The sequence below is a fragment of the Sciurus carolinensis genome, chromosome 9 (assembly GCF_902686445.1).
Source record: "Sciurus carolinensis chromosome 9, mSciCar1.2, whole genome shotgun sequence".
Lineage (NCBI taxonomy): Eukaryota > Metazoa > Chordata > Mammalia > Rodentia > Sciuridae > Sciurus > Sciurus carolinensis.
Window position 1 is genome coordinate 133693583 of NC_062221.1, and position 288358 is coordinate 133981940.

A 288358-nucleotide genomic window follows, 5' to 3' on the forward strand; every position below is an offset into this window, starting at 1 on the left:
GTTTTAGGAGAGGAAAATAGAAATCCGCGCGAAGCGGGAAGGTGCCCACGCCCGGGTTCGGGGCAGCCGCGCGCGCGCCCAGGCCTGGCTGGAGGGCGCCTGCCCAGCCCGCCCGCCTGCCCCCGGCCTTTCCGTATTTTTTTTTTTTTTTTTTTTTTTAACATCAACTGGGAATGAATTTGTTTAGAACAGGGAAGAAATTCCTCACCAGTAGCTTTGTTTTGCAAGCAGATCCATTATGCTAATTAAACAAACGAGTTTGTGTCTTTAAAGAACTGGAACAGCCCTATAATGTGGTCAGCCCCATGTGAAAGTTAGCCTGTTACTACTGTGTACTGGAAAAAAAATAAGCCCATCATGTTCGTACTTTCTTTGATGTGCAGAAATATTTATCTCAGGTGGATAGGTTTATTCTGGTTCTTAAAAGTTGTCTTTTGGGGTGTTTTTGTTTTTGTTTTTTTGTTTTGCTTTTGGTTGGTGTTTTTTAAGGGCTGTTTCGGCGACGTCCGTAACGAACTAATCGGTTTTCAGATTTCCAGGCGGTGTGTAATTGATGTAACCACTGAGGACTTTCAGTAAACACCAGACTAAGAGTCCTCCAGCTCAGGGGTTTCCAGAAGCGACCTCCAGCTTCCTGAAAGCCGGGGAGATTGTTTCTAGACGAACGTAGGGCTTTGCTGGAGAGCAGATGGGCTGCCTCTCCCTGACCCGGGATTTCGTTTAAGGTAACCTGGACCAATAACGGTCTGGGAGAAAGCAGTGGGTCGTGGGCGGTTGCGGGGGACCTCTGCTCTGCCCTCTCTCCACTCGGAAAGGCCCGGCTCTGAGCGCAGTTCTGAGAGTTGGGAGCAGCCAGTGCCCCAAAGAGAGCCTGTCCTTTCCGGTGTTCACGAGACGTCTGTGCGCGTCGGGAGCGGAGCGCAGACGGCCCCCGCACCTTCTCCGTTACCGGGCAGAAAGTAGAACCCAGCGTGGGACGGAAAATGCAGAGGAAAGACCTCACCCTTAATCTCCAGTAAAATAAAAGGGTGCTGTGGCTGCCTTTCCCCCAAACCTGGCGGGGCTTCTCCCTCTCCCTGTGGTCTTCTCTCAGGAACTTTTCTAATAGCTATAATAAATTACCAGTCACAACAACTGTTTTAGTTCCCCTCAATACACCACCTTAAGAGAGGTTGAGGCCCCTCGATGCTCCCTATCCCAGAATCAGTAGTAATCCTGGACAACCAAGTCCAAGGAGAAGGACTTTTCCTCCCAGAATCCCAGAGAGCTGAGTTCATTTCAACATCCCAGCTCCCACAGGCCCCCCGGGGGGTGGGATTAATCCCCCTGCTCTCCAGGCCTATTGCCCTTTTCCCTTCCCTCTCCTGCAGGGCGGAACTGCTGTCCCAGTTTGGTGCTCCAGAGCCACCAAATCCCTGGACCCCGTGCAGGAAAGAGGATCTGCACCCGATTACTGTGATGGAGTCAGATTTTCAGTTACCCCGACCAACCTAAAACCAAACACTTTCTCCAAAGGAGTAATTTCCAGTAAAAGAAATTACTGTATTAAAAACCAAAAGTAAAAAGAGAAACTTCTGCCCCTCAAATACTTTGGAAGGAGTAAGCAGAGCAAGTTACTGTCTTGACCTCTAGAGGAATAAATGATTAGGTAATGGCTCTGGCTGCCTGTAATTAATTTTAAATGATGTGTATAGTAATATTGTAATGGTCCTGTGCTCCTTTCTGGGAGTAGCAATGACCCCAAAGGACGCTGGTGATGCCTTCGTGGGGTTTACACATGGACAGCAGTGAAAACTTAGGTATTCTTTTAGATAGCTCAGACTTGATAGACTACCAGAGGTGAAAGTCATACAGGTGATGAGGACCACAATTGAGTTTTCTGAAGTAACCACAGTGTACTAATTGCCTGTGTAGACAACAGCTTATAAATCAAATAGGGTCGAATCTCTATAGTCCTGGATTTCCTGTTGCCTCTGCTTGCTCTGGCGGCTAAATTCTTTTTATACTACTTTAGTAGAGGTTTGAAATCCAGCGCTTGTAATGGGAGGGTTTACTACCTCTCCCCCCACCCCTTAGTGACCAGGTCTCTGATCTGCCACTGCAGCAGCCTCTTTGGAGCCCATTCGGGGTGGAACATCTGCATGTCCCCCTTGATCTCATGCGACAGTCGGTTTCCGATGGAGACGGGCCTCAGGTAGGCGCGGGGCGCCGCCTGGGGAAGAACAGTTGCGGAGCATCTGAAGCGGAAAATCCAAACAGATGTGGGGCGGCCTGGGACCGCCTCTTTCCCCTTGGGGCCTGAATTTCATCCGGATCAGTTTCCTAGTGGAAAATTTCTAAGAGATGGGGTACGCAGGGCATACTCCCGCGCACAGAAGATCGGGGTGTGGTGCCTTGCAAACAGGCAGCTCCCGGGGAGCCCTGGATGAGTTTGTCGGGACCCCTCCTAGTCCTTTCTTGCCAGTAGGCCAAGAGCAGGTTCTGGATGATGCTCTGGGCTCAGCGGGTGGTTCGCTGCATCTGTGCCTCTCCTGGGGCCCGGAGACTGATCAAATGCATGGAATAGGAGTCCCTCACCACTCCAGGAGGGAGGGACACATAGCAGGTGTTCAACTTATGGTCACCTCCGATGTTCCTAATTACTCCAATTAGCACTTGTTCAGTGCTATACCGGTTTAAACAAAGCTCCTAACTTCGTACTGTCTCACATCTAGTTGTCTTAAATGTTCTGATCTGAGGGCCCCAGGCTTTAACTCAGGTAGGGAGAGCCATGAGACAACCCCAACCAGAGGTGGTGATTTTTCCTTCACTGTTCCACGTAAATATCACTATCCTATCTGCCTGGGAAACCTCGGGACCCCCAGTCAAGTACTTGTGGTACTTTCATTGGTGCTGTCAGGGGACCCTAGGCCCATAGCCAGTTGTGTGTGTATGTGTGCCGTGAAGGAATGGGGACGAGGTTTATACGATGCCTGCTTGGCCGTCTGCTGAGGCAGGCGTTGGGACTGCTATCTTAGAGTCTTCGAACACCCCATTTTGCTGCCTCTCAAAGCACGCGATTTGATTCTGTCTTGAAGATGCCTATACAGCGGCTGACGCTCTAACAACCCGGTCTAGAGAGCTCAAGTGCGCTTTCTGGTGAAATCTGGGAAATTTGGTTTGAGCAAAGTTTTCGTTCTTGTTACTTGTCGGGTTTCTCCCACTTCCACTTAGCTATGTTTCTGCGATCTAGGTAATCCCCTTCAAGCCGGGGAGGAATTCTCCGGAGTCCATAATTGAGGGTCGCAAATCGTGGGGGTGAGAGAAGCGTTAAATCCTCCCGAAGCCTGGAGGTGCTAGAGTACGCTTGAGAGGGAGGCCTGCAGAAGCCCTGGCGGGGCCGGTCCGCAGCCCCTGCTCTTGGAGCCCCTTCTCTGCGAGGCCCCAGGCCGTCAACAGCCGGGCGCCGCAGGAGAATCTGGGCGCAGAAGTGGGCCGTGGACTCCTGGTTTGGGAACCTGCGAACCTGCGCCGCTGGCGCGCAGTTCCGACTCTCCACGCGCACTGGGGAAACCGGAGAGCGCGCCTAGATCCGGAATACCAAAAGAAAGTGCGGGTTCCTTGCGCTCCAGGCTCACGCAGCTTCGCGATTTCCCAGCACCATTCCTAGGAATATTGGCCACAGTGGGTTTAGCAGGGCGCAAGAGACAGGCTGATGCGGAGACCGGGTTTATGCTATCAAGCCCAGGGAGGGAACCCGTATCGCCTCGAAGGCCTTCAAACTTCGGACCTTCAAAGAGGTCCGGGAAAAGGTCAGGAGCGTCTGCTGCAGGCATGGTGGCCAGAAGCTCGGACCTCCTTGAGCTAGAGAGGAAAACGGGTACGTGGTCATTGTCTGACGTGAGCAAGCAGGTTCATCCCGGGCCGGAGGAAGGGCAGCGACACCGAGAAGGAGAACCCCTGTCCCCGCCCCTTCCCAGGTCCCATCTTCTACACGGTGCCCACCTCGAGGTCAGGTGCCCTACTACCCCATAAACCTACAGCTTTCAGCACAGTGCCAAGAGATCCCTCAGGGCCCCGACACCCAGTAGAAACTGCCCCGGGCCCTTTGCGCTTGTCCCTGAACTGGTGAAGCAGGGAAGCTGGTGACTGAACCACCTCGGGGGCGTTCAGACTCTTGGAAGGAGTGGGAATTTCGGAGACAGCAGTGGCGGGGATGTGCGGAGGACCTAGGACCACAGTACCCATCTCTCACTGCAGGAGCCAGAAGGATCGGAGGGGGGGAGGAGAGGTGGAACAAGACTATTTAGGTCTAGGGTGGCCCTGAGGGAGAGCGCGGGTACTCCCAGTACCCGCGTCTTCAACTGCGCCTCCCCTCTCCAACTGCCTTCTACCCGATCACCATGGGCCCCACCAACGACTCCCAGTAGCCCTAGCTCGGTGACACTCGCCTTGAAACGTCCGCCCAAAGCACTTCCCCGAAATTTCGGCTGCATTTGATCGGGCTGCGAGACTGCTCTGGGCTGCTGGAGCCAGAGAAGTTGGGCCCTGTTCCCGCCAGCGCCCCGGAGAGGCCTCGCGGCTGGGCTGGGCTCCACGACCCTTCCCTTCCTGCGGCTCGGGTGCCCCGGCGGTCTCCCGCTCCTATCAGGAAAAGTGTCAATCTCCTTTCGCTCCGGTGTTTCAAGGAGAGAAAGGGCCGAAGGGTCACTTCGGAGCCCTTAGTGCCGTTTCCTTGTGTGTAGGGTGGGGGCTCTTCCCTCTGGGCACCCCCTTTCCGCACGCGGAACTGAGACCAGGGGAGGGCGTGGAACCAGCGCGGACTCGGAGGCCTGGATCCTCCCCACAGGGCACCTCTCGGCCGCGCCCGCCGGTGACTTGCCTGGGAACCACAGAGGACGCCACCGCACCACTCCCTCGTTACTCCTTCGCCCCACCCCGCAGCCCATCTTCACGCCCAGGTCCCGCGACTCGCTCTCAAGAGCGGGTCTCCGCGCCGCGCAGCGTCCACTCACCACGATTTCCCCGAGCCCGGGAGCGCGCTCGTCTTTCTCGGGAGAGTCCCTGGAGGTAGCGACGCGGAGGCGCGCCCGTGCCTCCGGGGCCGCGGCGGGGTCGGAAGCGAGGATCTGCACCCCCGCCCCCGCCGCGGTCCCTCCCCCTGCTGCCCCCCCTCCCGGCCCAGGCGGCCCAGCGCTCCGCCCGAAGGCGGGTCCGCCATAAACAAACGCTGCTCGGTCGCACGTGGACTGCGGAGCAGCTGCGCCTCGCAGCAGATCGCGGGCTCCGGCGCGGGTCTCCAGGCACCGGGAACAGCCTGAGAGGGCAGGAGAGCGCGCCCAGGCCCGGGTCGGGCTCCAGCCGCCTCGGTCTCGCTCCCCTCGTCTCCGATTCCTCTCCATGGCTCCGCGGCCGCCGCCGCCCATGCCGCCCTCCACTTTGGAGGGGCCTCGCGGCAGCGGGTGCCAACAGCCGGTTAAGGACTAAACAGCAGCACCGCAGCCTCTTCGCTGGACCCCTGCACCCTAAGAAAAGCTGAGGCAGGGGAGACAGGAGGCAGGAAGAGTGAACAGGAAGCCGGGCTCTGATCGCCGCGGAACAGTCCAGCCCCGAGCCGCGGGCGGAGCGCGGGGCGGCGCAGCTGGTTTGCTCTGAGCTCAGGGCTGGCAACTGCGGAGAGGCTTCTCAGTGCCCCAGGCCGGTCCCGCGCACCTGTCCGCGGCCGACACCCGGATTCACCTGGCCCCCAGCTCCTCTTTCCCCGTCCCAGCTGCTGCAGCCTGAACGGGACTCCGCGGGCCTGGAGCACGGCCGGGTCTAATATGCCCAGAGCCGAGGCGCGATGAAGGAGAAGTCCAAGAATGCGGCCAAAACCAGGAGAGAGAAGGAAAATGGCGAGTTTTATGAGCTGGCCAAGCTGCTCCCACTGCCATCGGCCATCACTTCGCAGCTGGACAAAGCGTCCATCATACGACTCACCACGAGCTACCTGAAGATGCGCGCGGTCTTCCCTGAAGGTGAGGCCGCAGGTGGGCGGCCGGGAACTCTGGGGAGTTAGGCAGCCTCAGCCCGAGCAGGAGCCGGCCCGGAGGGGCGGCCGATGTCCCCCAGTCAGTACTAGGGTGTTTGGGGAGGGCCGAGCCGGGGACTTCAGCTGGGACGCAGAAGAGAGAGGGGCCAGGGCTACCACGGCCCAGGCGACCAAACCCTCTCTTGGCGCAGGGCGGAGGCAAACCAAGGATTGTACCAGGGACAGGCGATCCCAAGTTGGCACTGGCATGCTGGCCCATTCAGGTTTTGTGCTTTCTTTCTTCCTTCTTCCCTCCCTTCTCCTTTCCTTCCTCCCTCCCATTCTTTCTTTTCTTTCCTCTTAATGCCAGTCCATTCTGGTTCTGTTTGTTTCTTTTCCTCTCTTCTTCCTCCTCCTCCTTTCCTTTTTTATTTTTTCTTCTTCTCCATCTCCTTCTCTCCTCCTCCTTCTGCCCTTTCTCTCCCCCATCCCTTTGCCAGTCTGCTCTGGTTCGGTGTGGTTTTGTTTCCTTATAATTTTCTCTGTTCCTTTGCTTTCTTCCTTCTTATTTACCTTCCTTCTTTCCCCACTTCCTCTTTCTTTCTCCAGCTCTCGTTTTCTCTTTCATCCCTTCATCCCTCCTCTTTTCTCCATGCTGCACCCCCTAGGAACAAGCCTGCAGCTTGGTGAGGCCCGGGCACAGCAGGCCAAGGCCACCGAGTGCTTGTGGGAGTCAGGCCCTCACGCAGTCTCTCGGGCTACCCTTTTCCGACCTGCCTCCCTTTCCTCTGGGGCCGAGGTCGTTGTAGGCGAGATCTGGGGTTGGTGAGCTGAAACACCGGCGAAGAGAAAGGCAATTATTTCGAAAATGGCGGGCTGAGCGTAGCAGTTCTTTTAGAATTGAAAATATACTACTGGTGGAAGAGGGTCGCTGGGACCCACGGTCAGGCAGAGATCGTAAGAAATGGTGGCGTGCTGGATGGTGTCTCCCAGCATGCACACGCAGGCCTCCGCCGGTGATTGTGGCCACTGGGCCAGATCTCCAAACGGCAGGTCCGGGATCTCTCCCCCAGGGACCCTGACACTGCGGGGAAGTGCACTGTTCAGGGTTCTGACGGGCACCCCAGGATCTCCAGGCCCTGGAGCCACCCGAGAGGACTTCGTGGTAAAAAGATCACTTCCGCAGCAGGGCACTGGAGGGTCTCTGCAGTGCGGGCGACAGGTGTCCTTCGGCCACAGGGCGCCTCCATGAATATCATCCGCGGCCCGGCACTCGACCCGGTAAGCTCCTTTTGCGTTCGCCGCCTCCAAACCTGTTGTTTGCCATGGTTTCTGGGGCTGCAGCTGCGTTTTCCACCGTCTTCCTCGTGGAGCGCAGCGGGCCTGTCGGCAATTGCGGCCTGCAGGCCGGCGGCTGGCGGGGCCAGGGAGCAAGCGCCGGAGCAGCCCCGAGCACCAGGGAGCTGAGCGGCCGGAAGCAGTGACCGGGCCTCTCGGGAGCCTCCCAGCCCGGCCTCGCGGTCGAAGGGCGCTTTCCTCCCGGGCGCTGCGGCCCTGAACTTGCTGGACTGGGCCCAGCGCACGTATCTCCACTCGGATCCGTGGAGATACCTCTTCCCGAGTCCCTTGGGCTGGGAAGTTGTTCGCAGCGATGTTCCCTACTTGTCCACCCAAGGATGAATCCTTGGCTACAGAAGTAGAAATGATTCCTTTCCAGCTGAAGTTTCAATGGACATTAAAAGCCAATTAGGTTTTATAAGGGTCGAGTCTCCTTTCCACCCGGGGAGTAACGTTAGCTGATTTGCTGGGATGCATCTTATCCGCTTGCTACAAAACAGACAGGGCAACTGCGCTCCTATCCTCTCCCCTCAGTTCCTACCTTTTTCTTTTTTCTTTTTCTTTTTCTTTTTTTCTTTTTCTTTCTGGTGGGGGGAGAAAGAAGAAATTATCTGAAGAGTACATTGTTTGTTGCCAAAGATTTGTAATAAACCTGAAATTAGCTGGTAGGGGAGGTCTGCGAAAGAGGGCTTATTTAAGCCATTTGTTCTTTTAGGGATTTCCAGGGAAAGATGCTAAAATGTTGGAAAGTGGCAGGTGTACCGCCACAGCAGAGGTTTAAAGGTCTGTGGGGTGTAATCAAGGAAGCACATCTCCAGGCCTTTGGGTCCAGAATCCCTGAAGCTTTTGCCCCTTGCTGGGGTTGATATCCTGAGCAAGTGCTGTCAGTGCTGTGTTTGGGAGCTGCCCACTTGAGAGACCACCTGCATCTGGGGCGGGGGTGCCATCTTGGAGCTTGGCTCTAGATTTTGTAAATGGTCCCGAATCTGTAGAGTATAACTTGGGGAAGCCGTGGCAGTGGGGCAGTGGCTTTATCCCTTCCTCCTCCACTTCCTGAAATCAGGCACTGCCCCACTGCTCATGGCTGGGACCTGAAGTTTGGGGCTGCAACACCTACTCCCCTCAAGTACTGTCTAAGGAGTAGTGAAGCTGGGGGCATAGGGCAAAGAGAGAAGGTGCATTCAGGAAGAACTCCACTGTGCAAAATTATTCCCTTGCCCCTCTAGCACCTCTGAAGCCTCCCCCGCCCCAGTGGGCCTTGATTGATTTAACCTGGGCTCCAAGTCCCCTTGGCCCTGCTGAGTTGCTGGGATCAGGACAATGGTACTAGGGAGGTCTTAGAGTCAGAGCAAGGCTGAGTGCCAACACGAGCTCTGAGATGGCCCACAGCTCTTGGCTGCAAGTAGAAGACAGAGTGGAACCCATTTGCCTGAAACAGGTGGGGTCCCTGGATAAAGAAAAACCGTTGAGACCAATTTAGTACTTTGGGATTCAGAAAATGAATAGCATAGTCTTAAGGAACCGCAGGAATCATCACAGGAACCCTTTATACGGGGGTGGGGATTGAGGCCAGGGAGGGAACAGCCCTTCCCTGAGGTCCCACAGCAGGGCAGGAGTAAGACAGTAACTGCCATGGCAGCCACTTGCTCTGTCCTCCTGCCTCTCCATGAAGAGGCCACCAGAGAGAGGAACTCAGGGAGGTCCCCACACCAGGGCAGAGGGAGGCACCAGAAGCCAAGGCAGACCCCTGCTTGCAGGCCGATCCCTCAGGCTTGGGGAATTCTTTCAATTTTTGCATTTGGGTCAGAGGCTCTGTCACCCTGTACTGCTGACCTCAGTCTTTTTGTCTGTAAAGTGGGCCCATTACCGTCTCTGCACCCAGACAGGTTTGTTGTGATCAAGTATGAGGGTGACAGAGGAACCTTGCGGTGTAGGTGGCAGTCTACTCCGGTTACCCGTCGCTCTGGACTCGGGGTGTTTCCTGGACTAGGCTAGGCTTAAATGGCAGGGCCGGGAAAGCAGGGCCTGAGACTAAGGATCTGCCACCTTGTGGGCCGCCACCTTTTCTCCCCTTCAACATAGAACTAAGAAGTGGGAGATAGAGCGGATAAGGGCAAAAGAGAGCCAGGCCGGCTTTGGAACGTGGACTGGAAATTGAAAACTTGGGTGAGTTTTCGCGGGTGGTGGAAAGCCGGTAAACACGGGGTTACGGCAGCGATGGAGTGCAAAGGCCGCCTGCGCCCCTCAGCCTTGAGGCCCTGGGTTTCGGAGAGGAGGCTCCCTGGAAACCGCAGGCGACCCCTGGGTGCTTCCTGGCCATCACTGCACTGTGAACACACCCGCCCGCCGGGACCTAGGGTAGTTTCCGTGGGTCCGATGACTGTCACGGGTTGGCTGCAGCAAGCTGCAGGGCGACGGTCAACCTGGGGGGGTTCGACTTCCCGCCAGGAGTCCCGATTCCGGACGGCGGTGGGGAAAGGGTGGCGTTCCCTCCGGGACCTTGCACACCGGTGGCTAGCTAGCGCGAAGGACTGGCCTCAGGTCCCGGTTCAGGAATGAAGTTGGAAGCTGAAGGCTGCATCTCCTTATCTCCCCTTTTCCCAGATCTGAAAGACCCAGAGCCGGGGTGTGATGGGGGTGGAGGGGTCGGGGATTCAAGGCCGGAACTGTCCTGGTGACTGAGTTGAATTCAGTTGCAGGCAGCGGCTAACCCGCACCCACACACCTAGCGCCGCAGGGAGGCAGCGCGCAGCCTGGAATTGTTTCCTGGATCCAAACGATTTGATTCCAAGGGTTTGGTGAGGGAATAGTCACCCTGTGCGGACAGGGCCTTAGAGATCTTCCTCGACCGCAGCCTGGAATCACGTGGGTCACTTTTAATGGACTCGTTTTTAGAGTAATGAAGATTTTCCAGCCCTCTCCGCATCTCCACTTTGAAGATGAGGCAAAGCTCACGGTCGTGGAGTGGGGCGCTGGGGACCGCGATGGTGTGGCCGCGCGCAGCTCAGGCCTTGGCCTTGGAGCGAGGAACTGGAGAGCGCGTGCAGATCCGCCCCAGACCCCGACCCCGACCCTGGAGCTCCGCGGCGCGCCCAGGGAGCCTCGCCCGGGAAGCGCGGGGCGGCTCTGGGCGCGGCTCGCTGCTAGTGCCGCGGTCGCTGGGACCACATCCCGCCCTTGCAAGGACCTACGCGTTCCGCCCTGGGGTCGCGGGGGCCTTTAGTCGGTGGTCAGTGCACGTCCCACGCTCGTTCCCCGCGGATCGGCCAGGCCTGAAGCCTTCTCCCCTCCCTTCCCCCGTCGGCCGGGAAGGAGACTTTCGTGGGGGCGTCCCTACCTACCAGCCTGTCACACCCGGTCTCCGATTGATTTAAACAGGGACTCACTCGGGCGAATTTTCCAGGGACCTCGAAGGGAACAGATAGATTCTAGGACTGGAGAAAAACGAATGTGCGCTAGAGAAGCCCGCGACTCTCCACCATGTACGTGGATCCTGGGGTCCAGAGAGGAGGCTTATGAGACGTGCAAGCCATGGGTTCTCCTGGATCAGCAAAGCGGGGACCCGGCCCCAGACTCCTCCCAGCACAAGCAGACGGGACCTGTTAACCCTGTGAGGGCTGTCCCGCCGGGTCTGGGGTTGGAAACGCTGTTGGGGTGACCGGCTTGGACGGGGCCTCGGTTGCGTGCGCCAGTTCCAGTGTGTGCCTGAGCGGAGGAGCGAGAGGATCAAGCAATAGTTCCTCACCCCCCCTCCCCCCGCACACCTGCTAGACTTGGGAGTGGCTTGCAATCCGAATGTGTGACCTTGCATCCTCAGATCTGGCCCTCGAAGGGCAAGAGGTCGTGCTCCCCCAGAGACACACCCTCACACCCCTCTCCCTGGGGAGGGGTTATAATTGGGGAAGGGGAGGTTGGAGGCCGGGAAGGGGTAGCTGGACAAAGGTGAGGGCAGTAGGCACAGACACTGAGGCCTCACACTAGCCCGGCTCACTTAATCCCCAAACAATCCCATTTTAGAGGTGAGAAATAAAGGTTAGAGGTCGGGGCTCTGGCTGGAGATGAGGCCCTGCCGCCTGGCCAAGTCTTAAACTACGGAGGGTGGGTCCTAGAAGGTGAGAGACCCAGCGACTCCCCAGCTGTCTGTCCTAGATTTTTTCATATCCTTATCCAGTGTTGCTGTGCAGGATGCGGCAGGGACAGCGGCCTTCCTGTTATTAGCCTTTCAATTTTCACAAGTCCTGGAGAAGTCTTCTGTCCCTGCTTTTTAGTTACCCAAGATTGTCCTGTGGGGAAGCAAGAGTATTCTTACCAGAGTCCAGACCCTAACTCTTCTGTGTCCACACCCACCGTCATGATCACAGAGTCCTTCTGGCTGGTCCAGAGAAAGGATGGAAACCCGGGTGTCCTCTCACCTGAGCAAGGCCACCAACCTTGCAGCGGGAAAGCAATCTCCTTTTCTCTCCTTTGTGGCCCCATGTTTATGGTCTGTGGCCTGCATCTGGATGTACCCCTAGAGTCTGACTGAAGCCCCATAGGACAGTTGCTAATGAGCTGTTCGCTGACTAACCAGGGAAAAGAAATCATATTTAGGTGGCTTCTATAGAGGGCAAGTCTGTGGGGGTTAAACAAGAGAACAGACAGCAGGCAAAAGCAGGTTCTGTACCCACAAACCCTGGGAGCAAGCAGGAAAAGGGGTACCTCAAGATTAACAGGTAAAAGTGGGCATGTGGGCTTGGTTCCCTTTTGCCCTGACCTAGCTGTCCCAGTTTCTCCCTGTGGGTCCTCTAGAGCCTGGCCATCCTTGACCTCTGGCTACTGGCAAACCAAATGGAGGCAGGCAGCATGGGAGGAATCCAACGTGGGGGCTGAGAAACAAGAGTCTCAGCCTCTGCAAGCAGTTGATACCCACTAATAAATAGCCCACCAACTTCAGCCCTGCAGGAGCTTACCCCAGACTTTAACTCCACCCACCCCCACTTTTCAAATAAATAAGCCAGTCCCTTTCTTAGGTCCAGATAAGGGCCACATGCCTAAAGCTTCACTTTTTCGGGAGTGCATATGGCTTTCCAGTACCAAGAGGATGCTTTTCATTACAAACCTTACTTTATTCAGTCTCTGCTTCAGCCCAAAGTAGATTTTTATGGGCTGAGGGAAAAGACCTCATCTACTGTGGTTCTTAATGGAAGAGCTGGCAGCCACTGCCTGGGGTGAGGTGGCCCCCAGGCGGGCAGTGCTTGGGGCAACCATTTGGTGATGCCCAGCTACTTCCAGCCGGATCCTAAAGTCGATGCAAATCTCTGCCAGCTCAATGTAGGCATGGGAACTTGTAGAAAAATTTTAGTGATATAGGAGGATAAGGTCTCTCAGAGTATCTGAATATTTGAATAATATGAAAAAAATCTATGCCTACATCAGCACACTTCCTCATGGAAAGCCAGAGCCTTCAGCAGGCTTTGAAACATTTCTGCCAGTGGAGTCCAGTCTGGAGGCCATTCCCACAAACCAAAAGTTTACACCAAGCCTTTGGGCCACCGACTCTGCAAGAAACTAAAGACAGGGAGGCCCCACTCACCTTGGGCACTGTGTTGGGGCAAGGGCGCCTTCACCTCCAGGGACCCAGAAGGACCCTGAGCCAGGGGAGAGGAGGACAGATACAAGACACATCTGTTCATTTTTGGAAATCAGATTTCCTAGGTTCTTAAGTAAAGTCTTTCTTCACTGCCCCCACTGCTTTTAAATTTTGGTTCTTTCTATTACTGTTTAAATGGGGACAAACACGGTCCCTACCAGGCTTCCCGCCTGGATGCGGGCAGGAAGGACCTGAGAGTGAGCTCAAGGGATGCGCTGGTAGGATCGGGGTGGTGATGCTTCGGGGTGGAAGCAGTCTCCTGGGGTTAGAGAGCCACCTGCGTTCACACAGTGGTGTCTTAGGGTCCAAGAATAGAAAGCTGCGAGCGACTATTTGCCTGGGGGCGTCGGGCAAGTGGAAGTTGACCACTCCCTTATTAGACCGAGATAAAGCCCGATTCTTAGAGCACAGGAAGAGAAAATAAAGGTCACCCCCCTTCTAGCTGCTGAACTGTTTCCAAGAGGAATCTACAAAGCCACTGTCCTGGGCCTCGAGGTCCGTTTTCTGCCTCCTGGGGTGGAGGCCTCTAGAAGCCACGATGCCCTAGCAACTCGCAGGGACGGAGAGGACCCAGGACGCCAGCGCGGCGACTCTTCGGGAATCCATGCGAGGATTACCGCGGCTGACCAGGTTTCTAGCCCGGCGCGTCCCGCCTTGTCCGACCCGCCGCCGACCGAAGGTCCCGCACTCCTGGCACGGTCTGGGGCTGGTCTTCAGTTCCCGGGAGGAAGCGCAAACCCCTAAGGGCTCGCGGCCGAAATGGGAGCTCCCGGAGCAGGAAGCGAGCCCGAGGGCATGTTCTCCTCGGGGGGAGGTTATGGAGGCTAGGGCGCTAGCGGAGATGGCAGTCACCGGCCTTTGTCTCCTGGGCTGGAGGCCGAGGTGCGAACCCAGGGTCCCCAGAGGAAGGATTCTGGGGAATTTAAAGGTTCTTCTATGCCGGCTGGTGTCGCCCCCTCGGGAGCCTTCTGGATGTGTGTGGAGTGAGTAGAGGCCGAGGTCCCCCAGGTCACAGCAGCTGGCCTGAGAGCGCAGGGGAAGGGGGACTCGGAAGCGCGGGGCCCTCATTCCCCGGGTGCATTTTCCGCAACACTGGTGACCTTGGGGAGGTGGGGGGGAAGAGCAGGAGGGGCTAGGGATGGGGCGGTGAGGAGGCGCCGGGGCCGGGGGGACCCCGACTGTGTGGGACTGGACACTTCTCATTCGCCGTCGAGCCTACGCGAGGCTCTCGCCGTTTGGCGCCCACCCCGCGCCCACCACCGGGATTTGGAGCCTGAAGGCCCCAGGTAGCCCTCCCTGGGCATGGAACTCTGAGTCTGGAGCGGGGACCGCCCAGCCGGGGAGTCTGGGAGGGCTGAGATGGTGGAGGGGAGAAGTTGTTTTTTTTTTTTTTTTTTTTTTTTTTTTTAATGCGGGAAAAGCTGTCCCCGGACGGCGGGGTCTCTCCATCTGAGCTCTCTGTTTGGGAAAGAGCAGAGCTGCGGACGACACCTGGGAAGGGAGGGAGAGGTCCTTAGGGAAATATTTACGGGTCAAATCGATATCCCCGTTCGGCCCCGAGGATGGCCAATTTCAAAGCAGATTAGATTACTTTGTGGCATTTCAAATAAAACGGCAATTTCAGAGCCCTGAGCACGTGGGCGACCCGCAGGAGCGGTCCGCCTGCTCGGCTCAGCGAGCGCCAGAGCATGGGCGGGAGACCTCGAGGGAATTCCTCCTCAGGTCTGTTTCTTTTAAACCGAGGGCAAAGGGGCAACCGCGAGGGCACAGGCGGCGGCCTGCTGGGCAGAGGAGGCGGCAGGGGCAGGCCCCGGGTTCGAGGAGCTCAGGGTGCGGGGGCTCTGCGCGCCCTGCGCGGCGCCACGGCCTCTTGCTGAACGCGGCCGTTTACTGGTTGTTTCATTTCCCTGTCCAGGTTTAGGAGATGCATGGGGACAGCCGAGTCGCACCGGGCCCCTGGACAGTGTCGCCAAGGAGCTGGGATCGCACTTGCTGCAGGTAGAACCACCGCGCCGGGGGAGGAGCGCCGCCGCCGCCAATCGCCCTGGCAGATGCCCGGGCGGGGGCTCCCTTCCGACCCTGCCACCCGAGTCTCGAGGTGCGCGGCACAAATCCACAGGCCGCTCCCAAGCTGAAGTAGTCCCGGGGGCGGGGGTGGCTCCCACCCGGGAGGGACAAAACCCAAGCGTGGATGCTTGGCCTGTGGGGCGCAACCTCAGCCTCATCCCCAACCTGCATCTCTGCCGCTCCCAGCACCCCGGAGTCTCTAGCTCACTCCAGACCTAGGCTGACAGGCGCCCCTGAGCGTGGTTAAGCCCTTGCCAACCTTACTTCGCTTCGTACCAGACACCGGGCCAGGCTCTGGAGCCAGAGGAGTGATCAGGAAACTTGGAGCCAGAACGCAGCCGCGTTTAGCAACTAGTGTGTGTGTGTGTGTCCGCGCCCAGGAATGCGTTGATGGAGAGACAGCATCAATAATGGAGTATCAACATTTGGCATGTATTGAGAGCTTATTACAGACCAGGTTTCTTTTCAAAGGGTTACTTTAGCATCTAGTGTCACCACCCATCTTGGTAGCTTGGTTTGGGGTCAGGCATTTTGCCCTTCCAGTCCCTGGCCTTTCCCGCCCAGGCTGCTACGCTGCTGCCCCGACCCCAGCTTTCTATCTCTGCAATGTAGGACCGTGGCAGTTTGGGCTGGGTAACCCTGGGCACCAGCATCCACTTCCAGGTCAGCAGCTGGCGCTAGCAGAGTACAGCAATGTTCTTTACAGAGCCTCATCAACGACCTGATTCATCCCCAGCCCCCATCATTTGTCTCTCCATAGAAAAATGCCCACCAAGAGCTATTTTGCATTTCCTCTATTTTGTGTTTCCTTAAAGGGGAGCGGGATGTTGGCTGCAGCCGTTGTGACAGGTCTCTGCATTTTGAAAACCAGATCTTTTCAAAACTTTTGCCCCAAATGCCTGGGCGTGATTTGTTTTTGAAAATGCATGTGCTGGGGAGAGGGAATGGGGGAATATTTGAAACCTGGAGCTTTTACAACATAAAGAGAACGGCGTAGCTCCCGGAGGGGTAACGCCCTCTGGGAGCCTGGCCCGGGCCCCTTCCGCTGGGCTTCGCTCCCTTCCAGCTTTGCGCTGGGTGTTTTCCATGTTTCATACTCTCCACGTTATAGGTGACACTAATATCAGGGACAACTAAGTGCGTGCGGGAGAACTTCAGAGAAAATCTGGTGGGCAAAGTCAACACCTCCAGACGTCTCAGCTGTACATTTAATTAATTCCTGAGTGGTGTGTGCATGGTCGTCTTTGCAGTTATAATACATGCAAGCGAATTAGGTCATTGAAGCTAGGAAGGCACACTTCATGTTGTCCATTAAGAATATTTTTTTTTTAAGCTACCGCTGGCAACGTTTAGAATTTAATTATGATAATTTCTTGACTTTTGTTTTCCTAGATGTTGCAAAATATCTATTTAGTTAAATGTATCTCTAATAGTTTTGGAGTTCAGCAACCATGCAAAATTTGCCAAAGTGTTTATAACTTTAGAAATTGCTTTATATTTCTGAAATATCCTAGGTTATGTTGAGAAACGTGTTGTAGCTGAGTTAGAAACCTGAAAGTAAGACTTATAATCAAGTTGCTGGTCTCAACCTAGCACAGGGAAAGACACTGATAATTTAGTTGGCCAAGAATTTTTGCAGCAAACGGTATTTGAGACAGCAGAATGTAAGGATATCTTTCAAGTTTCATTTCTACTATGTTCTTTATAGCCCCCCTCCAAAGTGGGGGTTGAGAACCCAAAGGTAATCTGGTTTCAATTACATGCTGTAAAAATAGAATTTGTGGCCAGAAATTAATTTGGAATATTTTTTATGGGAGTAGCACTGTGGATTGTATGGGTCTTTCACGAACTTTATTGCTTTTCTTTGGTTCTGGATCTAAAATATGAATGAGTAAATAAAATACAGTTTCCTTTTTTCAAAAAGTTAGTCTTTTTATCCTTGACAGAAATATAATTATTACCTTTTCATTTGTCTTAATTACCTCTTATAGTTTTACTTTATTTTCAGAGTGCTTAGGCAAAGATCAGAATTTCATTTGGGTAGTTATAATTTTTCAGAAGTTGATACTTTTTTCCTTGAATTAGGCAAAGGTTATTTGATCTCTTACAAAGTTGAAATAGTTAATTCTGTAGACTTTGTCTGGTAAAATAATCGGGTATTTTGTTTTATTTTCGGGGGAGTGGCAGTGGTCGGAATTTATTATTGAAATGGTACTTATGGGTAACTAGAATATTGTGGCAAATAAAGAGTATGTCCTAGTGGTATAAATGACTGCCAATTATGACTTAAATGGTCTATATAGTGGTGGATGTTCCCCTAAGAACCATAGAACTCCGGATTTGTGCTAAGTGCTAAAATAACTCCAAACAATAAAGCTACTACATTTAAACTGAGCATGATAGGAATTCTCAACTGTTTCTCATGATTTTTGTGATGTGGATGTAAGATTGTTTTTAAAGTGCTTTAAAAGCATTTGAGAGCCTGGCTTGGGAAATAAACCTTGAGTGTTGTCACCTGTGGTCCTCATGGCCCTGGCTCCTTTTTTTGCATTTAACAAATATGTGTTGATTTCTCCGCCACCCCCCCGACCCCCAGTGCTGGGTCTCATGGATACTGGTAGACACTGCACCACGGAACTTTTATACCTTCCCCACACTTCACCTCCAGCCCAGTGATAGCGAAATTTCTAGATTTAATGCTGGTGTAGAACTAACATCTTTACCTGATACCTTTTCTTTTTCAGACTTTGGATGGATTTGTTTTTGTGGTAGCATCTGATGGCAAAATCATGTATATATCCGAGACGGCTTCTGTACATTTAGGTTTGTCCCAGGTAGGTGTGGCCAAATTTTATGTATAATCAAAATATTCAGTTAAGTGGTAGCAGATTGTGACGACCTTGCCTAGCCTGAAAATGAATCTAAGTGTCTGCATTTGTGTATGAACACTATTCATAACTCCAAAATCCCTCTCCCCACCCAGTGCTGGGGATCAAACAAGCTCCACCACTGAGCTCTACCCCCAGCCCCCAAATTCTCTTCTTCCATGCCCATAGTGGTTTGCTTTGGTTTTCTTTTCTCTTTTCCTTTCCCTCCCTCCCTCTTTCTTTTTTATAATTTTTACATTTTTACCTTTTCACTTTCTCCCCCCTTTGGGACTAATGACCAGTGTGTCTTTACCTTGTTCTAAGGTTCTGTCCTATATGCTGCACTGTCTGCTCACCTAGTGATGTTAGATGGAACAGAAAAGCGCTTCCCCAGGGGGACTTCAGTCAGTCCACACGTGCTGGTCTGCACATGGTGTCGTACCTTGCTGTGAAGTGAGAGGAAGCTGATGTAGAACATGGATTTTATGCAGCATATGCTTTGGGGAGACAGAAAGGGAAGGGGTAGATTTATGAGTGTTCACATGGAATTCAGGGTCATTTTTCCTGAGTTTTTCCACTTCAGTGGTTGTTTCAGTAAAGCATTTTATATGCTTGTGATAGAAACTCATAAAATTCAGTTTACTACTGTTTTGCACTGCAAGGTCCTGGTTTCTTTAGAACATTTAAATATTACCCATTTCTCTGGAAAAGTGAAACCATCTTCTAAAAAGGGGGTTCCTCCCCTAGAAGGAAGAGGTGGCCTCAACTTGTCAACCCCCAACCAGATGAGGGTTGGGTGGAGGGTTTGGCTGCGGTCTGGGCCCATGAATGCACAGGGAGAAGCTGACTGTGATTCCCTTCACTTCTCGGGTCTAATGAGCATGGAGCAGAGAGATAAAAGGCACATTTTTTATACATGTTAGGACTAAATGTTCCTTTACATTGTGAGCTCTCAGCGTGACTTTTCATCACAAGTGAGGACACACTACATGAATGACAGAGACAGAACCAGGGCTCCAGAGAGGCGCGTGAGTGACCTGTCCTGCCCAGCCTCCTTCTGCAGTTAAGCCCAAAGGGAACATGCCCATTAATGTCACTGGAGTTTTCTCATTGAAAAACAAAATTACCAAATTTGGGAAACTGCATTTGGTGTATTCATTTTCTTTTTCTGCCAGTACATTTTTTAAAAAACTCGCCATTGCTTTACAACCTTCTTTTCCAATGTATGCATATCCTTCTCCATGTCCAAGTGGGTTTGTGTGTTTCCTATACAAAGTCCTTTAAAGGGAATTGCATATTAAAACTGTTGAGAAGGTTGTTTCTTTCTCTCTTTCTCTTCCTCTTCTCTTCTTTTATGGGACCAGCTATCCCAAATACAGTTCACCAAGTCTTGACTCTTGCACCTATGTGCACCATGGGACTAATATGTGTATAGATGGAAAATATTTTGAGAAGACCAAATTTACTGTTTCTATGGGATTGAAGTGTAGCAGCTCAGTGGTAGAGAATTTGCTTAACTGCATGAGGTCCTGACCCCCAAACAAAAACAACAACAACAAAAAAAAAAAGGAAAGGAAAAAATGTATTATTTTATTTTTTTTGGATTAATCAGAACCCCTTTACTTGCACCTAGAGTGGTTTCTACTTCTGACCTAATCTGTGGATTATTTACTTTTTTAAATTATAATTTGTAAAACTTTTGATTATCTTAACAATATAAGGTAAAACATTTCACATACTTTTAAGATGACTGATCAAAACAATTTTAGTAGATAAACCCATTATTATCAAATATTAAATTTAGATCTGAGCTCCCCTAGTAGTCAAAAGAAAAATGGAACTGTTATATGATTTTCATTGTCTGACTGGGCAGGTACTTAGTGTCCTGGATTATATTTTAAGTAATATAACAATAAATAAATAAATAAGTAAATACAAAAAAATATATATAATAATGCCTGCTGTGACCCTCTTTCGGGATCATGGTGGGAAACAGATCAGAATAACCATTTTATGGGATTTGAAAAGTATAGGGAGCTATCCAAAGCCACACAGTCCCTCTTTCATTAAGACACAGTCCGCATGTATCCTCCTTTGGTGGCCATCTCTTCGGGTTGCTCAGCCACTTGGAATTTGTGGGCACATCATTAGGTTCAGTGCACATCCTTAAGCAATCCGGGTCACCCAGGTAGGCAGCTCAGTCTACCATCTATTCCCCTCTGCCCTTCTCTTTTTATGTGGGAAAGAGATTCTGTTGATCATGAACACAATAATTAAGAATGACCAACACATTGGAAAGGTAATGACCAAGCCTCCTGTTGTGATTAACTCCACACGAGGAAACAGAGGCAGCATAAAAGTATTGTTTTCTTTTCATCATATGCAGAAATACAAGTTTGTATCATTGTTTTGAAAGGGGAGAGAGACCAGGTACTACGTTTCTTTAAGAAAGTTGTAGAGATTCCTTTAGTCTCTTTAGTCCAGGAGAAAGGACAATTTGAAAACAAGTTGATTATGTAGGGCCACTGATTGTTTTCTGATTTCTCTGCAGGGCTGTGTTAGCCTCAGTCTGCAGCTACAAAAACACTTTAATGCCAGTGTGAGCCCCTTGTCAGTGTCTGGGGAGTGTTCCATGGTGAACTGTTTAAATAAGCAACAACAAACTTTTCTCTCAGATCTGCCTCCTGTTCATGATTAACTCTGCAGAAGGAAATCTAGGCAGAGTTGCAATGTGTATTTTTTTCTGTCTTCTTTACTTAAACAGTAAAATTAAGTATTGAATAGGATGTCAAATACGCAACTACTCTTTTAAAAAATATTTTGCACCTTTTAGATTATTTTCATTATTAGCAAAGAATCAGGCAAATATAACAAACTCAAAAACCTTATTAAAATAGGCTTATGGACTGGGGATTGAACTGGGTAGTAGAGTTCTTGCCTAGCATACCCCAGGCCCTGGATTCAATCCCCAGAACACACACAAAAATATTAGTAAAATTTTACCCAGTTTGCAGGGTAATGCTTTAAAAGGTTTTCTGGTGAATAGCAATTGTAGTAATAGCTTATATTTACATCATGCTCCTCTGTGTTCCTAGAACTTTCAATTACTCTCAGTGGCATTATCTCATTAAGTGAGGTTCATGTTAAGTCAAGGTTAAACTCCTTGGTAGAGGGTCATAGGATCATACCCCCAACCAAGTCCTCCATAATCCCAGTTAGACAATGAAAAATTCACAGAAGGGAATTGTTCTGTCTTGTCCTTCTTTTGCTCTGAACTATCTAAATATCTGAACTATCCATTTGAGGATGTAAAAATGATTCTTTATATGCTTCAAACTCAAACATCCCCCCTCTTTTAAAATGCTGGGGATGGAACTCAGGGCCTCTTCCATATTAGGCAAGCGCTCTACCTTGAGTTACACCCGCAGCCCGTTTTAATTTTATTTTGAGGCAAGTCTTGCCGAGTTGCACAGCCTGGCCTTGAACTTGCCTGATTCTCCCAAGTAGCTGGGGTTGTAGGTATGTGCACCAGGCTAAAAAAGCCTTCATTAAACTTTTTTAAATACCAGTATTAGAATTTAAAAAGTCAACTTCCTATGAGTTTATTAGCTTTTTTTTTTTTACCTTAAACTAGTAAACAAAAGATCATTGTTATCAAACTTCAGTATTAAAAAATGGCAGAGATAAGCAGGAAGTACAGGTTGTCCACCCAGTCCAGAGACCGAGCTTTAGAAAACAGCACTAGAAAACAGATGCATCCAACTTGGGGATTCTGGTGCATTTGCACACACAGAAACATACAGACACATTTCAATATGTTTGGATAAGATAGCGCTGGGAAGCCCTCTTATCCATGAACATTCCCTGAACATTCATCAACTGATTTGATTCCTTTTTTATTCTTGTTATTGCAATTATTTTACTTAAATTTGGGCAAGTGTGAAACAAACCCTGTATAGCTGCTATATACAGTTTTAAGTATCCTTGCGTTTCAGATTTCCTTACCAAAGTTTCATGTTACATAACATCTAGGTTACTAGCATACATTTTCAAAGAAATATAAAATATAGCTGTTTATGAGTCACATAAAGAAAAATGTAATATTTGAGATGGATACCAGAAACAAAATCATACAAATAGCAGTGGTGTAGTTTAGCGGCACAAGATCTAATTCTTTCACTTTGGAAATAAAGAGAAAGGATGACGTTTTATGTTTGTTGATATAACTTGAACTCTGAAACCCAAACCATCTTATTTTTAAATGCTCAATTTACCATACTCAGCAAAACACCCAAATGTGCATTTTCCCAATGCCGAGTGACTCTGCCCTTCCCCATAGAATATATCCTTTTAGTGTTGTATTTATCATAGGCAGCTTTCTTGGCAGGAAGAAAAGCTATTCAGCAAAACATAAAAAAGCTCTTAGTAGAAAAGTCATTCATTTTGTAGTTAGCAGGGTTCTACAAATACTAACAGATCACATCAAAGTTCTGTTTTAATAAGGCTGATGTATGAGACTGGGGAGTTTTATAACAACAACTCTCTCTCTTCTCTAGACACTCATGTGTGCACACACACACACGTGTGCACACACACACTTTTTTTTTTTCCAAGGTAGTCACATTTCTTCTGGCATTCAAAAGCATGAGTAGATAAATAAATACAGGAAACACATGTCAACCATAATTTTGAGTTAAGGTCAGCACTGTTTTATTATTCCAAAATTTGTTCTGTAAAAACACTTCCTTTATTTGAAGGCTGTTTTACTTCCTAGATAGTCTTAGTGTTTTCCTGTCCATTTTATAATGGACCCAAGAATTCAGAAAATCAAGCCCTCCATCCCTGCCTCTTGACTCTCCTGATTCTCCAACCTCTCCTGAGAACAGGAACTTTGAAAACAGATGAAAAGACTTTGGGATTAAAACACAAATCCCATCCCTAATCAGCAGAGATGCAAGTTTCTCTCAAGTCCCTGAAGGTGTTTCTCAACACAGACATCAGTGAAGTACTGTTTTTCTCTCAAAAAGAATTTCAAGCAAACCAGAATGATCATTTTTTTCCCCTTAAAACATGGATAAAGGAGAAATGACAGGCCAATACCAAGAAATTTTTTTTTTTCATTTTTAAAAAATAAGCTGGGCCTCAATGATAGAGTACTTATCTAGAGTGTATGATGTCCTGGGTTCAGTCTCCAGCACCCCAAAATAAATATATAAGCAAATACATAATACACATATACACAATCAGCTATTAAAATAAGGACATAAAAAAAATCCAACTCCCTTAGTTTTTAGTTGGAAACTCCCATTTTGATAGCACTCTGTAAAGTACCCCATAGCTGCTATCTGGCTTAAATGTTGCCAGTTTATTTAAAATCTTAAGGGTAACAGGAATGACTTGAAAGAAGAATGTTTCTTTTCCTTTTTCTTTTTTTTTTTTTTTTTTTGGACAAAATGATGTTATAGTTTTTCACCTGAGCAGATCTCCACTGGGGTCGATCACAGCCCAGATTTGGGAGGTGGGTGTTAAGTAGGTGGCAGGGGATGTCTGTAATAGGATTCTCTCTGCTGCTCTGCTTGCTTAAGATTGGAAGGAGTCAGTCCTGAGCAGTGCAGAAAATAGAGCCATGCAAGCCATTTGGGGGGATGAAATTACTTAGCAGACCAGAAACATAATTTATTCTGAATAAAGAAGGCAATTTGCCACATCTTGACAAATTAGAAGAACTGGCTGGAGCAGTGGGATAAATTACTTCACTTCTCCATGGCCCTCTGGTCCCAGTGAAGAGCTGAGGGCTCCATGCTAACTTTGGAGCAGAGGCTCTTGGGAGATCTTCTCCCTAAGCCGCCCGGCTGGGCTTGTGTGCCGTGGGAGGTGGTACCTGCAGGCTGCCCCTCTGCAGATGGCCCTCCAACTGACAGCAGCAAGTCTCCAAATGTGTGGCTGTGTTGGAATTACTCTCATTCTCCCTGATGCTCCCCCAAACAATACTGGGATCCACTAACTGTCCTTGTCTGTCACCCCCAACTGCACTGATGGTAGCCTCGAAAACAGGACTGCTCCCCAGTGCTCAGAGGCTGTCCCAGTGGCAGTTTCTGAAGCTTTCTGTGCCATCGTCCATCTGTGAAGGGGCACAGGTCTTGAGGACTCAGTCGCACATCCTCAGGTGGCACTCAGGCTTGGGAGAACATTTGAACGGTTCTCGCGGTCAGGAACTGGACCACCAGGGCCCTCTGGGCAAACCTCCTAATTGTGGGTTTTTTCTGGAGCCACCCATTCCTGCAAAGCCAGATCCAGCCTGACAGACAAGGCTGGAAGCCTGCTGTGGGGCCCCCATTGGGCACGTCTGGAGTAGGTGTTACCCAGGTGTTGAGGTACCAACCCCAGGAAATAACCCGCGCGTCACGTGGCTGGCTGGAGTGGGCCCAAGCCCTCCTGCAGGTCACGCAAAGACCCAGCCGCACCTCTGGGCCAGAGCTGTAGAATTTGCACAGTCATCTTGGACCAGGAAGGCCAGAGACACATTTCTGGCAATGTGAGAAAGGCCTGGCAGTGCCTGAGGGACACGGTTCAGAACTGATGAAGAAAGGGACTTTGTCAGAGCGGAGCCTCCCGGGGCCCTCTTGGTCAGCCACGGAGAGACTCTGAGTGGACGAGGCCTTGGGAGGGAGCACAGTAGGGCTGTAGGCTGTCTCCGGCAGACCGGGCCCCTCAGGCAGCATGTGAGTGTGGGCGCAGGACCGAGGCTCAGTGAGTGCAAGTTCGTTTTGAGCTGCCTTCTGTCTGAAGGCCATTGCCCAGGCTCCTCCAAGGCCCCTCCAAGGCCTTCCTTCCTGCTGGGGCCTCCCTGGACTCTGAGCTCAGGCCCCCTCTGGCCCTCTGGGGCATGGCAGACAGAGCTGTGCCGTGGGATGGGAAACAGTCCACGTTTGATGAAGGTGTGGGTCACTCTGACGGCAGCAGGGTGTGAACATGTGGCACACCCCGCCCCCATGCCAACCCTGAAGAGACGGTGACATTTCTGCCCCTCCCCTCCCTGCAGGTGGAGCTCACGGGCAACAGTATTTATGAGTACATCCATCCATCCGATCACGACGAGATGACAGCGGTCCTCGCTGCTCACCCACCTCTTCACCATCACCTGCTCCAAGGTACTTCTTCCAGATGAAAGGACACAGACCACATTCTTAACTGTGACCCCTGGGCTTGGTTTACCACACCTGCCAAGGCCTGGGCGTGACCAGGGCAACCCTTGGCACCACCCAGTGGGAAGTGCATTTTGACCTCTGCCTTTTAATCCAGATTATTTAAACCAGCCCCCATTACTGCCAGAGACGGTTCAGTGCTGCCGGGACAAAGGTGGTCAAAGGCTGTCTCCAAACAGCGCCTGGTTGAGAATTCCAGGTTGCAGCCTCACAGGTCTGGACCTGGGCTGCAGCTACTGAGGACACGGGCCAGGTGACTTTAAAACTGCCTGGGGAAAACTCTACCTGCATTTCCTCTGGGTGACAGTTTTCAGTTCCTTTGCTTATGACCACAGACTGTAAGCCATTCTGGGTGCATGGGGACTGTGGCTTTGCTATTTCATGTTACCTTGTGACCGTGGTGGACATTTAAACATATCATTTACGCTCATGGCTACTTCAAAATTCTGGAAGTTATGAGACCCGCTACTGAGTCTTGTTATTTAATGAAGGAACAAAACAGCACATTTACATCCATACCACCGTGGGTTTAAGTGCTTTGATAACTACTTTCCTACATAGTTAGTTCCTTTCGTAATTATATGCATTTTATTTTATGCATTTAAGAGTGTTACTCGGAGCAGGGATCTAGGTTTTTTGCGATAGCCCAAATCAATTAGGAAGCCCTGGGCATCACAGAATTATAATTACAATGAATGCTGGGAGATTCAGAAGCATTCCAGGGACCCTGGCCTCTTAACTCCCTGGACAGCCCAATAAAGCCAGCAGGCTAAGGGGTCTCATTTATGCCTTGGACTACAGTACCCAATGGGGTACAGATTCTCCAGTGGAACAAAACGCAAAAGGAGAAACTTCAAAGTGATGAGAATATTCAGCCATGCCGGCAGGGGTGGGGGAGATGTGGCTTTCATTCTATGGCTCCCTCCTGGGAAAGGTTATCCTCAGGCTAGGAGGAGGGACCACAGAAGCACATGCTCAGTTATCAAACCCTTTGCAGAGGTGGCTCCGGGCCCCCCAGGTTCTAGCTCCAGCACAGTCGACCTCGCTGTCCCTCTCCAAGGAGAGGCTGGAGGGTCAGCTTCTGAGAGGAGATGGGGCCTAGCTGGTGCTACGGTCTGTGATGGTTGCTGGGCTGGGTTGGTGTCTAAGTAAACATGAAAAATGACTCTGAAGCAGTCACTTCCAACACAATGGCTCTAACTCTTTCACTGTGGGGTTTTTAAAAAGCTGGGCACAGACCACAGGAGTCCTAGAGGATCCCTCAGAGTGTTGCTCAAAACCTCTCGCAGGGCGCCCACGGCTGGGAGTGGCTTTCTGCCATTGCCCCTGGTTTCACGATCCCCCTCCTGTGTTGGAGCCTCTGAAAAGGGTTTAAAGAATGAAAGTAGATGCGTCTCGGGATAAAACGAGGCTCTCCTACTCCCTGTTCCTGTGGGGTTCAAGGCTGAGCCGCAGTTCTCGAGGAGAAGCAGCAGGCTGGGAGCCTCCGGTCGGTGCCGACTCCCTGCAGCGCCAGCCCAGGGGCGCAGGCCTGGGTTCCCGGGCACTCGGTGTTTTCCTGAACGTCTCATTCACAGAACTGATTTTCTGTCTGAACTAAATCCCATCGTTTTATGAAGTGGGCCCTCCCGGCAAAATGAGTCAGAGAAGGTGATGCTTTCTAGACCTGAGTTCCACACCTCGGCGCACAGCTGCCTGGTTCAGACAGAACCACGTTAGAGGGAAACCTAACACCTCAGATCCAGCCCAGGGGGATTATGGGTAAAGCACATAGCCTCTCCATCTGCGGGAAGGAAGGGGACCCCTGAGGTGATTCCCAGACCTCACAGGGCACTGCCCTCAGAGAGGGTGGAGAACCTGCTGCCACTCCTACCAGTAACCCTTCTTTAATGATGAATTTATCAGCAGGCATGATGGTGCACGCCTGTAATCTCAGCCTCTCAGGAGGTTGAGGCAGGAGGATCACAAGTTCAAGACCAGCCTCAGCAACTTAGTGAGACCCTGTTTCGAAATGAAAAAGGGTCGGGAATGTAGCATAGGGTTAGAGCACTTGCCTAGGGTGTGTGTGACTGGCCCCCCTGCCAGGGAAAGGGGCCACAGTGACTGAGACTTAGCATCTGCCCCCTGAGGGGAGTCAGGCTCTTCTGGGCCTTGCTGGTATCTCAGGCACCCACCCCAGGAGTGCCAGGCAGTTCTCCTGGTGCCAAGCCACTCCATGGCCCCCAGGAGGGGACGGTGGCAGGTGGAGCTGGGCCAGGCCCAGCCTGGACTCCACACTGGCCTTTCTGAGGTTCTTGCTGTGGCTGAGATTTGGGCTGCTCTCTTTTGGAGCCTGTGGAAGCCACACCAGGACAGGGCCAGTCTCTCCCCTCCCCGCCCAGACCTCAGACACAGACGCAAGGTCTCTGGGCCAGCGTCAGGGCACAGAGGAGCAGGCCTCTGATGGTGGCTGCGGGCCTGGGAATTTCTTGATGCTGTGTGGGAGGAAGACGGGAGGCAGGTGGGACCGCTGCCCATGAACCCTCGCTCCTGCTTGCAGAGTACGAGATAGAGAGGTCCTTCTTCCTTCGAATGAAGTGCGTCCTGGCAAAGAGAAACGCAGGCCTGACGTGCAGTGGATACAAGGTATGAAGGGCCCCGGAGGGGACGGGAGCAGCTAGCTGAGGTTCTGCACTGGGCGTTTCACACCCTGCCTCGTGCTCGAGGCCGAGCACAGAAGGGAAGGCTCGGGAACCCCACGTGTCACCCCCACCAGGGCAAAAGTCTCCAGTGACTGGCTCACAGCTGCTCCTGAGGTTATGGAAGGTCTGGTGCTTTAAAGGGACAGTCCAGCCTGGCTGGCTTTCTTCACATGAGGCCAGCAGTGGCTGTGGCTCAGGACAGACCTGGGCTCTGGCGCCCACAAGTTCCACTTTGCATGCAGGACAGTCCCACAGTAGCAGCTGCCCCTGGAGTTTGTTGAGAATCCACGTTCTGGGGCAGGTCCCAGGGCCATGGTGAGTACTGAGCGCAGAGACGCCGCCCTTGCCCTGCAGAGTTCCGTCATCCAGGGTTGGCGATGGTGTGCATGACAGCGACCTGTTCTCAGGTGCCAAGTCGAGCTTTCCTCTGGGGTAACACACCTGGTTAGTACAGTCACCCAGCCCTTTGAAGCGAAGGTCGCTGTCCTCATTGTGTCCTCAAGGATGGGAGCAGAGCGGGAGCAGGGATGGCAGCCATGAGGAGCTGGGACCTCCACGCCCAGCCCTTGCTCCTCCCTGGCCTCTCCTCCCTTGGAGACGTGTCTTGCTCTGGCTAATTCCAGCATCTGGGAGCAGGTCGCCGGTAAGAGCCAGCTGGCAGCGTTGGTCCTCACTATCACTTAGCTGGGGGTGGACTGGAGGACGTCGGCTGAGCACCGGGCAGCCGGTTCCGCCCTTTGCGCCTCTGGCTGAGCTCCCTGCCTCCTCCGGGGTCTTCTCCACTATCCTTCCCGAGAGGGCGCAGCCATCAAGTCATTCTGCAGTTGGAGGCAGCTAGGGGTCTTTTCTAGAAACATTGGCTCCTTTGAAAAGGAGGGAGGAAGGAGGGGAGGAGGTTCCTGGGTGCATCTGCGCCTTTGCCCTCTCTTTCTGGGATACCCCTCCAAGCCCCCAGCCCAGGGCCTGCCTCCCCACAGCTCTCCCAGTGTCCCCCTTCCAGCCATCCCTCCCCCTTGGGTCCTCCTCGGTCGCCTCCCTTTGAACCCCACTTGGAGCTCCTCCCTTGGACCTTGACCTCCTCATTTATTCTGTTTTCATTTTATTTTTGCCATACCAGGGCTGGAACCCCGGGCCTGCCACAAGACAGGCAAATGCTGAGCCCCCGAGCTCACCCCCAGCCCTGCTCCCGAACCCCCAGCACAACCCTGCCCTGCTCCCAAACCCCCAGCCCACCCCAGCCCTGCTCCCGAACCCCCAGCACACCCCAGCCCTGCTCCCAAAGCCCCAGCACACCCCAGCCCTGCTCCCGAACCCCCAGCACACCCCCAGCCCTGCTCCCGAACCCCCAGCACACCCCAGCCCTGCTCCCAAAGCCCCAGCACACCCCAGCCCTGCTCCCAATGCCCCCCCAGCACACCCCAGCCCTGCTCCCGAACCCCCAGCACACCCTTGCCCCTGCTCCCGAACCCCCAGCACATCCCAGCCCTGCTCCCGAACCCCCAGCACACCCCAGCCCTGCTCCCGAACCCCCAGCACACCCCAGCCCTGCTCCCGAACCCCCAGCACACCCCAGCCCTGCTCCCGAACCCCCAGCACACCCCTGCCCCTGCTCCCGAACCCCCAGCACACCCCAGCCCTGCTCCCTGCTTCGTGTTCATTTGTCCCTGAGCCTCTTTGGACCAGGATGGGAGCCACCACCCAGCCTCCCCCTTAGATATTCTTCAGGAGACTTGGGTCTTAACTTGTTTCTGCTGCTTATTAACTGTTCTGCTGTCTGATCTTGAGAGAAACATCACCTATCTTGTCCTCATTTGCCTGGTCAGCGAAATGGGAGAGTAGACTACTCTCCTGAAGAAAGGGTTTTTGGATGGAGAACTTGAAGGCTATGATTTTAGTCTGCACCACTGCAATTATTATGATCGTGGTCCTAGCAAGATTTTACTTACTTTATATGCTTTTCATCACCCTGAGGAGGGAACCCAGGCCCTCGTGCAGGACAGGCAAGCTCTACCCCAGCCTGTTACTGACTTTAAGTGGTATAAATGCTTCTTCTCATGAGGCTCGGGCAGTGCAAAGGTTCCTGTTTGAACTTGGTGCATTCTCTCCTGTATGATCTTTGGCTCTAACTGGAAGGCTTCTAGATAGTCACTCTGTCTTATTGATTGTTAAGACCTTGAATCAAAGTACATAGAATTAAAATACATAAAAATGAAGACTTTCAAAAAATCTACTTTTGAAAGGATTCTTAATTTACTGGAGTGTAGGAGCATATCAAGTGATATGGAGGTCAAGTTCTGCCCTGAGGGAAGGTGGGAAGCATTTTAATTACTGAAGTGAGCGCTAATGGACCAAATGGCTGGTCCCTGAGATGCTCTGCTGTGTTCTCCAAGCACAACTCGGCAGTGCGTTAATCGCATACGAGCTCCTCCTATGTCAGAGAGCCCTAATTTGTGACATTCCTTGCTCATGGTCGATGGGATAAGATAAAGTCCAGTAGGACTTTAAAACCGATGGTGACTCTGTTTACTAAGAAAGAAGCGCAGCTTCATTTTGCTAAGGCATCTGTCAGCACATTGGTCGCACACTCGGTAGAACCTGGGTCGGGGATGTTCCAGCGCCTTAAGAAAAGAGCCAGGGGAATGGGTGCCAGCCTCAGCCCTGGCCACTGCCAGCTGACCTGCCTTCTGCTTCCCCAGGTCATCCACTGCAGCGGCTACTTGAAGATCAGGCAGTATATGCTGGACATGTCCCTGTACGACTCCTGTTACCAGATCGTCGGGCTGGTGGCTGTGGGCCAGTCGCTGCCTCCCAGTGCCATCACGGAGATCAAGCTGCACAGTAACATGTTCATGTTCAGGGCCAGCCTCGACCTGAAGCTGATATTCCTGGATTCCAGGTGAGCGTGGCACCTGCCACCATCACTGCTGTGACATTCTAGAAGATACCGATGATAGAAATTGGCCCCAGAGAGCTCTGGGATGTTAAGCCAAACTATAACAAGGAACAAGTCCCACTAAGAATGTGGATTAGAAAGGGATTTAGTGGAATCTAGTCATGAATGGAAAGAATTAATTCAGCTTTGGACTCTGGGTCTTGTTTTAATTAATTAATTAAGTTACATTTGAATCATTTCAGTGGAGTTTGGAATGGGAATATGTGTTGTGGGCACAAGTTAGCCTTTTCTGAAGACCCACGACATCAGGATTATGTCTCGTCCCTCTGCCAAGCTGGTAGGATTTGTAAACCAACGGGTTTCCCTGCTAGGCACTGTGTGAAGCCCTTAGAGCCACCAAAGCCACGCAGGTTGCCTTCCCTGGGGGTACACTGGACCACAAGCCCAGCCGGCACCCTGCCTGTGTCTGGGCTGGGGGAAGGGAGTGTGAATGAGGCAGAGGCACATCATTGTCCCCAGAGGGGTACGGGATCCTCTTCCAGGGCAGGCTGCGGGCCTCGAAGTCTTTTTACTTTTTATTATATTTTAACTAAAATTTATTTTTGCAACTAATAACTATTTTTGTGGGGCATAATGAGATGTTTTTGCTGCATGTGTGGTCCTGAGGCTTTGGCTTGTGGGGCCTCTTCCATTTTCTTACCTGCAAAATGACAGACCTGTCCATGCACTCGCTACCCACAAGTCTAGAGAAGGATGACATTAGATGATAGATGTGAAGCATTTGAAAACTCAGAGCCTCAGTTATCCCCAAGGCCACCTTGTCTTTTGTCCTGTGGGTTCCTGAACTACACAGGCAGGAACAAGCTGTCAAGAGATCCTTCTCCTGACTTGGCCTATGTGGCTGAGGTTTCTGGGAGAAAGAACATATCCATTTCGTTTCCCGTATATCCCAAAGTCAGTATTTATTGATTTAATTCCCCTATTTTGTTGAAACAGTGTCTTCCTATGTCGTTCAGACTGGCCTTGAACTCCTGGGTTCAAGAGATCCTCCTGCCTCAGCCTTCTGAGTAGTTGGGATTATCGGTGTCCACCACTGTGCCTGGCTACTGGTGTCCCCACTGTTATTCTCACTATTTTACTTAAAGACAAATCTAGGTAGGTGTGGGAGGTGGAGACAGGTATTAGTTGAGTTCATCATGAATGCATCTCAGAACATCCAAGACAGGAGCAACAAGAGTCACCATTATCTTCCCAGAAACTGCAAGCCAAGAGCAACTAGAAATCTTTGGGGGAGCCTGCTGGCACCTTTGGGGGTGACCCAAGGGTGACAAATGCTCTTCCTGCCTTGCAGAAGGAGACCCTGTGGAGAAGAGGCTGGACCAGCTGCCTCAGAGCTGGGCTGTGCAGTGATAAGGGACTTCTTTCCAAACTTAGGGACCACTTCTGAAAGTAGCCTGGAAGTTAGCCGTCCAAGGCCATTACGGAGGGAACTAGGGAGGATCCAACTGCTTCCTCCTTTGTTTTGCCTCCTAATATTGCTCAGTCAATTCAAAAACAAAAGAACCTGAGACCCAGTGAATTCTCCAGAGGAGGAAAGAAGGAGGTATCCCAGAGGAAAAATGTGGGGGTCTTTGGAAGTTGCTCAGCCCACACACACAACTTTGAAACACGGAGGGTCTTTCCAGCAAAGGGTGCAGGCAGTGAGCTTGGAAGGCAGGCTGCTCCTGCTGGGTGCCTTAGACGTGGCCTGTGGGGCACCCGTGGGGGCCTGTGAACCTCACCTATAAGGGCTGCACCCCTGAAGAAATGAGAACAAAAGGATGGAGACCTCAAAGGAGACTTCCTGCCCCACCTAAACCCTGCAGTATTTCCTGCTAAGTACCAGGAATCTTCTAGCAAAGCCGTGAGGCTGAATTCCTTCATGGAAGAGGGGCTTCAGGGGCCAAAATGTGCTGGCGCATCCCTCACGGTCATTGTGGTCTTTCTTTGGTTGCAGTTCCTGTGGTTTTTGAAAAGCCCCTCTGCCAGGGGACAGTGGCCTGGGCTGTCCCAGCACTGGGAGGACAGCAGAGGCCAGGCTGGGTGGAGCTGTCAGCTTCTGGTCCAAACCCTGGGAGCCACAGCAAGGACTTGGCCAGAGGCCCAGCAGCTTCCAGTCACAGGAGCAAGGGTGGTGGGCTTCAAGGGTCCTCTGGCCTGCTACCCAGCATGGTCCCAGGCAGAACTGAACTCAGAATGACCTGACATTTGGTACCCAGAGGTTTGTGGTACATCATTTTGAAATTGTAGCTGGTGCTTTTGCTAAGGATGGGTGAACCCAGTGATGTTTGGGGTTTGGCAGAGCCCTGTGACAGGTCTTCAGACACGAGAGGTTTGGAAAAAACCAGGAGGGCATCTTGCCAAGCCCTTCCCCTTCCCTTTAATTTTTAAAGCCAGTGTGTACTTTGATGAGAAACTCAATCCATGTGTTTGTGATTCATTTACACTTTCAGGGCCCTTGTTCTATAATTTGACGTCGAGGAGGCTGCGAAGCCTCTTTCATCCCCCGCCGTGGAGATGTCTGTTTTTCTTTCTGGGGGAAGCCAGACGTCTCAATTTCCGGCCATGCAGAGTTTGACTCCGATGGGGCTTGAAGTTCTAGGTGGCCCTTAGACAGTCCCTCGAGCACTGAATGACTGGACTGGGGGCAGTAAAGTCTCCTTTCTCTCCCTCAAGCCCCGTCCCTTTCCTGCCTTGTCGGAGCATCACGGATGTGCACGCCAAATAGGAAGCCACTCCTGGGAACCTGGAGGCTTCCAGAAATCTACCACCCAAACCCCCAGCAGAACTCAAGGAGGGGAAGAGGGCTCAAGAATGGTTGTGAGGTCGTTTCCCGGTTTAATGTGCAGCTAATATTTCACACCCTGGCTAGCAGGTCCCTAGCCCAGGCCGCATGGGTGCCCTGGCCTTCCTGGGTGTCCCCTGCTCACTGCTGTCCCCTAGGACTGATTCTCACTGTAGCCTCACCACCTTTGGAATCTCTTCTTGTCCCCCTCTCTCATCTGTCTCTGAATATCTGTCACCACATTGTGGCTTAGGGCCACCTCCTCTAAAGGCACAGCTACCGCCCAGGAATCTACACCCCTGCGCACGCACTTTCACCTACAGACGGCGCGGCCCCAGGGCCAGTCAGTGCGGAGGTGGTCTTGGATGCTGACAGCTACTTTTCTTCAAAGAGCCGGAATGGGAAAATAATCTGCCCAGGGCTTGACAGAATAGAGGGGTGGAGTCCCCCAAGCCCTGGGTAAAGGCTCCTGTTTCTGTGGAGAGCTTAAGGCCTGCCCTTTAGTCACAATATCTTCAGATGTTCGCTGCTTTCCGGGGGGCTCGAAATAATCTTCTGCTGATATGAGGCTTAGACATCTGCAGTTTTCCGTAATTCCCATTAGTAGGAATCACCCAACCGCAGGGTCTGGAGATCAACTGAGCCCATTAGGAGTGTCCAGTGCAGAGTGGAGATTGAAACGCTGTGGAAGCAACGCACACGTGCCCGTCCACAAAATGCCGAACGTGGTCTCTGCACGCAGCAGAGCATGGCTCTCATCATGGCTGCTTTCTCCCCGAGTCAGTATCAAAGTTCACCCCTACATGCCCTCAGATAAGCTCACCCTTGAAAAAGCCTGCAGTCCTAAGCCATCCCAAATGTGCTTTCAACCAGGGGTTCAGGGGAACATTCCTGCTCAGAAATAGTGCCACATCCTGCACTGGGCGAGTTCAAAGACTTGCTTCTTGTGACAAAGATCACTCTCAGTTTCCAAAATCAACATTTCCCCCTGAGCCTTTTAGCACTTGATTAGTTGGCAAAACCAATATTAGTTTAAACGAAAGGCAATCTGCAGAGTGGTGTGACTCATGGAGCCGCCGTCCTCCCCCAGGGTGACCGAGCTGACAGGCTACGAGCCGCAGGACCTGATCGAGAAGACACTGTACCATCACGTGCACGGCTGTGACACGTTCCACCTCCGCTACGCACACCACCTCCGTGAGTAGTGCCACCCGGGCCTGGGGTGCAGCTGGCAGGGGGAGGCCCTGTGCACAGGGCAGGTTAGGGGCATCCCTTGCTGGAGCAGCGTACGGAGGGGCCCGAAGCCTCAGCGTGGCTTCCTCACCTGTGATGTGTACTGCCCTCTCCCGCCATTGCCAGTTTGCAAGCATCCTGTCCAGAACCTTCTCAGTGAAGCCGGCAGGGCAGGGTGTTTTGGGAACCGCCTGGATTCTAGATTGTGGATGTGGAATCCCAGCTTCTCTGTGAACTCTGGGTACCAGTTGTGAAGTAACACTGGAGCACTTAACTGAGGTCAGGAACCGGTTTAAGGGATTAAATAGATTACAAACCCAGTGAAGGCGAGTCTTGTGTGCATACTCCTCCTTTTACTGCTGGGGATGATGAGGTCCAGCAAAGTAGAGCCACTTGCCTGTGGTCACACAGCAGGGAGGTGGCAGAGCTGGGAGCCAAACCTAAGCAGAGTCCAGTTGCTGAACCCCGACTCTGCTGGGGATGCTCAGGGGAGGCTCCACGTTCCATGATAAAAATCAGCTTGGAATGAGTGAAGAGGACAGTATTTGATGGGCCAATGGAGCCATTGGGAACATCTGAATTTCAGATGGGATTCTCCAGTCACCCAAGTGTCACTCTCAAGTGTCACACCAAAGTGACACTCAGAGAGTCCAGATGGCAGCAAAGAATAATTTGGATGGAGTGGGACACCGCATCCTCCTGCTGCTGTGTAGTGGGTACACACAGATGGTCAGAGGAGCCAAGTCTTCTGCAGAGGGACCCAGAGGACTCACCTTAGCCCTTGCTCTACTGGGTTAGCTGAGAGATGTTAGAGGGCAAGTCGCTGATATCTTGTTGGAGGTGGACGGTGGGTCCTGGGTCTGCTCCATCCACAGTCACATTGTCCTCCTGTCTGCACTGTGGACTGGTGACCAGCAAGCACGGCGTCACTTGGTGTGGCTGCTGTCTTCTCCCTGTGTCGCCACAGGCAGAGACCCGCAACAACCAGGACGTTTGGCTGGACAGACTCGTTGCTCCCTTGTGCACAAGGAGATTCGGAGTTCTCAGTCCTTTCATTTGTTTTTTTTATGACCAAATCACAACCTCACGAGCATCCCTGTCACTCCTGAGACCAAGTTCGGCAGGGAAGCAAGGGCTTAGTGTCTGGATGGAATCTGCAGGGCAGCGCGGCTCGCGAGGGAGCGGGAAGCGTTTCCCATGCAACAGGGGGCAGTCACCTCACAGGCCGCTGGGGGCAGGAGATGCCAGGGAGCTTCTGCTGCAGGAGGGAGTTGAAACAGCCCTGAACTATGGGAGAGAGCTGCTCAGAGCGAGGCTGGAAGGCTGAGGCCTCTGAGCCTGGAGAAGGAGAACCGGTGGCATTGAAAGTTCTCACTTTTTAATTTTATTTTAGGTGCTGGGGATGGAACCCAGGGCCTTGCACACTCTCGGCAGGGGTCCTATCACTGAGCCACACCCCAACCCAAAAGTCTCCATGGACAATGCCATTTCTTTTATCTCAGACTGCCTGGCCCAGGGCGGGAGCAGGCTTTCCTCTCCCTGAGGGAAGGACATAGAATTGGTGCTTTGGAAAAATCATGAAGGCCTCAGTGATGCTAGTCATGTGGCCCCTGTGACCCTGGCCTGGGCCAGAATTGGCAAATTGAAGAAAACAGAAAATGGCAGTAGTGGCAATGATTGCTACTGTTGTGTGGCTCTGACCAGGGCGGAGGCTGAGAAGCTCTCACAGGGACAAGGGGACAGCACCTCATCCCAGTCTAGGGAGGTCGAGTGTGGTGGGATCCAGCGTGAGCCCCTGTGTCTGCCCAGCCTCCCTCGGCCAGGGCTTCCTGTGCGCACTAGAGGGGCTGGCAGTGAGCAAGTCTCAGATGATGCCAAGTTCTCGGTCAAGGCCCTCACCCAAGCACAGTGCGGGGGGCTAGATCCCAAGCTCGCTCCCCAGTTCCAGCGTGGACACAGGCTCTGTACATGAGCAGCCCCTCAGAACAGCCAGGACACAACCTGGAACTTTACTCTTGGTGTTGGTCATCTTTCTGTCACGGTGACCAAATACCTGACAAGGACAACTTAGAGGAGGAAAGATTTATTCTGGCTCATGGTTTGAGAAGAGGCAGTTCATGGTCAGCTGACTTTGAGGCAGAAATAGCATGGTGGAAAGACATGGCGGGGGAAAGCTGTCCACTCGTGGCAGCTAGAGAGCAGCAGAGAAAGGAGGAGAGGCAGGGGCTGGGGAAAGAGTGAACCCTTTCCCCACGCGACCTGCTTCCTCCACCTGGCTTCCACCTCCCAGTAGTCCTTTCAGCTATGAGTGGATTGATCCACCAATGGATTGATCCACCGATGAGGTCAGAGTCCCCGTGACCACTCACAGCCTAAAGCCCCACCTCTGAACCTTGCTGTATTGGGAGCCATGCTTTCAACTTTGGGGGACATTCCAGATCCAAACCACGACACCCTTCTGTCCAAAACCAGAACTGTCAGATGAAGGGGAGAGAGCCAGCAGCCATGGCGCCGGGAGTCAGGGTCTTCATGATGTGACACTTGGGCAGTTCCAGAACCTCTTCAGGGAGTGATCCCAGAGGCTTCCCTTGCCTTCCCCCGTGCAGAACTGGGGCCAGAGAGGCCAACTCCAGGCCTCCTGTCCCCAGCTCTCTAGCCCTGGGGCCAGCGGGCACTTGTTATATTTCCTTAAACTGCAGCTCTCGACCCTGAGCCAGGAGTTCAGGTGCAATTATTTAGTTGCACTGAGACACGGCAGGGAAAGGGAAATGAGCCAGGGAGGGAGTCCTCCATCCACGGGCTACTGCCAGGGGCGGCTAGTGCCCAGTCCCCTGGGGACCCTGGAGCCTGGGCGGGGCCCCTGCTCAGAGTTATGGGGCCCCCCGGGGAGAGCGAGCCGAGGCAGTTACTCCAGCCCCCGTCAGCCATGGCCTGAGGGCTCATCTCGGGCAAGGCCTCAGGAGGGAGAGCAGGTTAGCAGCTGGCATGGCCACTGCCTCCCCGGCCACCATCTGGGGCTGTGAGAGGCAGTCCCTGCACAGCCCTCCACAGCGCCCCTCCCCTGCCAGCCGGCTCTTGTCTTTGTATGGCAGGACCACACGTCTCTCCGGGGCACCATCACCCCCTCTGCCTTCCGAGCCCGGGGCCAGTTGGCCGGCTGGAATGTCCTCCCAGCCCAGCTCCTGCCTGAGGGCTGAGGGGAGCTGAGTGCCCACACCGTCCAGTTCTCTGCACTCCTGGCTTGGTGCCAGTGGCTGCCACCTTCCACGTGGGGCAGTGTGTCCAGCTGCTGCTTGGCCCCATAGTGCCCACCCCAGGGACCCAAGTCTTGTTTCTTCATCTCCTGATGGGGACTGGGTGACTTTGCCAGGGCGGCTTCAGCAACGACCCTTGCTTTTTCACCATTCTTAGACTAAAAGTCCGAGGTCACGGCATGGGCAGGGTTGGTTTCCTCTGGGGCCTCTCTCCTTGGCTTGTGAGTGGTGTCTGGTCCCTGTGCCCTCCCGTGCTCATCCCTGTGTGCGCCTGTGTCCTCATCTCCTCTTCCTGTACATACGCCAGTCTCATGAGCTGGGCACAGCGATGTGACCCCACGCCTCTGTAGTCACCCTCTGAGGGTCCCAGCTCCAGACCCAGTCACGTCCTGAGGTAGCACAACTGAGGCCTTCCTCGTGTGATTTCGTCGTACACAGTCCAGCCCACAGCGGGTGTTCTTTTTAACATCCCTGCGTCCTCACCCAAGTGTGGCAGGGCCATTTTTTTGTTCTGGACAGCCAGGTGGCTTGGGGAGACAGGTGAGAGGTCTGAAAAAGCTGACAGCACAGTTTTGCAACGTGGCTTTTCAGTCTCGTCATGGTGCTAGGGCTCAGGGGCCTGGCCTGAGGGGAGGCACCCACGAGGGCTTCTTATCTAGCCTCCTGGCCTCCCACACTCCACCCGGATCTGAACCATGGCTGCTGCTGACCTGGGGCTTGAGTCCTTTGATCTGATCTCCTAGAACTGGCCTGCTAGGAACACGGGATGTTGGTGGCTTCTGCTGTTCCTCCTCCGTCCTTCGCAGGCGGCTGTCCCACACGCCTGGGTTCCTCAGGACTTCATGGTGAGAGGCACAGATGTGTCCATCCTGGCAGTTGGTGAGGTCACACGCTGAACGCAGGACAGAGCAAGCAGCCGCCACCATGCAGGTCTGGAGCGAGGTCCCTGGGTTTCCAGGTGGTTCCGGAGCCCTGCTACATCCCTAACAGAGCCCTCCCTACACGGCTCAGAGTACCCTCCTGACACCTCGGAGAGGCCCAAACTGCTGATCTCAAGCGCAGTCCCAACTGTCCTCAGAGAGACGTCCCAAGGAAACCTACACGCTGGTGTGCACAAGCTAGGGCTCTCTGGGGACAGGGACTAACTGGACACAAGGGCCATAGTTAGCTGGCTTTCACACATTTTTCAAAACATTATCTTTACTGGGAACGAGAGTTCGTGGGGTCTGGAGAATTGGAGTCCCCCAGAAAAAACAGCTCCAGAAAGCCTTCCAGAAAGCCAAGCTCATGAGGAAAAGCAGGGCCGGGCAGTGGGGTCGGGAGGGCTCTGGAGTCAGCACGAGTAGGCTCCTCAGCCCCGAGGAGGCTTATGTGGGCCTCGGGGCAGGGTGCCCTGGGGTCCCCAGGAACGCTCTCTAAGAGAGGCTGCGCCAGGTCTCCCCCAGAATCTTCCTTGAGAAAAGCGAAGACAGGACCTCACGGGGTGACTGTGGTCTTTCCATCCCATCCCTGACCCAGCTCCTGAGGGGCAGAGGAGGTGGGTCACTGAGGACCCCAGCACGGGCACAGCAGTATGGCCTCAGACGCAGAGAAGCCAGGCTCCTCCAGCTGCTCTCTCTGCTAGGTGTTTGGGGGTCTCCTTCATGGAGGTGGGGGGAGTTGGCAGGTCCTAGGGGTGAGCAGAGGACAACACAGGTGGGGAGGGCTCAGTATCTGCACCTGACGATGTGTGGGAGGGACACCTGGTGGGCTTCTGTGTCCACGGTTCTGAAGGATCATGACTTCCACGTGGTTACCTCTGCGAGCTGACTGAGAGTTTCACGTGACTCTTTGGGTAGGCCTCTGCCCAGAGTGGGCCAAGCCAAAATCACAGAAGAGAAACAAGCCCTGCCCCACCATCAAAATTCAATATCCCAGAAAGGCTGTGAGACCTGAATATGTGGTTTACAAAGCTTTAAGCAGAACTGTTATGGCAAAATTATAGGAATTAGAGTAACTAGTATAGAGCCGAGAAGAACTCTCTGAAGGACACAATAGTCATAAGTTCAGATGCTTAGGGGGCCAGGCATGTAGCATGAATGGGCAAGTGCAGGGCGATAGGGAGTGGCAGAGCCTGTGGCTAACTGGAGAACACATGACCCACCCTGTCTTAATCCATTTTCTGTTCTATAACTAAATACCACAGAGGGGGTAATTTATAAAGATCACAGGTTTATGAAACCCATGGTTCTGAAGACTGAGAAGGGCAAGATCCAGAGGATGCTGTGGCAAGAACCTTCTTGCTCTTCCCCAGGAGACTCCTCTCTCCCCATGGCTTTGCATGTCTTCTTACTGGTCCACCTACCTTCTACCCAGCAGTGTTGCAGGTGGGGGAGGGGAGGGTGCACTGGGAAATGTAAGTGTGTGGAGACCCAGTCCCAAAAGGCTGTGCGACTTGGTTTCAGTGTCACCAACTACATTCCCTCTGAAGTCCCACCTGGCAGAGGAGAACCTTGGGGGCACAGGGAAGACATGGACCATTTTTTCCCGTCAGGGTGAGGGATTCATTTCCTGCAGCTGCTGTAACAAATCACCACAAACTGGAGAGCTTAAAACAACAGAAGGTTATTGTCTCTCAGTTCCAGAGGCTAAAAGTCTGAAAGCAAAGAACCCCAGAGCCATGCTCCCCCACAAGGCTCCAGGGAGAAGCCTTTCCTCTTCCTCAGTTGTTGGTGGCCTCACATGTCCCTTGACTGGTGGTCGTATCACTCTAGTTGACCACTCTTCACATGGTATCTCCTCTGTGTGTCTTAAAGGACACATGCTGTTGGACGGAGGGTCCAGCTGGGTGGTCCAGGATGACCTTTTCGAGATCTGTCAGGTGCTCACCTCTGTAAAGACGCTTTTGAACACCGGGGATTGTGAGGATTAGAATTCGATGTGCATCTCTTTGGGGGGAGACACTATTCATTCGATCCATGACAGGCATTTTTGGCCTCCTTTTCTACTCTTAAAATGTAAAACAGAGTTGGTGGGCGGGTGTTGTGGCTCGGTGGTGGAACGCTTGCCTAGCAGGTGTGAGGCACCGGGTTCCATCCTCAGCACCACATAAAAATATTAATTAAATAAGTTTTATGTCCATCGATAACTAAATACATCTATATGAACAGTTGGTGTGGTGGTGCAGACTGTAACCCCAGCTCCCTGGGAGACTGAGGCAGGAGGATGGTAAATTCATGGGCAACCTGTCAATACCTTGTCTCAAAATAAAAAACACAAAGGGCCAGGCTTAGAGCTCAGCTGTGGAACACGCCTGGGTCCAGGCCCCGGTACTGGGAGGCAGGGAGCAGTAGCAGAAAACCACATCCAAAGGGGAACAGGAGCATGCCCGCTGCCTTTTCAGAGGTCAGTGGGCTCCCGGACGAGGCCAGGCCTGTGGAGGGGTTCTAGAAGAAGCAGGCAGGCTGCCTATTTCTCTGGACAGTGTATTTGTGGAACTAGAATTTCTATCTCTGAGTGGCCTGGAAAGACCCGGACTAGTGACTTCCAGGACCGTCCTGGACGCCGGGTTGGAGACGCCACGCAGAGGGACAGTGCGGGCTTCCGCCCTCAGAGCTCAGGGTCGAGGGGACACCTTCGACCACCACCACCGGACGAAGGGCTTTGCTTTATAGTCCTGTAGCCTGGGATCATTTCAGGCAGCTAATCGAGGACGACAGACTGGAGGGAGGATTGATGCCGACCAAGGAATGTTGTGACTAAGTGTCTAGGATTTCGATTTTGATTGATATGTTGACTATTGCCATGGGTCATGGGGAAGCAAGAAAAAAGAATGACATGTATCTGTCTGTTTCTGCATCTAAGCCTAATTACAGCAGAGCCAGGGAATTAATAAAAACGAAGGTCGGAAAGGTCAGAGATAATAAGATCTCAGCAATTTCTGCAATTTGATTCTTAAAATATGTGGGAGAAACTGGCTGCATTTTATCCAGCTTGAGATGATTACGAATAGGTTTTTGGAGTGTTGTAAGAAATTAGAGGAAGTAAAGTACAAGCTCAGAAGAAAGCAAAGCACAGGTCATGTTCCCATGAGGCTTTCCGGACACTGCTAGGCATAGATTTTTTTATTTTTATTTTGGTACCAGGGATGGAGCCCAGGGTCGCTTAGTCACCGAACCCCATCCTCAGCTCTTTTATATTTTATTTAGAGACAGGGTCTCACTGAGTTGCTTAAGGCCTCGCTAAATTCCTAAATCACTCCCTAAATCGAGATCCTCCTGCTTCAGCCCCCTGAGCCACCGGGATTACAGGCGGGTGGCACCGTGTCCAGCCTAGAATCTTTTTTCTTTGATGTTATGATGTGTGTGAGTGTGTGTGTGTGTGTGTGTGTGTGTGTGTGAGAGAGAGAGAGAGAGAGAGCGAGCAGGCATTGAAGTCGGGGCCTCATACCTGCTCGGTACTCTAACCCTGAGCTACATCCCCAGCGCCTTTTCTTTTTCTTTGGAGACGGGTTCTCTCTGACTCTCTCCAGTTTGTGATCCTCCTGCCGCAGAGGCAGGACTTACCGGCATGTGCCACCATGCCCAACCTGACGTTAGGAAACTTATTGAGAATGTGTGTTAGTTCCTAATTCTGACACTTATGAGGCCCTTAGAATTTATAACTTCATGTCTCCTTTCAGTCTTGGGAGTTGCACGTCAGGGCTTGTCGAGATCATTTCTGCTCAAGCGTTTCGGGTCCTCCCTTGGAGGATCTCCTGTCTGTCAGCGCTTTGGCCTCCTCGCGTGGCGCTCTGGGTCTCTCATCTTCTAGCCCATCATCCCCTTTTATTCATAAGCAATCTTTGTTATGCTCAGGAATACTTTCTCTATATTTCAATCTTCTTTATTTTTTAAAAATGCATTTTCTTTAAAACTTTAAAATCTCACACTTCAGAGCTTCCTAATCTGCTCACAGCATCCTATTTTCATGGTGGAAACACAAGTGAGCGTTCCTGCATCAGTAAGTGGAGGTCTGACCTCTCTCCTCTCTTTCCTGGACTCTTTCCTCTTGGTGGCAGTTTTCTTCTTCTCTTTGTTATTTTTATGGCCGATGCTTCCCCGAGGGTGAGGCAGTGTGGAGTGGGGCGGGCTCTGTGGATGTCGGCAGGCCTCCCCCAGGGGACACGTCCTTTTTGCCAGAGGGAGCAGGCAGCTGGTTTTGTGACAAGGGCTCCACCAAATGCCCCCTGGCCTTGGGTTCTCAGCCCACTCCCACCCTCCTCCGTGATCCCTCTCTTAGAATGTCGCCCGAGTCTGCCTGTTGTCAGCTCTCTCAGCTGCCGACCCTGTTAGTACTCCAGGCTCACACTCCTGCTGTGCCTCCCACCACCCCAACTTCTTAAAAAAGATATGGGTGCCTCTCTCTCTCTCTCTCTCTGGTACTGGAGACTGAACCCAGGGTGCTCTACTGCTGAGCTACAACCTCGGCCCTTTTTATTTTTTTCTTTTGAGACTGGTTCTGGCTGAGTTGCTGAGGCTGGCCTTGAACTTGTGATTCTCCTGGTTCAATCTCCAGAGTCACTGGAACTCCAGGTGTGCCACCACCCCCAGTCCACCACCCTGATTTACAAATGCCGTTTCACCAGGCAGAGTGGTGCACAGCTACAATCCCAGCTGCTTGGGAGCCTGAGGTAGGAGGCTGGCAAGTTCAAGGCCAGCCTGAGCAACATAGCAAGACCCTGTCTCAAAATAAAAATAAAAAGGGCCGGGGTGCAGCTCGGTGGCAGAGTGGACCTAGCACACGGGAGGCCGACTCCCTTCCATCGGCACACGAAAATGCCCTCCCAAGAGACTAGCCAGCATTGCCTGTTGCAGTTGCATTTTTTTCTTAAATAAAACTCACCTTTTTAACCATTTTCAGTGGTTTTTAGTGAGTGCTGTGCTTCTATCACTTTTTTCTAATTCTGGAACATTTTCAAGGTCTCCAGAAGGTGCCTAGTCCTAGTTGCTATTCTTTACCACTCAGCCCCTGGCATCTGCTCATCCACTGACTCTCTGGACTTGCCTCTTCTGGTCACTTAGCATACACTGTGTGCTGCCTTGATGGATGGGAGTTTGGTGAATCAGCCTGGGGAGTGGAGCATGTGTTCGTTACTTCACCCTTTGTGTTTCTTCTTTGGTGAATTGTTTGTTCATGTCTTTTCCCTGTATTGCTTTTAGGGTCTTAGTGTTGTTATTAATTGGTATTGACTCTTTATATATTAAGGCTAATAACCCCTTGACTATCATATTTGTAGCATTTTTTCCCTCTGCACCAAAATATTTTGATGCGAGTGTTAAAGTGGATGGTAAAGAACTGTTAGGAAAGTGGAAAGAGAGCACAAAGGGCAGGGAGAGCCCAGGGAATGTTCAGGTGGGGAGTCAGGGGGCTTCATCTTGTTGATACAACGTAAGAGCTGAATTTGTGTTGTGTGGGTCTGGCGGGGTTGTGACATCCAGTGCAGTCACAGACTTAGCCCCTTTGGCCTCCACCTCAGATCTCTACTCAGGCAACTGCTAGTTGAGAGGCTGATGCTAGCCTTACCTTGAGAAGCAAGACTGTTCTAGAGCTGGGGGTGGACAGCTGGGGCAGGGCTTTACTCAGCTTTCCTCTTTCCACTCCCCACACACAGCTTCTGGCACCTGCCTCCCCTGCAGGCCTCCTCCATGTGCCTCCTGAGGGCTGTGAGGGGGAGTCACGGTTTGTGGGTCCACCAAGGCTCGGGGTGAGCTGCTCAGCACTGAGGTTTGCACCCATGCATAGAAGATGGGCCCAGAGGCCTGATTTTCAGGAACTATGTCACCAAGCAGAGGACTTTGCTACATGAGCAAGGCAGATGAATTGGCCCCAGGAAAATGGGTAATTGGGAGGAAGATTTTAATGGCAATAGAGAAACAGTGATTTCACTGTGAATACAGAGCAACTGGGTATCAGCAACAGGGAGGCTCCTGGCCCAGCACCCTGCAGTTACTAATTTGCTTGAATAACTACATCACTCATCCCCTCTGTCCATCAAAGACCAGGGGGATTAAAATGTAATGGTGTTGGATCCTAAAAAAGCAGATCGGTATTCCTGCCCCACCAGGTACCAAGCTGTTGGCGGCTGTTTCCTGCAAGGGAAGCAGTGCTCTGCACTTGGGGGTCTTGGTGGGCTCCCTGAGGTTGCAGGCCGCATCTGGGAGTGCGCGCGTGTGAGCGTGCCCGACTCCTCCATCAAGTCCTGAGGCACCCAAAGGCCCGGAATCAGGGATGCAGGTCCGCGGTGGGGTGGCACCCCAGAGCCGCGGCCGGTGCACTCATGTGGCCTTGTGCTTGCAGTGCTGGTGAAGGGCCAGGTCACCACCAAGTACTACCGGCTGCTGTCCAAGCTGGGCGGCTGGGTGTGGGTGCAGAGCTACGCCACCGTCGTGCACAACAGCCGCTCCTCCAGGCCCCACTGCATCGTGAGTGTCAATTATGTCCTCACGTAAGTCAGCCCTCTTGTTCCTCCCTTGCTCCTCCTGTCCTCCCGTGGCTCCCAAGGCGCCCTTGCTCTCTCGCTCCAACACCCTGCATTTGTCTCCTGTGCGGTTTCGGTTTGAACCACCCAGTTTTTTGGGAAGGTCCAAACAACCCTATGCTTGGCAGAGAGGAGTGAGCACTGGGGGGGGGCCCAGGTGGGGGTGGGGAGCCCCACCTCGAGCAGGGTGCAGAGCGGGTGCACGCCTGGGTCAGGACTTCAGGCTCACACCGTCCATGTCCACAGACCTGGATCATCTTCAAGGCTCCTACGATGTGGGATGGAGGAAATCCCCATCTTCCTAGACAGCCTGCTGCAAATGACAGTGAATAGCTGGCCTCCTAAAAACTCTGGAAGGTCAAGTTCAGTTGCAGATACTTTTAAGGTCATTGGAAGCAACCGAACATGAGTCTACAGGAAGGGGCATCACTCTGCCCACCAGAGCTATTGCATGCTAGTCACCTGCCCTGGGCTCTGCTCCCGTGCTCGGTTCCCCCAGCCCCACCCTCCAGAGTCCTGTGTTCTAAATGCCGCGATGGCAAGCACCTGCCCAGCATGCACAAGCCTGGGGTTCCGATCCCCCAAAATGGAAAGGAAAACAAAAAGGCAGTGGGGACTTAGGTTCTGGGTTCTCCACAGAACAGTCGCTGGGTCTCCACGTTTTCGATGTACAGTGATTTTGGCAAAACTGTAAGGGAGAAAATGATTTGGCCCCTTAATTATTATTCTAGAGCAACCAGGTGTTGGCTCGTACTGGGGGGGCCACCTCTCCTTCCGGGAACATGGCGGCTGAGCTGGCTCTTCAGGGGACACGGCCAGGTTCCAGGCTCCTGGCTTCCAGGGTGCTCCACAGGGAAGCAGCTGAGTCACAGATGTGCCCCCCCCAGATGAGGGCAGGAGTGGTTACTGGCATTTCTGCCCTTTCCTTTTTGCCTTAACAGCCTTAATGGCCCATGATGTCCCCAGGAATGGTGCTTGGGGCTGTAAGGGATTGGAGAGGGCTGTTCTGACCTCCCTCGATTCCTACAAAGTAGCATGAGTCTTGCCCAGCATTCCTGGGTCACCCTCCTGGGGCTGCAGGCAGCTTTTATAAGGAGAGCGAGCTGTCCTGTCCTCAAATGCCACCCACACCCAACCTCAGTGAGAGGGTTAGAGGAACTTGGAGAATGAATTTGCTCAGGGAAGTCACTCCTCCTCCACTGCTTCCCCCACGTGACGTCCGCTCTCGCTTTCCAGGGATATTGAATACAAGGAACTTCAGTTGTCACTGGACCAGGTATCCACTTCCAAGTCCCAGGACTCCTGGAGAACCACCTTGTCTACCTCACAAGAAACTAGGAAATTAGCTAAACCCAAAAACACAAAGATGAAGACAAAGCTGAGGACACACCCTTACCCCCCACAGGTAAGGCACACAGGGTCCGGGTGCGGCTGACATCCGTTCCAGGGGCTTGGCACACCTGGGCATGCTAAGGGGTGGTGACCCTCTGAACACATAGCAGGGTATCCCTGTAGAGTGAAGCGGGTCCCCAAGGATGTCCTGCCACACAGTAGTGACACAGCCTGGGGAAGACTGACACCAGGTGGACTTGTCAAGAATTAGGAAATAGAAGACAATCGGGAGGGCCCGTGAGCCTGTCGGAATCCATGCAGATAAGAGTTAGAACCATGTTTTCGTAGTATTTTTTTTTTAATGAACCCCCTTGTTTATTGATTTGGCCCCTGGGATTGAACTCAGGGGCACTGTACCCCTGAGCTGCATCTCCAGCCCTTTTTATATCGAGATAGGATCTCATTAAGTTGCTGAGGCTGGTCTCAAACTTGTAATCCTCCTGCCTCAGCCTCCCAAGTAGCTGGGATTACAGTGTGCTCCCTCCCCCCAATTTTAAAGCATCTGGGATACTGTCAGAAAGAGCAAGTGTCCATGTGCATTGGGTGTGTTTTAGTTTGGGGTGGGGGCTCTGGTCCCTGGGGTAGGTCCCCCTTAGCATGGGGCAGGAGCGTAGCTTACCCACAGCCCCTGGGCTGGCCCTGCATCCGTCTTCTTTCCCGGCAGCAATACAGCTCCTTCCAAATGGACAAACTGGAATGCGGCCAGCTGGGAAGCTGGAGAGCCAGTCCCCCCGCAAATGCTCTGGCTCCCCCAGAACAGCAGCTCCATTCAGAAGGCAGCGACCTTTTGTACACGCCGTCCTACAGCCTGCCCTTCTCCTACCATTACGGACACTTCCCTCTGGACTCGAATGTCTTCAGCAGTAAAAAGCCAATGTTGCCAGCCAAGTTCGGGCAGCCCCAGGGATCCCCGTGTGAGGTGGCACGCTTTTTCCTGAGCACGCTGCCAGCCAGTGGTGAATGCCAGTGGCATTATGCCAACCCCCTAGTGCCTAGCAGCCCGTCTCCAGCTAAAACCCTTTCCGAACCGCCCACGAACGCTGCCCGGCACAGCCTGGTGCCAAGCTACGAAGGTGGGTCCTGTTTGCAGGTGGGGACACGGCGGGGAGGTCTGGGGACGGCGGGGTGCTGTGGTGGGAGGTGGTGGTAGGCGGCAGATGGACACGGCACCTCAGATGGGGGCAAACCGTGCCCTTTTCTGCTCTCTGTGCTTCACGAGAGTGAGAAGGGACGGGTGACCGTCGTGGGCCTCTTAGACACTGGAGGCAATATGAGCGGCAAAGGGCTACTGAGCCTTCAGATGCCGCGTGAACCCTGGCGTCCCTCACGCCACAGGGAGACGATGCGGTTTGCAAAACCGCCTCCTGTGGTTTCGAGAATTCCCAGGTCCAGTTATTTATTTATCTATCTATTCTTTTTTTGGCAGTGCTGGGGATTGATAAGTCCACTGTTCTACACAATTACTTTCCACTTTACCCAAAAATGATTATGAGAGACAAACAGCCTACCAATTTTCTTCTCATGCTGCTTTCAAAGTGCAGAAAACATTAATGGAAATCCATGGGCTCAGGACAAAAACAAAAAATGCCACTCACAAGCTCTAGGACAAATAAACTCTCTAGGCCTCGGTCTCTCCATGGGTGACACAGGACCATAAGCTGTGACGAGACTACCTTGACATGCTAGTTAAACCACAATGTTTTAGCCTTGTCCCTCTGGTGGCAGGTAAGCAGTCCTTAGTGGAGTGCCACCAGCTGCCCAACACATATGCTAATTCCTGTTGACTTACTGGGCCAACCCCAAGAAGAGGGTGAAAGGTGGGGACTGAGGGTCAGCTGCAGGAGACATATACCTGATCCACCCAGACCTGACTGTTGCTCAGTCTAAACACCAAGATAGTGTGAATGTCCTGTGGGTGTTACTAGAATGAGGGTCAATGTTACATCAAGATGATGTGCCCAGGAGGCTGAGATACTTACATACAAACCTAAGATTTCATGGGAGAAATCTAACCTTGACAATCGTGAGGATGTTTTTCAAAAGTAGACGATTTAAAAAGGACCACATCAGCCACCAGGGCCTACCACCCTGTCTTGGCCCTGGCCCTGTGCCAGAAGCCAGATATTGCTCAGATTTGGATTCCCAGTACCCACTGGTGCACTGGGTCCCTTACAAAGCCAAGAAAGGGATTATTCTGAACAGCCAAGGAAAGAAAAACAAAGTGAAGTGGTTTGACAACAGTTAAAAATATTTTTTCACTTGAAATGGACTTAAGAATTTTTTCTTCGGGGGTTGGCTAATGATATGATACATAGAATTTGATTTATTGATTATTTAAAAGTGAAAGAAGTCAATAACTACCTGCATATCATAAGCGTGGTGGAAGGGGGGGACATAAAGGTGTTAATTTGAGCAATTTGTGATCAATTTCCTAATCGTTTTGGTATTAAAGGTCCTCATAAAGTAAAAAGCCCAGGTTGCTAATTGATGTCAGGCGTGTAATTGAGAGGGCTGGTTTAATTATGATCCTGCTAACAGGGCAGGGCAGTTAGCCCCTCTCCAGGGATAAGCAAAACCCAGAGTAGACTGGAGGGTCCCTGGTGGCCTCTAGACTCCTGCTGCCCACTAAGGTGGCCTTGGCCGGCAGGCTATCTGTGGACACAGAAAAGCAGCTAGTGCAGCGGAAGGGGTCCACTGCGCTTCCAAGAGCGCGCCCTGCTCCCCACCCAAGAATAAAGGGGTTTCACTGCCGGCTCCGCGGCGCTGCCCAGGTCTGCAATCAGCGGTTCCTTCCACCTGCTCCTCTCTTTTAACCCGGCTGCCGGGATATCTGCAGTTGCCCTTGGCGATGGCGCGATGGCACAACGCGGGCCTGGAATGCTGGGCGCGGGTGGCCGAGGGTGGCATGGCTGGGGGCAGGCCCTTCCTCCCGGATGCCAGCGTCTAACGTGTCGCCTGTCCCCGCAGCGCCCGCCGCCGCCGCCGCGCGCAGGTTCGGCGAGGACACCGCGGCCCCGCCGCCGCCGAGCTTCCCGAGCTGCGGCCACTACCGCGAGGAGCCCGCGCTGGGCCCGGCCAAGGCCGCCCGCCAGGCCGCCCGCGACGGGGCGCGGCTGGCGCTGACCCGCGCGGCGCCCGAGTGCTGCGCGCCGCCGGCCCCCGAGCCCCCGGGCGCGCCCGCGCAGTTGCCCTTCGTGCTGCTCAACTACCACCGCGTGCTGGCCCGGCGCGGGCCGCTGGGGGGCGCCGCGCCCGCCGCACCCGGCCTGGCCTGCGGCCCCCGCGCCCCCGAGGCGGCGGCCGGCGCGCTGCGGCCCCGGCACGCGGGCCCCGGCGCCGCCCCGCCGCCCGGCGCGCCCCGGCCGCACTACCTGGGCGCCTCGGTCATCATCACCAACGGCAGGTGACCGCCGCGCCGGCCCCGCCCAGGGCGGCCGCAGGGAGAAGCCATAGGCCGGGCCTTCCGGGCTCCGAGCCGAGTCCCGCGGAGGAGGGCGGGCTGTGCGGGCACCGCGGAGGCGACTTACAGAGACCACGGTTAACGGAATGCAGCCTCCCAGACTCGGACCCAGCGCGGAGGACCCGGGCGCGGCGAGGCTGGGCGACGGCCGCCCGTCCTTGCTCCAAGGGCCCGTCTTCGGGCAGAGCCCAAGGTCGCGACATCCACCGGGTGACCTCAAGCGAGCGCTCTGCAGGGTCCTGGTCTCTCACCCCGTGCCCGGTGTCGTGCCCCATAACCGGAGCGGTCAGGCAGGGCAGCGCATGAACACCGAGGAGGGAAGCCCACCTGGCGCCACGCCTGCGGGTGGCACACGCAGGAGGACGCCCAGGGTTCCCAGGCCCTTTCGATTCTTAGGTACAGGAAGAACGTGATCACTGTAAGTCCCATGAATAGACAACAACTCCACAGTCTTTAAAAGTCATTCATGATGTTTTTTTAAAAAATCAAACCTTTCTTCAATACAAAACAAGCCAAGACCAACCAAGGGGGTGAACATGCAAGCCCATCGCGGGTGTGGCCATGGGTGTGCTTCACAAGCACACTGTCAAGCTCTTACTCCCCCCTTCCCGTTCCTTATAACTCTTGGTAACACCAGGAATAGCACCTTCAGAATATATTGAATAGGCATTAAATGCAAAAAAGTATATATAGCCAGATATTTTATGAGAATGACCTTGTCAAGCTTAATTCCATGGAAAAGTCCCTCTGTCCAACACAGATCTATAATTCACTAGGCTCGTGTTTGCTACAAGTAGTGCTAATGAAGTTAGTTCAATCGCATGTGCAATATGGAAAGCTGTCAATGGAACTGCACCTTGCAGAAGAGAAACTTGCTTCAAGGGTGTAATGAAAATGATGTACACATTTTAAGCATTTTCTGCATTTTATACATAGTAAGAGAGCTTCTTATGAATGTGTCATGTGTGTAACCGGTGAACAGAGACCCTTTTATAAAGCACCACCAGTGTTTTCAAAATAAACTTCCATTACTTTTGGTTTCATTTTTATGAATTTTTTTTTTCTCTTAAAGATGTCACCATTGAAAAGAACCTATCATGGATCTGACCTGGGTGGATGCATTGAACTACCACCTTTCAATTGCTCCACACTAGCAACAACTGCATCCCTTTGCTGCTTTTTCAAAACTTGTTAGGAAATTTTTCCACCCTTCTGAATGGAAAGGTTTTCACATGCTTTAAATTCATCCTTCTAGAATCAAAGTGTAAATGCATAAAGTGCTCTCTCAATGTGAACTGATCTTTTGCCAACCCCGTGTCAGTGAGGACCCTATGTAATCTCTACAGGGTATCAGTTGGCCTTATGGTATGGAAGTTAAAATTTGCAAATTTAGGAACATGTGTCATGCATGAGGCGAGTGGATCACAGATGGATGCACACACTCTCTCCTGCACTAGCTGCACCTCACTAGCTGCTCTGATGGGAGTGTGTGCACACAAAATAAGCCAAGGGTATTCTTTTTTATGCTTGCAAGTCTCATAGTTAAACCATGATTCTTGGAAGGTTTAGATTTGATTAATGGGAGACATCAACGTTTTTCCATAAAGTACCACAAAATGTTTTAATGTCTACTTGGATATTAACCATTGGGGCTGTATTTAGTAAACACAAACCATGAAGCCTTCTGGAGTAGGTTAATAGTAAAGGTTACCCGTGAGGAAAATAGCCCTGCTGTAGATTTACAAATGACAGTGTGAACAGGCTTAACCAAGAGTGTGCACTTACAGGTAAAAATGTGTGCTCGTGGAAAATTCCTCGTCTGAACAAATATCACAGTTTTCACAGCCTAGAACAGGAAGGAGGATTCCTCCCAAAGCCCCTTTCAAGACGGCAGGGGCTCAGGGCAAAGTTAGCAGGCAGTTACCACGGCAACCTAATATTGTTACTTCCATCTTCAGGAGTCTGCACACTGAAGCCGGCACGGTTCCCCGACTTCAGCGAGGCTCCAGCAGGGGAAGAGGAAGCATTTTAATAAATATGCCTCCCTTTCACAAAAAAAGAAGAAAAATCGTAGTGGGCCCTAACATGTACCATGTTGACAAAAATACCAGATCAAATGGATTTGAGACATAAGCCCAATTCAAGACTGGCCTGGCCCTCCACGGGGCCTCCCAGGGAAAGGAATTCCTTTATATTCTTGGAAGCCCTTTTCTAGAAAAGCCATTCCATTCATACCTCTGCAGGGATGTGAGCGGGTGTGAAGGGCCCTGAGGAAATCTGTAAGAGCCTATGGCCCCCACCCCCACCCCTTTCATCCCTTTAAGTCCTGTCAGCCGCCTCCCTCCCTCCCACCTAAGGCGGGGAGATTTCCAGCAGTCCATACATAAAATTTATTGGAACTGTACACTGAAGTAGACTGTGGGGGCTGCTTCTGATAAAATGGAAGCCAAAGACCATTTTCAGATAAATGCCATAAAATTACAGTAGCTTGAAATTTTGGTGAGTCATAGCCCTTTGGTTATCTAAAATGCATGGTTCAATGTGTTCCTAAACTTAGGTATGCTACATAAGGTTAAAATCTTGGAGGGAAAGCTTTTGACCAAAGTTGAACAGTTTTCACAGAACAGTAAGGAAAGTTCTAAAAGAACAGAATCTGGAAGTTGTTACATTAGATTTATTTCTCATCTCCATTAAAGTTTGTCTTTTTTTAACTTTCTGGTTTTGCTAATTTTTTTCTTCGGAATAATAAGATTGCTCTTTTGTCAAAAATACATAAAAACAAAAACCATCAAGCCTCTTAATACTTAGAAATACATCCATATTCCTTATTATGTAAAACATTTTATTTATTTTGTAAAAAAATCTTTTAAATATAAATAAAAAATACTGTAACTAAAAGCAAGTGCCTGTTTTTAAAAAATGAAATGTGTAGTAGAAATACGAACAAACTCGAAACAGAGAAAGTCTTAGAGTTTATTTGGTAGACTTGCTTTTTATAGGCATTGGTTTAAAGTGATTCTTTTCACAGATGATTCTTTGAAAAGCTTAAAAAAAAAAAAAAAGCAAAGGTTTACATTTCCTTTCATTTTAAAGATGCATAGTAATGACCTGGGAATAAGGACTCTGCCTTTCCTGTCCTGTCTGTGACAGCCAGTAGATGGAGAGAAGGGAAGCCCCCAAGTCCTCCCTCTTGGCCCCCTCTGGAGTCCCCCTTGCACTCGGTGAGGCTGGCTTCTCTCCCTGCTCCCAGACACTAGAGTGAGGGGCCATCACCCTGTATGTTGGAGGTCGGGGCCACCAGAGGCTGCAGTCCCTTGGCTTTCCTGGACCTGTGCATCCACCCCTCACCCAGGCCAGATGGGCCACTTGCTCCACGTCAAGTTCTGTGGCGAAACCCACTGGAACCAGACCCTTCCTCCTTCCTCCACGTCCCTGCCAGCACACCCACCTTGCTTCAGGGGGCTCTGGGTCCTGCTGGGTCCTGTTTTGGAGCATTCCCTCGCCAATCCAGAAGGGGGGAAATCTTGCCTTTTTTAACAAAACATGGTAGAGGCTCAACGTGCCACCTTTAAACTGGGGGATGTTCCAGTGTTCTACAGTTTAGTGGCTATGGTTTAAAAGTCATGAGAAGACACAAAGTTTCCATTAGGACTTTAAAGCTCCTTGAGATGGCAGATTGCTGAACACAGAAATCCCCCAGTTGTAGAGTGTGGCGTAGCCTGTGGACAGACTTCTCCAACTCTACCGGAAGACGCCTTCATTCTCTGCACACGGCAGAAATTCCAAGTCTTTGGTTTATATGAGGCAAAACCAGGTTTATGGAAAACACAGCATCTGCTTCAAGTCTATTTTGTCTCCCTCAAGACAACTGGATGTCCTGCACCAGCAACACCCTTAAAAAGCACAACTACCGAGGCCAAGCAGCGTGCCCAGAACATCTCCGGCTGCTTTGACATGGCCACACTTCATTAGTTTTAATTTACAGAAAGGAAATTAAATGATAACATTTTCCCCAAAGCAGAACTATCCAGAATAGGCCTTCACTTAAAACAAAACATAGCATGTTTTTCATTAAATAATCCCCCAAAGAAATTCAAAATGTAATGATGGCAGCTCTGAGAGATGACTTGCCTTATATTACAAAGTTTGAGAAATGAAACTTGCAACATTTGCTTGGAGATCTTTGTCCTTGATGATATTCTGCAGACTCCCTCTCAAGGGTAGTCCATTTTCCAATTTTGGGGTGGTGTGACTTTTATTTAAACTCATCACTAATTCCAAAAGAAGACCTGGGCATTTAGGAGAAAGTGTTTTTTTTGTTTTTTTTTTTTTTTTTTTTTTTTTGGAGAAAAATAATTCTAATCATAGCCTGATTTGCAAAAATTACTTTCAAAGTTCTTTTTAAGTTACATTCCAAAAGACACATATTGGGTTGGTGTATTTAATGAAACATGTTATCTTTTTCCTCCTATGGGGCTGTCTGCGTCTGACTAAAGGTAGACAGATTTTATACTGAAAACCACAAGTTTCTGGAATTAGCCTGACTGCGTAAGACCTGGATAAAGACCGTGCTAGTTCACAGTGAGGAGATTTTGTTCAAAGCTGAGGGCTCCATCAAGTTTTCTTTCCACTAACTTCCAATTGGGACTGGCAGGAAAAGAGAAGAGGGGACAAAGATCAGCTCTTTAAGGCTGAAAAGTAATGGGTCTGATTCATACGTTCAACAGAGATAGAAGCTGCGTGGAGAAAAGTGTGGGTGCATCTGGAAATGGCCAAGGTACAAAGGCTTCCTTCCCTTTGTTCTTCCGCGGAGACTTTTAGCACATTGGATTTTGAGTGTTTTCTTTTAAAGCCACACACACACACACACACACACACACACACACACACACACACACACTTACTCCAAACTGATGGTATTTGGTATTGACATCATTTTCTTTCTTGGCAATATAAGGAATACAGGGCAAACCATTTTACAAATGCAAGGCCATGGATTGGCTCCTCTGTGCACTGTGTGATCTTGCAGGAATGCTGTACATTTTGAAATAAGCCTGAAATTGGTGTGGCATGAGAGTGAACCTTCATCTCTAGCTGTTGGGGCCAAAGCATCTACTCCTGCCTCTAAGCAATGCCCCATGGATGCTTCAAAGATCTTGAACTTGATCAAATCTCTTCAGAATATGCAGTAAACTTGAACTTGGGAAGCAGAGCACATAAAATAATGTTGAAGTAATTGACTGATTTCCGCTACAAGTCACTGCGACCATGCCAGCTGGATGTGTCTCCAAGCACACAGACACTGGGCCACCACCGTGGAGAGCAACTCTTGGAAGCCTGCCTCTTCTTTTTTACCAACAAAAAATGTAAAACAACAATTAAGTGCCACTGTATGTTCTAGTGGGAAAATCTCTCCCTGGGTGTTTAGGCACAGTGATTGGATCTCTCTACCCCACCACTGGCCTGGGCCAGCATGTTCGATTTGCTTTTTAATAGCCTAGTGGTAAAGGCCTCCTCTACCAGGAGAGTATCTGGATCAGGCCATTGCTGTTTCCAAAGAACATTTTCCCCTCGTCAAACACAAACTCAAGCCCAAAGGGGGAGAGTAATTTCACACCTACGGAAGGGCTTTACCTACACTAAGTCTTCCACCCGTCAACCCTCTATCTGGAAGCACCCTCAAATTCCTAATAAAATGACAATGACAAAAGGAACCACAAAAGCCCAGAAAATTAGAAAACAATAATGAATTATGAAATGACTTGGAAGGAGAACGAATTCACCTATAATGCTACATTAGCTTTGCAGCTCCCCTGGTGAGGAATGGTGGCCGCCATGCCCGCAGGATGCCTGTGCAGCTCTGTGCTGGGTCCCTGCCATCTGCAGGCCCGAGCCACCTGCACTCCCACTACCGCCGCTTGGGCAGGATGAGGTTCCTCAGCATGTCGAAGGAGTTGCCGTCCGGATGCACAGTCACGACCTCGCCGCCCTCCTGATGGACCTGCAGGAACCCAGAGTCATCCAGGCCCACGATGGACACCTTCGGCCCCTCGGCGCTTCCCAGACAGACTTGCTGACCACTGGAAAGGAAGAAGAGCAGGTCACTGGGAACCCAACCCGAAGGCTGCAGACAAGTAGCTGAGTGATTACGCACCAGCAAAGGTGGGGTCCTCAGAGAGGCTGAGGCTGGCTGCTCACCTTCTCTGGTCCCATGAGACTGGCTAACAGCTACTCAAATGACCAGGGTGGCTGGTGGGTTGGGACTCTCTGAAGTCACTGACACTTCTCATTCTGACCGTCATGCTGATTCCCTTTACTCTCACCCCCTCCCCTAAAGACAATGGGGCCACTTCTCTGGGTTGTTGGGCTGAGACCGGGGCAGGAAGGCTAAGTCAGAAGAAAAGACTCATCGTACAAAATAAAGCTGAGCAACATCAGTTACAAGAGAAATTCATTCTGATCCTGCTTCTTTGGAATATCTTCCAGATGTACCTAGTAAGTCACATCCTTGTTAATCACTTTCAAAATAGGGAATTCCCTTATTCCCTAATTTAAAATTTTGTATCATTAATATTTTTATTTATTTATTTTTAATGGTGCTGGGGACCAAACCCTTACGCATGCTAGGTATGCTCTCTACCACTGAGTTTCATCCCCAGCCCCCCAAATTTTTATTCTGAGGAATTCCAAACCTATAAAAAAGTTGAAATAGTCCAACAAACCTCATATTCCCTTCATTTATATTCATACCAAATAAGAGCATTTTCTATATTTGCTTTCTCTCCTCACACACACAAATACACACAATTATTTTTTTCTGCATCATTTAAAATAAGTTTCAGGCATCATGACACTTTATGCTTAAATACTTAGCATTTGTCTCCTGTGAACAAGAACAATCTCCTATAAAACCATAACAACATTATCACCCTCAAGAAATGCAGTCTTGATACACTAATGTTATCTAATGTCCATTATATATATTAGATGCATGCTGATATATGTCTAGCTGGTCCATGTTCAAATTTCCCCATGCCCATGGAGATCCCCTGCACTCAGGATCAAATTATCAATATACAACACGCTGAACTATCACACCTCTTAGTCTTCTTTAATCTCCAGCAAGTCTCTCCCTTCTCTTTGCTTGCCTGTTTGAAGACACTGACATTTCAAAGGGTTGAGGCTTGTCATTACATATCAGAGGTCCTCAAATGTTAGCTGTAGGAGAATCCCCAGAGCATCTGTCAGCACAGAGTGTGTACCAGGATCTGGTAGGTCCTGGGTGTGAATTTGCCTTTCTAAGGTTTCCAGATGAGGCTGCCGCTGTTGCCTGGAGATCTCACTTTGAGAACCGTTGTTCTAGAACATTCCGCCACTTAGATGGGTTTGATTGTTTCTTCTCAGATCAAACTGAACTGATTTAAAATGCTTTCGACATGGTGTCCTTCTCTCCACATCCGACCAGGAGGCACGAGATGCCTGTGCACCCAACTCCTGGCAAAGTTGACTTGGTCACGGTGGTGCCCACTGGGTTTCTCCATCACAAAGTGAAAACTAATGATTCAGACCCGGATTCAGGGCCTCGTTTTAAGACACTATGGACTTAATAAAGGACTTTTAAAAGAATGGAGACAAATGAGCACTGACCTGTGTATCCAGTATTTGTAATAGAGGGGAAGAACGCCGTTGGGCCCTTTGTCCTGGAACGTGTGGATCAGTGTCTCCAGCACTGTCACTGTCCTGGCAATGAGGCAGTCAGCTCGCAGGGGCTTCAGTGCCGTCTTGTGTTGTTTATTGTACTCTGTGACGAGATCATTGATGCAGATGGTAGGATTACTGTTGGTCACATTGAACCCACAGCCTGGGCAAAAACAAAGAGTTGAAGAAATGAGCTCAACATCTTGATGGCGTCACACATTCCTCTCCACCACCTGGAAAAAAAGTTGGTGATTGTTTTGTGGTTGTTACTGCGGTTCTGGGATCGACCCCAGGGCCTTGTGCACGTCAGGAAGCGCTCTACGCAGAGCTGCGCCCTAGCCCTACGATAGCAGTTCTACTTCCTTAGCCTCGTTTCCTATCTACTGCCTCTGGCTGCTTAGAGACTGCCTTGTATCTTTGAGACCATCTTCCTTTTTGTCCTTCCTATTCAAGTAAAGACCATCTCAACTTTAAGAAGTTAGGGGAAATTAAACAGAAGCTACTACTGGGGCAGAACTTAGTGTTATTTCTGAAATAATGATCCCTCATGTGGTCTAGCCAGGAACTCTAGTTCTGCATCCAGCCCACTATGAAGTATTCATTTCTTTTCCTGCTTGAATAGAGGGAACAGGTGCTTGAAGATAGAGAATTTTATTCAGGGCTTAAGGAGTAAACTCTGGATTCACAGATTTCAAACCTTTGCCAGATACATCCCTAGAACACATCTACTATTTTATCGCTGGAAGCCTCCGGGGCCGCGGTCCCACTGTCGGTGAGGAGCTGACCCACGTCAGCTGCTTCTTCTACGGGCTCCTAAACGCAGGCAGCTGGAGAGCGAGATCCCAGGGTGGTGTCTGAACTCGCTGGTCTGTGCTTACCGCTACCGTCCTCTCGGGGAGTGTGACTTCAGAGGGGACCAACCTCAGCCTGCAGCAGGTCCCCGGGTCAACCCAAGAGGTCTTCAGCAGGAAAGCAAGACTGCAGGAGCCAAGCCAAGGCCATCACGTGGCCAGTGCCTCTCAGAAAAAAGTCCCCACAACGTTCGCTTCTGGGGCAAGGACACCCCTAGAGTGACAGAACTCTTCAGGAAATGCTTGGCCATTTTCACTGTAAAGGGAAGGTGGGCTGGCCTGTGCTTTTAAAAAGCATATCTCAGTTATTAAAACACAGAGCAAAGTGAACTGCATCTGAAAAAACAAGCAATTATGGTCACGGGCAGAATCTGCAGCTGTTGACGTGCTCGCTCGGCTATCTGAAGCACCTATTGAAAGTCAAGCATTAAACTGAGAGCTATATAATGCTGAAAATCTCCCCTGCATTCAAAAACTGGGAAGTCTTAGGGAGATTAGGGACATTAACTACTGTCAACTTAGGCTCTGTCCTTCCAAGGACCAAAGAACACCCCTGCTGACAACTCTGAATCTTCCCCAGATTGCCCCCAGACTCCAGTGGCCTTGAGAATTTAGTAAAGCTATGGATTCATTCCCCCATGTAGACAGATTCTTTAGCTCCAAAACTAAATTAAATTCTTTAATTCCAAAGCCATCCACGGGCCTCTTTGATATCTGTGGATACCACTCAGAAATTTCTGTGTCTACCTCAAAATTCATTTAAAGATAGGCAACGGAGCCGTCAGCTATGAAGCAGTGTGCCCAGAATAATCCGCCAGCTGGTAGCAGAGCTGGAAACACAAGCCTTGTGTTCGTTGGCTGGCACTTCAAGCCATGGTCACATGTTTTCTGTCCATTACTGACTTCTGAATACCAATTAAATTCTACTGGTTATCAGGGGATGTCAGCAGCTATATGAACAGGGACCGAAGAACTTCTGAAACTGCCTCTGAATCATTCTTCTTGCCTGATCTGAATGTGCTTAGGTGAAATGGGAATTCCTGGCCCATCATGACCAGCCTGTGAATTCTTTCAAAAGTTAAAAAGAAGGCAACTCTTTCATGGCTGGGAAGGTCAAGTTAAGAACGTAAGGTCAGCAGAAGTCTTAGAAATCAGCCTTCTCTTCTTATCACGGAATGGTACATTCAGGGTTATTTTCATTTCAGATTCAGTGATGAGCAGGAGTGTGCAAGGGATGAGACAACACCTGTTTGATGTGATACCAATCTGGTGGTTTCCACAGCCTCAGACTCCTGGAAGTACTTTCAACCACCCTGGCCCCTCTGCCCATTACCATGCTCTAGAAGATTCAGAAAAGTTATCCCATGTGACAATCTGCTCTTCCCACGGCAGGCATGCATGAGCCGTTTTAATTTTTGTTGTTTTATTTATCCAAAAAATGTAAAGGGGAAAGGTTTTAGAAACCTACCAATAAGTATATAGAATGTTTCTCCCATAAGGGTTGAGTTAACCAGAACTCCACCGATCTTCATGAGGTCACTGTAATAAATATCGTTGGGCCACTTCACTCGTAAGTTGATATCCTAAAGGAAAATCCGCACGTTAATTAAGCAATCACAGGACACAGAGGGACCAGATGGAATCATCGAGCTAGAAGATGAGCAGAATACTCCCGAAATGACTGGAACAGGGGCCCGTCCTTCTCCTTTTTCAAACAACTCATCACTTCTTGGGGACAATTCAATATTAAAGCAGCTCTTGGGGCCAGAAGGGGAGAGACCCAGAGAACGTATCAGCATGCGCCCCGCCCTTCCCCCACACCCCACGGCTTCTCATACTGCCTCGGCATCACCAGCCTGCCCCAGTGTGCCCCTCGTGCTAGGGGCGGGGGCAGGAAGAGAGCAACACGCTCAGGGGTCTTCCCCCTTGAGAAACTCATGTTCCATAAACAGCATGGCTCTGAATTAACCTGCACCCTAAATGTTGATTCCGGGCCACGCTGTTGAGACAAAATGTCTTGAGCAGAATGCTATGAAGACACGGAGAAGAGACTTGTTTTACTGAGTCAACAAGTTGCTCTGCTCCTCCACCTTGAAGTGTGGCCCAGGGATCTGCTTGTGCCCTGGTCACAGGAGAACCAACCAAGAGTAGACGCTGCCTTGAGCGAGGCCACCCAGGCCTTCACCACCCTGTGAGCACAGACGGGATTGGACCAAGTGGACGTCACAGCCAGCAGGCCTCAGACCTGAGCCTGGCAGCTGGGTCTGGCCATGTGTGGGTAAGGAAGCTCCTCTGGGATGTGAAGCTGGGAAAGAGACACTGGGCACAATGAAGCCCGGAGACCAGAGAGCAGCTGGTGGTCTCCAGGTCCCATGGGGCTCGTCATCCTGCACTGTGTCCCAGGCACAGGACCAAGTGCCTTCTTAGCACGAAGCCGCCTGCTGGGACTGGCCTCGTCTGTATGGAAGAGGTTACGTGGCTGGCTGAGGTTCCAGTACTCGGAAGGGCAGAGCTGGGATTCAAGCCAGCCTTTCTGACAGCCAGTCCTGGGGTCGACACTGAGCTGTGGCCTCCTGTCTCACGACAGCTCTTCCGAGGCTCCGCTGTTCCAGCACAGCAGTCTGGGCTGAGAGCAGGACAGGAACAGCCTGAAGCATGGACAGGACATGGGCACTCACAACGACCCTTCAATGACAAGGAACTTTATGTCTCTTTTCTGTCTAGAATCTGGGTTCTCAACTGGGGGGGCATCTGGCATCCTGGTCGTCATGGCCTGAGACAGTCCAGTGGCACCCAGTGGGCAGAGGCCAGGGCTGCTGCTGCACATCCTCTCAGGTCAGCACTGCCCGACGGCAAAGATGCCAGCAGACTATCAGCAGAATAAGGTTGAGAGACGCATCTAGAAAGTCTGTAAGCTGGAGGCTTTAGCCTCTGTCACTCTCCCAATTCTCAAAGGGACTTCTTTCTCTTCTTTACCTGCCACCTGTTTCCCCCACAGTGGTGAGGTCAGGGCTCTGCCTCCACAGGAGGACACGAGAGTTCCCAGGGCTCAGACATGGTTCCTCTGCCTGAGTCTTCATGAGGGCGAACAGGAACATCTGTCCCTCGATGAAGAGGAAGGCCATGTTCTTAGTTTTCCCTTTCTCAATCATTTATTCAAACAGCTGCTGTGATTCTCCCATGGCTAAAGCAATGTGCCCAGGACTGTGGGGACCCAAGTAAAAGGAATCCTGCCCTCAAAGAGCTGGAACTTTCTGTGAGACAGAAGAGGGACCCACGGGACTCTGCTTCAAAGCAAGGTTATAAAAGTGGTTGGGACATTCGAGGTGCCAGCGAGTTGTGGAAGGAGTGATGGCTGAGAGGTTCAGGGAAGGCACCTCCCTGAGCAGGGTCTTCAAGGATGAGCAGAAGCTCAAGAAGCAGAGGAGAGGGGGCGCAGGGGCATCGGAATTGATGGGCAAAAGATCCCAGCCGGATGCCACAGAGAGAAGCAGCAGAGGGAGCTGGAGCCGGCCTCCCACAGAGGCTCTGGAAGGAGGCGGCGTTCTGTGCCACTGCCTGCTCTGGCCTTGATTCTCGCGCTGATGTGACGTCTAACCGGGGCAAGCTGAAGCCCTAGTGAAGGGTACAAGAAAAGTGAACCCTGCACAGCTGGGGCCATTTCAACCAGCTAACAGGGCTCCGTGTAGGCTGATGAGGCTACATCAAAAATAAATCCAATTCAAATTCAGAGTCGCATCACGGTGGGGCTGAGATGTGTGGAAACGGGTTTCTTAGGGGGTACCATGGAAGGCAAGCCTCTCCACCCCACAGCCTGCTGCCTCCAGAACTTGGAACAGCCCCTGCATACAGCAGGAGCTCACGAATGCTGCTAGGTTAACCAGTGAGGCTATATGGTCAAAGCACTGAAAAAGGTAAACAGACTCATATTTGACTTACTTCCCTAAGACTCACTACCTGTTGCTAGGGTGGAAAACGCCTGCTTCCACGGTGGAACTTTACATTCTAGTGCTTCCTCTGAGCAGTGTGCTGCTCAGGTGCTGCAGACCTGGCTCCTGAAGGTCTGGGACAGTCTGATGAGCCCCCAGCTCCTCAGTCAGCCGGACACCAAGTGCCTGGTAATACACACGTCAGCGTACCGTGGGGAACACAGACTTGAGTAACCTACCACCGGGGAGAGCAGACGCATGTGCAGTGGACCATGCAGCCGTGGCCACGCGGGGTGGGGTGCAAGAGGCAGGGAAGATGACCGTTTTCCTTTAAATACCAGTGGAGGACCTCAGTCTCCTCTGAGTCCTGCTCCTAATGTGCTGCTCCAGGAACGAGCATGGGAGTTGTAGGTGGAGAGAGGCGGGAGGCCTCCTCTTTACATCCATGTGAAATTCTTGCAGGAGCATTTGGGGCACGTGGGGAGGCATGGAAGAAAAGGCTCCAGTTACGATCATCCGCTTTTCCTTGTCTTTTTAATAACTGCCACCAAAGCATCCCTCAGTCACAGTGATGTGGGCACAGCTGTCCTTACCATGGGGAAGGCGGTGACTGACAACCCCAGAGACTGAACTCAGCCAACCACAGACAAATGGTAGCTCGCTGAGGAGAGACATGGTAAATGCAGGTGGGAAACCAGAAGGTTTTTAGGTCCATAAAGTAAGACTTTAACAGAAAACACAGACAAGTAGTTCCCATCAGTTTAACAATCAGTCCCATCCTGTGCTTCCGTGGGGGGGGGGGGGAAGCAAGCAAGAAACCTGACAAACAGGATGGACAGAGCATTCTGGGGAACATGGGCGCTCTGGCGGGGCTGCTGGCCAGAACACCTGGTGGTACTTGTAAAACTCCAAATACTCTGCAGCCAGCAAAGGGCAGGAGGAGGTTCAGTCCAGCCGCCCATGATGGGAACGTATGCTACAAACGGAACAGGCGAGCTCTGCATGCTTGGTAAGAGGTAAGAGGGACTTAAACCACACCTACCTGATACTCAGGAATGGACCGTACTGCCTCCACAGCGGCGAGGGACATCAGGTGCTGCACAAACGGAATCCTCTGTCCCAGCTGCGACCGCAGGGGGATGGAGACCAGCACGGTAGAAAGGGCGCAGCCCACAGGGCTCAACCAGGCGTTCGGTCCCCGCCCTGGAACACAGGCCATCGGGAATCTACTGCTGCTCAGCTGGGGGCGCCCCACTGGAATCAAAGCACTTGTAAAGGCCCGTGCATTCTGGGGGAACTCAGTGAAAGGAGGGCACCGTGGACCTTGAAGCCCTGTTGCTGAAAGGGGCTCTGATAATGGGCATTGTGCTCTGGTCCCTGACATCTCATTTATGCTTCAGTGACTGCATCTTACAGTGTCCGCACGTTGGCCTGCTTCGTTCTCACAGACGGTCACAGGGGTGAAAACAGATGCCGGGAAACTGGGGCAGAGCTACCCTGACCCCCGCGAGAAGTTCTGCAAGCCACTTTTCCAAAGTGAACCTGTTGTGGGGTTTCCCACACAACCCAGTGAACATCGCTAAACACTAGAGCAGTTTGCTTCAACTGGGGGCACTGTATGCCACGTGCGTGTTATCTCAGGAAAGTAGTTTTTTTAAAAAAAATGACCCCTAAGCCAGGCGTGGTGGCACACACCTGTAATCCCAGAGGCTCAGGAGGCTGAGACAGGAGGATCACAGAAGATGGAGAGTTCAAAGCCAGCCTTAGCAACAGTGAGGTGCTAAGCAACTCAGTGAAACCCTGTCTCTAAATAAAATACAAAATAGGGCTGGGGATGTGGCTCAGTGGTCAAGTGCCCCTGAGTTCAATAAAAAAATAAATAAATAAATAACACCTAATATTAACTCTCTGAGTTGTTACTTTTCTTCAAATTGATGTTAGGAAAGTAAAATAATCAGAATGAGAGGTATGGTTAATCGAAGTTCTTCTAGAATGCCTTTTTAAAAATCCACAATATTGAGTCCCACGGCTTTGAATAATTTTTTTCTTATTGAGCTATGTTCAAGAGGAGGAAGTGAAAAATAGCAGATTATTTCTCTGCTGCTTCTGAGAAAGCTACATGAGCCTCTGAGGGAAAAGTGTGCTCTGGTTGGGGGCTGGCCGGGCAGGGCAGTCATCCTGCGGAGCCTGCTGCTGTGTCTGACAGACACTGGGCAGGGAACCTGGGGCCAGACTCAGGGAGGATGCATGCTCTTCTTCCAGGACCAGCAGGTGGAGGAGGCCCCGAGCAGCACCCTGCTTCTTTGTGGTCACTTGGTGAAAGGTCATTGATCTAGTGTCCAGTACCTAAAAATGCCAGTGCTGGCCCCCCTGCGTGACACTTAGAGATATAGAAGGCCCCTCAGGAGGATCTTTAGGAAAATTAAAGCATCTAACATGGTCATTATTTACAAATGCAAAGACCAGAACACATCAGAGAGAAGAATTTACAAAGTATAAGCCAGTGTTGTTAAAGCCATCAGAAGCAAATGTCAAGTGGCTGCCCGACACACAGTGTGAGGGTATTTTAATTCTGCTGGGGCTAAACCTTCCCATCACCGCTTCTTTCCCTCTTGCCCCACTTCAGAGAGGTATGAAAACAGGAAAGACTCCAACTCAAGTCATCTCAGTGATCAGCACACAGAATCAGTGGGCTCTCTGGCCAAGAGAATCAGTTTTTAGCAAAGAAAAACAACAACAAAAGATGACTGACCTTTGCCCTGGGTTTGCCGGACTGCAATGGCAATTAAGCCCATTTCCTGTGGCATCTCAAACATCAACCTGCAAACGGTGGGAAAAACTGGTCAGCTGGAACAGGGACACATGCAGAAGGACCCACAGTTCCTACAGAAAGGGACAGGGTTTGTGTTCGCCCGTGTGCATGTGGCCGAGGAAGCAGAGACACACAGCTGGAAGGGCTGCTGCCCGCCTTCACAGCCTCTGTCGAGAGAATGACCGCAAGGGCAGAAGACATGCCCAAGGGCACCAAGAGTGCAGAGGAGGGACAGAGGGAACTGCCCGAGCTGTCATCTGGTTTCCTTGAAACTGGGTCAGGTGATAAGATTTCTTAGGAACATTCTATCAAATTTTCTTCCCCCTCTGGCACATGCACTTTCCCCAAGTGACAACTAGCGATTGCTGACATTTGTTTCCAGTTACGGTGAGTTTCTGTTTGAACACCAGTACACAATCACAACAGCAGTTTCTGATTATTCAGAAAACCAATATGGTGGCAATAAAGACGTTTAAAAGATACACCATCCCCTGAGAACTAATTATGCTTTAACTATAGTAAATAAATCTACACCTTCTGAGAACCTGGGAGAACCCTGGATCATTTTAGGCTTCAGTTCTGCTTTTAAAATAGTTTCATTTAAAAGAACACAAACTTCCCTTTGGGGGATCAGGAAGAAAGTACACCACATCTCCACTGAAGGAGTCAACATGCTTTTTTCCAGAAAAGAAAACACACATACACAAAACCCCTCACCCTGAGAATTTCCTCCAAACTACGCTCTACATATTTTAACTGTCTTCCCTGTAGCTGCCAATCTGGTACTGAGCACACAGAGCTCCCAGCAAGAGTCAGGTCTGCCCAGTTGCCAGTGCAGCTGGGAGGGACGCTCTGGAATATTTTCTTCTGAGGCAGGAGAGCGGCAGGGTGGGGAGGAGGGAGAGCTGGTATTTTTGTGTTAACATCAAGTTCCACGGTACCCCTGAGAGGCAGAGGGGTCTGAAGAAAGCCCGTGCCTTCAGCAGCTCTCTGACCTGTCCCCTGGGCTAAAGAAATTGCATGGAACTTCACGAATGGCTGAGCTTAAGAACACTTAAAACCAGAGCAAAGCAACAGTGTCCCAGTGACCCGAGGGCTCACAGAGCTCCACCTGCTGCTGTGCGGTACCAGCACCACTCAGGGTTCAGAGGGGCCCCGAGGACCTTTCCCTTGTTAAGGAGATCCAGGTCACCCAGACAGGGCGGACCCGTGCTCCCCTCTGCTGCTGGAGCGGGCACTGGACACGCCGGGCCAGCCATCCAGGTGCCCGTCCCACTTCCACCTCTCATGGAACACAGCCCCACTAGTGTTTCTCTTGGACACCATGAATGACCCATTGAGACTGGTGTGCCTGTGCACTTCTGGGCTCCAGAAGAGAGTGTCCTTTTCTTGTTGGACTGGCAGAAAATCCCAAGAGGGAGTCTCTGACTGCGTGGGGACTATACATCGTCTTCCAGGAACCTCTGCTTTCTAGAGGGTCCCAGCGACCCTTTGCCTGGGTTCCTTCGGGCCCAGGGTGATTTAGCACATTGTGAGCAGATTGCAGAGGCTCTCTGGATTGCAACAATCTAGGATGCTCTTTAAATAAACACACAGCCGGGACGGTCAACTGCTAGCGCTATCAGTTGATGATGGTGGAAGTGGGTGGTTCACAAACCAACAGACTTCCAGAACAAGGAGGAATGATGAAGGAACACATGCACTAAACTGCTAGAGGTTTGGCAGCACTTAACAGGGCATATTAATGAGAGGAGCGAGCCTGTGTGCTCAAGGCCCAGAGGAAATTCTGCAAGGAGGGAGACAACCGGGAAGGAGCTAATGCTCAGTCTGAGACAACTGGAGGCCGCCAGATTTATTTGTGCTATCTGAGATAACTCTGGGGGCCAAACCACACGGCTCAGTCAACAAAGAAGCATTTATGAACTTTGTCAATTTTGCATTTCTGAAAACAAAGCTGCCGCAGTTTGCTTTAGCCAAAAAAAGAAACCCTAAATGCATTTCCATCCTTCATAGTTGATGTCCTTACAAAAGGAGGGAAAAAAGTTCGAGGTTACATAATGAGGGCCTCCCCGCCGCTGTGTGTTTTCTTTCCTGGCTGGCGAAGGTTCCTGTGAGTGGTGACTGTGTGCATTCACCGTCGTACCAAAGGGGCACCCAAGAAAAGCGCTGTCTGCATCCTCGAGTGCAGCCAGAACCTTCCAAAGCCCCCGAGCACTGTGGCTACTGAGCGAGTCGCGGTGTCCACCGGGGCTCTGCCACAGGAAAGACCCGATTTCCGCCTGGGCATTAAGACGTTTTGATACTTAAGAGTCATCCAGAAAGCCAGGAAGAATTAGGAAAAACTCTGAATGAACAAAAGTTTAAATTCAGACCTAGTCCATCCACTTGGCGGATCTGAGCCGAAGGAAAGAGCCCACATTCACCACAGTGTGAGGAAAGGAAAAGTTTGGAAATGGCTTAACGGTTCACTGGGGGAATGGCTAACTGAATTATGGTATCTGAAGCTGATGGAACAATTTAGAAATGTTATGAAGACCATATAGCAGCATGGAAACCAGGCCTGCAACAGAATGTTACAACAAGCAAGATTTATACTTTTATTCCTTCTATGTAAAATTCCTAGAAAAGGGAGGGAGAGTTGGTAAAAAGGTAATGATGATTATATTGGATGATTTTTTTTTCTTTTAAAAAAACTGTACTTTAATATGCTAGGTTATCTTTTAATTTAAGAATTATTTTTAATTGGGGGGGAGTTAAAAACCATGGTTTTTAGGTTTAGATGTAATGTCAGTGATTAACTATTCATAAATATTTCTGGGAATAAGACCAAAAGATCTGTTTTAAAAATAAGTCAGACAGTCAACAACGGTTAATCTGCAGCACTTGTTTACCACAGCTAACAAGTCAGAGCCTGTTTGATGGTAACCAGTGAGCAGAAATCCCCAAGCCAGTCTGTCCACACGATCGGCAGCCTGCAAGTCTCGCACTCTCTGAGCCCGTGACTGTACTTCGAGAACTGACTCCTGTGGAGTATGCAGACGGGAAAACACGCAGAACTATTCATATGGCAGCGTTCCTGATACACTTTGAAAACCATCTAAACGGCCCACGACAGTGGGAGGAAAGCACCCGGCACCCACGTGACACAGGACACTGCAGCCCTGTGCCGTGGGCGATGCCACTGCCTTCAATCAGGGCACAAACCCCCCCACACCATGGTGCCGCTGGTGTTTGAAAATACACTTTTAAACGCTGTGAGAAACACCACGTTAAAACGTTCAGTGGTTATCTTAAGGAGTGGTGGCATTATTTGAAAAAAATTGAAAAGTGGAAAGAAGAAAATAAGACACCCAGGTAAGTCCCTCTTCTCTTTTAAAGTGTACACTCTAGAATTTTCCTCCTTTAAAAAAGTACACAGACATGTCTTACAAAATAAGTTTCTGAGGACTGGAAAACTCTTATTTTGGAGCTATTAAAATGATGCTTCAGATGTGTAGTTATGGGAATTATCATCATCATCATCATCATTATTTTAAAGGAAGGCTTAAAACTGTGATCACAGCTTGAGTTCCTTTATATAAAGTGAGTATTTATAGAAGGAAACAGGACACATGTCAACAGTAGTTATCTCTCGAGTGTAGAGGTAGAGTTATATGATGCTTTAGATTTCTTCTTTATGTGATCTCAGGGTGTTAAGATTCCAAGAGACTTTTATTTCCTTTCCCCCACACTTTTTCTGAAATTTCCAGTATTCCTACAATTGGACTGCAGTTATTTTACAAGCAGGAAAAACACTATTTGAAAAAAGGTGTATTTAAACCCAACTTGTAAGCAGGGTAAGCCTCGCCCACCAGTCCACTGCTGGTGAGATGCCTCCTCCTCTCCAGAGAGATCACGTGAGGACAGGCGTGGGGCTCTCCCAGGCCCCCCTGAAACGGGTGGCCATGCCTGTCCTTCACTCATTCCCCATGCAATGGCAGCCGGCCAAGGCCCAGTTGCGGTGTGTGCTCTACCCGGGGGCGGGGACAGCTGCCTCCTGAAGCCACGCTGCCACTTCGTTCTCTGGAAGAAGGACCCCAGGCTCGCTCCGGGCGAGCGCTCCCGGGCAGTCCCTGGGGTCTCCATCCGGTGCAGGGAGCCTCCCGGCTCCTGCGCCCCCGCTCGGGGGCGCCTGGACTGAGATGTGACGTTGCTCCTCCCGCACGTTTGGTCCGTGGTCTTGGTTCTGGCTCCTGCTCTCAGCGTCCAGAGGGACACACGTTCCCAGACTGCCCCAGGTCTTCCACGTGTGGAGAGCCCGGGTAAAGGCGTGGGGACGAGGAGCGGGCAAGGGGACCGGCTGTCCAAAGGCTGGCGACTCACTTTGGTCTTTGACGGCTGCTAGAGGATGAATTCCCCGGATCACAGCCTGTGGGCGTCGGTGCAGTTTGAAGGAAAGAGTGCGAACCCTCAAATCAAAACTATTCTTTTTAAATGTTTCCCATTGTGAAAATCAAACATTATATTTGGGTAGCACTTTTTTTACAAGTTAAAAAACTAAAATATCAAAGATATTTTATTTTTTTAAAAAGTTTTCACTTGAACAGTACAATTGATTATTTTTTTTTTTTAATTGCTTTCTAGGCAGGAGTGCACCATATTGTTTTTTGAAGAAAATGAATAGTGGTTTCTGCTCAAAATACCCCCACTTACAAGGCAGGAGGCGGCGGGAGGCTGCACAGGGTGGGGACCTGGCCTGGCCTGGCCCTGGCCTGCCTTCTGACTGGGCACTGCTGACCTGGAGGCTGAGTGCATGGGCAGGTTACTGGCCCTAGGGAGCATGTGCTTCCCAGGGACACTGGGGCTGTCCCTCCTGGCATCCAAGGAAAGGTTCCCAAGGAAACATGGAGGGAGAGTGGAGACTCAGGGATCAGACGGATCTGGACAGTGCTGATTGAACTCCATCTAAATCCCCTCAGTCACCTACAAATGAACCCACTGTGCAGCTCTGGTTAAATAAACTACAATGGAATACACGGAGTGGTCTTTGACGGGTACACCTTAGAACTTCTCACTGCCAGGAGAAGAGAAGGCCTCCTTTGACTTCTTCCTCAAGGGACGCAGAGGGTGCATGAGGTGGGAAAGGAGACAGTGGGACTTGGGTGTGTTTTAGAACTCTTCAAAAATGCCAAGGTGCTGCCTCTCTCTCTAGCCATCCCCTGATGTCTCTGACCTACACACCCACACAAGCGGCTGGGAACCAAATCCACTTCCAATTCCAGGGCCTCCAAACCTACTTAGTAAACCTATAAGCAGCTGGTTGAACGAGCTCCTTGGTGGACTTTCTTTAGGCTGTCCCCTAGGAACAATGTGGGTCAGCAACGCACTCGGGTTGGTGGACAGTCTGTTAATGACTCTTCTGCCAGGTTCTGGATTTGACATTTAAAGTCACACAGCCCTGCACCAATCCTCCTTTCTGGAAAGCCTCAGCTCTAATCCCCTTTCCTCTCTTGGTGTCCAACAGGAGTACTTTGCTGCGGTTAAATGGGGATCTACTGTGACAGCTAAGCCATCACTTTCCTCCCCATGACGCACCCCCGGCAGGGGCTCCAGCTGCTGAAGGACACTGTTAGGGCCGTTTGATTTCCATATCCCCTAGCATTCTGACCATCCACAGCTTTTGCGTGGTTTTGTTTTGTTTATCTTCCTCATCTCCAACATCATAACAGCATCCACCTCCTGCCGAACCATTCCATGGTTTGGAGGATGCAGTCCTTTGGGTCTGGCTTTCAGAATAAGGCGCCCTTCTAGTAAGCCAAGCATTTATTAACATTGGTCTGCATTATTCAACCAAGACGGACACAAATCATTGTCTCTTACTCTGACACTTAACATTAATACCAGATATCTGGGATCAGCGGCCTTCCACCTTTGACTGGTGCCTTTATTGAACCCACACACAGGCAAGGAAGCGTGTGTGGACTGGAATACTCATGGTGCCACCACCACCAGCTGTCTCTTGGTCACCCCTCCATGATGGTGCTGATCCCAGGTTTCGCCTCTGACGGTGAGCCTTAACTATACCCTGCACACTGGAACTCAGACCATGTCCCGTCTCCTTCCCTAGGAGTCTCCAGACCACAGGATGTTCTCAACCCATCTTCAGGCTGATCAGAGCTCATGAATACACCTGCCATCTTCAACTCAGTGTGAACCAGCTCCCAGCGAAGAGCACCCACAAACATCAACACGAGTCATCTGCCCCGCAACAGCGCCTGCTACTGGGAAATGCTGCAACTGTTTCAGAAGACGGACCCTGACTCATCTTGACCTCAAGGCAAGCAGACGTCCTGGAACTGTTTACCTGCAGGCATGGGAGTTCGACTGGTCAGCTGGGATCACTGCTGATATTTTTTGCACTGCAAGGAGTGCTTCATGAATATTATCTCACCTAAGCCCCACAAAGCTGAACAGGAGCTTCCTTTACAGACAAGGACACAGTCTCAGAAAGGCAAAACCACTTCTATAAGCCTGCAGAGGAGATCAGGATGCCAATCTGATCTGTTGAGAGGCTCATGCTATTTTTTATTTGATTGGTTTTAATCTTTTACTACGAAATATCAGACTTGTAAAAAAGTTACAAGAATAATACGAAGAATTCCTATACAGCCTTAACCTAATATCCAACATTTCCCAAATTTAAAATTTTTCCCATTTATACTTTCTCTATTTGTCTATCAGTAATTTTTTCTGGACCATTTAAGAATAATTCACAGCCATAATGTCCCTTTATCATGTACTCAATGTGTCTTTCCTAAAAATTCAGGGTATCACCTTAGAGAACCACAGCATCATTGTCAAAATTAGAAACTTATAGCACAAGAAATAAAAGCAAGAATTAATAACTGGGATAGATTCAAACTAAAAAAAGAGAAAATTAGAAACTTAACATGGATACAATACTGATCTAATCCAAGGGCCAGCACACTTCCTATGAAAAAGGTCAGATAGTTAATATTTTAGACTTTGCAGGTCACATGGTTTAGGTTGCAACAACTAGATCCCATTGTCCGAGTGCAAAGCCTCTGTTTCAAAAAAACTTATTTGTGGATAGACATAAAAATCTGAATCGCATGTAGTGTTCCTGTGGCACCATATACATTTTTTTCTTAAACTCTATTTTCTAGAGCAAACTCAGGTTTACAGAAAAAGTGCAGAAGGTACGGAGTTTCTCACAGGCCACCCCCACTGTGGCTAACACCCTGCATTGGTGTCACACTGTGTTATAATTTCTAAGTCAATGCTGAGAACATTATTAACACATTATTAATCACAGTTTACGCCAGGGTTTACTCTTCGGGCTGTGCATGTCATGTGTTGATATGTGCGTAACGTCACGTACCCCATTTTACAAGTGGACAGAAGAGTCCCACTGCCATCAACCCCGTGGCCCACTCACTCATCGCTCCCTCTCTCTGAACCCTTGGCAACCACCGATCTTCCTACCTTTTCCAGAATGTCATATAGAGTTTACTCCTTTCAATGTTTGCCCAATCTTTTAAAAATGTAAACACTCGTAGCTCTCCAGTAGCACAGACCTGGGAGCAGGCCAGACTCGGCCAAGGGCTGTGGTCTGCTGACTCCCCACCCAACCCGTAGTGTGTGTTCAGATTTCCTCCTCCTAGTGAAGGGGGTCATTTCATTCTCCTAGTGACGCTCTTCAGAGCAGAGCACAGTCTTTTTATCTGGACTAGGGTCTAATCCAGGGTCATTCCTCCACGATCTCCTTCACCCTGGTTCAGTTATTGGTCTTGTCTTTCAGGATTGAGACAATTTTTGAAGAGTGGGGATGGTTATTTTATAAGATGTCCTTCTGTTTAGATGATCGGAAGTCCCTCAGGATGAGACTCGGGTCTGCGATTTTAGCAGGAATGCAGAGGGGCAGTGCTGGGCCCTTCTAGGAATAGGTAGGAGGAGACACGCGGTGCTGGCTTCTCCTACTGCTGGTGATGCTGGCTGGGGGCTCGACTCAGTGGCAGAGGCTGGCCCAGCATGCCCGAGGCCCTGGGTCCCATCCCCAGCACCGTGACAAATGAATAAACAAAAGGGATCATGGTGCCTTGACCCTCAATAGTAGCATGTGCCCAGGTTCCCTGCGGCTTATCCTCTGTCATCAGTAAACACTGGGGAAGATGATGTTTCCCACAAAAGTAGACCCCACTGATTTTGACCTCCATGGATGAGTCTTGCTTACATTTATTTATTTAAATTTTTTTTTTTAGTTGTTGATGGACCTTTATTTTTTTTAATTGATTGGTCTATATGTGGTGCTGAGAATTGAACCCAGTGCCTCACGCATGCCAGGCAAGCACTCTGCCACTGAGCCACAACCCCAGCCCCTATAGTTGTTTATTTGATGGGCATCAAATGGCAACTTCTCCAGTATCTCTTCCTTACCCACTTGTTGAGGTTCTACTGTAAAGAATTTTTCTTTGCCCCTGATTATCTTTTCATTTATTTATATCACAATGGACTTATGGGTTCTTATGGATTCTTATTCGATAGGTCTTCCCTTCCTGTCATCACTTATCGGGAACTTGAACAGCCCCAAGCTTGGCCAGCAGATGCTCCTTTAAGTGGGCTCTACGAATGTGTCCTTGTCATCTCTCCATGTTCCCCACTTTCAGGCCTAAGAAGTGCCAGCCTCGTCTTGAATGTTCAGTCCCAGCCCTGGAATCAGCTGTTTCTCCAAGGGGCTCTGGTTCCTCCAGTGCAGAATGGTATATAAAGGAATTGGTGCTAGAAAAGGGAGAGGGGACTCCTCTCTTGTCCTTCCTTTCCCTCCTCCTTCCCCTTCCTTTCCCTCCTGCTTCCTCCTATACAGTGAATTATCTGTTTGCGTCTTTTGTCTACTTAAAAAGTTCCTTGTGTCTTAGGAAATGCTATGTTACATGTTGCAAATATTTTCTCCCTACGTGTATAACTTGTCTTCTGATTTTGCTTATGGGTGTTTTCTGTTTTCTGATTTTTTAACCTCTCTAGAATCAAATGTGTCAATCTTTTCTTTTACCGTGGCCTATTTTTCTACCATGGAGAGAGCCCTTTCCTGCACCCAGGTCATACAGGGATGCATCCACTTGTTTCTAGTACTTAAAGGGTTTCATTTTCAAGAGTCCTGATCCTTTTGGAGTTTATTCTTAAGTAGGTAGTACAATATGGGTCAGATGCCCCCTGCTCCAGATCTGTCACGCTGTCCTAGGAGCATTGTCAGGAATTCTTTGGTTGTTAGACTTTCCACCCTGCACCGAGGGGTCTCTTTCTGCTGGTCTGTCTGTCCATCTGTGTGCCCATGCTGCGCAGTTGTAACTACAGAGGCTTCTTGGCGTGTTTTAAAATCTAGCAAGCTGGTGACCACTGTTGCTCTTCTTTTTCACTAATTCTTTGGCCATTCTGTGCATTTCCTTTTCCAGGTGAACTACAGCATCTACTTATTCAGCTCCACTGAGGAAAAGTTTGAGGCTATTTTTTTTTTTTTTTCGGTGCTAGGGAGTGAACCCAGGGCCTTGTGCACGCGAGGTAGGCACTCTACCAACTGAGTTATATCCCCAGCCCTCGAGGCTATTTTTTGTATAAATGCATTAAATTTACAAATTAACTTGAAAGAACTAGCATCTTCATGAAGTTGAGCTGTCCTATATATGTCTTACATTTGTGTCTTTCAGATATGTTTTAAAGTCATCTCATGTAGATTTCACATACTTAAGTTTGTTCTTAGGTATATTATCTTATTTGTTGCTATTGTAAATGCATGTAATAACATTGCTTAACTAGTTAATGTTTTGTGCATATAAAGACTTGATTTCTACATATTATTAATTTTATATCCTGCTCTCTTAGAAGTACTCTATTGCTTAAGTTAGAGAACCATTGATTCTCTAAGATTTCTGGTGTAAACTATGATTTCATTTGCAAATGGAGTTAATTTTACTTCTTTTCCACTTACTTAATTATTTCATTTGTCCATCTGGGTGGGCCAATACCTTTAGTAAGGTGTGGAGGCAGGGGCCTGCTTGCCATGTTCTTAGTGGGAATTTTTTAGGGTTTGCTCATTTAAAAAGATTCTATTTATAGTGCACGTGCCTGCGCACACACCCACACCCACAAGCGTACACACACTCTGACTGCTACCTCAACATGACAGGCTTCCAACAGCAAGTACACCAGCCAATACAGCACCATTTTTCCACTCAACGTTAAGATTTCTCCAAGGTCTTGCAAAGAAAGGAACTAACAAGCCACTGGGAAGGGGTATCTTAGCTATGGGTAGAGAGTGGGCTCTCTGGCTCTTTGGAAGTATTTCCAGGTTTTGGACCGGGTATGACTCAACAGTATCTGGGACTGGGCAACCAGTCAGGCCTGAGCCTGGGAATGAAAGCCTCTTAGTTAACATCCCAGTGACCCTACTGGTGGTTACAGTCACTCTGCCACTGAAGAATCCTGCTTTTATCAAAACAAAATCCAAAGACAGGAATACGGACAGTCTCTTAAAATGCATCTGTGTAAGTTTAACAGTCTTGGGAAGTTAACAATTTTTTTTTTTCTGGAAAGTTCTAGAAACTCCCAAACTTGAAAAGGGATCCTGGCTTTTTTTTTTTTTTTTTTTAAATAACTGAAACAGAGTCATCTTAATTTTCAAATATTAAATACCATCAGATTCAGATTTATGGCAAGTTCATTTGCTCTGCCTTACATGTCTGAGTAGACGTTTTCCTGCTCTGTAGGCATTCTGTTTCAAACATGCCAATTTTTCTCACCAAATTTATGTAAAATAATGTAATAAGAAGTTTCCTTACCTCCAGAGCCAAGGGGCCTGCCAAGCCCCTGGCAGACAAGACAACTGAAAGGCAATGGCTTTCTCCTCTATAAGGGGAAAGCACAGGGCTCCGTCCTCATGGGGCCCTTGGGTGGTGACCAGGGGGAATCCTCTGCCCTGTTTCTCCCACTCCCCTGCTGCCCTGCTGGTCACCCTTCCTGCTTCCCTCCCGGCCTCCACCTCTCTCTAGGGCCTCCCTTGGGTTCCACCCTGACAGAGAGCAACCAACATGCCAGCTCTTGTGACCAGGAAGCCTAACACCAGCTTCCCTCCTCCCTCCGTGGGACAAGGGGCCTCTTTCTTCGATGCAGGGTCTGCTCCACAATATCCTGGGTTTAGGGCCCCGTGAACTAAAGCTGGTTCGGAATCTGTGCTACAACAGATTTTCCTTCAAATGGTTATTTTCCACCCTTCCTGCCAATTCAATCTTCACTCATCTCTCCCACTTCTGTGCCTAGGGGGCCAACCCCACGAAGCTGCTTTGGTGTTAGTGGGGTATTTATATCCTCCCCCTAAACCCTTCTACAGTCTGGTTCTGTTTCATGGGTCACCGAGCTTTCTCAGGTACAGTCACATCATCTGCAAACAGGGGGGGCTGTATTTGTTCTGAGTCCAGCCAACTTCCTTTGTCCCTTCGGACTGGCTAATGCCACGTGGGCAGCATCAAGGTGAAGTGGATGGGGTGTCCTGGCTTTGCCTCCAGCCTTCATGGAAATGCTCACAGGCTCCCCGATACCAGCCAGCTTGAGGACTCGGTGGGGGCTTCCCTGCCCCTCCCCACTCTGGGTCTCTGGGAAGTCCTCCCCCAGCCACGCCCCGGTAGCAGAGCTTCCCTCTGAGGTGCTCCCGGGAGACACTGCCACCCTGCCTAGGGTCCCCTCTGCCTGCCCTTGCCTCTGCCGGGTTCCCTTCCTCTGAGTAGGAGTCAGAGTCCATCTGGGGCCTGGGTTGGGGTGCTGACCTGGCTCAGCACATGGGAGGGGCTCTTCCCTCCTGTGCTCCAGTGGGGACACTCCTGCCAGGACAGGGGAATCCGTGGAGACAGGCGTCCTTCCCCGGGGGCTCCCTGAGATACTTCCCTCCTGGTCTCTGTCTTCATCCTCTCTTCCTGCCCTTCAGAGAAAACCTGCTTCATTTCTAAAAGCAAGTGCTGGCCTTTTATTTTGCTTGACATCTAGAATCAGCCTTCTGTGTATGTTTGTATACGCTTTTCTATTTAAACTTTTTCTTTCTTTTTTTTTTTTTTTTAAATCTAAAAAACACAGGACCATACCGCCAAAGGTGTCAGGAAACACGCTCAAATAAGGAAGGCTCCAGAGGCTGCTCTGCCAACAAAGTGCCAGTAAAATCTGAAAGCCGGGTTCAGACACACTGGGAACGTTCCAAAACCTAAAACTTAAAGAACTTCTTTATTCCAGTAAATCAGCTTCCCTGTGAATACCATCAAAATCCTATGCTTTAATGAGTGAGGGAATATCAGAGGAAGGGGTGGAGAAGGAAAGGATTTGGACCAGTATGAAATTTAATTTAAAAACTATTATGAGAAGTTTAATTTCCCCCTCCCCCAACCAAACGCATAAATCTCTCTGGGCATTTTCTTTGTTTCATTTTTCCTTAAAAAATAAGAGGAAAAGGCATCCTGAACCATCCACAGTGACGAAGTGAGTGGGGTGGGGTTTTAAGAGCAAATATTTATCTGCTAGATTTCTATTAATTAAAATACTGTATTGGCTTTACAGGAGAATCCCAAGAAATCAGAAGCAAAGTTGCATTCTCAGTAAACAATCGGCCAGGGAGCAAAGGCCTCTATAGGAAGAATAATGAATGACACGCGGTCACCAGGGCCACTCAAGAAGTAGGGACCATACAGGTGTCGGCGTCCAAGGGTAGGCAGCGGGTGGCCAAGGCTTAGCAAACCCTGAGCTGCCCCTCAAGATGTGAGCGTGCCCGGAAAATCAAGCTCGCCTTTGCAGTTCATGACTCCACCTTCGCCAGGCGCTGCGCTGGCCAAGCAGGAACTTGCCGGAGCCAAGCAGCACCGAGTGACCCACAACAGGGACCTCTCGGATTTTTCAGCGGGCTGTGCGTGACGTGCTCGCGAGCGTGACACGTGTGTGCTGGCGTGCCCAGGCACTGCCGCCTCCACTGTGAAGGCTGCCGCTACAGTATGGAGGCTTTGGAGGGTTCTCCCAGGAGAGGCCCCCAGGGCCAAAGAGGAGGCACCAGGAAGTGGGCAGGGAGGTGCCATCCTCTGGGGAGTGCTGGGCAGGTCAGCAGGCACGCCTTCCCGCCTACGGTTCAGGGCTCCCCGGCCACAGCCGGGGTCACAGAAAACCCAGTGCGGGAACTTTAGCGGGGGCGCCCATGGAGGCCGCCTGCCCATGCTGAGCACGTCTCCCTCTACGTGGAACCTCGAGGGGACAAAGTGGTTCCCTGCATGGAGCTCCAGGAGAGCGTGTGGCACACCCTGGGCCCTTGGCCAAGGCGGGTCCTTGTCCCTGGAATTGGGCAGCGTGGAAGGTTCCCTGATGGCACCTCCTAAAAAGGGAGGTAACAGCTCGCACACTCCAAATAAGACACTTTATCGGGGGCCCACCTCCCTCTGCCCCGAGGTGCTCCTGCATGAGCTTATTCAGGAAGAGAGACCTCAACTCTCCTTCTGCCAAAGGGCTCTAAGGAAGATTGAGAGCGGATGGAAAGCCCAGTGAAGACACCTGCTAAAGCCATCAAGTGCGGAGGAGATCCTGGTTGTTATTGTCCCTGGCTGAAAAGATGCCCAGCTACCTGTGCTGATGGCCAGGTCAGAAAAGGCCCCTATCAGGGGCCCATCCAGCAGAAGGGCTTCTGGGATTCCTTGGGGACACAGAGCTGCCTGCTCCTTTTTTCCTCTGCTTCTTGTCCTCCCAGCTGGCTCAAGTTTGAACTTAGGCTTAAACTATCGCCATCTGCAAGATCCACACAGCTCTTGTGCCACTGCTCCCCATGGAAGAGGCACTTCCTAGAGATGGCCATGACTTCCTGAAGCCATACTGTGCCAGGTCCTCTTGGCTCCCCTGCTGGATGTTTGGTGAGGTGTCCTGCAGAATGTCCCAAAGGAACCCATGCACCTGGCAGAACTAACGGGACACACCCACTCCCACACACGGTGCGCTGGATTGGGGCAACAGGGCTGGGTGTGCCCAGGAGTGGAGCAAACGCTGGCTTGGCCCAGTGACCCTTGGTCAATGGAGGGGACTCAGTGAACTCTCTGTCGGGACTTGGGTGCTGACATACCTCCAGACCTCCTGTTCCACACTGGCCCACCAAATGACCCTCATAAAGCCAAGGACAGTAAACGAAGCTTAACATCCTAACAAAATCAAGATTTCTGGGTGTACTTTCACAAAATGAAACTGCCTGGAACTTCTCAGAATGCTTTTTACGATAAGCATTAAAATGCAAAGAGGAAGATTAAAGTTCCTGCTCCAGACCAAGTCTGTGCCCAGGGAGGGAGGAGGCTGTGGCAGGGTCTGGAAGCGGGGCTTGTGTGCTACGTTATAGTTGGATATTATTATGTAGACTGAGTGTGTTATTAAAAGGATCCTGAAGTTGTAAAAACTCAAAGGAACTTTCAGTGAGGATGAATAACTTCTTTAGGTAAGAGGAATAACTCCTACTTCCTACAGATGTGGGGGGCCGTCACGTGCCAGGGAGTTGGATTTTGTTGTTTTTGTAGGGCACCCTGTTGGGGGATGGTCAGAAACATTCTTGGATTAGGAAAGCTCTACCAGGCATGAGAGAGCCCCTCTCCCTAGCCACCACGCACCTTGATCATCCTATTAGAAAAAGGCAATGAAAACCCCCCTCCCCCCAGCCACAGGGGCCCGGAGCCACTGCAATGGCCTCTTGCGCTTCTTCCCCAGCACACACCACCTCACCCACCACTGCCTCTCGCAGCCTAGAGCCAGCCAGAACACAGGGTCTGAAAAAGCAGTCCTACTGCAGTCCTACTCCTTTCAAATACATTTAATTAGCTAAAATTATACCCGAGTATGGATTCTGGCTTGATCTATGTCTGTAATTTTGTTTGCACCCATAAACTAGGACATTTCAGCTAACCTGTGTTGATGCAATCGTGCATTCTAAATTAGTGAAGACCGAGTCGATGTTTTCCTGCACCGTGGCCAGAACCGTGTAGGACATTTCACTTACTCATTGCTGAAGCTACGAGAGTAGCCACAGTCAGTCTGAGAGACAGAAAAGATCTCACCGCCCATTCTTACATTCTTTCTCTATCTCTGTGTGTATTGTTGGTTCTTTTTTCAAAGGCGTGTTTTAAGAGTGTAATCTATTAACCACAAGTTTAGCCTGCTTTTTATGCTAATTAAGCTGCATATTTCTATTATCTTGTTATAATCTGTCAATGGACAATATTCCACCAAATGACTGTATATGATGAACTTAAGTATAAATCTTCTTAAGTGTGGAGTTTTCCATATATCTTATTATTTCCTACGGGTAGGTTACTAGAAGTGGGATTATTGGGTCAAGGATTTGAACTTATCCTGACTCCTGATACCTCCTACCAAATTGCTTTTTAAAAAGGTGGTTCTGATTTGTACTCCCACCAGAGTTTGAACGAGGTCTACAAATGCCTGTTTCATTACAGCCTTGCCCGTCATGGGTATTAGCATTAAAAATATTTGTTTGTTTGCTCACTAATTTAGTGGCTCATGCATGTGAAGAATTATGAAATGGGGTCTCACGGTGTTATCTGGGCTCCTGTATTCAGATTCCAGAAACAAAACTATCTCAAAGACATTTTCTGTTTGGCCACCTCCCCAGGGTCTTCCGTTTCTGCTCATCCACAGAGAAAGACGCGGAAGGCAGCAAGAGCTCCAATCTGCTCTGTGGTGACTGTCACAGAGGGGCTGTCCCTTCGGGAAGCAGGTCATAAGACCCAGCTGTGCAGCCGTTCCCAAGGGCAGGGCTTCCTTCGGTCTGCACGGCACCCGATTCCTGGCAGCAGGAGACCACAGGTTTTTGGTGTTCTCCTCATTTCAAAAAATTATGAGCTCAGCAGAATTTTCTTGAGCCTGTTCCTTCACCATGGCTGCCTGTCTCTGTTGATCTGGCACTGGTGTGGCCTCCTGATTCTTCTTAAAGCAAAGAATTCAGGTGGGGTGTTGGACAGTGTGCTTTGCCAACAGAATGAATGAAATAATAAATGGAGTTGTGCCTTAGTTTAAGCTGGCTCGTATTTACAGTGTGCTAAATAGGACTAATCAAGATCTTCTGGGACGTGCATGGATCATAAGAGTAATGAAAAAAGATAGCGACGTATAGGCTTGTTCAAAACAAAGTCGACACCCGCCCGCTGTGCCCCTGACTACAGAACGTTCACATAAATGCCAAGAAGCACAGGCATCTCCCATATGTGCTACCAGCGTCAACAAGCACCGGGCCCCACAGCCATCTGGGAAGAAGGGTCCCCAGTCCTGACCAGCTGAGGAACTCTCTGCCCACACATCTAGTCCTCAGAGGGGCCTGGCCCCCAGCGAGGCGGCTTTGAGCATTTGCGAGAAGCAGCCCAACTGACTGCCAGATTCCTGCTGGGCCAGCCAAGAGGTATGAACCCAAAATGAAAAAAACATGAAGGGTTTGTTTTTTAAAAGTAATACATCAAACATAAAAAGAGCTCTTTTGTATGACTTCTTGGTGTGGGAGCCAGGGAGGAGAAAATCGTTCTCCCTCCTGGGAGGAAGCAGTTTGACCTCACCTGCGACTTCTCTCTTACCGTGTGGATTTTTCTCACCCCATTAAATGTAACCTACTCGAGGTGGGTTTTACCATATGAGAGAAATAGAGGGTGATGGGGAATATGGCCGACAGCCATGAGCACCCTGGGAGGTGGCCGTCCCTAACCAGCCACGTGAGTGAGTGCCACAGGCTCCGTGGAAAGTGACTATTGCGAGGGCGTGCTCGCTAGACACAAGCTCCAGGTGGCCACAGCTTAAGAAACCTGGCCACCGGAGCTCTCTTCACAAAGGGGAAGAAAAACAGGTTAGAATGGGGCGTCTTCCTACCACTGAGAAGAACGGCCAGCAGGGGTGGACACAGCAGGCTTCACTCCGGAGCCCACGGGAAAAGCAAAGAAATAAAGCCAGTGCTTTGGTATGGCATGGTGTGTGCAGCCAGAGACGGGGCAGGTGTGCCTTAAAACCCACAGGCGAACGGGCTACCTGGCAGGGGGCTGGGATTCTGCTCTGAGTGATAATGAAAAGCAATCCCAGCACTAGCGTCCTAAGTCCCCTTTCCATTAACCCACTGCACTCTGCAGGATCCTGTGCTAAGCCCAGGGGACAAGCAGCCTTTCTCCTGTCACATGCAGGAGAGTGAGCTCACTTTGGCACCTGTATGATGAGGGACAGTTATGAATCATTCACTGTAGCAGTGGCCACAACAGAAGGAGCAGGTGAAAACATCTCAATTACTAACATTTGATGGTCTGGGTCTTGCAAAGATAGCATTTTTCAATCCTGAGCAGGAGGAGCAAAGCAGGAGGTATCACAATCCCAGACCTTAAACTCTACTATAGAGCAATGTTAACAAAAACGGCATGGTATTGGCACCAAAATAGACAGGTAGAGCAATGGTACAGGATAGAAGACACAGAGCCAAACCCACATAAATACAGCTTTCTCATACTAGACAAAGGTGCCAAAAACTTGCAATGGAGAAAAGATAGCCTGTTCAACAAATGGTGCCGGCAAAATTGGAAATCTGTATGCAATAAAATGAAATTAAACTCCTATCTCTCACCTTGTACAAAACTCAACTCAAAATGGATCAAGGACCTAGGAATTAGACCAGAGACCCTTCACCAAATAGAAGAAAAAGTAGGCCCAAATCTCCATCATGTTGGCTTTGGACCAGGCTTCCTTAACAAGACCCCCAGAGTGCAAGGAATAAGAGCAAGAATCAACAAATGGGATGGATTCAAACTAAAAAGCTTTTTCTCAGAAAAGGAAACAATTAAAAATGTGAAGAGAGCCTACAGAGCAGGAGAAAATCTTTTCCACACACAGTTCAGACAGAGCACTCATCTCCAAAGTTTATAAAGAACTTAAAAAACTTTACACCAAAAATACAAAGAACCCAATCAATAGGCAGACACTTCATGGAAGAAAATATACAGGTGATCAACAAATACATGAAAAAGTGCTCATCATCCCTAGTAATTAGAGAAATGCAAATTAAAACCACCCTAAGATTTCATCTAACTGCAGTTAGAATGGCTATTATCAAGAACGCAAGCAATAAGTGTTGGCATGGATGTGGGGAAAGAGGCACGCTCATACATTGCTGGTGGAGTTGCAAATTGGTGCAGCCACTCCGGAAAGCAGTGTGGAGATTCCTCAGAAAACCTGAAATGCACCCACCATTTGATCCAGCCATCCCACTCCTTGGTTTATACCCAAAGATCTTAAAATCAGCATGCTACAGTGATGCAGCCACATCAATGTTCACAGCTGCTCAATTCACAACAGCTAGATTGTGGAACCAACCTAGATGCCCTTCAATTGATGAATGGATAAAGAAACTGTGGTATATATACACAACAGACTATTACTCAGTCATAAAGAAAAAAAAATTATGGCATTTGCTGGCAAATGGATGGAGTTGGAGAATATCATGCTAAGTGAAATAAGCCAAGTCCAAAAAACTAAAGGTCTAATGATTTCTCTGATAAGTGGATGACAACACATAATGAGGGGGGGTGGCAAGAGAAGAATGGAGGAACTTTGGATTGTGTAGAGGGAAATGGGGTGGGAGGGGTGGGGGAAGGAAAGACAGTGGACTGAGACAGACATTATTACCCTATGTACATGTATGATTACAAGAATGGTGTGAATCTACATTGTGTACAACCAGAGAAATGAAAATGTTGTACCTCATTTGTGAACAATGAATCAGAATGCAATCTGTAAAAATAAAAAATTTAAAAATTAAAAAAAAAAACAAAAACAAAAACAAAGATGGTACTTTTGTGTGACTCAACCTAAGGAGAAGTGACGAGGACAGGGGTCATCGTGGGCGATTTATTCCGCCAGTCCTCTGTGAGGGCTGCTGCGGTTTCTTCTAATACTTGGGACAGTGCTCCAAGGTGGGCACTATCACGATCCCATTTGTAGATGAGGCAAGCACTTTGAGAACCTAAGTCACTCATCCAGGGTCGCACAGCTGTAAGATGCAAGCCCAGCACCCACGATAAACAATTTCTCCCAAGCAATGGAACCAATAGCTTAACCTCCCCCAACAGCCTTAGGGCTGCTAGGATGCCAGGTGCCTCCTGGACCAGCAGCCAGGAGTGGGATCAATGAGAAGAGGCAAGGGGTGGGGACAGAGGGTTCATCTACTTCTACCCACCAGTCATGCCAGAGACACAGGCTTTTCAGAGCACTCAGAATGGGGAGGCCAGGATCCCGAAAATGCTATCCAGACTTGAGCCAGGCCAGTCACCCCATCTGTTGGCTTCCTTTCCTTCTCTTTCCATAAGCGGTCACACGGTGATTACATTTGAGCCCATCTGGAGCTGAAAGGCCTAGGATTGGACCTGAATCCTTCATGTACTTTTATCACTAATTCAAAGACCAAAGAAGAGAAACCCTGGCTTTATTTAGACAAAAGGTCACCATCGTTGAAATCTCTAGTTGGTGTAAATAGGACTCCCCGATTGCTCCCTTTATTTCTGGGCATTTCCCTAGTGCGGTTACCTGTCCTCTAGGGCACCTGCTTCTCACGTGAGCTCTGAGAATATCCAGAGACTCAGGTCCATCGGCAGGCTCGTGAAGACACTGGGGAGCAGGCATCTCACCCCGAGAAACAAAGACGCTGGGCTGCAGGGTCAAATGTGAACGTCGTAAGAAAGCAAACACACTACACAGCATGGAGCTGGGTTATGCACAATTAGCAAGCAAGGAGGACTTCGGAGAGGTGCAGCAGAGGCGGGGCTCCACGAACCGCAAGCACCTGGGCTCGCAAGAGGCTGCTAGGGCAACCAACCCTTCTCTCTTCTGCAGCACTTCCCGGCAGGGAGTGCTGGATCCCTGCCTCAACCTGTTGCTGAAAGCGTCTCATTTGAACTGTCCTTCCCGGTGTCTTCATGAGGATTCGCCTAGTACCTACACGTATGGCTGCTTGGGAGCCTCGCACCCCATGGAAGAGGGCTCTCCGCTTCTCCTGAAGGCGCTTTCAGACCTGCCCTGCCCTCACCTAAGGGCCAGCTGGGCATGTGAGTGGACCCTGTGGGGCCAGATGCCCTGCAGCAGCGTCCCCAAGGGGGCCATCTCTCTAAGTTCCTTGGAGCACAAATGCCCAATAAATCTAAATAAATACCAAACAAGTGAGCAAATAAATAGTCATTAAAGTTAACTGGACAGTTCATTTAGGCCACTTCCTGGAAAAAAGCAAAACAATGAAATTAGAAAATTATCTTTTCAATTTATAAGGTTAATTAAGGACAAGGTTTAAAAACAATATTTTGTTGGCTTAAATAAACCAAACATGTTTGGGGTTCAAAACAGCTGTAGCCTATAACTCTGAAAACATTCCATTATGTGCCAGAAATTAGAAAAGGAGGGAAGTTGCCAGACTCCTTTCATGATTCTAATATAATCTCAGTTCTAAAACCGGAGAATTAGCAAGAAAATAAAAAGCAGGCACTTAAACATGTAAATGGGAAAAACAAATAAAACGCTAGCTAACTGAATTCAGGGGTGCATCCTATTTATTTTTTTAAATTTTGAGACAAGGTCTCACTAAGTTGCCCAGGCTGGCCTAGAACTTGTGATTCTCCTGCTTCAGCTTCCTGGAGGGCTGGGATTACAGGCATATGCCATAATGCTCAGTTCCAGAGGGACATCTTGTGGGTGACACACTATGATCACAACTTGTTTATCCTAGAAATGCAAGGATGGTTTAACATCAGAAAAACGTGCTAATGTAGTACATCTTATGAGAAGGCAAAAGAAGGAAAATTACACAATCATTCAACAGAGGCAGAAAAGACATTTGATTAAGGGTACTGGCACTAGGTCAGTTCTCCAAACGATCCATTAGTCTGATGATCAACTTCCTGATTTTATCAAATTTCCTTTTTTTTTTTTTGTATTGGGGATTGAACCTAGGAGCACTCTGCCACTGAGCCACATCCCCAGCCCTTTTTACTGTGAGACAGGGTCTTGCTGAGTTGCTGAGGCTGGCCTCGAAATTGTGATACTCCTTCCTCAGCCTCCCAAGTCATTGGGATTACAGGCAAGTGCCACCACACCTGGTGATTGTTTTTTATCAAATTTCTTGATTCCCCAAAGCATGTTTCCTTCCACTATCTAAAAATTTACAGCCACTTGGATTAGACATATTGGCAAGGCCTACAAGTGCTGTGAGCCTAGATTACTCAGGGTACTGAAGACTGTGCCACACTGTCCCCTCATGCACCATCCCACCAGTCTTCCAGAGCCCCTCAGACTCATCGGGGTCACTAAAAAGGAAGGGAAGAAAATTACCTGAGTGTCTCCTACAATTCTTCCACTGGAGGATGTATTAGGTCCAGGCTAATGGACAATAACTTCCAGAGGAAGAATTCAGGGACAGGACTTCTACAGGGTAATTAAAGAAAAAAAAAATCGTCAGAGCCAAGTCTACCAGGTCATCACATAAAGGGGACCTTCTGCCACCATCCCCCTTGGCACTGGCCTTACATAATTTTACCCCGTGCCATCCAAAGATAGTATTTTATGGTATATCTAAAAATCTTCCAATCTAGCCTTAAAACAAACAAATAAATCTTCAACACAGCACAGCAATGTCAGATAGCAGTATGAGTTCCCATGTCCATAGGAGTTTCAACAGTTCTTAAATCCTACATCTTATAAATGTTAAGATTATTTTTTCTAGTTTTGCCTTATAATTGTATTTTCATAAGCGAGGGAGGGGGACTAATGAACATTTAGCCTACTGCACATTATTTGAGAAATTCCACGTGCAAAAAACTCTGTTTTAGTATCTCTGCAGAAACATTACAAAGAATTGCCTGGCGAATCCACCTGAACACGTTACCGTGATGCACTTACTTGCCGCGCATATTTCAGCAGATTGTCAAGCCAAACTCAGTAGGCGAATAAAGGAGAAGGCAGGGAAGCTGCTACACAGACTGCAACAACTGTCACCTCGATGGACACACACAGCGTGAAGTCTCATCCCGCTCCTGCCCGGATATCGAGCATGTGCAGTTAGCTAGTAACCACTGTTGAGCACTTTTGCAACACGGTTCTAGAGACTGTAATAGAGAGGTTCGAAGCAGGCTTCCACTCTGGCAGCAGGAGGCAGACACTCTTCCGATATGCAAAGGCAAACCTGGTCAGAGACAGCCAAGTGGGAGCTACTGTCCGTTCACAAAGGGTGAGGGAAGGCGTCCCGCATAGGCTGACATCTGAAGGAAGAAGAGTAAGAGAGATGTCGGGGGACAAGAGATCCAGGGAGGAGGAACAGCAAGCACAAAGGCCCCAAGGCAGGGAGTGTGTGCTTGACGAGTCTCGGGACAGCAGGCCTTGGCCTCAGACGCAGCGTGCGTGTGCGTGTGCGTGCGCGTGGGTATGCAAGAGGGAGCTGGCAGGCAGAAAAGGACCTGGGTGTTCACTCAGCGTTACTTCTGAGCTTCACCCAGGAGGTCACGTGATGTCGTGTCTTCTTCCTCCCCGTCCCTGAGAATATCAGCACTGTGTTTCTCTGGGCACCAACTGAAGGAATACTGAGGCTGTTTCCAGTTTGGGGTGACCTACCATGAGCGCTGGCATACAAGTCTTTGTGTGGACACATGTTTTCATTTACCTTGAAGATGGATCTACCTACCTACCTACCTATGTAATCTATCTATCAATTCTACTTGGTCTGCGATCCAGCAATGCCTCTGTGAGGGATTTACCCAGGTGGATGCCAGACTGCTTTCGGAAGTGGCTGTATCACTGTGCATCCCCGTGAGTACTATATCAGAGTTCCAGTTTCTCCACATCTTTGTCGATACCTGCTATCATCAGACCTTTCTAATGTTTGCCTCTCCTCATGACAGTGTAGTAATATCTTGCATTTCCCTGAGGACTAGTGATAACTGAAAATGTTCTCATGTGCTTTCAGGCATTCATATATTTTCTTTGGTGAAGTGTCTTTCCAAATCTTTTTAAAAACTTGGCTTCCCTTCTTATCATTGAGTTGTAAGCTTCTTTACATATTCTAGCTAAAAGTCTTTTGTCAGATGTTTTGCCAATATTTTCTTCCAGTCTGTGACTTGCCTTTTTGTCTTATAAAGAAGGAAAATTCTTTTTGAGTGAAATAAGATCCATTTTAATCATTTTTTTCAATTACTGTTCATACTTTTTGTGTCTCATTTAAGAATCCCTAACTCCAAGTTAGGTATGGTGGTACATGTCTGTAATCCCAGTTTAGGAGGCTGAGGCAGGAGGATGGCAAGTTCAAGGCCAGCCTCAGCAACTTAAAGACACCCTGTCTCAAAATAAAATATAAAAAGGATGTGGCTTAGTGGTTGAGCTCCTCTGGGTTCAATCCCTGGTACTAAAAGGAAAATAAATAAATAAATAAATAAATAAATAAATAAATAAATAAATAAATAAAAGAATCCCTCCCTACTGCAATGTCACAAGTATTTCCTTCTGTTTTCTTCTGAAAGTTTAATAGTTTGAGCTCCTATATTTATGTTTATAAATTATTGCAAGTTGATTTTTTTATAAGACATCAAATAAAGATTGAGAAATTCTTTCTATACAGCTGTCTAGTTGTGAGAGCACCTTTCTGAAATAGCTATCTTCCCCCCATTGAACAAGATTATCCCTTTTATCAAAGATCAGTTGGGGGGCTGGGGTTGTAGCTCAGTGATAAAGCGCTTGCCTCTCACGGGAGGCACTGGGTTCAATCCTCAGCACCACATAAAAGTAAATAAGTAAATAAAGATAGTGCATACATCCAAAACTAAAAAATAAAAACAAAATCGACTGATACAAATGAGAGGCCACTTCCGCCCACTCTGCTCTGTCCACAGAGGCACAACTCTATCCTCAGAGCAACACACACGATCTGGGTCACTGGGTTAATCTAATTTTAAGATGCCTCCTGGATATGTAAAAATTCGATGTCTACATTGAATTACAGTTTATTTATGTCTCCAGCCTACAAATAAATATGAAAATCTGAGATGTAAATTTGGATCAGAGATGTAAATTTGGAAGTGATCGGCTTAGAGATGATATTTGAAGCAGGGCATGATGGGACACTCCAGAGGACATGGACACTGAGAGACAGGGGAGGGGAAGGGCCACCACCTGCGCATGCCCGCAGACGTGTCTGGCCTGCTGTGCTAGTCCAGCACAGCCCCACGACCTCTCTGACCTCCCATGGCTGGCTGCGCCAGTGTGGTCCAACGCAGCTGCGTCTGATTTGGATCTGCAGGTTTCCAGGCAGCAGAAGAGAACTGGGCCTACAAATCAGGGTCCCGAATGCAGCCCAGGGGCTTAGGAAGTCACTCCAATCTTCTAAGTCACCTCTCCTCAATTTGGAAAACCAGAAATTCAGAAACTAGCCAAAACCAAAGGGTATTTTATGAGCAACAAACAGGTAAAAATGTAAATGTGGACACACAAGCCTCATGAGGAAAATCCAGCCACCCGCCCGTCACCAGGGTCATCTGGTCTTGCATGATTCACCTCCATGTTGTGAACTGTGCTCAGTCACAGAGAACACGTGACATGCTGGGCAGGTCGTCCTATGCCCAATGACCCTGCTGGTCCCCATCATCACACAGGATCACGGCAAAGGTCTGCAGGACAAGCCACTGCCTTCTTGACCCAGGCAAAGGTCAGCAGGCGCAGATGTGTCTATACTACAAGCAGCTGTTACAGACACGGGCACACTTAGAATGCACTCCTGGGGTACTCCACAAATACTCGGGGGACAGACAGACACAAAGAGAAACAACAGACACAAGTGCCATAAGCAGAGGCTCTGTCACCAAGGTCTCCAATACAATGAAGATGAACTTAGGTCTGGAACACCTGCAGTACCAACAACCCAGAGGGCAACTGAGGGCGCCTTCCCACCGCACCCTCTCAGCGTTTCACACACAGCGGCTCGTTAGTCTTAAGAGGTAGTACTACTATCACCTATTGCACTGGTGAGGACACAGGCAGGAAAGTGCTAGAATTATATCCACTTTCCAGACACAGAAACTGAGACCCGGTAAGTGGCAGAGCTGGGACTTGAACCCGGATCACCTGGCAGTGGGGTCCCCAGCCTGTACACTAGTGACAGGGACAGCCTCCATCTTCAGACGTTCGCCTCGCCTCAGGCAGAGGACATTCCCAAGCCTTCACTGTTACCTGAAAACATCCTAACCCTGACCACCTCGGATGCCAGCCCAGTTACCGCACTCCCCAAACCAGGACAGGAAGTAGTGTGGACTGCAATTTCTTCACCTTGGGGTGTGAATTCCAGCCACCTAGTTTTGGGGGATGGAGGGTGCTGTTGAAAGAAGAGAAGATGGCAAAGCAAAAGAGGATTTGCTATAAAACCTTTGTGGCTGCTTCACGTGGCCAAGTCACCAACAGTGGCATCTGCCTTGGTGGAAATGGCGTGTGGGTCTAGTGCCAGGGTACCCACTGCAGATGGCATAAAGAGCAGGAAACTATTTGGACATATTTACAGGAGAAAATTCAAGAACAGTTTGCAGGAAATTGGATGGAACTAGAGACCATTATGTTAAGCGAAATAAGACAAACTCAGAAGGTCAAGGGTTGTATGTTTTTTCTCAAATGTGGCAGCCAGAGAGGAAAAAGGACAAGAAAGGTGTGTGTGTACAGGGGGGAGAATCAAATGAAAATCAAAGGAAGATCAGGGATTGGGAGGGGAGAAGGGAGTGGGAAAGTGTTGTGGAATGACATTGGCCAAATTATCCTGTTACAGCATGTGCGTGTATAAATGTGTAACAACAAATCCCATCATTGTGTGCAACTAAAATAATGTACCAATAAAAACTGTGGACAGAATAAAAGAAAAAAGAAAATTCAGAAGCAGGCAGTAAATCACTGGTATGCCACAAATGCCCCCTGAACAATTAACCCTGTTACTTATGCCAGGCTAAACACCCCCAGTTCATACCAGGGACAAACGTCATTTTCGACCTGAAGCAGTCTGTTAGCAATCAATGCTAGTAGTCGCCTGCCCTGTGACATCTCAGAGGTTAGGTTCTCACACATCATCAGCCCCCAGCTCATTCTGTGCCACCTTCTATGCTAACAGTGTGGAATGGGTGTGGTGCCCAGGAAAGGGGCTGGGGAGACTGCCTCAGTTCAACTGTAACAGGTACGAAAAGCAGTTAGAAAGTAGAAAGAACAAGTATGTGAAGGAGAGCTGCGTGTGCCCTCTGGTTTCAAGGCACATGCCTGTGGCCACGTCTGCACAGATCGGAGAACTGTATGTGTGACGTGGTTGACTAGGTGCATGCCAAATCAATGGTGGCTCACCATTTCACTATACCATGTTTCCAGCAAGAAGTTGCCTCTTGGCGAGTCTAGTAACTTTCCTTCTTAGTAAAGGGTGCACAAAAATTTAGCAAAACTCAAGGTGTGTATTTGCTTCATTGCAAACAATTATATCCTATTTGTAAAAGCTACAAATAGGTTGATTTCATTTCTATTTACTCTTTTAGCAACTGTATTATATGTAAGATGATACAATAGCCTTTAACAACGTATTATAAAGCATTTATAATATATGTTGCAAAGTATATAAAGTACAATTATTTTATATGCTTACAGTAGGAAAATATTATTTCCCAAAACTGTATAATTGGGTCAGGCTAACATGAGCTAAAACCACCCCAACCGCAGTGGCTAAAGTCCAGCTTGTGACATGGCTCTCTTCCAAGTGGTGACTCAGGACCACAGGCCTCTTGTGAGGCCACCATTTTCCTATACAACCTCCAAGATCACCAAGTGAGGATATCTTATGGGCCAGGCCTGCAAACAGTGTGTTTCATGTCCACCCTGGGCATCCAAGCAACACCAGCCAACTGGAAGAAGGGCTGTGTGCCCAAAAATTCAAAACAGGGCTGGACCTATAATCTCAGAGGCTCGGGAGGCTGAGGCAGGAGGTTTGCAAGTTCAAAGTCAGCCTCAGCAACTTAAGAAGGCCCTAAGCAACTTAGTGAGACCCTGTCTCAAAATAAAATATAAAAAAGAGGCTAAGGATGTTGCTCAGTGGTTAAGCATGGCTGGGTTCAATCCCTGGTACCAAAAAAAAAAAAAAAAAAAAAAAAAAGTAAAGAAAAGAAAAAAAAAAAGGGCTGGGAATCATGCAATATTCTCTCTGCAGCATACATTGTCTTTATAGACAATATTTGCTTTTATTTTACAAGTTTTCAAGGTACTTTTCACCACATGCTATTTATTCATTTAGAAAATGTATGTGATTTAGAAAAAGTTAAAAAGTCACTGTTGTTTTGCCATTTTCCAGAAGAACTTGAGACCTGGAGAAGCCATTGAGTATCCCAAAAGTGAGTGACGTAGCTAGGACTTAAGTTCCTGCTCTCTGGATGCAAATCTTAAGCCCTTTCCACTATTCTTTGCATTGTACGAAACTTCAAGAACATCGGAGTTCCTGCAACAGAAGGGATTTACAACAGAATTCAGTTACCTTTTCCCTCCCAAAGAGACCCGGTGTAATTCAATTCCATAATAAAGGCAAGATCCCTCTGCAGCTCCCAGGGATGGACCCACAGAAGGGTGTGAGTGGCAAGCCGCCCTTTACCAGTCCACATCACGCAGCAGGCGTTTCAGGGAGTGCTTCGCAAATCAAATATTAATATGGTAACAATCCCAAAATAAGACTGCTAATTCTCACTTTGGAGGCCAAAGACAGAAGTGCAGACATGGCTAAGCATGATTAAGTTGCAAATTACTGCTGTGCTAAAGAACTCTGGGCAACTGGAGTCTACCCTTTAGCTAAGAGTGAAGGTCGTGTGCAACACTGGGAGCCAGAGCACAGGTGAGCACACACTTGTAGGCACACAGAGCCCCAGCTATGGCTGAGCTCGATGGGACACCCTCCTACATTGACAAGGTGGCCTTCTTGACAGGAAGAAGAGCTCAGTCCATGGGTGCCAGCAGGGAGCAGGGCAAAGGAGCCACAGCTTCCTGCTCCAAGGTCTCTTTCTAAAGAATCAACATCTCTATTTTAAGATGGGATGGATTTAATTACATTCGAAGCAGTGATTTCTCCCTCAAAACGGGGCTTAATGTACAGTATTAAGTCTGGACTCCAGAAACACTCGCACAGCACGCCCTTGTGTCCAGAAGTTTATTGCCAAGGTTCCAGTTTATGCCCGCGAGGCACACGGTGAGGTTCCTGGATGCGGCGGCGGCTTTTGGCGTTCCCTGACAGAGCTCCTGGCTCCGACAGGTTTTGGCAGCAAGAACTATCCCGCGACTGATTTATTCCTCAATTTCAATTCTTCTTTCTCTACATGAATCATTTCCATGTTTCCAAAGCAAAAATAGAAAGAAAAAAAACTCCCTAAGGTTAAAAAAAAAAATCTCCACAGTTAAGAAAAAAAAAAATCCTTCAATACAGGGATGGATTTGCTATCAAATATCCATTTCAGGAAACCATCAGGCAGAATCAGGCAATGTAATGGGCAATTTGGTCTCAACTTCCCCATCAGGAACAGCGCCTGCACACTCATGTATGCAAGTCATTCCCAGACCATGAGGCTTCAGTGAGACCCAGGTCCAGCCGGGAGGGCAGCTTCCTTCCCGCTGTACCAACATAATGCTTCATTACACCAAGACACAGCACCCTCCAATCGGCCAGGTAAGTAAAGAAGGAAGCTTGAAATTTACAGTCCCCTTCAGGATGCTAAGCATGCCTCCCTTCCATGAACGCGTGGCCACCCCCGCCCCAGCCTGCACTCAGCTCTTCCCATGGCTGAGGCTCAACGGTCTGCCACAGGGTCCTTTCATCCCTCTGGTCTCAGGTGCCCAGCCAGGTACTCATCTAAAACTCACAGGTGACCCTGTGCATTGCTGACAAGGGCATCTGGGGCAGCTTCCAATGTTCTCTTGCAGATTCTTTGATCACCAGAAAGAATCTTGAGCCACCTGTGCTAAGGAAATTCAGATCCTGAGAGGCGGGGGTCAGGGACAAGGCTGGGTTCATGCATATTCCCTCAGAAGACATGGTCATCTAGAGGTGGCCGAGTCTGCTGCGAGACTCTACAGGGGGTCATCCCAAAATTACCCACCACGCACTAGCGGATGGCTGACAGAGCAACAGCCCACCTGCAGCCTGCCCATCCTACTCGCCGTGGTGGCTCACAACTACTCAAGATGCCACTCGGAACTGACCATCTCCCCCACTTTCTCCTGCTATACCCATCCCTCTGTCCTCTATGGTCCTCCAAGTGCAATAGCGTCACATGCCACAACACAGTGGGGTGCCTATGCTTATTGGCTGCTTACTGAGTGCTGCATATGGACAGCCTTTCCCAGAAAGGACAAAACATCTGCCAAGAATGCTGGGGACTGGGTGTTCTCTGTGACCACAGCAATCAAACTGTCCTTGGCTACATGATGAGCAATGAAGAGCTAGCTCCCTGCCTGGCGCCCGCTGGCCGTGTCACCTGATGGCTATGCTTGACAGTAGAAACGCTGTCTCTCCCGTGACCTTCCTCAGGGTTCTGGAGGGGGCAGGGCAAGGACAGACACCCTCACTTTACAGGTGGACCAGGAGGTACGCGGTGGGATGCAGCCAGGCCACAGGCTAGCAAGGGACTCTGATCTCCACTACACCATGCCCCATGCCACAGCTAGTCCTCCTGGATCCCAGCAACAGGACAGCGCAGGACACTTTTAATAGCAAACAAAGAAGGCCAGCGCCACTTCCAGCTTGGGAAACACGAAGCTGGCGAGAAGAAGATGCTTCCAGATTTTAAACAACAACGAATTTCTCGGTTGCCCCTCAGTACTTTGTGAAAAACAAAAGCAACGCCCAGGTTTCCCTGGAGCAGCACCAGACTCGGCCTGTGCTGTCTTCCCTGCCTTTCCGTCCCTTCCGCCTTCTGGGTTGCCCAGCATTCAGAGCCAGCTCTGGGCTCTGTTTACAGGCTGGGCGGCAGGAGGACATGACCTCCTCAGCTCGTGGCGGGTTAAGCAGCCTGATTGAACGTGGCTGCTAATTAAGGGCCCCTCTTGTCTGGCAGGACCACCGGGGTACCTCCTGCACTTGTTCATGACCACAGCACCTCACTCAGAAATTAACTCTTGATGAGTGCAGACAGGGGCCCAGCTGGTCCTCCGAGTCCTCCCAAGTAGATAAATGAAGTGTAATCAGAGCACTGCCGACTGCCAAGGGAAGAGGGATTCTCCGTGACCTCTTGGTAAAATCCACAGTATACTTTTACCGTGACTTAATTCCCTGCGCTGGGGACACTTAATGTAGCCAGGAATGGTGTGAACAGACTGACAGACATGGGGACAGTATGGCGGTGTCCATCTCTGAATGTCCACCTTATGAGGCAGGTGCTAAGACAATCAAGAGGCAACTGATGGAAAACTAATTTTCAATTGCCAAGTATTTTCAGGGGGTGGGAAGCGCTACTTTCCCCAGGAACCCTTCAGGTGTGGGAGCATCTGCTCCCAGTGTACTTTGCAAACTATATAATCATTTTGCTCAAAATATTCCATGTCCATTTTCTAGTTTCAATAAAAGAATTCTTTCCCTGAAGATGTACTTGAGGAAAGGAAAAGAGTGGCCTTGACTGTCCAGGCGGTCCAGATACAGAACGAGGTGGACAGGCAGTTCTGGTCACACGGGGAAGCTGCGGCTGAGACGGGCCTGGCAGGCAGGGCCCTTCCATGTCTGCAGCACGTCCACTGCGTCATCTCAGCAAGCCGGCACGTGGCGCGTGTCACACGGAGGGCGTGGGGCCAGCAGACTGAGAAGTGAACGTGGTCAGAGGCCACTGCACTGCAGTGGCCCTCAGTGTGGTTCCTGGTGCAACACTGTCCTTGAGATGTGACAAAGGGACAAAAGCCAGGCTGCAAGTCACCGCTCTGATCTCTGGATTGCAATGAAGTCACATCTCTCTGTGACTGTAGAAAGGAGCAAACAAGGTCTCCAAAGACAACAGGTGAAATGACAGCAAGAGTCGATCTTGTTAGCAGAGACGCAGCAGTTGCTGGGCCAGAGGCAGGACGGAGAGACGAAGAAATGGGCAGGAAGAGGCCCGGGAGCCCAGGTGAGAAAACACGTGAAAGGTGCTAGAGAGAGACTGGCACGGTTCCCCAGGGCTGAGCTGTGATTCACTGGAGACGCGGGGGAACCACAGGAGATCCGAAGTTGCTTGAGGGTGCGTGCGCCATCCGCTGCCGGGTAACAAAGGAACCCAGAGCTCAGCAGGCACCATGCTCGGGTCATCTCCAAGTTTCTGTGGGTCAGGTGTCTCGGCGTGGCTCTGCTAGAAGCCTGTGCTCAGGGTGTCCCACAGGCTGGGATCATGGTGCTAGCTGGGCCACGGTCACCTCAACAGGGGAGGCTCCTGTTCCAAGCTCATTCCCAAGGCTGCTGGAGGACCACAGCTCCTCCCCGGCTGTTAAACACGTGGCTCCTGCCACAGGGCTCCCCAAGGCTCCCCAGAGCTCCCCAGAGCAGGCCTGCCTGCTTCCCCAGGGGGTAGGGAAGCAGGAGAGGGGGGGAGGAGGAGGAGGAGGTCGTAGCACATCACAGGTAGCCAGCGGGCAGTGCAGGCTTCGTCCCCTCATCTCAGGATGTCAGCCATGCTGGATCTGTCAGACGTGGACCAGCGGGTTCAACCCCCGCCGGGGGGAGGGCTCACAGAAGAGCAGGAACGCCAGGAGGCAGAGACCCCTGGGGCCGCCGAGGGCTGCTCACCACAGAGTCCTCCAGAGTCCTCCACAGCGGGCCCTGGAGCCACCTATGATCACGAGGAGGCGTGGACGGCAGGGCTGCCTTCACATCACTTGCGGAGTTCCGGGGAAATGAGCCCTCACACCAAGCGTGGAGGGTGGAAGTAAGGGAACGCGTCACACCCAGGCTGGGCCGAATCCGTTCTCAGGCACGGCTGCCCACGGCTGAGCCCACAAGGGTCCCCTGCCGGTGGCGCATCCCTTCCTGTGATCTGCCACAGTCTACTGTGGCTGCTGCTGGCGCACGGCTCTGTCCCCTTTCAAAAGAGAAGCAGGTGCCCAGAGAGACGTGCTCACATTCACACTCTTTCCTGCCAAGTGTGCACGGCGGTCAGTACCGAGCCAGGTGCGCAAGGCGGTCAGTACTGAGCCCCACACACACTGTGGTTAGCACCAAGTCCCCCACACACAGTGGTCAGTACCGAGCCACATGCACAGTGGTCAGTACCGAGCTGCATACACAGTGGTCAGTACTGAGTCACATGCACAGTGGTCAGTACCAAGCTGCACACACTGTGGTCAGTACCGAGTCACATGCACAGTGGTCAGTACTGAGCTGCACACACAGTGGTCAGTACCGAGCCAGGCGCACACCATGGTCAGTACCAAGCCACATGCACAGAGGTCAGGATCGAGCCGCATACACAACAGTCAGTACCAAGTCTGCATAGTGGTCAGTACCGAGCCAGGTGCACGTGGTGGTCAGTAACAAGTCGCCTGCATAGCGGTCAGTACCAAGCCAGGCCCGCTAGGCCGTCACCACGCCTGGTCTCCACAGAGGCCCTTCTCCTCGGAGGAGGACGTACTCCAGCAGGCAGCAGCCTCTCGCTCCGCACCACCGCACAGCGCCTGAGTGTCCTCCACGAGACTGTCCTTACGCAGACATGCAGACCACACAGTCCGAGGGCTATCGAGTCCGACCCAGGGTCACACACTTAGAAAATCTAAGGGGTCAGCTAAACACTACCAGAATAAAAATAAATTCAGTGGAGTGTGCAAAGCGAGAATACAAAAAACTAAGCCAACACAAGGCTGTACGTGAACAGCTAAAAACCTCTTCTTGCAATTACCCATTTTCAGTGTAAAAACTTGACAATACGGAAAAATTAAACCAAGATACTAAGCCACCATGGTTGTAACACCAAAAGATATTTTGGTTTATTTCCTATAACTTGTTTTTCTATGGTGAGTGGATACAGGCATAAATCATATTTAAAAAAAAAAAAAAACTACTGTCAAATTACCTTGGTGACATACCCTGGTTTTTTCACTTACAACATTGAGAGCCTTTTTTCATGTTAATGCTCTTCAAAAACCTGACCTTACAAGGCTAATGAGTCATTTATCATCTTGTTACAACTTAATTTTTTAAAACTAGCTCCTGTTACTCAGTTAATGGGTCAAAAAAAATCAAGATTTTGTTTCTTAGTTTTTCATTTCCTGCTTCTTTGAAAAATTCTGTGAATATCCATTTCAATTCTTCTATGGGCTTTTTAGCCATTTCTCCGCATTTTAAGTGGCTGCACCAGGGATTCCAAGATGCTTCGTAAGTGTTCAGAGCCCTTCACAGTCCACACTGTAGCACTCCTGTGCCACGGAGGGCCACACCACCGAGTCCCTGTTGCAGTCGGCACAGGCACCACATCCACCGATACATAGCCGGTGCTATGACCCTTGCTTTAAGTACTCATGTGGTTAAGAGAGAAATTCAGGGGAAAACAAAGCCAACACTCAGTAGTTCACATGTACCCAAATATTCACCACTGCTACGCTCTTCGTTTTCTTCCAAGGATCTGAGTTCTCCTCTGGTATCACTTCTCTTCTGCTTGAAAAGTCCCCTGAGCACTTCTCACCGTGCAGGTCTACTGGTGACACAGTCTCTTGATTTTCTTTTACCTAAAACATCCTATTTCCTTCCATTCTCAAAGGACATTTCTACCAGATAGAGAATTCCAAGATGCAAACCATCTCCTTTCGTCCCTGGAAAGGTGCTGCTTCATTCTGTCCTGGTCTCTGTGGTTCCAGCTAAGAATTCAGATAGTAATTGGATTACTGTTCTCCAGTGTTGTTCTGTTCCAGATTTACACTTGATCTTTGATTTTCAACAGACTGAAGGAATTCATATGGGTTTGTTATACATTTATTCTGCTTGGTATTCTAAACATCATTTATCTGTAAATTTCTTTTTTCTCATTGAATTTGGGGGAACAATTGAGCTATACTCCTTCTACTATTTCTTCAGCTCTTTTTGCTCCCTCTCCTCTATCATTTCCATTCACCTAAATCTACCAGTGACTTTTTTTTATTTCAGACAACTGTAGGTGTTTGAGAGTGAGGCTTGGTGGTGGCATGCTTAGCGTGCCAGGCTCTAAGTTCAATCACCCACACCAAAAATGAAAAAGATACCAATTGTTCTATTTTCAGTCCCAGAATTTCTGTTTGGTCCTGTTTTTGATCACTTCGATTTCTCTGCTGAGACAGCCTATCTTTTCCTCCACTGTAAGCATATTCTGTCTTGCTTTGTTAAGGAAAGTGTAACAGTCACCTGAAAACCTTCTGCTATTTTCCTACGTTTTAGCTTCATCTTGGTTGGGCTCGATGATCTTCCTCTCTCCCAACAGAAGACTCTGCTTTAAAGTTCTTCAACGGTTGGCTACTGCAGCTTGGTCTCCTTGGCAGGATGAATGTTAAGTTGCCGAGACTCTGGATTTTATTGTTCTTCTTCAATGACTGCTATTCCTTTTGCTCTGAGTGGCTGTTGACCTTAGATAAACCTGATCTGCAGGTTCTGCTCCTTTGGATGAACGACCCCAGGCTCAGCTCAGATCTTCTGTCAGCACCTGAAGTGTTCTGCATCCAGCAGCACAGACGCACGCCAACAGAACTTAAGATCTGCTCTCTAGCCTTTTTAGGGTCCCCTCACTGTACTGCCTAGACCTGCTGGGTTGGCTCCAGTCCTCCTCTTTCCCAAGAAGTCCTCCCTGACAGTCCTCCTGCTGCTGTGCACCCTCATGGCTGCAGGTAGCTGCTATGGCCGGTGCCCACCGTTACGCTCTGCAGTGGGAGGAAGTGTGAGATGGAGAGAGTTGTCCAGGAAGGTCTGGCCTATCATTCTTAGAAACAAAAGTTGTCAGATCTTAGTTTCCAAGTACCATTTTCTACTAAAGGGAACCAGAGTTCCTTGGAAAAATGTAAAATGCAAAAGCGGTGGGGAACATCTGTGCCAGAGAGTAAGGAAGACAACAGGGAGCAAAGGTCCCTCTCGCTTCTGAAGCAACCACATCAGCAGCAGTGTACTCTGAAAATGACTCTCTACAGAACACCAGCAAATAAATGCAGAAAAAATAAGGAAAACCACCGTTCAGGAAACCCCAGAGAGTAAGCTGATGCAGGCAAGGACTCCGTGGTCACTGGACCGTGCTGCCTGGTGCCAGGAACGCCGCACAGCTTGCTTGCTGGCAGGGACCACCTTCCCCGAGGTCATGCTTCGCACTCAGAATGGCGATGTGGTACCATATGAAGTACGAACGTCACCAGGGAAGCTTTCTTGCCAAAATGCTTAAGTGACTCATGCCAAGCCTTGGGGACCAATTTCCGGCATACAAGGACTCCAGGACTCAGAGCATCCCCACGAGAACAGTCATTCACATCCACAATGTGGGGCGCTCTTTAAGACAACATGGTCTGGCTTCTTCAAGCAGCCTTTTTTTTTTTTTTTTTGGGTACCAGGGATTGAACTCAGGGGCACTCGACCACTGAACCCCACCCCCAGCCCTATTTTATATTTTATTTAGAGACAGGGTCTCACTGAGTTGCTTAGTGCCTCACTTTGGCTGAGGCCAGCTTTGAACTTTGAATCCCAGAGCTGCTGGGATTACAGGCAGGTGCCACTGCACCCAGTGTAGTCAGTCATTTAAAAAAAAAAAAATTGTTTTTAACTAAAGCAAATGCTCATTCTTGTATTCAATGTTCACAAGGTCTTACTATGTGGTGTTCTACAGGAACAGAGGGAATACAAAGATCAACCCAATATCGTCACTGTTTTCCAATTGCTCACGATTTCAAGGGGGCCAAACGCAGGTACAATTAGCCCTGGTGGGTGAAATTCATGAATGCCAACAGCAAGCAAAGCCCAGGAGCCAAGGAGAGAAGAAGGTGGAGAGGTAGAGGGAGTTCATTCCCCCTTTGCACCCCAGTTTGAGTCTGCTGACACCTGCCTTTTTCCGTCTCCATCTCTTCCCATCTCATCGTCTCCACCTGGGGCCTAGCCCTAGGCCCTAGCGCACGGGAGACTTCCAAAATCCAAATAAGGCCAACATAAGATCCCTTTAAATTACATGTCCCTAATTAAGTCAACGTAATTTGAAAAATGACAATTCATTCAACAAAAAAATTCTAAACTTTTAAAACCCTACTAGCCAAGTTGCAATATATATCTGCATGCGGTATATGCCCCTCCCGGGATCACATAACAGCAGCACCAGCTTTCCCCGCTCCTCGCCTGGTTTTGTCACCTTCCGACTGCAGATCTTTACACTGTTACTAGTCTAGACTATCACCGTTCACCTTAGTGCAGGTTGAGTCCCCTTATCTGAAATACCTGGGACCAGAGGGATCAGATTTTGGAGTTTTTCAGGCTGAAATATTAGAATAGACTTTACCAGTTGAGCATTCTAAGCCCCAAACCTGACATTCAAAAGGCTCTGAAATCCAAAAACATTTTGTGCATCATGTCAGAGCATCATGCATTTCGGATTTTCAGGTCAGGAATGCTCAACCTGTGGCAACCTGCTTATCTTCGGGATTATCCACTGTAGGCCTCTATATACTCCTGCTTGGAAACTGCTAACGCAGTGCAGGGCAGGAGAGGCGAGGCGGCTGTGGGTAGGAGCAGGGCAGAAAGCTCTGCCTTCAGCAGGCTGGCCTGTGCTGGGGCATGAGCAGTGGGAGGGCCTCACCTCTGCCTTGCTACAGGCCGGGCCGCCCTTCCCGAGGCTGCGCTAATGAGCAGGCCATCTGGAGAGCTGGGAAGGCGAGACTGGCCCAGGGTCTGCAGCGTGCTCGCCTCTCGCAGAACTAAGCCTGAAAGCAGCGTTCCCTGGAGGAATGTGGTTCCAAAGTCAAATAATTTTACAGAGACCTCTTTCCCACTTACGACACCCATGCGTGGATATTTTAGTTGTTATTAATCTCTAAGCCTTCCAGCTGCCTGCTTTCAGAGACCCTACCGGCTAAGGCAGGGGACGCCTGGAGACGGTATGAGAAGGCAGACAATGGGCAGGGCCAGGAACTGGGGACCGCTGCAGCTGGTGTGCACTGACCACTGACCAGCAGAGCACTTCCTTGGACCTTGGTTTCTTAACCTATTTTGTCCTATGGTTCCAGATGTGGAACACCCATAAAAACTTAAATACAGTATCTAATATGTAATATAATTAGATAATATAGAATTGTATAATGGATAATATATAATTACCTAAGAATAAAATTACATGATAATTATAATATATAAGCTCTAGGTTATAATTCCCAACATATTTTAATTACTTATGTCAATTTCATTGAAATTGGGTGGGAGGGGTGGGGGGGAGGGGAAAATAAAATAAACATCATTACCCTATGTAAATGTAAAAAAAAAAAAAAAAAATTTCGTTGAAATATTCCCAGAAGTGAAAACTTGGGACCTGATGGGCTAACCTTCAGAGGCAGGGTTGGGCACAGGCTGGCCCAGGCCCCTTCCTTCTCTGACATCCGTGATTCCTTACTGTTCCAGGACTGGGGGACAGCGGGAACACTGGACAGCTCCTTCCACCCTCCTGTAACATTCTGCTTAAAAAGAACTTGCAGAAGCCACAAGCCAGGGCCAGGAGCACACAGAAAGCCATTCTGCAGAAGTCAAGGTTCCTGCACAGCCAGGTCAAGGTGAAAGTCACGGTGGAGTCACGGAATCCTCTCTGTCTCTGTCTCTGCTCTCCAGTCTTCCCAGTCTTATCAAATCAGGAAGTAATAGCTTCCCACTGAATTTCATGGAGAGGTAAGAAAATAGCTGCCTTCCATGGCATTGGGAATAGGTTTCTAACACAAGTTAACTAAAGTTTTAAGTTCCATGTTTTCCTTGTATCATTTACACTATACTTTATCCTTTGATTCTGAATAACTGTTACTTGTGGAATTAGGCTTCCTAAGCCAACACTGAAATCTGGCAAATTATGTCTTAGAAGGCTAAAAGTTTTATGTGAGGCTTTATAAGCCCCCAAATAGAGCTCTCGTGAAGTTCGATTGTTTCTTTAATTTTCTAAGGAAGTCATTTCCTTACAAACCAGACACTACTCATCCATTTTAGTGAGTTTAACACTGAAAGTAAGAAGCCCTATGTGACAGACCAGTCAGAGATGACACGCCAGCACACAGAAGAGGAGGAAGAAGAAAAAGATCACATTTTTTTCATCTCTGACTTTTCTTTCTCAAAGAGAAAAAAAAATCCCAGATATACAATAAGTCTTAAATTTCTGTTTCTGGCAATATTACTCTAGGCATATTTGCAAGTATGTAAACTTGCTGGGTAATTTTGCTGCAATAAAGAATGTCACTTTTCCATATTATGAATTAAGTCAGCATTCTTCAGTACAACCTGCCTTGTGATACTAAGCAACGCAAACACAGCGCCAAACAGCCAGGGTTTTAATATTCGAACTTCCATTTCTTCTACCACATAATTTCCTGTAATAATCTCATTCCTGCCTGAGGTCCAAAGACACTCCTATTTAAACTTTTTAGGTCAGTGTGCCAACAGCAAGAAGACCCAATCTTGAAAGGCTGAGCTCTTCAAATGAGCCCTGAAAGAGTTCTACCAAGGTTGCCTATTTCCCGAGTGGGGATAAGGTAAGAAAGCAAATATCAAGAAAATGGTCCTAATGCCATTTTCAGTTAAAGGCACTGGGAGATTTACAATGATCAAGTAATAGGCCTATTTCTTTCAAATGATGCCAACACTTTATGCCAACACAATTACAAGCTGGAAAAATGTGTAATGAATAAGCAGCTCATAATTTCCCTTAGAATATGTATGTGCAACTTATGAAGTGACATAAGAAGCAGGGAGTCATGGCAAAATGTTGGGACCTTAAATCTGAGCTTCGTTGCTTTGGGGCATTTGAGTCAAACTCCATCATCTGGAAGTACCTAACAGTAAGAAATATGAGGTCACAAGCTGGTGGAGAAACACCTGCATCCCTCCCCCTAATGAGGTGAAGAGACCGGAGTGCCGCGTTCCTCGTCAGGTAAGAGCACCTCGACAGTTAAATCTGGCATAACGGGCCCAAGCCCACAGCCTGTGGAAATGAAAACACGCATGGAGGCATTTTTCTCTTCCAAATTCCGACTCTGCCAGCTCCCTCTCCTTAAAGTCACCGCCTGGTGGAAAACGTGCCTGGGATGCTGGGTGGCATGGGTGTTCCCAGACAGGGCCTGTTCACCTGGTGGTCCTTGGAGTCAGTGGGAACGAGGTGGCGCTTTGGCTTTCACCTCCCCCTCCCCAAACACAAACACGACCTAGGCCAGAAGAAAGACCCGCCCCCACCTGCATCTCAAAACCTCAGTCCCAGCCCGTCTAAGGCACCTACCTGCCAGGTGCAGGGAGGAGCTGAACAGAGGGCTCTAGACACCTGTGTGCCTTCGCTTCCTCCATCACTTCCTCCCCCAAAGGGGGGGTTACCACTCTTTTCCAACTGGGGCTGCCAGATTTCACCAATGAAAGTACAGAAAGCTCAGGAAAGTTCTCCTGAATTCCGCCCAGGCTCACGTGTGCAAGCTCTGTCTCCAGTCTGTGGCACTACCGGGAGGTGGTGGAGCCTTGTGAGGTGGGGCCCAGTGGGAAGGGAGTAGGCCGCTGGGGGGATGTCCTTGAAGGGGACATCAGGACCCTGGTCCTTCCCATCTCTCTCACTTCCCAAATGCCACGAAGAGGAGCTTCCTCTGTCACACACTCCTGCCATGACCTGCTGCCTCGCCTCAGGCCAATGACCTTGAGCTGAAACCGTGAGCAAGACCAACCTTCCCTCCTTATAAGTTGATTATCTCAGGTATTTCGTTACCATGATGGAAAGCTGACAAACACAAGTGTGAACTGAAGATACGCAATGGCTTATCAGTGTAGATAGTCCCATGTAGGAGTTTTCAAGGTTACGATGATGACAGTGCAAACATGAGCTGTGGTCCCCGGTCAGCCACACAATTGTGAGGGTGAAAAGCACACTCTACAGTGTGCAGTGTTGCTAAGCTATGATGCTCCAGAGGGGAGGTGTATTAAATCCAGGTCCAACTTAGGACAATGGGTTTATCATGATGTAACCCTGTCACGAGTCAAGGAGCATCTCTGTATGTCCCAAATGCTGCATGGGATATGCTTCTACTAGGTCATCTGTGGTTTATCCAAACTCAAATTTAAGCAGGAGTCTGGTATTCTATCTGGCAAATGCATGCAGAACATTCATAATAGAAGAGAGAGAAACTGACCTCCCGAGCTCTTTCTGGCCATCGGTCCAGGAAGTCGAAGGCAGCTTCGAGGAGGAGCAGGGGTAGAGGCGAGGGAGGGGAACGTGTAAGGAGAGGGGGCCTTCCCTACTCCAGCGCACCCTGTGGGGCTTCTCACACCTCAGGGGTCACACCGATCACTCAGGGATTTGTTGACTCTACCCATGGACTGATTTGGTGGGGCCAGGGGCCTGGGATTCCTGTTTCTGATCCCTTCCCAGGTGAGACTAAGGCTGCTTGCTTTCTGCAGCCCTGCTGGGCAAGGACAGGCATGTGAACGGGGGCGGGTGTGCAGCAGAGGGGAAGGAGGAGCCAGTGATCAATGAAGCTTTTCTAACAAAGTTAAATACAAATATTTGGTCTCTTCTGGAGTTCCTTCTAATTTCCCACTGAGAAGTAACCACTATCATCATGTGGACTAAGACACAGGCTTTAAGCAGAAACAGCCAAGCACAGAGGAACAGCACCAACCCACCTGAGACACACACGCTTCTCCTATCATTGCTGAGAAACTAGGCAGCACGTTTAAGAATCCAGGGCAAAAGCCCCGTAAGCCTGGTCCTGTTTGGACAGCCGAGGAACAACAGGATCTGAGTGGGGCAGAGCGCATCAACTCCGTGCTCCGAAAACCCGACCCAAGACCTCAGGGCCTGGTTGAGGTCACCCCTCAGTGATGCCTGCCTGTGCCTGCGTGAGGGAGAAAAACAGTTGCTTCTTCCAGTTCTGCAGCTTATCCCACAGGCAAGGGTGGACCACCAAGACCCCAGGTGCGCACGTGAGACTTACTCTTTCCTTGACGCCTTGGACTCAGGACCAAAAAAAAAAAAAAAAACAGGCATCAGGCACCTGGGAAACATCAGAAACCGTCCCTGACACACACAGAAGGCCACAGTTCTACTGCCCTATTGCTTGTAAGAACAGGATGCAACTTTTTTGCAACTGTTTTTCCCTAACTCAGGGGGCTCTACCATGTGCCAGAGCCAGGCTGTCTTTGCCAAATCTTGCTCTGATGCTCACCACCTATAACACCAGTCACAGGGCCATCCAGAGCCTGTTTTCACACCTGTAAAAAGGGACCAATAAAGTTGTCTGTCATCAGGCTGCTGTGAAGGATAAATTGAGTAAGTACATCAAGCACACACCACAGTATCTAGGAAGAGCTCAATGATGTCATCTGTTATATCTAGTCATTACTATTGTTGTTTTTATGTTTTCTGCTACTTTGCATGAAGTTCTGAGTTAATGAATGAACCCTGAGGCCATGGACAAGTCAGCCTCCTATTAGATCATTCTTTCTCACTTAGCCTGTCTAAAGATAAAGCCAAGTCTCCATGAAGGTCATGAAGGTACTGGGGTGTATGTTAATAGATATAGATAATGAGCTTTTGCAGTCCATTTCCTGTTACTGTAACAGAATGCTGGTGACTGGGTAATGTATTAAGAAAAGAAGTTTATTTTGGGTCTTGCTCTGGAGTCTGGGAAGTCCACAATCATGCAGCCATATCTGAAGGGCATTACGCAACTTCAGTGACGGAAAATGGAAGTGTAATGGGCATGTGCAGATGAGAGAAAAGGGCTGAATTTCCATGACAGCTACCACATTCCCAGGAGAAAGGCATTAACCCATGCACGAGGGCTCCATCCCATGACCCCACTGGCCTCACCTCCCCAAACCGCACACCAAGGAAGTAAGGTCCCAACACGTGGACTTCTGGAGGACACGCTCAGTCACAGCAGACACTGCCTGGGACACTTATTCTGAGAAGTGCAGATGCACGGCACAGGCTGGTACAGGCAGAAGCCAACGCCAATCAATCCTAGGTGCATGTGCACCAATTCTCTTCATCACAAACAGCCTGCTTTTCCACTTGCTGGAATTCAGGGTTCCAGAAGTCACTGGTAACTTACCTCATTTCAGATATGGGCTATTTCATCCAGGTGAAAAGAAGCTGAGAAAGCCACAAGGGAGTTTCTTTGTATCATGAGCCACACCCACAAATAAAAGCAGTAAGAAATTTTCCCAAAGACCCTGTCCCTGCAGACCACATGCACATGGAGAGGGGCCAGCCTGCATGGGTGAGGCACCAGGATGCATCACTGACAGAATCATGGTGCCGAGTCCTGAGGTCCCTCGGTGAGAAGCCCACAGTTGCTCTGAGTCCAACAAGCCCTCCCTGCCTTGGGCTTAGTGTCCAGTTATGAGAAACTCCGGGGTCAGCAGCTCCGTCCCATGTCTGGAACCTCTTAAGGAAAGCCTGTGGTGGTACTAATTACTTAAGCGGGGGTCAGAGAAGTCTGCTGTACCACTGCTCAGATCCCAGGGAGATTTCCAGGGCGAAAACCAGAGCTGGCTGCACTCTTTCCTGGCAACCATTCAGAGCGTAAGGAGGTCCCGTGGCTGCCTAGGAACTTATCAGAGCAAAGAGTGAGCACTGGATAAAGGTCAGGTGAAATGAAAGCTCAAATGGAGATCACAGGCCGCAGGCCGCCTTATTTTCAAAATGGAAAAAAAAAAAAAAAAACTCACGTGGAATCCTTCACGGTACAACAAAAGTAGCATGTTTTTCTTTTTACTCAAATTGGAATGACTCTGGTCCCACCATGTGTATCTTTGCTCAATCTGGATTTACTAGTCTCTCTGCCTTCCCTTACGAAATCGGGACTGTTCGCCAATGGCCCTGCACCCCCCTTAGTGTGACTTTCCAGTTTACGGTGTTTCCATTTTCTAGACCACTACTTATCTTGTGCGCCAGTTGTGACCAGTTCTCCAGCAATTGTTTGACTAAGGCTCAAAATATAAATTTTCTTCAAAGAGTTTAAATCTCCTGGTTCTCCAGCAGGCACCTCCCCTGCACCCCGGGGCCCGCCTCTCCCTGGCCCACTCTTCCACCCGCTCCGCTACCCAGTGCACGGGGTCTTGCCTTTGACACCATGCAATTCCTTGAATAAAGGAGACTGGAGTTTTGTTACCAGTGAAACGAACTCTACGTTAGAGACATCCACACTGTGTGGATTTGGCATAAGCTTCTTTCAAAAAGTACTACTCCATTATTGGGAATGTTTATGCCTAAAAAGAAGATTCTGTGTTCTATTGTGTCAGAAGCTTTCAAAGTGCAATTGTTCAATTTGCAAACTGCAATTGGTTAACCAAGCTAAACTTAATTAGTCCAACGATGCTGCAGCCCACATCGAACCCCACTGTTTGATGTATTCTGCGAGCCGGCCAAGCCGCCGACCGCCAGCGAGGGTCACAATGAAAGGCAGCGGGCTTAGGTCTGGGAACTGAAATGAGCTGTTCCAAGTGGAGCTTTTCTTCCATTTTCTGAAGCTGCACTGCTCTGACCTTCTCCAAATCAATCCTTTGCGGATTAACATGTAAAGCAGTGTCGAATTAATTTCAGAAAGGGAATATGAGATCAGCCTAGGATCATACAAAACATCTAACTCCTAAATACACTAATGCTCCTAGCCGTTCAATGAGAAGCTGTCAATAAAGGGAAAGAAGTCGGGGAGGGGGCGGCCGAAAGGATTGGAAGGCTGGAGCAATCTACCCGGCTCCTTAGCGCGCTGCCTGCTCCTGTGGCATGGCTAATGCATTCCTCTAGAAGTTAATCCCATTTCTAAAGACCCTCCCGCGAGGAGCACACAGGCCGTGATGAATGAGAACTAAAATGCATTAACATTCTCAACAACTTCACCAAAAGGCACACTATTAGATTCTGAGTGTCTAAAATCAGACGGTTCATTAAAAGTGCAGGTCTTAAAAAACCCGCTTTTGTCTGGACACGCTGGGGAAGAGAGGGACCAGCGTGTCACTTGTGACACCTGCAGCCAAAATATTTTTACACTAGGTTGTCCAAGTGATCACACAAGAAGCACCACACGAAATGGCAAGGGAAGGCTTTTCCACCGGCTCATTTAAATGCCGTCGTTCCGCCTGCGCTCAGAGGATGTGCGTTTCCACGGCATTAGCCACACAATGGTGTCCTTAAACCCACTCTAAAAATCAGACATGAAAGAGCACTTAATTTCCCTTGAAGACGCGGCAGTGCTGAACACTTCTCGTTTCCCTCATTGTATTTTGCTTGTCCTCAATTAAGAGATAATTTGGCCGTTTATCAAGATGCGGTGGGGATGAGCATTTCTCTGGGCACCTACTGCAGCCTTCCTCCGGAAAGCCGGCAGTCACGGCCGGACCGCGACGACGGAAGCGGCATCCGGATGAGTTAGTCTGGAGTCTCCAGCAACAGCGCAGGCAAAGGCTGCTCGGCCTGCGAGAACGATCATGAAAAAATTAAAACCTTGAGAAACGCCAAGGATGGGACGCACGGGACTAAAGGGAGCCGGGTGGGAGCCGAGGAGGACCCAAGACACGGAGGTTTTGCAAAAGCTCACCCTCAGCACCGAACGCCAGGCTCGGCAGAGGGCTTCCTCTGGGTGGAGAGCAGGAGGGGACTTTCAGAGGCCTGACCCGGGCCACTTGGTTCCCATGTGTGATACTGCACGCATGCACACGGGATCATACAAAATCTAACTCCTGAGTACACTGCACGCGTTCCTTTGTATGAACTGAATATTGCCCCGGAAAACGTGAAACCAAGCCCCGCCCCGACCTTTCACCCTCACCTCTGTGATTTAATCAAAACCACTGCACACCCTGCATTATGGCACTAACATCCATGGACCACTCCTCATATGACACCTGCTTTAGGTTACTGCTAATCTGCACAGCCCTTAGGGTAGGTGGCATCTTTGTGTGACAGATGGAACACTTGAGACTCAGCAAGGGTAAGGCAGCTGTTAAATCACACAGCCAACATCCACTGCAGAGAAAACAACTGAGAGCTGCCCCGCTCCAAATTCCAGGCTCTTCCACTTTTCATAAACAGTGCAATAGAAAATATGATGTTAAGCATCTAAAAGAAAGAAGCATGGGGTCAGAAGCTGCAGACCCCAAAAGACAGTGGGGTGTCTTTGCTTGAAGTAAAGATGGCTGCCAGATGCCAGGGTAGAGGGTTGAGCCCCCCCAACTCAGCCAGATTGGGTGCATTCACAGAGCAGTAAATGAAAGCTGTGGGACTTGCTGGAGGTTTCACCAAAAGCAAGGCTGTGTGACCTGGAACCCCTCCCCTCTACGAGCAGCGGGTCCTTGGCCTGAGGAGTGGGGCTTGGGATGGGGCAGGGTGCAGGAAAGCAGGGACACTGGATACAAGGCATGGGAAGCCAGCTGTAAGGTGTGCCGACCAAGGGTCACCCGGTGCCAGGCCCTGGGCCCACACAGTGGTGCCCTGGATGGCCCAGGAGCCTCACCAACAGCACGTTCCCAGGTCTCAGGAAGGAGCAGATATGGGGAGACTGCGGAAAGGGACCAAGCTACTCAGACCACGTGCTTGAGGGGTCTTTGTTCTTTGAACAAATGTTTAGTATCATGTAAGATGCCAGCAAGGTGCCCAGCGGGTAACAATGTGAACATTTGGGTTAGAGAAGCACAGAAATCTTGTTTTTAAATTTCCAATAAATTTGCAAAGTGCAAAGCAGGAGGTTTGGGGCGGGGGCTTCCCTGACTTGACTAAGGACAGATCTCTCAGTAATTATTTTTTGATGTGACCCTAGCGTATGTCTCCTCTTTTGTCAATTAGGAACTGGAGCCATTAAGAATATACCGAAGCTGGAAATATACCACAAGCATGTAAGTTTTACCAAATCAAAATTTAAATGTGCCACTCAATTACCTGCTCTGTGGGTCAGGACACAACCCGTGACTGCCCAGGCTCTTGTGACCCGTGTGCGAGGACCTGGGTGTGTGCCTGTGTGGGGGCGTGCATGCACGCTCACCCTGGCACACCTCTGAAAGGCACTGCTACATACGACAAAGACCGACCATGGCTAGCTTTGTTACCTCATCCAAGACCCCACTGATCACAGGACAGGCTCCCACTCTGGCAGTGTAAGGACGGGACAGAACAGTAATAAACCAGACTGCAGCACCACAGCCATATTTCCTACTTACTTGGATGATGACACACAAGGCCTGGCAGAGGCTGGGGAAAACAGGTAAATATTTACTGAATCAATGGCTGGTCCAGGAGGTGATATGCATGTGTTAGCACAGAGTTGCTTGTATTTCAGCCCAAAAACCATCTTCTCTGCTCTTTATGTGTGTCTGGGACGCCCCCTCCCTTTTGTTTTGCTTTTGTTGTTGTTGGCAATGCCGGGGATGAAACCCCAAACCTTGCACATGGCAGGCAAATGCTCTACCACTAGGCTACAACCCCTGCCCCTATCCACCCGTCTAGAATGAGGAACAATCAGTTCAGTCGTTATGAATATCTCCATGAAGGGATCCCTCCAGAAGAACTACAGTCACTAACTAGTTAACATTCAGGGACACAAGAAGGCCCCGGGACCTCCCATCTACTCTGCCTTGTAATCTGTGTATGCACTACAAGGGCTCCGATGAGACTAACAGCAGCCTGTCTCCCAGCTTCAAAGGCACGGGAAGTGTGTGCACTGGTCTTTGGTCTCTGTCTTGATCCATTTCTGTGTGGGATGGCAGATGTGGAAGCATCGGGGTCGGAGTTGTGCTTATAACGTACTTGGTAGGTTTACCACCACCCCGTACAGTCAGACCATCAAACGTGTACATTAGATGCAACTGGGTTTTGTGTTCACATCACCTAGGTAAATATTTCTTTGTGGTGGAGCCACGAGGACCAGGCCTATTTAGCTCTTCCCTCCCTCTGTCCTTGGGGGACAGGACTGCTCTGTAGTCCTCAGAGGTTCTCTGCACACTTAACCCTACAATGTCAAGAGAAACCAAACAGAGCACTGACGCATGCTTGCTGGAACACCGAGATGGAGGACAGTGGACAGAATCACAGCCATACCCACCTCACCTGTGGCTTTGTTTTCCGTTGTATTCATTACCTGCAACCAAACATTAACTGAAAAATTTCAGAAATAAACAATTCATAAGTTGCATGCCATTTGGAGTAGCATGATTAAATCTCGAGCTGTTCTACTCTGTCTCACCTGGGTGTGAATCATCCCTTTGCTCAGCGTATCCACCCGGTATATGCTGCCTGCTCATCACTCCCTCTGTGGTTCCCTTGGTTATGAGATCAACTGCAGTGATAAGGCAGTACCTGCATTTAAGCAACCCTTTTTTACTTAACGATGTCCCCAAAACACAAGAGTAGTGACAATGTCAATTCAGAACTGCCGAACAGAAGCTGAAAAATGTTTCCTTTAAGTGAAAAGGTGAAAGTTTATTATCATACATAATATAGGAAAAAAAACATAGTATGTGTTTGGTTTGGTACAATCCTAAGTGTCAGGCACTTGGAATGTGTCCCACCACATAAGGGGGACTACCGTAGTACTAAAACATCATCAATTCTCAACAGAAACAAAAGGGAAACTATCCGGGTATCAGAAACTCACAACAGACGCTAAGTGTTCCTGGCAGCACGGGTGGGAAGAGAAGCGTTGCTTTAGTTCAGTCCTGAGAACCGCCAGTTATTACAGCAAGTCCACTGACAAGCCCTCCGGAGGCACCCAGCGAAGGGCTGTGGGTGGCACCCTCCCAGGCCGTCCTGCCACTCTGTGGGAAACCAGCAAGGCCAACGCTGGTGCCATCTCTGGCTCCTGGTACAGAACTGCTGCCGCTTCCGGATTTTCTTCTGCCTGAGCTCCGCGCAGAGCACTCCAGGGAGGCCATTTGGAGAGCGAGGACCAGAGGCAAAGGCCCAGGGAGGGGCACGAACACAACAAAGGAAGCCACGAAACACGCTTCAGCCTTCCTAACCTGGCATAAGCACAGCAGAGTGGAGGGAGGCCCACCGTCCTCCTCCTCGGGCCACTGAGGAAGGCAGCCGGACGGTCACGCTCACATGTGGGGTGCTTCACCCCAACCCAACCCCTTTGGTATGCTGACCTGGCCACAGCGCTCCCCAGCCAGCCACTAACACATGTATGGTCGCTAACTTGGTGACTCTGCTCCTTGAGCCGGTCCTAAAACTTCATTTTAAAAGAAAGAAAAAACTTTCACATAAAAATGGTTGGAGTAGCTTTAGAATCACAGGAATTCTGAATCACCTCCACGCCTAATAGCAGAGAGCCCCGAGGAGATTACAGCAGCAATGACTCACGGGCCACTCTGCCAGCGGAGCCTCAGTGGTCCCCAGGAAGAAGCCCTGGGGGCCTCCATGCAGGTGGCTGACGTGGGCAGTCAGGGGTGTGGGGAGCTTGTGAGCTGGTTACCACCGTTCTTTTCTGTTTTGGTACTGGGAACTGAACCCAGGTGCTTTACTACTGGGCTACATTTCCACCCTTTCTTATTTTTTTAAATTTTGAGACAGGGTCTTGCTAAGTTGCCTGAACTACCCTGAAATTTGCCATCCTCCTGCCTCAGCCTCCCTAGCCACTGGGATTACAGACATGGGCCACCACACCCAGCTTCCTTCAGTTTTGTATTAAAAATTAATTACAGACTTTGTTTCAGCTAATTCTTGAGATCAGAATATGTGTACACCCATACATATATCTTGTCCTACATGACTTTTAAATGATTCACTTCATTCATCTGCCAAATAAGTTGGCTTTCCTGTCTCAATTAAAATGCAGGTGGATCTGGTTCCTCCAGTCTTGCCAGGGACCCACCGTGGCGTTCCCAGGTCACTCCCGGTCCCAGGATCCTATCACCCTTCGGGCAGAACTAGCAACACGGTGAGCGCAGGTGGTGGCTCCTGACCACACACAGGTGACATCTGCAGCACCGTGTTTGCTAGAGAACAAGCAGCAGGCAGGAACCAGAACCCTGCAGTGACAAAGGCTACTGCCGAGGAAACAGGAAGAGGTCAGCCACTCCTCGGAGGGCAGGAAGCAGGAAATGGGGATGGTCAACGGAAGGGCACCCTCGCCAACCACCAGGAGAACCACCCAGGAGCAGAGGGAGCTTTCCACCTGGTGCCAGGAGGAAAGAGGATGAAGCAATTTTTTTAAATTAGGAAAAATGAAGGAACCTCACCAACTTAACTCTGTGGGCTAAGATTTTAATGCACAGGTTACAAGACGGGACACTTCCGGAAGTGTGGCTTGGTATCACCATGCGCACATCTTGACTCCTGACCAACCTAAAGGAGTTTTGGGTTTTGAGCCAATATTTGAGATACACAACCACCTGTGCTTCCATTGGCTTAACCGCTTTTCCAGTGAAACCCTGTGGGTCTCTCCAGTCCTTCCCAGTCCACCCTCACGCCCGCAGCTCCAGGAGCAGAGATTTTCCACGGCAGAAAGAACTTCTCCGACAACCGCACGGGGGTCTTTCTACTTCTCGGTCTTCAGGATTTGGAGCCAGTTTTGTTCCCCATTGCTCGGCTCTCCATTCCACTATGTTGCTGGTGGACTGAGTTCGTTCGTTTGTTTCCAAATACAACAAAGGTGTGTGCCACACACCGATTTTAACTTTTTAAGTGACAAATAGATGAATCCATCCGAGTTCACCTGTAACTTAGCATGAAAGGACCCACTAATATGTAACTGGGAGCAGCACACACTCACCAGGCGTGACCACACCTGACCTCCAGACCAGGAAGCCGCTGGGTGGGAACAGCGTCTCCTGGGTGAGGGGGCAGGAGCTGCCTGGTGTGTGGGTGGGGACAGAGCCTTCCAGACATGTGCCAATGCCACCAGGGCAAAAGCAGGCAGCACTTGAAAGAGTCATTAAGTGGTGGAGCCTGAGAGGATCGTGTCTGCAAAGGAAGCAGCACATGGGAGCGGGGTCTCGGGGCCTACGGGAGAGGTCCTGCAGAACAGCAGAAGTTTGGGTTTGGTCAGTATTGGGTGGAAGACCTCCTGGGCCTTATATCTGCACCTCAGCTAGAAGGGTTAAGGATAAAAGTGAGGGATCTGGAGGTAAGAAGACACGAGGGGCCAGAGATGAGGAGCCAGAAGAGGCAGGACCCGATAACCCGATAAGGAGAGAAAGGACAGATTGAGTGGAACCCCTGAGAATATACCCCCTGACCCAGACCCCAAATATCCTTTAGGACAGAGCCAAAATGGCATCTCCTTTAAGATGTTCTGCTGACCACCTGGGGCCAGTGCAGGGCACTGGCATCCCAAAGCCTCCTGCCCTCCTTCTAGACCCTTCCTGACCTACAGAGGATGAAGAGGTCAACACCGGCATTCCCAGACTCCCTGTAAGTAGGACTCTCAAGGCAACAGACGTAGATTCAACAATTAGATGAGTTCGAGTGAGAACTGGAAGGAAAAAGAGAAGCAGGGACCTTCTCCTGCCACTTTGCTGCCGTTCCGTGTCTAGCCGCCAGTGTGACAGCGTATCCCAGGCCTGGCCACAGGCTGCCTGGGTGTCCTGAGCAGGCACAGCTGTGCTGGGACCAGCCTCCGGGTCTCAGCGGCAGGTGTGCCCCTGAGCTTGGCGCTGCCGGTGGGGCCAGTGCCTCCAGTTCCTCAGCAGTGGCCACCTCCGTGGCTGTTTCCTAGAAGTGGTTCCTGGACCCCGCCTGGGGTCGGCACCACACAGCTCCCATTTTTCTCCCAAGTTCCTGCATCAAATCTCTTTCTGCTCAAAAGACCCAGAACTGACCCCTGACTACGAGGCCCATGGCACGTCCACTCTGTCTCCAGTTCATACAGGCAAACAGTAAAGTTCTACCACACAGCGTTTCCTAGAATGGCTACATCCAGGGGCAAGCCACGCTCTGCACCCATTCACAGCACCGCGCGTGACCCCCATTTCACCAGCGAGGAGGCCTGCCCGTGTTTACAGGGAGCGGTGGAGCTGGATTCCATTCCACTCCTCTGCTCTCCCAAATATTCCAAAGAGAGAAAGGGAATAGCAGCAATCGTGGGTCCAGTGTTGGCTCAGCAAGTATACATTCAATCCTGAGCATTTACACAGGCACAAGAAACACAAGAAGATGAGGAAAAGAGAGGTCAGATACAGGAAGACGAGAGTGTTACATCTAATGACTTTGGCAAGCAAGAGGAAGAGCCACAGACAGGATGGCGGACCACGAAGACCTAGAGATCCGCGAGCATGCAGCTGCTGGAGGAACCCTGCCGAACCCATGGGAAGCTCACCCGTGAAGCCTGTCCTGAGCGTAAACAGACTTGAATGGGCATGTGCAACTGTCAGTCAGGGTGACTGCCACGCTCAGAGAGAGCAGCACAGAATTCCCAGGCAGGACACAGTTTTCCTGAGGTGGCATGTCTGACTTACCAGGAGCACGCTCACTGAGGCACTCCTGGTGATCTCTGGTGCACTGCTGATGTTAAAGAAACTCTTCTGTGTTTACCCTCAAACTCGGTGGTGAGTATTTACCTACATTTGTTCCATGTCCTGAGGACCAGAGAAAGGAGATTCCATTTTTTTTTGTATGTGAAGGTGGAGGTCTAGTTCAACGGGATCAGAAGAAACTGAACAAAACCAAGACACCGGAATAGGACATATGGACAAGGGGGTGGAGTTTCGCTCACAGGACTGCATTTCTTAAAAGAATATTCATGCGTGTATCTTCAGGGTTCAGGACCTGGCACAGTGAAGGCACTCAGAAGTCTTGGGAATGAATGGATGGATGGATGGATAGATGGATGGATGAATTTATGAATGAATGAATGAATGGCTATGCTTCACTAGAGCAGGCAGGACCAACACTGTGGTTTAAGAATGTGCTTTTCTTTTCTCTATTCTTCCTTTTTCCCAAAAGGGCAATGGCCTGTTCAGCAGTGTTTCCCCCCACTAACTGTAATAGGTAACGTAATACAATATTTTCACCAACAGCAAAAACAATTCACATTAGAGAGGCTCTTCCATCCACCAGAGTTAATTTTTTAAGTGGATAAGCAATTAAAGATGCCAAGTAGATTAAAATTGATCTCTAGCATAAAAATTGTGATCAATAAAAAAACAATCTGTAAATTTGATTGCATAAATCCTTTTTACCTAAGTCCACCAAAAGCATAATTTTCAGGACCGCTACTTTGATCTCACTTGCTGGGAGAGAAGATGAAATAAAAATAGCGCTGCAGAGAGTAGTCCACATATGACAAACTGTCTTTTAAATTTTTGAACCTCCCTTGACAGACAAACGTATGACGGGCTGACTATGCTGCTAATCAAGGAAAATGGGTGGTTTAAAAGTCCCCTGGGATCCAGCTCAGCTCCCCTATGTGAAGTTGTATGAAATATGCTCTCGAAAATGCAGCTTGCTTTATTTCACTGGTTCAAAAGCTCCTTACTGGTTTTCATGGTTGGCAACGTCGGACATCGTCTTTGGGCTTCCTGCTACGAGGGTTTAGCTCACACATCACCCATCGCTCCGACCCTTACCCAGGCACCTGCTGCCAGTTCTACTGAAATCCTGGGAAACACCAAGCTACACACTGAAACGCCTCTCACTGCTTCACCTACTGGGCGTGCATCCTGCTGCGCGGTTTGTGAGGGAAGCAATTCATGCTCTGCTTTTCCCTCCGCGTTTTCCTTCCAGGCTTCCTCATCCTTGTCCATCTCACCCACATCACTCTTCACTGTCAAATGCAACGTCACTTAGGCTCTGTCCAGGAGCAGCTGATGTATCTCCTGTGCTTTGTTTATGGATGCATTCCAAAGTTGACGGGCTGTCATGTCACAGCACATGGACAGCAGAGCAGCGAGTGTACTGATACCCATCGCCACACAACATATGCTGCACAGGTATGGCAGACGTTAATCACCGTGTTAACAGTTAGTAACTAGTGATGCACTATAAGATATTAGTAACTATACAGATATTTTTGTGATCCTCCTATGTTAGAATTATATTTTCTTCTCAATATGCTCAATGTGCCTTTCAGTGGAGAATGCTTCTAGTATCAAAATTTAAAACACTCTCTTTATCTTTTCTAACAGTCACTAATAACAGTCATGTTGGCTACAAAAAGGTCCATGTCCCAACACCCAGCACCTGTGAATGTGACCTTATGTGACAATGTAATTAAGGATCTGAAGACGATATCACCCTGGGCCACCTGGGTAGCCCTTGATCCAACGACATGCGTCCTCATTAAAGACCAATGAGGAGAGCTGGGCGCAGAGGTGCACACCTATAGTTCCAGAAGCTCAGGAGACTGAGGCAGGAGGATGGTGAGTTCAAAGTCAACCTCAGCAACTTAGCGAGGCCCTAAGCAATTCAGTGAGACCCTGTCTCTAACTAAAATATAAAAAAGAACTGGGGATGCTGCTCGGTGGTTAAGTGCCCCTGGGTTTAATCCCTAGTATGTGCTCCACCACCCACAAAAAAAAGAGACCAACAAGAAGACAGAGAGGCAGAGGCGAGGCACAGCATGGAGAGATGCCGCCGTGAGCTGCCTGTGCCTCATCCTCAGTCCCCTGGAGTGTTAGTGTGTGTCCAGCACGTCTTTGAAAAAGTCACCTGCCTGGCCCTCGGCACAAAGACTCACTTCTTCACGGATGATTATTTATCTGAAATTTGCCTCCCACCCTTTTCCTGTAGTTTCCGGTACTGGTTGCTGAAGCCTCCTGCGCAACTCTCCATGTTGGCAGCTGTCCACAGACCTGGACTGTCCAGTCCTGCAGCCACCAGCCACACGCGGCTACTGAGCAGACCAGTGAGGCTGGTGTGGCGAGGGACTGGGTTCTACTGACCTGAACTTCAGTGGCCACATGTGGGAGAGGTGACGGCACTGGACGGGCAGACTGGGGCTTGCTATCTCTTGCTTTCTCCCATGTGTTTCTATGTCGTTGTCCCTATCTTTTTCTATTTTCAGTCCTTATCTATAACATTTCCTTGACTTTATCTTTACTCTAGCCTCTTTATTAATTTCTTAATTTTGGTGATCATTTTACATTTCCAATTCTTTCTTCTCTCTCTCTCTCTCTCTGCTGGGGATCAAACCCAAGGCCTCACGCAAGCCACTGACTTGCACCCTTGCTGTTACTCCTCAATATCACCTTACTCTTGTGTTAGGGTGAAAGAATCTTGACTGCAGACTCATTCCCTGATGAGAGGTGTGGGTTTTTCACATTTTTATCGGTGTGTCATAGTTGTATGTGTTGATCCTACTGATGGGATGTGTTGTTACATGTTTGCACATGCACACATTATAACAATATCATTTATCACTCCCCAGCAGTAATGAGCGGTTTTAAAGTTCTGTTCAGTTCACTGAACTAGCTCTTCTTCCTCAGGGGTCCGCTTTCGTCTATCTTGGCCTCTTTCAGATTTTAAGTTTTAACACTGAGCTTGGTAATCCTGTTTTCCATTCGTACTCAAACTTGAGACAAAAAAAAAAAAAAAAAAAAAAAGATGGACAGGTAGTGGGAGCACGGTCCCGCCTGGTGCAGTATGGGCTCTCAGAGCAAAGGGCACAGCCGGCATGGAGAGAGCACAAGGGAACAGAGACGTGCCCAGAGGTGAGAGGGGTTTCACTGCTCCAGACTTTGCAAGGTCTCTCCCTGCTGCCATGTTGACACCCAAGGTAGTAAAACCCAGAACCTGTCCCTCCTTTCCCCTGGGGGTCTCCCTCTCAGGAGGGCTTGCTTACATCTAAAGTCTCTCCCTCTGGTCCTTCCCCCCAGGAGGAAGAAGGAGCAGAGTCAGTCTCTCTATGTAACTTCCACACCTCTAAGTGCTGGGATCCCCCTCCTATGGTACAACCCAGCTGCACATGTGGGGTGTTATGAGCTGAACTGTGTCCCCCAAAATTCATGGTGAAGTCCTAACCTAGCACCTCAGGACAGGACCATATTTGGAGACAGAACTTTACCGAGGTAATTAAGTTACAATGATGTCATCCAGGGGGCCCTCGTCCAATATGATTGGTGTCCGTGTAAGAAGAGGACATTTGGACAGAGACAGGTGTGGGAAGACAATATGCAGCTGCAGGAGAAGACAACCTCTATAAGCCCCCAAGGAACAGGCCTGGAACAGATCCTTCCTCTCAGCCACAGAGGAACCCACCCTGCCCACACCTGCATCTGGTCCAGCTTCTGGAACCTCAAGACCACGAACCCCAGTGCTGTAGCCACTCACCTCCCGGGCGCTGCCCCAGCAGCCCTGGCAAAGCACCAGGGCGACTCACCTCAGCCTCCCCTGAGCTGCAAGGCGCATGGAGCACGCTGCAGCTCGGGCAGCCAGTGCCGTCTGTTCACAGGCTCGGCCACAGTCTCTGCTGTCCGTCAGGATCCAGCCGTCCCTGCAGTGGAGCTGCAGACCGTATTGCAGGCAGCACCATGTGCCACTCAGGGCTTGTCGGGAGGCGGGCGTCACTGCAGCAGAGGTGGACAGTGGGGACACCTGGATTCCAGGGCCAGGAGGCACCAGCACCACAGGAGCTCCCGAGTCTCAACTGAGCCACTCCATTTCCGTCCTGGTGGGAGTTCTGGGGAGTGCTGCTTGGGGTGGACTCCCCGCCACTCCCGGGGGACGGCAATGGAGAAAGGGTATTGACAGCTCGATGTACAACGGTCCCCGCATCCTGAGCCCCCGAGATGGACGCCCTCCCTTCAGAGCTCTGGAGGCCCCTGGGCACACGGCCCTCCCGGTCAGGCCCGGGGACCTGGGCACTTCCTTGGGGGCCTCTTCCATCTGCTTCCTCTTCTAAGAACTGGTTTAAGCGTCATGTGCTGATAACGGTGGTGCAGATCCTTTGCTGTGGTAGGTGTTCAGCCTTTAGGGTCCTTTTAACAGGGTCTCGGGAAGACAGAGATGAGTGTGTGCTGAACTAGGTGGGCCCGTCCTTCTTCTTCATGGTGCTCCTGACATTAAACCAGACAAGACACCCGAGTCCTCTTGTCCACACTGGCACCCTCAAGCTGCACAAGGAGCACGGGGCACATTACACAAACAATTCCTTCAAGCATGACAGAAGTTCTTTAAGGAAAATGGGAGAAATAGAGATCACTGAAGGTAGCTGGAGGGCAGGACAGGAGTTACAAGACTCCAGACAGAAAGTTCTTATGTCAAACCAGCAATTCTGCCTGAAAATGAAAACATTATAATATTCAGGAATTCAACTGCTGGAGGTTAGGTATTCTTTGGGGTAGAATATGCCTTTTTAAAAAATGTTGGTTTTGGAGATGGGGTCTCTCTTTGCTGCCCAGGATGGCCTTGAACCGCTGGGCTCGAGGAACCCTCCTGCCTCGGCATTCCAGGTAGCTGGGACTACAGGCACACGCCACCACACCCGGTTAACATCTGTCTTAACCTCGGTTTCTTTTGCTAGCATGAATGAGGCCCTGGGCTTGATCCTCAGCACTACAACCAAATAAATAAATGAATAAAAATTAATTCATATCCTCTGCACCAGAACTGGTCTCTGAACCATTGGCTCTCAGCAATTTCACGAGTCCCGGTCTCTGTGACCCGCCCTCCTCTAACAGTCCGGAGTGTGGCTGGGCCCGAGATGAGCACTGTGAGACCCAGGACAGCGGAGCCTGCACGCTTGCACTGTCCGCCATCTGCCATCAGAGCAGAAGGAAAAGGAACTGCCCTACCCAGTTCCCTGAAGGACGTAACTGACGTCCAGGCTCCATCAGATCCCAGAGACCTGGTCCTGCAAGGCCAAGCACAAAGCCCTGGCCAGGCAGGCCCTGCTGCCAGACACGCCCCTACATCCAATGTCCTGTCTGTGGCTTGGTAGGTCTTCCTGGCTTCTCCGTGCTCCAAGTTATCACCTAGAGGAAGGCCGAGAAGGTGAATGAATGCCCGAGGAGGAGGAAGAGCGTGGAAAGAAAAAGAACTCCAGGATGAGTCTGTTGTCTCCCGGCCGGAATCCCAGCAGGCACGAGCAGCACCCTGGAGAATCTCAAGGGAGGATGGAGCACAGATCCTGCACTTCACTGCGACACCTCTCTCTAGTGTGCATTGGTTAATGGTCTGAAGAGTCCACCAGACGTGGAAGGGGGAAGCTAGAGCTCCTCCACCTCACCTGCAGCCAAGGCAAGGATTCCTGGGGCCACAGCGAAATCTCCACAGGCCAGGTGCAGGACTGTGCACTTCACAGCCTTGGCTCATTTACAGATACAGAAAGTGAAGCACAGAGAAGTTAAGTGACTTGTGCAAAGTCACATAGCTAATCAGTTACACAGTCTCAGCCCTAACACAGAAAGTCATTCCCTAACTTCTTATTCATGGCATTCTTTGAAATCGCTTGCTCTCGTTTAACAAGCTTGAATCAGAATGTGCCCTTGAAGGTAAGTAAGAAAAATAAATGTCCTTCGAATGGTAGTTCCTGGTGCAGCATGAACCTCGGAGGACTGAGGGTCTTCAGACTCGCAGCCGCTCTCTACTGGGCATCTCCAGCTTCTGCTGCTCAGCCAGTAGTAGGAAGTTGCTCCTTAATTTTCAGTTTCTAGAAGAACAAATGGATCACCAAGAAACGGAGGGAGGCCAGGCCCCCAAAACAGAGAACCTCTGTGACAAACCGTCTGAACCAACACCATGAAAATATCTGATTCAGACACGATCCCCTGGGAGATGTCAGGTAGGGAAGAGGAAGGTCCCCGAGTGAGCCAGTGGGATGGGACCCAAAGGCTCCTGTGCCAAAACCACCACTGGAACAACTGGAGCCTGAACACACCTCCAGGCATCCGAGCTCAGCAGCCCACGACGGACCTGAGCTCTGAGGTGCCCTTGACGTGTCACCCAGGCTGAAGGGACCCTGTGGCACTCAGAGCTGATGGACAGGTCCGCTCTTCCCGAGCACCTGGCCCTCGTCCCATGGCTCACCTCCTGCTCTGCACTGATGTTACAGGTGGAGGTGAATCCCAGTGGGCGAGAGCATGTGAGCGTGAGTGTGTGAGCGTGTGTGAGCGAATGTGAGCAAGAGTGTGTGAGTGAGAGTGTGTGAGCAAGAGTGTGTGAGCGTGTGGGCGAGAGTGTGTGGGCGTGAGTGTGTGAGCAAGAGTGTGGGCGTGAGCGTGTGGGCGAGAGCATGTGAGTGTGTGTGAGCGAGAGTGTGTGGGCATGAGTGTGTGGGCATGAGTGTGTGAGTGTGTGAGTGTGAGTGTGCCCTGGTATGCGGGTGAGTGGCCAAATGAAAGTGACGAAGCCTGAGAGTGACAAGCCACACCCTGGCTACCATGGCCATCACCAGAGGGACCCATTGCAAGAGGACTGTACTGGAGACCCAGCACCAGAGATCCAGCGCCAGGGTGTCTGGTGGCTTCCGATGCTCCAGCCAATGGAGGATGGGTATGAAGAGGTTCCGCCAGCACACGATTTTTAGGCTTCATATTCTGAATTGTAAAAAGTAATTTTTAGTCTGAGAAACAGGAACAACTTCTTAGGAAAAAGCAATTACCAGCCAGGAATTGTGTGGGGCCAGCAATAAGGCTGAGTGCTGAACCTAGCTAGACCCCTTCTCCAGGAGACCCGTCCTCCAAGAAGCCCGGATGAAGGTCTTCCACCCCAGGTCACCCATTCCAGTGTCCCGGCCAGACACGCCCCATGGAGGCAAGAGCCACTTCTAGCAGGGCAGGCAACTGCTTCCAGGAGTGAAAGCCAGTGGGGGTTCCAGGGCGCCTGACTTAGATTATCAGTAAAGCAACTCGTCTTTCCTAAATATGGTGACAAAGATTTTAATTTCACATTATGTCAAGAGTTTATGGAGCCAAGAAGCTTTCCAACAATGAATAATCTTATTCAAATCCCACAGAAATCGAGCCGCAAAAGCAGTAATCATAATTATCACCTTTCGGGTTAAAAATTTGATTAAAACCAAATGACAGCTAAAATGTATTTTATGAGTAGTAAGATTAAATCCAGAGCATATGTCAAAACTGGAATATGAAATCACAATTTCTGCAGATTACAGTTGGAAGCAGTAATTTTATCACTCTGCCCCTCCCTGGCCATAAATCCAAATATAGTTCAGACAGTCACCCTGGATGCAGAGAGCACCCAGCGGCCACAGAACCCTGGGGAGTTGCCCCATCTTGGCCTCGCCGCCCTTGGCTGGCCACGTCCAGGGCTCTCTCCTCCCTGAGTTCATGGGCCTGGGCACCTGTCCCAATCCAGGGCTGAGATCAGGAGGCACGGGAGTAGGTACTCCCGTCACCCTGGATCAGTGTCCAGGTGGGCGGGCAGGGGAGTCTCATTAGCCACTGGGACGATGTCACGCTTATGTGCAATCAGGCACCAACACCAGGGGGATCTTGGCCGTGGAAACATTCCTTCAGGCATGAGAGAGGTGGTACCCTCTTCTCTGTGGGTCTTGGGGGGCTGCAGCACAGCTATGAAGGGCCGATGCCCAGCCCTTTAATCCAACCCAGCTTACAGTGACCCTCCCCTCCACCACCACCACTGCAAACTCCTAGCACAATATCAGACCCAACAGTGTCCTTCAAAGCTGCCTATGGCCTCCCCACTATTCCTTCCCCAAGGCCACTGTCTGAATCCTCAGCCTCCTGATGGTTTGCTGGGGTTCATGAGAGTGTCTCCAAACACATCCCCAAGTCAATGCCCGCCCCGCCCACTACAAGCTGGTTCTGGAGCACAGCCCACTTCTGTACTCTGTGCCGGGAGGGTCCACGGTCCCGCTGGGAGCGCCCCCCGTCAGGCGGATCTGCTTCCCCCACTGCCACACAGGAGCAAGACCTGTGCTGCCCGAGGCCAGCTAGGGGCACTCTCCTGGCACACAGGACAGGTGTCAAGGCACGATCTGAGCCTCTCGTGGAGTTGGAGCAGGAAGAACGTGTGTTGAATGAAGATACAGCTCACAGAGAGGATGCTGTTTTAGGAGGATCTGAGCATTGTGCTGTGTCCTACTGACCCAGTCTTTTATAATGAGACCCTTTCCACTGGAAACCTCAACTAAAGGGCAACTCGGGATTCCCCACGCACACTTATTGTCTTTTAATTTGGGATATTTAAAAATATAACCAAAAAATTGCATCTAGGTCATGACCTGCCAAGAAAAAGTCCAAAAAGAAAAAGAGAAAGAAAAAAGAAACCAGTTGAATTATGAACTCCTGCAAAAACCACATTATCAACCTAGAGAGAATTAATATTTCACTTAACAGGAGGTGCCACTATCACAACTCCTTTATAGCCAGCTCAGAAAATTATCAGCAGGACTATAATGATACTAGTTTAAAAAAAAAAAAAAAAAGGCCCTTTCCCAGGGACACTGGACCAAACACAGTAAGCACCGCAGGATGCACAGCCGTCGACGTGAAGAACTCTGGGAGAGCTGCTTTTTCACGAGAGCATAATTCGGGAGAACGGCAAGCTGGCTGTGGCCATGGACACCGCGTCATGCCAGATAACGAAGCCACTCTGGCCCGGGTAGGCTCAGGACCGCCCAGTCCGGTTGAAACCCCAACCTGCTGTGCAGCCCACGGGGAGCAGGGCCACAGGAAAGACCCTGGAAACAAAAGAAACATGTGCCCGAAGCAAAACCACAATCTGAGCAGCCCTCAGGTAATGTCACTGACACGGTGGTGTTTCCCACATCTCCCCTCCCTTCTCCTAAGTAACGTGGCAGTCTGGGCCCATTTTCAAGGCCGAGAACGCCTAGGAAGTACTCTGAGGCCGTTCTGCCCACTTCTGGTTACCTGTACAACCTGACAGCAGTCTGACTTCAAAGCAGCAGAGGAAGGTCCGGCCCCTGCCCTGAGCCCAGCACAGGACCAGCCGCACCCCGCAGGAAACCAGCCTGTGACACGCCGTCACTGCTGCCGCCATGCCTTCTGGGTAACAGGCGAGCACTCCTTCTGCAGAGGGTGGGAAGGTCTCGCCCCCTCCCCACCTCCCTTCCTCACATGCACACATCCAAATGCGCTGTGCCCTAATCCCCACCCCTGCGAGTGTTTCCTTAGTTGGAAGAAGGGTCTTTGCAGATGTAATCTGAGATCATCCTGAATGGCCAGGGTGGACTCTAATCCAAAGACATGTGTCCTTATAAGAGAGGGGAGGCCACAGACAGGAGGCCACACCGAGGCAGAGGCTACAGTGAGCAGCTGGGGACAAAGAGTGGACCCCCAGAGCCTCCCACCAAGGCCCGGCCCCGCCACGCCTGATTCACACTCATGGACTCTGGAACTGAGAGAGTTTTCTGATCTTAAGCCACCCAGTTAGACAGTGGTCATTTGTTACAGCAGCTCCAAGAAACCTACATCCAGATACACAAATACCCCCACCCCACCCATTGTACTGGGGATTTTATCATTGAGTTCGCCATTTCTTATTTTGAGACGGTCTCACAAAGTTGCCCAGGCTGGCCTTGAACTTGTGACCCTCCTGCCTCAGCCTCCCGACTAGCTGGGATTACCGGATGTGCCACCATACCCTGTGCCCTACTCTCATTTCTAAACAGCAAAGGAACATCATTCAGTTATAGGGGCCACCTGCCATGTCATCAGTGCAGTTTGAGCCTTTGGCCTCTGCAATTAGATTAAATGGACTGAATGCAGGCAGGCACCGCTCCACGTATGAAACCACCGTGCAAACACAGCTGAAAGGACACAAGAGGTCAACAAACAGCACGTCCATCACATCCAAAGTGACACCTGCTCAGTGCCACTCAGTAGGTACTGGATCTGGTCACATGTGGACAGCTGGATTTCAAAACGCATCTGAAACTGTCGGCCACCTTCTGTCTTCCACGGTTGGCGAAGGGCCGGGGAGGTCCCCAACCTCACAGTCCCTCTCCCACACATTGTCACCTCTCAGTTTGGGAGAATTTGATTTTCTTTGTAGATGAAAGGCAGCACACTTGGTTTGACTGTGCAGTGTGACCCCTGAAAGGAGGTGGAAGAGAGAGGCAGCAGCCCAGGCAAGAGGACGGGGCATGTGCAGATGGCAGCAGCGTCCTGAGAGGGGCCAGATGAACATGACGAGGCAGAGCGTCTAAGAGGAGAATCCGAACGGTGAAGAGTGCCTGACAGGCACTCACTGGAAAGCCTCGCTGGTGTGCCTCTGAAGTTGCCAAAACGTCTTAAGACGGAAGAACCTCAACCCCAAGTGTGGACCTGCAGTGACGTCACGTGTCTGTGCGACCGTTACCTAACAAGAGCGCTCCAGACAATCGCAGGACAGTGCTGCTGAGCTGGCGCACAAGTTCGCACTTAGTGTTTGCTTCACTGGACGCCGAGGGTTACTTAGTTATAAAGGGTCTTTGGTGGTCGGTGAGCACCATCCTGGAAGGCTTTCCAAGGTGGGAGAAGAATCTCAAAACGCAAACGCAACTCTGACCTTCAGAGAGATTCCGTACTCCTAAGAGAGGTTCAGGACGTATCTTAAACGTGGCTTTGTCTGAGAAACATCGTGTAAGTTCACTTATTAATTTTGACATAGGCATAGAACTGAGAGAGTTGAATTACCTAACATTTATATTTGGCTTAAGGGAAAAAAATTACTGTTCCTGAATATTAAAATAGCCTACCTCCAGAAAAAGAGAGTGGCTTTTTAAAAAAAATTGTCAACTTTACTGCCCTCACAACTACTGATGAGGACTCAAAAAAGACCCTCACAGAAAAAAATACTCAAGTATCCAGAAAAAGACTCATTAAACATTTTTGAATTGCTTATACAGAAATTATCCAACACAGAAATAATAAAGGTCCCCCATATTTTAAAATTAAAACTAAGTGGTAACATTGTCACTGAGGTAAAGACAGGGGAAGGTTATAAAATACTGTTTCTACATGATGGAAAGGAATACAGGCTAAATTACAACACTGGGTGAGATTAAATCTGTAATCTTTAGAGGAAAAAACCCATTAGGATTTTGATTTTTCAGAGGAATGGAGAAGCAATGTGAAGATACACTTGGACAGGTGAATTTCCAACTATGTGAACTATATCTCCAAAAAAAATGAATGACATTAAATAAAATTTTTACATGACATGGGTTTAGGCATAAAAGGCACTTAGTTATTTTCCAATTTGCTACAATAATGTGAAGGTGTTTCTTAATTTGCCAAAAATATTTCCACTGAACTGTCTTATGCTTAAGTTTTAATGGATCATATGTATCAACCAAGGGTATCCTGTTGGCCTTTGATGTAACTGTCCTGCCTGTCAGCAAAACAAACAAACAAAACATAAACACTGTCTGAATGCTAGGGATAATTTACCACATGTGTGAAGATCAAGAGCTCATAAAATCTGACAGTAAACAGCCCAAAACCATCAGTGCACTGTCTGCTACTGCTGACAGGTACTCAGAATGTGACGGCGACAGCCTCAGTTCCTTGTCAAATGCGACTTCTTTGGTAGGCAAGAGGATCTGCCTGGGTCATGAACGGCGCAGGCCAGGGCTGCATGATATGGTGGCCAACAGCCAGGCTGGGATTCGGGTTCCGTCCTTGGAGCACCCTGGACAAAACCACACATCTTAGGTGCAGTCTTCTCATCGTAAAATGGAGATAATGCAACTTCTGAATCTTGTGGACTAACATGGAAAGATGGAAAGTTCTAGGCATCGTGTTTGACCCTCAGTGAGCAACTGAGCATGGGAGCTGTGTCCCTCAGTGGGCCCAGCTCTGTGCTCCAACTGCAGGTTAGGCAGGGCACCCCAGAAACACCCGTCATTGACAACGAGGGACCGTGGAGCAAGAGGCTGCTAGGGTCGAATCTTGAACTTACTGACTCGAACTCTTATCCATGGTGGCTAGAAAGCTGTTAGCAAGGATCTGCAGAGGCTGATAGGGATGTGTGTGTCCCCTAGCCCAGCAATCCCGGTCCTCAGCATATACTTAACAGAAAGGCTCACGTACATCCCTGAAAAGAACCAGACTGTCGAAGGCCACAAAACTCCTGATAGCCCTGACCAGAAATAAGCCAAATGCCCATCAACAGTAGGACAGATGAACATTGCTGGAATATTCCACAATGGAGCACCGTACAGCAACGAGAATGAACAAACAAGAGCACACAACAAAGACTGGTGAAGAACAGCCGGGACCCAAGAGCTCACAGCACAGGTTTCCACCTGCACACACCAGACCAGGCAAGATGGAGGCACTGGGTGGCAGGACAGGGCCCTGGAAGAGGGGACAGTGGGGAAACCGGGGCGTCAAGCACCCAGGGCAGCCTACCACCCCACCCTCCAGCCCCCAGGGCCACCTGTCAGGGGAGGACACAGGCCGGCCTTCAGCGCCCTCTCCACCCATGATTTCTCTGCTCTCTGCTGAGCTGGGCATCTCCCGAGGCTGTCCACGTTTGAACTGGGCACTTTGCTGCCACATTTCTTTGCTTCTAGATTTTGGCAGCCAGGTGTACAGAGGGACTCTTCAGGTAAAAGACACACCTCAGGGGCTGGGGATGTGGCTCAGTGGTAGTGCTCGCCTAGCATGCATGAGGCCCCGGTTCAATCCCCAGCACCACCACCAAAAAAAAAAAAAAAAAAAAAAAGACACACCTCAGGACGCAGAGCTGAATGAAACCCCTTTCGACTAAACACATCTTGCCTCAAGCAAGTCATCCCAGAAAATATCTGTTAATACATTTAAATACTACTTCTAAAAAATTAATTCTTAAAAGAATATATTTGTAAATAACTGAAACAAATGATAGTAAATGATAGTAATTAATCCAATTTTCTCATGTGAGGCATATATCATACTATATCAATCTTAGTAAAATTCATTAAACATGTGCAATTTTACTTTCAAAATAGCATGTGAAAAATAAAGGTCTCTGAAATATTGTACATTCACTTCTAAAGTGGGCTGGGAGTGTAGCTCAGTGGTAGAACATTTGCCTACTCTGTACAAGGCCCTGGGTTCAATCCCTGGCACCATAAAATAAAATAAAAACAAATACATAAAATGTCAAAATGACTATTTCTTTGGCTCATCAGACCTTTTTTTTGTTTGTTTTGCAGTGCTGAGGATCAAAGTCAGCATTCTACCATTGAGCTACACCCCGAGCCAAGAACTCTTTTTTAAATCAACATATCCTCATATAAGAATCTCAGTCAAGTCGAGTGTGGTGGCACACGCCTGTGACCCCAGTAGCTCAGGAGCTGAAGCAGGAGGATGGAGAGTTCAAAGGCAGCCTCAGCAACTTAGTGAGGCCCTAAGCAACTCAGCAAGACTCTGTCTCTAAATAAAATATAAAAAAGGGCTGGGGATGTGGCTCGGTGATTCAGCACCCCTGGGTTCAATCCCTAGTACTAAAAAAAAAGAACTTCAGTCAATAATGTTCCCTCCCATAGGCAGATCACAGGGAATTTGGGGGCAGGGCAGTCCAGCTATTTCATAAGATTCTATAATGGTGGAAACCTGCCACTGTGTGCTTGACAAGTCCCACAGAACGCACAACACAAAGAGTGAACACTATGCAAATGAAAGACAGCACTAATAATTGATCAATTCAGGCTCATCAGCTGCAACGAATGCACCACACTAACCACAGATGTTAGTAACAGGAAACTTGGGGGTTAATGGGGGTTGAGGTTCCCATGGGAACTCCATACTTTTTGTTCACTTTTCTGAAAACCTAAATATAAAACTCCCCCTAACTTAAAAAATGAATAAATAGAGACAAAGCTTCCCCCACCTTTCAGGACTTCTATATTCTCCCTGGAGAAAGGTTTGCAGGAAGCCTCTGGTTAGACACAGGCAGCAGGAGGAACCACCGTGTTCACGTGGCTCTTCCAAGTCTGCAGTTCTGCAGCAAGTGTGTTTCACCCTCTGCCAGTGACTACAGACTTGATTTTAGAAATTCGTAATGGACAGTAACTATCGTGCTGTGATTTTCTTTTTCTATTGTTTTATACCAGGCTGGCAGACTGTGTAAGAAAACATAATGCAAAATGTATTCAAATAAAAGCAAGAACGAGGGTCGACTTTAATACCACAGGGAGAAACCCGATCGATTGGGCCCGTAAGGGAAGATGAATGCGCTGGGTGCTCTCTAATTACGGCTGCTTTGGTGGGCGGCAGCGCTGGTGAAACAGATGTGGGAGACCTATTAAAGACGGGGTTTCACACATCTGCTTACAATTTTAAGGCAATTGTAAATACAGCAGAGAAGGTCAACTGGGCCAATTAAGGCCAACGTGCAAATCCACCACTGCAGGTTCTTTTCCAGCTGAGACGGACTTGATTTTTTTATGTTTGTATTTTCTACAATCTCTCTCTCTCTCTCTCTCTCTCTCTCTCTCTCTCACACCCACACACATACACACACACACACACACACACACACACATTTAACATGAAATGAGTTTAACAGCAACTTTTGTCCATTTTGATTGGGATTTTTTCCTTAAATGACAGCAAACTTTCTATTCACAGCAGTAGGTGAATCCTCTGGCTCCACGAGGACGCGTTCTTCCCCGCCTCCCACGCTCGACCCTGCCACTCGACTCTCTGGTACCCGGGAACAGGGTTTCCTTTTCATCCAGAATGAATGGGGGCTGGCATCATCTTCAGGAAAGTCAGTCCTGTGACATGAACTAGTGGTGTTCTTGGCCGTCTGCGCACCACTGCGGGGAGAGTCTGTGTTTCTACCCTAAATGTTCTCGCCACCCTCCTTAGGACATTGTGGGCTGGGGGCAGCACCAGCACTTGCCTAGCACTTGTGAGGCCCTGGGTCCCATGTGCAGCACACAGAAGACCCGAACAGAAAATCATGAAGTTTCACAAACCGTCACTGTATTCAGTGGCAAACTTCACTGTCCCTAATCAAAGTGTGCCAAAACTAAAATGGTCCCTTGGCACAAAAAGCTCATTCGGGTCAGAGATAACAGGGACGCCTGTAAGAGAAAAAGCAAAGTAAGGCAGACCCAGACTCTAACCTGCACTGCCGAGCACAGCGACCTGAGTCAGTTCCCTCATCTCTAAGAGGGTGCGCTGCCGCCTGCAGAGCTCCCTAGGCTCACACATGGTAGGCGCTCAGGAGTGCTGGCTTCCAAAGGCAAACATTAAGCGCCTAAAAACAGGGCTCCCTTGTCTTCCTTTGAAGACCTTCAAGACCCACCACGACACTCAGGGCCCTGGACCCTCATTCCCAACCAGGCTGGACAATCCTCCTGAGTGGCTCTTCTGTTTCTGGGGGTGATGTACCCCTTTTTGTGATGTTGCTGCTGCTGCTGCTACTGATACTATTACTTTCTTTGTTTTAATGAAACAAAAAGAGTAGATACCGAAGATGAAGCGAGTTCTAAAAGCGGCAGCCTGGAGGCAGCAGACGAGAGGAAACAGTCTCAGGAACAAAGCGAATCCCGAGGCAAAGTCAATACGGCCGGCAGGGAGAAGCCCAAGTGGAGAAAGACTTTATTTCTTCTTATGTCCCCTTTCTACTTTTCAACCTTGAGGCTCAGCTCCCTCAGGTCTGAGCAAGAATAAAGAGTCCTGCTTGTCTAAACAGCCGCTAAATCTGAAAGCAAACAGCTCAACTCCATGTGGTTCTGTGGCAACATTCCTGTCAATACACCCGTCCCTGCTTGATTGGCCCAACAATGCCAGATTTAGATCCACCCGTTCATCCTTCTTCCAGCATGCAAGGGGATTTTCAAAAGGCCATTCCAAGAACAGCTCTCCCAATTTTTGTAGCCTTTTCAAAAACACAGAAATCTATCTAATTCGCTTGACTTGCTGTTGGGGCATCCAGCTTGAGCTCAGTTTAAAGCCTCCCCTTTGGTAAATAGTGATGTTTGGAATACCACATCGCCATGATAGAAGGGGATTGTATCATCCTCTTTTGCAATCAAATTATCACAGTTGTATAGAGCTTCAGACAGAAATCCCAGTGATGTGCAAATTCACTGGGGGTTTAGAAGATACAAATGGCCCCAGATGCAGGGAATATTTGTAACATCTAAATAAAAGCATGAAAGGTATAATTTCCTCTTTTCAGTCAAGTGTTTAGCACAGCATCTGGTGAAAGGTATAATTTACTCTTTTCAATCAAGTGTTTAGCACAGCAACCAGTCAGTAAGAACTGGAAGTCCCGCAGCCCACTAGAACCTGGATGCTCTGAGTCCCAACACAGACCCCTTCCTATGAATCACCTAAGAGGAATCCGAGGAGCTGACGGCGAGACCCAGAAAGCTCCAACAGAGGACATAAGTATTACTTTCCTGGCACTCAGTCTCAACTTGTTAAAATGACACATCAGCTAAGCAACGATCTAAGGTAACTTCAATAGAAAATTCTCAAAAGTAACTTTACTTACAATATTGCACATGGTGAATTGTAAAACCAAAATATTTTGTTCAAAACTCCAGAGTTGGGATCTCATTGTGTTAAAAAGGAGAAGTTCAGCAGGGGATCCTCTGCAGATGCTGCAGATGCTGAAAACGTTGATTATTTCTTTCAGGAGGATCCTCCTGCTTTACAACTGCAATGTATAGTCACAGAAGAAAGTTCAGAACATTTTAACATACACACTCACACACACACACACACACAAAGAAGAGGGGGGAAAGACTCCCATCATTGCATCTAACACAGAAACATTTTTTATATATCCTGGCACAATTTTCTCATCTTTTTTTCAGGTGTGCACAACCTTTTTATTAAAAACAAAAAAACTGAGTCATACTGTAATTACTATTTTTGGTCTGTTTTATGGCTTTTAACAGCTGTACAACAGTTAATAAGATGGACGTACAATTTAACCTCCTGCCACTGGAGAAAGCATGCTTTTCTGTACTGCGGAGAGTGGAGCTCAGACCTCCACACTAATGGATCCCCGTGCCTACTTCACCTTCCTCGAGTTAAACTTCTGTGAACTGAACTGTAGGGTCAAACTGTTTGCACATCTTTAGGCGTGAGATGTGCAAGATACTCCAGAGGGGTTGTGCTGAATCTGCACCAACAGTCTGTGAGGTTCTCTTCCCCCCCACACACACTTTTGCACAGACAACTTTTTAATCATCACTAATTTGGTATGCAAAAAAAACCACATATCAATTCTACTTTTATTAATAACAACATACAGGTATTTTTTCCACATTTTTACTGGCCACCTGACTTCTTCTTTGGGGAACTGGCTGCTCATATCTTTGACCAATTTTTTAACTGTAAAACTTTCTGTATCCTGAAGATATTAACTCTTTACAACGCTGCTCCTGCACAGGGTGGCTTGGTGCGCAGACCTAACGTTATCACTATGGACACAAACCTATCAACTGTTTTCACCCATCACTTTTCCTCCTTCAGCTGAAAAGGATCTTTCCTGTCCTGAGAGCAAATAAACAGAGTGTTTCACACACTGAACTACCATCTGGATGGCACCAACTTAGACTGCGGTGACTGAGGGCAAAACAGAGTTAAGGAAAGAAAACAGAAAGAGGTGAGAAGGCTTCTAAAAATAACACTTGGCAGACGTGGGCTAAATGCAAGTCTAATTTGCTTCTTAGTTAATGAAGGAGAAAATGGAGATGGCGAAGGAATAAAAGGTCCATTCTAGAATGGTAATAATAAAATTCCCTCCGAAGACAATAACAACATTCTTGTTATACACGGAAACCCAATCCTAAAATAATAAAGAATATATTGATATAACAGCACTGTGAATAAATTCCATTTAGGCTATGTTATTTTAACAATGACCCAGAAAAATATTGAACTAAAGTAGTTTGTTACCTGCCCCATTGGGGGGATAGAGCCCACTTAGAGAACCACAGGTTTCCAAGAATGCATACGGAAAAGACCTTTTTGTCTGTAATCAATGCATCAAAAATGGTGTGCCTACAAACTGACGTGTATGTTTATAAAGAGCCGATACACAAATATATGTGCGTATAATTCTTGCTTATGTCAAAAGGTAAAAAAAAAAAACCCGCATTTGTTTTATGTTATCCAGCCGCTAAGCATCATCAGACTCTCAGAGTGCAGGAGCAATGAATGAGTGTGATGGTATTTTGCCAGACCCTGCTCCCCCTCCCTTGGGTAGGAAAGGAGGCTCTGGAGGGTCTGGCTGGGTGGAGGCCACAGAGGCTGAACCCATCAGTGCGGTGAAGATGTCTACAACAGTCCAGATCTCCTGCTGGCTGCAGGGGCTGCGGTGGCCAGGGGCAGGGCTGAGCACCCAGCATCCTCCAGACCCCTCCTGGCTGCTGAATTCTGGCTGTACACATCTCTGGCTTCCAACTTGCTTCCCCAGCCCGGTGCCCTGCAGCACCCTAGCAGGAGCTGCCCAAACTCCACTCTTCCAAGTCGATTTCTGCTGTGGCAACCATCAACCTTGATTTATACAAACTCCTGTTAGTTTCCAACACAAATTTAGAAGCGTGGGGGCTCACTCTGCTGCACAGCGTCCTCAGCAGAGGCGCGACCGGCTGTTGAGAAGGTGCTCTGCCTCACCCGTTGGCTTCCCTGGGCATAAGCTCGGCTTCCCCACTCGGCTTTGATCCTTTCACGTTCTTCTCTTTGTGCCCGCTTCCCGCCTCCCGAGAACACGTTGAAGGCAGAGGTGAAGGGAGAAAGCAGAGTGAGAGGAAAATACTAGAAATACTTCAGAAAAACCTCTGCGTGGCGGCAGCGGCAGTTTTCCTGCGGCTGTAAGAGACCTGCCTTTTTTTCCTAAACACATTAAAAGTGAGCCCGACTTGGACCTGGACTTCGCATCATTGTTGACATTTCCAATATCTGTGTGTTCTCTATCAGGCAGAGGGAGCAGGAAGGTGAGCCGCAGCCATTGTGGGGAGGGGCTGCCCTCGGAAAGCACCCCTCTGACTTCAGCAGGCTTGCAGAGTAGGTGGCAGCTGACTGGTGGCCTCCTGGGGACCAGGGAAGACCAGGAGACTGCCTCCTAAGCTGCACCTCCCAACCTCCACAGGCTCGCGGGGCCCCTCAAGGAGTCCCTGCCAGAGGCCAGTCCCTGTCCTCTGCACAGCAACAGAGTCGAAAACACGCTGGGCAAGAGAGGGGACCCGCACACACTTGAGCACAGCGCCTGGAACCTGGAACCCCTTCCCATCCCCCAGTTCCCTTCCTCAAGGCGGATGGAGGCAGAGGTGCCCTGTGGGGGAAGAGCACTGTGGTTGCCAAGGGGGCAGCGGGGTGACACTGGTCAACAAGCACGCAGGTCCTAGTGAATTCTTGCCTGCAAACATCACAGTGCATCTTCTGTGTTCCTTCCACTTTCAGCCTCCAATTAGAGGTGCCCCCGCCAGGGGCCGCTGGATGCCACAGGCAAGTCAGGGAAGCAGCAGTGTCGGAGAGAAGGCACCACCCAGGGTGCTCCACCTTGCCCACCTGGGTATGGGCAGTCCCACCCTGTGCCAGGGCAGGGGGGCCTAGATCCTCTGGCATGGGGAGACCAGGTGGCCAGGAATCACACACTTCAAAGCTGGCTAGGTTTTCTCCCAGCAAAAGATTTTTATAATGCTCATATGCACGCGCACACACCCACACACCCCCACACATGCAGCACATGCACATACATACACATACATGCACACGTGCACACACATGCTCATACATTTGCACCCACACATGCACACATGCACACACACACAGGCTAGGGAGGAAAAGAAGACATTGCAGCAGTTGTTAGGAGCCCTGCACATTTCAAAAATATACATTAGAAAATTAAAACTTTAAAGAAGTCGAGCTAAATTTGTTACTTTTGTATTATGGCTCCCAAATAAATTCTAAAGTGACTTTTCTAGTTGGACAAAGTATGCACCACAATGCCACCCTGTGATTTCCTGTTCCCACTGCGAGGACACTATTCACTCTCCTAATGCTCTCTAATGAAGATCTAGAAGAAACTCCTGTCTGGTCTCACCTCTAAGAAGAATTCTATTTTTTCTAAGCATCTACTTATAATCTGTGACTTGGCTTTTGTTAGCAGACTTAGAGACTGATTCCTGGGCTGAGATAAGCAGGGTCATCTGAAAACTGAGAAGCTCCTGTGAGAAGCCCGGAGGACTATTTCAGATGGGGACCTGATTACATCCAGGATAGACTCCATGCCTCCTTTGCTTTTTGTGGAATTCCAATGAAGAAGTGAGACATCGTCACCGGGACCTGCCCACCAACAGGCTGACCTGAATCAGGAACAAAGGCAGACTTTCAGCACAAAATTGGTGCAGCCAGTCAGCACGCCAGTGAGGGCTGGCCCCGCCAACCACGCCACGTGGCAGGCACTTTCTTGAAATGGGAAGAACCAAGTCTGCAGCTCCAAGGTTTTATGAAAGTATGTCTAAAACATATAATAAAATAAAATTGTGTTCAAGGAGTAAGGTGCATTGACAACAATGTGTTAAAATTAACAATTTCAACTTTCTCAACTACCGTGTGTGTGTGTGTGTGTGTGTGTGTGTGTGTGTGTGTTTGCACACACACGCATGTACACTGAGAATTGAACCCAGGGTGTACCACTGAACCACATCTCCAGTCCTTTTTATCTTTATTTTGAGGAAGGGTCTTACTAAGTTGCCTAAGGCCTCATTAACTTGCCGAAGCTGTCCTCAAACCTGCAATCCTCCTGCCTCAGCCTCCTGAGCTGCTGGGATTACAGGTGTGCACCACAGGGTACAGCTATTTTTCTCAACTACTTTAAAGTACTTCAGATTAAACTAAGTGTCCTTACATAAAGCATTAACGGGTAGAATTCCAACAATCTCATGAGTCATGGTAAAATCTCTTAAGAATTCTTTAGGTGTTAACAAAACAAACAACTCTTGAAGCCAATAGCAAATTCTCCCACCAATCAGGTGGGTTCCAGTTCTTTGGCATCAACAAAATGGAGGCAGGATATGACCCGAGTTACAACCAAGAGCCCAGCAAAAGTAGGTGCTGAAGAGAAAGCGACACAATTTTCGGCATACAACTTGTATCCATTTCAAAGAATTGGGCAGCAATGCTATTTTTCAAGCAATCAACTGCTTCCATTTTGACAGAACAAACATGAGCTTATGTTGTCGGGAATCGTCACAGAGAGGGTCATACAAGACTTCCCAGGTATGAGACTGGTTAGCAAAGCACTCTGTGGGGAAGGAGACTGGAAAGAAGTCAAGGCGATAAAATTGCAATGTACAGTCTTCACTGTTAAAAAGGAGTTTCTGAAAACCTTTAACACGTGGCAGCGGAAGTCAAACAGGTATGGCTAAAGTATCTATTTTAGAGGATGTGTACTATCTGTTGATATCTGTCCTATGCTGAAAGCTACATCCTTTGCAATTCTTTAAACTGTTGAGAGAAATTCTTAGAAGTTGGCTTCAACCCGTATAAGCGCATTCATGGATTTTCAAAATTACTTTGGGAGTTTACAACCACAGAAGTTTAAGAGCCACTATATCCCAGCATGCACCACTCGACCAGGGCACAAGTGCTCCCTGGGCCTCCAGGAGGCAGGCACGTCCCGGGCACCAGAAGGGGAGGCTGGAGGCTGCTCACATGAGAAGATGGTCATAGCACAGAACTGCAGGGCAGGCAGCAGCAGGAGGTGGCGTTCCCCGGAGCTCTGCTGGAGGAGCGACTTCCCAGGAGCACCGTGAAGAAGGCCCTGGTGTCCCTCGTTGGCTGGAGTTTGATCAATAACGTAAGCAGCCCAAGGGGCAAGGCCCCTTGAGTAAGAACAGTGTGCACTGATCAAGTCGAGGGTCACCCACAGGAGATCTTCCCTGGGTGCGGGACTGCCCCCGGGGGACATCGCAGAATTTGATCTGTTGTAATAACTAGAACTTGGTGCACAGAAGGACCAAGGACTCCTGTTGCCTTGCAATTCTCCCACTTAATGAAACCAATACTTACCGTTCCACTGGACGTGCACATAAGATGAAACACCTATTTGTAATTACCCAACTTTGAGAACCTGATCTTATTTTTACATGTAAACAAAAAGTACTTTTTGTACAGTTTTATTAAACTCTGAATATTCCAAGAACTTTACCACCATGTAAATCAAGAGAAGACGGATAAAGACCACACTCAGGACAAGGAATTGTTGACAACTGTGCAAAATCATGTCATCTAAGGTAAAAGCATCCAGGGTGCCCATGCAGCCCGATGCAAGTACGTCTGTGTCCACCCACAACCACATTCCCGAGCTCTGACCCACAACACGGGCGCCTGTCTACTCCATTCCACCTCCTCAATAGCCAGGCAGGAGCACATAATAAGATGTATGTTATTTTACTTCGATAAGCTACTTTCTTTGTATCTGTTTTATTACGTGTAGGATACTATCACTGATTTTTACAGATTATGTGTACCAGCAGGTTATCTAACCTATGAACATCACTCTGAAAGGCTGAAGACAGCAGTACAAAATATTTATTAGGAAAAGAGGAATGAACATGTCGTGCAGCATGAAGAACTGAGAAAGAAAATCATACCAAGTGGAAGAAGCCCGATGTGAAAGGCTAGCGTGGTCCAACTCCCCTGGTGAGAGTGTGCAGAACGGGCGAACCCCCAGGAACGAACCCAGGTGCAGGTGCCGGGTGGGGAGGGCGGCGGGGATGCGGAATGACTGCTGCTGGGCAAGCTCTCTCCGGGGGTGAGGAGGATCGAGTGGACCAAGTGGAAGCCTCCCAAGGCCACGGAATCAGCACCGAGTAGTACCGAATATGAATCCCCTCTCAAAAAAACTGTTCTCAAAGCGCCTGGGCTGCTGTGGTTGAAGCCCACTCCACCTGCTCACAAGAGCGCGAGCATGGGGAAAGCAGGACAGTGTGGTGGCGTGCCCGAGAAGTCACAGCACCACTGGGACGGAGGGCGTGGCAGCTGCGGTTTTGAAGGACATACAAATGGCAAGAGGCGAAGGTGAGACTTTCCTAAGTAGAAGGTGTCTCAGATTTCAAATACGACCATGGCTTCTACGGGTCAGAAGGGCAGAGAGGGCACAGCCCCGTCAGCTGCCGTCCTGACTCAGCCACTCCCAGACGCACACTGGCAGGGCACCGAAACGCCAGGAGGACTCGCCAGGCAACGGAACCCCGCCCCACAGCCACCGGAGAGAAGCAGAAGGCAGGAAAAAGCCCCGCGCCCACGAGCACCCACCACCAATAATCACCTAGTTAAGAGAAAACCACATCAGGGATCACGTTCCCTGGCCCCTGGTTACGAGCCAGCTGTGAAATGGCCACGGACGCCAGGGCAGAAAACCCACACAAAGGCCCTAAGATCTACCAGCCCAGAAACACACACACGCCCCTTCCCAGCAGTGCCACGCTTCGGTTACCCTAGGCTTATTACTTTATGAACACAGGCCGTGCTGTCTGCACGGTGCCGTTTAACTGACACCCGCGCGGAGGACGCACGTCCGGGAGCAGTGCGCCCAGCCGACGAGGTCCTGCCTGCGCAGGTTTCTGTAGACACAGGCCCCGCAGGCCGAGGAATGCCTGCACTGAACGCGGAACCGGGGCGTCTCTTAAGTCCTCACGAACGCGAGCATGTGCTGAACCCTCGCTCGGTTTTGCTCATCTGCTCTTGGGCACTGTGCGCCGGGGCGCCACCAGGTATTCCAGGTCTACATCTGCTGCTTCAGCGACGTGCTCAGAGGAGAAGAGGCACGAACCTTCAAGACCACGTCTCCTTGCCTGTGTTTTGACTTTCTCTTCTTCGGGTGGTGCTGGGGATGGAGCCCAGGGCAAGTGCTCTGGCACAAACCACGTCCCAGCCCCTTAGTTGAACCTGTCCGGTTCTGTCCCCAGCAGCAGAAGGCAGGGGTGCGGGTGGGGAACACGCCTATCTCAGCACTCGCCCTGCGCAGAGGAAGCTTGTGGGGATTCGTGCTCTTTACCCTCTTATTTGTACGCTACCTGGCAGAGTCCAGCACATGACCAGCTGCACAGTCAGTCACAGCAAGGCCACAGTGACCGTCCAGGGCCCACGGAGGCTCCTTCTCAGGGCTCCCAATCCCAGGTGGCATCTCAGGGCCCGAGTTCCACTGTTCCATCCAAGCTCCCCTAAACAAAGCAGTGATGCTGTTTTCTCCATGAAAACCCAGGTCTTAGCTGCAATCACCTGGTTTAGGGCCATGTATGTATTTTTTTAACTTATTACAATAGTCACCTCTCATCTAAGGTTTCACTTTCTTAGATTTCAGTTACCCAGAGTCAACTGTGGTCAGAAAATATTAAATGAAAACTTTCAGAAATAATCCATGTTTTAAATTACAAGCCGTTCTGAGTAGCATGATGAAATCTCTCACTGTCCTGCCCTGCTCCACCCCAGATGTGAATCATCCCGGTGTCCAGAGTATCCACACTTTATACACTACCCACCTGTTAGTGATTCAGTAGTCATCTCATTGCCAAATCAACTGTCACAGTGTCAACGGCACTGTGTTCTAATAACCCTGATTTTAGCTAATGGATCAAAGTGTAAGAGTAGCAATGCTGGCATTTTGGAGAAGCCATGAAATCCCTCCTTTAAATGAAAAGATGAAAGTTTTTTACTTAATAGGGCAAAATATTATATTAAGGTTCCTAAGATCTTTAGTGCAAAAAGATTTTGAGAGACAAAACTTACATAACTTTTATTACAGTATACCAGTATAATCATTCTATTTTCAGTTATTGTTATTTATTTTTTTGGGCCTAAAATTTATAAGTTAAATTTTATGACTGGTATGTATGCATAGGAAAACACATGGTATTTGTAGGATCCAGCACTTTACACAATTTTAGGCATCAACTGGGTGTACTGGAACAAAATCTCCCACCCATAATGGAGGACTACTATACTAAATTTAAAACATTTTCATATATAAAGTCATTAGAAGATAGCATAAAAATCTCTTTCATTTCTCTTATACTTAAGTTTTATTTTATTAACAGCCTGCCAAAACATCTACATTATTGTCTTCAAACAAAAAATATTATGTTTTTATATTTAATTTTTGGGGTTTGATTTTTGTTTTGGGGGGGATTTGGGTTTTGGTTTTGTTTACGGCACTGGGGATCAACCCCAGGGCCTTTGCATGCTAGGCAAGTACTCTATCACTGAACCCTATATTCAGCTCTTTATCCATCTGGACTTCTTTTTGTTACATCTCCCAGATACATACTTTCAAAAGTAGCAAGTGGCTAAGCATTACTTAAAATGCAATGACAGGGTCTCTCCCTAACCACCAAACCTTGTTTCTAAGAGGTACCGTGATTGGCAAAACTGAGGTTGGAAACAGGATTGAGGGGAAAAGGATCAAAACAGCAATGAGGGTGTTCCTCAATGCATCCATCGCTCAGCAAATATTTGCTGAGTGTGAGTCCTGCCTGGCGCAGGCTCCAGGGTACAGCAGCGAGCAGGGCTGCAGATAGCTTTAGGGAGGGACAGTAAACAGCGCGAGTCATCAAGGACGGAGGAGGCTGTGAAGAAACTCAGACAAGGGTGCCTGAGGTCAGGCACCGCTGCTGTCCTCAGGTTGCAGGGGGCCTACCCTATCGTGGGGACAGCGAGCAGAGTCCTCTAGAGAGACAGCAGGCCATGCAGGTGTGCAGGAGGACACTTCCAGACAAAGGGAACCCCAGCACACACGGCTGATGACACTCTCCAGAGCAGGCCTGTGCTCGGAGCCTGCTCCATGCCCCCTCTTGCCTGCTGCTGTTGCTGCTGGGCAGCTTCTCCTGTCTCATCACCTGTAGAACAGCCCTCTCCTGATGCTCTGGGGTCACCACTGTTCAGTCAGAACTTCTCTCTTTTGTCCTGGTACCCTCCCTTATTTGACCTGGTTCCTGGAGACTCCCTGGCCTTTTGCAGAAGGTTTCTAAGCTGGAGGACCCGTCCTGTATCTGCCCTGCACCCACGGCTCTGCCTCCCTCCCTAAACCTGTTGGGGATGCCCAAGGCGCACACACAACTGAATGCCAAGCAGCAGAAGATGAGGATCTTCCTCTTTTCTCAAAACTCTGCCTCAGCCCCAGCTACAGGGCCCTTGCAGTGGCTTCTCTGTGAAACAACCCGACAACCTTCACATCTTTGCAACTGCCTTCGGCAGGGTTGGTCTTGTGGCTAAAGAGCATCCAACAACAGAGATTAGCCTTTAGCCTTCTGAATTTAATTTAAACTGAAACTGTAAGGATTTCAAACAAGAAACAGAAGTGGTGTCCAGCTGGGCATCGCAGACTACCTTTCCCAGATGCAACTGAGAGGGGCCCTCCAGCAGCCACTTTGCTCAAGCCACAGAGTTCAGACATAGGAACTGGACAGAGGAAGAAATGCCTAGCAACCCTTGGTTACCTATGGAGGCTGGCGGCTGCCTGAGACAGAGCTGGCCCCATCTCCTGTCCTACAGTTTCCCTCCAGGGCTCTTGCTTACTAAGTGGATATTCATCCAGCACCCAATGCAGGGCAGATTACATGTCAGAAGTGTGAGCGCCCAAGTGCCCCGTGTATGGTACATGCTGGGGGAGGGGTTAACGTAATTGAACATTAATTTAATTGCTCTATTCCTGATGTGTCAAATACGGTGGTTGGTTTCATCCTTATTCTCTCCAGGTGGACATTGTTATTCCTGTTTGTCTGTTTGTTTTTAATGAGGAAATAAGCAGAGAGAGGTCACATAATCTCCTCAAGGTCACCACGCTGGTAAGCAATGGTGCAGGACTCAAGGCAGGAGGATAGGTCTCCAAAGCCACGTCCTCCAGGAAGCCATGCCCCCTAGGAAGCCATGCTAATTCCCCAAACTGGCCTCCTGAAACAAAGCTTGAATTAATGAAGGGGGGCGACTATGTGTAGGGCGACCAATGTGCAGGGAAAACTGCCATTTTATTAATAAGAACCCAAGTCCAAATTTTATATGGAGGTATTCAATCTATTTTTGATTGGGAGAAATACTATAATGCTCATTTTAATTTTGTGTAAGTCAAATAAACTAAGCCAAATCACAACTGTAGTTTTATTTCAGAAGGAAGAGAACTAGAAGAAAAAGCAATAAATAAAAAATAAAAAGTTATTTCTCTTAGAAATTCACCTGAGATGGGGACCGCTGCACTTTGTAAACCATGTCCAGTACAGACGGTACATGTGGTGTGGCAGATGGATGCTGTATATGAATGGAAACAAGTTTAGGGCAATAAATGCTTCCCAGTGTTAAAATAAACACCTCGGCGGTTCAGGTCTGGGCCAGGCAATTTCTCCACAGTAGGAGGCACTTATCTACTTTAACACTTTGCTACTTAGAAATTATCACTCAATCAATTACTGTCTACCTGGGTTTATTTTTACAGAGAGCTTCAATAAAACGAGTGTGAAAATAAGTTAAACACATTCTGTTCATTTTCTCAATTTTTCACCTCTCCCAATGGTGGATATGTTGACAGAAAAATTACTCCATTTTATTTCAACAGACATTTATGGAATGTGACCAGGCTCTGTGCACAGGGCTGGCGGCAGAACATGGCAGGGGAACGGGAGTGTCTCCGTCCTGAGGGACAGTCACCTCCCTGCAGCAGGGCACTGTTGCACAGCCCAGATGAAAGCCACCTCTCCCTGCGGGACCCTCTCTCCAGGGCTCTGCCCAGGAGTGGCTACTCCAGTGATTCCTCCAGCTGCTCCCAGATGTGGAAACACACTTTCGTCAAGAGACGTTGTTTGAAGAGTGCCCCCTATTACATCACTTCTGACGAAGCTGCGGAATTCTGTACCACCTGACTTCTTTAAATGACAGTTTGATTCATATATGATTAAAGTATCATAATCTCTCGCTTTACAGCCTAAGATTCAGTGGTCTAGTACATTCACCAAATCCTATAACCTTCAATGCCAAGTAACCCAAAATGGATTTATCACCCCAAAAAGAAATTCCTCTGACATTAGGGGTCCATCTAACCCCCTGGCAACCACGAATTCACTTCCTATCTGGTTAAGTTTGTCTATTCTGGGCATTTTATATGAATGGAACCAAACAACATGTAACATTTTGTGTCTGATTTCTTTCACTTAGCGTACTATTGTTAAGGTTCATCCATAGCCTGCATGTCAGAACCTTAGTCATTTTTATGCGTGAATAACATTCCACTGGAGGACAGACTATATCTTATGTATCCATGCATCCACTGATGAACATTTGGGGTTACCATGATCACTAATGCTACAAATATCTATGTTTAAGTTTTTATGTAGTTATCTGCCTTCTATTCCCTTGGGTAGATATCTAGGAGTAGAACTGCTAGATTACATGGCTAACTTTATGCGTAACCATTGGAAGCACTACCAGACTATTTTCCAAAGTGACTACACCATTTTCCATTTGCATGAAGTATATGAAAAGTTTCAATTTCTCCACGTCCTCGTCCACACTTCATATTGTCTTTTCATGTGCTTATTAGCAGATATTTTCCATCACAAAATTTACTAAGACTCTTTTCAAGAAGTCTTTCCAATGTCACATTCTGACTTATCAGTTCTGAAGTGCTCAGATCTGCTTCCCACCCTCCTGTGAGGTTGTGCACTTGTCTGTCCTGTAGCCTGCGACCATCCTGGCTCACAGGTGGCTAGGGAGCCATGCAGGGACCATCATCCCACTTCCAGACCTGGAAGGGGATTAGTGTGATTATACAGGAGGCTGGGAACTTTATTTTAAAGAGAAGTTCATTTGGTTCACAGTTCCGGAGGTTCAAGAGCAGGGTGCTAGCTCCTGCTCAGCTCTGGTGACAGTTTCATGGCAAATGACAGCACAGAGGGAACATGGGAGGGAAAGACCACATTGCCAGACAGGTGCCAGAGGGAGTTCAGAGGAGGAGCCAGTAACAACCTCCATGTGGCTCCGCCTCTTAAAGGTCCCATCCTCTTAAGATGGACACACTGAAGACCAAGCTCTCAGAGCCCAAACCCTTGGTGACACACTCAAACCACACCTGATACTGAGCAGAAGTGGACAGAAGAACCTCTACCTCCCACTCTGCGTCTGACCGTGAGTGCTTCCGCCAGGCCATGCCGCACCCCACTTACACGCTGGTTATTTCTAATTGCCATAAACTCCTCAGGTCCCATCAGCCAAAAATGGACATTCAGTGCACATCTCAGGGGCCCCCATGATCCTCTCAGGTACAACGCAGGACAAGGAAAACACGAGCCCCGTCTTCTGGGGACACGGTCCGCAGGAAACGCGTGAGAACAAGCCCAGGATGCCATGCAGCACAAGAGAGCATCACGGTCCTCTGAGGAGGGGGACGCCCTAGATCGAGGCTTCCAGAGCAGGACGCCGACAGCCGCCCATGGGGTGCGTCCGAGGGGAGGTGGTGGGGAAAGATCTGTGGGGGAGCAACACATTTGAAGGCGGGTTCCAGGAAATGGGGGAAATAAAATTGAAACAAAGAGAATAAGGGTCACTGCAGATTCAAGGATGGAAAGAAAAGTCAGGCCAGGTGTTGGTCAGTCTTCCTGACATGCTAAGGGCTGAGACTGCAGAGACCAGGAAAGGTAAGGCCTGAGTTGTTTTGTTTCATGCTGGGGATTGAACCCAGGGGCATTACCACTGAGCCACATCCCCAGCCCTTTTTATTTTTTATTTTGAAACAGGGTCTCATCAAGCAGCTTAGGGCCTAAGTTGCTGAGGCTGGCTTCAAACTTGCGATCCTCTTGCCTCAGCTTTCTGAGTCTCTGAGTGACAGACGTGCATGCACCACAGCGCCTGGCAAGACCTGTGAGTTTTTGAGAAAGGAAGGAGCATGATCAGCTATGCACTTAAAGAGCTCGCTCTGATAACGGTGTCTCTGAATACCATACAGATTGATTTTTATCAGTATGGTTATGAAAACTGAAAATTTCCATAAAGCAACACCTAAGATTTTCCAAGATTCTCTTTATATCATTTCTTCTTGGAAGTCTCGTTGCTGAAGACCCTACAGTCCTCTCAACCCCCTATGAGAGGGCTGAGAAATGCCACAAGGGTTCACGTGCCCCACAGCAGTGGTCTTCAAATCTTTGACTTGCAGACCTCCTAGAAGAACTGTGGAAAACTAGGGAAGTCTTTCACAGTTTTAGTTGACATGTACATTTTTTTTCCAGTCTAAGGACAGTTGCACAGAATGGAATATCTGCCATAGGATAGACATTAACATTTTTTAAAAAATTTTTAGATGTTGATGAACCTTTATTTTATTCATTTATTTATATGTGGTGCTGAGGATTGAACCCCGTGCCTCACACTTGCTAGGCAAGTGCTCTACCACTGAGCCACAACCCCAGCCCAAAGATTAACATTTTAAATAAAACTATTATACTATTCTTTTAATTGTATTCAAAGAGAAGTAACATAGAAATGTAGAAATGTACTACTCATCATCTACTTTAAAGTACATAAACAAACTCCTTCTTTAGTCAGAAATTTACCTTCTCTTTTTCTCCTTCAATAAAATTCCACTTCACCCCCAATTCCATCTTAACTCTGCTTGAAAGTCTTAACCTCCCTCTTCTATTCATTTACATTATATGTATGTAAAAAACCGAACATTTTAAATTGTTTTATTTCCTGTGACCAGTAAGTTCTAAGTGTTAAATATTCTTATTGTGAATTGATTCCAATTATTAAGAGTAGAGAGTTGCTCAAAATATAAATGTTTCCAAGGTTGATAAAAATACTAGAAAACTTGAAATCCACTGGGAATACATACTTAATTAGAAGAATGGGACTTTTTAAAGTGTACCCACGGATGAATATTACCTGTCATAGAATGAGACAGACATGGATCAGCTCTACCCTGCTTTGCATTTTGATAGATGTTAACACTGAGAAACGCTGTGCACAAACCTAAGTATAACAGAAGGCGTTTTACTATAGCAATGTCACTCGACACTCTAAACTCCTTCCAACATGTTTGCCAAAAATCACACCTTACCAATCATCAAAGTGTCTCTTTTAATGATCTGTCAGATGACAGATTAGTTAGATCTGCTTTCCATTTCATCAAAAGAATTGAAAGCTACCTGACATGCACAAGGAACTGCCACCCAGGGTCACCTGCTTACCTACACCGATATGCACACCATCCTTTCGTCTGCTATCTGGAGGCTGCTCCAGCTCAGAACTAGAGGAACAAGACTGTGTATGGGTGGAAAAGGACACTTGGGAAGGGGCGGTGGATAATAAAACTGGCTGACGCCCCCACTCTGGGCATCTGCTCAGGCAGATTACTTTTAGGAGACAGTCCACATGGAGGCTGAAGGTCTGAAACTACACTGCTCCCCACGCATGCTCCCTGTCTTGTGCCCGCTTAAAGACCCTGCTCCAGAGCAAGCCTGCAGACTCCTGGGCGACCGCGCTAGCTAGCTGGACCTTGAAAGCTGGGCTCCCCTCCTATTGATCAGAGAAAGGGGAGGGAAGCAGGAAAGAGAGGAACAGACAGATGATGTCAGAAAACAAGATAAAAGAACAGAAGATTAGCAACTAGAAGAAAGCTCTACAACTTGTATTGCTTGCCCCTCACGCGTACATCAAATTAGGATTGAACCCTAAATGCTGCTTCCCAGCTCCCACCCCCCCAAATGCATTCACAGAACCTCTTCAGTCTTTGTGCTCATTTTTTGTTGCTTCTCTCTCTCTCTCTCTCTCCCCCTCCCTCCCCACTCTCTTTTAAGCAGAAGGTCATCATTCCAACTCTGGTTTTTCCAAACAAATAGTAAAATGTGATAGAAACCCTGAACATTCCACGCCAGTGACCCTTACTATTCTGATATGGTCTAATAACTCAAAATTATTCCCTATCATACGCACTTTATATGACATCAGCTACCACACAAGTTTTTAATACACAGTAAGCAGGTGGCCCCAGCAATTCCTCTTATGTCTGACATCTGGTATTGTACTCCGTATAAGGTGCTGAGTCCGATTTTTTAATAAAAACATGGCCTGAGCTTGTAAAAGTTCAAGTAAAATATACCTTTAAAACTGCTGTATTTAATTTCCAGTCATGAAAGTCTAAAATTATTGTAAAATAATACTCAACTTTTTTCATAGATCCATTCAATGAAGCTTAAAACTACTTTCCTTCCAGAAGGGAAAAGAGCTTCGTAACTAACAGCTTCCTGAATTCACATGTGCTGTCTTACTTTTGTGAGTCTGAATTGTATAAATTTTATAACCTTTCAATCTGGACAAAATTAGTTTGGTTGGTAGTGCAAAGTAATAATACATTTCTGGACCAGGGTGGGGGAAGGGCAGAAATGCTAAAAATTACATCGATAATCTGAGATTTGGAGGAATTATTTTTTCAAAAATGAGATTTAGACCTAAAAAGAGGATACACACTAGGAGAGAAATATATCGGCCCATGCACACATAACATAATACTGTATTGTAACTGGAGAAGTGGCCGCGTTGGCTGTGATCACCCTTCACGTGTCATGGTGATGAAACTGTACAAAACAGCCCAGATCTCTGCAAGCTCAAAGGGCCAGATGCCTGCAAGATACACCTCGAAATCACACGTGGGCCAGAGGAGCTGCGGCATCAGCACCAAGTCCCCCCTGGCCTGAAGGGTGGAGCCTCCCTAATTAGAGGATGATCTTTGTGACTGAGCAAATCTGTGGCAGACACACAAGGATCACATTCCCTCGATCATAAATTCCTTAAAAGCCATCTTGCTCTAAAGCAGTTGGTTCTAAATCAAGAGGTAACTTTCATTTCCTTTAAATAATGCAGTTTCATCTTTAACCATCATCTTCCCCACAGATTTTAAATTGATACTAAATTGGGGAACTAAGTAGAAATAAATTAGTAGTAGATGCTGGCTATAAAACAAAGCCAAGAGCTTAAGTAGTTTAAAAAAAAAAAAAAGAGCATTCTGCTCCAATGAATCTATTCAATAATAAAGATTTCTCCGAAGGACTTCTATACCAGTGCTCGTTTCCCTTTTCGGAGGGAGTGGGGAATGGGGGATAGTCACCTCCCTTATCATCTTGACTAAAATTCAAAAACTCTGTCCAGGGACCCATGAGAGGAACAGGTTGTCCTGCAGCCCCAGTGACAAGGTGTCACTGGTGTAGCCACCGAGCCGGGGAGGCCTTTTGGCAAAGGCTGTCCACACTGAAGACACAGCTGGTGACCCTGCGTCCCAGGAGCACAGGGCCAGCCCTGTCACAGTGAGCGTGGCAGTGTTGCCTCTAAGGGTAAATTGGTGGAAACCAGCTGGCCACCCTTTAAGAAGGAAAAGCAGGCTGCTCTCGCTGTGCTGGGATATGCGCTAGAGTGATGGTGGGGCGTGGACAGAATGCGCGTCTGCAGTACAGAATAACGTGGCAGCAAAGCCAGCGTGCCCTGGAGTCGCCCCTCTCCTGCTCGGTGCCCTGCTTCCTCCTCCCGCCAGCTGACCGGGGTGCCACTCCACCTCAGCTGCCGCTGAGAGTCTGGGGCCTGTTTCTACTCTTCCTTCCTCCCTGCCGGCTGGACTAGCACCAGCAGACTGCCCAGAAGCCTGGCTCCCTGAATGACAGCACGGAGCACTGGGTCCCCACAGCCAAGACTGCTTGTCTGGGCTATCACACGAAGCCTTGCCTTTCTCCTCTAAGGACAAATCATTGTTGGGCCCCTTGCTACAAAAACACACGGGAGCATGCAGCTTTCACAAAAACTAGGTGGAAAAGTCTTGAGACAGACAGACGGCTCTCCCCACAGTGATCACAGGTAGGACTGAGGCTGGGAGGGTGGGGGTATGGAGACAGGAGGGGCGCACTTTAACCTGAGGGGTAATTTTTCATTTTACAAAAGGAAAATACATTCACACGTGACTTGTATAATTCAAAGCTAAAACCAATTTGTAGGATTTAATGATTTGAGTGCCAATTCCATTTTTCCTCTAAATTCTTCATTAAGCTCCTATTCTGATCCTAATGTAATGCTAATGGATACTTCCTTCCACAAAAGGTAAAGAAAATCATGACCAAAATGAAAATCTAATGGGAACAAAAAGGAGAGCAAGAGAGACCATCTGCCTGCCACTTGTGCTCTGGAGAAGGGGTCAAAATAACTGGCAGGCATGAGCAAAGAAGTTTGTCCCTGCCAGGCCACCACACGAGCTGGCAGAGCACCTCCACTGCAGGGTCTCCAGGACCTGCGGGCAGCCCACCCGCTCTAGTCCCAGAGAGAGTACTGCATGTGGCCAGGAGGCGGGTGAAGCGCCAAGGGGACCCAGCTCTGGCCCCAGAGGCCTGAGGCAGGCAGCAGCCCGTCCTCTCTCCACCCTGCACCTTCCCAAGGTGAAAAATCAAGACACCGCTGGGCCGTTTGCGTGCGAGCTCCTGGACTCGGGTCTCAGGACAGTCTTGGTTGGGAAAACTACAGCTCTTCTTTTAAGTGGCCTGAATGGATCCATTAGGAGAAGACACTGAATTCTAGATAAGTCCCTTTCAGTGACCTCATGATCCGCCAGTGAACAGACCTGTTTCAAACCTCGTTTCTTTCCTAAGGACACTGCGTTTTGTGATTTCAAAATGTCCTGTGAGCTGGGCCTGATGGCGCACGCCTGTAATCCCAGCAGCATGGGAGGCTGGGACAGGAGGATGACAAGTTCAAAGCCAGCCTCAGCAATGCAGTGAGGCCCTAAGCAACTCAGCGAGACCCCCTCTCTAAATTTAAAAATATATCTGAAAAAGGCTGGGGATGTGGCTCAGTGGTTAAGTACCCCTGGGTTCAATTCCCCAGTACCCTCCCCAAAAAAATGTCCTGTGAGAACACAAGACATGCTGAAGAAGTTTCATGATAGTCAGAGAAAAAAAAATTCTACCTTAGCCAATTTTCATCTTTACCAGACTCAGTCCCATTAAATTATCCACCCTATTAGAAATTTTATTTAAATCCCATGTCCTGATTTTGTTAATCCTTCATTTTAAATTGATTAATGTCCTTAATCTGGTGTTTATAACATCTGGGTTAAACCACGGAAACCGAGCATGACCTGAGGGATCAAATCCAGCCCCTCACTGAGAAAGCGAGAACAGAGGTCTCCCACCTAGGGCCCGTTTCTGAACAAGGGCGGACTGTGACATCTGGGGGATCCCAGACGGCTGCTTTGGAATCTCTGGGAGGGGAGCGGGGATGGAATCTGGAGAAACTTACCTTTAAAATAAAACCTGTGAACCTCAAACTGCAAAGAAGCTGAGCGGTTGTTCGCCACGATTTTACAGTTAATTCCACGGAAGCCACGAGTGCTTCCCATTTAGGAGACATCGGAAGCCGGTGGGGAAGGGCCGTGGCAGTGCCCCTCGGCACCCCTGTACTGCCAGCTGTCCCTCGGAGGAGCTGTGTGCAAGGGCCCTGCACCTCCCAGAACAGTCTCCCTCGTCCACACTTGGGGCTCCCCACTACCACCGCAAGGTGCAGCACGCACCGGCCAGAGGCTGGTCACAGTCTCGGCAAAGGGTCACACTCCTGGCTTCGGGCTGCTAGCTCCTCCTGTTCCTCCGGTGATTTCAGCGACCAGAGCACACTTTCCCTTCCGGCTCCTTAAACACCTTCCCATGTCACAGCTCCCTAGGGGACACGAGGCTACACAGGACCAGGGAGCCTCGGCATCCTCCCTCCGCCAGGCACTGGTGAATCTGCCAAATCTGGAAACAGGATTGTCACCCGGGCCTCCCTCCCGAGGCACAAGCTGCCCTGAAAGGACCGGCCCCATCTCAAGGGGCAGCTGGGCCAGGTCACAGGAGACAGAGCCGGAGGAGCAGTTCACAGGGAGGGTTCTCAGTCACACCCGAGCTGGAGGTCCCAGGGCCAGAGGAGAAAGCGTCCCAACCTCCCAGGCCCGGCACACCGGATCCAGGGACACGGGCAGGAGGGTTGAGAGGGTCTGGCACCCACCCCCTGCCCGGGCCCCCACGCCACCGCCAGAGCCCGCGGAGGCTCTTCGGAGCAATTATGGAGTGAAATTACATCAGAATATGCATTAATGAGAATATTTTCAACAATGAGAACACTGCTAATTACATGCTCTCTTTTTAACACGGGGTGGAATATTTTACAGCGGCCGGGGGACCGGCCGTGTGCCCGGCAGGGAGCCTCATATTCCGCACACACTTGTAAAGGCCTGACAGGAGGCTGCGCGATATGAGGTGTGAGAAATGAAAACTTTATGTGCATACAAATTTAGATTTTTAAAATATTTTCACTAGGGGCATAAATAAAGAGAAATTAGACCCCTGGGATTTCAAAGAACGTGAATACAGACTGCGGGTTTTGTTTTAAATTTTAGGACTTAGGGTCCCCAATACCTAAGAAGTAAATAACCCAGCGAGTTACCAGAAGTCACACTTCAGCCTCGTCTGTATACTCTGCACTTAATCTCAGCTACTTTGTCCACAAAAAGAGGGGAAAATGTGCATGCGTAAGAAAAAGATGAGGGGAGAAAAGGCAGCAAGGGAGGCCCCATCTCCTGCTCCTCACAAGGCCCCCGTCCCTGCCTTCACTACGAGGGGGAGCAGAAAAGTTTACAAGGATTCGATTTTTGTAAATTTTATTTTAAACACGCTACCAGGACTATTTAAGAACTTCCACGGAGATCTGCTGATTAGAAAAATATTGACCCACTCCAGCAAGGGTGGATCTTGGCATGAGCACCCGGCTTCCCGCCACCTCGACGCTAGCACTGATATTTTAAATACCCGACGGGGTACGCTTCACACCGTCTGTCCCTCCAGTCACTCACCTTACCGCTTTACGCATTTCCATGTTAACTGCAGATATTCCCCTTAATACCGCAGTCTGCACACTGAGCTGGAGTTCAGTGTTGCAGTTTCCACGTAAAACTGACCTGTAATGATGTCCCAGGATCTACTGGACTTGGACATATGTGAACACCCGTGTTATCAAAGTCTATCAAAATAAGAAAATTTTTTTTTTGTTTCGAGTTTGTGTTTGCCATACTGAGGACAAACCCATGGCCCCACACATGCTAGGCGAGTGCTCTACCACTGAGTCATGTCCCCTTAAATAAGAAACATGATATCACTCTGAGGAGTCTGGTGCCCCTTCCTGCTGGCTCCCAGCCCCGTCTCCACACACAACCATCTGATTTCCTTCAGCCATAGGTCAGATTTGTCTGTTTCAGAGCTTCAGAAAAGAGAATCATATGGTGGGTATTCTTTTGTGGAAGGTTTTTCTCTCTGCATGAAGTTTCTGGATTCATACAGGTTATCTACTGATCTCCTTCACTTTAGCAGATCCACACACACATGCAATTTGAAGAAGCGAGGTAGTACACGTACTTCAGATCCACTCAGTACTCGTCAGATGTCCTTCCTTCCTGGAGACCTGAGCTTCCCTCCCACGTGTCCCCTCACCCTTTGGAACTTGCCTCAGCATTTCTTTTCAACGGACACGCACTGTGACAAAACTGCCTCAATATCTTTTATCTACAAGAAAACAAAAATGCATCTGCCTTCACTGTGGAAGCACAGACTGTTGGGTATAAAATCTGGGTTGAAAAGTTTATTTTCTTTGATCCTTGTAAAAATATTGTTCTACTCTCTTCTGGCTCCTATAATTTCTCATGAGAAATTCAAACCATTGTATCATTATTCCTGCCTGTGAAGTACTGTTTTCCTCAGATTGCTTTCAGTGTTTTCTTTTTAGCTTTGGCCTTTAGCAGTTTGAATATGACGTGCCTAGGGTACTTTTGTTGTATTTACCCTGCTTTGTTTGCAGAACTTCTTGAACCTGTAAGTTTATATCTTTTGCCAAACTGGGGGGACACCTGGCCATCATTTCTTTCTGTCTCTCTTCTCCTTCTGGAACTCCAACTACACATGTATTAGACACTCGGGTTTCACCCCACAGGACCCTGAGGCTCTGTCTACTGTCTTAATCTTTTTCTCTCCTTTTCAGATTAGATAATTATTATTATTCTATTTGCAAGTTCACAGAAAGCATGGGAATGATATGATTACAGTCACTATTGCTGACACGTTCTGTCAACTGGGCAGAAACCAAAAGAAACAAGAAGTTTCAAACTTTCAAAGAAAATAGCACTGACCAGAGATGTCTTATCTCAGTTGAAATTCAGGGAACTGGGGTTGTGGCTCAGTGGTAGAGTGCTTACCTAGCATGTTTGAGGTACTGGGTTCAAATCGCAGCACTACATATAAATAAATGAATAAAATAAAGGCCTATCAACATCTAAAAAATTTTTTAAAAAGAAATTCAAGGAGATAAGGCAACTACTACTAACAAGCACCTACTAAAGGTCAGGAACTGTATCAGCACTTTCATACATATTTAATGGATTTAATCCAAATCACAGACCATTGATACAGGTATCACTGTCCCAATCACACATAACAGTCCAGAAGAAAAAATAAGCAAACTGCCCTAAAGCGAGCTCCAGAGCTGGACCTTTAACCTAGTACTCCCATTACAGTTCCTTCTACCACCACATCTCATTTCTAAAAATTAAGAGAATTACCAAGAATCAGACAAGTCCTCTAAACTGATTTTCCTTTGTAACAAGATCACAGAGGCTCACCAACTCACAAAGGGTTTAGGTCCTAACAAAGCTCTGTCAAGTCAGAACATCCTAAGTCAAACCTTCTTGAGTTGGGGCTGTAAGTCAGGGAACATCTTATGTAAGTAAATGCTGGAGGTCTGTGAGCAGCTGTGGAAGAACGGGGGAGACGGTAACAGGATTTCAGCAGAGCATTGGTAACAGGGACCAAGGACTAAGGTTCTGAACTTTTCGGGCTGCTCCCCCTCCTTATTCTTCTCGTGACTGAGGACTCTCAAGGTTTGGGAGCCACTCATACTTTGCACCAGAAAGAATGGAAAAGAAGCAGTGGGTAAAGTAAAACAAAGGCCCCTGGAGCAGCTTCTCAACTATGTCCCTAAGAACAGGTTCTTCTAAAAGAAGCTCCACATCAGAGTCGCAGAGTCCTGCTTTGCCACCTCTGAGTTTCTCGTATCACCTTTGTGGATGTCACCGAGAGTCAAAAAATCAAAATTATATTGCATTCTGCTTACATTTAGAAAAGAGAAGGCGGCATAGTTATTTTCGAACATAGAAAGGGTACTGAAAATGAGTAGAAAAGATTGCAAATAAAAACTCCAGGAAGCAGGGGAAAGCCAGAGCTTGTACAAATCTCCCACTGCAAACGACACACCAACGTCGCCAGCACACCGGGCCACCCCGAGTCCAGGCGCATCCTACCCAACAAGCCAAGCAAGCCACCAGAAAACTCCAAATTCTCAAAGGTCAGCCAGGACCCAGCCCAACACACCTCCACACCCGCCCCCACTCCCACCGCCCAACATTCCAGAGCACCAGGGTTCTGAGAACGGGGGTGGGGGGCATCCCCTGTCACCCTCACCTGCCTCCTGTCACCTGAAGTGACTCCAACAGATTTTTCTTTTCGGAAATCATAGCCCCTAACCGGAGATATCTGAATACCCTCTGGACAATCACCCATGACAATGGCCATTAGTTTAACAGGGACATGGAACCCACTCAAATGTCCCTGGTTCATTCATCACTACTCTTATTCCAGGGAGTCCAGACAGCTAGAACTCAAAGAGATCAAATTAAATCCCGCCGCCTTAGTCCTATTTGGAAGAAGGAAGGGCTTAAAAAGCAATCTAGCAGTCAGCCGGCCAGTCATTAAAATAAAACAATGGCTCTCAGGACAGTGGGTCCTGGGTGTCCCAGCCAGAAGGACCTTGAGCACCTGCTTGTCCAGTGGTCTTGACACCCAAATCTTAAGGCACCCATGTGCTCCTTTGTTTGAAAGGGTGTTTTATTGCTTTAAAAAAAATTAAGCCATAGACCTAATACAACCTTCATCTTATAGATGACCAAACAAACCCAGAGAGGTTGAGTGAGTCACTCAACATCACACAGCTGGTATATTGAAATGACAGGAGATTAGGTTACGGTCTAAGGTTTCCAGGTTGTTAACACTGCTACCTACAGCACAGTTTCATTTTTAGGTAAACTCTATACACATGTATTATCTAATTTTAAACTGTGAAAACTACATTAGCATCCAGGTGACCTCTGTCACCAAAGGCAAAGAAAAAGGTAGGCGCAGACCTTGCGGCCATCCTCCCCCTCTCATCCCACCCTCCCCCAGGCCGAGAAGCCTCTGCCAGGCGATGACCTCATCACTCTCCCGAGCACTAATTTGAATGCTCTTGTGGGAGAGTCAAACAAAAAGTGAAAATGATGAATGACTCCTTGTGCAATGCAGAAGGAATGTGGCGTCCGGGTCTCCAGCTGACGGTGCCCTTCCTGCAGAAACAGAACCTGCTTCTCTCCAGAACACAGAGCAGAAAAGAGGCATTTCAGAGCTTCAGGGCAGCGAGCGGCGGGCCAGACCTCGGGGCAGGTGATAGCAGATCACTCTCACCTCCAAAGCAGGGAGTGGTTTATGGGGAAGAGAAACAAATGTTCTAAATAAGTGTCAAAGTCGGGGGTAGGGGGACAGGAGAGGGGAAGAGGCTTAGTTAAGCAGAAGGAGAAACACCTGCCTGATGAGCCAACGCACTTTTTTACAGTTTCCCTACAACAGATCTGTCCAGCCTCAGCCTCTGTCTCCACGCCACATGTGCAGGTGCGCACCCCTCACCCAGAATGATCACCAACACCAAATCCTACGGCTACCTAATAAGCTTCAATTTAGAACCTACTGTTAACTCACAGACCATCTTTTGAAAATGCTGCCTTTTCTTATCATAAATTTCTTACTGCCCCAGACCCTTGGGACACAGTCTCCAGCTTTACTTTGACAGTCCCCACGAACGTGGCTGTCAGCAGTCTCCGTGCAGAGAGAGCACCGCTGCAGTCCCTCGCACACAGCAGACCAAGCCAAAGCTACTGACCACCCACTCTGTGCCACCAACCGTGCAAAGGCTTCACGTGGTGCTGCCCCTCGGACTTCTCAGCACGTGGCACGGCCACGAGAGGCCACTGCTACGGTGTGTCCATCAGAAGGTGAGAACTCACGGAGCCTGCGGGGGCCAGGAGACAAGGACACTCGCAGGCTGCGCGCCCAGTGGAAGCCAGATTTCTAGCAAGCTCCCTCTGGGTATACCAAAGTCCAGTCAGCGGGCCCAGTGCTACAGACCAAGTCCTCTGCACTCTGCACCACAGCGCAAGCGTTCCCAGCCGGCAGAGGGCTCAGCCACTTCCAGACCACAATCAACACCTCAGGCTTTTCCTCTAAGACAGACTGAATTACAGCAAAGAAAAATGTGGAGAAGTCCCTGCTGCTATCTTTGCCGACTGCCTTTTCTAATCTCAAGCCTGGCTTTAGTAACTCCTGTGGTCTCCTAAATGTAATGGAGGCATCTGACAAAACGAGTGTCTAATATAGTATACAACCAGGCAACTCTGCAGACTAATAAATACCTGAGGGGTTCAAAGAGATTCCAGAGAACAAAGCAATCTCCACCTGCATTTCTGACGGGCACAGGAGGTCTGAAGTCTCTGGATGATGCAGGTAATGCCAGGCACCTCCAAGGGACTCTGCAAACGTCCCAACAGCTGAGAGGTGGGCTCTTTGAGTCTGTGACTAACCTGAGAAAGTGGTGTGTTAAGACTGAAGCCAAGAGGCTGGGATGTGGCTCAGTGGTAGAGTACTTGCCTGGCAAGTGTGAGCACTGGGTTTTATTCTCAGCACCACATATAAATTAACAAAGTAAAGACCCATCAGCAACTAAAAAAACTGAAGCAAAGAGAATTTAATGAAAAAGAGAACTTGCTCCTTACATTGTAAGGAAAAGTCAAGCATGAACAATTGACTGTTTCTTCATTTTTCAGAAAAACATAGACTAAAAGAACACATTTTTGGCAAAACAGTAACCAGTGATGAACCCCTATGTGTCTCATGTGATGAGAAGAAACCGTCAAGATGAGCAGAGACTCCATCCCAAGAAAACGCTGATCCCAACCCTGAAGGCAGATCCCACCAATTTGTTTCAAGAACATACACAGCACTGCGGCTGAAGGTCAGAAAGCAAAATGGAATCACACAAGATTGAAATGCTGAGAGCTTAGTACCCATGAACTACGCACTGAGAGCTTAGCAGACATACTTCACCCGTCTTCACCCGACCCAGTGGGTGAGGTGGGGTGGGGGAGATCCAACTGCTTCTATTCCCTACTGGGCCAGAGAGTCTTAGTCCAGGGTCCTGCATACAATTGGTGCTCAAGAGAAATTAAGTTACTAAGTTTAAAAAGGAAAAGAAAAAAAAAGTGGGGCTGGGGTGTTGTGGCTCAGGGGCAGAGCGCTTCCCTAGCCCGTGTGAGGCACTGGGCTCAATTCTCAGCAGTTCATATAAATAAAATAAAGGTCCGCTGACCATTGAACAAATATTTTTTTAAAAAGCAGACTATTTCCAACTACATTATACAGATAAGGAAATGGATGTGAAAGGTTACCAATTCGTCCAGGGTTACTGGATTTAACACATGGTGGAACTAGAATTCCAACCCAGGGCAGCAGGAGCCCAGCCCAAGATCCAAGCCAGGAGGCAAGCCGAGATAATCTATCCTGGGCAATGTGCATAGTGAGCAACGGGCAAGGACCAGCTCCTACAAGCACTTCCCTGGATGGATATCCTGCCACATACTTACCATCTGCTATTTTTCCTGGTGCTTTAAAAATTCCCTCAAGAGAGTAAGAGTGCCACCACTAAGAACATTCGAACGATGGTGCTGGAGGTTTAGAAGAACTTCAGCTGTGTTTTGTTTTAATTGGTGACACTGGGGATGGAACCCATGGCCGTGCACATGCTAAGTAAGGCAAGCCCTCTACCACTGAACCACAACCCCAGCCTTTTTATTTTGAGACAGGGTCTTGCTAAGTTGCTGAGGTTGGCCTCACACTTGCAATCCTCCTGCCTTAGCCTCCAGAGCCGCTGGGATTAATTACAGCATCACCACAGCTGGTTTCAACTGTGTTTCAAGCATGCTGAGTCCTGCCATAGCTGGGCAGCTTGCCTCACCTGCTGGGGACCATGCCCACGCCTTGTTGGCTACACTTACCCGCACTCTCCATATCGTACAGCCTGGGCTGTCTCAGGATGTCCCCTAGTTAAACAGTGCTCAACTGCAGTGGGCTGAATGTGCCCCCACCAGCAGATGGCATGAGGAGGCGGGGCCCTGGGGAAGAGGTCATGAGGGAGGAACCCTCACGATGGCATTAGTACCCTTATAAAAGGGCCTCCGAGGACACTCTCCCCCTCTTGCCATGACTCGCAGATGTCATCAGTCTGCAGCCTGAAGAGGATCTGCACCAGGACCGGAGGAACCGTTTCTGTTATCAGCCTCCCAGAGGTGTTACTTTATTCCAGCAATAAGAACTGAGACCTCGACACTTGGAGAGAATCCCCAAGGTTCGTCTCCAATGAAGATGTCATCTACATAGAACTCGCTGCGACCTTCACAGGTGGTAAACATGCCAGAAGGGGTGCCCCGCTTTAAAAACTAATTGCAAAACGTAAAATTAAACCACCTAGAACACTAAAGATGAATGTGACGGCGTCTCTAAAATACAATAGGCCACCAAGTAACTCAGCTTCAGGAGTTCGGCATGTGAAAGGTTAACGTATTCAGGTGTTGAATTGGAACGACAAAATAAATTGGATGGAGAACTTGCCAGAATAACCCTTCAGTCATGACTGCTGCCAAAGTCAAAGGCCAGAATTATATTCTAGCTTTAATTTAGAAGTAAACATTAAAATAAAGGAAAACTCTCCGATCATTTTTCACTTTTAAAGTATTAAATTGGCCCATAAAAAAACCTCATGCTAATTATTCCAAAGCAATCAACTTCTTAAAAACCCTTTATTTCACAATTACACTAATACCCCATTAATTTGGGATACTTACCAACGTATTTACTCTTTTCTCATTACCTGTGTGCACATTAAGAGCACACGGATAAAACAATACAGGCATTAATATGTAAAACATCAACAAAAGCCATCTGGAAAGCTAATGAATAATCAAGGGATTTCAAATTAAACTACAGAATTTTCCCTTAGAATCTTTAGGACAACACTGTCAAGTCCAATCTATTCACTTCGCCTCCAGAATCAATTTTTCAAACTTTATGACAGGTCTAATCGCTTCCACCTGTGTCTCAGGCCTGACTCTTGAGTGGCATGCTACCAGCCAGGGTGGAAATGTAGACAAAGACCCGTATGAGGATCCGGCTGTTCCTCTACTGTGAGGTCACTCAGCCATTAAATTAGTTCCAGCACAATTTCTGTCCTCTCAGGCTTGGACTCTAGGGGAGGAGGGTGTGGAGGGGAGTGAGTTCATGGAGCGGAGTCAAAGAGAGGGAAAGGAGAGATGCTGGGACGGAGTCGATTCGCAAGCTGGGGGCTGAAGAGCGGGGCTGGCACAAACTCTGAAATCAAAACCCTCTTACCTAAATGGTGCCGGCCATTCTCCCCAGGGTGGCTCCTCCTCAGAAGACAGTTTCAGGCCATCTCACGGGCCTGTGTTCCTTTCCTTTCTCTTGGCTAATAGAGTCCACTGCCTCCCACACCATGTTGCCCCAGCTAACACGGGGCTGAGCCCCAACCTCCGGTCACCGCAGAGAGCGAGGCTGGCTGATGGCAGCTCTGACGTGGAGGCAGCGACGGGCCAGAGCTGTCGAGCTGCAGGTGCACGGGACCCTCCACTGTTCAGCGCCCCTGACCTCAGTGCTAAGGACAGCAGGGCCCAGGAGGGGACAGTCAAGGTCACGGGGCTAGAGACAGATCTTGGTTCCAGCCTTTTCCCCAGCAGGAAGGCAGGAGCGATGGCCAACACACAGTAACTGCACAAAAAGGACTCCCTGACCTGCCTGCCACTCTCCCTGCAGGTGCCATCTGCTGTGCCCACTTTCTGACCAAGAATGGGGTACATGACCTGGGGAACTTGCCATGCACCCGATGTGCCTCTGCAAATGTCTCACAAGGCAAGGATGGCACCTAATCCACCCTTACCTCTCTGTGCCTAGGACGGTGCCTGGCTGACCCCGGCAGAGCGGAAGGCAGGCTGAAGCCTGGAAAACCAAGGGACTTACACAATGATAAGGAAATAAACTTACTTCACAAGAAAATCTGTATTATTCCTAACAAATAAAAAAAGCCAACCCCTGGTCAGTTCATGTAACATGTCCAGGTCTGCAAAGGACATTAGAAGAAATAAGTCTGCATTCGTCTGGCTTGGCACACACTGTGGCTTCACGTGCAAACTGTTTTGATATCTGACAGAGACGTGGTATAAGTCATTCAAAAAGGGTTCCACGAGTCAAGTAAAAGATGATTCCAAAACCAACAATGACTCAGTTACCCCCATTCCTATGCTCCGTGGTCTGGCTCGTGCCATCTCCACGTCATCACCCATCACAAGATTAAACAGACTATGCTGGGCACCCCCCACACTAGGCAGAGTGAGCACCGGGTGCTGCCCTTCCAGCCGTGGTGATGGATTTGCAGAGGGCATCCACAGCCCCATGTAGATCCCCACCACCACCAAGAGCTCACATTTGCAAATGGCTCCCTGGCCTGCAGCTGCGGGATGTGACCATGGAACATAGGGACGTTCACTTGCCCAGACCCAGTTCTGAGCCCATGCCCCCAGGACTCTATCCAACCAGCTGAGCTAACGACCTGGAAAAACCGACCAGGAAACAGTGCAGGAAGAAAAATAAAGGCCTCTCAAGTCAAACAAAGCCAGCAATGCACAAAGCATGGGGTCCCGAATAAGCTACCCTGGCCGCGGAGTGGGAGGAGCATTTCATGGCCAGGAAGATAAGCCAGAGAAGACTGGGCGAGGATAAAGCATGACATGGCCTCTTCGAAGCCCAGGAGCTGGGCGGCTCGGCACTGCAGGCTGCTGGGGCGCAGCACTCACGAGCCTGCGTTTTGCTCTTTGCTTTTGGAGCCGGGAGTCACAGGCCCTCCAACTGCCTTGATTTTTTTATCAGTAAGCAACTCCTGAATTTCTCCCTGCCACTCCCTCTCCTGAATCACCAACGTGTTGGTGGCAGTGGCTCAGGGCTTCAAGATGAGCCTTGATGTCATACCCAGAGAACAAACGGAAGCCGCCAATGTCTACTGCAGCACCACGGCAGTTGCGCTGGATTTGTAATTGAAGAAGAAAAAGAGATGCTCAGCAAGTATTTGTCAGATGAGAAATTTCCAAATCCTCCTGGATTTATGAAAACATAAGAAAGAGGCCTCTAATGACCTTAAGGAAGCAGTGGAACAAAACTAGTGTTACGCGCCAAATCACTATCTTCACCTATCACTGTGCATCTGACAGGCCCTGCAGACCTTCCAGGTCTCCGCCCAATTCTCTTAGTGGTCTGAAGAACTCAAAGTTCGTGCCTGAGACAAAGGCTTCTAACTGTCCCGTGGTGTCCACCTCACTCCTCTTTGGCAACAGAAGCCTGATGTTCAGCTGGACTCAAGGACATCTCGTATACAGACCACATCTGTTTCCTGGTCTTTTGTGCATGCAGGTCGTATGACTAGGTCCTGGTACATAAGCAAACAGGTCATGCGCAGTTTCTGGCAAGAGTCCATAAAGGACAGGCACCCAGACGTCTTTACTGTCCTCCCACTTATTGCTGCAGTGAGGACACCAGTGCTGGGGTCGCCATCCTGGACCACGCACTGAAGGTGCAGAGCGACTCAGTGGGGTCCCTGGTGCCGTGGGTCAACACGTACCCCTGGGCTGCCCATCACAGCCTAGCTCATCAACAGGAGAGAGAAACAAACTTCATGTTTAAGTTACTTTCATCTTAGGATCTCTGTCTCATACGGCTGAACCTAATCCTAACTGACAGGTACCTAATCCTAGAAAATGGTACCTGAATGGGATGCACTAAGTCCTAGACCTTGTGCATGCCACCAGAAACAAGGCCTAAAAGTGCAGCCTGATATGAAGGGGCTTGAAAGGGGGTGACTGGGAAGGGTACAAGTCTCAGGTTACCACTGGTCACTGCTGTCCGGCAGCAGCAGGGCTTCTGAGCAAGTACTGGCTTCTGAATCTCAGGAGGTAGACCAGGTGTCTGTTAGCAGCTGACTTACTGCAAGAAATAGCTCTGAAAAATCTTCTGACCTCTGTAAAGTCTAAAAAGAGAAATGACCTTCAACTAGACTTATCCAGTCTCCAAAAAAATGGAAAGAACTATGGGTTTGATGAGGAAGGAGGTCTCTGTCTGCAACCTGCAGTCTAAGTTGGAGCCTCCAGGGCTATGGACAGCCCACCAGGAGGGAGGAGTGAACCTCTACCACAGAGAGCCCAGGAGTCTGCCCAGGAAACCATTTAGAGCCTGGCCTCTCGCCCAAGCCCACAGTTTCACTGGGCCCAAGGAAGCCGCCATTAAATAGGGAAAGGAGGGGAGAGCAGAGAACAGAGGACTTTAAGAGCCCCGAGTTCTTAACTGTCTTTCTGACAATATCTTTGATGGCTACTTGCAAGGACCAATGAGAAGCGAACAGTGAGAGACCTGCAGAAGCCCTGAAGACCTATCTCCACAGAACCCAGGAGGCTGGCCTATGAAAATCTGTGACCCTTCAGTCCTCAAAACAATTCCCAGACCCTGACCCTCCAGGAAGTGACTGTCAGAAGCCCATCCTCTCTAGTGTCCATCTCAGATGTAGCACAGGGAAGACCCTCCCAGAAAACAAGACCACCACCCCAAAGGACGCCAGGCAAGAAAGCTGTTCTGGAAGGCAGGCCCTGGACTGCCAGACGGCAACCAGAGACCCTATGAACCTCAGTGCAGGGGGCCCTGGGGATCAACGGGCCCTATTTCCACCATGGCAGCTGGGGGCACAGAGCTTGTCTGCGTTGTTGCTGATGCTGCTTATGGCGCTGGGGGTTGAACTCAGGGCTACATGTAGCAGGCAAGTGCTCTACCACTGAGCTACCTCCCCACCAGGCTCATCTCTCACAGAGTGCCAGGCCTCAGCAAGCCACACCCAGCTGAGAGAAGACTGTACCTCTCTGTATCCTGAACCTGACCAAGAGAGTGTCTTCCCAGAGTTTTCTGTGGAGGAGGAGGAAGAGGCACATGGGTTTCTGGAACTATGACAGACAGCATTGGTGGTTCCCACTATGTGATTCCTCCTCCTTCCAGAATAGAACTCCAAGTCTTTAGCTAACACATGTTCCAAGGTGAAGGGAGGCTCAAAAGAGAAAACAGATTTTAAGAAATTTATAATAAAGACCAACATCTAATTTCCTTTCTCCAGCCCATTAGGAAAAAAAATTGTTCAATAGCCACTGAAGTGATACACATAGAGAAATAAGCATTGAAGGAACCCAGTCTTCTTGGTCCATCAAAATGTCATATACGATGCAGAGTACCACACATTTTTATAAATATTCAGAAACAGGAACAATCCCACATCAGCAAATTCTGCTACCCAGCATTCTGTCTATGCAGTGCTGTGACAGTGGCCTTTAGCCCTCCCTAGGGATGGCCAGGAAGCACTAAAAGAACATGTCTGAGATCTACCAACAGATGGAAAGCACATAAAAAAAGAAGGGGAGGCTTCTAACACACTTGTGCAACTGAACACGACACTAGTGCTGGGAAGAGTTCTGGTCGCCTTCTTGGCGCACAACTATTTCATTTCTCTCTCTCATGGTCCCCTGTGGGCAATTCTGGGTCCTCTGGGTGGCAGGAGGCCTCCTCAGGTAGCTCCTCCCAACACAGCCGCAGCACCCCGGGAACCTCCTACCAGCTCACTGCCTCCATGGGCTTCTGGGAGGGATTTTCCCGAGAGTATAAGGAAGAGCCCACGCAGGCAGCGGAGGGAGGGTAGCTATGGCAGTCACAGCTGCCGGCAACCACTCGGCATCTCCCTGAGCAAGCTAAGAGTCAAAGCCATTTCACTCTCTAGCTTCTGCAGAGACCAGACAAGAAGAAAAACAAGGATTCCCAAATACCCTGGGCAAAACTAAAACATTTTTCTCTTTTGTAAAGATGAAAACTCTCAATCCTACGGAGGTTCCATTTTCAGTAGTAAAAAGCTCAACTACACAGCATCAGCATCTGTCACACATGTTTACAGACTCATGTTGTTGGGACAGAATCTTTTTATTGGTTCTTTCCGGTTACACATGACGGTAGACTCCATTTTGACATGATTATACAGTCATGGAATATATCTTGCTCTGATTCAGACCCCAGGAGAGGTACTGGGCAGAATTTTTTTTTTTAAAGTTCAATACTGAAAAGAACTCACTGATACTCAAGAATCTTAGAGAGTTGTAGTCACATGGCTGTTTTTATCCTAAAACACAATGTGGACAGCAGGTAACGAAGCCCAACATCTGTTGCATGGCACCCAGCAGCAGGACGCCCACTGCCCTCTGACCAATGCACCATGGCACAAGCTCCGTGACCACACTTCCCACGGTTTAGGATCGTCCCACGTTAGACTCCTCGCTATTATCCAAGAAACAATGAAAATGTCTGGAAGTATCCACAGTGTTCTTTCTGAACTTTGTCTCCCCAAATCTGCTGTTTAGTAACAGGCATGCTCTTTTATTTAGAAACCTAATTATCACAGGTCACCCCTCCAGAGAGTATGGCCTTCACTTGAGCAGCAGAGGATTCTCCCAGGGTGTGTTCCATCCCAGAGCAATGGGAGTGGCAGGAGGGCCAGGGACACCAGATAGTTCTGACAACACAAGTTAACTCAGCAAACAAAAATGGAACACGCTCACATCGCCCTGCCCGCCCCCTCAATCCGCCTACTTCCTCTCCACACAGCAAAACAGCACTTCTGTTGATGTATCATTACATTCCAGAAATTATTAAGAACAAAGGCAAAAATATTTCCCTAGATTGAATTACATCTCTGTCTAATCATGAAGGCCCAGAAACTGCGCACCCAGTTGTTCTAGGAAGCTTACAGTCCTTGGATTTTGGTCCTGCACTGAGGGAAGATACTTTTCTTATTCCCTCGCTCTACAGCCCAACTTTTAAGTTAAAATAGTATTAATTAATACCGACCAGTGGGAAGTTTTTTAAAAAGTCCTTTTTTTCCATGTTTTAATCTTGAATCAAAGTCCACAGAACAGAAAGAATAAAAAGAAAGCCTTGCAATAAAGCAAACTTCAAACATCCAAATGGGATTATGGAGTGCTTGAAAAATGCACTGGATAGGAAAATACCAGAACCGTTTTTAAAATACAAAGCTCCAACTTATTTCAGTTTAACCCAGCTTAGGTGTCACTCAAATTTGCTATCCTAATGCCCCTGCAAAAATCCTAAATTAAATGTTCTACACTGATTATAACCACATAGAAGTTAAACGGTAACCTGAGTAATAACACCACCTGTTAAATGCTTTTTTTATAATGTTCTTTTCTCCAAGGACATTCTGAAAGTCCTGATTAAAGGAAGCAAGACACAGACACAAATCACACACACACACACACACACACACACCCAACACACCCCCCCCAAATTCTGTAAAACACAGAACTCTGATCCAACAATATCACTAAACTTCTATTGCTACATTTTAGCTCTCCTCAGACAGGAGCAGGTCTACCTTGCTAACAGGTTTATTGAACTGTATCATGTGCAACTACGCCCCCCCCCCCTCACACCACACCCCTCCCCGGGCCACCACACGAGGCTTCCCTGGAGCAGGTGCCAAGGAGGTCCAGGCACACTTACCCATCCAGGAGATTCATGGTCGTGGGGGTCACTTCAGCAAACAGAATTATTTTTCCAAGCTGCTGGGTCTGCAGATTTTGTCGATAGATCTCCAAGTTAAAATGCTCTGATGAGAAGGCTTCTGCATCAGTAATCACAGGTATAGAAGATGGGCTAATTTCTAATTCTGACGCGTAAGATGAAACAAATTTAAGGGAGAGCTTGCTGGATTTTATTACTCCTTCAGGATCCACATGTCTCCCAAGCCACTGCATAATCGGATCCCGGATTTCCTGTGTCATAAAAAGAAGGAATGAAAATGTTGTAATTTGTTATTTCATTAGATGATGGTAGTTTTTCCTAAAAATGCCATTTGGGTAATATAAGTACTTCCTGATTCATGACCAATAAGAACTAGATTAACATATTCTGTACATCTAAACTACTATTCCATATGATAAAAATATACACTAAGTGCTTTGTTTGGATTTTTGTCCTCCAGAATTCATATGTTGGAAATCTAATATCCAAATTCATATATTAATGGCATTTGGAGGTGGGACCTTTGGGAGGCGACTGGGTCATGGGAGCTCTGCCCTCAGGAATGGATTCATCCATTAATAGGTGAGTGGGTGACTGAGGGAGAGGGTTAGTTACCACAAGAGTGGGTCTGTTACAAAAGCCAGTTTGGCCACCCTTTGCAAAACCCTTGCCATGTGAAGCCCTGCACTGTCTCTGCCTGCAGAGAGCTCCCACGGGTGCAAAGACCTCTAGATGTGGCCCGTCAAATGTAGACTCCCAGCCTCCAGAACTGTAAGAAATTAATTTCTTTTCAGTCTTGGGCATTCAGTTAAGCAACAGAAAATGGACTAAGACACTGAGTATGCTCATACTATAAAAATAAACTTCAGAAACCAGGATCCACGGAAATAAGGTCAGTATACGTCCCATCCTGGTTACACTTCAGCAGTCACTTTCACCTCCAGCGTTCAGAAGTAACTCACTAGTCCTCGGTGCATCTAGAAAGTATTTGTATCTTTATACTTTTGCCCCACGTGAAATTCATTATCCTCTCTGGGAAGCAAACCAACAAACCCCTAGGTAGAAGAAGTCACAGAAGGCAAAGTACTAAGACACCAGACCACCAACCTCAGCCCCTAGAGGACCCCTCTTTCCTCTTGTGAACACAAGTGGAACACTGGTCACCAACAAGTAAGAAACAAATTTCCACACAGGGAAAATAATGTTTTCTCCAAGTGCAAATCCAGAGAAGGGGAGGAAGGCAGAACCCAGAAGAGACATCATCTAACCCAGACACAGGGCTTTCTATTCTATCCCTGCAATCACAGTGGTCTTGGAGCTTGGAGGAGGCTCCCCTACCCGACTCCAAACCTCAGAGGTCATCAGGACTTGCACAAAACAGATGCAGGCTCTTAGGGCATCCTCACACAAACACCAGGCATTTCAAAAGAAAAAAACATATCCTTCTCGTTAATGTCAAGAGTGTATCCCAAACTCTCTATGGCCACAGAGAAGCAGCTTCAAAACTGAAATTTAATTTAAACAAATTCAGTTGATTTTCCCTCCTTGGGAGCTGGGATCAAATCCAGGGCCTTTGCAAATGCTCTATCACTAAGCTACATCCCCAGCCCCAGCTGATCTATCTTTAAAACTTACTGCCTATTTGCCAAAAACACAGAAGAGAGAGAAACAGGTGAAATTATTTCAAAAGGAAGCAACCAGAAGAAATCCAGAAAATGAGACAGGTCAGCTGGGCTGGACTCTTCAACAAGTTGATGTCAGGAGGGAAAGGAGGTGTGGTGCAGAAACACAGGGGGTCCCATCTAGATCAGAAGGGACCAGAAAGACATGAGGAAACAAAAGTTATTCTTAATTGATTCTGGTTCCAATCAACTAGCTGGAAAAGGCTCTGGGAGACCACCAGGAGTCTGAATAGGGACGGGAGGCACTCCTGTCCCTTCAACAGGTGTGATAGGGACACTGCTGTGGCATAAGAAGACATCCTTGATTTTTTTAAATATGTGTGTGTCATAATATTCATAATTTACTGCCAAACAGATGAAGCCAGCGAGGCCAGTGCGAGTCACTGTTGAGCACCGGTGACAGGTACCCAGGGCACCTGCTACACCATTTCTCTCTCTCGCACGTTTGAGAACAGGCATAACTAACAGGAATTCCAAAAGTGGTGAAATGAACATGAACTACTGTGTTAGTCAGCTTTTCATCGCTGGACCAGAATACCTGACCAGGGTGACTTAGAGAGCAGAGGTTTACTTTGGCTCCCAGTTTCAGAGTGCAGTCCATGGTTGGCCGGCTCCATGGCTCTGGGATGGAGGCGAGGCAGGACAACAGGGCAGAAGGACGTGGAGGAAGGGAGTAGCCAGGAGGCAGAGAACGAGAGCGAAGCACCAAGGACAAAGCAGAAACCCAACAGCATGGCCCCGGGGACCTGCTGCTTCCAGCCAGCCACACCCCACCTGCCTACAGTCACGCCCAGTGCAGGAGTCCTTTCAAATCATTAATCCATCAAAAGGATCCATCCCAATCAGGTCACAGCCCTCGTAATCTAGCCAGTCCACCTCTGTACGTTCCCACATCGTCTCACACCAGAGACGATGGGGGCGCCTCATGTCCCAACCATGACAGCCACGAGTAAAACGAGCCCAACTCAAACACATCGGCGACCTATGCAGCCCACGTTCTCAGCGACAGAAGTTACTGGGTGCCCACACCTAGCGGGCCTGCCCGAGGCCTCTGAGGGAGGAGCAGCGAGCCAAGGGGCCAAAGCCCAGTCCTCGCAGGGCTCATCCCCTGGTGAGCGCATCACATCGTGAAAAGACCATGAGTCCACATGCAGAACGGAAGACAGCAAAAAGTGCTGAGAGAGCACAACAGGAGAGAGGCGGCGCTGGGGGCGGGTCGCGGGCGCAGGTGGACGAAGGGCGAGCTGAGCAGGCCACGCTCAAGAAGACCTGGAGGCGGGTGGGGTGCTGCAGTGCCATCCGCGGCCACCGAGCACTCTGTGACATCCCACAGCACAGCACTTCCCAACAACACGTCCCAGCACACATCCCCATCGCCAGGTGACGCACAAACTGTGTCAGGGGGGAAAATGACACACCAGACCTTAAAAAAAACAGTGACTGGTGATGCTGCTCTTCAGAGATGGCATCAAGGGCCAGGGGCAGCTCCGTGGTGCGCCCCCATCCAACCCCAACCCCAGGCCTCGCCCAGCATGTGCAAGGTCCCGGGTTCGACTCCAGCACCACAGCAGAGGGTAAAAAAAGAGAAACATAAAATCATGAAAAACGGAAAGACATGCACCTAACTGGGAAAAGCCATTTGCAATACACAGATCAGGAAAAGGACCTGTACCCAGAATATGAAAAAGAACTCTCCGTTTATCGAGCAGTACACAGAAATGGATGCATTTTCTTAAATATAAATCATAACTAAATAAAGAGTTAAAAAAAAAAAAAAAAGCAAACAGCAAAAAGACTGAGCAACACTAAAACTAATAACACCCATGACACGAAATTCACTGAGGTCCAGAACATGAACATGTGCCTCCAGGGACGCTGCACACGAGTGCCACCATGGGGTCGGAAAACGCCATTTTGCCTGCACAGTGCACTGTCCCACCACTCCAGAGCTGTTCCAGCTAATTCCGGTCCCCTCTGCTAGGGCTACTCATCTAACGAGATCTGCATGAGATTCATGGTCTTTACTATGGAACCGTTTGTGGGCTGCAGCTCCTAAGCCAAGAAACACCGAACAACTGATCACAACCTATAAAGGCTTTCCATCTCAGACACATTTGGCTCACTGCAAATAATTAGATTAGTCCTGCTTCAGTCCTAACATTATAGGTTGCTGGGCAACCAGAAGCAGCAAATCAGAAAATGAATCATCAAAGACAAGGCACGCAAGCCCTTTTAGGGATGTCTCATTCTTAAACACTTTCAAGGAAGCAGGAGCAAATACGTGTCTATTCTTATGGAATGTGTATGAAACAACCCAACTCTTTTTTTTTTAATCTACTCCAAAAAAATATCATTTTTAAGAATTATTAATTTATTTTTGCAGTGCTGGGGATCAAACTCAGGGTCTCACACAGCTAAGCATGTGCTATACCACTGAGTTACACCTCCAGTCCCAACAAAAATGTATTGAGCACTTACATACCAAGCAATGCAGTGTATACACAGATGATACTGACCCCTTTGGGGCAAGGTGGTGCACACCTGCAATCCATCTATTCTGGAGGTGAGGCAGGGGTCAAAAATCTAAGGCCAGCCTGGGCAACTCAGTCAAGCACAATCTCCAAAAGGGCTGGGGTGTAGCTCAGAGGTAGAGTGCTTGCTCAGCATGCGTGAGGCCCTGGGTTTGATACCTAGTACCACTGGAAAAATAAAATAAAATAAAATAATAAAGATGACCCTGCCCTGAAGAAATTCCTAATCTAATGAAAAGGCAGACAAGCAAATATGAAATGTCTAGTTCCTATAAAGGTCACCAATTGTTCAAGTGTTGCAGAATAACATCTTCCTGGGGAAGCCACGTTTTAATAGCAGCCTCCTTAAAACCAAGTACCCTGAAGACATTAAGGAATGCAGCCCTAATGGGGGACAGCTGACAAAGGGGTGCAGGCAAGGGCCCTGACCAGATGCCCCTTGATTTGCAAAACATGGTCATCCAGCATCTCCGTTAACTTCTCTACCTCTAAGGACTCTCCTCTCTCCCCTGTTACCTTAAGAGTGGATGGGGCATGTAGAGATCATTTGCAACCAACCCAAAGCCAACACCATATAAATGAGAAAAACTGAAAGTATTTCCTCTAAAATCAGGAGCAAGACAGGCTGTCCACTCTTAGTACTCCTATTCAATACAGTCCTCAAAAAATTAGCCAGACCAACCAGGCAAGAAAAGGAAATCAGAGGGATACAAACAGGAAAAGAGGAAGTCAAACTACATGACCCTATATCCAGAAGACCAAAAAACTCCACCAAAAGATTTCTGGAGCATATAAATGAATTTAGCAAAGTAGTAGGATACAAGATCAACACCCATAAATCAATAGCTTTCTGTAAGTCAACAGTGATTCAGTGGAGGAGGAAATCAGGAAAACCATTTCATTCACAATAGTCTCAAAAAATTAAATACTTGGGAATGAATCTAACCAAGGAGGTAAAAGAGCTCTATAATGAAAATTATAGAATACTAAAGAAAAAATTGAAGACCCTGGATGATAGAAAGACATCCCATGTTCTTAGATATACGGAATCAATATTGTCAAAGTGGCCATACTACCAAAAGTAATATACAGATTCAATGCAATCCCATCAAGATACCCATGATGTTTTTCACAGAATTAGGGGGAAAAAGCAATTTTTTAAATTCATCGGGAAGAATAAAAGACCAAGAATAGCCAAAGCAATACTAAGCAAGAAAAGCAAAGCAGGTAACAACACAATACCTGATCTGAAAGTATACTGTAGAGCTGTAGTGACAAAAACAGCATGGCATTGGCATCAAAACAGACAAGAAGACAAAAGGAATAGAAGAGAAGACACAGAGGTGGGTGTGGTGGCACACACCTATAATCCCAATGACTCAGGAGGCTGAGGCAGGAGGATGGCAAGTTCAAAGCCAACCTCAGCAACTGAGCAAGACCCTAAGCAACTTAGTGAGACCCTGTCTCAAAATAAACAAACAAACAGGGTCGGGGATGTGGCTCCATGCTTAAGCGTCCCTGGGTTCCATCCCAACCCTAATACTAAACAAATAAAAGACTAGAAGACACAGACAAATCCGCATACCTATAGCCATCTGATATTTGACAAAGGTGCCAAAAATATATCTTTGAGAAAAGACAGTCTTTTAAACAAATGGTGTTGGGGAAACTGGATAGCTATAAGTACAAAAATGAAATTAGACCCCTCTATCTCAGCCTGCACAGAACTCAAACCAAAATGGATCAAAGACTTAGGAATTAGACCAGAAACCTTACAACTGCTAGAAGGAAACCTGGAGCCAACGCTCCATCACACAGGTGCGGGCACCGACCTCCTTAACGGACCCCCAAAGCACAAGAAAGAAAACCAAGAATCAGTAAGTGGGATGCCATCAACTAAAAAGCTTCTGCACAGCCAAGGAAACAAGAGCATGAAGAGAAAGCCTACAGGAAGGGAGGAGGTCTTGGCCAGCTACTCCTCCTATAGGGGACTGGATATATAGCCAGAGTATACAAAGAACTCAAAAAAAAAAAAAAAAAAAAAAAACCCTATCATTAAATGGGCAAAATAACTCAACAGAAACTTCTCAAAAGAAGAAACACAATGGCCAACAAATATATTTTTAAAACGTTCAGTATCCCTAGCAATCAGGGAAATGCAAATCAAAACCTCATTAAGATTCAGTCTCACTCCAGGCAGAATGGCAATGATTAAGAATACAGAAAATAATAAATGCTGAAGAGGTGGCAGGGGAAAGGTGCATTGCAGACTAGTACACCCCTCTGGAAAGCAGTATGGAAGGTCCTCAAAAAACTAGGGATGGAACCACCATATGACCCAGCTATTCCACTCCAAGATATTTCCCCAAAAGAGCTAAAATCTGCAAACTACAGTGACACAGCCACATCAGTGTTTATACTAGCACAATTCACAAGAGCTAAATTATGGAATCAACCCAGATGCCTGTCAACAGATGAAGGGATAAAGAAACTGTGGTGTATGTATATACAATGGAGTTCTACTGGGCCATAAAAAAGAATCAAATTATGGCACTGCATGGTTTAACTGCTCAATATTACACTATGGAAGCCAGGCACAGTGGTGCATACCTGTAATCCCAGCAGCTAGGGACGCTGAGGCAGGAGGATCACAAGTTCAAATGGATGGAAATGGAGAACATCACGCTAAGTGAAATAAGCCAAACTCAGAAATTCAAAAGTCAAATGTTTTCTCTCATATGCAGAAGCTAGAGTAAAATAACGGAAAAGCGGAGAGAAGGATAGGATATCACAAAGAATCAATCAAATATAAATTAATAGAGGAGCAAAAGGAAGCCTAGGAGAGTAGAGGAAGGAGAAGAGGAGAGGAGAAAGGAGGCGAAAGCAGAGAGGAAAAGGGGAGGATCGTGAATCAAAATGGATTCTGTGCACGTATGGGTTTGTCAGGAAGAACCCAACTACTACGTAAAACTATACAGCTCTAATAAAAAAAAAAATCCAAAAGGAAAAAAAAAAAAAAAAAAGATTAGGGAAAACAACTAAATGAGAGTCAGGGAAAAGTCATGCAGATGATAACACAAGAATGAGATGAAGGGGCCACTTAAAATCTGCCCCTACATGTTCACAGCTCATCTACACATAGTGTACACATGTACATGTAATGTGACATTCATGTACGCATTATGCATGGGTTAACTGCTCGATATTACACTACAGAAGCCAGGCACAGTGGCGCACACCTGTAAGCCCAGCAGCAAGGGAGGCTGAGGCAGGAGGATCACAAGTTCAAAGCCAGCCTCTGCAACTTAACAAGGCCCTAAGCAACTCAGTAGTATCTATCTCTAAAATTTAAAAAAATATAATAAATTTTTTTTAAAAATTAAAGGGCTGGGGATGTGGCTCAATGGTTAAGCACCCCTGGATTCAATCCCTGGTACCAACCTCCCCCCCAAAAAAAATACTATTGAAGAAATTAACCATGTGTTTTAAAAATAAATTTGTTATAAATTAAAAAAAAAAAAAAAAAAAAAGAGTGTGGGTACAGAGGAGAACCTGTAGGACTCATTTTTTGGTAAAAGATGACAAAGATTCCAGAATGACAGAGATGCCAAAAGGTGGTACGTTAAAAACTGTTATTCAATTTATCTTTGAGGAAATAAAACACCTCAACATTTCCTCCACAACCAATTCTTTCTTTTAAAAGTGTAATATATCACTAATCCCATCTTCCTAACACAGCTCTTGAAAAGGTTTGATCTTACTGAGCATCTTTTTTCATCACATACCTAGGATCACTTCAAAAAAGTTGACCCTTAAATTCAATTTCTTCTACTTTCACCCTACAACTAGATTTACGCTTGTAAGAAGATAAACTCAGTGTTATTCATTCGACAAAAGTTTATGGAGCCCCTCTGTGACCCAGCACTGCAGCGTGCGTGGGCCATATCAAACTTCTAGGTTAGCCTTGCAAGAAGCAGGCAAGCTCATACAGGGTCACGGGATTATGACGAGCCCTCACGACCAGGGTGCTCAGGACCGTGCCACAGGAGCCTGGGTCAGCTGGAAGAAAGGAGAGGAAGAACTTTCCAGTACGGGACAAGAGATTTTATTTTGCCCCTTCCTGGAATCCAGCACATCCCAAAGTCAGGAAAACAAAAGGCGTTTTTGCGGCAACTCGAGGAAAAGACACAGTAACATGATCGCATGCAGGACAGCGGGCCCAGGAGGAAGGGCGCCTCGGCAGCATGGGAAGTCCTATCGTGTGTTACTGTGCCCCAAAGCTCCTTGGCCAGCCCTGCCCGCTGCCCAATCAAGGAGCAGGATGGAAATGAACTGCAGAGGAAGAGGAGAGGGTTCAAAAGGGGACGGGCTGGCCTCCGGAGGGGGTGCCACACAAGGTGCTGCAGAAGTGAGGATGGCAGATTCCCTCCTGCTACCCTGTGGTGGACTCCAGGTAAATGGGCAGCTAATGAGTCAACAGAAGTTCCGCTTGGTTTTCCAGGCCAGTCTATGTGAAGAAACAACCTAGCTCTTACTATTGGTATCTTACACACAAAATACTCACAGGCAACGTCACATGGCTGGATGTCTTCACTCAGGGACGAAGACACACGGCACATTGTGACTTCATCCTCAGAAGATGGTGCTCTGGACACAGCAGGCCAGCTCTGGGTCCTGGTCTCACTTAAGGCAGGGGTGCTCCCTGGACAGCTCTCAGTGGACTGCGATTCCCAGCACCAGCATCCAGCCAAGCAGGGCTCAGGCGGGGCACGGGATGCAGTCCACATACAGGTGCACCTCTTGGCCTGATGCCCCAAGCCAGGAGCTCCTGTCCTGAATCACTCCAGGCCCTCTGCAGTCTGCTGCCCTTGCCTGGCTGTCCAGATTCCTGGATGGATGGCAGTTTCCCAGCCTGGGTTCCCGAGGCTGGGCTCCCCACTGCCCCTCAGGTGCTCAGTCACTGGTCATCCATAGTAGATGAACCTAGAGGGACTTCTGACTTCAGTGACACACTGTGCCGAAATCAGTCCCTCCCACAAACTTCAGGGCAACCATGGACAAGGGACACTCAGGAGCCAAGATGAACCTGGAGATGTGGTTTATTTGGTCCACACATTTTGAAATAGATAACTAACACTGAAAAATTGGGATAGTTCACAGTGGATTTCCTGCCTCTTTTACAGACACAGCAACTCTTTCCCACATGGCAGTCACTGACTGGGGCTAAGCGGGGCACTCTCTCCAACTGGACCTACGCATCCAGCTGGCCAACTGCACTGTCTGCCCTCCTCCTTCCTCCACAGGCATATGGTTGAGGCCACTCATCTGGCCCTGGTATCAAACCTGGCTCCGATCCAGCAAATTCTCCCCTGGGGCCCTTGATGACACTTTTGCAGTTAGGTACATGCTAGTTCATCAGAGTCCAGCAACCTAGACCTTCAAAACAGAGGGGGCTTATAATTTTTCCTTAAAAAGTTAAACAGAGAATTAACATATGACCCAGGAGATATGCTCCACCAAGACACCCAAGCAGGGACTCAAACAGATACGGTGCTCAGAGCAATGAGGAGGGAATGAACTGCCCATCAAGAGATGAGTGGGTGAACAAGATGTAGTGGGTGGTGTGTGATATAATGTTTAATATTATCCAGCCAAAAAACAGAAGGAAACTTTGATATGTACTACAACATGGATACACCCTGAAAATACTATGCTAAGTAAATAAGTCAGTCACCAAAAGACAAATAATTGATTCCACTCCTATGAAATATCCAGAATAGACAAAACTCATAGAAGCAGAGAGCAGAACAGAGGTTACCAAGAACTGGGTGTGGGGGAAGAGGAATAGGGAGTTATTGATTAATAGACAGAGTTTCTATCTTGGGTGATTAAGAAAAAGTTTTGGAAATAGTGAGGATGGCTGAGCAACATGGTGAATGTGATTTATGCAACTGAACCGTAGATTTAGAGATGGCTGACGTGGCAAATTTACAATACTTGATCAGGAGAGAGAAAGGGGGTGGAGGCCACGATTCACTTACTTCCAAGAAGCTCCCTGATGTCTGTGTAGCTACCTGCCACTCCTGGATTAGCTGGCACGCCACAGGGAAGGAGTGGCAGCCCATGCAGGCAGCCCAGGGGCCTTCCAGAACTTTCCTCAGGGTCCTCCTGTGGTACCTTAGCAACACCAAGAGAAGCCACTCAGGGGACTTCTCAGAGCAAAAGTCTCTTCCAGAATGACTTTCCACCTGGACCAGAAGTGACTGGCAGCTTCTCTCCTCAAATGATCTCAAGGTCTGTCATCACACACTCAACCCAGCAACAGTAGGACTGCCACAGCTGTTGCCCACCTACTCCCTGCAGAGCACTGTGCTGGGCACCCTAGACCAGGGTCTTTGCTCTTCACCAAACAACCTCTCTGCACCACACGCACCACTTACAGGGGAAGAAATGGGACTCAGGCAGCATTAACGACGTGCCCAAACCACACGGGCAGTGAAGTCACAGAGCTGGAATCTGAGCCCATGAAATCAAATCTGCTGGCCCCTAAATAATCCTTGCCCTGATTCTTCTCCCACAATCCTCAGCAAGGAGAGCCCCCTGACCCAACACAGAGCAATACAGGAAATGCCTATCTGCTGTCACCAAAATGCTGACAGCATCACAAAGAAAAATACACTCACCTCATCTGCAGGTGTGAGTGGGTGATAAACGTGGGCAGCCTCGGAGCAAGGGAGCAGGCAGTGGGTGGGAGGGCTGGTGAGGGACACTCGAACGTGAAGCTTGGATCCACCACCACTAACTGCAGCTACTCAGATGAAGATTCAGGAGGATACCTGACATTCTACCACGTGAGTGAGATGTGGTGGACCTCACCACGATCCGGTTTTGGCAGTAAAGAGATGGCACTTTCAGAAGGGTTCAACAAAGGACTGCCTGCAGAACTGCGGGCAGAGCCGAGAATCAAAGCATGAGGGGTGGTGAGGTGCCAGGGGCCAGCAGCAGGGCCTGAGAACAAGAGGACGGAGCCACTAACAGGAGCTGCCGGCCAGGAGGGAGGAGAGGTAGGGACGTGGCTCTCACCTCCTGCCCGTCCGTCTCCTGCCAGCGCACCCCAGTGACAGAACCAACCACGGCTAAGAGCAAGGGGGCCCAGAGAAGGGCCAACACTGGCTCTGTGGGCTCGCTGGTTAGGTGGGTCCCTCGCACATGCCAGCCCCGGGGCACTGTGTGAACTTCTGCACGTCCAGATCTTTCACCAGTGCCCAGACCAAATCTGTAAGGGCAGTTCTGCAACTCGGAAGGATTTCCCATAGAGGGTCCCACCACCCGGATTCTAAGAGTTGCTCATTTCCAGATCCCCACCAATGCCTAGTACATGCAGGCATTCAATAATTTCTGCTGAACCATCTTCCTTTTATCATGTAAAGTGATAGCTCACGCTCGGTGGCTGAAAGGCCTGGATTTACTGCATTTTTTTGTTATGTGCCAACTAGCGGAAGACCACAAAAGGCTTGAGGGGAACAGTAAAAGGGGGGAATGAATAAGTCGTTTCTAACGAGGCTGGTTTTACAGGCCTCACACCTCCTCTGGGCCAAGTAGGCTCATTTCAGAGGCGAGCTCTATTCTGCAAGCGTAGAGACCAAGGAGGAAGCCGCGGAGGGCCCTGAGACAAAGGGCAGCTTAGCACGGGCTGCACGCTGCACTGCGAGGACAGGAGGCGCTTCCACTCGGGCTCGGAGGGGTCTCCACATCCGCAGAGGTCTCTAGGGCCTTCATTAAGCCTGCCCGTGTGAAACACCCGCCATTCATCTGAGTCCAACACAAACAGGCTTCTGATAGAGCGGGGAGTGTGGGGGTGCAGGGCCAAGAACACTGCGCCCAGGGTGCCCAAGTGGACCGGCCTGGCAACGTGCACTTGGAAGCGACTGTCAGCACTTCCTGCCATGGTCTGAGTGTGTCCCCCACAAGTTCACAGGCTGGGACCTCGATCCCTCCCTGCAGCAGAGCTGGAGGTGGGACCTCGTGGGAGGCCTCTGGGTCACCCCCTGGGCAGGGTTCAATGCCTCCAGTCTGCGCTAGTCACCATAAAAGTCTGGTTCTGTCACTGGGGTGCACTGGCAGAAGACGGATGGGCAGGAGGCGAGAGCCACCCTTGTGCTCCGGCTCTTCTACCACTACCTGCTCGCCCTTCTGCTTTCCACCATAAGCTGAAGCAGCACGGCCCCAGCCCCACCACCCCACCAGCAAAGCTGCTGCCTGATCCTGGCCTTCCCAGCCTCCTGCAGCTGCACTTCCCTTATAAATCGTGCAGTCTTCCAGGTGCAATGGCCCATGCCCATAATCCCTAGGAGAGGGCAAGGCAGGAAAATTGCAAGAAAATCAAAAGTTCAAGGCTAGCCTCAGCAACGTAGCAAGGCCCGAAGCAACTTAGTGAGAACCTGTCTCAAAATAATAAATAAAAAATGTGGGAATGTAGCTCAATCATGAAGCATCCCTGGCTTCAAACCCCAGTACCAAAAAAGTTAAAATTAACAAAAAAGTTACCCAGTCTACCAGGTGCAGTGGTGCAAGCCTGTAATCCCAGAAACTCAGGAGGCTAAGGCAAGAAGATCACAAGTTCAAGGACAGCCTCAGCAACTTAGTGAGAACCTCTGTCCCAAAGTAAAAAATAAAAAGGGCTGGGGATGTATCTCAGTGGTAGAACCACCCGCCATGTTCAGCCCCCAGTATGAAAAAATTAAAATCAAAAAATAAATAAAACGAAATACCTGGCCTCTGGTATTTTGTTAGAGCAATAAAAGAATAAGACACGTCATCTCTTCTCAAATCTGAATGTTCCAGGCCCTGCTACTGCTGTCAGCTGTGTGCCTGTCACGGGGGACTGGGCTGACTCCTCTACAGCACTGCTTGTGAGATAGGGACCCCGGGCACAGGATCAGGGCAACAGCTCCACCACCAGCCAGCAATGAAACCCTGCAAGGCACTGCCTGTGTGGGCCTCATTTTGTATTTTTTTTTTTGGCAGGGGGAGTGGGATGAGGTACCGGGGATTGAACCCAGGGGTTATAACCTCTGAGCCATATCCTCAATCCCTTTTACATTTTATTTTGAGACAGGGTCTCATTAAATTGCTTAGGGCCTTGTTAAATTGCTGAGGCTGGCCTCAAACTTGTAATCCTCCTGACTCTGCTTCCCAAGTCTCTGGGATTATAGGTGCGCACAACCATTCCCAATCAGTTTCTTCATTTTTACAGAGAGAAAACTAGAACATCCCTTTCCATGAAAATTGAGCTTCGAGTCAAGTCTCCATTGTTTGATTCTCCACTAAAATGTTCATAATGTGCCTAGGATTCCAATATTAAAATACACAACACCTGAAAAGAGAGAAGAGCTGGGAGGAGTGGCAGGGAGAAGGCTGAGCACTTTCTCCTCCAGGCTATTTTAGCAGAGGTTCGTTTCTTCAGCTGGCTGTCCCCATAACACTTTGGAAAATTCAGAGAATCCAGGGAACAACACATGCGGGGCCTGAACGGGGGAGAAGGGTGGAGTCCAAAGTGCACAGAGGGCAGATCCAAATGAAAAACCTCTTTAATTTTCAGACACCTTCACTTCAGAGAGTGCGCTCACGGACAGGAAGGGGCAGCTCTCTGACGGTCAGTACACAGGGCAGTTTCCACGTTGGAAGCATCTTCAGTAACAGGTAACTCTCCCAACTGCTGCCTGGAACTCCATCTTGCCAGTTTTCCAACACAGCCAACTCCCTGAACTGTTACACACAGCTGTCACAAGCCCTCTGCTCCATCTGAACACAGGGTAACAGAGTTACTGGACCAGGCGGCCACCCCAGATGGGGAGGGACATTGCCCCAGGCCTGTCCTAAGGCCTCGCAGGAGTGGGCTTGGAAACCCCAAAACACATCATAAGTGCTCACACAAAACACACTTGCTAAATGCCCATGATGAGCTAAAAACAGGAAACAGGATACAAAGACTAACAGCGCATGGTCCTTGCCTTCAAATGGGCTTGCATTACAGTTTAGTGAAACAGATATTTACAAATCATATAACAGCATTTGTACAGTATTTAAACAATTTTTAAAAAATTCTTACAGAAATGACGAGATCTAAGATCCCAAGTCACAATACCTGGGTTAGGAAATTAAAAGAAAAAAATATAAATCCTATAGCTATGACAAGATCATTGGAATCTTCCTAGACTAGGGGAAAGAATCCCTTTCTTGGGCATAAAAGAGCACAAATTTATCCTCAGAGCATTTGATATAAGATTTTTACTATTCTGCAATTTAAGACTTTTAAAACATCTACTGTTGTAAGCACTTCACACACATGGACTTTATCTGTGCTGATTCACCTGAGGACGAGAAGAACCCTTGCACACCAGGGCTTCTGGTTTACTTCACATCTTCAAAACAAACACACCCAGGCAGAAGGAAGCTACTGCCGCCCTTCCCACAGCGCCCTGGAGTTGAAACGTCAGGGCCTTATAACTCCTGGTGAGTTCAATGCTTTTACTTAAAAGCAGTAGCATATGCATTTTTCAAAACGAAACATAAAAGCCACCTCTATCAGAAAAATATGGCAAAATGTTATCCAGTGGTAAATCCAGGTGAAGGTTATGTAGGGCTGACATACTATTCCTTTACCTACTTTTTTTTTTTTTTTTAACTAAAAAACCGGAGCAAACATGAAGGTACCGGCTTCAGAAACTCTAAGGCCTGATCAGCTCTGCAGCTGGTTGCTAACCCTGGAACCATGGAAGACGCAGCAAGGCAGAACACCTTGGGGAGGTTCACGCTGGAACTGGACCCGGGGAGCCTTCATGCGGTCTGTGTGGGGGCGGGGCTGCTGAGGCCACACGGGAGGGGGCAGGAGCACTTCCCCAAAACCACAGAATTCCATTCGCACGGAGCCGTCCCTCTGGAGCCCGGGCCTGGAACGCTCCAAACTCGGGACATACTTTTCCAAGTATAAAAACCAGCGCGTCTCATGAAGCTTTTCCGTCTATGTGGGATCAGTGTGTTAATAACAGCTTACTGGCACTGAATGAAAAACACACAAGTCTTAATCTTCAGGCCTGAATTTTGTCCAGGTTCTACGTCATAGCTGGCTGCAAGGGCTAGGCCTAAGTGTGCTTGGAGACTGCGGGCTGTGTAGTGAGACCCGAGTTTTGAAACCAGGATTGGTAGCTTAACAGAATTTACTGGTTGTAGAAAAAGTAAACTTGCCTCTAGGGAAGTGAGCTCAGCCTCACCATTCTGACAGCAGCCCCTGGTGGCCAGTTCAGTAGAAAGTGTTGGCTCCGATGCTGGACGCTCTGACCTTCCCTTCTAATGAAGGTCGCTTGAGCAGACAGGCCATTCTAGGTAACAGCTGGGGGTCAAGAGGGAAGCAGCAAAACCCCAAACTGCGGTGCGCTTCTGGGCCGTGTAAGTTACGGAGTCGAGTCGTTAGATGACCCGCCCCTACACTGAGAGTAAAAGTGGCGAACTCGCTTTCAGAAGTGGAAAGGGGGCTGGGTTCCTGCCCCAGCACCACTAGCATACACACTAGGGAAGAAAGAAAAGAGAGTCTATTATAATGGCGCAAGCCACGGGCAGGTAATACTTGGAAAGTATGTCATTCTTAATTGTGTAGAAAACCTTAAATATTCCAAAAGCACAGATTCCTAAACAAAATGAAGCAGCCACTGACGCTTATCTACAGAGCACCAAACAGTAGGCTGAGTTCTACAGGCTGAATGCTGGGAATCCTTACTGTAATATAAGGAAACGCTCCTCACGGCAGAAACTTCTAGAAAATGCTGCCGCCATTCAGAGAATAAGAAAATGCTCAGGATTGTGAGGCCTCATTTCTAGTGGCACAGATTCACACCATCTCACCCGATATAAATAGAGACTGATCACAGGCTGACAGCTGGCTTCAAAGGCAGAGAGCACAAGAAGTGGAAGCCATCAGCTTCAAGCCGACCGCCTTCTTGGTAAGGTGCACTCCGTCCTCAGCCACGAGAGAACAATCTGGAAACAATCTGCTGGGCAGCTGCTCTCATCAACAAACTGTTTATTGTAAGAAAGTGGCTGGGTCAAAGGCTAAACATCAACCCGAACCGAAAGCATACGGAGCAAAAATCAATACCGTCCCTCTAAGGAAACCCAGGACTTCGCAAGCAGAAAAGGAAGGGTGAGAAACTCCTGCTTAGTTGAAAAGCCCAGAACAAAACCCGTGTATTTCAACATGCAAGGCTGTTCTGCATGTTATTACAGCGGCTACTATTTTCAGAATGGCCTTATAAAAAGGGCCTACGTATCGCATTCAAAAGAGTCATAGAAATAGCTTCCCAGATCTAATTCCCCTAAAAGTTACAATGGCCCATCTTAGTTTCTTCCTTCTCTGTTTGTTTTACAAAGGGCCCAACATGCACACGCGTGAGCAATGCACCCGTCTTCACAGTCCAACTGGAAACAGAAGTCCGACGAGACCCGATCACATGAAGGAACTGCTTTACTTGAGGGGCGACAGGTCTTGTGATAAAGAGAAGATAAGTCTTTATCTTTTAGAGACACATGCTGAAATATTCACAGATGAGAAATACAATATCTGGGATTCAAATCAAAACAGTTCAGCAGGAGGAGTAGAAGGAACGGATGAAATAAGACTGGCCATACACTGGTAGCAGCAAGGGGACTGAGGGGTCACAGGGCCTCACCAGGATCTTCCACTGACTTTTGTATATCTGAAATTTTCTACAAAATGTTTTCTCTTGCTTATCTGCACAATTCAACCGCTACTTTGAAAGAAGAAAAAACCATGTCCTTAAGTATGAGAATCAACCAACCAACACCATGCACTAACTCGCCACGAGTGCACACGCAGGCACACAACACGGCCATCACCAGGCGCGACTGCATTCTGAGCGACGTCTGAGACAGAGCTGGAATATTCCGACAAAAAACCAGAGACGCAGAAAGGGATGGTCCATGCCTTCCTCCCAGGCCCGTGGTCCACGCTGCCAACTGTCAGGCAGACTTGGTGCCCTCAGGTTCCCCAAGGGGACAAGCAGCAGGGGCAGCTCGGGGGGCAGAGCACCCACAAGGCAGAAGGAGCCGGCCGGCACCACTCCGCGTACACAAAGTAACGTTTTAATAACTTTCTGACAAATGAAATTGCATCAAAGACAGATTCTTAGGGTTTCATTGAGTTATGGAGCAGGAGAACATGTAAGCTGTCAGGAAAACCCCACTGCCATAAATAAGGGAGACCAAGTTTTTCAACAGACAATAGCACTCACAAACTTGGAAAATGCAGCTTCTGTCAATCTGTGGCTCCTAAATGCTGTACTGATGATCCTTAAACTGAAAGTAAAATTAATTCAAGAAAGTTCCTAAAATAAATAAAATCAAACAGAAAGACAAATATTCTTTCATGGCACTCCAGCTGCCCCTACTGACGATTCCATGTTGTTCCAATACACAAACGAACACGGCAAGCGTTGCAAATTCTTAGACAAGGACACACTGAAGTGAACCTCGAAAAAAGTCCTTTCTAAAAGTTGTTTTTTAGTTTAATTGCTCAGCCAAATTGTTTTTCAGTCTGACTGCTTTGCCAAGAGCAGCATGAACACCGCAGAGCCTGGAGGAGATTAGAAAGGCCGTCTCGTCCCTGTTGCCTCCTGACAAGACAGTTTGTAATGAAAATTTGGGGGCCTTTAAAAGACCATCTCCTCTGATGAGCTCATTTGGCCAACCTGAGATACCACACCCGACCCCAACATCACGGAAGAAAAGTATGCCCGAAGGGGAGAATTTGAGATTACACACTTTTGACCTCCAACGCATTTTTATGGACCAAAAAGCTGCAGAAAAACAAATCGTCAGTGTGCCAGGGCTAGACCAATGGAAAGTGATACTGCAGAGCAATGACCTGGGCCATCCCAGCAGCATGGTCCGGATGTGCCCGACCCTGCAAATACTGGCCATCTTTTTTAAATGTATGAACCACCGTTTGATGATTCTTTTAAAAGATAAATGTCCTTATTAACGGATTAAAAGTGGGAAGGGATAATGGATTTAAACATCACACCACGTCCGTGTGCATCAAAGCGTCATACGGTACCCTGTAAATATGTATGATTTTTATGTTTTTATGTATCAGTTTTAAAAATGGGAAGGGAAATTAATGAATGCCACCACTCAACTGCTCTCCAATAACAGCTGTAGGTAGGATTCACTTTTGTTCAAAGAGAAGAAAATGACTTGCCAGATGCTTTTCTAAGGCGCAGAAGAGCAAAGCCTTGCATGCAAACGCAAGTTGGCTTTACAGTATAAGTTTCCCAAGCTCAGAGCTTGGGAAAGACAGTGGTCTGTGACCCCAACAGTCGGGTGACGCGGGTGTCTTTGCTGACAACTAACGGACAACGCCTTCCCACCTCCGCTCAGTCAGAATCTGAATTTTAGTCTTGAAGAGCAACCATCCAGGGCTAAAGCAAGCCCTCTCTTCACCCTTAGCCTGAGTCCTGTACTCACATGCCTTTCACTGTGAAATCTCCCCACAGCAGAAATCTCCAGATGTTCTAACTGCGCCTTTGCATCCCCAGAGTCAACAGGGGAAAGGCTGCTCCACCAAGTCAGGTTGTAGCTCAGCTATCTTATTTTCTCCTGCAGTTTTAGTTAAAGTAGATATATGAGTTTAAATAAATGCATATTTATTTATTTAACATATATATGTACATATCCATATATAAATACATATGTGGTTGAAACTAAAAAAAAAAAAAAAAAAAAAAAAAAAACACCACTAAAAAGTATCAAGTAAAACAAATATTCTAAAGGCTGAGCTGTTCTTATTTAAAACCATGTTCCTCAGTTGATGAAATGGAGTTTAGGGTTGGGGCTGTAGCTCAGTGGTAGAGCGCTTGCCTAGCATGTGTAAGGAACTGGGTTCAATCCTTGGCACCACATAAAAATAAATAAATAAAATAAACTTTAAAAAAAAAGAAATGGAGCTTAAACTGTAGAATTTTTATGAGGTATACTGTCCCCCACTAAGAACCAAAATTATCATCAACTCCAACATTTCTCCTTCTTAAAAAAAAATCTATTTTAATTGACAAAAATAGTATCTATTTACTGTGCGCAACATGTCTTGATATATGTATATGCTGTGAAATGGAGACTCCAGCATTTCTTTCACAGATATTATTACACCAAAGACTGAAAACATTGTAAGAAAGAAAAATACTCGCAACCCAAGCAGCGGGGGCACACAGAAAGGTACTAAAACGTGCAGCGCCGGGACACCACACGTGGCCCAGTTCAGTCCTGCAGTACCCAGAAAGCCACATCCACCTGCTCACAGGTGGCTGTGCAGCCAAAGCAACAAACTGAGAGCAGAGAAGACGACAGCTCAGAAATGAGCACTCTTCCCATCTGCGGGAGAAAGCACCCACGGACAGACAGGCGGACAGACTAACCTCGGCTGCATCCTGCTTTCCTACAGAAGCCAGGGAAATGCGCCTGCATGCCCTGGTGTCACTGCTGAGCTGTGGCCAGGACAGAGGCGCCGCAGCACCCCGCGATGGAGGAGCTTCCCCACCTTCCCACGCAGGCAGGGGAAATGCAGGATTAAACACCGTTCCGCCCACAAATTGCCTGTCAGTTTTGAAACCCCCAAAGCACCGTCGGCTTTCCCAGACGGTCAGCACCATACGGGCAGTAACATTCTCAAGCTATTAGCACAACGAAAACTCCAATTCACATCCCAAGAGCTGAAGGGGAACATTTATCAAACGGCGCTCGGGTCTCAGACCCCAGCATTCCTGAACTGACACAGAGTCGGGGACAGCCTCGCCACAAGGGCGGTCCTGATGCCCGGATGGGATGCTGTGCACCCTCCCCCTCGGAGCCAGCCTTGCTTCTGCACCTGATCACAGGGGCCTTTGACTGTGCCCTCTAACCTGGTGCCAGGATGGGCTTATTCCCCAGGATGTATTTTTTGGACCTGGGAGACAAAAATCTGCTCTTAAGAATGTTCCAAGATTTCCTAGAGACAGCTTCAATCGACTTCCCCAGGAGGTAGTGCCATAATCCATACCCGCTCACACATGGCAGCTATTAGGAGCTGGTGTAGGAGACAAAAAGCATTTGGTCTTGGAGGGTTTTTTATTCCAAAAGAGCCTGTTTCCCATCCACGAATTTGTGACTGTATAAACGGTGGATATAAATAGTCTGAGGAAATAAAGCCGCCCTTCCCAGACAGGGTGCCACCCCAAGAAAGCAACGGACAGGCGGCATGTCCCTCCAGCCCAGAGCCCACCTTCCCTTCCCCAGATCCCACAGCAAAATCACAAGACAGAGAAAGCCAAATCCATACCGGCACTCAGTAAAAGGGGAAAGCAACCAAGGCGTGTTCTCTACGGCCCCAACGTTCCCTGTCGACTTTTCCCCTGGAGCGAGGGCTCGGCAGGAGGTAGAGGCAAGCCTACGGAAACTCCATTCCAACAAGGACGGTCACAGAGGCTGGAAAGCCTTCTCGTAAAAGCAGAGTTCTGAAAATGAACTAAAGAAAACACCCCACCTAGGAGTTCTTTTGCATTTTGACACCAAGAGGCATCAGGCCTTGCGCCCCAGGCACTGTGTGTGACAACAGGAAGCCAGTCAAAGGAACAGAAAACGTCCAGTCTCAGTGAAGAGCAAAGGAAGAAAGAAAGGAGAGAGGTACATGAAAGACCCTTAAAAAACGCTCCTAGCTATAAAAGCTCTAGCATGTCTGCTTTAATCCTCAGCTGCCTCGGCTCTGCGGCACAGTAACACAGCCGGGCCACCCTACAGCCGTGCGGCAGCCATTCAGGCTGCACCTGGGATTCTGGCTTCTCTCTCCTATTTGTATCTCCAAAAAGCAGCCTATGGGCCGTAGGTGGAGTCGCTGGCCGTTGCTTCCCTACTCTACATTCAAGGTTCAGAACAAGGACTGAAGGCAGCGGAGGGTCAGGATTCCAGGTCAAATACCGTACTTTAAAATGGCAGGCAAAGTTCTGGTTCCTCGTTTAAAGGGAATTCCAATCAGCTCGTTAGAAAACTACACCAGGCTCTTCTGTGTGGAAACCCAGCCTCTGGGCGGAGGGCACAGATCGTGGCAGAGCATTTGCCTGACACGGGCAAGGCCCCGGGCTCAATCCCCAGCAGTGCCAAAAATTAAACCAACAAACAAAACCGGGTCTCCTCTTCCAGTGCCGCTCGGCCTTGGCCCTTGTCAGGGCCACTGACACCGAGCCAGGTGAGTCTGGATGCCTGTGAACTCCAGACCACGCTGCAAAGGTCAGAAATGCGCTCTCGTTTCCAGAAACCCCCTCGGCGAGGGGCTGACACCTGGTAGGCACTCAAATGTTTGCTAAACAGAGTGGTCAGTTAGGGAGGCGGGTGCAACTGTGGTATGACAGTCTGAGTTTCTTCACAAAGCCACCATTCGCAAAGTGATTTCCACTTCACTGCAGATGTGTATAGCAAAGCACCCTGGTGCACACTGAAGCACGGACCAAAAAAGACATTTAAAAAAAGGAATTCTGTGGGTAGAAGGGACTACAGGAGTTCTTTGAGTTTTTGATGTTGATAAACATCAAAATTATTCTTGCCAACAATACCTGTTTTCTAAGCGGAGGAAGCTTCAGAGAAAATGATTTGGGGTTGAATTAAAAGGAAACTCGTGTGTGCGTCCAAGCATGTATCATCCAGTGCACACTCCCACACCACCAAAACGACACACACGCACACCACACACCGCGGTGATTCTGCCCGGTTACTTCAATAACAACTCAGTTGTCACTTCTTGTTATGGTTACATCTTGATCCCCAGGGTGAGGTAACCGGACACCTCCTCACAGAACCCTTGCCAGAAGTCCAGCCGGCTTCCATTTCTCAGGTCACCTACACATCATTAGCTCCTGGCCACAGTGAATGCCCAGAAGAATTCCAAAAGTTTTCATTTTAGGGAAAAAAAAAAAAACCTGTGCTCCGAGACCCGAGCAGGAAGCTCAAGGAGCTCTGGAGGCCGCCTCTGCTCCCTGGAGCCAGGACAGGGCCGCTCGCCTTCTCCCGCTCTCCTCTGCGTCCTCTGGCCTCAACGGGAGATGGAAGGGGACTGGCAGGTGGCGCTGCAGGACTGAAGGTGGGGGAACGGCTCTGTCCCCACGCACAGGTTCGGGCCTGCGGGTCCCACTGCTGGCCTCTCCACAGGCGCCCCTCTGCTGGGCAGCACGCCCTCTTCCTCTGCCCTGTCTCTGGCAGCGTTAGAGTGGAAATGGAACCAGAGACACAGAAACAGGACGGCAAGATTCTAACGTGGGGAAGAACTGTTTTACCTAGAAAATTAAATTTCATACAAAATAAATCTATTAAAATCATCCTATGAAACATCAAAGAGTTGTGGTTTTTTCCATAAAATCAGTGTTTCCCAGAAATATGACCGTGCCTCCTCAGAGCCACGGGTTCCTGCTACCTCCCCACCAGCGTGGAGGCCGCCACGCGGGTCACTTCACACCACAGCCTCGGTCCCTCAGCCCACCCACACCTGCAGAAGGAAGCCCTGGGCAGCACATCAGGTCAAGGGCCCTGCCAAGAAACGGGGACATCCAAGCAGGGCTAGCACTGGAAGCGGGAGCTAACACCAGAGGTACCTTCCCGAGGCACCCACCAACTCAGGAGCCACTCTCCAGAGTCGAGGAGTGATTTACTGGCAAGGCTGAGCCTTTCTAAATTACTAATATAGATGCCAAATATCAACAGAGTATCAATATCTACACAAGACACTTTGCGTTTCAACCACACATGGGACACCTCCCAAGTCCGATGACATACACTAATTTGTTTTTTAGTTTTTAATAGCTGATTTGGCTCATTATAAGAAGTAACACCCACACATTATAGGCAATTTGGAAAATAGCAAGTTTTAGAAGACTATTAAAGTCACCCGTAAGCCCACTAGCACAGTACATCACACACGTATACATGCATGCACACACGTACAGATATACAGACAGGTACACATGGCTGGCTGCTTTGTGACCCTCTGGTCTTGATTCTGTGGACAGATGTGTGGCGTACATGTGTTAGGGGGCTTCGTGGTTTAACGCATGGGCTTTGCTGAAGCCCGGGTTTTGACCCTGCCCCTGGGAGGCTGAATTACACGCAAAGGCCTGGTCAGAAAGGAAGCCCAGCTCGGCCACCCAGAGCCGCACCCCAGCACAGCCTAGCCTGCTCTTTTTGTGCACAGTGAAGACATGTGTGATGGGAAGACTTCACACATGGTGAAGACTCATGAAGACACACGTGATGGATGTTCAGTGGGAGTTCGCGCTTCTGCCTATGGCAGTCTGGGCATCTGGGTGTCTATGGAGCCTCAGAACACACCCCAAGCACGTGCCAAGAGTCCACCTACTCCGGGTAGGTCACTTCCGTGTGGAACCCTGTTATTCTTCTCAATTCAAATCACAGTAACACAGAAGCACATAAGGGCTTCATAAATCTTCTGTGCCACGGCACCAAACTGTATCAACTCGGTTGGTAATCAATAAAACTATTTAGAGGATCCATGTACTTATGGTCTTCTTTCATATTCTATTGTATAATAGGACCTATACAGTAAACGTTGACTCAAAGATATTAGGAACTCTGACATTGAAATAACTTATACAGACACAGAAGTGCCACCAAAATAATGCAAAACTTCTAAATTACACTATGTAACATTAATAAAGAGAGAAAAAAAATTTCTCAAGAACTACTTTGTGTTTCTAGGGTGGGTATGCCTGGCAGCCTAGCTCAGCAGCGACACCTTGTGGTGGGAGTTTGGCTTACAGCAGCAAAGTATTTTCCAGGAGACAGGAAACAAAACCCTCTGAGACATCCAAGTCCAAGGACAGGTGAGTCACAGATTGGCAGTGCCAAGATCCCTTTACGTAACGTAATCCCACGGGCGCCAATATGATCTGTTAAGGCCACAGGAAAGAAAACCGAAGACGACCCACTTATATTCCCAACTCTTCAGTCTGTATGGTAAACTGAAGCCAGCAGCACACCATGACGAGGTATTCTGAGACGCTCAGCCTCAGCCACACCAGGACAATTACAGCAAGAGCAATCACCTGGCCACCTCCAGAAAGGCCATCTCTGTTGTGTCTATGTTCAAACTCTTTTTGCATGATAATCCTTCAGAGAATTTGTAATCCAGGAAAACAATAATATTAAACTTCTGACATTTCCTTCTTAGCAGATTCAAGGTCTTTTAAGAGGAGTTGATAAATATTAAGGAATGGATATAGTCTAGGGGCTTAGTTCAAGGATAGAGTGCTTGCCTAGGATGTATTAGGCCCTGGGTTCAATCCCTACCATAGCAATAAAAAAAAAAAAAAAATGAAAAGAATAGGTATGTACAAGCACACACACACACTTGGTTCCTTCACCTCCCAAGGTAAAGCAGTGCAGCCAGATATGAGCAACTAGGAGGAAAAAGCGGCCCACAGCAGGGACACCCAAGAAGACCAACGCAGGACCCAACAATTCTGAAAACTACCCTCTCTGGGGCTGGTACGTAAGGAGGGGCTGGTCGGGAGCATTCACGTGTGTCACAGAGCAAACGTTTGCTTTCACCTGATCCAAGAGTTACATGGTTTTTATGAACAGGTGAATCAATAATCCCCCCAATCAATCAACGAATAGGGAAAAATATTTCTCCCACGCCCACTCCCCAGGCAGTTTAAATAACTGGAAGGATAAAAAACATGTGTTTTAATTAAGTAGATGCAAAACACACAGTTTCAGCTTGGGTATTTTCCACTATGCCCACCCTAAAGAATACCCAGAAAAGCCAGGTGTTCCAAATGTCTGCTCGCAAGCCACTCTTTCCTCTGTTCTCTGTTCAAGAATCCAGAGGTCCCAGTCCCAAGTCCACCACAGTCAGAGCTCCCAGCAAAGGTCAAGGAGCACTGCCAAGGGCCAGCCAGTCCACCAGGGGGAGCCTCAGAGCAGACAGACACTCCCTCCCGTTTGCTCAGGAAAGGAGGCAGAAGCTCCAGGAGGGCGACAGAACCCTCGGCCCCCCTCACCCCCCGCAAGCTCACCCGCAGGGCCCTGCCCCTCCTGCAAGGCAGCTGTCCGCAGGACCTGCAATGCCAAAGACGGGCTTTATTTTGGTATTTCCACAAGACAGAGTGATGCTCTTCCTTCTATTAGCTGAACACGTAAAACAGGGAAAGGGGCTCTGAGTTCCTGAGATGAAGGTACAAACAAAAGCCACACCATTAACTCCCAGAGCATCCATCAGGAACAGGGCAAGCTGCCGAGAGCTGGTGATGAGAACACAGCAAGAGCATGTTTCTTAAAGGAAAAAACCCACTGCTGTAGTATTAATTTTTAAAATTAAAAACATTACCTTCGGTTTTTCTAGACTAAGTGCCAGGCACTTGTCAGCATATAACAAACTTTAACTCATTCAATGTCCCAATCACCTAATAATAATCATCATTACATTATTATTAAATAATAAATTATTTAATTATGTTATGTATATAATAAATTATTAATTTTGTTATAATAAATTGTTATTTAATAATTATTCACATAGAACTTTCATCCAGTCCTCAGGTAATCCTGAAAGGCAGCTCTCAGGTTTCACATCTGTCTTCTCCAAGGAAGACAGGGAGCTTTGCACCCCTCTGGAAACTCAGCTTGCCAAGGGACACAGTGGCCTGGAAGACAGTGCCCTCTCTCGAAATCGTTGGAGGAAAGGGTGCATTTTGTTCTTTTCAAGGGAGGGCAGGTGAATCCGGTGTGTAGAGTCACCTGGGCTGCAGGGTATTTTCTGAAACTACATGGTTAGTCACTAACCTCACAGATTTGCCTGCTAAGGGGATACAACAGAAAGAGACTTGCAAAATCATCTGTCACTAGGAATAGGAAATGGACGGCACAGCGACGTGAGGAGATCAGCAGGAGCACACAGCTGGAGAATCTGGAGGCCCACCCCAAACCAGGAATCAACGACGGGCAGCCATGCAGACCCCAGGCGGGAGAAGCCCCAAACCCATTCCGAGAACAGGGCATTTTCCTTTTGAGACAGGGACTGAGACCAGAGCACCTCTGCCACAAGAGGGCAGACGTCAGCACACGCAGAAGTCCCGACTTTCCCATGCAACGCTCTGCTGAGAAAAGCCCAGAACAAAACCACCGGTTTTTATCCCACACGACTAAGATTCCCAAATGCAGCATCCCTGGGGACCCAGAGTGGCCTGGTTCAGTACCGCCCTCCCATGCACACCAAGGTCCACAGATGGCCAGTGCCCTGCAGCCAAGGGCACATCAGCTGCATACAACCTGCACACAAGCTCCGAATCCCTAAGTCATCTCTAGATGACCTACACTACCCAACACAATGCGAGTGCTATGTTGTCCCGCTGGGTTGTCCAGGGAACGATGAGCACGTGCTCAGTAAGGGCACAATTACTTTTTCCCGTATCTTTGATCTGCAGTTGGCTGGCTAAACCTACAGATGCAGAACCCACAGATGGCGGGCGGGGGGCGGAGGGGCGACTGTTCACTCTCAACACACACAACAGGGATCTTCCCCTACAAAGGGCCATAACCTGCACACCTCCCGAACTCCAGTCTTCTCCGCCTCCCTTACCTACGCACGCCAAAATAAGTCAAAGACGCTCATGCATCCAAAACATGGTTTCTAAACCCAAAGCCAAAACAGAAATGGGAAATCACAATGGAAATCAAAATCAAAGCCAACAGAGGAGGACGGTGAGGCGCTCACCTCCGCAGCCGGCAGCAGGTACAGGGGCGTTAAGGCAGGAGCTTCTCGCAGGTCACAGCTGACGCCCAGGGCTGTGAGGATCTCCTGGAGGACTTCGTACCTTCTCAGGTTGCTTGCCTTAAGCAGGTCGAAGTCTTCTTGGGTCTGCACTAAGGAGGAGCTGGGAGGTAGCTCCAAGTGCACCTGAGCAAAAAGACACCACTTGGTAAATCGGGGCACTTACAGTCTCAGAGAGTTTCTTCAACAGGTTTTCTAAGAGTGAGTGTGGACTCCACTCCTTATCAACAGGAATATAAACTCTGAACCTGAATATCTGGAAAGTAACAGAAATAAAAAGAACAAAAAGCATTTAAAAGGACATTTTTCTCTCTTTTTTTGGTACTAGGAATGGAACCCAGGGGTGCTCTATCACTGGGCTATTTCCCCAGCCCTCTTCAATTTTTATTTTGGGACAGGGCCTCACTAAGTTGCCCAGGCTGACCTTGAACTTGTGATCCTCCTGCCTCAGCCTCCTGAGTTGCAAGACCACAGGTGTGTGCTACCACACCTGGCCCTGAAGGGCCTCTTACAATGTGGCTGCCAGGCTGAGAGGTCGGGTGGAACTGACCCTGGGAGGTCAACAGACTCTTTACAGGTTGATTTTTATCACCAGCCACGTGACCTCGGCAAGTCACTTAGACTGGTTATCAGCCTAAATCACCTGCAGCATAGTTGTGCTGAGAAGCTAAGTGAAGTATGCTGTGCTGGCTCAGGCAGGCCCCAGGGCCATGCTGGGAACTCCCACCTGCCTACCAGCCAGAACTGGAAGCAGCACCTGGGAGGAGAGGATCAGGAGCAGCTGCAGGAACGGAAACAGTGGGTCCTGGACACCACACAGGCCCTCCCCCTGCCCTCCTCCACCGGGCGCAACTCCAGGTCTCACAGCCTCGTGTACTCAGCCCAGACTGGCTGGTCAGTGAGAAGCAAATCATCTCTACCCACCAACACCTGTCTTGCATGAAGAAACATACTGGAACTTGTAGCTCCCCTGAGATCAGACTTTAGTTGAGTTTTAAAGCCTGGAGGTGCCAGAATACCCAATAACCAGCACAGTGAACTGAACTACTTAGCTTTACTTATTTTTATCTACTGTATGGAAAGCTTCTGACCTGAATATTAGGAAAGTGAAAAGCCAGGCGCTAGCCTTCAGGTAACTTCACAACTCTCCATTCCCGCCCAGCCCTGACCAGGCCAAAATACTGTCTACAATGGTCCAGATCTGAAAAGGTTTGCAGAACGCTGTCCAACATGGTTCCGTGCTCCAGTTAGATGGCAGCTGGGGCTCCCCCGCCCACAGGGCACGCCCGTCAATGGGCAGCAGGGAGGACACCTGTCCTCCAAACAGCCCTGGGCAGGGAGGAGGCACAAAGGTGGAGCATGGAAGGGATCGTGTGCTACTGCCTCCTTGCCCCAAGATGGGCATCTGCTCTTGAGTGGACACAGGCAGATGGACAAGTCACACCACAGGGGGTCCATTTCCTTCAAGTGAGCGTTGGGGTTAACCTGGGGGTTAAAATAGAGGAGAAATAAAGTGAGCAAAGTTCTGCCCCGCCAGAGCTCCAGGGAGAGGAGGCAGCACTGACTGAATGGTGTGAATACACAGAATATCCTAGAAGCACAGGCAGTGAAACGTACTAAACTCATTTCCACACGAGAAAGATGCCAAGGGCAATCCACCTGCCCATCTACCAGCAGGCCTCTGAGTTCTAGGACACAAGCCACTGAAATGGGGAAAATGATTCCACTTACTATCTTATGGTTTCAAGATTTTAGGTGCTGGGCCCAGTGCAGTGGCATATGTAATCCTGGCAACTCTGGAGGCTGAGGAAGGAGGATCACAAGGTCAAGGCCAGCCTCAGCAATATCGTGAGGCCCTAAGCAACTTAGCAAGACCCTGTCTCAAAAAATAAAAAGGGATGAGGATGTGGCTCAGTGGGTAAACACTCCTGGGTTCAATTCCCAGTACCAAAAATAAAAATTAAAAAAGAAAAAAAAAGTCAGGGGCTGATCTGGGGGTGGAGGTCAGTGGCAGAACACTTGCTGGCATGCTCCAGGCCCTGGGTTCAATCCCTAGCACCACAGAAAAAAGGTTTAGGTAAAGAGGCAGCATCGGCTCTGCTCTCAGCTGCTAAGGACAGAACAGCACCATGGGTATGTGAGTCGGTGTGTGCCTGGTCCTCCACAGTATCAGGCCCAAGTCATCCTCTGCCTGTAAAATCGCGACCACATGGCAGGCCTATCTCCAGGACTCGGCTTCTAAACGGTGGGCTTTTCAACTGGACAGAAAGTCACAACGGGAAATGTCTCTAGCTACACATGGGCCGACTGGCCTCTAGCAGGCAGAGCCAAGGCTGCTGCTAAAATCCTAAAATGAACGGGGACCCTCCCTCCACACAAAGCCCCCAAATGTCAGTGGGGCCATGGTTGAGAACTCCGCTACAAAAGCAGAACCAATCCTGCCCTGAATTAAAGTTCAGTAAGAAAAAAAAGTCTTAGCCGGGTGCAGCGGCTTGCGAGGCTCAGGCAAGAGGATCACAAGTTCAAAGCCAGCCTCAGCAATTTGGCAAGGCCCTAAGCAACCCAGCAAGATTCTGTCTCAAAATAAAATATAAAAAAGGGCTAGGGATGTGGCTCAGTGGTTAAGTGCCCTGGGTTCAATCCCCAGAACCAAAAAAAAAAAGAAAAAATCTTTTTAAATCAATTTTTGAGCTTTATTTGAACAACTTCATGCCAAACTCCTGATCCATTTGATATTCAAATAACAGCATTAATCCCTGGACTTAAATTTTCCCTGCAAACTTGGTCAGCACGGCGAGCATGCAAACATGCCCGTTTTTCCTGCATCACTGTGAGCACGAGGCCACCTAGCAGGCCGCCTGCCCCTGGGGTGCCCCCCGCCAGCACAGCTCTGTCGCCCTTGAAGTTCTTCTCCTCCTTGTGCTGGGCTGCAGCATCACCAGCTTAATAACAGAGAAGAGGATGATGAAACTGAACGGAGAAGAGGAAACTAACCAGCCTGTAATAATATTTACTGGTTGATCCTGGCAAGGTATCACAGCGACCCAGCCTGAGGAAGAAACAGTGACCGTGTCACACAGGAGACCGGAAGTCATCTAAAATCAAAAAGGGCACTCTAATCCTCTGCGTCTGATTTGTGGAGCTGCATTGTACTGCCTTTTGCTCCTCGGGCAATGCACTGCGGTATCAAATTTTACGACAGTAATGGGGTCAATTTAAATGGTGCAGCAAACAGATTCGCTGTGTAACTTGGAGAAGTGGATCACAACAGTGCCGAATCGATTTTCTAGTACAAGTCTGCACACAGAGGCGGTAAAATTCGCTCTTCAGAACTGAAATATGGCTCTAGGAAGTCGGGTTTTTAAGTGGATTTTCTGGGAATGCATAGTTACTATAGTGACCATATTTGCAGAGAAAAAGATAAGAGGTGCACCCAGGGGGCTCGCAGCCCTGCAGGAAACCTGCTTGGGTTGCACACGTTCATCTGGACCAACGTCCAGTTTCTTAATCTTAAGCATCTCTGCTGATCCTCATAAGAACAAACGAGTGGGCTTGAGAACAGCACAGAAACCAACCGAACCCACTTAAAGGGCACTGGGTCAGAGAACTCAAGGGACTTTAGCTTCTAGGAGGGCAGGAAAGAGACAGGGCATACAAACCACTAACAAAACAACACAAAGGAAGTAAATGATTCTCAAACCCAATAACATGATAAAACAAAATCCAGTATGTCCCATCTTTGGGAGCCTCTGGGCAAAACACCTTCATCTCCCCAGGCTCTCCTCAGATTCTGCTGCATTGAGGGGAGCATTCCTTTAAACCTTCTGCTCTCGGTGTTCAAAGAGCTGCAGTAAATGATGAATAATGCTGAAGTGGCCTCTTCTGCAACTTTGCCCCCAACAACAAAGAGCCAAAGGGAAACAACAGAAGAGTCAAGGGACTTCCTAAGCTCGGGAAGGAACTCTGCATTTCTTTCGTCCTCTTACCACTTTCTCCTTTCCTCTGGATAAATACGCCATCATAAATCCACTTAACTTCCACCTTTTTTCTTTTTTTGGCACTGGGGATTGAACCCAGGGTACTTAACTGTGGAGCCACAACCCAGCCCATTTTATATTTTATTTAGAAACAGGGTCTCACAAAGTTGCTTAGGGTCTCACTAAGTTACTGAGGCTGGCTTTGAACTCAGGATCCTCCTGACTCAGCCTCCTGAGCCACTGGGATTACAGGTGTGTGCCACCACACCCGGCTCCAAATTCTCTTATTTGGAACTTTCCCTGGCACTTAGATTTAAGGGTGACTAATCTTACGAAAGGAACTGAGGATTAGAGGATGTTTCTCTTTTTTTAATTTTTTTTTTAGATGTTGATGGATGCAATACCTTTATTTCTTTATTTATTTTTACGTGGTGCTGAGGATCGAACCCAGGGCCTCACACATGCTAAGCAAGTGCTCTGCCGCTGAGCCACAACTCCAACCCCTAGAGGATGTTTCTAACCCTAACTCCCTCCACGACCAAATGTGATACTTTAACAAGATGGTCACTGATGTCTGGGATCACCACCGCGAAGTCTTTCAACTGCCCACATTAAATAAAGGCTCCATGATTTTAACTAGAGCGTACTTTAAGGTAAGAAAGTAGACAATGTGTTTTAGAAAGACTTATCACCAGTAAAGACGGGAACAAGAAAGGTCTTCCGTGCTGCCCGTGCTTAGCCAGCGGCCCTCCTGCCTCCTTCCTCCATCACAGCGTGTGGCTCATGGGGTATTCACAAACGCCCTCGCCAAACTAAACTTCCACTCACCATCAACAAGACCTCTCAGCTGGGAGTCAGAAATGTCCAGCTAGGCTGGCAGGCTCAGCCGCGGAGCACCTGCCCCACACACACGAGGCCCTGGTCTCCGTCCCCCACACCATGCACACGGTGTTGAGGCCTTTACGTGTACAGCCTTCAAGAGTATTTTCCCACCCGAAGACACCCAAAAGCACCACATCAACTCAGTACCTGGCAAAGAATGGCTTCCCCTCCACAGGTTCCAAAAGGCACTTGCACGATCATCCTGTCCTGGTCCTCATTGTCCAGGTGGCCCTGGAGCTTGCCAGGGCTGAGCTGCTCTCCGGGGCCCTCCTCATAAACACAGCCACTGCTCAGAACGCTGAGCCTCACCTGGCTCCCACCGGCCTTAGAGAAGACCAAGCTCTGGACCGTCTTCTGCAGCACACCCTTGCTTGTTACCTGCCAGCCATCAAACACGAAGCGCGAAGACAGGCCCAGCACCTTCCCTCCCTGGGAAAGATAGGCCATGAACTTCTGGTACAGGTCTTCAGGGACGGGCTCCCTGGTGGCAACGACCAACAGCAGACAGTTGTCTGGCCAGGGGTCCCTGAGCGCACTTTCCTCCTGCAGGTGGTAGAGAACATAGCTGTCGGCGTCCACACAGTCGGCCAGGACGGCCCGGACCTGCTGGAGCCGCCCGAGGGCCTCCTGGGAGCCGGAGCCCACATACAGAAGGATGTTGGGTGCCTTTCCCGTGATGTTCACTCTCCTCCCTTCTCCTTCAGAGCAGATCTCATCAGCAACACCCTCCAAACTGCTGCCATGATCATAGGGAAGATCTGGAATGTTCTCCGCAGATGCAAACTTGACTGACTCGATGGTGCTGTTCTCAAGTTCCAAGCACTCGTGGCAACTAGACAGGTGGAGGTGAAAATGCTCCAGGGCGCCCACTCCCTGCTCGCTGTCCCCAGCAGGCTCGCTCCCAGAGGCACTGCCCCTCCTCGGCTTGGAAGAACCTTCTGGAAGAGAAGAGCCTTCTGGAAGAGCCTTCGGGCCATCCTTGCCAGGGTGCTCCATAAAGTCCCGTGCAGGCTCGGTCTCCAGGGAGGGTTCAGGGTTCGGCTGCGGGACTTGGGCTTGCTTGCGTAGGGCCTGATCCTGGAGTTCCCTCAGAGCCGAGTCCTGCAAGTGCACAGCTGGAGCAGAGGAGGGATCACAGAGGGCTCATCAGCACTTGTCATGCGACAGGCACAAGAGCCTCACCCGCACTCCACCTTCTGCCACTTACCGTCCAGCACAGCCACCTGCACAGCTCCACTCACAACCCCACCTCAACCCCGGACATCCCGGGGAGCCACATAGTCACTCCCACCAGCTGGGAGGGTGCTCTTGAAGACCCCAAGTGAAATTCCCAGTTTCTACATCCTTCCAACACCGATCAGAGCCCCAGATCATCTTCCTGACTGGCAAAGAAGGTGAGATTCAGAGAGATTCTGTCTATTACAGAATCAACAGGTAGGCTGTTATTCCCCATATGACACTGAAACTGAGGAATAAAAAAGGAGCACGTAGGGACCTACTCAAGCATGCCCTGAGAAGTCACGCACAGGATGCTTCAGAGGATCTGGGAGAAGGTCTATCCAGCATCTCAGCTCAGGACCGGAATATACATTTACAATAACTAATTCAAAAAGCATGTGTTGAGCACTTTCTGCACACAGGACACAGCGTTAGGCATGTGCACATGGTGAATCAGGAAATGAAGTGATTGACACAGCTCCCAGAGCTAATAAGTGGCTCACACTCGCCCATGAAACAAACAAGCAGCAGACAGAAAGCCTGCACGCAGCCCTACGGGAAGCAGGTTCCGTGCCTCCTAAAAAAAGACCCGTCCCAAAAACTGTGAAATGTGTGTTTTAAGTGAAAAGCCATTAGATTTAGAACTTCACAGTACAACTGGCTATTATTCCCATTCAGTCAGACTACAGTCTAGAAACCATTATATTGTGTTATAGTATGTGAAATAAACATTATAAGCCATCCAAATATGGACACCACCTCACAGATATTGCAATTATGAAAAACCCTGGTTATAAGCCCTAAAGATCATCCCTGAGCCCAGAAAACCTTGCCACGTGTGTGAATTGTACACTGCAGTAGTTAAATCAAACCTGCTGGCTGAATCAAACTGAAACCAAGCACTGTCCTCAGTCACATCAACAGCAGCAACCACAGTCCTTAAACTGATAACCCAGGAGGTTCCGCTACAGGATGGAAACATTTCCCAAAGTTACGTACAGACGATCTTTTGGGGTACCAGTCCATTATCCATCTGGAGTCGATCTTCCATGAACGCCACTCCCAGCTTGCTGAAGTCGTCCACACTTGCTTTAGCAATTAGCTGGTAGGGATCCCCAGGTCTGCAGGCTAACGGCAAACAACAGTCGGACCACTTTACAACCTGAGAAAAAGCAGGTGAGGGAGGAGGATGGAAAGGAGAAGTTGAGCTTTTTCATTTCTAAAATGTCCAGACACAATATTCTTCTCTTTAGGCTCTTCACCATTAAACTACAGTAGAGTATAGCAAATTACTGGACATTGCATTTTATTAATATCAACATCATTATGGTGCAAATACTCTCTTTTCTATCAGACAACAGTGCCTACAAAAATTGAAATAGCTTTCACCTTTAAAAGTAACTAAGTCTCAGCTGCTTTCAGGAACTGAAGGGTCGAAAGAGCCATTCCCCAGAGAATGGAAAAACAGCACCGTCCTTTAGTGATTGGGTAGAGGTGATAACAGCCAGTCCATGGCACCCAGCATTTTAAAGTGCAACCTGTCCACCAGCCCTTCTCCAAGTGTGACCCAAGGCCAAGTGCAACAGATCTACCCAGGAGCATGCCAGACCCTCCAGTTACTGAGCAAGGCTCCCTACCTGCTGCATTAGACTCTGGAGGTGGCGCTCAGGAACCAGGATTATTCATCAGGACACCACCGTGATTCCTGCTGCATGTAAACGTGGGAATGACCGTCCCCACCACAAGTTTTTCCAAAAGAATCTGACACCAGGTCATGGAATACCTATAGTGTCTCCAAGGGTTTCGAGTGAAGAAGGGCTCCTGTTGGAGAGAGGGACCTGGTCCTGAGTCAAACTCCATGCATCACGACTACCTGCCTCCAGGCAAGTCTCCCAAGTCCTGGCTTCCTCATTTGTAAAACAACATCAATACCCATCATCTCATAAGCTTCTTGTGTTCCTGAAATTCACAAGCATACACAAGGCCTCCAAGCTTGGGGCAGATGAAGTGCTCAATTAATGAACACTGCTTCTATTAGTGATCACGCTTGTGGCTTCAAAGGCACTAGTGAGCAACCTAATCTCCTTCTAAGATGCCACGAATGATTCCCCCTACTCTCCAAAAATGTCTTCCCAGGAAATACTGCCCCAAAATCTCAGAGACAGATAATTGTGAGTTCCATTTTTTTATATATAGTTTTTGTTGTAAATGGACACAATACCTTCATTTTACTTATTTATTTTTATGTGGGGCTGAGGATTGAACCCCGTGCCTCACACATGCTAGGCAAGCGCCCTACCACTGAGCTACAGCCCCAACCCAAGAGTTCCATTTTTTAAGGTGGGTGGGTTAGAAGTTTAGAACTAACTCCTAATGAAAACTATGAAAAAATGCTGGATTAAATAAATAAAATATCACGTTAAAACTACTGAAGGATTGGGCTGGAGTTGTGGCTCAGTGGTAGAGCACTTGCCTGGCATGTGTGAGGCCCTGGGTTCAATCCTCAGCACCACATATAAATAAATACATAAATAAGTCACTGACAACTAAAAAATATTTTTAGAAAAAAGTACTGAAGGACGGTCCAGACAATAAAAAACTGCCAGACCAAGTGCTAGCTGGCATACATTCTGAAACTACAGAAATGAGGAGGATTCCACAAGTTCGCCCTGAGGGGATCTACTACCTGGGGAACTTGGGTTCCAAAGTGGAGACCCAGCTGGCATGAGGAAAGACATAGAGAGCAGTAGAGCAGCACAGAAATAAAATCACCTACATGCGGGCAACTGATTTTAGACGAGGCACCAAGACAACTCAGTGGGAAAAGAATAGTCTTTTCAACAAATGCTGTTCGTATGATGGGTATCCAGGTGCAGAAGAATGAAGGAAAACTAACAAACTGGATTAAAGACCTCAATTTAGGAGCTAAAACTTCAAAATTCTCAGAAAAAAAACAGGCAGGAATTGTCAAAACCTTTGACAGACAATGGTTTCTTAGATATGATTCCCAAAGTCCAAGCAACAAAAGAAAAAAGATGAATTGAACATCAGTTATTTTTGTACTTCAAAAGACATCATCAAGAAGGTGAAAAACAAACAAAAATAGGAAAAAATACTTGTGAATTGTCTAAGTCCCCCTACAACCCAACAATAAAGAGACGACCCAATTTAAAAATGGCAAAGGATTTGAACTGATGTTTCTCCAAAGAAAGCATACAAATGCCAATAAGCACAGGAAAAGATGCTACACATCAGTGTCCTTAAGGAAATGCAAATCAAAACCACAAAGAGATGCTGCCTTCAAACCCACCAGTGTGACTATAATAAAAAACACAGACCATAACAAGTGCCAAGAATGGGAAGAAACGGGAACTCTTAACACAATGCTAGTGGAAATGTAAAGTATGTAGCCATTTGGGAAGAGTGTGAGTTCCTCAAAAGGGGAAAACCAATTCCACCCCTAAGTGTATATCTAAGAGGATTAAAAACGTGCCCACACAAAAACACCTGCAGGTAGATGTTCACAGCAGCATTATTTCTAGGAGCCCAGAGAGAAAGCAATCCAAACGTCCTTTAAGAGATGAAGGGATAAATAAAACGTGCACAGCTTGCTATGGAGCACCAGGCAGCCACAGAAAGGAACCAAGCCTGACACCAGCTATGGCATGAGGGCACCTGGAACATATGACGCCAAGTGAAAGAAACCAATAACGGACGGTCACATGGGAGTCCGCAACTCCAGAGTCAGAACGTGGACCAGTGGTTGCCAGGGGCAGGGGCAGTCACTGATGGGCATGGGGCGGGGGACTTGATGGAAATGTTCTGGATTAGATATTGATGATGGTTGCACAACTTTCTGAGTATACCAAAAAGTACTGAACTGAATGGACTGTATCCTTTAAAAGGGTGTACTTCACAGTATGCAAATTGTATCTCCATTGCTTTAAAGACAGAAGTCAAGGCTGTGCACTTGTTTCTACACCCAGACTTGACTCCTGGCTCCTCTGGTTAAGTCACCTGGCCTGAGCAAGTCTCTCAACTCCTGCAAGCTTCCACCTCCTGTCTGTAAGGTGGAAGGGAGAAGAACACCAACCTGGCGAGGTTACTGGGAGAACTACATGGAATGATCCATATGGTGCAGGGTCTGGTTCCCAAAAAGGTTCTCTTATTCCAAAACATGAAGTCCTCGGAGCAAGTATGTCAATGGACAAAAACTGGTTCTTGGGAGAAGGCTTAGCTATTGCAATGGTTCAGGGCACTACCAAAGCTCAAACCTACCCCACAAAATCTTATTCCTGGTCCTTTGTTTCTCTCCTTAGAACTGAAATTTAATTTTTCTTCTTAGAGAAGCAATAATGGAAACAAAAAAGGTTGGGAAACACTGGCTTAGAATGAAAAATAATAAATGTAGGCATTTATGGCCAACCCAATAATGGTCTGAAATACTTGGAGAAAGAGAAACCCCAGGATTCATATCCTCCCTGCACTTTATCCTCTATTCTGCCACCTCCTGACCCAAAGCCAGTGAGACTGGTAGGATCCCTGAGGGGCAGTGGAGTAGGGGGCAGCCTGACCACCAGCGTTTCAAGCAGAATTTCACATTTTGAAACTGACATCCTTTATGCAGGAAGAGAGCTGGAGTTTGCAACCTGGACAGTCTGCGCTGATCTTCAGCAGTGGGAGTAGGGAAGGGACCTGGGCTGAGGAGGACGGGAAGATACACTCACACCTGGCATGGCAGGCTTTGCAGAAGAGGTTGAGTAGGGAACATGCAGTGGGGGCGCAGGCTCAGCAGCAGTGGCAAGGAGAGGAAGCACTCGGCCATAGGGAGCCGGCCAGGTTCAGGGGTTCAAACGCTGAGTCAGCACTCTGCCGCGCAGACTGGCTTCTCCGAAAAGGAGCCAATACTTAAATGTTCACACACCTCTGAAGGAGGAGAGATGCTGGAGACAAACAAAGGAAGGAAGGGCAGGAAGAGGCCAAAGAACAACATCCGCACACATCCCTGATCAAGTTTCTCATAGCCTGAAACTGTGACCTCACCTAAGTGCGCTTCCTGTCTCTAGAGACGCAATCCCTGAGCCACAGACCATGCGAACTCCTTCAGGTAGCGCTGGGTGCTCCGATCAAAGCAAAGCCGCACTGTCACTGATACTTCGTCCGGGGGCTGGGGGACTGCCTTCCAGCGGACAAAAGCAAACAGGACACTTTAAATTTGCACTATGAGACAAAGGGGTAGAGAAAGAAAGAAGAAGTCAAGCAGAAGCTTACTCCCAAAGATCAAAGCTAAGGAAGCCCTGGCTGGCCTAAACCAAGCGGTTTCCTCTTACAAGCAGCATGCAGAAATCTGTTCCATGACCAGAGCTCTGGACTTCATGTCACAATTGTGACTGCTCCTGTGAGTATCTACTCCACTCAACTTAAAACTCCTGTCCAAGATGCCCGGAGTCAAAGACACCAGGTTAAAGCAGCAGGTGTGGCCCTTCCGCACTGCAGGTGGCAAGCTGAAGTCCAGCTGCTGGAGGAACAGAAAACTCAACAACTCATTGCACTGCCCAGAGTCAGATATCGGATACTGCTAACTTTGCTGTTATTTCTCCACTTTAGAATCATTTTAAATGCATGTTACATGGTTAAAAGTGCTAGCAACAGATTAGAGGGAGGAGGGTGGGACAGAGGGAAGTGAAGAACTTGAAGTCATGACACCAAAGGAGGAGGTTGTCTTGGGCTTTTCAGTTGACCTCCCTGCCTCTCAGGTTTGGAAAAGGGATAACAGTGCTACCAAATTCATTTCCAGTCTCATCAAGTTAAAAAAAAAATACACCATATGGAACTTTTAAGAAAAAGGTATTGGAAAATAAAGTAACAGCATAAGGATTTCACAACTCCACAGCAAGCAAGAGCTGGAATGATAAACAGACCCAGGGAAACTGTGGAACTGCAAAGCCACAACTGACCAGACACTCAAGGAAAAAGGCTGCTCTGGTTATTTTGAATCTGTGAATATCTGAGAGTTAATAAGAAAATAATAGAAATACCCTTGTGGACACAGACCTTGATACTGTGTTCTCCAGACCCACCGCTCTAGAGGCCCACGGTCCGAGGTGTGCTGTTAGCAGGCAGTGAAGCGCTCCCCTCTTCACATCCCTGTCCCACTGGCTAAGATGATGAAGACCCAAGTTTTAAGAGAAATTCCCAAGGGATCCAGTTATCTGTTGCTGGGCAACAAACCAGCCCAAAATTTAGTGGCTTAAAATGAATCATTTACATTGCTCCTGAGTCTCAATTGGGACAGGCCTGGGCAGGGACGGCTAGACCCTGCTCCAGGTGGCATCAGGTAAGGTCACTCTACTGGGATAGGTGGGCGACTCCAGGCTCCTACAGAGTGGCCAGCTGGGGCTGCCTGTCAGCTGTCGTTCAACCTGTGCTGTCCTCTGAGGGCCTCGGTTCTTCTGGATACGGGTCTGGTCACCACATGGCAGCTTGAGCTTCCTCAAGGCATGGGAGCTGGGTTCCATGACAGAGCATTCCAAGAACCCAGGGAGAGGCTGAAGGTTTCTAATGATCTAGCCTGGAAAGTCCTAGAATATCGCTTCTGCCATATCTTGTGGGACAAAGAAACTGAGGTCAGTCCAGATTCACGGAAGGGGGTTATGCATCAACCTCTCAAGAACAGGGGAGAATCTGCAGCCATCTTCAATCTGCTACACCAAATTTCTGCCAGCTCTTACTATTTGCCTCTGTGAGAATGGATGTCCCTACGACATGCTCCCTCTGCCTGGGTCCCTGCACAGGAAAGAAGCATAGCAGAGCCTGCAGCAAAGTCACACCTGGAAACACCCAGCAGTGAACCTGCGGAGGCTAGATGTAACATGATGAGAAACGAGGCCTTGCTGTCAGGAGCTACTGGGAATCGGAGGCTGTATGTTATTTCAGTAAAGCTGACCGATAACCCGTGCAGAACTGAGTCCCTACAACCACCATTCTGCCAGTCCTTCCTGCTGCACTCCCAGTCTCGACAAATGGCCCTCCATCCACCCACAAGTCACTGTGTCCTAAACAGCTGGTACCTCTCTCTCCATCTCACAACTCCCTCTTCCAGGCCATTATCTTCCCCACAAGGACAACTATCTGTGGCAGGTTTGCTCCCTTCTCTAACCTGCCTGAATTGTGATCCTTCTAAAGCACACATATGATTATACTTTTTTAAAAGGTGATTTTAGCCTACTAAACCTAGGACAGGGCCCAAATTCCTGATTAATACATGTATGACCTTTTTGATAAGTGAATTATGTATATTCCCCTATTATTTAAGAACATTCAATTCCGTCCCAGAAAACAAGTAAAACAAAGAGCATGAATGAAATTGATAATATCCATTATTTTATAATACATTGGGTCAGAAGCTTGTATGACATGCCACAGACACACGAAGCAAATGGAACATGTGTGTCGACATAGATAAAAAGGACAGAACAAAGGGGAATATTACTTGTAAGCAGGAAGTCATGGAAAAACCAGGTGTAATTCTGAGATACTAGCAAGACACAAATTGTGCCACTTCCAAATTGGCCTTCATGTCATTCTTGAATGAGCCAAACATCTCAGCCCACGTATATTCTGCCTAAAAACACAGATTGAAAGCACAGCTTCTCAGCAGATCACTGGCAAGCCACAGCTACTACAGGCACGCATGCCCAAGTCTCTACAGGTGTGTGCCGCCCACAGGCACCGTCCGTCTGCTGAGCCCCTTCTTTAACCTCTCCTCGGGTCCTTGGGACAACACGGTTGGCAGGAAATGCCGACTAGCAGGATCCATGAAGATCCCACAGCCCAGGCTTCAAGTATGTGTCCTCCCATCCCAGGGGCATCCAAAGCAAAGTGTTAACTGACCCGAGATCTCTCCTCTGTTCTTGCTGCATTGAACTGATTTAGCAAACCGTGGTTTGAGCATCTGAACTTGGTCTGCAGCCTCTTATTCAATGGCGGCTGGGAGAGCCTGCCTGGCCCTATCCTTGGAAGCCACCACTTCCCATATAACACTCCAGTCCTGCCTTGCCCCTCTGGCCTCCCCTGGGCCACTCCTGATCTCAGATCAACAGACTCCAACCCTACCGAACCATGTCAAGTGCCCCGGGGGCAGGTGCTGCTCCATCTAGAAAGCCCTTTTCTTCCTCTTCACCTAAATCCTGACTTTCCCTTAAAACTCAGCTATCACTTGCCCTGGAAAGTCCCTCCTGACATCTCCCCATCAAAACAGGTCACCCGCCATTCCCAGTTCCTGCCTTCCACGTACAGCACAGCACACTGCACCTGTTCCTTCGCTCAGCTCTCTGCCCCCCCCAACACCAGGCGCTCCTTAAGGGCAGGAACGTCACCTGTGAATGCATTGCTCATCTCCATGACTCAGACCTCCAGCCCTGGCACACCATCTGACGTAGCACAGGAACTCAATAAACCTTGAACAAATGCTGAGGCCTTGATCATACTCAGGACCCAAGTGAATATGCTGCACCAAAAGGTTTGTGTACGTAATCTGGGTCATCAATTCTTACTAAATGGGACTGCTAATATAATTGAGAATTGAGTTGAATCTGACATCACCTGTTGGCATGTACTATTGCACCTAGCAAAATAACTAGACATGTTAATGAATAAATAAGTTAAAATACAAATATGTGAATGCTATATGTTTAAAGCTGACTTCCTTTGCTGGAAGTCTACAGAAGGACCACAAATCAAAACCATTCAAGATATCCAGAATTTAAAAAGATATCATCACAAATGTGAGAGAAGTAAGATCCCACCAGGTTCAAAAGCTTTCCTTAGTTCTATTTCTTATATTTCTTAGCTATATTCTTTATATTTTCTATTTAATATCTTAGGACCCTGTGAAATTCAAATGAGTTCAAGGTTGTGTGAAATATACATGCATAGGTTCATAAGAGCCCTCTAAAATGCAAAATCCCATCAAGCAATCAAATTGTACAGGAACTGCAGACTTGGTGAGAAGAGAGTGAGTTAAGAGGTCAATCCTTTTCCAAGTTATTAAGACCAGCCTATAAAAGGAAGCTCCATGCAACAGCCAGACTCATCAAAAGAAAGACCGTGGGTGTCTCTAGCATCCACGTGCCAGACCCATCAAATTCTCCAGCCATAAGTAAAACAAGTGAACTAGAAAGCAGCAGTCTGCCTTCGTGCACAGACATCTTTCAGCCTCAGAAAGTTGAGAGTCAAGTAACCACCTCAGAAACTAAGTGAAGTGAAATGATAACTTTCTCAGAGATGCTAAATATGTCCCAATATCTAGGCTTCCCTTCTCCTTTGTAGTAACAGACCCATGACTGTCCCTGAGGGAATGCATGTGCCATCCTCCCCCACAATTAAGTGACAAAGGAGATCCGGTGACTAAGTTTTGGGCAATCAGATGGGAGCAGAAGTGGCATGAGAAACTTCTGGATAACAATTTCAAAGAGGAAGCTGGTTGTCTTCCACTTTCCCTCTTCCGCTATTCTACACTACAATGTGGATGAAGTTGACAGTGGTGAAGCAGCAGGAGAGGCAGGAGCCAGCCTCCACCAAGAGGCTGTCTACTGACCACCAGGACACAGAGCAACAAGACAAAGGGCACCTGGCCCACAGAGCAGAACCACTCCAAGGGACAAATTAACTTCTAGCTTGCTTGAGCCACTGCAATTTGGGGTCCCTATTACAGTAGCTTAGCCAGTACCCTACATAATATGGTAACTTTGTTCCTTGAGATACTGTATGTCATTCCACCCCATAAGTAATTAAGAAGCAGGAAATTAAAATGTAGCAGTTAGGGGCTGGTACAGCACATGCTCAGCATGCTCAAGGGCCTAGGCTCAATCCCCAGCACCAAAAACAAGCAAACAAATCTGTATATTTGTGTGTTAAGAAGAATCTGTCCATATTTGATATTTTATGTAATATTTTGGAAATCCTGGCTTTGATTTTAAACTGAAATATTAGTAAATTTATATATAAAAAAACTAGGCTATATAAGAAAAACTTACCATGTTACACATTTAATAACGGATAAGAGTTAGGTAAGTGTTCAGAAAGGCGGTCTTTACTCATCTAGAAAACTTATATATCTAAAAAGAAACTGAGGGAAGGGGAGTGAAGCCAGAGGAGGGAGTAGGTGGGTGGACTCTATCCAGAACCCACACAGGGACATATGCTAGCTTCTGTATTAAGTGACGGGTTCACAGGAATTTATTATATTATTTCAAATTCATGAGTGGATGAGGGCCATGCATAAACCAAGTATGAGGTCACATTTTGCACAAGGATTATAATCAAGCAAATTCTTTCCACTAGAGTTTAAAAATATTTCAAAACACTTGAGCCTGTAAAGAGATAAATATTCAAAAATCCCTTTAAAAGTGATGACAAAATTTTTGCTGAACTTATAAGAATGATAAACTGGATTTAAAAGCCCAAAGAACAGATTACCCTGAAAGATGGACTAGCTAGGCTCAGTAGTGCACACCTGTAATCCCAGTGGCTTGGGAGGTTGAGGCAGGAGGATCAAGAGTTCAAGGCCAGCCTCAGCAATGTAGCAAGGTCCTAAGCAACTTCATGAGACCCTGTCTCTAATACAAATTAAAAAGAGCTGGTTAGGCACCCCCAGGTTCAATCCCTGGTAAAGAGAGAGAGAGTGTGTTTTTTTTAAGGGCTGAGGCTGTAGATCAGTGGTAGAGTGCTTGCCTCACATGTGTGAGGCACTGGGTTCCACCCTCAGCACCACATAAAAATAAACAAAATAAAGGACCATCAACAACTAAAAAATATTTAAAAAAAAAAAAAAAAGCTTTTTTAAAAAGTCAAATATCGACAATTTAATTTGAATTAACCTATTTGGTCATTTGTTATTTAAGTTGAAAAACATTCTCTAAAGTTTATAGTCTTTTCTGCACACCCAAAATTACACCTTAGCTCACAAAAAACTTCACTTCAACCATTGGTCTCTTTCTACCAAATGCAGGAAACCAACTGTAGGTCCTGCTTGACCGTACTTGGATCAACAAAAGTTTTGCTGCTTTGGAACCTCAAAGTCTTACATCTTTTTAAAACAACAGTTTGCTTCTCAAGAAAGGGTATGGACGTTGGTTAAAACTTTGTCTACCACTGAGCAGTTGGTGGCTTTAGACATGTCATTTAATCTTACAACCTCAGGTTTCTTATCTTTAAAATGGCAACAGTAATCTTTGCAGAGTTGTAAGCATTAGAACTCATATAGGCAAATACCTACCAGGGGCTCTATCAATGGCATATTATTACCATAAGTGGACATAATGCTAAATAAAACTTTATGAACCTTCCAGAGAGTGCACACACTGATCTGCTCTCGGGTTACCTGTCAAATCCTCCCCATCTTCTGAGCCTCAGCCCTCCTTTACTGTTTCCAGTTATCTCATAGCTCATATTTTGGTCTATACTGAATTCAGTGAATTATTTCTTTTCTTAGTCCCCCTCTTTCCTTTTCTCTTGTCCCAATACAGTGCCTTAAGGACAATGTTCATGACGGGAATCCAGCAACACAGCAGTCATCAGCAGAATCCCTGCTGGATGACCTGCCTGGGATGGTGAAGACAGAAAGGCAAGATTGACTCATCGGAGACACAGGAAGAAGCCTGGCACCAAAAGCTTCAGCAAGAGGGTCCCAACTGGAGGTGTGTCCAGGATGGTAACTCTGGCCATTGTGAGGAAACCCAAGGAGAGGAAGACATCTTCAGAGTGTAAAGAGAAGACACCGAAGATGAGAGTAAACTCAGGAACAGCAGCAATGAAGGCGTGAAGCTGCCACCTCTGGGGTGTGACATCAGTGGAACTTGGAACTTAGTGAAAGTTAGGAGCAGGCAAGGGGAACAGTACATTCGGGAGTTAATTTGGGATTTTGTTTTTAAAACAGAATATAAATAAGTTTGGACATGTGACTGAGTTTGACATATTTTCAGAATGCTCGGGGTGAGATGTTCATGAAGTAGTTGGGATGTAACCCAGCCATTCAGGCTGTCTGGGGAACAGAGAAGATGTAGGGAGAAGCCAGATGGCCGGGGAGAGGGCATCAGGCAATGCTGTCTGAAACGAGCAGAATGTGAGCCACAAAAAAAAGTCATACACGTGGTTTTAAATTTTCTAATAGACACATTAAAAACTAAAAGGAAAGAGGTGAAAGAAATTATGTGGAATATATTTTATATAATCCAGAATATCTGAAAAGATAGCAAGTCACCCACAAAAGTTAGGGAAGATCACTCATAAAAAAACAAACCTGGTTAGGATTAAGACATGTACATCCTTACAGCACACAAGAAAAAAACACAGTACTCACTGTTTCAGAAGATGGTTTCTGTAAACTGTCACCTTGTACCCAAATGCTCTCTGTCACAAATGCTATGTGTTCTGCTTCAAGTATAAAGGGAGAGACAAGAAACAGGGCCCATTTGTTCAAGTCGTCAATGGACTGCACAGAGGGAGAGAAACAGAGGATTCAATGTCACTTCAAACCACAACTGCCACTTATCTCAGCATGCCTAACATACCCACCCCTCTGTCACTTCAGGTAAGATGGACCTCAGGTTATCTGATGCTCTTCTGCAGACCACATTAACCCTGTGCTTCTTGTTTAGCTGTGACTGTTCCAACAGCCCAAAGCCCTCTCCAACTCGTGACAGCTTTAATGTCTCTGGATATGTTTTCGCGCAACGAATTCTGACCACCATGCCTTACAGCTTAGGGCAAGAGTTTTCCAAATCATATTTGAAGCACATTTAAGAATGAGGAGGTCTGGAAGTGCGTGCCTGGCCACAGCAGCCTTAAGACCTGGTCCTTCATTCACGAGCGTCAAGTCAGGCAGCACAAGGCAGTTGTCCTTGATGCTTCCATTACTCATATGGAAGTACACTGTTCTTTCCCGAGACGGGAGAAGTGCACACCCTTCTGAAACTCACGCGATAGTCAAACCCAGGGCTGAGGGTGTAGCTCAGTGGTGCAGCACTTGTATAGCATGCTTGAGGCCCTGAGTTTGAAGCCCAGCATTGCAAAAGATAAAATAAAACAGTCAAATACAGAGACAGGATAGGATATTTCTGGCAAAGGACCTTACCATAGGCAAATAAACCAAACATATTATAGAGAAAGTGTAAATTGAAGAGCGATTTTAATTTAGCTTTTTTTAAAGGAGATCAGAAACAAGATTAGTCAGCAGACCAGATATGGTCCCATTGGGCCCTACTTATCAGTGGTTCTACATCCTGGATTCAAGCCAAAAAACAAACAAACAAAAAAAATTGAATGAACAATTATGTCTGTACTAAACAAGTACACACTTTTTTTGTCATTATTAGCTAGTTTAGGTAATAAAAATTATACAGTTACAACCACTTACATTGTATTAGATATTATATATAACAATTTGGTGGACTGTGGATGTGCTCAGGGATATAGTACTTGCCTCACATGCATAAGGTCATGGGTTCAATCCCCAACACCACAAAAAAAATTAACTAATTAATTAAAAAATTTGAATATCACAAGGATTTGCACAGTATGCAAATACCACATCCCTTTACATAATAGACTTGAGCCTCTCTGGATTTTGATGCCTTGCTTTTGGTGGGCTAATACCTTTTAAAATCAATTTGCTGTTCTTTAGGAAGCATCAAAAAAAAACTTTTTAAAAGGTTTTTTAGCCTACCAAAAACAAGGTACATCTGGAGCGGGGGAAAAAAACTAAAACCCAAGGGTGCCTTATCACCACCACCACCCCAGCCACAAAAGGCTCCAATCCTCAACAGAGGAGCTGTATCTCAGCAAAGCTAACTGTGCAAGAGGGGTGCACAGCATGTTACAGAATCCCTGAAAGCATGATTGCCCCTCCTTGGGGCTCAGGAGGTAGGCAAGAGCAGAAACATCAGTTAATCAAGTTTAGAGAGGCCCAATAAAGTCATGAAAATGTTCAAAAGTAAAACTATGTAAAAAATTAAACATTTACATCTCAAACTTTTTATATGTTCAAAATTTCTACTCTGAGCTAAGCCCTAACAGAAATTTTTAAAGTAAATCTAGTCTAGAAGCCGCTACAGTAGTAAAACCCACTCTGCAATTTTATTTTATTTTCCTCAACCAGGTTCCCTAAGGTGGTCACTGCATGGAATGGATGAACTTCTCCCCTTGGGTCCAGGTGGTACTTGGCTGGTACTTGCTCTGTTCATTCCTAGGAGACCTGAGTAAACTCATTCAGTGTTTTGTAGTATACTGTATTTTTGATTTCGGGTATCTTTTATTTACTACCGGTACAATTTCATCCCACACCTAAGCACAGTCACAACAGAATGTTCAACAATGGAACAAGGCTTTGATTCTTTTATGGGTGTTAAGAGTTTACCTACGTTTAAATATCCTTTAAAAAAAAAATCTCATTTTAATGCTAAAAGTGAGCCAACTTTCCAGAAGGAAGAGGAAAGAGCAAAAAACTAAAAGCAAAACGCTTCTCCACGTTAGTGAAAGCGGTATTGTGATGCCCATGAAAATCTGCTTAGAAGGGCACTGTGAAGTCAGGTCCATGTCCCCAAAGAGCGGATCGGAAAGAACCATTGTTCCCTTGCAGAGCGACCAACCGGCTGGCCCACGCCCCTGCCGGTGACCGGGCCGGCTGGACAGGGGCCACCGTGCCAAGCACTGGCCGGGAAACCAAGACCGAGCGCGGAGATGCGGGGCGCAGGGGCCGAGGATGCGGAGCGCAGGGGCGCGGGCACGCCCGACCGGCGCAGGGCCGGCTGCTCCGGCTCGGCTCCTCGGCCCCGGGCCCGCCCGCCAGCCAGGCTCGGCGGGGGCTCGCGCGGAGCCGGCGGCGCTTCCGGCCCGGGCCCCGCCCCGCGCCCCGCCGCGCCGCCCACCTGGCTCTCGCCGACGCAGAAGACGCGGCCGCCGCGGCTCAGGCACACGCGCGCGCCGCCGGGCCGCGCCGCCGCGCCGCAGAAGGTGAAGGAGCAGCGCGAGGCGCGCAGCCGCCGCACCGTGGTGCGCACGAGCGCGGCCGGCCGGCGCCCCCAGCGCGCCCACAGGTACAGGTAGCACAGCGTGATGAGCATGGCCGGCGCCCGCGGCCCGGGACGCCCGCCCGCCCGCCGGCCGGAAGAGGCGCGCCGCAGAGAGGCTGCGCGGGCGGGCGGGGCGGGGGCCGGGCTGCTGGACTGCGGAGACCGAGGAACCGGCGAGCACGGCCTCGCGGAGGCAGCTGGGGGCGGGCACATCCGTGAAGCTCCCAGGGCGGGAGGTGTCGAGGTCAGGACCTGGAGGGTGTTGAGGGTAAAGAGGCTGCAGCCGGAGGGGCTCAGGGACTCGGAGAGGGCTGGCCAGCACTGAAGGCGGGGATGGGAGGGAGGCTGCTGGGAGGCTGAGGTTGCACCCGCAGAGGAATCGTGGAGGTGGGGTGGGAAGAGGGACAAGGCAATGGAAGCGACAGGGAGAGCCTCCTGAAGTTGGGGGTAATGTAAAGGGAGGTGTTCTGGGGAAGGGGAGTGTGATAGGTAGGTTGGGGGGTTGTTACATTCCCAGTGAATGCTGGACCTGATGAAGCAAAGGCCAGTCTTCCTCTCTTAGGGGTGGGCTATAGATGGAGAAAGGCGCCCATCATATATTTCTCCCATAAATAGCCTACATTTGCTAACCGGTTCCATACCAGCAATCGAAGAGCTAACACGACCTCTACCCAGTCAAGCTGGGGAAATAAGTGAGGCAGTTTGTATTAGATTACGTTAATCCTTCATGCAAAGAGGGATATAAGGTAGATGACATAAATTGACAAAATGCAATAATTTTCTCTTTTAAGGGCAGGAACAGAAATTGAAGACCGGTCAGCATCAAAAAGGCTGTACAAGGTGCTCTTGCCACTTGTGGATTACCAATCTGTGAGTATCCTGAGATCAGTAGAAAGAGGAAACATCAGTGTTCTTGTTTCACAGGGAACCATAAGTATTACTATCACTGGCAGGTTTCTCCTGTGGAACCTCACTTCTTCAAAGACAGTGTGTAAATAGTGCCCTGGACACTTGTGAAGCACAGCCAAGGTCTTGAGTTGTTTGCTTTCCTGGCCCTCTCTAAGTAGGTGGCACAATGCAGTGAAAATAATTAGGTCCACCCACGCCCACATCTTTACTTAACCAAGGATGGATTTTTAAAGTATCCTGACCATTTGTCCATCTGCTTTAACACAACAGTGTAGAATACCCACTTGGAACCCCAGACTTCTGGTCAGGTGATGTAGTAATTCTCTCCATTGCATATAGTAATAATAGGTTTAAAAAGAGAGTCCAGAAAGAAATAGCTGGGCTAAAGAACAAAATAAGCATTGCTGTGGACCAGAAATAGAAGTCAGAATAAGTGATAGGCAGGACCAAAGCCATATCCTGCACCTCCCTAGAGGCTATCATTGGAGAAAGGAATGAGTACTCTGAGGAGGGACTCAGCCTCTTCATGATAACACAAACTGTAGGTCAGAAATTAGTAGACAAAAAGATTTACCAGACTTTTAAATCCTAAATGTATTACTTTCAAACTTCCTTGAAGCTTGCTAGATTACAGTGATAAGAGCCACCTCCTCACCCTCCTAGAGATGGACAAGTCATCTCTTCCTGAATGTCACCAACATCCCTGTCTTTCCAAGTATTTAAGGGTCTTGTAACCTCACCTTTCCACAGACGCCGTACCTACACCTGGCCTGTGGAAACTGTCCAGATTTACCCTCACATGTTTCAAGATGCCATGATCTCAGAACACATGGGAAAATTACATTTTAGAGTCAATCCTGTATATGAATTCCAAGTTGTAACGAATGGGGATCACCATGGTTCAACATGAACTAAGAAGAAGAATCAGGGGTCCCTTTCCAGCCTGTGAATTGAAGAGCACTAATGTGATTTTTTTTTTCTTTTTTTTTTTTTTGTACTAGGAATAGAACCTGGGGTACTTTCCCACTGAGCAACACTCCCAGCCCTTTTTATTTCTTGAAACAGTCTTGCTAAGTTGCTGAGGCAGGCCTCAAACTTGAGATCCTTCTGCTACAGCCTCCCTAGTCACTAGGATTACAGGTGTGCACCAGCACACCTGGCTTGAAGAGCACTGATACCACTCATGCCTAGGGAAGCAACAGAGGACAGATATGGCAGGGACAGTAAGAGGTTAAACCGTCACATGAGAAGCTCTGCTTAGGATCCCTACCTAAAACGACCTCGTTTGATGTTTCAGAGGGTTGAGGTAGAGTTTTTTGGTTTTTTTTTTTTTTTTGCAGTGCTGGGAATTGAACCCAGGGCCTTGTGCTTGCAAGGCAAGCACTGCCACCTGAGCTATATCCCCAGCCCTCAAGGTAGAGTTTAGCTTCATCATCTTCATCATCCCCAGGTAGCAAAGGAGAAGGGGAGAAGGTACAAAACTAAGACCTGGAATGCTCTTATAGGGAGGGATGTACCTGATCCTCGTCCTTTAGGCCCTTGTGACTCAACGTGTGGTTCATAGACCAGCAGCATCGGCACCACTCGGGAGCTCACTTGAAATGCAGAATCCCAGGGCTTACCAGACACAAAGTCAACATCTGCATTTTAACAAAATCTCCAGGTGACTCACAAACACAGTAAGCTTGAGAAGCACTGTTAAAGTCCACCTTCATTATACCGGGGTCTGGGTTGATCTAGACCTTATCCAGACATTTCCAGACCATTGTAGAAGAGAAGGCAACAGACTCAGAGTTTAAAAGCAGGCCTTTGTGGTTTGTCAGAATACAACAGCCATGGAAGCACCCCTCGGTAACCCACCAGAATGACTGGCTTTCCTGCGAAGAGCTAGTCAGCCCTCAACAAGGCATGCCTGGAAATAAATAGCTGGGTACAAGGCAGAGTGCCAGCCAAAAGGATGTCACCACCAGAGAGAGCTGTCCAACCCCTCCCTCCCCTCAAGGAGATGCCAGTTCCTCCACAGGGGACCTTAGTACTCCTCTGAGCTTGGAAAGTACTCAGCACTCTCAACAAATGGCCAGAGCTGAGAAAGATGCTTTGTTTTTGAAATTAAAATCCCAGTCCAGCAGGAAGTGTTGGGTAGATGCTGAAGTTTCAATATTGTAACTGAATATTTCATTCTTAGCAGCTAAAGTCTCTGTCTGTAGATAAAAGAATCCAGTGCCTCCATCACCATGTTGGAATGCTAAAAACAAGCTTAAAATGATTTTTTTTTTTTTTTTTTTTTTTTGGTGCTGGGGATCGAACCCAGGGCCTTGTGCTTACGAGGCAAGCACTCTACCAACTGAGCTATCTCCCCAGCCCAAAATGATATTTAAAATGATATTCAGCGATCCCAGGAGTTCAAGAATGCCATCTGAGGGCTGGGGTTATGGCTTAGAGGTAGGGCACTCACCTAGCACGCAAGGAGGCCCTGGATTCAATTCTCAGCACCACATAAAAATAAAATAAAGGTATCGTGTCCACCTACAACTAAAAAATACATATTAAAAAAAAATCTGTTTGAGAAAATGCCCTCAAAAAAAAAAAAAAAAAGTGAACTGAAATCATGAGGCTTTTGTTGGAAAAAAATAAACTATACAACATGAATAGTTTTCCTTTGAAATTTGAATATTTTTCCAAATAGGAAAATGTTTTATTAAATGTCCCTTAAACTTTCATAAGTGATCCCTTATAATTATATAATGAGGCTAAGAAATTTATTAATTGTATTTTATTTTGTTACATTTTGGCTATTTTTCTAGAGTTATTTATTGTTCTTAGAAGTTTGATATTTATCCAGAGGACCTTGAGTTCTATACCAGAGTTGTCTCTATAAATAAAACTATGGTAATTGTAAAGAGAAAGATGTGAATTTAAAAGATGATTTCACTCCATTATGTATAACTATAATGCACTAATGAGAACATTTTTTAAAAAAAAAAAAGATACTTACACATAAAACCTTAAGATCCTATCTTTAGTGTGCTAGTCTTTTTTAATCATAGGGAAATGGAAAATAGTGGCTACCTCCTTGATTTCTCTTCAGAAAAAGTAAACATATCTCCTGGTGCCACCTCAAGGTAATGCTAACTGGGAGAGTCATTTGAATTTATTCACTATAAGTCTTGACAGAACAATATGTAACATGGTATTGAATTGATAAGGGAATGTTACATGTTTTTAAAAGATGATAGGATCTTAAGTGTTCACAGTTTATGTAATATTTGTTCAAAGTTTTAAGACCAAGACAGGAATAAGTAAAAGCATATTTACCAGTAGTGTAAAGATGTGTAGATTCCATCAGAAATTAAATGACAGGAGGCAGAACTGGCATGTTTGTCTAGAGATTGCACATACATGATTGTCGTAACTATGTTAAGTGAAAGTAGATGAACTGGATGGTGTTGATATGAGACTTAGGGATACTGTAGACAGACCTGACTGATTTCACAGTGAAGTGGTGAGACCAGTAATCCAGAGTATGGGGTAGAGTGTGGTGGAGAGTGAGGGACTGGTTGCTAAATTCTAAATGAATTCAGCAAAATAGCAGGATATAAAATCAACACTCATAAATCTAAAGCATTTCTATACATAAGCTATGAAACATCTGAAAGGGAAATGAAGAAAATACCTCCGTTCACAATAACCTCAAAAAAAATAAAATACTTGGGAATCAATCTAACCAAAGAGGTTAGAAAGACCTCTACAATGAAAACTACAGAATATTAAAGAAAGAAACTGAAGACCTTAGAAGATGGAAAGATCTCCCATGTTCTTGGATAGGCAGAATTAATATTATCAAAATGGCCATACTTCCAAAGGTGCTATACAGATTTAACACAATTCCAATTAAAATCCCAATAACATTTCTCACAGAAACAGAAAAAGCAATCATGAAATCCATCTGGAAGAACAAAAGACCCAGAATAACCAAAGCAATCCTGGGCAGGAACAGTGATGCAGGAGGTATCACAATACCAGACCTTAAACTCTACTGTAGAACAATAGTAACAAAAACGGCATGGTGTTGGCACCAAAATAGACAGGTAGACCAATAGTACACGATAGAAGACAGGGGGACATACCCACATAAGTACAGTTATCTCATACTAGACAAAGGTGCCAAAAACATACAATGGAGAAAAGATAGCCTCTTCAACAAATGGTGCTGGGAAAACTGGAAATCCATATGCAGTAAAATGAAATTAAACCCCTATCTCTCACCCTGTATAAAACTCAACTCAAAATGGATCAAGGATCTAGGAATTAAGCCCAGACCCTTCACCAAATAGAAGAAAAAGTAGGCCCGAATCTCCATGATGTCGGCTTAGGACCAGACTTCCTTAACAAGACCCCCAAAGCATAAGAAATAAAAGCAAGAATCAATAAATGGGATGGATTCAAACTAAAAAGTTTTTTCTTAGCACAGGTAACAATCAGTAATGTGAAAAAAGAGCCTACAGAGTGGGAGAAAATCTTTTCCACAAACACTTCAGACAGCACTAATCCCCAAAGTTTATAAAGAACTTAAAAAACTTTACACCCAAAATTCAAAGAACCCAATCAATAAATGGGCTAAGAAAATGGGCAGACACTTCACAGAAGAAGATATACAGGTGACCAACAAATATATGAAAAAGTGTTCATCATCCTAGTAATTAGAGAAATGCAAATTAAAACCACCCTAAGATTTCATCTAACTCCAATTAGAATGGCTATTATCAAGAACAAGCAATAATAAGTGTTGGCATTAATGTGGGGGAAAAGGTACACTCATACATTGCTGGTGGAGTTGCAAATTGGTGCAGCCACTCTGGGAAGCAGTATGGAGATTCCTCAGAAAACCAGGAATGAACCCACCATTTGACCCAGCTATCCCACTCCTCAGTTTATACCCAAAGGATTTAAAATCAGCATACTACAGTGATGCAGCCACATCAATGTTCATAGCAGCTCAATTCACAATTGCTAGATTGTGGAACCAGCCTAGATGCCCTTCAGTTGATGAATGGATAAAGAAACTGTGGTATATATACACAATGGAATATTACTCAACCATAAAGAATAAAATTATGGCATTTGCTGGTAAATGGATGAAGTTGGAAAATATGCTAAGTGAAATAAGCCAAGCCCAAAAAAACAAAGGCCAAGTGTTTTCTCTGATAAGTGCATGACAACATAACAAGGGGAGGTGGCAGGGGGAAGAGAAGAATAAAGGAATTTTGGATTGTGTAGAGGAAAATGGGGTGGGAGGGGGTGAGGGACAGAAAGATGGTAGAATGAAACAGTATTACCCTATGTGCATGTATGCTAACATGAATGGTGTGAATCTACATTGTGTACAACCATAGAAATGAAAAGTTGTACCCCATTTGTGTACAATGAATCAAAATGCAGTCTGTAAAAATAAAAAAGATCTTAATAAAAAGAAAAAAAAAGTAGAATTGCTAAAATTAAAAGCATCAAGAGAATTTAAGAGTTGGGTGACATGATACATGCCTATAATCCCAGTGACTCAGGAGGGTGAAGCAGGAGGATTACAAGACCAAAGCCAGCCTCAGTTACTTAGTAAGGCCCTAAGCAACTTAGTGAGACCCTGTCTCAAAATAAAAAGGACTGGGGTTGTGGCTCAGTGGTAAAGTGTCCCTGGGTTCAATCCCTGGTACCAAGTAAATAAATAAATACACAAACAATTCTCTTTTCTAGGTCTGTTCACTGAAATGGCCTCAGAGTAACATTATCCCAAAGTGCACCCTGGTGCTCAGATCCTGGGATGTCTGCAGTTTTCCCCATTAAAAGTAACTAGACTTCCTTGGAGAAGGGGATGATTTCGTGTTTAGAAATAAATAAGGCAGGATATGATGTGAAGGAAAGCAGCAATGGTTCAAATAGAAATAGGACCAAAGCATACAGGAAACAACCCCAAGGTGCTGCTCTAGCCCAGTTAGGCCAGTTCGGTATCAAACTGAAATAGGTCAGAGTTTTGAAGAGCCACGAGTCCATGATGGTCCTTGACAAAAGCTCAGATGTTCTGAAGGAACGCAGGATGAAAGCTGTCACTGTTGAGTCTCGCTACTTGGCTATGTGTGTAGTGCTGATTCTTTCACTGTATTAATGGACATGGGTAAACTGCAAGTACTTCTCTTCGAAGGGAGTCTTTGACCCACCGAGACATGAATACAAAAAGCCCCTGAAGCTGTGATCACAGAGTGGAGAGTTGCGGGAGATAACCAAAATTTAGTCAGATCTGGTTTTAAGGCTCCTTAAGAGTTGGATGGTCCTAAAAATATGACATGGTAGAAGATTTCATTAGGTCCAATGATCACAAACATTAAATCCATTCTGAGAACTCTTTGGCCTGTGTGGGAACTGCAGGCTTCTAGAAGCAAGCAGAAGGGAGTAGAGCGGTTCCCCACATCCCAGACTCCACCTGTCCCAGGTTCAGTTACCCACAGCCAACTGCAAACCAAAACTATTAAGTGGAAAATTCTAGATAAGCAAGTCTAACTTTAAGATTGTATGTTATTCTGGGTATCATGATGAAATCTCATGTATCCAGCTCCATCCCAAAAGGATGAACAAAATCATCCTTTTGTTCAGCGTATTCACACTATCTACTACCTGCCTGTTAGGCACTTTGTCACTTCAGTTACTAGATCAGCTGTTGAAGTGTCACAGTGCTTGTGATCAGGTAACCCTTATTTCTCCAAAGCACAGGAATAGTGATGCTAGCACTCTGATAACAATATTTTTATGATTGATGTTTCACTATTAATCTGCTGTGCCCAATTAATAAGTTAAATTTTATCACAGATATGTATGTATAGGAAAAAAACATCTGCAATCAGGCATCACAAGGGGTCTTAGAATGAATTCCCTGTAGAAAAGGAAGACCACTATGTTATAATTGAATCCAGAGAAGGGACTAAGTGATCACTCAAGATTACAGACAAGCAGTAGGTTTCACTGTCCCATTAAAGACTCAGGGAAAAATTGCAAAATCTCTGATGGTAAATGATCTAGTTATCAGGGAACAGAGCATTTTCTTAAAGAGCCTTCACCTTCTAATCCAACAAGACTTTTTTCTTTTCTTTTTTTTTTTTCCAGTGCTGGGGATTAAACCCAGGGCCTTGTGCTTGCAAGGCAAGCACTCTACCAACTGAGCTATATCCCCAATCCCCAACAAGACTTTTTAAAAAACTTGAAATAAAACCATAAACTTACACTTCTGGATTAATAAGGCATCTATGCATGTTTGGTATCATATACACTTGAAATGTGTTAGAAAATGTCACTCTTGTAGAAATAGCCTTATAACATAATTTGAAATGGGCACTTTTAAATTGAAGTCATACTAAGTTTATAAACAGTACTGAGACATCTAAGAGAATGGCAGGTTTGCGATGCTGATAAATCAAATCTGCTAGATTTCTAAGGATTGTATAATCAGGCAGCTGAAATACCTAAAAAGGAAATTTAAGGACTCATGTCTGAAACCAGGACCTCACTATGCACATCTCCCTCAAGGATCTCTTCCAATGGAAGTGGAACAGTTGTAATCCTATCCATGAATATTCCAACGTGAGTGTCCATGGTGTGCCCACCAAGGAGGGGAAAGAAATCTGTCCCTCCATTTAAGACAGCGCTAGGTGCAGAAAGAATTCTCCACAAATTAAAGAGCCTAAATATTTTCCTAGCAAACACTGTGACCCCTTTCAAATAGCCTTTTGAAGTCTCATGACTGGAGGGCCACCTTTCCCTCCCCTGCTGGGCATTCAGGGGACTTTTGTTCCCTATTTACCCGCCACACAGGACCCTGCTTCCCTGCTGGTGACCAGGCTCCTGGGGGAGAGGGCGGGCATTCCTGGGCTGCAGTCAGGGACCAGGAACACGTGAGGTGGACGTCTTCAAGACCTACTTCCCTCCTACAGTGCAGTTCTCGCTTTTAAGTAAGTCAGATGTGTGGTTTATTTTCATGATAATCCAAAATACCAGACATATTAAGTACAAATAGGGCATGGTGACTCCCAAGTAAGGAGCAGCACAAGTTCAAGGCCAGCCTGGGGGAGACCCTGTCTCAAAAATAGAGTAAAAAAAGAGTGCCCCTGGGCTCAATCCCCAATAACAAAATAAGTACAAAGCAAACCCCAGACAGAGAGAGGAACTGAAGGCAATCAAGGAAGGGTCAGTCTCAAAAGCAACCTGAGGAAGAAAACACCATCTCTAAAGTCAGAGATCTCAGAAGACCCTAGAACGTTTCAAAGTACCGAGGGAAAATAACAGCCTGGCCAAAGTATTTTCAAGTGGGGAACCCCAAAAAAAGATGTTTTTAGAAATACATCTTAAAAGATAGTTTAGTAAGATGCACTTTAGAAGGAAGAAAAATTAGGGGAAAAAGAAAGGAGAGAAAGATGGGGAAAGCATGGCATGTGGGAATGAAGAGAGTCCAGAACCTGGTTTTGCTTTGCTTTTTTATTTTCTTGTTTTGTGCAGTGCTGGGATTGAACGCAGGCCTCGTGCACGTCAGGCAGACACTAACACTGAGCTGCATGTCCAACCTGCTTTGCTCCTTAACAATTAACAAGTTGAGTTGATGCCCCTTATTTTTTTTTTTTAAGTTATGATTTAAAGAAATCTCTATATGGGAAGCAAAACTAAAGTTTTCAGAAGATAGACTCTCTTTCTGACCTCAAAATAGAGGAGTGTTAATCAAGATGCCAAGAACAATAGTTATAAAGGAAAAGGATGATACATTAAAATTAAGAACTTCCACTTACTGAAAGACATTTAAAAAAAAAAAAAGGCAAGCTTTGGAATGAAATAGGTATTTGTAATACAAGTAACCAAGAAAGATGCATGTCTAGAATATATGAGGAATTCCAATGGAAAGAAAACCAAAGGAGGGGAGGAGCCTAGGATGAATAAGCACTTCAAACACAGTGTACTCACATGGCTCCGTCTCCCAAGTACCTACGAATGAAAACCTGAGGAGAGCTGGTATAACCCATCAGGCTGGCAGAGCTCCCTCTTTATATCCCTGTCATTCTGGCTCCCGCCCCCAGTGCTTAAAGACCTAGCCATTCTCCATGTATTCCCTCCCCTCTTTCGGAGCCTCTGGCTTTCCTGCCCGTGGTGTTTCCACCAGTCGGCAGAAACCACTAGATAGTCAAACAAAAGGGATTTAGCATGCAGAACTGGCTGCAGATGATGACGCTGCTGAAACACCAGCCGCAGGACCGTGGGGCGGGCCAGGGAAGGGCAGATGGCCTCTGCTACCCCTAGGCTAGGGCGCACCAGAGCTGTGGCTCAGCCAGGGTCACCTGGTGGAAGCCAGGGTGTCCTGGGGAAGGTGGAGCCACAGGAAGAAGTGCTACAGGAGGCACCAGCAGAGGGAGGAAGAGGGAGAGTACTCCACTCCTCTGCCTCACCAGGGCAGCTGGACCTCCCTGGAGCCTATGGCAGAGGAACTTGCCTGGCGAATCCGAGGAGAGAGGGAAGTGGCAGGAGGCATGGGTGGGCCTAGGAACAGACAGGCCAGTGGCCAGCCCCTGTCCTTTCTGAAACATTCCCCTTGGGTTCTGTCACAATTAAATTCCTGTTTCCATTACTGTGTTTATGGGCTGAATTGTCTCCCCCAAACTTCACATGTTTAAGCCCCAGCCCCCACTGCCTGTCCATGGGACTATATTTGGACATGGTATGCTTAAAGAAGTGATCAGGGTTAACAGAGGTCATAAGGGTGGCCCTAGACCAGTGTGACAGGTGTCCTTATAAGAAGAGGTGAAGGCACAACTAAGAGAACACAGGGAGAAAAACTGTCTACAAGCCGAGGAGACAGGCCTCAGGGGAAGCCAACCCTGCTGACACCTTCACTTTGGACTTCCAGCTTCCGACACTGTGAGAAGATGAATTTCTGCCGTCGCCACACAGCACATAGTATTTGTCAGTGCAGCCCTAGCCGACGTCACACCCCAAGTCTCAGTCTCTCCTGCCTCTGACTTCTTTGAACCAGGGCATGAGTGAGTCTGCCCCAGGAGAAAGTCAGCTTTCTATCACTGTGACAAAGGAGGAAAGGCTTATTGTGGCTCGTGGTTTCAGAGGCTTCAGTCCATGGTCAGCTGGCTTCATTGTCTCTGGGCCTGTGGTGAGACCAAACATCATGCTGGAAGAGTGTGGTGAAGCAAAGCTGCTCCTCTCATGGTGGCCAAGGAGCAGAGAGAGAGGAACAAGCCATGACCTTCATGACACACCCCCAGGGACCAGTATTCTTCAAATCGACCCCACCTCCTACAGTTCCACCACCTCCCAGTAGCCCATGAAACCATGACTCCATCATTGGATCCACCATTGATGAGGCTAGAGCCCTCAGGATCCAATCATCTTCAATGACCCACCTCACTAGGGACCAAGCTTTCAATACATGGGATTTTGGGGAACACAGATCCAACCTCTGGCCCTACCCACGTTCTCTTCCTCAGGGATCCTGGCGCCCGCTGGGCTTCAGCTGCACCCCTCTAGCCGTGAAGCGCAGCCTGCAGTGCACCTCTGGCCCCTCCCAGCTCCTCTGCCACGTTCACACCACACGCGCCTCCACATGGATGCCCTGTTGGTATCTCAAACCGAGGCAGCATGGATACACCAAGACCCGTTTTCTCCCACAAATTCTCTCTTTATTCTGATTTCTCATCTCTGTTCATAACCAAGGAACCATCACAGGGACCCAGAATTTAGTCATCTGGAGCCCTGACCTTCCCTTGCCCCCACATCTTTGTTTCTACATCAGCTGACAGGACCCCTCTCCCGTGCACGCTCCCACTGGAACCAGCACGATGGCCCCCTGGCTGACCCCCACTGCTGTGCTTCTTCCTGCACACCCCACATCTGACTATGTAAAGTCAATCCCATCGATCCCTTTCTGAAACTACTACAGTGCCTGTCCCTCCCACCAGGACCTTCAGGGGCTCTTGCCTGGCATTCAGGACATTCCATTGTACCCATAAAGCCTGGCCACCCCTTCATCCACTCACTCCTGTTCCATCCACCAGGCCTGGTGCCACTCACTGTGGACATTCTGTCCTCTCTGTAACCCTGTGCTATGAATCGGATGTGGTCCTAATGTGATGGCAGTAAGAGGTGGTGGCACCTTTAAGAGGTGGGGCTTAGGGGAAGGTGGTTAGGTCATTGTCTGTGCTGCCTTCAAAGGGCATTAGTGCAGTTTCGCAAGACCCAGGCCAGTTCGCACATGTGCTTGCCCCTCTGCACAGAGCTGTTCTCCTTCCTGCTGCTCCTGCTTTTCCCTCCTGCCACGTGATGCAGCCACAGGTGCCCTCGTCAGAAGCCAAACAAGGTTGCCCAATCTTGGACTTTCAGCCTCCGAAACTGTGAGCTTAATAAACCTCTTTTCTTTATCCTAATTATTCGGCCTCCAGTTATTTTGTTACAAGAGCATAAAACAAACTTATAGGCCCTGCAAGGTGGCTATTATTGTCCCCATCCTGCAAACGAGGAAATCGAATTTTAGAGCAATTGAGTGAACTACTCTAGGTCCCACAACTTGGTAGGGAAACTGAGGTTTGAATTTGGGTCTTTCTGGTTCCAAAGTCCTTAACTGAATAAACAAAACAACTGACAGCTGAGAATGAGTGTACATTACAATAGTCAACAGAACTGGGACCCAAGATCCAAGAGTGGCAGAAGGTTCAGGTGCACCACTTCCAGCCCTGAGGACAGTCTTTTGTATCCAGATCAGACGGTTGCCTGTGACTGTGCCTAACGTGGACACAATCAAAAAGCTGCAGGTGGGATGTATAAGATTGCCAGGGAAAATTACTCTTCAGAAATGCAAAAGCACCCTGCAAGTCAGAAAAGATGTGGGATGCACTTTCTGTGCATTAGCTGAACATCAGTAATTCATTACTGTTTTCAGGAACTTCAAGTAGAGCAGGATTCAAAGATGAAAAGTAAAGGCTCTAAATGCTATGTGTTGTCTGGGATTGAATCCTGGACCAGAAAAAAAAGAATATTAGCAGGGAAACTGGTGAGATCTGAAGTCTGCACCAATGTTCATGTGTTATTTTTAATAAATCTGTGGTTGCATAAGATTTTAACACTGGAGGAATCTGAGTGAAGGGTCTAAAGAACTCTCTGTACTATTTTGGCAACTCTATTTTAAGCCTAAAGTTATTTCAGAATAAAAAGTTATAAAACATAAGAGAATGACCTCCTACTTCATTTCATTAGCACTTCTTTTTTTTCCCTTTGTTCCTAAATAGCCATGTGGTCCTGAGCCAACTGTTTCATCTCTCTAGGTCCTAGTCTCTCAACTATGAAGGAAAAAAGAAAAGAAAAAAAGGAAGGCCACAAAGTAGATGCTCAGTAAAGGTTTTTGGAACAAACTGGTCATACCTCCATTGGTTCAATGAGGTAGAACTGCTCTCTCTTTTACTAAGTTGGATACTAGAGAGCAAAGTACTCAAAACATCCATTAGAAGCAACTTATCTTCATTCAGCAGATAATGATGAGGGGTCCTCTATACCGCAGACAAGTAAAACTCAGCTCCTGGCAGGAGAGGGGTGTCACTATCTGCCAGCCACCAGACAGGAGCTCCAGGTGGGTGATTAGTAGCCTATGCCCTCAGTGGGTCCACCGTGCTACCTCCAGCCCTCTCCCCAGTCCTCAGCAGCTTCCAAAGTCTAAACCACCTCACGAAATGGGAACTTAAACTGCAGATCATGAGCCCCACTCCCAGTACAGCCTTGTCTTCCTAAGGATCTGGTCCAATTTCTTGAACAATTTTCATTTTTAAAGGGGTTGGGAGGGGCAAATTTGGAAGTGAAATAAATGAATGTGGAAATTAACTAAAACATTCACAAGCAATATGAAAAAAGCATTAGCCTGTGCACCCTTCCGGGCAGCCCAAGATGCAGCGTGTGTGAGCTGCAATCTGCACAGTGAAACAACACAGGGTATGGTTAGGCAGCCTGGCTTTAGAGGCTGCCTCTGACCCAACGACATGTACATGAACACACTGGGTGGCCCTGAGACTGTAGGCATGTGCCCCTCTAATGCAGGAATTAACAGCACTCACCTGGAGCTGGCAGTGAGGCTAAAGAGAAGAGGTTCACGAGGCTGAGTAATGACTACGGTGATCAGGAACAATCCACTCGGACATTCACCCGGCCTTCCTGGAGCAGGAGGGCAGGTTGCCTTCAGTTTGTCCTCGTAAATGTCCTTCATAAACATATTAGTACTGTACCTCTTTTGAACAGAGCAGGAAACTCAGGTCTGATAGTCTACACAAAGCAGGTAGAGGTCTCATTCCCAGGAAGTTGCGTACCTGTCTCAGGCATGGCAAAGCCCAGCTGCCTAAAAATTGTCCTCGGCAGGTCAGTCAGTGCCAGAAGTCCCTGCAACCTGAACTCCTGCAGGTTGCAACATTTTGTCTCCGGGTGAGTGAGATGTGAACTAAAGTTGGCTTCAAGTCCTGACATGCTGCTTCCATGACCACTGGAACTTAAGAGTAGGGCCTCAGAGTGCAGGAGAGAAGACAGAAGCATTCTGATACAAACTGCAGCTTGATCATCACTGAGTGGGGTCCTGGTGGAGCATATCTGACCCCAAAGATTTGCTGGGGAGGAATTAGTGGGTAATGTAGGGACTGAAGGGTCAAAGCCTAAAGTAAAGCCCTCAAGGCCCCTGGAAGTGTGTGTGTCACCAGGCAAAGCACAGATGAAGATTAGCAGATGCTGTGGGCCACCCAGGGCAGAGGCACCCTCACCGGTGGCTGAGAAAGTGATGGAAAGGAATGGATGACTCACATAATGACCATTTTCTCTTGTCCCTCAGCAAGCCTGAACATTTTCTTTGCGACTTCTGTACTTAAGGAGAGCCAATCACTGCTTAAAAGGGGAGAAACAGTACTTATTATAAACCCCTCATACTGGAACTGTCATGGAGCTGGAGAGAGAAGTCCGATGGAAACACTCCGGTGGGACAACAGGAGCACTGTGTAATCCCTCCACGTTCCCCGGCCATCAGAACAAGCTTCAGTTACGAGAACATAAATTCACTGAATTTGTTTCTCCACAAGCACCCAGTATGTCTCCAGCCATGATTCAGGGAATCTGCTTGTCCCTCCCTTGATGCCTCTTGCTTTCCACGTCAACTTGTGATGTTTAAGAGTTTATGCAAACTCCACTTTTTAGCTCAAACGCATTGGAAGTGGCTTATAATATAACAGTAGGAAAAAGCAACTCCGTCCCCACAGGGCTGTTTATAAAATGGCAGGTGGCAGCGGAGGAGGTGTGTGAGTCGGGACAGACCGTGGGAAAGGCCCTAAAACGAAAAGCCGAGCGTTCAAGAAGACAGCACAGGATGATGCAGCCGATTTGGAACTTGCCTTGGCAGCCCTGTCCTGCACGCTCCCGCCGGGGACCAGGCACCAGCCGGTTTCCAGCCCCCAAACAAGCATCTCGAACAGAAACGAGCAAAGTCAGAAGAGCCCTGCCGTCCAGAAGCTACCCGGGTCTATAAATAACTGTCCCTCGGGCGATACACAGCAAGATCAAAGGCAGGAAACCCGAGCCGGGCGACCCGGCGGGCCCCGGGGGAGCCCACTACCCCGCGCGTCCCCGTGGCGCCCGGGCCCCGGTGCCTGGCCCCACGCGGCCCTGGGCATGGCGGGCGCCGCACCTACCTGCAGGGCCCAGCCCGGGCTGACGCTGTCCCTCGCGGGGCGGGCGGCCTACTCCGACCCGCAGGCAGCGGTGCGCGGCCGCCGCCGGAACGCAGGCGAAGGGGCGCGAGCGCAAGGGCAGCGCAGGAGGCGCGCGCCGCGCCGGCCGAGGGCAAGCCCGCGTCGCCACGCCGCCCGCCTCGGCGCTCCGCCGCCACCCACCTGTCCCTCGGGCTGGCCTGGACAGTCAGTCTCCTCCCCCGCAGGCCTGGCCCCGGCGGCCGGCCGCTTCCGCGCCCCCTGCCCCGCTCCCTGCGTCGTAATTCGGTGCTCGCACGAGTGGCTCCGCGGCCCCCGGGCGCTGGCACCCTTCCCGGCAGGTTCCCGGGCACACAGTGCACTGGGCAGAGGCTCTGCTGAATGAATGAGCCAGCGAGCCGGCGCAGAGGCCGCCAGACGGCTCCCCCGGAGCGCGCTGGGGAAGCCGGTGGGCCGATTCCTGGCGGCGGCCTCCTTCCCGTGTACTCGGCCCTCCTTACCCTGACCATGGCCCGACGGTCGCATCTCCCGCTGACCCTAAGGATGGGCCCCTGTCTCCCACACCAGAACTCTGGTCCTGCACTTGAAGCACAGAGATTGCACTTGAGGACCTGAGTGCCCCGTTCTGTTCCAAGGACTGGGAATGCTTCATTCTGTAGTGGGACACAGACTGACGCCTGATGTGACTTAGAAAACGCCCCCAAAAGAAGGAGAAATAAGTGGAGAAAGGGATCATGTCGGACCCCCAGGAAAGCATTTATGGATGGTCTACTCAAGACCCCATGTCCTCACGAAAACCTCCATGAGATGGCCTGTCTCCACTGGGGTTCCTGGTCAGTAGCAAAGCTGGAACTCGGGTGACCGGAATCGGTGACTTCGAGGATTACAAACATCCCATGTTTGAGTCCCCATCCAGGTTCCTTCCACTCTTAAGGTGCTACGCCAAGTCCAGGCCTCATGCTGCCCTCACATGAAGAGAACAGAGCTCTACAAAACCTGTTGGCCACCTCTCTGGTCACTGTTTAGGACTTATCCCTATGTTCCTACAAATGAGATGACTGAGAGAGTATGAAACTTGCTAAGACCAATCAACCACATGGTCAAACTTCTTACCTCAAATGCAGTAGATAATTCCATCTTCTAATAAAAGACCGAGGGTTTATTTTAGCACACCCTTGTCAATACTAAGTACTTTAAATACAATTTTTTAAAAAAATCTTCGCTATTTGGTTAATGAAAGATGGAACACACCCACTTTCTCTCTCTCCCCCTCCTACCCTCCCCTCCCTCCCCCAAGTTGGAACTCAGGGCTTTGTGCATATTAGGCAAGCTTTCAACTGGTGAACTATACCCCCAGTCCCTGGAATCTCTCTTTAAAAGATCAGGGTTTCTTCCTTTTGAATTGCTAGAAAAACTGTTTTTTTTTTTTTTTTTTTTCAATTGTTTTTTTGGTTATGTGAATTTTTTCTATGAATTAACATCAATTTTTTGGTATTAGTATTTCTCGTATTGATTAGCATAGGTTCTTTCTTTTTTTAATATTTTTTTTAGTTGTAGATGGACACAACATAAGACCTTTATTTTATTTATTTATTTTTATGCAGTGCTAAAGATTGAACCCAGTGCCTCGCATGTACTAGGCAAGCGCTCTGCCATTGAGCCACAACCCCAATATTAAGGATATCCTCCGGCTGGGGTTGTGGCTCAGTGATAGAGTGCTTGCCTAGCATGTGTGAAGCACTGGGTTCAATTCTCAATACCACATATAAATCAATCAATAAATAAAATAAAGGTCCATCAACTAAAAAACAAAAAGAATATCCTTAGATTGCCATTTATGTGGCATGCTTTTATCCTGGTTTATCATTTGCTTTTTGATTGTGTTCACAATAATTAGACATACCATTTAAAATTTTAATTAAGTCAAACCTCTCAATTTTTTCTTTCAGGACTTTTTCCATTGATATTATGTTTAAAAAGTCCTCTACCATGGTATCAAACTAAAAAGCTTCTTCACAGCAAAGGAAACAATCAAGAGTGTGAACAGACAGCCTACAGAATGGGAGAAAATCTTTGCCACCAGAGAATTAATTTCCAGGATTTACAAAGAACTCAAAAAACATTAACACCCACCCCCCAAAATAATTACCCAATCAATATATGGGCAAAGGAACTGAAAAGGCTCTTTACAGAAAAAGTAATATGATTGGTCAACAAATATATGGAAAAATAGTCAACATCTCTAGCAATTAGAGAATCGCAAATTAAAAATCACTCCAATCAAAATGGAAATTATCAAGAATACAAGTTAACGATAAAGGTCAGCAAGGATGTGGGGAAAAGGTTCACTCATACATTGCTGGTGGGACTGCACATTGATGCCACCACTCTGGAAAGCAGTATGCAGATTCCTCAGAAAACTTGGAATGGAACCACCCTTTGACCCAGTTATCCCACTCCTCTGTATATACCCAAAAGACTAAAAATCATCATACTATAGCCACATCAATGTTTATAGCAGCTGAATTCACAATAGTTAAGCAATGGAATCAACCTAGGTGCCCTTCGATGGACAAGGGAAATGTGGTATATGTACACAATGGAATATTAATCAGTCATAAAAAGAATGATTTTATGACTTTTGTAAGTAATGGATGGAGCTGGAGACTATCATGCTAAGTGAAACAATCAGTCCCAAAACCCAAAGGCCAATGTTCTTTCTGATACGAAGTTGCTAACACACAATAAGGGGGAGAGGGAAGAATAGAAGTTAGACAAAGAGGAATGAAAGGAAGGTGGAAAGACAGTAGAATGAACACTTTCCTGTGTTCATATATGAATACACGTGTCATAGTGAAACTCCATATCATGTGCAACCACAAGACAGGGATTCTAATTAGAATAAGATGTACTTCATGTATGTATCATATGTCAGAATACACTCTACTGTCCTGTATCTAAAAAGAACAAATTTTTAAAAAGTCCTCTCCCATTCCTAAACTATAAACATTCACTGGTATCTATTTAAATGGTTACATTTCAGACTAGAGAGAACCATCTCTTTTTTTTTTCTTTTTATTAAGCAGGTTTTATTTAAAAGTAGTAATACAGACTTCTCCCAGGAGGGAGAAGGGGGCCATGGCTGATGTTCTAGAATCCCCTAGATAACCATCTTGAAGGCCTCTTCTAGTCCTATGATTTTGTGATTTTCTGATTGTCTCTACGTTGTTATTTACAAATGCAATATATACAAATTGTGGATGCCTTGGAGAAATGAGGTTACCAATGGTTTTTTAATGTAATATATTATTCAATACATCCTATAGAACTTTGGTAACCTAGATGATAGGGTACAAAGTCTAATAAAAAAACGAACACTGTGTACCCACCCCTAGCTTAAGAAGAACATTGTCAGTGCCTCTCTACTTCTTTATCCCAGTCCCCTGATTGGGATTTTACATTTATCACTCTCTCACTTTAAAAAATAACTTTTTTTTTTTTTTTTTTTTTTTTTTTTGGTGGTGCTGGGGATTGAACCCAGGGCCTTGTGCTTGCAAAGCAAGCACTCTACCAACTGAGCTATATCTCCAGCCCCTAAAAAATAACTCTTACATGCAAATGAATATCTAGTACACTATCTTTGGTTGCCTTATAATTGGATAATATAAACAATTAGTAGACTTCAGAGCCTTGCATTTTTTCCCCTTGACGTTTCTACGATGTGCACATGCAGCTGTGCACAGCTGCACTTGGTTCATTTTCATTGCTATATCATATTTCATGACTATTTCATATTTGTTATTTCCAGTTTGCTTTGGCAAACAGTGCTGCTCTGGACATCCATTTAGTCGCCCCTTGGGGCCACAGCGAGCATTCTCTGGTTATGGACCGAGGAGAGAACAGCCTGCCTAACGCTGGCCAGGCTAATGTTTATATTAAAAGAAATGCTAAACTCTTTTTCCAAAGTAGCTACACCAATTTACACTCCCATAACTAGTGATTTGTATTTCTTTTCAACTCGGTATTTTTTGGGTCAAATCCTTTTTCTTCTAGATTGTAGATTTGTACTGACTCACTTTTCAGAACTGCCTGGGAGAATCATAAGATCCTTGCACACAAACTGTACATTGTGGTTCTTAGGGAAATCTCTGGGAGGCAGTGAGCCAGCTAATTACAAATGCCCTATTGTCCAAACTCTAAGATCAGTGACTTGGAGCAGACTCCTGGGTCTGAGGACAATGGCAGGGGTGTTGCCAATCTGAAACGTCTGAGGTGAACCTGGTGTCTTCCTAGCAACGTGTAACCAGAGAGCCTTGGACTCAAAGCTCCAGCAGTGTGTTCAGAACCTGCTGCTATTTGTAGCTCTGCCCTTAACGCCCATGATTAGGACTTTTCATTTAAATTAGTCAGATACCATAAAACTTAGATACCATAAAAACATTTAACACACTTTGATTTGCTATTTGTAATTCTGGGCTAAAGATGATAATAAAATAAGAAAGAAATTATATTTGTAGAGATGTTAATAGCAATACTGTAAGAGTGATTTTTTTTAATGTGGAACCTTTTTAATGTTCAACAACAGAGAAATATACAGCAAATTGTGGCTCCAGGGTACAAGGTATGACACATTTTTTTTTCTTTCCAGAACCATTTGAGATTAAACTGCAGACATCATGGCCCTTCACCCCTAAATACTCCAGGATAACAAGAACATTTCTCTTACTTAACCACATTGCAATGATCGTATTCAGAAATTTTACACTGATCCAATGCTGACATCTACCATACGGCCCATATTCACATTTTGCCAACTACAAATATTTTCCCAGTAACTTCCACTATGGTTTTAATGTGTCCCCAAAGTCCATGTGTTGGAACCTTAATTCCCACTCTGCAGTGCAGGGAGGTGGGACCTAATGGGAAGTGTTTAGGTCAAGCGGGCTCCACCTGCGTGAATGGATTAAGGCCATTCTCTTGGGAGTGGGTCATTTGCTTTATTATAGGCAGACTCTCCCTACTTCTCACCATGTGTTACCCTCTAACACGTTCTGACACAGCACAAAGGCCCTCACCAGACAGGACTTCCCAGTCTCCAGAAAATAAGCTATATAAACTTTTTTTTTTTTTTTTTTTAATCAGGGATTGAATCCTGGGTGCTTTACCACTGAGCTACATCCCCAACCCTTTTCACTTTTTATTTTGAGACAGGGTCACACTAAGTTGCCCAGACTGGCCTTGAACTTGTGATCCTCCTGCTGTAGCTTCTGGGGTCACTGGGATTACAGGAGTGCACCACCCACCCAGCTATAAACTCCTTTTTATATATTTCCCGGACTGTAGGTTTCTATTCTAGCCACAGAAAACAGACTAAGACAATACCCTTCCTAGCAAAATTATTTTTCCCAACTCAAGGATACGTACATCATTTAGTTGTCATGTCTCTTTATTTCCCTTTCATCTGGAACAGTTCCTTAGTCTTTCATGACCTTGACATCATTTAAGTCAGAGCCAGTATTTGGTGGGCTGGACCCTCAATAAGAGTTTGTCTGATACCTCCTAATGATCTAAGGCAGGTGATGTATTTTTAGCATGATGTCAGTTCATCCCTTACTGGTGATGCTGACTTTGATGACATGGTCTAGGTGGTAACTACTAGGTTTAGTCACTATAAAGTTTCCTTTATTGCCTTTGTAAGTAATACATAATTTGTGGAGTGATACTTTGAGATTGTAATATTTTATTCCCCAATAAGCTTTTTTCATCCAGCGGTTTTAGTATCCATTATCTATTGCCACCTGAATCAGTTATCACCATGACATTTGCAACACGGCAACTTTTCCATCTCTACTGCTCCTTTAGCATTTGCTAGTTGGCAAATGTATTCTACTATAAGGAACAGCTATCTGTATTATCTATATTTGTTTGTTTGTAAGCTTATTTGCTTTTTAGTTTCACTCTGGACTCATGGGTTTTTTTTTTTTTTTTCTATTCATTGTGCTGATTCCTTATTGTCATTTATCATTTTGATGTTCCAATTGTTCCAGTTTTGGCAACTGGAAGCCCCTGTATCCCTCTGATCTATCTCCATCATTCTCTGAGCGTCCCTTGTTTTTTGGCACAAGCTGTTCCTGGCTCATCTTTCACTCTCTGACTGAGTCGTCCCTCCAGGGACCTCTGGCTTCTTTTAATGGACAGTAACTTTTAGAAACCAAGATTGGGCACGAGGAATGCCCATTGCTATTCACATGACCCTGCTCCCAGGCTCCTTCAGCAGGCCTATCTAGGAAATGGATCTTAAAACAAAAAGCCTTTCAGTCCAATCCACAAAACTCTTCCTTGTCTTTCCTCATTCCATATTTGTTTCCCCTTTTCCCATGGTGAGAATCCTGGCTCCCAACAATATATTTACTGATTTGCTTAAACCTACAATACGCAGGAAAAAAAAAAAATACTTTCAGAATTGCCACACCATGTCACTACCAACTAAGTGAAATTCAAAACTGCTGGGGCTGGGGTTGTACCTCAGTGGCCGAGCGCTTGCCTGGCACACCTGAGGCACTGGCTTCAGTCCTCAGCACTGCATAACAAATAAATTAATTAAATAAAGGTATTGTATCCATCTATAACTAAAAAAAATTTAAAATAAAAAGAAATTCAAAACTGCTTTGTAGTTGTGTTAGCTGGCTATACTCAGAAGGTTTACAAAGAGAGCCCTTCAGAGCTATTTGGATTTACTTTCTGGGGTTAATTTACTATGCAGATTATTTCATTTATTTGTGTTCAATTTTAAGGATTTCCCCCCTCATCTTTGTTAATTTAACTTTATTTTTTAAAGTGTTAAAACATTCACATTTCTAGAAGTCAAAACTACCCCCCAAAAAACGCATTTTTGGAGAAAGGTCATTTCCTCCTAGACTTTCACCCCATTTCCACCAACCCAGTGACCAATTTGTTGTTAGTTTCTAGTTTATTCTTCCTGGTTTACTTTTCTTTCTGTTTTTAAAATAAAATGATAGTTGACTATTGTACTAATTCTCCCTTTTTGCACAAAAAATAAGACAATATAGTACTCTTATATTTAGCTTTGCTTCGCTTATCAGTACATCTAGAAATCGCTACACATCCTTTCACAGAAATCTCCCTCTTCTTCACAACCCGCATAGTACTGCATTGTGTGGATGCACTAGAGTTTAATAAATCAATTTCTCGTGTTTTAGCAATGAGATGATTCCCAAAATTTCATCATTGCAACTGATGCTGCAATGAATAACCTTGTACATATATACACAATCACTGGCATAGGTGTTGCTTCAGGGCAAACTCTCAGGGTAAACGGAGGGAAGGGGTAAATGGCAACTGCTGACGGGATTTTGCAGACAGTGCCAACTCCCAGTCCTACAGGGGCTGCGCCATCCTGCAGTCCCGCCAGTAATGCGTGAGAGTGCCTGCTTCCATGGCCTGGCTTACTTCTGCCTTTTTGCAACTCGAGTATGCTAGAAGTGATATTTCAGAGTACTGTGCAATTTCTCTCCCGTCAGGAGAGAAACTGTTCATCTTTTCATTTGTTTAACGTCCAGTCTTCTGTCACTTTTGTACAGATGGTCCGTTCATGTCTTTTTGACTATTTTAAAATTGGACTTGGGGTCTCTGTTATTTACATATTGGGAATATTAACCCTTTGTGCTATATGTTGCAAAGATCTTTTCGGAGTTTGCCTTTTTTATCTTCTTCCTTCTCGCTGCAGTTTTTGTGTTTTAATGTTATCGCAGGGGGCGGGGCCCTCAGGGAGGCGCGCGGGCCCCGCCGCGCGTGCGCACTGGCCAGCCGCCGCGGCGAGGTGGTGCCGCGAGGAGAAGCGTGAGCAGCGACCGCGGCGGCGCTGCCCGGCGCGCGAGGTTCCTGCTGGAGCCCTACCGGAAGCCCCGCCCCTTCCCGCCAGTGGCGCGGCCGGCGGGCCATCCTCGAGGTGGCACCGCGGCCCTGACTGACAGCGGGCGCGGCCCTCCTGCGGCAGCCCCACTGGGCCACCCGAGCCCCTCTCGTGCCCAGCCCCGCGGCGATGCCCGACGCGCGCCCAGGTTCGCGGTGTACCAACCTACTTCTGAGCTCGAGGTCCGGCCGCCTCCTCCACCGGTGGTCGCGCCAGTCCCTCCGCGCTGCGCCCCCTAGCGGCCGCCGGCGTCAGCCCGCGGGAAGGCGGCGCCACCACCTCCAGCCCTCGCTGCAGGGACACGGACAGCGCGACCTCGGCCTCCCCAGCATCCTTTTCTCCCTCGCTGCCCGTTGGAGATGCACCTTTTCACGCCCCTTGCATCCCTCCCTCCTGCAGTCGCTCAGCCCCTCCTGCAGCCTGGAATCTTGTCTCACCAGGCTCAGCAAAGAGGGGGCCCTCGGTTTCCCTCCGTGGGTTTCCGCCCTGATCAGTGTCTCTTTCCTGACCTCAAACACTGCGTTGTCGTTTCCAACACCAACAGTCGATTCCCCAATCTTCCAACACCGTCTGGGTGTCCAGCAATTCAAGGCCAACTCCAACCCCAGAGTTAGCGGAACCCCACTGGTGAAGGGCTCAGCCCGGAAAGACTGCCCCGCTTCGGACGCCAGTCATAAGTGGGGTGCTCTGGCTACCCACACTGCTGCCCACCCACTGGATTCGGGGGATTCCCAGGGCACCCCACCCCCCAGGACACCCCCAGGACACCCATCAAGGTTGATCCCAGGTTTAGTAATTATACTAGAACAAAGAAGGACTCAGAGAGTTCCTTATTTGGGATTACCAGATTATTGTAAAATAGAACTCAGGAACATCCAAATGGCAGAGACGCCTAGGGCAAATATGGGGGGAAGGCCCTTGGAATTTACATATTCTCTCAGGGAGGACCACCTTCCTGCCACTTCAGTATGTTCACAAGCCAGGAAGCTCTCAACCCCTCAACCCTGTTTAAGGGTTTTTTTGTTTGTTTGTTTGTTTGTTTGTTTGTTTCCCCATTGGGTTTTATTACTTAAGCATGTTTGATTAAGTGATTGACCATTTGTAATTGAACTCAACCTCCAGTCCTTTTTCTCTGGTCACCAGCCTGAATCCATCCAGGAACCCAGCAGTATCACCTTAATAGCATAAACCCAGGTCCGATTGAAAGGGGCTCCTTATGAATAGCAAGGCAGACACTCGCGTCACTCAGGAAATTCCAAGGGTTTAAGGAGTTCTGTGCAAGGAGCTGAGGTCGAAGACCAAATGTATTTTTTATTATACTATGCTCCTTAAAAATCACGACCTGGTCTGATTGTTAGAAAGACATCAGACATATCCCAACAGAAGAACATTCTACAAAATAGCCGACCTACCTAAAAACTGTTGAAGTCATGAAAAGCAAGGAGAGTCTGAGGAACTGTCACAATCAAGAGGAGCCCAAGGAGGCATGATAGATAAATGTATGGTGGTGTCCTTCATGGATCCTGGAAGAGAAAAAGGACACGGGGAGGAAGGGGAGAAAATGTGAATGAGGTAGGCACCAATAATACAAGATATGTACCAATAATCTAAGATACCAGCATTGGACCATTAATTGGAATACCATGCTAATGGAAGATGTAAATAATGGAAAACTGGTTTATGGAAACTCTTTTGTAAGTTTTCTGTAAATTTAAAACAATTTTAACAAGTTTATTTTTTTTTAAAAGTTAAAAGACCCTTCAATTTTGAGGACTCACCTTCTTCAAAAGGCAGAGGAAGCAATTTCATACATAACCACTTTGCTATTGTACTTATGTTCAGTATGCTGGCACAGGGGAGAGAGTGCTAGAATGCGAAGCTTATGTGAAGTGTGGATAATGATAACATGCCTAGCAGATGCAAAAGGAGTGCCAAAAGATCCCCACACCAGTGCTGCCGAGAAGTGAGCCGAGCTAGTCCCTCGGCTCCTCAGCCAGAGGGAAGAACCACGAGACATCAGAGTGAGGAGAGGATTGGGGTGAGATTTCTTTGGAGAGAACCGTCATCTTGCTCTAGGGTTTCGTCTCCTGGTCCCCCATCCCCCAGAAGTCCAGAGAGCAGAAGGCTCAGTTAAGCCATTTGGAAAGCTTGATAGTGTGTGTCCTTGCTGTTGGGGGGACCCTGTGGATGAGCATGTGACATCACCTAGGACATCTGAGCCTGAGAGGGACTGACAGCTTCTCTGGTGGCGAGACCATGAGCTAGGAGCATACTGCTGCCTTCCAATCTGCCTGTGCTCTTTGTAGGAGTCCTTGAACCAGACCTGGACTGGATGAGGTAGGAGAAGGGAAGCTGGCATTGGATCATTTAGGGTTATGTCAAAAAGAGCTGCTCAGGACACAGAGGGAGGGATGCAAGGTTTCTATGAGCTAAAGAAGTTACAAGTTACTTCCCTAAATTGAGTGGCATTCACTGGAATTAGATCAGGGTAGAAATCTCCAGAGAAACTCCAAAAATACTCATGAGAAGAAAAGGACAGCAACAGTCGGCCCTGGGAGCCCAGAGCTTCCCAGGCTTCACCCTCCCCTGCTGGGAGCTAAACATCTGGGCTCTAAGGAGGTCACCAGGAGAGCCAGCGGAAACCCTGGACCTCAGCCCTTCCTGCAGGCAGGCAGCCCCAAACCCTGACCTAGCTGGCCTTGGGAAGGCCCTGGAAGGACTGATAAATATCTAGGACTGCGCAGACTAGTTTCTAAATGGAGAGTGAATTTGTGCTTTAAAGTGATCCTGATCCCTAAAACCAGCAGGAAGGTTTTAGGTCTCTGTGGAGTTGAATTGGGTGTCACTGAAAAAGAGATTTGAAAGTCCTAACCTCCGGTACCTCAGAAGTGACCTTATTTGGAAAGAGGGTCGTTGGGGATGTAGTTAAGAGAGGTTGTGCTAATCCAATAGACTGGTGTTTGTATGAGAAGACGGCCGTGTAAGGACGGAGACAGGTGGGGAGAAGGCCACCGTGATGCAGGCAGAGACGTGAGGCCACCAAGCCTAGGAAGACTCGAGGACGAGTCCCCTCCGGGCTTCAGAAGGAGAATGGCCTGCCACCACTGAGATCTCAACTTCCAGCCTCCAGAACTGAGAACAGTTAAGTTCTGTCGTGTGTTCTGCACAGTTTCTGGTACTTTGTCACAGAAGCCCTGAGAGGCGAACACAGTCTTACTAGCTTTCCTCTGGGGCAATGAAAATGCTTTCTACGAGATTTTTTTTTTTCTTTTTCTTCTTCTTTTTTTTTTTTTTGTACTGGGGATTGAACTCAGGGTCACTTAACCACTGAGCCACATCCCCAGTTCTTTTTTTAATACTTTATTTTGAGACAGGGTCTCACTGAGTTGTTTAGGGCCTCACTAAGTTGCTGAGACTGGCTTTGAACTTGACATCCTCCTGCCTCAGCCTCCCCAGCCACTGGAATTACAGGTGTGCACCACCACACCCAGCTGTATGGGATAGATTTTAAAAAGAATGTAGACGACAAAGATGTTTTTACCGTGTTATGTGAGTTATGCATACAATATACCAGTTACTGTGACTGCTGTGAAATAAATCTCTCCAAGGGACTGAGGGAGTGTGACAGGCCTGAGAAAAAGGCCTAGGTCTATAGATGGTACCAAAGCAAAGGGAACCTAGTCTAGTGGCAAAAAACTCAGGCACACCTTCTAAGAACATGCCCCACATATACGGTCATCCATGTGCCAAGTGGTGCATGTACATTTTTTTTTCCATACCCAGTATTGAACTCAGGGGCACTCAACCACTGAGCCACATCCCCAGCCCTATTTTGTATTTTATTTAGAGACAGGGTCTCACTGAGCTGCTTAGCACCTCACTGTTGCTGAGGCTGGCTTTGAACTTGCCACCCTCCTGCCTCAGCCTCCTGAGCCACTGGGGCACCACCTCACCCAGTGTGCATGTACATTTAAGGTATTCAGTGAGGCCTAGTTTGTAATAACAGCAGACAGGAAACTACCTGAGTATCAGGTAGGGACAGGTAAATAAATGGTGGTACTCCAGGCACTAGACCACTACAGCTTTTTTAAAAAGAGGGAAAGCAAAAAGAAAATAAGGAAGCTCTTTGAGTATTGATATAGAAACTTGTGGAACGTGATAAGCCTCCCTTGGTGTCAAAGGGATGGAGGCTGGGCTGGAGCCTCGCCCAGTGGTCTAGCTCTGGCTGCTGAGACCCTGGTTCAATCCCCAGCACTGGGGGGATGGGGGGTGGATTTAAAAAGGCAGAGAGGTTGATAACAAAATATTACTGCATTTGCTTGTATTTACACGAAGGACCTTAAAGTAGGCAAATGTAGCTTTTAACGTGGGGCTATTTTGAGGAATGGGGTGGGTGGAAGCAGGAGAGAGAAGGGGACTTTTCATTGTGTTGCCTTTTATGAGCACATACTCTACCAGTAAAATGAAACTAAAAAATGGAGAACGTTCAGAACACAGGTTTCCGTAGTGAGGGGCAAGTTGGATATATTGAATAGCTAGTGACTGTGGAAATCCTAGACTGTTACAGCTCAGAGTGGCATAAGGCCATGGGTTAGAAGTGAGCAAGGTCATTTTCCTGTAGGAATGGGCAGTAGGCTGGGTATGTTTACTAGCCTTTATTCCAAAGGGTAGAAAAAAAATGTCTGTACGTTCCTAGGAGCCACAGACTCCAGGGCACCACCGCTTTTTCCTTCTCGTGTTCTCCATGCTCCTCCCTCTGTATCCTCAATGGATTGATTCCAGGATGGACCCCTCACCCCCAACCCAACTCAGATACCAAACCCATAGATGCTCACGTCACTTGTATAACAGGGTCTGCTATTGGGCTGGGGGTGTAGCTCGGTGGTGGAGTGAGTGCTGAGCATGTGTGAGGCCGAGTTCCATCCCTAGCACTACACACACACACAAAGTAAAAATGATATAGCATTTTCATAAAACACATGACTATCCCCCACCTGCTTTAAATCATCTCTGAATTATTTAATCCACCTAACACAATGTAAATGTTATGTAAATAGTTGTTATGCTGTATGTAAATGTTATGTAAATAGTTGTTATGCTGTATATAAATGTTATGTAGATAGTTGTTATGCTGTATGTCGGGAATAATGGCAAGAAAAAACTCTGTACACGTTCAACTCAGGAATAATTTCTTTCAAATATCTTCCCCCTGAGTCCGGTTGAATCTGCAGCTATGGAACCTGCAGATCGGGAGGGAGGACCAAGTGTACACAGAAGTGTTTTCCTTCCAGTACTATAAAAACAGGGAGCAGAGGAAGCAGGGAGGGTCTGAATTCAACTTATCAGAGTTGAATCATCAGAACTTGGATTTCAGCGTGAACCAGAGTTGAAATGGTAAGAGCAACGAGGCAGCCTAGAAACTGCCATGGGTTTGGCTTTTTAACCATGAACTTGCAACCTCCCAGGGGTGACCACTGGCCGGTTCCATCGTGTTGGTCAGCCATCTCCAACTCACCTTTCACGTGGGCACCCCCTTGAACGCCAGCCTGACTGTGACATGAGATCAACTCTAACAGGTCACAAAGGCATGGAGTCTTTTTTTTTTTTTTTGGTACTGGGAATAGAACTCAGGGGAGCTTAACCACTGAGCTACATCCCTAGTCCTTTTTACCTTTTTATTTTTTATTTTGAGAAAGGGTCTTACTAAGTTGCTTAGGGTCTTACTAAGTTGCTGAGGTTGGTCTTGAACTTGCAATCCTCCTGCCTCAGCCTCCTGAGTTGCTAGAATTAAAGGAATGCGCCACCAGGCCTGGCCAGGAGGGGAGTCTTCTATGGATCATACTTGCTCAGTCCTAGACTCTGGAGTAATCATGCCTGGGTTTATTGCCCACCCTGATTTTTCTGGGTAACCTTAAAATAAAGATTTAACTTCTCAAATATATTTTCTTTCCTGCAAAATGTGGGTAATACTACTGTCTCCCTTCTATGTTATTGGGAGGGCTGAGTGAATTAATATCCATAAACCACAATCCCTTGCACACAGTAAATGCTCAGTAAATGTTAATCGAAGTTATTGTTATAGAATAACTATTATTCGTGCAATGGGCAAGTTATTCACTGTCTCCCTTTATCTGATCCGTAAAATGAAATGAGCCAAGAACAATATTCAAGATCTCCTCTGGTTGTGATTTCTGGGGTTCTGGTTTTTCTAATATCACTTGGTCCATTTTTTTTCACACAGCACTGTATATGATTAGTCACTAGATTACTAATAGGAGTTCCTTCCATTTCCTGTAGGTCCAATTAGAAGAGTGATCTTATTGTAGCGATAAACTCGGGGACCATCTTAGACACAACTGTGGGTGGTGTCTTGGTTTCCTATGGTTACTATTACTAATTAGGTGGACTTAAATCAACAGCAATCTATTCTCTCGCAATTCTGGAAATTTGAAGACCATAATCAAATCATCTGCAGGGCTCTCTCCTCTGGAGGCTCCAGGGAGAATCAGCACCAGCCACTCCCACCTTCTGTGGCTGCTGGCGCTCCTCAGTGCCCCCTGGCTTGCCCAAGCTACCATTCCACTCTCTGCCTCTGTCTTCCCATTGCCTCTTCTCCATGTGTCTCTGTGTTTTGCATCTCCCATGGCCTTGCTCTTACAAGGATACATGTCACTGGATTTAGGGTCCACCCTATCTTTTTTGTTTTGTTTTGTTTTCAGTTGTAGATGGACACAATACCTTTATTTATTTATGTGGTGCTGAGGATTGAACCCAGTGCCTCCCGCATTCAAGGCAAGCACTGCACCACTGAGCTACAACCCCAGCCCCAACCCTGTCTTAATCCACTTTGTGCTTCTGTAACAGAAGACCTGAGGCTGGGTAGTTGTAGACTCTGGGGAGTACAAACAGGTTTGGCATCTGGTAAGGGCCCAGTCTCCACTTCCGAGAGGGAGGCTTTTTGCTTCATGCTCCAGAGAGAGCACTGTTCCCCACAAGGCAGAAAAGTGGAAGAGCAAAGGGCAAGTCACCCACTCCCGGAAGCCCCCTCTTTTAAAGGCGTTAAGCCCCCCGTGAGAGTGGAGCCCTCATGACCTACTTACCTCCTACAGGACCCACCTCCCGATGCCATTTCACTGGCCATGAAATTTCCATGTGGATTTTGGAGGGAACAAACATTTCAAACCAGAGCACACCCTAAATCCAGAACGATCTCCTCTTGAGACCCCTAACTTTATGGCATCTGCAAAGACCCTTTTTCTGGGTGAAATCACACGCACAGGTTCCAATGGTTAGGACTTGGACTTGTCTTCTGGGGGCCACTGTTCAACTCACTGCAGGTGGAATGCCATCCCAGGTGAGCTCCTACCTACCGAGTGCCACCTGGGGTGAGACTTTCTGCTTTCCACAGCCTCTCGTGCTGGGTGTTAGCTGGGAGTCTATGATTAAATTGGACAACTGCAGAGTACTTCTTCATTTTATTCTGAGACTGTGGTCACATCCACACCCTCCCTTCTCAGTCTGTGCCATCAGGTCACACCCTCTTGCCCAGTAGCCTTTGGGTGCAGCTATCCACACTTCATCCAGCCTAAGCGTAAAAACTGGCCCATCTCCTTGGGTCCTCGGGTCATTGTTTCCAAAACCTCCCTTGTCACTGTGATTAAATAAATCTGCTATGCTTTTTCTTTGTTAAGCTGTCTTGTAGGAGTGTTGGCCATGACTTTTATGATTAACGAGGACAGGTATCATCCCTTTGTGTGCCACCAGCAGGATTATTCAGTCTCCAAAAGGTAAAAACCACCCAAGGGCCCACCTACAGAGAAAGGAATGGATAAACAAAATGCAGATTTCATAATGTACCTACAATTGCATAGTATTCAGCCTTAAAAAGGAAGGGAATTCTTATATGTTGCAATGTGAATGAATTTCAAGGGTATTGTGCTAAGCAAAATAAGTTAACCACAAAAGACAAATGCCATCTGATTTCACCTGGTATCTGTCTGAGCATCCACCTAGACCTAGAGTCAACTAGAGCAGAGACAGAAAGAAAGGTGGCTGCCTTGGTTCCATGGGAAGGGGAAATGTCAAGTCGCTGTTTAGGACTTTTAGCTTTATGACATGAAACGTGCTAGGGATGGATGTTGGGGTTGGTTGTACTATGTGAATGTGCCCAATGCCACTGAACTGTACCTTCATAACGGTTAGGATAGTAAATTTTAAACTATGTTTTTTCACAATTTTTAGAAATGAAAAAATGTAAATAAAAATTTAAACAGTCAACAAATGTACCTCTTTTCCCCATGGAATAAACATATTTTTTTTCTTTTTATTCTTAAAGAATCTTGGACCTGTGATATAGTTCAATGGTAGAACACTTGTCTCACACACACTGGGCCCAAGGTTCAATGCCCAGCATCACAAAATCTTCTAGAAAATAAAACATCAAGAGCAATAATAACACTTTGTAGCTTCCAAACTCCCTTCCAGAGTGGCATGTAACTCCTTGGAGTGGATAACAGGAAATACGGCCTCACTAAACAGAAGGAAAGGAAATTCTCATTTCCCTGCTTGTCTTCAACACTGTTTATGTAAAAATATTCTGCCCTCTCAGATGTTTTGACTTTTGGTATCCTCCTCCTAGGCCACCGGAAACCCTCAGGGTTAACATCTCTATTCTTTGTTTCTACACTGTCACTGAAAGTCAGCATATGAAAAAGGATTTTCAATTAAAGCCAGTTCAGCAGGAGATAGAATCTCCATTTAATTATTTCCCCATCAAAACCCAGGCTGGGATTCAATGCAAGTTCTTCATTGTTTCCCAGTTTATAAATCAGGAGTCTAATGAAGTTCCTTCAGATGTCTTTCCCTTCCCACAAATCACTTCCTCTACCCTAAAGATTTGCCTGGCCTCCAAACAGTTTATAAAGCAATTTTACTTGGCAATACAAAGTCATCCATTTCAACAACCTGTTCTTTTCATTACTGCATCTTATTCTTTTCTTGTTTGTTTTGTGGTGCTAGAAATGTAATCCTGGGCAAACACTGTACCACTGAACTAAACCCCAGCTGCCCTTTATTGTATTTTAATTCCTCTATCTATAGAAAAACTTTCTTAAAAACTCACTTTATCTTACAATGAATTTATTTTTCATTAAAACTTAATTTTAGATTTTAGTTAGGGCTTATGTAGTTACATTCTGCGTCCTTGAAAACAGATTATCTACAGAGATTATTTGGAACTCTTCTACTGAGAAAATTTGTCTATTCTCCCTGTTTTTTCATTGTGATTAAATACATCATCATTCCTATTTCAAAGTACACTTTTAGAATTGACATCGAAGTAGAATCAGCAGCTCTACTGGTGGACACAGGTGGACATTTGTAAGTCACACAAAATGTATTATCAAACTTTCTCAGAAAGCTTCCTGATTACAAGGTCCCCAGCTGCCTGGAAGACCCAGCTGTCCTGTTAAAAAACGCTTTTTACAGTGCACTGTGGCTTAAGGTTCTTAGCCTTCTTCCACTCCTCTCCATTATAATCGAGGTCTTTTTAATCATTTGTATAAAATTACTCACCAACTACCCCCTCCCCTTTTTTTTTTTTTTTTTTTTTGGTACCGGGGATTGAACTCAGGGGCGCTTGACCACTGAGCCACATCCCCCAGCCCTATTTTGTATTCTGTTTAGAGACAGGGTCTCACTGAGCTGCTTAGTGCCTCGCTTTTGCTGAGGTTGGTTTTGAACATGTGATCCTCCTGCCTCAGCCCTGGGATTACAGGCCTGTGCCACCGCGCCCGGCTATCAATCCCCCCCCCCCCCCCCCCGCTTTACAGTTTGCCTTTAATCAGGATTATCGTTGTGGAAATATTCAAGAAAAACTGTGGAAACATTTTAATCCCTTAGGGAGACTTTTTTTAAATCCATAAATTTAAATTATGCAAAGTAGGTTCCTGCGCTCACACGCAGCATCACCGGCGACGGCAGAGCAGGTCTGGGTGAAGCGAGGAGCCCAGGAGTCCACGGCCCGCGCCCTCCCGCGCCCGCAGAGCTGGGTGGCGAGGCACTTGGACTGCTGTGCGCCCGCACCCCTGGGCATGTCCCCAGGTCCCCACGGCCGCTCCCGCGGGTCCCGAGCTGGCGCTGGGTTCGCACGCCGAGGCGCCCTGGGCCGGCCCGGGGCTCACCGGAGAAAAATCCCACCGACCCCCCAACAAGACTCGTATGAAAGCCACATTATTTTCCAAGGCCCCCACGGTACTCTAGAAGGACACCCTCATTAGCCCTGTCCCCTCCGCGGCTCTCGGTCACCTGGGAGCGTCGCGCCCTCCCTTCACTCCCTTGGCCGCAGGTTCGAGCACCCACGTCTGGGCGTCCGAGGCATCCGCGGCCCAGCACTGAGGACAGCGCGGGCTCACGCGGGTCCCCAGGGTCCCCAGCTGTCCCCCGACCCCGCCGCCGCCTTCGGATGGTGGGACTGAGATTCTCCGGGAACCTAGGGGCTGGATGCTCGCGGGTCAGAACCCGAGGGTCTCGGGGACCACAGAGGCCACGCAGAGAGCGCCGGGCTCCCCCATCCCGGAGGGGGCGCTCCCGATGGGAACGCTCGCCTGGCCCTCCCTCGCCCGGCTTCCCGTGTCACTTCTCGCCGCCCCGTCCCCTTCCCGAGCTTCCTTGCCCCCGCCCCGCCCCGGAGCCCCCTCCCCGGTTTTCCTTTGTCCCCTCCCCACCTTTGCCCTGGCTTCCCGAATCCCCTGCTTGACCCACACGCTGCCGCCACCGCTCGGCCACGAGGCGCCTCCCTAGAGCTTTTCTTGTCCCCACCCCGTCCTCGGCTTCCTCTGTCCTTCACGGGACTTTGGCGTCTCCTTTCTCCCCGTCCTGTCCCCGCCCCGCCCCGGCTTTAAACCTGGCGCGCAGGGCGCGGGTAGGTGAGCGCGCTCGCCGGGCGGATCGAGGCGCGGTCCTGTCTCCTGCGCCGCTGGAGGGCGCGAGCTCCGCCTGCACCATGAGACCCGAGCCGGCCGCCGGAGCCTGGGAGGCGCCGGGGCGCGTCTGTCACTGCCCCGGGAACGGTCCCCCGAGGCCGTCGTCGCCGCGCCAGCCCGAGAGGTGAGAGTGTCTCCGCGACCCGAGGGGACTCCTGGAGAGGCACGCGCCGCACTGGTACCCAGAGCGCAGCAAGCTGGATGCTCTGGCGTCGCTGAGCACCCCCGAGCCCGGGCGGAGTCCCCAAGCTCGACGGTGACGCTGAGCAAGTTGCTTAGCCAGAGACCGAGAGGGCTACAACGCTCTGTGGGTCCCAAGGCACAGTTCTGAACTGCAGAGGCCCAGAAGGTACCTGGCCAGGAAATGGACCTGCGTTTGCGTTCCTAGCAGATCTGAAAGTTACTGGGCTGGGAAACACTGACGTCTGGGGTCCCTAAAGGAGACTTGCAAAGGGATCCCCTGCACTTTGGCTGTCACAAGGTGATAGTTTTTGTTTTCCCTGTGCTCAGGGCTCAGCGTTGGCCATCCCTGGGCACCAGCCCTTTTCAAAGTAGTAAAAATTAAGGAAATCAGATTAACTGGGGAAGTAGGGAAGGGTAGTAGTCCAGGCAGCCTGAGTGGAGGAAACAGATCTCTCCTTTGTGTCTGCTCGAAACTCTGTAGAATCATCTCTGTAGAATCAGGATCCTTCAATGAGAAGGAGGTGAGGTTGAAACTAGTGACAAAATAGCCAGTTATAGTGGAAAAATCCTGAGCTGAAGAATCCAACCAGGATTAGTTGGGACAGAAATTCTTCAACTAATGTGTTCCCTTTACTTATAACGTCTAATTGAAGGCAGAAAACAGAAATATACAGGAGGGAAACACATAAGTGGCACTCATCCAACCACAGGCTGAGACTCTGAGGGAACTCTGTCTTTGACAGACATTAGAAATAACAACTCATCATATTTTAAAAGTCGGGCGTCCCCAGCACTGGGGGTCCAGGAGCCTGGGATTCATTCTCTCTGGTACTTGCCTTCCAGTTCCAGCCCGACACCGTGGAGGCCTTGGACGCAGACTCCAGGAGATGCAGAGCTGACCAGAACTGGAAGCCTGGTAAGGTTAAGCGTGGGTGTTCTAAGTAATCAGTCCTGGCAGAAAGTGACACCTTCTCTAAAATAAAGGACCTTGAAAGACCTCCTCCCCAACCCCTCCCTTGGTCATCTAACCTAGAAATGCCTCAAGGTCTGGGAATGGGAGTGTGGGAGAGCAAGATGTTAATCAGACCTGAGTTACAAACAGATAGGGCTCCTGTTGCTTCTCCTTTCTTGGAAAGCAAAACCCCTATGGCACAGAAGTTTCTTGGAAATCATAAGGTATGTCTTCCATGTTGGGGTTTCCTCTGCAAACCTGCAGGTAGAAAGGGGAGGGGAGAAGACTGCCACCGTAGAGACAAGCTGAGTGCCATGCCATTAGCAGTGGGCTGGTGCCACAGTGCAAATAAGGGCAGAGTCTCAAATGAAGTGCCCAGAAGGTGCGCTGAAGCCCCCACCCGCCGTCTGGCCCTTTCTGAAGTACTTTCCACCCTGTCTGCAAGCACTCCTGGGATAACTCATGTTGTCAGAGCAAATACACTCAACAGAGGGGCTTTGTGAACAAAGATTAATTGCCACTATTTTTTTTTTTTTTTTTTTTGGTTACCCTGCATAGGTAACTAAATTGCTTTTATACTGATTGAAGTAATGACTTCCTTTCATTTGCTATATTTTAAAATGTAACTTGATGGCTTGCTTATTTATTTATTTATTTATTTATTTATGGTGCTGGGGATTCAACCCAGGGCCTTGTGCTTGCTAGGCAAGCACTCTATCACTGGGCCACACACTGGGCCCTAATATGATGGCTTTTAAAGCAACTCTTTTAAATTAAGAGTTCATCTGGCTAGGAAGAACCGTGTATTTGATTTACATAACATATGTGGCCTATGGTTTAATATTCAGTTATTTGTAGTATGGTAAGAAAACTTGGGTGTGAGAAAGTAGATCTTCACCATATTTTGATATTTATTCTACTTTATTCAACTGATCTGAATATTGGAAGTTTTAATTCAGTTACTATTATTTAAAGAATGACGCAAATGAAATCTATAGCAAATTAATTAAAATTTTTAGCCTATTTTTTTTTTTCATACTGGGAATTCAACCTGGGGCACTTAACCACTGAGCCACATCCCCCAGCCTTTTATTTATTTTACTTATTTTGAGACAAGGCCTTACTAAGCTGCTGAGGCTGACTCTTAACTTGTGATCCATCTGCCTCAGCCTCCTGAAGGTCGCTGGGATTACAGGCGAGAGCCACTACACTGGCTTGCCCAAACTATTCTTAAATGTAATATATAAATAATGGAAAATAGTTCCTTCTTGTGCATTCTAACAAGTTTTTAAAAAGTAGTATTTTAAAGGAGAGAATATATGTTTACAATTAAATTCAATTTTCTTTTAAATGAAATGTACACATAGCATATTCGTCATTTGCAAGAATAAAAATACAATAGCACGCAGGACTTGGTGGCCCACTCTGTAATCCCAGCAACTCGGGAGGCTGAGGCAGGAGGATTCAAGGCCAGCCTCAATACACTGTCTCAAAATTTTTAAAAAAAGGACTGGGGATGTAGCTCAGTAGTAAAACGCAACTGGGTTCAATCTCCCATACCAACAAAAGTAAAATTAATTTTTAAAAAACACTGTAGCACACTGCCTAATGGCAGTAGGACCTCCCCCTTTCTATTACGACGAGAAAGCCATTCGTGATGAAAGTGAAGATTCCTTGCAAAGAAATGTTAAGCCGCAGCGACTCTAGTTGACTGTCAGTCTGCCACACTGGATGAAGCAGTTACATCCTTGGATTTGGATGGAGGTGGAGATGCTCCGTGAGGGCTGTAGAATTTGCAGCCCTGTTCCCCTAACCCTAATCCCCACCGCCCCTGCCAGCCCTTTGCAGAACGCAAATTGATCGCGAGGGAAACTCTTAAGAGCACAGGACTGTAGGCGCAGCGGGCAGCCTTAAGGGAACGGTTCTTGCTCAATGGCGCCCTCTCCCGACAACGCGGCAGAAGTCTTCGGCTCCGGGCCCTTGTATAGCGTTTCTCAAGAAATGCCATTGGCTGGGAGCGGAAGGGGTCAGAGCCTGGAATGAGGCCTGGGAACCTCAGCCAGGGCTGCCCGCAAGCAGATCCAAATTAGAATAAAATCTAAATCTGGGGCTGGGGTTGTGACTCAGTGGTGGAGAACTTGCCTAGCATGTGGGAGGCACTGGGTTCGATTCTCAGCACCACATATAAATAAATGAATAAAATAAAGGTCCATCCAAAACTAAAAATGATTTTTAAAAAAAATCTAAATCTGAGGGAAGGCTTCAAGGACATGTGCTTTGATCAGTGGAGTCACCCTCGCCCACGTGGTGTCCCTAGGACCCCTACCACCCCTACCAAGAAGACAATGGATAACAGCCCAACATTAAAATTAAAAAATAAAAAATTAAAAACATTTTTTATTTCTGGTGCTGGGGATAGAACCCAGGAGCTTCCATATGCTAAGCAGGTGCTCTGCCACTGGGCTGTAGCGGCAGCCCCCAGCTAATCCCTTCTTGACCTCTACTGCATTTCCTTCCTGGCTACTTAGCCACACTGCCAGGGAGGTGATTTCTGGAAGATGTCAGAGCTGGTCCCTGAGACTGTCCTTCCAGGCTCCCCACACCTTAGCTTTAGCTGGTCAGAGGCACATGTCCCTAGCTAAAGTCTCTGCTGGAATCCACTGTCTGGATCTTAAGAAAACACACATACCTTAAACACAGTGTTTAACTTGAATTCATTTCTGTTCCCATTAATTATCAAAATGTGACTGTTGAGACTTCTCCCTCAGTGAGAAAGGATCTTGAATAAAATCTTTTGGAAAATAATCAGAATATTTATAGCACTAGTATTTTAAAGCAGTATATGTTTGTGGGGCACAGTTTTTAAGTTTTATGAAGGTGTACTGTACATTTCAGAGTCTAGTTAGAATCAGATTCTTTAAGGAAGAGATGGTTTCTCTGGGATGCTTTCCACTGCTTTTTATTGTCTCCCAAAGTTTGAGTTGTTGCATATACTCTGTCCTATCACGGGGCATGAAGTTCTCCTCAGCAGGACAGGATTGTTTGTGGTGGAAGAGTGAGTTTGAGTGATTAGGGGTAGTTTATAACCACAATACAACTTAACACAGAAGTAACTTCCTGTAGCCTCCAAAGCCTGAATAACAATGCACAAGATTTTATTCCAAAAAACTTCACTTTACTTCCCTCAGCTAATCACAGTTTATAAAAATATGACTGAAAAACTCAAGGTCTGCAGAGGTTTCCAGCAGACCAGTTTTCTCACAGATGTACACACACACACACACACACACACACACACACACCCCAAGCTTCTACAGGAAAGAATGGCATGAAGATTGACAGTGTCAAACTCCTTGGAGTCCTTTCTTGCAGGGCCAGAGCACGTTTTGTCTCATTTCTAATCTGATTCCCACTAGTGTCTATGGAATCCAAGAACTTGGGGTTTCTGACCACCTCTCCAGCCATTTCGACCCATTTTCATTCATCCCAGACGGTCCATCCCAGAATGCCTCACATCCCCCTTTTCACACTGACTAAGGTAACATGGTGACTCCTGACCCCTTAGACCCTTGGAAAACCTGGACAAATCCATTTGGGTCCAGCACCTTCAGGAGTTTGGTTAGAACAGGCTCCACCCTGGACAGGCAGAGGGTGACCATCCCCTCAGCTTCCTGGCCAGCAGTCAGCAGGGACCAGTCTAGCTCTCTGCATGTTTCTCATCCTTATTAACATTGTCCTCAGTTGCGTGGTCTCAGATGGAGTTTCCCTCTCTGCAGCTTCTGATACGCAAGTGGCCACAGGCCCTTTGCCTGTGCTGAGGGCCTGTGGTTTACTCCAATCTGCCTTTCCCTCTCTCCCGCTGGGTTCTGCTCACATCTGTACCATCTCCTACCCAGACTGGTGCCTTCAAGCCCTTACTTCAAGACAGCCCATGAGCAGCTCTCAGTGCCACCATTATCCTTAAAATACAAATATGATTTTTGAGCTCCTCAGCTCAAATATCAGTCTCCAGGACCAAACCTGAACTGAATAGTGGGTTTTGAAAGAGTTCTAGTATCAGGACTCAGCCTCCCTTCAGAGTCCTCTGACCATCACAAGTGTCTCATTTCACACAGGGCTCTCCCATCTGCGTCCTCTACTTTCCTCCCCCTCTGACTGAGATGCTCTGCTCTCCAGGAGTAGTCTCAGAATTCTTACCCACATGCCAAGGATATATCCCTGTGGGGCCTAGAACCCTTTCCTGGTCCCCTTCCCCACATAGAATCAGGAACGTCTTGCGGTGTTATGTTTCGTAGAATAGTTATTTGTACGCATGTGCAGTTCTCCCATTGAACAGCACCTGTGCTCAGACCCTGAGTCTGTATTAAAAACCCTCACAACGCCTGGAACATTGTGGTAGAAGGAACTGGCTGATGCTGTCAGATGTTTGAAATTGGTACTGATAGTAACAATTGCGAACTCCCTCTGTTTTTCTTTAGAAACTTCAGGATGGTGCCTTCAGCGACTCCTTGATTGTATCTGTGTGTGTGTGTCTGTCTTTACAGTGTGAGCCTGCGGGGCAACAGCAGACTTTGAGATCGAAGGGGGTCTTCGGGTTTCAGCATCCTGTCAGGTAATTTATGACTTCACAGTAAGAGATTCATCGTTTCCTTTTAACATAAGCATATATACACGTTAGTATCTTCAACTGTATACATTTCAACAAAGTAGAAAAGAATTCAATATATTTTCCAATATTACCTACTTTTCTTATACCAAGGAGCTTTAAGGATCTTTAGTTGGATTTCTGGAATCCATGCACGCATTCCTTCATGTACTTAACGCTTCAGCTGCAAAGCAGAACTGGCCTCTCTCTTTTCTTTATACCCCCATCATATATTGTGCTTCGTGTTCAATTTAATTACGTAAGAATTGTATGTGCATAGGTAGTTACTTCCTTAGGCCCTGAGGTACATTTCTGTTTCCCCCCTGGTATATAAGCGAATGTATTGTCCAGTGCCAAGTAGCTCTTCAAAATGTGTGTTGAGTAAGGGGCTGGATGCTGGGCACCAAGCACGCGTGTGACAGCCTCTTCCTCCAGCAGCTGCTGGTTGTCTGTTCCTGCCGGTGACCAGGACTCTCCCTGCCATATCCCACTTACATTTCATTCATTTTAGGCAGGTGACTCACATTCTGGGCTTCTATCTGTGTCTCTGTCTCTCTTCCTCTCTCAGCCTTTCCCTCTCCATCTCTCACTCCTCACTTCCTTCATCCGAGGAGACCAAGCCTGTGCTGCCAGCTGTCCTGGTTCCCCTGGAAGGCTGGAAAACTTCAATACAACCCAAAGACACTCTTTTCTAGAGATGAAATTGAGAGTCCCTCAGCCTGGTTAGCGTGGTTTTTGAAGAGGAATTGTTTCTAAGTGTCCCTAACATCCATGGTTTTCACTCCTTGTAGAATCATTGCAGAAGCTTTTAAAAACCCAGTTGCCTGGATGTCCCCACAAGGGATGCCCATGCACCTCTACTCGGGAAGGGTCCAGCATTTGTGTTTTTACAGGGTTGCCAGCTGATCCTAGGGGGCAGCTGGGGTTGAGAGCCACACCCTGCCCTGTTCCCTGCAAGGATCCCTTTATCATACCCCAGCCTGCAATCACAGGCCCTGCTGGGACTCCCTAAGTTTTGATTTGCTGACACTGCTGCATCAGTATAACTGCACTACGAACTGCAGTGTTATTTATTACAATTTATTTTAGATTTTTTTTGTAAATTTTTTTTAGTTGTAAATGGACACAATACTTTTATTTTATTTTATTTATTTTTATGTATTGCCGAGGATCGAACCCAGTGCCTCATACATGCTAGGTAAGTGTTCTGCCACTGAGCTTCAGCCACAGCCCCTATTTTAGATTTTTATTATGGAAAATAATATAATATAATCCCAGCAACTCAGAAGGCTGAGGCAAGTTCGAGGTCAGCCTTGGCTTTATAGGGAGATCCTGTCTCAAAATAAAAAAGAGGGGCTGGGGATATAGCTCAGTGCTAAGACACTCCTGGGTTCAATCCCCAAAACCGAAATCTCAGAACACCCATGCAGCCGTGACCGGCCTTAGTGATTATTGTTAACATTCTTCTGACCTGATCATGTTACCATCTCCCCAGACCACTTTCTTTTTTTTTTTTTTTTGGTACAAGGGATTGAATTCAGGGGCCCTTGACCACTGAGTCACATCCCCAGTCCTATTTTGTATTTTATTTAGAGACAGCATCTCACTGAGTTGCTTAGCACCTCACTTTTGCTGAGGCTGGCTCTGAACTCACAATCCTCCTGCCTCAGCCTCCCGAGCTGCTGGGATTACAGGCGTGCACCCCTGCACCCAGCTGTTGTTAACATATTTTAAAGCAAACCCTGGACATCCTACAAGTTCACCTGCAAATACTTCAGCATAAACATCTAACTTTTAATATGACCAAGACCTAAACTCTGCTTATATATCTGTCCTAGAATTACATAACATATGCATCCTCTCTGTTGCACAGTCTTTTAACCTCAGGACTGTGGACACTTTGGGTTGGATAATTCCATGTTCTGGGTCTGTCCAAGGTTTGTAGGATCTTTAACACCATTCCTGGCCTCTGCCCATTAAATATCAGTAGATTTTTTTTCAATTGTGATAACCAAAAATGCCTCCAGATATTGTCAAATGTGTCCTGGAGGTTGAGAACCCCTGATCTCTTGGAAACTTTAAAAAGTTACAATTTGTCAAGCTTGTTTTCTTTTTTTCTTTTTGGCAGTTCTTGAGATAGAAGCCAGGGGCTCTTTACCCCTGAGCTACATCACCGGTCTGGTTGTTCTTTTGTTTTTGTTTTTGTTTTTTAATTTCTGAGTCAGCATCTCACTAGGTTGCTCAGGCTGTCCTTGAACTTGCAATGCTCCGCCTGAGCCCCTCCAGGTGCGGGGATCACAGGTGTGCACCATGCCCTGTGTATAGGGCACACCACACCTCCGCTCCTCTATCCAGAAGGGCAGTGTTGAAATAAACAGGAATCGGTCGAGACCTTCTCACTTCCTGACGTTCACAGGGAACCAGCACGTAAATTAATAGATGAGAAGTACAAGGACAAGAGGTTATGGGGAATATTTAAAATACGCGTGGCTTGAATCCAAATCCCATGACAACTACCAACTTTTATATGTTCAAGCTTTTTTCTTTCTCTCTTCTTTCCCCCTAAGCACTTCTTTTCTGTTTTGGCAAAGCCAGGGACCTACCCCTCCAGGTTCTCTTACAGTAACATCTGGAAAATTAGCTGCTTCTAAGGATCAGAGTTCAGAGCGAAGTTTCCTCCAGAGCCCAGAGGGTTACATTTCCCATGCTCAAAAGGTGTGTGTGGGTGGGTTGAGGCCCAACCTAAATGGGTCATCCATTATCCAGGAGGACTCAAGTTCTCTGTTTGATCAGAGCGGGCCTATTTATTCTGGAATCCAGTGTTTTCAGCAGCCTGTTCCCTTTGTAGAAGTGCATCTTTTCTGGACTAAAAATTGATTTGCTCATTCAGAGTTCTGAACTGGTGTAGGGCTCATTACCAAGTCCCTTATCTAGGTGCCCAGAGTTCCATGTTCCAGTGACTTAAAATCCACTGTATGTAGGGAAGGCAAAATCAAGACAGGAAGATCGGGGAGTTAGCTGCTTCTGGGGAAAAGAGTCCTCTAGCACTTTAGGCCTGTTTTCAGGTTGATTAATGATGTACTTGTTTCTCAAATATTAGACTTTATTTACCCATTTCAAAGCGTCAAGAATACCTGCGGAGCTCCGGGGAGCAAGTGCTGGCCAGTTTCCCGGTGCAAGCCACCATTCATTTCTACAACGATGAGTCTGAGCCCGATTCAGACGAGGAGGAGCAAGAGGACACGCAGACCTACCATCTTCAGTGCCACGAGTACGAAGGTGGCCAGGAAAGTGGCCTGGGGGGACAGGGCAGAGGTGGGCTGCTAAGCCCACCTAGAGGAAGGGATGGCTTGAGGGGTGGCCTCCACGGTAAGGGGCAGCTCCCTCATGGTGACTCTCCTGGGGGCAGTGAGTGCTTCTCATCCAAATGAATTGGTCTCTCCCATGTTGGCCCTCCGGGGGGCGGGCAGCCCTGGGCCCACGCTGCAGGACCTTGCTCATGTCCTGGGGACAGCCCTGACAGGACATGGCATCTTCCACTGGGTATCCAGAGGCTGGGACTTCCTGCACTGCCTCTGCTCAGTATGCTGAGAAGGCAGCTTTTACTCTTTCCCCTCCGGGTGATTCTTTTTCAGTGTGCTCAGGCATACCTTTGAGAAGAGGTGGTGGGACAAGGAGGTCTGTGTCCACACAGGTTGTTGTCAGCATTCAGGGCTCACTCAGCACCGGCACTCTCCTGACCCGGTTATACGGGATCTAGACTAGTTAATGGACTGGTGACCCAGGCCCGCCTCTCACTTAAACGCAGTCATGATTCAGCTCTTTGCCTTTGTGAAAACAATTTAGATATTAAGTCCCAATTTCAACCTGTTGTCCAACATTGATTTGGTTGCTTAGTAGCATTCTGAAAAAATTTTTTCCTTATGACAAAAAAAAAAAATCAAAACACTGGATAATTTACATAAGAGAATCAATAAGAAGATATGGATTTCTAAGGAATAATTCTTGATAAAAATGTATGTGATAATTGTAAAGGGTTGTGTGTATGAATCCACAGGTTCTAGAGTTAACCTTTTTAGTTGGTGACTACTTTGGGCTTTTTACTTGAATGAAATAACACTTTCCAATTAAAGTGTCTGATGTAAAGTTATTTTGTATTTTACTTTTCGATGATCAAAAGTGATTCCTCGAGGTATTTACTTAATTATCCTACTTAGAGTTGTCTTCCTATGTAGAGCATATGACATAAATTTCTACTTAAAATAAATATTTTGAAAGAATGTTTGACAATCACCATGTTTTGGATGAGATGTTCTTAGACTTAGTCCCTGTGTTGAAGTTTTCCAGGATTCTTTTATAGGGAACACTTCTAAAATTAAATTATTTTTCAGAATGTAGATAAAAAGTATAGGAAAGAAAATAAAATGGCCGATGACCTCGCTGCCCAAAGAACCCGTTCATATTTTTTTAAAGGAGAAGTCTGAGCAAATATTTTAACAATCTAAACAGTACAGAAAAGTAAACATTGCAAGTAAAAGTCATCCTTCCCTTTTCCCATTTCTTTGCCTAAAAGAAACCAGTGTTAGTTGTTTTTCACTGCTCTGCCCTTTTAAAAAATGAAAGTTTCTTTTTTGCTTGTTTTAGTTTTGTTTCATTTTTCTCCTTTTAAAAAATCTTTTAAGTTTTTTATTGTTGTATTTAAACAAATGTGAGTTTTCTGTTATCTTTTTATTTTATTGTTTCTTTAACCTGTTTAAAGTACCCCTTTTTTTTTTTTTTTTTTTTTTTTTGGTACAAACTTAAAAACAATTACACCAGGGCTTCTTCAAGAAAGGATTTGAGTTGATCTCCTATTTTGCAGGGCTTTTGTAAAACAGTCCTAGAAGTCTTACCCCAGCTCCTTCATGTGATGATTGAGGTGAAGATTGAATAATCATGCTGGCTTTGTTTAGTTTTCTTAGTGAATCAGTTTTACTGAGAACTGAAATCTAGTTCAATCACCAGTTTACCATTGAGAAACCAAACCCAGTCTGAATTCTAATGGCACCAGACGCCAGAATTTAAAATAGGCTGAGCGGTAGTTTTCTAAAATTACTTGGAATTGGGCCAACTCAGTGAAAATACGGAGAACAAGACCCTTCAGCCTGACTTTCATGACACTGAGCTCCAGTGACCTCAGACCCTGGAGCCTCACTGGACGGGAGGCTACATGGATTGACCCAATAAAGTCCCAAACTTCCAAGTTCATCAAGTTAAAACAACAACAACAACAACTGATTAGCAATTATCAGTTGTAGGTATGAACGGGCTCAGTGTGGGATTTCAACACAAGCCCCCATGGAACCCAGCCTCCCTTTGCCCTGCCCCCTCAACCCTAGGGGTCTCCATTTGGCGCACAGTTGGCTTGCAGCTCCCGCATTGAGAGAGAAGGTGTGGCTCTGGACCGACTGGCCTACTTCACAGGACCTGATGTCCTCCCGTTCCGTGTGTTTTACAGCAGAGGACTGGATTCCGTTCTTCATGGCAGATGATACTCTGTCGTGTGTGTCTGCCACCTTCTCTTCGTGCGTCCGCCCCACGATGCCACCCAGGTGGATCCGCCTCTCAGTTGCTGTCAGCTATGCTGGGATGACAGCTCAGTGGTAGAGAACTGACCCGCTCCAGGGATTCCCCAGTACTGAGGGGAAACCCATCTGCAGATCTGAGCAGAGGCTGCCTGGGCTCCGCCTTGCGCTCCTCAGTTCTCCGGCTGCATCGCGCTCTCGCCTTGCACCCCTCTTTCCCTTTCCCCTTCCATTCCTTTCCTGCAGTAGCTGCCCTGACAGTGGCGCGGTGACTGGATTTCTCCTGAGGTGCCATCCCTGTGTCTTTTCTCTGAAATGGTTCAAACATTGTAACCAGTCCAGTGCCAAAGCATTCACCTGTAATCCCGGCGACCTGGGGGGCTGCGGCAGGAAGATCTCAAGTTCAAGGCCGGCCTCGGCAATTTACCAAAATCTTGTTTCAGATCTTTTGAAAACGACAGGGGATGTAGCTCAGTGGAAGAGCAGCTGCCTAGCAGGTGTGAGCCCCTGGGTTCAATCAAAAAAAATAAGTCATCCAGGCAGCCACTCCAATAATGGTTAGATCTCTCTCCCCCCCACCCATCCCCCCCCCCTCTCTCTCTCTCTCACACACACACACACACAAATTTATTTTTTAAAAAAAGAAGTAGTTTATGCTGGAGGCCAACTTCTCTGACACTCCTTCTTTGACTGGTTCACAGAAAGTAACCCCTGATGATGGGCTTCATTATCTGAAGCAGGTTCTTGCCACTACCAGGAGCTGAAACACATTAGGAGCACCTGTACTTTCCCCAGACTGTCCACAAACCTCCTCACTACAGTCCGGTTTCCTCTAGTGGGGAAGCTTGTGAAAGCACATTTCAATTTGTTGCCACATTTTTTTCCCTGTTTGCTATTTTGAACCATTATTCGGGGATTGAACCCAGGGCCTTGTGCTTACGAGGCAAGCGCTCTACCAACTAAGCTATATCTCCAACCCTTGGACCAGTTTTACTGTGGTGGGTGGAAGAAGTGTTTTCCTGTGTTATGTTTTTGAATTTTCTATTAAAGAAGGATTTACAAATAGGCAGCTAGTTTATCAGCAAGTTTAGTGAAATTCTATAAAATTCTGTCTTGACACTTGCATTATTTTAAACATCCAATTGACAGTATCTGAGGTGTAATACATGCTTTGCTTAAGGTTCAAAGATAAAAGACTCAATGATTTATTTTTTTAGTAATGTATTTTTTTTGCTCTTGTCATTTCTTTTCACCTCGTCATGTGGCTGATTATGAGCTTGCCATAAAAGCAAAGTGTCCGTCTTGCCGTTGCCTTGTAGTTTTCTTGTGTTCCTATTCCCTGCATTATTTTTGGTTTTGTTTTGGTACCAGGGATTGAACCCAGGGGCACTTGACAACTGAGCTTCATCCCCTTTTTTATATTTTTTTATTTTGAGACAGGATCTAAGTTGCTTAGAGCCTCACTAAGTCACTGAGGCTGGCCTCAAACTTGTGATCCTCCTGCCTGAGTCTCCCAAGTTGCTGGAATTACAGGTGGGCACCCCCACATCTGGCTTCCTTGCATTTTCAATTCAATTTCTTGAACAAAAAAAAAATTTAATTGAGATATAATTCATATACCATATGCCTTTTAAATCATCCAATTCAGCATTCTTAGTATATTCATAGAGTTGTATAACCATCACTTCTAATTTCAGAATTTTGTTACCCCCAAATCAATTGTTATAATATGTAATTATTAACATATAATAATATAATATTAATATATTATATAATAATAATAATAATAATGTGTCACCCCTTATACCTCAGCAGTGGCTTCCATTTCTCCCTTCCCCCATTCCCTGTCAAATACTAGTCTACTTCCTATTTCTGTGGCTTTCCCCATCCTGGGCATTTCACATAACTGGAAACATACAATCTGTGGTCTTTGCCTTTGGGTTCTTTCACTTGGCAGTTGTCAGGCTGCATCCATGCTGTACCACATGTCAGGGCTACATTCATTTTCATGACTGAGTAATATTCCATTGCATGGATATACCAGATTTTACTTACCCATTCATCAGTTGATAGACATTTGGGTTGTTTTCACATTGTATATTTTTATTTTAAAATTTTTTTCTTGTAGTCATAGATGAACAGCATGCCTTTATTTCATTTATTTATTTTTACGTGCTGCTGAGGATTGAACTCAGTGCCTCACACATGCTAGGCAAGTGCTCTGCCACTGAGCTACAGTCTCAGCCCTGTTTTCACATTTTAGCTCTTATAAATAATACTCCTGGGATCTGTGTGTATAAGTTTTTGCGCGGACACATGTTTTCACTTCCCTTGGTCACATACTTTGGAGTGGGCTCGCCCGATCACATGGTAACTCTTTAATCAAGGAACTGCCAGACTGTTCACCAAAGCAGCCGCCTCTCCTAGCATTCCCACCAGCACTGTCGGAAGTTTCCAGTTTTTCCTTATCCTTAGTAAGACTTTTATCATCTGCCTTTCTACTGACACCTGTCCTAGTGGGTATGCGGTCGTGTCCCACAGCAGTTTCCGTGTGTGTTTCCCTAGTAAAAAGTAATGTTGAGTATTGTTCATGGGCTTGGTTGTTCAGGTATCTTCCGTAGTGGAATGTCTATCTTATCCCTTTGTCCATGTCTAACAGGTTCTTTGCCTCATTCTGAGTTGTAGAAATTCTTTACATATTTTGGATACTAGGCCCTTACCACACATAATTGGCAAATATTTCCTCCCCTACTGTGGTTGGCCAGAACTTCTTTTAGGTGAACGTTAATTTAGTTACATTTGGAAAACACATAATTTTTTTATTAAAAAGAAAAGTGCCAGACGCCCTTCTACCCCCATAGTCCCTCTGCACACTCCCCAGGCAGAGACCCCTCTGCTTTGGGGGCAGCATTGTGGCCATGTTTTCACCCACACAGACTTGATTTCTACGCAGTTCAGTTGCCCTGACTCAGGAAACCTCGATCTGAGTAAGGAAATAAGTATTTGTTTTGCAAATTTCTGCCAAGAAGTGACAGTATCTCAAAGATTCGCCCACAGGCCCTCATGGGAGAACAGAATACCTGCCATCAAGGAACCTACAAAAGTTAACAGTGTAAGGGATCCCACGAAAACCACGCTGGACACGGGAAATCACATAAGGGAGTTTATTAAGCAAACAGAGTGTCTCCCTGCAGGATGAGAGAGAAAATGAGAGGAAAAGAAAGGGAAAGAGAAAGGGCACATGCTAGAGAGAGTGGAAAGCGAGGAGGAGAAAGAAAGTGAGTCAGGGGGAGAGAAAGGTAAGAGAAAAGATGGTGGGGTAGCTTTACCATGAAGCAGTTGAATTCCACAGGCTAACAGGGGACCAATATCGGAGAAGGGTACTTGCAAGCTGACTGATGAACCAATAGCTAGCCAGGATGTTCACAGATTGACAAGTGGTTGGGAGGCAGGGAAATGGCTGCAATGGAAAGGGCAGGGGAGCAGCTTTGTACATTACATTCCCCCATTTCTGTTTTTATAAGAAAATCTTTTGCTCTCCAGTTCTTTCTGAAGCCTTCTCTCTCCTTCCTGCCTAAGTGACTGGGGATGGTTTTGCAGGTGAGATGTAAAAAATCCATTCTCCTTCCAGACTTCCAAAGGCAGATGGTTTTTATGGACTTCATTTCCTCAATTTGACTGATCCCCTATTTCTACACCAACTGCCTGTCCCCAATTCTGACTTCATTCACCCCTCTAATTTTAGGAACTCCTTTACTGCTGTAGGGAAAGGGGGTAATGACCGATCTGGCTTCTTTGAGCTGGAAGCAGGCAGCGTGGGGCAAGCAGTTTGGAGTTCCCTTTTTAGAAATTGGGTCAATCGAGGGGTCCATGGTAGAAGTCTGGTTGGGGAAGAGCAGGTTGTAAAGGCATCTGGGGATGGGTGCTTCTATGAGAGAAGAACAAAAAGACATGAGTACTGAAATGAGATTGATACAATATAAATGTTGCAGAATCTGGAACATGCCAATGCATATCATAAAGATGACAGAAGTCAATAATTCCTCACCAGGGGGTGGAAGAACTGAGAAGTTTTTCCCATAACAAGGCCTAGCAAAGGCTGGAGAGGACAAGGCCTTTATTTGGGAACTTTAACATTGTCCATGTTATCAGGAATGTAACCTGTGTTTAGTAGAGATCTTTATACTTCTGTTACTTAGGGCTAGATAATCATACTAGCAGATATAGATTAAGCCTACCTGTGTAGCTTAGGAAGGTCTGTAGGCCTTCAATTGACTAAAAAAACTTCTGACTCTGGCAGTTTCTCTTAATAGTTATCAGGCACATTTGCCTAAGAATCTCTCTTTTGTAGCTTTTAGTCTTTATACTAGTGGACTAACACAAGTGTACCTCTTAAGTTACATTTAACTATTGTTTCTTTTAAATGCCCAAGAATGGCTATATTTTGGTTTTAACTGTTTTGCTAGGTGTTTAAGATAAAGCTGGTCAAAGTAACCTGTTCCTGTCTGTTAAAGAGTCAGCTGAGTCACACAGGGGTCACTCATAGAGAACTTAAGAGTAGCTTCTTAGCTCCATTAGTGCCATTGGTTAAGCAGGGTCTCCTCGATGAGGTGGCTTCCTTTGAAAGCATCAAGGGATGTCTCCCTTTTTCCAAGACTCTCCTCTGCAGCAGGTACACTGAGTGGCTTTTCATTCTCTAGTGGCCTCATCAATCTCCTTGATCAGGAGGTCGTATGGCCCACCCAGAGTTGCAAAACTCCTTACAGAAGTCCTCTTGTTCCCTGGATTCAGGCTGACTGAGGGCAAGACCCAAATATGGACTTTTCTTGACCTCTGTATTTAATCTCAATCTCTAAGATTGATCTTAACCATCCAGCAAGCCAGTCTCACCAGTCATAAAGTAAGAGTACTGGGCTTTAACCTCAATATCTATAACTTTAGTTATTTACCCTCTTTTATCTAATTGGGGTCTACATTATCTGTCCTATAGGTGATGGCTTACTATTTCAAGTTAATCTATGGTGTACTTCTGCAAAATATTAATCAGGCAACAGTTAGAGTTTACAAGGAAAATACAAAATGGAATCACCAACAGTAAAACATTCAGTTTGTGCAATAGCTATCTTGAATTTTGGCTGAGTTATATCCCGTTTGAGATCATAGTAATCTTTACAACAAACATCAAACTTTTGAACACAACTTTAAATGAATTAAAGTCTGGTTTACTTTGGAGTCATTCTAATGTGCAGCAGGGTTGTGAGGCAGAGCCTTATCTCAGGTAAGGCAGGGCTTTTAGCTCTGTTCTCTGATGGAAATGCAGATCTAAAGAGTTATGTCAGCAACCCTTATATATGTATGTAAGCATTATTCTTTGTTTTCAGGAAAGTTACGAGACTAGGACATTAACGTAACTTTTTTTCAGAGCTGCAAAGTGCAATGTTAGGAGCTCTGTGTAGTTCTTAAGGAAGTCCACTGTTCAAAGTCATGAGGTCAGAGACCCCGATCTCAGTCACTGTTGTCCCATTTTTGCTACTGCGCATTACACTCTTTCTTAAATGTCATTTTAAGAAGTTTACATATATTGACTCCTGAGTCTATATGAACATTAGTTAACACAATTTAACATTATATGTAAAACATGAATTAAAGAAAGGCTGAGAAAGCTTTTAAGTTTCCTTTTGTGTGGCAAAGTGGTAAAATGCTTTCATGTTTAATCTTTAAACAAATCACGCTCTCAATAACTTTTAGAAATACATTTAACAAATTTTACATATACCCTATTGATGACAGGTCCTATAATAGAACATTAAATGTTAGGTTTACCATTACAGACAAGTTTAATTTGGAGAATAGCAGCTTGATAAATTTTCTGCTTTAAAGGCTTGTATACCTGGAAAATATGAACACATTTAATATATAAAGAATAATGTTTTTAAGTATGTTACTCCATGGAATAACTTTGTAAATTAATCAGATGTCTCTAACAAACACATTTGAGTAATCCTATACATGTCAACTCTAATTTACTCATCTTATTGTAAAAAAACCAAGCTATCAGACAATTGTACCACCAGTATTTGCCGTCTCTTTCCTGTTGAAGAAAAATCCTAGAAAAATTGATGTTAGATGTTTTATAAACATCAACATTTTATTAGTTTGACCACCTAGAGACTTGTGAGTTAATTTTAAAGACATTTTACTTCTATTAGTTTACCCAATTTAAATTGAACCTTTTTAAATCACATGAATTAAAAATATTTGGATCCATTTTTAAAATTTTAATTTTTATGCACACTTATATTTAACACAAAAGCAAAGGTCTTGTAATGCTTATCTCCATTGCAATGTAACAGATGTCCAAAAATAACTCTAGAGTTGGATAAAAAGAACTGATCAAAAATCATTAACCTAGGTATGAAGGATCAAAATTGTGAGCTCAAAAATATAGCATTTAAGAAAAACAAAAGTCCTAGAAGAAAAATGATAATGGTCACTAATTATAGCATGACAAATGAGAAAGAGAGAAGAGGTGAAAGAGAAAAAGTATTCTGAGTTGTAGCCCAGGAGAAATTTAAAATGGACACTTTTTTCCTTGGGTTTGAGACTGGTCTTCCACTGAGCATTCTGGCTTCCTCCATTTACATTTCAATGTAAGCCTTGACTGAGATTTGGATCTGAAAGGAGCTAAAAATGTTCTAGCAGAAACTTGGTTAGTAATCAATTCAGGTTTGGACACAGAAAATTGTGAAACAATTATCTCCCACTACTTGTGAGGAATGGGGCTGCTATATTATACTCCTTACTAGGATATGCCACTGATGGTTGGGCTGGTTACTCCCTCCATACCAGCGTATGCAGGACCTTGCGGCAGGAGGACTAGGTGGGCTGGGCCGGGGAATGGAAGCAGAAACAGAACGGGGTAAAGGAGATGGAGAAGCAGGGGAACATGGAGAAGCAGGGGCTGGAGGCGCTTGTACCTGCAGGCTCAAAGCAAGAAAGAAGAGACTTGAAGATAAGGAATCCCTTTCCATCTGCCCGCTCGCTCACGGAAGCTGTGTGCCATTACACAAATGAATTTTGATGGCTTTAAGCCGGGGGTCAGGTGAAGGGTTCCCAGGGTGGAATCTGCCAGATTGGAGAACCCAGATCCCATGGTGGGGACAGATACAGCCGAGTCTGTGGCCAGGGCGTCCTGAGGCCAGAGTACTGGGCTGGAGATGAGGGGCAGCACATTGATTGTGTTGTCACACAAGCACCAATGTGTGTGCTGGGCAAAAGCCGAGAAGGGTTTGAGGACCTATATCAGGGTTTTCAAGTATGAGTGCGTGAGTGCGAGATGAGCCTCAACCCTGAGAGAATCTCCACCATAAAATCAGGAGTCCACCCGGCAGATAAGACCAAGGGGCCAGCCGTAACTATAAAAGTTGTGGCTGGGGGTACCCCACCCCTCAGCTGCCTTGAGGGTCCCAGTTAGACTGGCCTAGGGGAACCTGCCTAGAGGACTCACCAACCTGAAGTCCGGTGATGGATGCAGAGCAGAGCATCCGGGCAGAATGGAAGGTGGGGCCGTGTCCGGGGGCACGGGGCTCAGATGGGGTTCCACTTGCTCATGAGACAGTGGAAGGACCCATCCCAAGTCGCAGCACCAATGTAAGGGATCCCACGAAAACCACGTCGGACACGGGAAATCACATAAGGGAGTTTATTAAGCAAACAGAGTGTTTCCCTGCAGGGTGAGAGAGAAAATGAGAGGAAAAGAAAGGAAAAGAGAAAGGGCGTGCGCTAGAGAGAGTGGAAAGCGAGGAGGAGAAAGAAAGTGAGTCAGGGGGAGAGAAAGGCAAGAGAAAAGATGGCGGGGTAGCTATCATGAAGCAGTTGAATTCCACAGGTTAACAGGGGACCAATATCTGAGAAGGATATTGCAAGCTAACTGATGAACCAATAGCTAGCTAGGATGTTCACAGACTGACAGTAGTTGGGTGGCGGGGAAATGGCTGCAACGGAAAGGGCGGGGGAGCAGCTTTGTACATTACAAACAGTGTGCACCCCACAAGCCAAGAGGCCCAGGGAATGCACTTTTCATGACTTAGAAGTAAATTCTGGTGGGCTTCATACAAAAGAACTTGAGACTATCTTAGATGTTAAAGTAAGGCCTAAAGTTGCTCTCTGGAAATATATATGTGATCACTAGTTCTCTTTATATTCCAGAGGTCTATTTGAAAAGTATATTGAAAAGTATAATCTCCTAGAAGAAAATTCTTAGCAATTTTGTTATAAATGTCATGATGAAGACAATAAAGCCTTCCTTTTTCCCACTAAACTGGTTTTTCAATGTAAACTCTTTATTGAATAACAATACACTGATAGAAAACTACAGATGTCATAAGCTTGGTGTGTGTGTGTGTATATATATATATATATATATATATATATATATATATGTACATAGATATATAATTTTTTAAGCTTGGTATATTTTTGCAAGTTAATATGCTCATGTAAACAGCACTCAAATGAAAACCAGAACACAACAAGTTTCCCAGAATGACCCCTGGTTCTCCCTTCTAGTCTCCACCTCCTCCAACATTGCAGTTTTGATTTGCTTGGTTTTGAACTTGGTTATCAATGGACTCACATGGTATGTGCTCATGCGTCTGGCTTCTTGCTCTAATATGCTTCTAAGAATTGTCTGTATTGTAATGTGAAATTGTACAGAGCTCAGTCTCTGCTGGATAGAACTCCGTTGTGTGAACAGATAGCATTTATTCCCTCATTCTCCTATTGATGAATATTTAACTCCTTTCCCACTTGGTGAATACTAGAAAAAACTCTGCTTTGCCGGTCCTGTATGTGGTGGTGGGTGCACCTATGGGCCCAGGGCACCTATGTGTTGCTAGGATGTGAAGCAAGGAAACAGTTTTTGTAAGTCTACCTGCAGCTTTGGTGTCCTCAAGTCAGAAAGAACTTAAGAACTGGGGAGATGTGAGCATGGACCAAGAAGTTCCAGGAGAAAAGAGTGAGGCTATCAACACGGCCATTCCCTTCTGTAGGTCTTTGAAAATCAGTTTGAGCTCAGAGTGTCATGGGGGCCAGCGAGTGCCCATGGTCACAAGGCTCTGAGTTCTTTCTGAACTGGCCTCTTGTAACAGAATTTAGGAACTTACTTCATTTGGGGATGGGAAATGAAATGAAAATGTGAAAGGAGACCTGGGACCGCTTAATCCCACAGAAGATCCTGCAGAAGTCTAGAACTCTCTTTTGAGGTTGTCACGTGTTCAGGAACTTACTCAGGCTCCAGTGAATCTCACACTCAGCTCCTCCCTCGACACACACACAAAACCCCAGTCACAGAAAGCATCACATCTGAGAACACAGCCCATCTCTTACAAAAGGCTCCTCCCCAGCAATGAGCACCGGTCTTCCTGGCTTCCCGCCTCTGGCTGGGGCAGCATCCTTCACAAGACTGACTTGCACTGACAACGGGCCACCTGTCACCACTCCTACCTGTTTCTATGGCCCTGCTGTGCTAATAATAGAATTTACTGAGGTTTCCACTATTTTACTTTGTGCCCTGAACAATCAACTGGGCTTTTGTTTCATTGGTTAAGCAGTTTAGTTTTTTCTGTGATAGGATAATGCTATATCTGGGCAAGAGGAAAAATGTTCTTCACAGAAACACTACAGGGAGGATTTGTCACTTCCTGCAGTCCGAATCATGCAGCCTGACTCATTTTTATAGAATTGCTAGTGAAAGATCAATGCACTTTTTGATGATCATGAAAATAATGAATATTAAAACATTGAAAACAGTTTTGAACTCCTTAGAAGATGATTGTTGGCCAATCTAAAATACAACATATTTATTTATTTATTCATTTTTCTTTCCTTTTCTTTTTTTTTTTCAGTACTGAGTGTTGAACCCAGCACCTGACACATCCTAGATGAGTGCTCTGTCACTGAACTACATCAGACCCTTTTAAATTTGTTTTATTTTTTATTTTTAAAATTTTAAAAAATTTTTAATTGTTTGTTCTATTTAGTTATTTATGACAGGAGAGTGCATTTTGATTCATTGTACACTAATGGGGTACAACTACTTTTCATTTGTCTGGATGTACACAATGTAGTCACACCATTCATGTAACCCTCCACATTTGTCACATTCCACCATCTTTCCTTCCCCGCCCCCTCCCCTCCCCTAAATATTATTTGGAGACAGGGTTTCACTAAGCTGCCCAGGTTGTGTAAATGCCACATTGTCTTACCCATCTATCTGTTGATGGACACCCAGCTGATTTCGAAACTTGGCTATTGTGAAAGTACTACGGTAAACATGGGAAAACAGACGTCACCTTGGCATACTGACTCTTTTGTGAAGATACTCAGAAGTGGGATCGCTAGATCACAATTTTAAAAAGACAAATAGTAAATATTGGCAGGGATGTACAGAAACTAGAACCCTTGTATGTTGCTGGTGGGCCCGTAAAATGGCCACAACCACCTTGCAAAAGTTTGGCAGCTTCCTTAAAAAGTTGAATACATGTAATCCCAGCGACTTGGGAGGCCAAGGCAGGATGATCACAAGTTCAAAGCCAGCCTCAGCAATTTAGAGAGGCCCTAACCAATTTAGCAAGACCCTGTTTCAAAATTAAAAAAAAAAAAAGGAAATGGAAATGTGATTCAGGGGTTAAGTGCCCCTGGGTTCAAGCCCTGATACCAAAAATAAAAAGAAAAGTTAAACAAAAATTTACCATACAACCTAGCAGCTCTACTCCTAGGAATCTACCCAGGAGAAATGAACACAGGTTCACACTGAGACATTTATGCAGATGTCCTCAGCAGCTCTATCCATAAACTGAAACTGGAAATAATCCCACTGGGCATCAGCTGGTGAGTGGGTATGTGAAATGTGGCATAGGAATCCCGCCCTTATTAATGATTGTGTGTTCCATGGTTTTAACTGTCTGTGGTCAAACAGTCCAAAAATATCAAACGGAAATTCCGCAAGTGAACAGTGGGTGAGTCTCGGTTCTGTTGGGGCGGTGTGTGCTCGTGCACCTGAGCAGTGTGGCTTTAGCTCTGAGAGGGGTGATGAACTCTCATGCCGCCCTGCTCTGACAGGAGCCACCCCTTTGTCCAGGGTACCCAGCTGTGTATGCTGCCTGCCCATTAGTCACTGAGCGGCCCTCCCGGTTGTCAGGTTAACTGCTGTGGCACGGCAGCGCTTGAATTTGAACTATCTGAGGTTTCAGGCGTCCACTTGGAGGGTCTTTGGACATGTCCCCTGAGAATAAGGAGGGACTAGTATATATTAGTGGACCAGTGGGTATTATTCAACTATAAAAAGAAATTAAGAGCTGACCTTGAAAACCTTAAGGTGAGCGAAAGGAATCAGACACAATAGGTGACAGTGTGATTCCATTCACAAAAAAAGTCAGAAGAAGCAAATTTAGAGCGACAGGAAGCAAAACTGGTGGCTTAGAGCTGGGAGCCAGAATAGGATCAACGGTAAAGGAGCGCGCGGAAGCCTTTTTGGGTAGTGCACGCATGGTGAGATTGTATTGTCGTGATCGTTGCACGTTCTAGAAACTGACAATGATCTTTAAATGGTATGATGTCAATAAGTGAATACATAATATATAAATTACCCCACAAAAAGTTATTTTTAAAAAGCTTAGACACTTAATAAAACAACATCTGTTTCTTTTCCTCTAGCAGCTGAGCCAGGACAGGAACAATGTAATTTTTTGGCAAATTTTAAATATTTAAAAGTAACCCCAAGGAAAATGTTCTTAAAAAAATAGCATTTCGCTTCTTACGTGACACCTCTTAGTTTCAACTCTCGTGGGTTTATTCATCAAGTCTTGTCTTCTGAAGACAGGCAGTCATGACCTCTGAGCCATCCATCACCCAAAGGTAAAGAGGTCCCAGGTGTTCTTCTAGGATAATGAGTTCAGTTCCAAAGTAAAACACCCAGGGAAGACCTGGTGCCCAGACCCAGGTCATCTTTAGGCAAGATCTTTCTGTCCTGTGTTCAAAGCACATTTCTCAAATTACTTTTCCTCAAGATGAGGTTGTTAAAGAACATGGTAGGACCAATACCCAAATTTAAGTTAGGCCTAAGATGTGGGCTCTGGAGATCAACAATACCAAGCAGTAATGGCCACTGCTCTTGTAACTGGGGCTCTCTAGATACATCCAACACAACACCTGGAAATTCAATGGTTTTGTATAGCTTTTTACCACAATATGTTGGTCCCTTGCTATACAGTCACCACGCAGGACGTTACAAGGCAGTTTTAAATTTTTGTTTTAAAATACATTTCCTATCAACACGTAACAGATATGGAAAAGCAAGCAAATCGTAAGAACTTCCTGCCTTTCATAGATAACACACCTTCCACGACACCAGCCGGCTGCCTCACTTACTCTCCGATGGTAACCACTATTTCTAACTTCTTCTTTTTTTTTTTTAATAAAGTTTAGATTTTCTTGACAGCATTGTTGATTTATGTGTAACATAGTTTTCCTATTTAGGTCACTTCAAAGCAACTAAATATTCTAACTTGTAATACTATAACTCTGTTTTGCCCAATTTTAATTTTATATAAATTGTATCAGTCATGCAGCATGCGTTCACGCGTGCCTGGTTTCTTTCACCTGACCCTGTCCATAAGAGTCACCCATTGTTCTGTGGCATTCTATTGTAGGAATGTCTCAGTATTTATTTATCCATTCTATTGATGTACATTTGGATAGCTGCCAACTTTTGGCTATTAAAAACAATGATGCAAGGAGCAATTCTTACGTCTTTTGTGCCCATTTCTGTTGAGTATATCTGGGAGTGTCCTGGATCATGGGGTCTGTTATGGTTAGTTTTAGTATAAATCATTTTATTTTGCTAAAGTCTTGAAAGCCTCTTGAAGTGATTTCAGGGTCAACATACCTAAATGCAGAATTTTCCCAAATATAAACACACATCCATTCCCCTTCAGAGCTGACTTGAGCAAACACTGTTCTAGGCGGCACAATCGAGGGTCAGTCACGAAGCTGCCAGCTTGCGAGGCCCCACAGACATGTCTGCGGAGGACATCACCACCCTCAGGCTCAGGCTGCAGAGATGTGCCCGCCCCCGTAGGGCTTTCCAGGCATCCCCACAGGCTCCCTGGGTGGAGTCTGAATGAATGTGGCTTTGGTCCAAAAAGAAACATTGTTCCTTCCATTTCCCCCTAAAGTCCGGAAATCAGTTTACTTTTCATTAAAAAAAAAAGTCCAAGGTAATTATGAACACACAATACCCAGCTGTCTTTCAGTTCCAAGATGACATTTTTCTGGAGCTCTGTGGCCCTGGGTCTCCAGCAGGGTTTAAGGCTTTCTGGACTGTAGCCAGTACTCTGCACCCACGGGCTTACCAGCTTCCCCTTGTCCTAGTCCATCCCTGGCATCTGAATCCACACTAGGGGCCCAGGTTCTGCCCCACTGCTTCCAGTAAGGTGTTTTCTAGACACTGAACATTAGGCAGGTTGGCCTCCAGTTAACTCAACTTTCCACCGGACTTCCACGTGGGTTTTACTTCTTGGTCTCTGTTTTTGGAGACTTTCTGTGAAAACAAGGGTCCTTTTGGGGTTTACTGCCTATCCAGGGAAACTGAGGATCCTGAGACCTCAAGGGCTTTCTCATGCTAAAGGACCAGGCTGCAGGAGGGCTGTATTTTGTTTCTTTCGACTTCTTTTTGTTCTGATGCCTTCCGTAGTTGCTTGATCTCTTCCAAATCTGGGACACTTGTTAGCATGCATAGGCAGCAGCCTCTTGAACAGGACCCATTGTGTCTCTGAGTTTACATGATAAGCAAATGATGCCCCTCACTTCTTTTCTGCCACAGGCTGCTGCTCCAAACAGCGCAGAGGCAATCCCAGCTCTTAGCATTCACACGACTTCCTAGATGCTCCTTACTGTCTGTTTTTGTTGGCCTTAATAATGGCCGCAACTTCTGACATTCTTTTTTGTTGTTAGTAGAGAAGAAATTACATTGCCAAGCTCAGAAGGGCTTCTCAAGTTTGCGCCTACTTTTCACGTTTTGATGAACTATAGACGTGTCCCAAAACCCGATTTGTGAAAAACTTGTTAAAGTATTTGTCAAATGGCAAATATTCCATGGAAAAAGATTCAGAACAACTAATAACCAACGTGCTTAAGTTTAAAATAGAAAGAGATCATTTTGGATCCTATGTTTTGGGGATAACATTTAAAAATTATCATATATTACGCAAGATGTAATACAACGAATATAAATTCACTTGGCATAAATAAGAAGGCTGACCTGGCAACACCAGGTAACGGCTTTATCAATAGGTGCACCAGGTCAAACAGCTCTTCTCAGTTTTTGGGTTCAGTTTTCCAGATGTTCAGGATGGTCTAAGCATGGATGCCTAGATAGTTTTCTGTTTGTTGTCATTTCAGTTTTCACCCATTCATTAATTCATTTTTTAGAGCTGCTGTACTGAGATAGAATTCATATACTCCCTAATTTACCATATAAAGTGTACAACTTACTGTCTCTAGGATTTTCACAGATGTGTCCTACCATCTCCACAGTCAGCTCTAGAACATTCCATCACCCCCCAAAAAGAACTCCCATATCTTTCAGCCATCACCCTTCTCACAACCCTACCCGAGCCCTAAGCATCCAGGAGTCTTTTAAAATTTTTCTTTCTTTCATTTTTTTGCAGTGCTAGGGATTGAACTCAGGGACCTTCTACCACTGAGTTATACCCCCAGTACTTTCTATTATTTATTTATTATTACGATTTTTCCGGTACTGGGGGTTGAGCCCAGGGGTGCTTAACCACTGAGCCACATTCCCAACCCATTTTAATATTTTATTTAGAGACAGGGTATCGCTGAATTGCTTAGGGCTTTGCTAAGTTGCTGAGGCTGGCTTTGAACTCGAGGTCCTCCTGCCTCAGCCTCCCAAGTCACTGGGATTACAGGGGTGCACCACGTCTTCTGGCTTTATTATTTATTTTGACACAGGGTTCTACTAAATTGCCAAGGCTGGTTTTGAACTTGTAATCCTCCAGAGTAACTGGGATTACAGGCAACCACCTGTATGCGTAGCAGGCATGAGTGTGCATTTGGTGTTTGTAAACATCCCTATTCTTCACTTTCATGTGAACAGAGTCATATACTTTACAGTCTTTTGTGACTGGTTTTTTCATAAGCGTGGTGTTTTGAAGTTTCATACCACCTGTAGCGTTTATCAGTACTCTGTTCCTGCATCTGCCCAAAGAATATGCCATTGCAGGAATATACCACATTGTTTATTCATTTGTCCCTAATGGTTGTTTCTTTAGATAGCTTCTTGAAAGTCATTCTGGTTTGCAATGCTGTTATTCTTAAACATAAGTTTGTCCTTTCCAATAGAGGCTGATGTTTAACAAAAGAATTCTCAGTGGAATCTATGAGTGTATGTTTGCTTGCTCATTTGCCTTATGCCAAAGAGAAGCATTCCGGCCTAAACATTGGATTCTCATGTGTGTTCCTCTTCTATATAAGAGCAAAGGACTCCTGCACCCTTGTATAAATGAAATGCTAAAACCATTTCCCTATCTCCTTCTTCCCACTCTTCAAGCAGACTTTACGGAATATTGACCCTGAAAATGACACCATTATTTTTCTGCACACAAAAAAGGCCACAGAGCTCATCCTATCCTGACAGTTTCTCTGCAGGTCAGTTATTTCAGTTAGCCAAAATACTGCTCACCATGATCTGACTTCACCCAGCTTGTCACCTCAGAAAAGCCATCTCAGCAGTCTCACATTCTTGTCTCATGCAGTCAACAAAACATTTAAAACATGACCGGGAGACAGCATTAAATAAATCTTCCCTCCTGTAAGTTGATTTTCTCAGATATTTCATCATAGTGACAAAAGCTGACTAACAGTTTCTGTAATCAAATGCCTGAGAGAATCAACTTATTAGGAGGAAAAGTTTATTTGAGCTGATCATTTCAGAGGGTTTGGTCCATGGTCTCTTGACCCCATTTCTTTTAGACCTCTGGCAAGGCACAGCATCGTGGTGGAGGGTGTGTGCCCAAGGAAGTTACAGACCTCATGGCAACTGGGACACAGAGAGAGGAACAGGAGGAGCTAGGATTCCAATGTCCCCTCCAAGGGCACACCCCCAGTTACCTAACTTCCTTCCACTAGGCCCCACCTCCTAAAAGTCCTCCCATCTCCCAGTAGCTCCAAGGGCTGGGGATCAACCCTTCAACACACAGGCTCTTGGGAGATAATTATCTAAACCATGGCAGGTACAGTAAAAGTAACATAAATTTTTTTTCAAAATACCCTCTAAACAGTCAAGACGCCAGGGATCAGGACTGTGCCTTTGCCTCATTACCCCTTGACCTAGTTGTTATTTGGGTCACCACCTCTTCAAAATTCAAGTCCAAATAAAAGAAAACATAGTTTCTTATTAGTCAAAGAAGTACTGTGATTATTTACATTGGCAGTGACATCCAACCTCACAATAGGCTTCTGCTCTGACAACTTCTCCAGAAAGGACAGAGATTCGCCTGTCATTTCGGCATCAGCCTGTGAAGAATTCTTATTATTGCTTTCATTTGTCCTGCTGCAGATATTTTTTTAGAGCACACACCCAATAGTTCTCTCTTCTTTGGGGACCATCCCTCAGTTCACAAGTGAAGCCTGTCTGGTGACTGGCTGAGCCTGTAACAGGAGCACTGTGGAGCTGGGGATGGGTAGAGACATTGGCCTTGGGGAGTGGAGTAATTCATCTGTAGAGATGAAATGAAACATGTGGTCAGAGGAGGAAAGATGAGCAGACAAGAGTTGTGTTAGCTTGTTCTTTGTTCCTTTGTGTTTCTGATACCCAGCAGCCTTCTTGTCCCGGGGGACATGAGAGATGCTTGTGTCTTTTTCTTTCTTTTCTTTTTTTTTTTGTACTATAATAAACCCAGGGGCACATTATCAGTGAGCTATATTCTCAGCCCTTTTTTATTTTTAATTTTGAGAGAGTCTTGCTAAGTTGTTGAGGCTGACCTTGAACATGTGATCCTCCTGCCTCAGCCTCCCAAGTCACTGTAAAAACATTTCTTCTTCCTCATTCCTGAGTGTGACTTATTGGTTGATCTTTCTAGGCAGCCTCACAACACTAGGGGTGGCAGGGACATCAAGGTGGGGTGACCACATTCAAAAACTGGGGGCGCCTGAGAAAAAAGTGACTCAGATCCAATTAAGATGCTGAGCTAGAACCAGCCTCACTTTCTACTTTACACATTACAGACGCAGCATTGGTGCCAAGCACGGAGCTGTGGGCATGGTTCAGGTGCACAGACTGCTTCGGCTCCGAGGACTTCAGGTTTCAGAGAGCAGAAAGTACATCTTGAGAGGTGGCATGTAGGAAGAAACGTGATTTCTGTCTCCTGGGCCTGTCAGAAACAGCTCTTCCTACAAGTTGGCAAATTAAAGAAGTCTTAAGTAAATTCCTAAGAAATCATGGGCTGTCAGCTATCCATGGCCTGTCATTTCTCTGCACTTATTTCCTCCTGAAAATGATTATGGAAGACTCACTATCACTTTCTTGAATAATTAAAGCATAAGAAGCATAGCATACTTATTAAAATAAATAAATAGGTTACCAACACTGTATGTTGACAAGCGAACCGTTTGTTTGCTGATAGGAATATAAAACTGAGATTACATTCCCAGCAACTTGGAAGTAGGTAATAAGAGTTTTTATGAATTTTATATTCTTTATGTTTCTAAAAATCTTTCCTAAGAATATCACCAGAGATAAGGACAGACACTTTCATACAAGAATGTTTGTCATTATGACATTTGTAAAAGTGAGAACTTAAACCCATCCTTGAAGTCCAATAACAAGAGCTTTGTGAAATAAATTGTAGTGCATCCATAGGAAGCAATATTATATACTTGTTAAATATACAATATCACAATATAATGTCTGAAAAAATGAGGCACACTGAATTATATTTACAATATGATATCTTCTTGTTAACTACTTATACACAACAAACACACAAACTTAGAAGGTTTTATATAAGACTATTAAATGCAATTGTCTTTGGGTGATGGATAATGGGTGATAATAGGCTTTTTTGTTTATTTATTCTTTATGGTTTTAAAATTATCTACAATAAATATTTTTATTTTTATTTGCATTTTAAATTTTATATGTATACTTTTTTTTTTTAGTTATTGATGAACCTTTATCTTTATTTATTTTTATATGTGGTGCTGAGAATCAAACCCAGTGCCTCACACATGCTAGGCCACTGAGCCACAGCCCCAACCCAACAATAAATATTTTTTACTTAAAATAAATGAATCTTAAAAACAAACAATGAAAATATCTTAAAAATCAGTCATCAGTTATTATTCCATACTCATGTAGACTTAAAATTCTCTCATCATGAAACAACCTTTGCCAAAATCTGGCCAAGTTTTAATCAGGAGCGTTTCTGGTGTAGTCCATTGGCCCACAGAATGGGTGGTTGATGGATTTCATGAGTGCCTTTCAATCACATAAGCTATTTGACTCATGACATTGTCACGATTAACCCAACACAAAAATTCTGATTTAGTTTGTTGAACCGACTACCACTAATCCTACCGGTGACAAGAAGCTCCTGATAAGGATGGGTTGAGAGGTGAAAAGGAGGGCAAGTTTGGGGATTTAACTTCCCTGAAACCGTTTTCTTTGAAGGGTTGGATGTCGGATCTGGTTTTGTTTACTTCAGATCTTTGCACAAATCACTGCACCGGCTGATTGGTCAGGGAAAGGGTTAAATCTAGAAGCAGTGCTTGATTTAGGATTTGTTTGGGAACCATCTATCTGTTGGACTGCTGACAACAATAAACATTTTCTAAATACCTGAAGGAATGAAAGTAGATTGTTATCCAGCAAGAAGGTGGCAGATGCAACTTGGTTATTTCTCTATATTCATTTAGATGACTGAGCAAAAAAAATAAAATAAAAAATAAAAAACAGATAAAAGTTACTTTTTAAATTTGTCATGCCTCTGTCCTTGGTGTGTGGTCCTGTCCAATGTCCAAGGTAGCCTACAGAAGACATTTATTTTGTAAAATAAAGTTCAAAAAGGCAAAGATATCCACTTAAACCGAACATTCATTAACTTCTGCAAGTGGATTTTCAGTAGGTATTGGCATACATTCCTTATTTTGGCCAGGAAAGGGTAGAGTTATTCTCAAGGTTAAGTAAAGGTCATCTCTCTCTGCCATACCGCCACTCAGCAGTGATGGAAAAGCAAAACCTGAAGCTGCGAACTGGAGATTTCACTTACGGGACAAATGGCCTAGGCTGGCTGTTCACTGGGTCACCTTGGGTACTTTTCCCATAATTGTACTGGGTCGGTAGTCAAAGTGAAACGCCAGATTCATCACTGATAGAATCACTGCCTGGCTGACAGTCCTTTAATTTGTGTGCCTTCGTGGACAACAGCCATCATTTCTAATTACCCTTTTGTCCTGTAGCGGTTCATCTATCTTTTAAACACATTGAATTTAATCTTCATGTCAGATGATGAAGGGAAATTTGTTCTGAAGTCACTATCAAACTAGTTTCGTAAACTTGAGTCATTTCAGGAGAAAAAGCTTAAAAGACTCATCAAAATTTGAAAGTAGGAGGCAAATACTGATGACTTTCTAGTCATTTATGATTGTTACAGGATTTCCATGTGGATAATTCTGAATATTTAGGTCCTTAAACCATTTACTCCTTAACATGTGGAAAACAGCTTACACCTGTCTTATAGCACCTTTGAAATAATTTAAGCATAACACTTGTGATGATTCCAGATCAGAACTTCTGATGTTTTCCCCTTTTATATATAAACAACCACAGGCACTGGGGACCCAAGATCAATCAGACGCATCCCTGCGAGGATAGTTCAAGCAGCCAAGGATGCTTTGGGACCAGCGTGTGCAAAGCATTCTGAGAGAGACGGAGTCTAGGTTGTTCTGGGGTGCTGGGGAGCGGGGCAGGTTCAGGCAACAGCAATGACACCATGAGCCAGACTCTGTAAATTCTTGAGGTTTCTTCCATCCCACTGAGTCAACCCTCCAGAAAATTGAGAGGGGTACCTCCCACCACCTAAAGGATGAGACAACAGAGGTTTAGGGGTGAACTCTTTCCCAAGTCCTCACATGCCAAGGAGGAGGTGAAGCGGGAGCTTGAGAACGGACGTCCAGATCTGCTCTGATCCAAAGCTCAGCGCCTTCACCCTGCGTGCTCTGCTTCCTACCAAGAGGAGCAAAGTTGGGAGCGGTCCTGTGGGTGAGGGAGTCCAGCCAAGCAGGGGTGACAGAGGAGCATGGGGTGGGGAATAGGCAGAGAGAAGGAAGACGCTCCCTGCCCACAGAGCTGCATAAAAGTCCCAGAGGCCAGCTGACTGTGCCTGGACACCATGCACCGCAGGATTTGGAGGGGTTTTTCTTCTTTCGTTGTGGAAGGCACTGTTCTGAAAACCCATCCACTTGCTCACCTATCTGGAGGCTCAGCAGCACATTTGGAAGGTTGACTTAGCAGGTGTGCCACCGTTTCATTCCGTGTCCCCTCGAACTGAGCAGACCTGGAGTTTGTCTTGGGTTCTTCCTCAAAGCTCTCATGAAGAGGAGCAGAAGAACAGTTCCAGCATTGAACCTCAGAGATAAGGCAGCCAAGCAGTGTCAGGACCTCTGTCCATCGTGAGTTGTCCCATCTCTCAGAGCCAGCGCCCAGCAGCCCCATGTTTTGGTGGAAGGCAGTTACCTGCTCTTCACATCCCTCTGCACCTGGGTCACTGGTTCATCCCACAGTTTGTCTTGGGAGCTCTCCTGTGTACCAGATATTGGGCCAGGACTTGGGGACAAGGGCACAGGACAGACAGGGTCTCTGGTCTGGTGCAGCTTGCACAAATGGGTAAATATGAAATGACAGCTGTAAGAGCCACCGTAGAGAAGGATGGATGTGCCTGTGGGCTCAGGATCGGACTCCCTCTGGGGACTCAGGAAAAGCTATCCTGAGGAATGGAGGTCTGATGGGGGCTCGGAGCCTGAGAGGAGGAAGGCAAGGCAGCAGTAGGCGCATGTGGGAGGGAGGAGCCCTGGAGGATGTGAGGGTGGCCAGCAGGCCAGGACTGGCCCCCAGCCCTGAGGAGAAGCTGCCAGGTCTCTGCTCTTTGTGGTGCCTAGACGAGAGGCTGGTCACTGCTGAGGACGACCACTGAGACCTGCCGCAGAAAGGGCCTCGTGCACATGGGAGCAGCCCTGTTCTTCCCCGCTTCCTTCCTTGCTTGTTTGCTTTCTCCCTCTTTTCTTTCTTTCCCTCCCTGCCTCCTTCTTCTGCCTGTTTCTGTCTCTGGGTTTTTATCTAACTCTGTTGACTCCATGGCTGCAGGTGCCTCCAGGTTTGGGTGCTGACCTTGCTGTCCAGGTGCAGGTCTCCTCTTGCTCCGCCATTCTTGGCACACCACCTTCCGTCCTATGCTTGTGGAAACAATATCTTTTCTGGTCTTCGTTTTTTTTGGGGGGTGGGTTACTGGGGACTGAACTCCAGGGCACTCAACACTGGGCCACATCTCCAGCCCTATTTTGTATTTTACCGAGAGACAGGGTCTCACTGAGTGGCTTAGCACCTAGCTTTTGCCGAGGCTGGTTTTGAACTCGCCATCTTCCTGCCTCAAGCTCCAGAGCCACTGGGATTATAAGCGTGCGCCACCACGCCTGGCTCTGGTCTTGTTTTTGAGGTGTATTTTAAACTAAAATATTTAATGATTGTAGTAAGTTGAATAATGGACCCTGAAGATAATAGGCTCGGAATCACTGGAATCCGTAAATGTTAAATTACATGGAAGAGGTGATTTTGTTGAAAATTATGTCAAGGATCTCATCAGAAGGAAATTAGCCTGGATTATTTGGGTGGGCCTTAAATCCAACAAGCGTCCTCACAGGAGAGAGGCCCGGGGAAAGCTGATCTGCTCTGAGGAGAAGATCACACTGGAGTGAAGAATGCAGCTGCCAAGAGTCAGGCAAGGTCCTGGTCCTCCCCGGAGCCGCGGGAGGGTGTTCAGCCCTTCTGACACCTTGATGTCCCTGAAACTACTCTGACTTCTGACTTCCAGGACTGCAAGAGGGTCCATTTCTGCTGTTGTGAGCCACTCAGCTCAAGGTGATTTGTTAGGGCAGCCGGGGCATTGATCGGATGATGGGCAGGAATCAATGGAAATAAAGAACAGGATCCAGGGAAGTGGCCACTGGGAGGAAAAGCCGGAGACACGATAATGATCACCATTACCTAAGGCCAGCTGTGGGCCAGCACGGAGTTAACCCTCTTCTTTATTTCCTGTTTCTTAGTAGCCTGGAGCATAGGTGTGGTTTTACTGAAGAACAAACTGAAGCTCAGAAAGGCAGAGCACCCTACCAAAGGTCACACGGGGGGGGGGGGGGGGGGGGGGGGGGGGGGGCTGGACTTTAAACTTGGAATAGATGGATGCCAAACCCCCACTCCTCACTGTGCTCCTGGGAGGCTCTGGTCATTTCTGTGCATGTTTATTCACTATTTGAATAACTATGTAGACTCTTATTAGTATTCAAATTTGCAAATTAAAATTCAGGTCATTCCTTTATTTACTTTTTTAACAAAAGTGGGACAGACGGTAATTACTGAGCCACTTCCCAGCATTTTGCTGAGTTTTTGCTGCTAGAGATTCACCAAAGAAGAAATATGGCGCCTTTCCTTGCCATGCCAAGAGGCAATCCCACCGTGGAGGCTTCCTTTGGTGGAGGGGATTGGGAGTGGCAGTGTGTGTGTGTGTGTGTGTGTGTGTGTGTGTGTGTGTGTGAGAGAGAGAGAGAGAGAGAGAGAGAGAGAGAGAGAGAGAGAGAGAGAGAGACACTCAGGCGGGAGGGGGCCAGTAAATAAAGCTTTTGTGCAGAGAAAAGAGACTATAGCCCAGAGATCATCTCTGCCCAGGCTTTTGGGTTAGAAGACCCACTGTCTCTCAACTTGTGGTCCATGCCCTACCCCTATCAGTCTCTGGGAATGCTTTTAAAACCGCAGATCACAGAACCTTCCAGACTTACTAGACTTGGGAACCAGCGTATGACCAGCTCTGGGTGGTTGCTGGCTGTTTCAAAGTGGAGAACAGACATGTAGGCCCCTCCTGGCAATTAGTAGTCTTTGTGCCTGAAACACTGAAGGGAGCTGTCTTAGTTAGCCTTGGGTTTGGCTGTGATAGGACAACCCAAAATAACAGTAGCCGAACCAACATAGAAGCAAATTTCTCTCCTGTCCAAGTCCAGGGATAGCTTGTCATGGTACAGTAACAATTCAAGCGCTCTGCTTTTGCTCTGCTGCTGCATGGCTTTTTTCCTTAGGACTTGCCACAGTCCAAAAGGATGCCTGAAATTTGCCATTAAACCCAAATGCCTGGCAGCAGGAATGAAGATGGGAAAAGAGTGTGTTTCACTTTTAAGCACACTTTACAAATGCTCCACACAATTCTCCTTCCCTCCTTGCACATCCAAAAGAAACTGAGTTCTCCTCACTGTCCTGCTGCAATGGACAGGGATCTCTAGACTGGGTTCCCATGTGCCTAGTTTAAAATGGAATTGTTTCAAAGGTAGGGAGAAGGAACATGTCAGAAGCCTCTGCCACAGGGAGGGTGCCCAACCCCAGTAGTGATGCCAAGGTGTTGAGACTGGGAAACAGGGACAGAAGTCTGAGAGAGTGGACACGCAGCACTCAGGGTGGGGGCCATTGGGGTGGTTGGTTGCCTGGCTGCTGGTGGACACTGAGTACTAAGTCTCAAAGGCTTGTAGCAAAGACAAGCAACAATGGGCAACAATGGGCCCCCTTGGCCTGGAAAAGGTACAACAGCAGTGGCAGCAAACACCAAGGATTGAAACCATTGTTCTCTCTGATGTATACTTGGGTTCAATGAACATAAACAATCCAAAGAAGGATGAGGAAGTCCCACAATGGATGATTTTGAAATTCTTGTTAACAATGGACAGTGGGGAATCAAACATATTTCGTTAGGATTGGAAAAATGGAATACCGTGACATTTCATATACTTTGAATCTGAGGACCAAAGCAGCCCTGGTATAAGGGTCACCCCCAATGTTGGTGAGGTACAGGGAGGGTGTAGAGAGGGAGCCTCTGGGAGATCTGCCCAGCATCATTTATTAAGTGACTTAAAAATATTCAAGCCCTTTGACCCTGGGATAATCCTAACCTAAGGAACCTAACTAAAGGATTCCATTTCACAAAACTCACCCTCACAGATGTTTGATGTACTAATTTAATTAGGGGCAAATGGGGGACAACCCCAGTGGCTGGTGTAGGGAGCCATTGCCTTTCTCCTCCTGTTTCTGCCTCCATGACTGAAATACTTCTACTTTCATGGAGAGGTGGTGGGAAAGCTACCTCTGCCATTTTCTTTACCCCACACTCTTTCCACCGTGGGAGGAGGGTGCTTACCAAGAGTGGCATGGGCCTCAGTGACTGCACAGGGGGTGTCTGCTATTTACCTGGACCTCCCATGATCCTGAGTGTGCAGCTGGGTGGCCATGTCTCCAGGCCTGCAGTCCCAAGCTCTCCTCATCTCAATCCCCAGGTCTAGATTTAGGGAAGAAGGCCTAATTTTGGATTCAGGTTTATGTAGTATTTGAAAATCTGGCTCCATCAGTATGGAGGTGGACATTGTATTTTAACTCCTGACAGACACTTACGTTCTTGACCGAGTTTCCCAAGGGCATGCCAGCTCTGTGGTGATTTCACTGAGGACAGTCAAAGAAGGTGGCATCAGAAGACGAAGTGTCACATGGAGAGATGGACTCTTGGGAAAGCTAGACCAGATGACACAGGCTGACTTAGAGCTGCCTGTGATAGGCAGGGCCACATAAATAGGCTTTAATGGCAAAGCAGGTCATTTAGTCAATGGCATAGTTGAAGTGTGACATCTGAGTCACCTTGAGGCTTTGACTGGCATCTTCCAGCCTTGACATATGGTCTCCTGTGACTGTAATCTATACAAGCAAAGTTCAGGAATGCTAGGTTTGTGGAAATAGCCCACGGCTGATATTAAACTATTTAATAGTCACTTCTCATGTATCTTGTACATATAAAACTTGGTTCACAAATGCACTTGTTTAAGACCTATAATTTATTTTTTATAAGGCCATCATTTCCGACTCTGTGACTCCTTTGTTGACAGAGGTTTCCATTGCATCTCTGGCACTCTGAGGATCAAGTGGTGACGAGGCCTGGAGGGCAGAGACCCCTTGATCCTCCGTCATAGGTCTTTACAGGTGATTGAGAAGTCTATTGTCTTTGTCTATGTGTCCCCATTCAGATTTGGTGGCTGACTCTAAGTGCTATTCTTTGAAAAGTAAACTGAAATTGTAGGGTTATGTGTTTCCACAGCCTGATTTAACCTACCCTGACTAAAGAAGGTGGGACAAGCAAATTTCCTCCCACCTCCAAAGTAGGTGCTACAGTTAACCTGATTGAGTTAAACTGAGAGCCTGACAATTGTGATAACTGCCACAGACTGACCTGTATCCTGGTGAGGCAAATCAGGAAGAAT

The 288358-nt window shown here is 47.6% G+C and overlaps 3 protein-coding genes and 1 long non-coding RNA gene across 12 annotated transcripts; 3 read left to right on the forward strand and 1 right to left on the reverse strand.

Moving 5' to 3' along the window:
- The first annotated feature begins 5244 nt into the window (after positions 1 to 5244).
- Sim2 (SIM bHLH transcription factor 2) lies at positions 5245 to 53138 on the forward strand. Its single transcript, XM_047563334.1, has 11 exons — positions 5245 to 5996; positions 14872 to 14954; positions 17768 to 17857; positions 24933 to 25041; positions 27635 to 27720; positions 30473 to 30672; positions 34584 to 34690; positions 45298 to 45445; positions 46715 to 46883; positions 47535 to 47943; positions 49838 to 53138. The coding sequence occupies exons 1-11, from the start codon at positions 5822 to 5824 to the stop codon at positions 50275 to 50277; spliced, it is 2016 nt and encodes a 671-aa protein (XP_047419290.1). The 5' UTR covers positions 5245 to 5821; the 3' UTR covers positions 50278 to 53138.
- On the reverse strand, positions 52990 to 232705 carry Hlcs (holocarboxylase synthetase). Of its 8 annotated transcripts, none has more exons than XM_047563328.1 (13): positions 232447 to 232705; positions 230839 to 232085; positions 214090 to 214221; positions 203366 to 203549; positions 202728 to 202890; positions 200658 to 201625; positions 195595 to 195777; positions 168536 to 168807; positions 65561 to 65628; positions 63851 to 64062; positions 60348 to 60462; positions 57978 to 58191; positions 52990 to 56410 (listed from the first exon to the last, which is right to left on the reverse strand). In XM_047563328.1, exons 4-13 carry the CDS (start codon positions 203372 to 203374, stop codon positions 56239 to 56241), a joined length of 2376 nt encoding a protein of 791 aa, XP_047419284.1. In that variant the 5' UTR covers positions 203375 to 203549; positions 214090 to 214221; positions 230839 to 232085; positions 232447 to 232705; the 3' UTR covers positions 52990 to 56238. The 8 variants fall into 8 exon arrangements, with proteins under 8 accessions (XP_047419284.1, XP_047419287.1, XP_047419285.1 ...); XM_047563331.1 differs by lacking the exon at positions 203366 to 203549 and adding an exon at positions 206772 to 206948; XM_047563329.1 differs by lacking the exon at positions 230839 to 232085.
- On the forward strand, positions 216672 to 219001 carry LOC124992506 (uncharacterized). Its single transcript, XR_007110140.1, has 3 exons — positions 216672 to 216823; positions 217591 to 217669; positions 218459 to 219001. It is a non-coding gene; the product is annotated as an uncharacterized LOC124992506 (long non-coding RNA).
- An 18443-nt stretch (positions 232706 to 251148) lies between the features above and the next one.
- Positions 251149 to 261636, forward strand: Ripply3 (ripply transcriptional repressor 3). Of its 2 annotated transcripts, none has more exons than XM_047564801.1 (4): positions 251149 to 251503; positions 252406 to 252478; positions 256993 to 257126; positions 260260 to 261636. In XM_047564801.1, exons 1-4 carry the CDS (start codon positions 251400 to 251402, stop codon positions 260588 to 260590), a joined length of 642 nt encoding a protein of 213 aa, XP_047420757.1. In that variant the 5' UTR covers positions 251149 to 251399; the 3' UTR covers positions 260591 to 261636. The 2 variants fall into 2 exon arrangements, with proteins under 2 accessions (XP_047420757.1, XP_047420758.1); XM_047564802.1 differs by having other exon boundaries at positions 257059 to 257126.
- The last annotated feature ends 26722 nt before the right edge of the window (positions 261637 to 288358 follow it).

Excerpts from the sequence above, each read along its gene's own strand:
- Sim2 (XM_047563334.1), top strand. The coding sequence starts at position 5,822 with ATGAAGGAGAAGTCCAAGAATGCGGCCAAAACCAGGAGAGAGAAGGAA. Across the intron at positions 14,955-17,767 it reads TGGGATCGCACTTGCTGCAG|ACTTTGGATGGATTTGTTTT; the intron begins GTAGAACCACCG and ends TTTCTTTTTCAG. Across the intron at positions 47,944-49,837 it reads CCTGGTGCCAAGCTACGAAG|CGCCCGCCGCCGCCGCCGCG; the intron begins GTGGGTCCTGTT and ends CTGTCCCCGCAG.
- Hlcs (XM_047563325.1), bottom strand. The coding sequence starts at position 216,850 with ATGCTCATCACGCTGTGCTACCTGTACCTGTGGGCGCGCTGGGGGCGC. Across the intron at positions 64,063-65,560 it reads CCGGCAAACCCAGGGCAAAG|TGGGGCGCCCCCAGCTGAGC; the intron begins GTCAGTCATCTT and ends CTTTGATTCCAG. Across the intron at positions 60,463-63,850 it reads GGTCCATTCCTGAGTATCAG|GATATCAACTTACGAGTGAA; the intron begins GTAGGTGTGGTT and ends ATTTTCCTTTAG.
- Ripply3 (XM_047564801.1), top strand. The coding sequence starts at position 251,400 with ATGAGACCCGAGCCGGCCGCCGGAGCCTGGGAGGCGCCGGGGCGCGTC. Across the intron at positions 252,479-256,992 it reads TGACCAGAACTGGAAGCCTG|AAACTTCAGGATGGTGCCTT; the intron begins GTAAGGTTAAGC and ends GTTTTTCTTTAG. Across the intron at positions 257,127-260,259 it reads GGGTTTCAGCATCCTGTCAG|ACTTTATTTACCCATTTCAA; the intron begins GTAATTTATGAC and ends CTCAAATATTAG.